Source organism: Pistacia vera, unplaced genomic scaffold (genome assembly GCF_008641045.1).
Source record: "Pistacia vera cultivar Batoury unplaced genomic scaffold, PisVer_v2 Contig625, whole genome shotgun sequence".
Lineage (NCBI taxonomy): Eukaryota > Viridiplantae > Streptophyta > Magnoliopsida > Sapindales > Anacardiaceae > Pistacia > Pistacia vera.
In genome coordinates this window covers 219,278-475,384 of record NW_022196474.1, presented here as the reverse complement: position 1 = coordinate 475,384, position 256,107 = coordinate 219,278, and the positions used below count along the sequence as shown (strand labels likewise).

General features: G+C 33.7%; 10 protein-coding genes, 1 long non-coding RNA gene, 1 other non-coding gene and 4 pseudogenes across 21 annotated transcripts; 12 read left to right on the top strand and 4 right to left on the bottom strand.

Moving 5' to 3' along the window:
• The first annotated feature begins 13,171 nt into the window (after positions 1-13,171).
• On the top strand, positions 13,172-14,275 carry LOC116111058. 2 transcript variants are annotated; one of them, XR_004124995.1, is made up of 3 exons: positions 13,172-13,290; positions 13,421-13,692; positions 13,810-14,275. It is a non-coding gene; the product is annotated as an uncharacterized LOC116111058 (long non-coding RNA). The 2 variants fall into 2 exon arrangements; XR_004124994.1 differs by having other exon boundaries at positions 13,386-13,692.
• A 17,528-nt stretch (positions 14,276-31,803) lies between these two features.
• Positions 31,804-33,097, top strand: LOC116111095 (annotated as a pseudogene).
• Positions 33,098-35,798: 2,701 nt separating this feature from the next.
• Positions 35,799-37,732, top strand: LOC116111094 (UPF0496 protein At2g18630). The gene has a single exon (XM_031397301.1). It carries the CDS (start codon positions 36,458-36,460, stop codon positions 37,601-37,603), a length of 1,146 nt encoding a protein of 381 aa, XP_031253161.1. The 5' UTR covers positions 35,799-36,457; the 3' UTR covers positions 37,604-37,732.
• Positions 37,733-38,734: 1,002 nt separating this feature from the next.
• On the top strand, positions 38,735-39,801 carry LOC116111066 (annotated as a pseudogene).
• Positions 39,802-45,075: 5,274 nt separating this feature from the next.
• Positions 45,076-46,863, top strand: LOC116111078 (geranylgeranyl pyrophosphate synthase, chloroplastic-like). Its single transcript, XM_031397279.1, has one exon. The coding sequence runs from the start codon at positions 45,610-45,612 to the stop codon at positions 46,717-46,719; it is 1,110 nt and encodes a 369-aa protein (XP_031253139.1). The 5' UTR covers positions 45,076-45,609; the 3' UTR covers positions 46,720-46,863.
• Positions 46,864-50,990: 4,127 nt separating this feature from the next.
• On the top strand, positions 50,991-52,975 carry LOC116111096 (UPF0496 protein At2g18630-like). 3 transcript variants are annotated; one of them, XM_031397304.1, is made up of 3 exons: positions 50,991-51,124; positions 52,367-52,564; positions 52,706-52,975. In XM_031397304.1, exons 1-3 carry the CDS (start codon positions 51,113-51,115, stop codon positions 52,853-52,855), a joined length of 360 nt encoding a protein of 119 aa, XP_031253164.1. In that variant the 5' UTR covers positions 50,991-51,112; the 3' UTR covers positions 52,856-52,975. The 3 variants fall into 3 exon arrangements, 2 of the variants coding, with proteins under 2 accessions (XP_031253164.1, XP_031253163.1); XM_031397303.1 differs by lacking the exon at positions 50,991-51,124 and adding an exon at positions 51,668-52,098; XR_004124999.1 differs by lacking the exon at positions 52,367-52,564.
• Positions 52,976-63,538: 10,563 nt separating this feature from the next.
• LOC116111091 lies at positions 63,539-65,977 on the top strand (annotated as a pseudogene).
• Positions 65,978-67,161: 1,184 nt separating this feature from the next.
• LOC116111093 lies at positions 67,162-69,962 on the bottom strand. Its single transcript, XM_031397300.1, has 2 exons — positions 69,644-69,962; positions 67,162-68,660 (listed from the first exon to the last, which is right to left on the bottom strand). The coding sequence occupies exons 1-2, from the start codon at positions 69,953-69,955 to the stop codon at positions 67,350-67,352; spliced, it is 1,623 nt and encodes a 540-aa protein (XP_031253160.1). The 5' UTR covers positions 69,956-69,962; the 3' UTR covers positions 67,162-67,349.
• Positions 69,963-78,514: 8,552 nt separating this feature from the next.
• On the top strand, positions 78,515-85,542 carry LOC116111092 (tRNA(His) guanylyltransferase 1-like). 3 transcript variants are annotated; one of them, XM_031397297.1, is made up of 13 exons: positions 78,515-79,003; positions 79,161-79,292; positions 79,410-79,454; positions 80,718-80,887; positions 81,014-81,099; positions 81,266-81,373; positions 81,688-81,944; positions 82,369-82,500; positions 82,591-82,635; positions 83,224-83,393; positions 83,591-83,676; positions 84,251-84,358; positions 84,966-85,535. In XM_031397297.1, exons 1-13 carry the CDS (start codon positions 78,900-78,902, stop codon positions 85,098-85,100), a joined length of 1,578 nt encoding a protein of 525 aa, XP_031253157.1. In that variant the 5' UTR covers positions 78,515-78,899; the 3' UTR covers positions 85,101-85,535. The 3 variants fall into 3 exon arrangements, with proteins under 3 accessions (XP_031253157.1, XP_031253159.1, XP_031253158.1); XM_031397299.1 differs by having other exon boundaries at positions 78,900-79,003; positions 82,369-82,483; positions 83,297-83,393; positions 84,966-85,542; XM_031397298.1 differs by having other exon boundaries at positions 78,900-79,003; positions 82,369-82,483; positions 83,210-83,393; positions 84,966-85,542.
• Positions 85,543-86,147: 605 nt separating this feature from the next.
• TRNAG-GCC lies at positions 86,148-86,218 on the top strand. The gene has a single exon. It is a non-coding gene; the product is annotated as a tRNA-Gly (tRNA).
• Positions 86,219-98,014: 11,796 nt separating this feature from the next.
• On the top strand, positions 98,015-127,189 carry LOC116111065 (glucan endo-1,3-beta-glucosidase 8-like). The gene is made up of 4 exons (XM_031397269.1): positions 98,015-98,282; positions 98,939-99,160; positions 125,532-125,889; positions 126,088-127,189. The coding sequence occupies exons 1-4, from the start codon at positions 98,015-98,017 to the stop codon at positions 127,187-127,189; spliced, it is 1,950 nt and encodes a 649-aa protein (XP_031253129.1).
• Positions 127,190-128,766: 1,577 nt separating this feature from the next.
• Positions 128,767-133,743, top strand: LOC116111083 (S-adenosylmethionine carrier 1, chloroplastic/mitochondrial). 5 transcript variants are annotated; one of them, XM_031397286.1, is made up of 13 exons: positions 128,767-128,882; positions 129,024-129,085; positions 129,922-130,029; positions 130,444-130,526; positions 130,980-131,056; positions 131,487-131,577; positions 131,992-132,045; positions 132,145-132,240; positions 132,394-132,483; positions 132,684-132,735; positions 132,937-132,998; positions 133,069-133,149; positions 133,324-133,743. In XM_031397286.1, the coding sequence occupies exons 2-13, from the start codon at positions 129,031-129,033 to the stop codon at positions 133,447-133,449; spliced, it is 975 nt and encodes a 324-aa protein (XP_031253146.1). In that variant the 5' UTR covers positions 128,767-128,882; positions 129,024-129,030; the 3' UTR covers positions 133,450-133,743. The 5 variants fall into 5 exon arrangements, with proteins under 5 accessions (XP_031253146.1, XP_031253144.1, XP_031253145.1 ...); XM_031397284.1 differs by having other exon boundaries at positions 128,772-128,882; positions 129,014-129,085; XM_031397285.1 differs by having other exon boundaries at positions 128,772-128,882; positions 128,981-129,085.
• Positions 133,744-134,560: 817 nt separating this feature from the next.
• LOC116111064 lies at positions 134,561-164,038 on the bottom strand. The gene is made up of 36 exons (XM_031397268.1): positions 163,858-164,038; positions 162,878-163,059; positions 160,430-162,679; positions 158,880-158,955; positions 157,108-157,242; positions 153,885-154,140; positions 153,296-153,790; positions 153,039-153,224; positions 152,634-152,930; positions 151,254-151,886; positions 150,614-151,013; positions 150,399-150,526; positions 149,740-149,907; positions 149,059-149,078; positions 148,588-148,782; positions 148,076-148,331; positions 147,487-147,981; positions 147,230-147,415; positions 146,825-147,121; positions 145,445-146,077; positions 144,805-145,204; positions 144,590-144,717; positions 143,931-144,098; positions 142,429-142,629; positions 141,685-142,245; positions 141,542-141,601; positions 141,101-141,426; positions 140,470-140,896; positions 139,186-139,653; positions 138,512-138,628; positions 138,294-138,415; positions 137,486-138,209; positions 137,030-137,284; positions 136,606-136,788; positions 135,786-136,127; positions 134,561-135,707 (listed from the first exon to the last, which is right to left on the bottom strand). The coding sequence occupies exons 2-36, from the start codon at positions 163,050-163,052 to the stop codon at positions 134,958-134,960; spliced, it is 12,513 nt and encodes a 4,170-aa protein (XP_031253128.1). The 5' UTR covers positions 163,053-163,059; positions 163,858-164,038; the 3' UTR covers positions 134,561-134,957.
• A 6,184-nt stretch (positions 164,039-170,222) lies between these two features.
• On the bottom strand, positions 170,223-171,318 carry LOC116111090 (zinc finger A20 and AN1 domain-containing stress-associated protein 6-like). The gene has a single exon (XM_031397295.1). It carries the CDS (start codon positions 170,935-170,937, stop codon positions 170,407-170,409), a length of 531 nt encoding a protein of 176 aa, XP_031253155.1. The 5' UTR covers positions 170,938-171,318; the 3' UTR covers positions 170,223-170,406.
• A 16,634-nt stretch (positions 171,319-187,952) lies between these two features.
• LOC116111100 (probable WRKY transcription factor 13) lies at positions 187,953-191,528 on the top strand. The gene is made up of 3 exons (XM_031397309.1): positions 187,953-188,670; positions 188,803-189,021; positions 191,095-191,528. Exons 1-3 carry the CDS (start codon positions 188,360-188,362, stop codon positions 191,264-191,266), a joined length of 702 nt encoding a protein of 233 aa, XP_031253169.1. The 5' UTR covers positions 187,953-188,359; the 3' UTR covers positions 191,267-191,528.
• Positions 191,529-248,765: 57,237 nt separating this feature from the next.
• On the bottom strand, positions 248,766-251,607 carry LOC116111063 (annotated as a pseudogene).
• Positions 251,608-256,107: the final 4,500 nt, after the last annotated feature.

Here is a 256,107-nt window from a genome sequence, read left to right as displayed (position 1 = left end):
GGTGATCGGCGGGTTTACACGCCCGGTTGTCGGCGGGTATGGTAGCAGTTTTGGGGCTAAATGTTAAAGAGGATTTGAAGCCCAAATATGATATTGAAAGGTTCACGCACGCCAATCTAGTACGAGCAGGAAAATAAATAAATACATATAATATTTTAAAAAATATGTTTTTTAATTAAATAATTATGACAACCTCCTCACTTTAATTAGTGATGCAATGGGCGCTGGGATGGGTACCCCTTGGCCAGGCCTAACCTGCCGACCTCATGAAAAGCAACCAATCCGGTTGTCCACGATTATGACAAGTAAAGCCCAAGGGCCGACGACTTCTTGTAACCAGGTTTCGCCATTTTTATAATGTGAATTTTTAAATATTAATAATTTAATTTATTTTATATTTTTAAATATTATTTATTTTTGAATATTCACCAAATACTTCCTCCGTTTTCTTTTAATTGACGTTTTAGTTGTGGGCACAATTTTTAATAAAAACAAAATTCCTCTCTCCACCATTTTTTCTCCTAATTTTGCAGGTGGGAGAGACTTTGAAAGTGGGAAACTTTCCGCTTATTTAAATAACATTTTAACAATTTTGTCTTATTCATTTGTTTCTCCCACCAACTTCATCTGTTTCTTTTCTTTTACGCTGCTTCAGTTCTTTAATTTTTTTCGTCCCTCACTCGTTGTTGTTCTCTTTAATTCTGTTCGGTCAATCATCATGGCCAACAATGTAATAATAGAGGTGTACTTGGGGAAATTGATTAAATGTTCTTCCAACATAGAAGCTAAGAATGAAGTTGATGACATAACCGAAAAAGTTAATACACATGTGAGTCGAAAAAACCTTACAAATGAACAAGACAAGCAATTTTTGAATCTCTATTGAAGCAAAGTGTTAATGGACAATTGAAGAAAACACTACATCTGGTGTGGCTCAATTATTTTCAGTTAGTATGCGTACAGTCCAACACATTTGGCAACGGGAAAGAAAATGAAGTTTTGGATTCTAACACTAATGTATCTAGCAAAGACACTCAATTGTGGCGTAAGCGTCTGGAAATTGACGTCAGTCAATTTTGAAATATTCTTTGCGAAGAAGGACGTCACTGAGGTCTTTATCTGCTGTCACAAATTTGTCAGTGACACATTGTTTAGGCGATTAAAAGGGCTCCATACGTTGTCATTCAAATGCATAAAACTCTTTATTGAATGTGGAAAACATGAAAGCTAGAATACGCTTTTGTTTATCGATGTTGAACATTGCAACAACCCCAGTTGTTTGGGGTTTGTAACCATGAAAATATTATTCATGTTGATGAGGAGTGGTTCTACATGACAAAGCCGTCAAAGAATAGATTAACTCCTGCCTGACAGAGACGAGCCTTTACGCACATGTAAGTAAGACTTTTATTACTAAGTCATGTTTCTGACTGCAGTGACACGCCCAAGGTTTGATGAATCAGGGAATGAATTATTTTCTGGAAAAATCGGGATATTTCCTTTCGTAATAAAGAACTTGCAAGGAGGAGTAGTAAAAATTGTTCTGCCGGAACCATGGAGACTAAACAATCAATTCTATCAATAAGGAAATTTATCGATCTTACATAATTGAGAAACTCTTGCGCTTCGTATCCGAGTAAGTGCCAGAATTGATGCAGGAAGTCAATATTTATCCAACAAGACAATGCGAAACCTCATATTGGTTTGGATGATGAGTATTTTCAAAGTAATGCTACTAAGGATGGCTTCGCCATACTTTGATCCGTCAACCACCGAATTCTCCAGATATAATGTTCTAGACCTTGGTTTTTTTAATGCGACATACAGGGACTACAATACCAACAGGCACCCAACTCTATAGATGTGCTCATAGAGGCTGTTCAGAAGTCATTTGATGAATACTTGCCACAAAATTGAATCATACGTTTTTACTTTACATCCATGTATGATTTCAATTTTGAAAGCCAGAGGTTCGAACAAATATAAGGTTCCACACATAAAAACATAGTTTGGAGAGACAAAATGCCTTCCTAGCAGTTAGATGTTACCCCGCGTTAATGGAGAAGCAATTGCTCAATGTCAATAAGTGTTACAATTGACCTATCTAGTATTGAAGACTATTTTTGGTTTTGTTCATGATGTTCATATGGGTTCTGATAAATATTGTCTTTTAGGAGTAGTTTGTGTTTCATTTTGATTTTTTTTTTTTTTTTTGGCTATAACAAAATTCTACTCTAACATACAGAAAGAACTTGTTCTATTTTGTGAGTATAGCTTTTATTATGATAATATATAACAAGGTGCCAAAGCTGTACACTACACTTTCTTGTGTCACTCTGCCTACCAAAGATGCACATATAGAAACTAGCTTTACCTTAAACTGAGATCGATGATGTTTAGATATGAAGTAAACAACCATATACAAACTAATCTTTCTACAGGTCCTATGAAGAACAACCGCTCCAAGAAGAAACCTAAGAATAAAATCAAGGAGCAAGGACTAGAAGGTGAGAATGATGGTGATTTAATGCCCAATCAGAAAAACGGGAGAGGATGATGGTTTTGGATGAATTTTAAAAATTTATATCTTGAAATTGAAATCTGGCATACTTTATATTTTCAAATGTTTCAGGTCTTTTGAATAGATTGTCTGAATCTAATGTGGAATATTCCCCTTGAATGATCGATTTTATTTTTGGCATGACCTATTGCATCATCATATGGCATACAGTCTGAGTTCTTAATAAAAGTTGTTCAAGTTTATAACATTGGAAAATAGTTTCTTTCTACTAGGCGTCAGGTATAAAAAAAAAAACAACATTTTATTTATCTATTGCATTAATCTCAATCTAGATTACTTTTTCACAATCATATATTGTATGGTAGTTGGCATTTCTGTAAACTGTCAAATGTTCAGTTTCAGTCTAATGCACAATCCCTGTACAATGGGATGTGAGTGGCTGCTTTAGTGTACTTAGACATTGATCGTTGATTTGTTTTTAAATTTTGGAGTCTTAAATGCAGAGGTATTTAGGAATTATCTGAAGCAGATAAGAGAGGAAACAAGTGGGACTGTAGAGTGTTACATAAGACCCAATAGCACTCCAAATAAATGGTGGTTGGCATTTGCTAAGAGGAAATTCCTGAAGATCATTGTTCCTTGAATATATTGTTGTATATCCAATCAACTGGTATCTGCCTGGCGAATTCTTCTTATGGTTAGCTGTAAAATTATGTTGCAGATCATTTGTAATGATAAGCTGTGAAAAATCTTTTTGTTTGTTTTGTGGTTGCATTGAAACTTCTACATCAAATATGCATTTCCATATTTTCAAATACATTGAATGAATTTGCTAAACCTTCATAACGGATAAGTAAGGGATAAAAGCTAATGAATTTTCATTATAGTCTGTACATGGACAAAAAAAGGGGCAATAAAAAAAGCAAGTCATCTAGGCACAAATTAAACTACACAGTCTGTACATAAAGGTTTTGCAGCAAAAAGTGTCAAAACTCCAGCCACCTTAAGGAAATCCAACAAAAGCTTCAATCCCCAACTAGCAGAAAAACCAAGACTCACCACAGCAAAACTACTGCAAAGCACACACCCTTGGGTCAGCCACATGCCCTTCTCACATCAAGGCCCCGCAGCATAGGCTAAAACAAAACATAGGCAAAAGTCACAAAAATTGAGCCACAAATGCAATTTGACATCACAAATTGATGTCAAATTTTGACAAAATGCAACATCACAAATTGATTTTGACAATGATTTTGATAAGAAAAAAACATCACAAATTTCTAAACTCAAATCTACTACGCACTGCCACAACCGCCCATTTTCTCCTTTTTCCTCCCATGGACAGCACTCAACCAGACTATCCCTCTCCCTGCACTTCTCCTCAACGCCATCGCTAAACGCCTCGCCACACACATAGACATCCTCTCTTTCTGTGTCGTCTGTAACTCATTCAAGGACTTTCCTTTCCCATCATCTGTATCGTCACTCTCCTCTCAACCTCTCAAGAAACTTCAGCTTTTGTTAACACCTGTGTGGACTGGAAGGAAACCCCAAAGCTCACGAGTTCAAGGCTGATCTTCTAGGGCTCAGAAGAGAAGTGAAGGTGGAGATTGAAGACGATAGGGTGCTTCAAATAAGTGGAGAGAGGAACATATAGAAGGAAGACAAGAAAAGAGAGAAAAGATGGAAGAAGACAGATTAGAGAAAGAAGAAGTGGCGATAGATAAGGAGAGATGAGAAGAGGGGAAAATAAGATAAAGATAAAATTAAAGGGACAGAGGCAAAAGGAGAAATTACAAATGGAATGGAAAGAGGAGTAGATGATAAAAGTGGAGAAGGCATGATAAAAGGTGCAGACAAGACAAGGCAGAACGACTTTAATTTTGAAAATTTTAAAAAGTCTTAAAACGACAATTAAAAGGAAACGAGGAGTATATAATAACTTTCACAAAGGACATCCTCCATCTATGTAGGTTTGGGAAAATGAATATATATCATATATATATAGTATATATATATATATATAATTATAATATATATAATATATATATATATTAATATAATATATATATTAATAATATCTTGTAATTAAATAATAGTATATAGGTAATTTAGTATAATTAATACTAAAATTGTCGAATCGGGCCTGAGACTTACCCAAGTCCAGCCCGTACCCGAGGTCTGGCCTTAAAATCAGCCCAGGCCCAAGCCTACAAACATCAGGTAAAGCTCAACCTTTTCAGGATGGCCAGGCCGGATACCCAGAAATATCAGACTCATTGTCATCTCTACTATTAATGTCTCAAAACATGGAAACTAAGGTACAAGGATATATGGTTCGCAGCCTTGATAAGGCACGCGTAAGCTAGTGCCAAATACTTAATATTAATTACATCAATGTATATTGTTTCTACTAATTTTAATAAACATTTTAACATTCAAAAATATCATAATCTTACTTAAAATCTCAAATTTTGTATATAATTAAAATGGCATGGCATTGTGATATTAACTTGTAAAAGATAAATAAATTTCATTTAAATTTCCAGCTAATTAATAGCTTGTTATTTATGTAAACATTCCTAACTAAGATGATGTTCTTATACATAAAAAATTTATAATTACCAAAAAAACAAAATTTGTTGTGGTTTTGAAATACCGTACTTGTTTTTAAAATATAAAACTTATTTATTAAAAGTTCTATTTGCCTTAAAAAAAAGTTTTGCAAGACAATTTTTTTTTTTCTCTTGAAGATTAATACTCAACAATTTTTCAAAACAATTACAAAATACAACTTAATAATTAAATTTTATGCTTTATATTTATAATATTTAAAAATACAGTCAATATCTAATATTTGAAAATTGATAAAGGCTATATAAAGACAAAGAAAATTATCTGTTTTATTTGTTTCATATGTATTTTAAACTGGTAAAAATTACTAAATATGTTTATTGTTTTAAAATTATAAAGTGAGTAAACGACTTTTTCCCACCCAAGGTTTGGCCTAATGATTTTTCCCACCCGTCAAGTTTCAAAATGACACTTTTTCCACCCATCAAGTTTCAAAATGACACTTTTCCCACCCACCGTTATGTTCTGTTAGGAAATCCATTATTTGACATTGTATAAACCATGTAATGATAAAAATACCCTTTCCTCTTATTCTTCTCTTCGTCGCCTCTGATTCCGATTGCAATTCCAACCGATTCGCTGGTTGGGGCTTTTCATCGAGCACCTAGGGTGTGCCCGAGAGGAGAAGAAGTGGCAATGGCGGGGGAAGGTGGAAAAACCACGAAAAACACCCAAATCAAGCCAACAAACGCAACTCAACACACCCATAGCACCAAAACAACCAGAACAACAATCAAAGTGCTTCAAAAAAGTTCCAAAACAATCAAATCGCAAAACCCAGCTGCGGTGGAAGGTGGTGGTTCACGGCCGACGAATGGCGAGTGACCAGGTCCCGGGGTTTAAGAGGTTTTGTAGAAAGGAGGTCGGAGGTTGTAGTGGTGGTGAAAGATTGGGTTTTGGCCGCCGGAATAAGGCGGAAATCGGCTTAGAAACAGTGAAACCTAACTTGCGCGGTGCCCGGCGAATGGTGGAGTGAAATATGCGGGGATAAAAGGGGTTTTGGTCAGAAAAGATCGGGGAAACTTCAGGTGGTGACGGGGAAAGCTAACGACAGTGAATTCCGGCCAAATTGACCGAAGATGGTGGTGTGGGGAAGCAAGTAAAACTTGGGCCAATTTTTTTTTTAAGTTCATATACAGAGGATAAATTAATGTTATCACCCCTTGATTTCTTTTTGAATTTACTATTATGTCCTTCTTTGGTTAAACTTGACGGATGAGTTTTAACATGGGTGGTAAAGTTGTATTTTGAACATTTTGGGTGGAAAAGATTAGGCCAAACCTTGGGTGGGAAAAAGTCGTTTACTCTTATAAAGTATGTGTTGGGTTTGTGGTTTTTAATCATATAGCCTCTGATATGTTGCTTAATAGCTAATAGTACCCAAATTTACTTAAACGTTGGAGTGGTAAAAATGGAGATCTCACTAAGTTTGAGGGTTAAGAGTGAAATTTTGTAATTTGACACGATAGGAAGTAATATGCAGACCAAACGCCATCCGACAGCTTCGAACAACACATTATACCCTATCCCTATGTTTGTTTAATAATAAAATATATTTTAATTTTATTACTTGCTATAAAAATGAGTATATATGTAGGATATCTTATAATTAAATATATAGTATAAGAGATTTAGTATAATTATACTAAAATTGTCGGGCCAGGCCTGAGACTACCCAAATCTGGCCCGTACCCGAGGTTAGGCCTTAAATCAGATCCAAGCCAAGCCCGCAAACATCGAGTAAAACCCGACCTTTTGGTACCGGCCAGACCGAGTACCCGAAAAAAAAAAAAAAAAAAAAACCTAATTCCGACTGACAAACGCAACAAAAATTAGGGCTTCTCTCCGCAACCACAAGATCTAGTATTTCATAAACCTAAAAGCACTACTGCGCATGAAAAAAACGACAACGACGACAACAGTTAGGGTTTCGAGCCTTTTACCTTTCGCTTCGATCAGATCTTCTCTCCAGTTTCTCTCTCTAGAAACTTTCTCTCTCTCTTACAGTATCCTTATCTTACAGGTGTACGGTGGCAGAGACATTCGTGAATCGCAATTGATTTGCGAGAAGCGTGTGGGTGCACTAAAAGAGCCGTGCTCCAGAAGCATCATAGCGCAGATATAAGGTGTTGGACTCACGTGTTTCTATGCCGCGTTGCTCACACGGTCCAATTAGACGAACACAGAGTGTATCTCGTGACGTGGACATAATTTTGGCTAAGGGGTTTAAACTGTGGCGGGGACTTTTCAGTGTGCGATTTTAAGGAATAACGTCAGTCCATAGACTTGCGCGTCACTGTCAGTTGCCAAATTTATGTTGAGGGTCAGTGTAGGGGAGTGATCGGCGGGGATTTACACGCGCCGGTTGTCGGCGGGTATGGTAGCAGTTTTGGGGGGCTAAATGTACTAAAGAGGATTTGAAGCCCAAATATGATATTTGAAAGGGTTCACATGCACGCCAATCTAGTACGAGCAGGAAAAAAATAAATAAATACGTATAATTATTTTAAAAAATATGTTTATTAATTAAAATAATTATGACAACCTGCTCACTATTAATTAGTGATGGCAATGGGTCAGGCTGGGATTGGGTACCCCTTGGCCAAGGCCTAACCCTATCCCAGCCCGACCTCATGATAAAGGCTTAAGCCAATCGGATCTGTCACGAGTATGATAAGTAAAGCCCAAGTTTGGCCTGACAGACTTCTTGTAACCTCAGGTTTGCCCATTTTTATAATGTAAATTTTTAAATATTAATAAATTTCAATTTATTTTTATATTTTTAAATATTAATTTATTTTTGAATATTCACCAAATACTTCCTCCGTTTTCTTTTAATTGACGTTTTAGGTGTGGGCACAATTTTTAATAAAAACAAAATTCTCTCTCCCACCATTTTTTCCCTAATTTTGCAGGTGGGAGAGACTTTGAAAGTGGGAAACTTTCCCGCTTATTTAAATAACATTTTTAACAATTTTGTCTTATTCATTTGTTTCTCCCACCAACTTCATCTGTTTCTTTTCTTTTACGCTGCTTCAGTTCTTTAATTTTTTTCGTCCCTCACTCGTTTTTGTTCTCTTTAATTCTGTTCGGTCAATCATCATGGCCAAACAATGTAATAATAGAGGTGTACTTGGGGAAATTGATTTAAATGTTCTTCCAACATTAGAAGCTAAGAATGAAGTTGATGACATAACCGAAAAAGTTAATACACATGTGAGTCGAAAAAACCTTACAAATGAACAAAGACAAGCAATTTTTGAATCTCTATTGAAGCAAAGTGTTAATGGACAATTGAAGAAAAACACTACATCTGAGGTGGCTCAATTATTTTCAGTTAGTATGCGTACAGTCCAACACATTTGGCAACGGGGAAAAGAAAATGAAGTTTTGGATTCTAACACTAATGTATCTAGCAGAAAGACACTCAATTGTGGGCGTAAGCGTCTTGAAATTGACGTCAGTCAATTTTGAAATATTCTATTGCGAAGAAGGACGTCACTGAGGTCTTTATCTGCTGTCACAAATTTGTCAGTGACAACATTGTTTAGGCGATTAAAAAAGGGCTCCATACGTTGTCATTCAAATGCTATAAAACCTTTATTGAATGTGGAAAACATGAAAGCTAGAATACGCTTTTGTTTATCGATGATTGAACATTGCAACAACCCCAGTTGTTTGGGGTTTGTAACCATGGAAAATATTATTCATGTTGATGAGGAGTGGTTCTACATGACAAAGCCGTCAAAGAAGTATTAACTCCTGCCTGACGAAGACGAGCCTTTACGCACATGTAAGAGTAAGACTTTTATTACTAAAGTCATGTTTCTGACTGCAGTGACACGCCCAAGGTTTGATGAATCAGGGAATGAATTATTTTCTGGAAAAATCGGGATATTTCCTTTCGTAAATAAAGAACTTGCAAGGAGGAGTAGTAAAAATTGTTCTGCCGGAACCATGGAGACTAAAACAATCAATTCTATCAATAAGGAAATTTATCGATCTTACATAATTGAGAAACTCTTGCCGGCTATCCGAGATAAGTGGCCAAGAATTGATGCAGGAAGTCCAATATTTATCCAACAAGACAATGCGAAACCTCATATTGGTTTGGATGATGAGTATTTTCAAAGTAATGCTACTAAGGATGGCTTCGACATACGTTTGATCCGTCAACCANAATCTTCACTTAATAAGGTAAACCTGCCATGGTTTAAACTTGAAACTACTAAAATAAACAAAAAAACTTAAATATTAGTTATTGTAGACCATTTAAGATCTTTGAACTTCATTATCATTTAATAGTTTTTGATACTTTAAAAACAATCTTAAATGTCTACATATCAGAGAATTAATGTTTTATTGACGATTTTAGTATACTGTTGATATGTATAAGTGACATACTAAAGATGAACTTGCAGTCATGAAATATTGTTCGTAACTGGCGGGAATAGCTTAACCCAATGGCAATGCACATGTAGCCCTACGGTCAAGGACCAACGTCAGGTCCAACCCTTTAACAATTGGGCTGAAACGCTTGTTTAAAGGCTAGGACGGGACGCCTGGAAACATAGCCGTTCGGTTTGTTTGTCATAGCACTTTTTAACCCCTCATCTTTCAAGACTTGAAAACAAAGACTCTCACTTTCATATTTTCGATACCCCATAATACCAAAACTATGGCCTAGGGCAAGAGGCTCCAAGCTCACCGGGTTTAAAGTTTTATTTTCTATTTTTAACGCTACTCTACAGACAAAGCTTTCACTACATAAAAATTCTATGAAAAGAATTACTTTTACTCCCTAGGTAATTTGGCAGTTCGGTTGAGACTTTTGGATGTATTACTCAAGAGATCCTGAGTTTAAATCTCACAACCACTAATAAGGGATAGCCATTGGAAGCTTATCTGATCGTTAATTTCAAGGCCCCGAAGGATTAACTGAGGTGCTCGTAAGCTGACTCGGACATCCCTGCTCAACTCTCTAGGTAGCTTGGTGGTTCGCTTAAGACTTTTAGATGTATTATTCAAGAGATCCTGAGTTCAAATCCTACAACTACTAATAAATGGTAACCATTAGAGGCTTATTTAGCCATTTACTTCAAGGTTCCGAAAGACTAGCTGAGATATGCGTAAGTTGACTCAGACACCTCTGGCTACTAAAAAAAAATCTATGAAAAGTTGTTTAAATAGTTTTAATGCTGCTTTTATTGCATTTGATGATGAAAACTAATTTTAAGTTAATTGTATTTCATATTTAAATAATTATTATACAAATTATATAATTGGGTTTCTACTTTCTAGTCTCTAGATTAAAAAAGTCATGTATCATAGTATGATGGTTTATAATAAACAAAGGACTAGAGTCTCATCTAATACGGTTTCTAATTCTGTTGTGTGGCATGAGGTAGTATGCTTGTTGTTCGTATCACCATCAAATATATTTTTTTTAAACTTTTGGATGGAATTTGGAATAAAATTTGTGATTGTTAAACAAGAAAGTGACATTTAACTTTTGGTTTTAATAGAAAAATATTGCCTTAAAACTAATAAAAATATATAGTATAATGGGCCTTACAAGATAACTAACGGGCTTAACAACAACACACCTTCCATTTATAGACTGAGGGACTGTTTGGATGAGGTTAATATTAGATAATTGAGGTAATATTTTTTAAATTGAGTAGATAAAAATATTTGGTTGGTTTGTAAAAATTGTTTCCCATATTGCCCCTAAACAGTTGAGCATTTGGTCTAAATTAGCCTTCTATTTATTAAGATTTACAAAACACCCAATTCACTCATGTAGACTCTTTTGTCCTTACCTTTTAAATTTTTCGGATGACATTATCCTTGTTATTGTCATTATTTACAGAAATGTCATTGTACATAGAACTAGCCACCACCGCCAACCACCGTGGATTGCCGCTAGAGGTTGCTAAAAGTCGCCATAATGGCGCACGATCGGCCGTATATGGCCAACTGTGCACTGGTGAGGCCTTTTCCGACCATGGATCGCAAATCCACGGCCAGATGTGGCCGTGAAATGGTCGGTGTTTTACGGCCAAAGACTTGGCCATTTCACAGCCAAATCTGTGGCCATTTCACGGCCACATCTTTGGCCGTGAAACGACCATGGCCAAATCTATGACATTGCTGGCGTCACGGTCATATTTGTCGCACTGTTGGCAACCGCCGACCGTGGTGGTTGGCTGCTGGTAGTGGCTTGGGGTGGGTAGGGTTGTTTTTGTTAAGTTTAAAACGTTTTTGTTTGTTAGAGTGTTTTTGTTAAGTTTAAAACGTTTTTGGTTATTAATAAAAATACTATTATATTAATATTTAAAAAGAAGAGTTATTTAATAATCTACCTATCATATCCATCTATTTATCTTCACAATCAAATAAATTACTCCCTCCGTTTTTTTTTATTGACGTTTTAGGTGTGGGCACAGGTTTTAATAAAAAAAAATTTCTCTCTCCCACCAACTTTTTTTCCTGATTTTGCAGGTGGGAGAGACTTTGAAAATGGGAAACTTTCCCGCTTATTTAAATAACATTTTTAACAATTTTGTCTTATTGCATTTGTTTCGCCCACCAACTTCATCTGTTTCTTTTCTTTTACGCTGCTCCAGTTCTTTAATTTTTTCACCCCTCACTCGTTTCTGTTCTCTTTGATTCTGTGCGGAACACAATAATGCAACAACATCACAAATTTGACAATAATGCAACAACATCACAAATTGATTTTGACAATGATTTTGATAAGAAAAAAAACATCACAAATTTCTAAACTCAAATCTACTACGCAACTGCCACAAACGCCCATTTTCTCCTTTTTCTCCCATGGACACCACTCAACTAGACTAGTCCACTCTCCCCGCACTTCTCCTCAACGCCATCGCTAAACGCCTCGCCACACGCATAGACATCCTCTCTTTCCGCGTCGTCTGTAACTCATTCAAGGACTTTCCTTTCCCATCATCTGTATCGTCACTCTCCTCTCAACTCCCTCAAGAAACTTCAGCTTTTGTTAACACCTGTGTGGACTGGAAGGAAACCCCAAAAGCTCACGAGTTCAAGGCTGATCTTCCAGGGCTCAAGAAAGAGGAAGTGAAGGTGGACATTGAAGACGACAGGGTGCTTTCAAATAAGTGGAGAGAGGAACATAGAGAAGGAAGACAAGAAAAGGAGAGAAAAGATGGAAGCAGAGACAGATTAGAGAAAGAAGAAGTGGCGATGGCAAATAAGGAAGAGAGGAGAAGAGAGGAAGAGATAAGATAAGATAAAAGATTAAAGAGAGACAGAGGCAAAAAGTAGAGAAATGACAAGATGAAATGGAAAGAGAGAGGGCATGATAAAAAATGAAGAAGGCATGATGAAAGGTGCATAAAAGACAAGGCAGAAGGACTTTAATTTTGAAAATTTTAAAAACTCTTAAAACAACAATTAAAAAAAAACGGAGGGAGTATTTACTAATTTACTCAATCAACCAAATATATTTTCTAAATATTCCCCCTATAATCTTTAATGTTATAAAAGTAATTTTTTATTTGGTTAATATAATATTCTTGTAATAAAACATTATACGGTGAAACTTCCAGATTGTCCTCCCTCCACTCCGGTGTTCATTTCACTATTCAACGGCTTAGCTCAAACAAACCAAATTCCGATTCCCTGCAATCCTCCAGCCAAGAGAGTGTCAAAACTCCCCATTTCAGCGCTTCAATCTCACTTTTACCGCTTCTTTGCTTTCTACCATTCTCACCAGAAAACCCAACAGATCCCAACCTCTCTCACCATTTTCTTTTAACTCCCTTAAATTTTAGGGCTTTGACCTTCAATTTAGACTCCCCGACAATCCCAAACTCTCTCTCCAACTCTACGGCCTCTCCATGTACCACGCATTGCTCCTCATCTCTCCCTTTCAATCAAAATTTAACATTTTCTTGCTCTGTTTGTTAATTGAATTGTTAGTTTTACATCGCAAATATTTTAGGGTACGGTGAATCATTAAATGTGAATGCCGTGCTTGATTTCCTTGGCTCTGGTCACTAATTGATCTTAGCCATTGATGCATCTGTATCTGCATCTGATTTGATCAAAAAATTGTCACAGATTGTGGAGTTGATTTTGATGAGGTCAGTGCTAATATCACAGCTCATCTCATTAAAAGAAAAAGATTAACTTGGTTTTGATATGTTATTTGCTTAATAATAGAATTCATTGGTTTTAGTTATTGATCACAAAAACTACTGGCGATTCAGACAGTGAGGATGATCGTAATCATACATTGATGGCTGATGATCGTATTCATGCATTGATTGCTAGTGATAATGTTCTTCAATTTGATATTATTCTTGGACCTACATAGATTCAGGTATGTTACATTTTAAACAGCTCGGTGTATAGTTTATAATAATTTGAGAAGAATGACATCGTAATATGAATGGGTGGAGCTGGGAGTGGTCTCATTGCCGCAATAACGGGCTCCTGTACTTTATCAAGGGATTGTACATTCAGTGAATGCAGCTAATTGTCTGGTATGTCAAACATAAATTATGTTTATATTGTGCCTATGCTGTTCTCAAAGCTTTTAATTTGGCATTTTGGTAATCGGATTTTGCTTCTGAGTTGTTTATGGTTAACATAATTTGTAGGTGTGAAAGTGCTTTCGACTTCTAGTTCCAAGTTGTTAAAGCCCCCATCGGACCATCACTTACTATGTCTGCCATCTCATTAGTTTCATTGTTGCAGGTAAGCTGGTTATCTCTGTCTCCCTCTTATGCATCACAAGCATTTGTGTGTCTCAGTTTGTTAAAATTGTCTCTCTGCTGATGTATGTTTTTGAGCTATATTAAGTGTTGATATTTTGTGTGAACAAATATGATGAAAATCTACTGGGAATTTATTATCAAGAAGGAATCTATGAGGCACACTTCTTCTATCACATTGGTTTTATGATATTCAAATAACACCTTGATTTTACTTGCAGTTTAATATTAATGTGAAGTTTATATTGTTGAAAGAAGCCTGAAAGTAATACATTGCTTACAATAAAAAAGTATTGCAGTTGAAATTCTTATGGTAACAGTTCTTTAATGATGCAGGCTAGAAACAGTGATTGGATTAGGATCACTGGCTCTTCAGATATGTTTGTAATAACTGCTTTCTACTAGTATACTTTCGAACATATATAATAAAAACATACATAATTAGTATATGAAAATAGTTGGACCCAAATTTTTCTTTATTTACAAAACATAATTCTTTACATACATCAAAATAACAAGTACAAAAACTTAGCGACAGTGGACAGTAATGCTAATGCTAATCCTCCTCGCTTGTTGATGTCCTTCCGACCGCTGCTCACCTATTTCCTGCAAAAATATGGAAAAACAACGGGGTGAGCATAAAAATGCTCAGTAAGTAAATCCCTTAACTCTTCTCCTTCTTAGGTTCTTTCCTTACTTACTTTCTTCTCTTTTCTTTCTCCGTTTCTTACTCTCACCGTTCTTTTCTTTCTTTCTATTTCTCTCTGTTCTTTCTTTCTTATTCTTTCTATTCTTCCTAACCATGATGAAATTCATGGCAATATGCATGAATAAAATGCATATGCAATAATGCATAAAATGCTTTTTCTTTCTTATTTCTATTTTCTTGTTCTATTTCTTTTCTTTTCTTTTCTTTCGTGTTTTTCTTTTCTTTTCTTTTCTTGGCTTGTTCAAGCCTTCTCATTCTTTCTTATTCTTTCTCATTCTTTCTTATTCTTTCTCATTCTTTCTTATTCTTTCTCTTTCTCATTCTTTCTTATTCTTATTCTTTCTTTTCTTATTTTTTGCCGATCGGACTCTGTTGATATATGGATTTGGAACCTTGGCTGTGTGAGTGAGTACAATCCTCATCTACATGCACTCTTGTGGACCGTACAACTTCTTCTTTCTTCTTAGGCCACTCAATTAAGGTGGCGTGCATGTAGGAATTCTTTTCGGTACAACCTTCATCCACATACACTCTTACAGGCCGTACAATTCTTCTTCTTCTTATGCCACTCAATTAAGGTGGCGTGTATGTGGGAATTTCTTCTTAACACTCACAGTTCCCCATCACAACTTATTCTTCCTTTCTCTTTATTCTTAGAGTGTTTTATTCTTTCTTTCTTTATTCTTCATTCTTTCTTAAGTTTCTACACATACACAATTATATGCATATGGATGGCTCATGCTTAAAATTTCTTACTTACATGCACTTATGAAATGCACATATGCATTGTTGCATAAAATTAAGGTTTCTACTCAACTCATACTTCTTTTAGGCATTTCATTAAACAATACTTGTGCATGAACAAACCATAATTTAATTATCATTCTATTGGTTTCTTAAACCACCCAAATTGAGAGAAAAAACTCTTTTATATCATCACCATACCTACACGGCACAAACACTCCCAAAAGATTTCTCCAATTCTTCCAATTTCAACCCATCATCAAACCATCACATACACTCCTCATATTCAAATATATCCAACAACAAGCATAAATAATCATCAATCTCATCTCAGTTTCTCAATAATCATAAGATATACGTATTTAAAGGAAATCTCTATTCACTTGATTTTTTTAAACTTTAACTTGAGTTGGATTTTGGGTGAAATTTACTTACTTATGCTTGAGTAGTCTCTCCTAAGCTTTCTACTCTTGTTGGATTCAAATCTTCTCTTAACCCTAAGCATAAACTTCATAAGAACTCAACTTTTACACAAATAAATCATAGATAAAGAGCATGAATTCTTACCTTTTGATGCCTAGAATCAAAACCCTATGAAAATCTACTCAAAAGCCCTCAAATTCCTTTGAGAAGTGAATGAAAATTTGAAAGAAAATGGAGGAGGAGAGTGGCGGTGGAATGAAGGAAATAAGGGTTACAAATCCTTATCATCTTATTTTATAAATATGCTTTCCCATTTTGCCCTTACACTTTTTTGAAAATTCCATCCTTGTCCCTTAGTCAATTACCATAATGCCCTTATTTTTATTGTATTTTCTATGAAATTCTGTCTCTTTTCACTCCCCACAATTTTAACTAATGTTGAGTGAAAAGACCATTTTACCCTTAATACAAGTTTAAGGCATTTTCTTCATATTCTCTTAAAATAATTCTAACAAAAAATTAGCTAAGGGCTATAAAACATAATTTAAATCATGTACCTCCATGTTGGGAGTTACAATTCTCTCCCTTAAAGGAATTTCGTCCCTGAAATTCAAACGAACAACTCTGGGTAACGGTTCTGCATATCTTGCTCTGTCTCCCATGTAGCCTCTTCAACTTTATGATTTCTCCAGAAGACCTTCACTAAAGGGATACTATTGCTCCGGAGCTCTTTACTTTTTCTGTCCAAAATCTGTACTCGTTGCTTCTCATACACAAGATTTTCTTCTAAGTCTACGTCCTCTATGCTCAGAATATGGGAGGGATCACTTATATACTTTCGAAGCATCGAGACATGAAATACATTGTGAACTCTGTCCATATTGGGTGGTAGTGCTAATCTGTAGGCCACCTTTCCTACTCGCTGTAACACCTCAAATGGACCAATGAATCTCAGTGTTAACTTTTCTTTATTACCAAAACGCATCACCCATTTGTAAGGGGAAACTTTCAAAAAAACTTTATCACCCACTTCAAACTTAACTTCTTTTCTTTTCAGATCAGCATAAATTTTCTGCCTATCCTAGGCTTGTTTCATTCTACTTCTGATCAGCTTTACATCTTCTATCATTTTCTGAGTCATTTCTGGCCCAAGAGCTATATTCAACTCTTCTCTCTCGCCCATCTCATCCCAATGCAGTGGAGATCTACACCGTCTACCATACAAAGTCTCATAAGGAGCCATCTTAATTGTAGACTGGTAGCTATTATTATAAGCAAACTCCACCAAAGGTAACATCTCATGCCAGGATACGTTATAATCCCTACAGCATACTCTCAACATGTCCTCAAGCACTTGATTTGTCCTCTCTGTCTGGTCATCTGTTTGAGGATGATAGGCAGTACTAAAAGCCAATCTGGTACCCAAATTCCTCTGTAAACTCATCCAGAAAGCTGAGACAAATTTAGAATCTCTGTCTGATATTATTATCTTGGGTACACCATGGAGTCTCACTATCTCTTTAATATGCATCTGGGTCAATTGATCCAAAGTGATACTCTCCTTTACTGGAAGAAAATGGGGTGATTTCATCAATTTGTCTACTATCACCCATATAACATTATATCCTTTCTTCACTCTAGGGAGACCTGTAATAAAATCCATCGAAATACTCTCCCATTTCCAATCAGGAATATTAAATGGCTGAAACCCTGATAGCCTTTGGTGTTCTGCTTTCAATTGCTGACAAGTCAGGCATTTAGCTACAAACTCTGCAATATCTTTCTTCATACTTGGCCACCAATAGTCTTTCTTTAAATCTTGATACATCTTGGTTTCTCTAGGATAAGCAGTGTATGGTGTGTCATGAGCCTCTATAAGGATTCTCTTTCTCAACTCATCATCCTGAGGAATACACAATCGACTCCTAAAACAGAGAACATCATTCAACAATCGAAACTCTGATACCTTGCCCTCATGCACTTGCTGAACTGTTTTCTGATACCACTCATCAATTTGCTGCTTTTCTTTAATTTCCTCCAGTAAGGTAGACTGAACCTCTAACCAGGCAATCCTTCCTGGTATGACCTCAATCTGCTCTTTACACAACTCTTCTATTAACTCTTTCTGTCTTGTGAGTCGGGACAAATAAGCTTTTCTGCTCAAAGCATCGGCTACCACATTAGCTTTTCCCAGCTGATATTTAATCTCACATTCATAATCTTTAACCAGCTCTAACCATCTTCTCTGTCTCATATTCAACTCCTTCTAAGTAAAGAAATACTTTAAACTCTTATGGTTGGTGTAGATATTGCTCTTGGCACCATAAAGGTAATGCCTCCAAATCTTCAAGGGAAAGACTACTACTGTCAACTCTAAATCATGTATAGGGTATCTTGTCTCGTACTCTTTCAATTGACGAGAAGCATAAGCTATAACCCTACCTAATTGCATCAATACGGTGCCAAGTCTCTGCAGTGAGGCATCTGTATAAATGTCATAATCTACACCCTCTTGTGGTAACACGGACACTGGAGCTGTCGTTAATCTTTTCTTTAACTCTTGAAAACTCTCCTCACAGGTAGCTGACCATATAAAAAGAACTTTCTGTTTGGTAAGAGCTGTCAATGGCTTAGCTAACTGGGCAAACTCTACCACAAACCGGCGGTAGTAACCTGCTAGTCCCAAGAAACTCCTCACTTCTTTTACTGTCTTCAGCCTTTGCCATTCTAGGATTACCTTTACTTTACTAGGATCCACTGAAATTCCCTCACTAGAAACAGCATGGCCAAGAAATATCACCCGATCAAGCCAAAACTCACATTTAGAAAACTTTGGCATACAACTTCTTTTCTATCAATCGTTGCAGCACAAATCTTAATGTTCCTTATGCTCTTCTCTCGACTTCGAATAAACCAGGATGTCATCAATAAATACCACGATAAACTGATCTAGACAATCATGGTACACCCTGTTCATTAAGTCCATAAAAACTGTTGGGGCATTAGTTAACCCAAAAGGCATTACCACAAATTCATAATGCCCATATCTTGTCCGAAAGGCAGTCTTAGCTACATCTGGTTCTGCCACCTTTACCTGATGATAACTTGACCTCGGAATTTCATAAAGAATACAATAAAAATAAGAGCATTATGGTAATTGACTAAGGGACAAGGATGGAATTTTCAAAAAAGTGTAAGGGTAAAATGGGAAAGCATATTTATAAAATAAGATGATAAGGGTTTGTAACCCTTATTTCCTTCATTCCACCGCCACTCTCCTCCTCCATTTTCTCTCAAATTTTCATTCACTTCTCCAAGGAATTTGAGGGCTTTTGAGTAGATTTTCATAGGGTTTTGATTCTAGGCATCAAAAGGTAAGAATTCATGCTCTTTATCTATGATTTATTTGTGTAAAAGTTGAGTTCTTATGAAGTTTATGCTTAGGGTTAAGAGAAGATTTGAATCCAGCAAAAGTAGAGAGCTTAGGAGAGACTACTCAAGCATAAGGTAAGTAAATTCCACTCAAAATCCAACTCAAGTTAAAGTTTAAGAAAATCAAGTGAGTAGAGATTTCCTTTAAATATGTATATGTTATGATTATTGAGAAATTGAGATGAGATTGATGATTATTTATGCTTGTTGTTGGATATATTTGAATATGAGGAGTGTATGTGATGGTTTGAAATTAGAAGGATTGGAGAAATCTTTTGGGAGTGTTTGTGCTGTGTAGGTATGGTGATGATATAAGAGTTTTCTCTCTCAATTTGGGTGGTTTAAGAAACCAATAGAATGATAATTAAATTAGACTTTGTTCATGCACAAGTATTGTTTGATGAAATGCCTAAAAGAAGTATGAGTTGAGTAGAAACCTTAATTTTATGCAACATTGCATATGTGCATTTCATAAGTGCATGTAAGTAAGAAATTTTAAGCATGAGCCATCCATATGCATATAATTGTGTATGTGTAGAAACTTAAGAAAGAATGAAGAATAAAGAATAAAGAATAAAGAAAGAAAGAATAAAACACTCTAAGAATAAAGAGAAAGGAAGAATAAACATTAAAGAATTAAAGAGTGTTAAAGAAGAAAAAAGAATATGTTGTTGTGATGGGGAACCGTGAGTGTTAAGAAGAAATTCTCACATACACGCCACCTTAATTGAGTGACATAAGAAGAAGAATTGTACTGCCTGTAAGAGTGTATGTGGATGAGGGTTGTACCGAGAAGAATTCCTACATGCATGCCACCTTAATTGAGTGGCCTAAGAAGAAAGAAGAAGTTGTACGGTGCGCAAGAGTGCATATAGATGAGGACTGTACTCACTCACACGGCCAAGGTTCCAAATTCATGCATCAACCGAGTCTGATCGGCAAAGAATAAGAAAAGAAAGAATGAGAAAGAGTAAGAAAAGAGAACGAGAAAGAATAAGAATAAGCAAGAATGGGAAGGCTTGAACAAGCCAAAAAAAAAAAAAAAAAAAAAAAAAAAAAAAAAAAAAAAAAAAAAGAATAGAAGGAAAAAAAAATAGAACAAGGAAATAGAAATAAGAAAGAAAAAACATTTTATGCATTATTGCATATGTATTTTATTCATGCATATTGCTATGAATTTCATCATGGTTAGAAAGAATAAGAAAGAAAGAACAGAGAGAAGTAGAAAGAAAGAAAATAACAGTGAGAGTAAGAAACAGAGAAAGAAAAGAGAAGGAATTAAGTAAGGAAAGAACCTAAGAAGGAGAAGAGTTAATCAATTAAAGCATAAAGAGGAATTGCATGAAATAATAACTGACCAGTAACAGCTGACGGAGTGGTCTCTGCTTCACCTTGTGCTACTATAAATACCCTGGCATTAGTACCTCTGAAACTCTGTGCTGCCGGTCGAAGAGGAGCTTTATAATCTCTCATCAGATGCCTTGGCTGTCGGCATCGATAACACACATTATGGCCCAACTCTCTCAGACACTCTCTTAGATGAGTCTTCCCACATTTAGGACATGGGGGAAACTCATCTGTTCTCGGCCGTTTATTCTGCCAATCTTTCTTGTTCTTCTTCGGCTGAAACTTCTTCGGCTGAAACTTCTTCTTATTCTTCATTTCCCTGTTTCTTGCACCTTCAAATCTTTCTCTCTGCGGGGCAGGAGATGGTTCACTTGATCCTCCTATCGAGGGACCTGCTGGGGTGATTTTGTTCTCAAATATTTCCACCATCAATGCTCGTCGTAAGGCCTCACTATAGGTTTGAGGGGGGTTGGCACTTGTAATTATATCCCGAGCTATCTCTGGCTTCAACCCATGGACAAATTTATCTCTTCTCAATGCTGGAGTACTGACTATTCCGGGTGCAAACTTGGCAAGGGAATTAAATCTCATTGAATACTCTTTCACTGTACTAGACCGCTGTTGTAAACTGATAAATTCTTGGACCTTCTCATGAACTCGGTCCTCCGTTCTATACTCAGCTTCAAATAATCCTCTGAACTTGCCCCAAGTCATCACAGAAACATCATGAGAGTCTTCCATCAATTCCCACCAAATTCGGGCATCACCCCGAAACAAGAAATTGGCATACTAGATCTTTTCCCTGTCCGTCATAGGAAATAGTGCCGTTGTACGCTTAACGGGCCTAAGCCATTCTTCTGCCACTAAAGGGTCCGTTGTTCCTTTAAATTCTGACAGTTGATGTTGACTTGGAAGCCCATAAATCAGCTCAATCTGATTCTGTACTGTCGGGGGTGCCGGCCTTTCTGTTTCTTCTCTAGTAGGCGGTACTTGAACGGGGTTTTCAATTCTTTCTGGTTTGACTCTTCCCTGTCTCTCTCCTAAGACTTGCTGTACAATCCCCCGAATTCTAGCTTCATCAAGGGGAGGGGGAGTAGGTTCTGGTGGGTTGGAAGGTTCACTTGTATCCATTGTTTTCTTACTACTTACTCGGGTTCTACGCCTTATCTACAAAACAACCACATTTAATTAGTTCATGCAACACTTTAAGTAAGGAAAGAATTTAACTTACAACAGTCGGTTACAAAACGTTGCGGCAGTGAGAATGGCACACTGTCAAATCCCAAAATCTTTGCTCTGATACCAAAAATGTAATAACTACTTTCTACTAGTATACTTTCGAACATATACAAAAAAAACATACATAATTAGTAAATGAAAATAGTTGGGCCCAAATTTTTCTTTATTTACAAAACATAATTCTTTACATATATCAAAATAACAAGTACAAAAACTTAGCGACAGTGGACAGTAATGCCAATCCTCCCCGCTTGTCGACATCCTTCCGACCGCTGCTCGCCTATTTCCTGCAAAAATATGGAAAAACAACAGGGTGAGCATAAAAATGCTCAGTAAGCAAATCTCTTAACTCTTCTCTTTCTTAGGTTTTTTCCTTACTTACTTCCTTCTCTTTTCTTTCTCTGTTTCTTAATCTCACTGTTCTTTTCTTTCTTTCTACTTTTCTCTGTTCTTTCTTTCTTATTCTTTCTATTCTTCCTAACCATGATGAAATTCATGGCAATATGCATGAATAAAATGCTTATGCAATAATGCATAAAATGTTTTTTCTTTCTTATTTCTATTTTCTTGTTCTATTTCTTTCTATTCTTTTCTTTTCTTTCGTGTTTTTCTTTTCTTTTCTTGGCTTGTTCAAGCCTTCTCATTCTTTCTTATTCTTATTCTTTCTCATTCTTTCTTTTTCTTATTCTTTCTTTTCTTATTCTTTGCCGATCGGACTCGATTGATGTATGGATTTGAAACCTTGGCCATGTGAGTGAGTACAGTCCTCATCTACATGCACTCTTGCGGACCGTACAACTTATTCTTTTTTCTTAGGCCACTCAATTAAGGTGGCGTGCATGTAGGAATTCTTTTCGGTACAACCCTCATCCACATACACTCTTACGGGCCGTACAATTCTTCTTCTTTTTATGCCACTCAATTAAGGTGGCGTGTATGTGAGAATTTCTTCTTACCAAAAATTAACTAAGGGCTATAAAACATAATTTAAATCATGTACCCCCATGTTGGGCGTTACAATGTTGAGCAATCGGTCATGTAAAATTGTGATGGTTTTACAGCACTATTATGGAATTTATTCATTTTTATTGATCAAAGTAACTTTTGCATGTAAATCAGACTATTTACATCAGGTGTTTTGATAGCTGGGAGCTCAAATAAGTAAGTGAAACATGTCAATTCTTTAGTCTGCTTTATATTTCGTAGAGGGATTCTTGATATTCTCCAATACTAGTTAATTAGCTTAATGGTCTGTACATGGAAAGAATATTAAATTTAAAAAGAGTTGAAAATCTGTTAGAACTTGCAAGTTCTTTTGTTTCTTTGGTGATTAGAAAGATCTTGATCTTTATGTATGGGGGTAGTTTGTTATAAATATTTTAAATCATGCTATTGAATTTCTCTTATATTCCACCTTCATTATGATTATTTTTTTCCCCAAATTTCCTTTTAATTATGGAATTTTCTAAAGGAATATTAATGTGAATCCTCATTCATGTTCATGTGTGTTTCATCTTCCTACCCATGTGTTCTGCTTGTGAGAAACAGGTTTGAATACTTACCTGTTTATAATCTTCAGGCCGGAAACTTGCATGTGTGAACCCATTTTCCTGGCAACCTTTTTAGCTAAATCTAGCTTCCACATTAATTCCCATCTCCATAGTCCTTGTCTATCTAACGAAGGAAAAATACAAAAAATAAAATGATTCTTATAGTCAGGAAAAGAAAAGATGACAAAAGTAACAAAATTCTAACATTACTATGAAAGTTAAAAGAATATAAAGTCAAAGGCCATGGAAATATAAAAACAAAGATACTACTTAAAACCTTTTAAGAGATTCTGCATTTAGAATCTATACATAATACAAAAAATTGCTAACTTGCAGGTCATTTTTCGTATTATATACAATAATAGAGACTAAATTCAGAATCTGTTAAACAAGCTTTTTTTTTAAGTTGTCTTTTGTCATTTTTGTGGTCTTTGCCTTTATATTCTTTCGAATTTTTGAGTCATTAATGTTAGAATCTTGTTATTTATCTTTGTCATTCTTTGTATTTTTCTTATTTTAGGATATTTCTTTTTACTTGTCTTGTCAAAAGGGATGAGATTTAATGTAGAAGTTGAGTTTTGTTAAGCCGTGCTTGATTTCATTGGCTTTGGTCACTAATTGTCTTAGCCGTTGATGCATCTGTATCTGCATCTGATTTGATCAAAAAATTGTCACAGATTGTGGAGTTGATTTGATGAGTCAGTGCTAATATCACGCTCATCTCATTAAAAGAAAAAGATTAACTTGGTTTTGATAGTTATTTGCTTAAAATAGAATTCATTGGTTTAGTTATTGATCACAAAACTACTGGCGATTCAGACAGTGAGATGATCGTAATCATACATTGATGGCTGATGATCGTATTCATGCATTGATTGCTAGTGATAATGTTCTTCAATTGATAATTTCTTGGACCTACATAGATTCAGTATGTTACATTTAACAGCTCGGTGTATAGTTTAATAATATTGAGAAGAATGACATCGTAATATGAATGGGTGGAGCTGGGAGTGGTCTCATTGCCGCAATAACGGGCTCCTGTACTTTATCAAGGGATTGTACATTCAGTGAATGCAGCTAATTGTCTGGTATGTCAACAAAATATATTTTTATATGTGTGCCTATGCTGTTCTCAAGCTTTTAATTTGGCATTTTGGTAATCGGATTTTGCTTCTGAGTTGTTTATGGTTAACATTTTGTAGGTGTGAAGTGCTTTCGGCTTCTAGTTCCAAGTTGTTAAAGCCCCCTCGGACCATCACTTACTGTGTCTGCCATCTCATTAGTTTCATTGTTGCAGGTAAGCTGGTTACTCTGTCTCCCTCTTATGCATCACAAGCATTTGTGTGTCTCAGTTTGTTAAAATTGTCTCTCTGCTGTGTAGTTTTTACCTATATTAAGTGTTGATATTTTGTGTGAAATATGATGAAAATCTACTGGGATTTATTATCAAGAAGGAATCTGTGAGGCACACTTCTTCTATCCATTGGTTTTAGATATTCAAATAACCCTTGATTTACTTGCAGTTTAATGTTATGTTGAAGTTTATATTGTTGAAAGACCTGAAAGTAAAACATTGCTTACAATAAAAAAGTATTGCAGTTGAAATTCTTATGGTAACAGTTCTTTAATGATGCAGGCTAGAAACAGTGATTGGATTAGGATCACTGGCTCTTCAGATAAAAAAAAAAAAAAAAAAATTCTATGAAAAGTTGTTCAAATAGTTTTAATGCTGCTTTTATTGCATTTGATGATGAAAACTAATTTTAAGTTAATTGTATTTCATATTTAAATAATTATTATACAAATTATATAAATGGTTTTCTACTTTCTAGTTTCTAGATTAAACAAGTCATGTATCACAGTATGATGGTTTATAATAAACAAAGGATTAGAGTCTCATCTAATACAGTTTCTAATTCTGTTGTGTGGCATGAGGTAGTATGCTTATTGCTCGTATCACCATCAAATATTTTTTTTTTTTAACTTTTGGATGGAATTTGGAATAAAATTTGTGATTGTTAAACAAGAAAGTGACATTTAACTTTTGGTTTTAATAGAAAAATATTGCCTTAAAACTAATAAAAAAAAAAAAAAGATAAAAGATAAAATATATTGTATAATGGACCTTACAAGATAACTAACGCTCTTGACAACAACACTCCTTACATTTACACAGGAGGGGCAGTTTGAATGTGGTTAATATTAGATAACTGAGACAAGATTTTTTAAATTGAGCAGATGACAATGTTTGGTTGGTTTGTAAAAAATTATTACTATAATATTTTATGACAAACAGTGACATTTGGGGGTGAATTGTCGAGAATCTTAATACCTTGGGGGGGTTGTTATTAAAACTTACCATAGGTAATCTAATTTTGTTTCCCATATTGCCCCTAAACAGTTGAGCATTTGGTCCAAATTAGTCTTATATTTGTTAAGATTTACAAAACACTCAATTCACTCATGTAGACCCTTTTGTCCTTACTTTTCAAATTTTCTGGACGACTGTGCCCTTGTTATTGTCATTATTTACAAAAATGTCATTGCACATAAAACTAGCCACCACCGCCAACCACCATGGAGTGTCGCTAGAGGTTGCTAAAAGTCGTCATAATGACACACGACCAACCGTATATGGCTGACTGTGCGCCGATGGGGCCTTTTTCGATCATGGATTGCAAATCCCCGGTCAGATCTGGCCGTTTCACGGCCAAAGATGTGGTCATGAAACGGTTAACGTATTAAGGCCAAAGACCTTGCCATTTCATGGCCACATCTTTGGCCGTGAAACGGCCATGGCCAGATCTATGACATTGCTGGCATCACGGCCGGATTTGTGGCACTGTTGATAGTCGCCAACCGTGGTGACTGGCTGTTGGCAATGGCTTGGGGTGGATAGGGTTATTTTTGTTAAGTTTAAAACGTTTTTAGTTGTTAGGGTGTTTTTGCTAAATCTGAAAAATAAGGAGTTAAAAGAAATTCTTCAAAAAATAAAATAAAAAATACTAGTATATTAATATTTAAAAAGGAGAGACATTTAATAATCTAAACATCATACCCACCTATTTATCCTCCAACCAAAAATATTATTAATCAATTTATTCGAATTAACCTGATATTTTTTCTAAATATTCCGGTCATTTTCAATAATCTTTACAACAAATCAATTTATTCGAATTAACCTGATATATTTTCTAAATATTCCGGTCGTTTTCAATAATCTTTAATGTTGTAAAGGTAGTTTTTTATTTCGTTAATATAATATTCCTGTAATACAACACTATACGGTGAAACTTCCAGATTGCGCTCCCTCCACTCCGGTCTTCAGTTCACTATTCAACCGCTTAGCTCAAACAAACCAAATTCCGATTCCCTACAATCGTCCAGCCAAGAGAGTGTCAAAACTCCCCATTTCAGCGCTTCAATCTCACTTTTACAGCTTCTCTGCTTGCCACCATTCTCACCAGAAAACCCAACAGATCCCAACCTCTCTCTCCATTTTCTTTTAACTCCCTTAAATTTCGGGGCTTTGACCTTCAATTTAGACTCCCCGACAATCCCAACCTCTCTCTCCAACTCTACGGCCTCTACATATACCACGCATTGCTCCTTATCTCTCCCTTTCAATCAAAATTTAACATTTTCTTGCTCTGTTTGTTAATTGAATTGTTGGTTTTACATCGTAAATATTTTAGGGTTCGGTGAATCATTAAATGTGAATGCCGTGCTTGATTTTCATTGGCTTTGGTCACTAATTGTCTTAGCCGTTGATGCATCTGTATCTGCATCTGATTTGATCAAAAAATTGTCACAGATGTGGAGTTGATTTGATGAGTCAGTGCTAATATCACAGCTCATCTCATTAAAAGAAAAAGATTAACTTGGTTTTGATAGTTATTTGCTTAAATAATAGAATTCATTGGCTTTAGTTATTGATCACAAAACTACTGGCGATTCGACAGTGAGATGATCGTAATCATACATTGATGGCTGATGATCGTATTCATGCATTGATTGCTAGTGATAATGTTCTTCAATTCGATAATTTCTTGGACCTACATAGATTCAGGTATGTTACATATTAACAGCTCGGTGTATAGTTTAATAATATTGAGAAGAATGACATCGTAATATGAATGGGTGGAGCTGGGAGTGGTCTCATTGCCGCAATAACGGGCTCCTGTACTTTATCAAGGGATTGTACATTCAGTGAATGCAGCTAATTGTCTGGTATGTCAACTAAAATATTATTTTTATATGTGTGCCTATGCTGTTCTCAAGCTTTTAATTTGGCATTTTGGTAATCGGATTTTGCTTCTGAGTTGTTTATGGTTAACATATTTGTAGGTGTGAAAGTGCTTTCGGCTTCTAGTTCCAAGTTGTTAAAGCCCCTCGACCATCACTTACTGTGTCTGCCATCTCATTAGTTTCATTGTTGCAGGTAAGCTGGTTATCTCTGTCTCCCTCTTATGCATCACAAGCATTTGTGTGTCTCAGTTTGTTAAAATTGTCTCTCTGCTGTTGTACGTTTTTACCTATATTAAGTGTTGATATTTTGTGTGAAATATGATGAAAATCTACTGGGATTTATTATCAAGAAGGAATCTGTGAGGCCACACTTCTTCTATCACATTGGTTTTATGATATTCAAATAACGCCTTGATTTACTGCAGTTTAATGTTATATGTGAAGTTTATATTGTTGAAAGAACCTGAAAGTAAAACATTGCTTACAATAAAAAAGTATTGCAGTTGAAATTCTTATGGTAACAGTTCTTTAATGATGCAGGCTAGAAACAGTGATTGGATTAGATCACTGGCTCTTCAGATATGTTGAGCAATCGGGCATGTAAAATTGTGATGGTTTTACAGCACTATTATGGAATTTATTCATTTTTGTTGATCAATAACTTTTGCATGTAAATCGACTATTTACATCAGGTTTTTGATAGCTGGGAGCTCAAATAAGTAAGTGAACATGTCAATTCTTTAGTCTGCTTTATATTTCGTAGAGGGATTCTTGATATTCTCCAATACTAGTTAATTAGCTTAATGGTCTGTACATGAAAGAATATTAAATTTAAAGAGTTGAAAATCTGTAGAACTTCCAAGTTCTTTTGTTTCTTTGGTGATTAGAAAGATCTTGATCTTTAGTTAGGGGTATTTGTTAGAAATATTTAATCATGCTATCGAATTTCTCTTATATTCCACCTTCATATGATTATTTTTTTTCCCCAAATTTCCTTTTAATTATGGAATTTTCTAAAGGAATATTAATGTGAATCCTCATTCATGTTCATGTGTGTTTCATCTTCCTACCCATGTGTTCTGCTTGTGAGAAACAGGTTTGAATACTTACCTGTTTATAATCTTCGGCGGAAACTTGCATGTGTGAACCCATTTTCCTGGCAAACTTTTTAGCTAAATCTAGCTTCCACATTACCCCATCCTCATAGTCTTGTCTATCTAGGCAGGAAAAATCAAAAAATAAATGATTCTTATGTCAAGAAAAGAAAAGATGACAAAGTAACAAAATTCTAACATTACTATGAAATTTAAAAGATATAAAGTCAAAGGCCATGGAAATAAAAAACAAAGATACTACTTAAAACCTTTTAAGAGATTCTGCATTTAGAATCTATCCATAATACAAAAAATTGCTAACTTGCAGGTCCTTTTTTGTTTATTACAAAAAATGGAGACAATTCAGAATCTGTTAAAAAAGCTTTTTTTTTAAGTGTCTTTTGTCATTTTTGTGGTCTTTGCCTTTATATTCTTTCGAATTTTTGAGTCATTAATGTTAGAATCTTGTTATTTATCTTTGTCATTCTTTGTATTTTTCTTATTTTAGGATATTTCTTTTACTTGCTTGTCAAAAGGGATGAGATTTAATGTAGAAGTTGAGTTTTGTTAAGTTTGGGTCAAGAAAGTGGGTTCAGACTCAAAGAGAATCTGTTGAGGTTAGCTAAGAAAAGCTTGAGTGGAGAAAGCTGATTCAGAAGAAGGAAAGCTGGCATGGCAAGGATGGATTAGCTAGCAAGAAAGGTACAAAATGTGAGAGTAGAATTACTAATTTGCAACTCATTTTCAAAATTTTCTCTCCAAGGCAAATGTGCCTATAAAAGAGGAGAACTCATATAAAATATAGATTATTCACCGTCTAGATTATTCAATAGATATCATATTTACTCTAACCTCATTTCTCTGTTGTTGAACACTTAATTTTATTACTTATAACTCTAGAAAATGATTTGAAGATTTCTTGTCATCATTTGATTATGTGATGATGTTGCATTTAGGGTTTTAATTTGTTTTTCCTCTCTTGATAACTTTCTTGAATAGGGTACACGGGATGGGAACATTCATTAGATTAATTAACGAACTCTTAAAGTAGGCAATTTGGTTATTGCATAGAAAAGTCAATATTTTCTCGAAAGGTAACAGAGGGTATTAGGGTCTATGATGGTTTGTGCTTAGTATATATAAGTGATAATTAAGCAAACTGTAGGGGCAGTTCCCAAAATTTTCCCAATTTGAACTTGACATTATTCTCCTACGTATAGATAAATGAGAAAATATTGCGATGTTGAACTCGAATGGTCCATCAAGGGATTAAATGGGCCATGTTTAGCTTGATGTATGACTTTATGGTGCTCAATTTTAGAGATACCAATTTGTTAGGAGGATCTTAAGTGTCATATTACATTTTCCAACAGACTGATGGAAATTTGTCTTCTAGTTGATTGCTGATGGACAGTCAATCCCAATTTGTTTTGTTCTAATTCAAAGGAGTAAACCATGAATTGCAGATCCCATTTTGTCTCTTCAAACACATTGAGTACCAGAGGTTTATAACAACTACATTCTCATATTACGGAGCTTCTTTTTCCTTGGTACGCTATCTCTCTCTTGATCTACATGTCCTCCCTACAGAATACCTAACCATAATGGGTGTGTTCCTCTAATACCCATATGCATTTAATATTCTTTCGCTATCATGATGTTGGTTTTAAAACCTATACATATAGACAGACAATAAGATGATATGTCCATCCCTTTATACTTTTCCAGACGACAGAATAATTTACTAATGATTGCAATGGCTGGGTTCTTCATCTTCAGCCTACTGTAGAATAAAGGATATAACATTGCTTAGAAGAAGAAAAAAGAAAAGATGGGTGTCCCAGCAGAGTTTTTGGCCTCAAAATATAATAGTAGAAGGTTGAGATGGTAGTATGAAATTTATAGCATCTCTTGATTCTATTCTTTATTCACTGGGCTTGAATCATATATATCTCATTTTAGTATCTACCCAACTTGGTTGTATAACTTCTGATCGATTCATTATGCGTGATTATATCTCGAGAAGAATAGAATACTGATATTTATTGAATATTGAAATTCTGTAGTCTTAAAGCGTGAATCATGAGTAAAGACCATGGAAAACACTGTGGTATTTGTAACTGCCTGCCTTATTAAACATGTGATGTGAAGGTGTCAGTTTTTGTTCCAAAAACGTTTTTTTTCGATTCTAGAAGTAGACTCTTTGAATCCTTTCACGAGCATTAACATTTTCAATATTATTTGAAGGAAATAAACTTCAACTTCTTTAAAACAAAACATATGATTTTTTTTTATTTTTTTTATTTTTTTTTATTATTTATATACATCCTTACGCTGAAACTTCTCTTTATTACAATATTTTCATCGCACTCTTGTTACGAGGAAAACAAACATATTTATTTTTAAATAAAAAGAAATTAATGAAATATATCGATTAACAAGATTTATATACTTTATGTAATTGCAATTTTATCATAGTTTCCTCATCAATATTATTATTTTAATATGTATAGATTGACTTTGGTGAATATGTAATCTGTTATGATTTCCTATTTCATACAATAATTAATAGCCAACTAGTATTGCTTTGTCTACTTAAATGGTTGTCAAAAGTGGAGTTCTTGATGGAGAGCATTAAGTTGGTGATTTCAAATCTAAAACATCCTTAAGATTTTGTGACACTTATAACCAAAGATTTGTGACAAGTATGTAAATTGTCTTTTATTTTGTCAAATTAATTATCAGAATAAATATATGGCTATTTTGTATTGGTTGTAGTTGTATCATGTATTAAGCCAAAATTCAATTTTTTCTCACCGTCCTTTCACACAAACACACTCTCCTATCCTATCTCTTCACACCCCCCCAGACCCGGGTCTCCCTTTCGTTTCTGCTTCAACAAAAAATATAATAAAAAATTCAAAATGTACTTGTGTCGAAAAGCAAATAAGTTACATTGCTTCCTACCGTATTTAGGCAGGTTGTATGAATTTAGGAAATCCAGTTTATGACTCTGGAATCAAGATAAAGGGCTCTCCACCTTACCATGCTCCTAATTCATTACTTTATATCCTTCAATTCATTTTTCATCAACATGTCTTCTGTGAATCTTGGCACTTGGTTCATGGCTACACCATCTTCAATCAAACAACCAGATCAAGATCTCATCCATTTAAAAATACCAGTTTCATCTCCAAATTGAGATGCCTACCCTATCCTTTGTCTCGCCAAGATTAAACAGATCCCTTTCAGTTTGCGCTGTTCTCACCAACAAGAAACTCTCCAGGAAGAAGAAGAAAAACCCAAACCCGCTTTCGATTTCAAGTCTTATTGCTTCAGAAAGGTAATTCTGTTAACCAGGCCCTTGACGCCGCTTTCAATCCGTGACCCCAAAAAATCCACGAAGCTATGAGGTATTCTCTACTTGCGGGTGGCAAGCGCGTGAACCGGTGCTCTGCATCGCTGCTTGTGAACTAGTTGGTGGTAATGAGTCCATAGCCATGCCGGCCGCTTGCGCTGTTGAAATGATTCACACCATGTCTTTAATTCATGATGATTTACCTTGCATGGATAACGACGACCTTCGTCGCGGCAAACCCACAAACCACAAAGTTTTCGGCGAAGACGTCGCGGTTTTGGCCGGTGAGGCACTTCTTGCCTTTGGTTTTGAACACATGGCTGTTTTCTACGGTTGGCATTCCGCCTTCGAGTGGTTAAAGCAGTTGGAGAATTAGCGAAATCAATTGGTACTGAGGGTCTTTGTTGCCGGTCAAGTTGTGGATATAAACTCTGAAGGTTTAAAAGACGTGGGTTTAGATCATCTTGATTTATTCATCACACAAGACAGCTGCATTACTGGAAGGATCAGTGGTTTCTCGGAGCAATATTGGGAGGTGGAAGTGATGATAAGTTGAAAAGCAAGAACTTTTGCTCGGTGTATTGGTTGTTTGTTTCAGGTGGTTGATGATATTCTTGATGTGACCAAGTCATCTCAGGAACTTGGAAAGACTGCGGTAAAGATTTGTTGGCTGATAAAGTCACTTATCCTAAGTTGCTGGGGTTGAAAAATCAAGGGAATTAGCCGACAATTGAATAGAGAAGCTCAACAACAATTGTCTGGATTTGATCAGGAGAAAGCCTCACCTTTGATTGCTTTGGCTAATTATATTGCTTTAGGCAAAATTGATGTGTGTTTAGATCACTCTGGTGTTCAAGTAAAAAAATTTAAGCTTACTGCATCTTTACAGATTTGCAGTGTGAGCTTTTAATGTCAAATCCCATTTCTTCTACAATAATAAGCTAATTAGTCACTTACAAATTTTTAATTTTATGCAATCTTTGGTTGAATGATACAAGTATAGTGGATCATCTTCTGTGAGATTTTTGATTAAATATCCTTTCGAATTCATAAAGATTAGCTCACAACACAGTCTCCACCCTCTCTCTCTACAAGCCTTACATGGCAGCTTCTAGTTTTTTTTATAAATTTTGAATTTGAGCTGCCACTTAGAGTTGTGAGGAATGTTGTGAAATTGCGTTTAAGTGTAGTAATGCCCTTTTGAATTTGGATTGATTTTTAATCACTTTAGACCTTTTTTGTGCATCTTTGGTTGAATATATGTTCCTCATGTCTCCCAACTGCTTCTCAAGAGTTATTTCTCTGGGTCTTCTATCTAGTAGTATCTATCTATCTATCATATTTTGTTGGCTTTGTCTTTGCTGCCAACAATGCTTGATGATTTCATCATATGGTTTTCTTCCGCAGTAGTGCACTTACAAATTTTAGTTTCTTGGGCTCTGTTTTTGTGTAAATCGTTGGAATACTACCTCTGCATATCTAAATAATAGCCTACAATTATGCATGCTCAATCAAAGAGTCAACAGGATTACAGATATACAGACCGTGCCTTGTTCAAATGATCTGGATTATAAATTGTTTTGTGGATATATGTTGTAACGGAAGGAGGAGTTTGTGCCAGAGATCATGAAGCTTGCCTGTGGAGAAAGCATTGCTGAGGACCCGCCCTAGACATTTGCTTATTGTTTGTTCTCTTTGATTATTTGGTTGGGGGAAAATAAAATTGGCTTATGAAATTTAAAAAAAAAAAAAAAGGTAAATCATGTCATGTGGTGGTACAGATTTTCTGATAGATTCTTCTATTGTTAAAGTTTAATCAAGTTTTTATGAAACTTAGCTTTGTTATCCATAATCATGGATGGCTTTGTAAACTAGGGCTTGTTTTGCCTTGACCAAATCACTGGTGGACTGGAGAAGAATACTGGAAGGATTTAGTTGCTGTGAGATCACAGGCCAAGGAATTACTGGAATTGAGAAATGGGTAGATCCACGGGAATGGAACAACAGATTTTGGATGAGTTGCTTGTGGTTTGATCTGGGATTACGGGAAGGCTGCTATATTATTCCTCTGGCCAATTAGAGTTCAGAGCTAATCTATTCTGTTGTTTTCTGTTGTTCTCTTATGTTTGTAGATAATAATTTCTATGTACTTCCATATGCATTATTGAAGAGGACAAATATGTGGATTGGTGAGCTTTTGTCAATGATGAACATTCTTTGAACAGAAATCGGATAATTTGTAGACATTGGAATCTGTCACACACCTTGGTAATTCGCAGCGCTACAGTAATTAATCCTTTGGTTGCCCTCCTCTGATACAGCAATGGATATCTGCTGTGCTCCAATAAAAATTGTAAAATCTCCTCTATTATTGCTGTGGCTTCTCATTCTCCTCTTTAAGGCCACAAAACATGTATGGTTTTAACGCTCTGGAGTAGCTTCCATCATATAAACTTCACAGCCTCAACAGAGATCCGCTGATCCGCATGATTGCAACTTGTTAACAAAATCAAGCTAAAAAAAGGGCCCATGCATGTAGTTTTGTAAGATAGAAAAAACAAAATGGGTCCATATATGTGGCTTGTGGAAGAAAGAAAACCAAAGGCCCACGTATGTGGCTATAGAGGCAAATAAAAAAAAAAAAAAAAAAAAAAAAAGCCCTCTACATAATATGCCTTAAAGAAAGCTGAAAAAGAAAGGCCCATGTGTATGACAAATTTTTTTTTTTTAATTTTAATTAAGAAGGGTAATAATGTAATTTGACAGGGTCGGCCCAACTATTATGATTTAGCTGCTCGCCATTCGAAGTAAAATTATTATTTTAAAAAAAAAGAGAGAAGCTGCTTTAATTAATAGAATACATTAAGAGAAGTAATATTCTTACAAATACAAATATAACGAGAGTATATAAAGATAATTCCCATTTTGATCTTCATGGTTTCTCTTTTTTCATTTTTTTTAATTTTTTTTTTCATTTTATAGGCTTATTTTTATAAGTCTTTATAAAAATAGATTTATTCATACATTAATTAAGATGAGAAGTGCTAAATAGAGATTAACTTTTGGATGAGATTTTTGGTTTTGTAGTACAAGTTAAGGAATTCATTCATGAGTAAGCTTGACTTTTTTTTTGCTCAGCTAATAGTTTAATAATTCATTAAATTTTTAAATACCATTTTATTATCTAAATTTATATTTTATTTTTAGTCTTAACATTGTTGTGATCTCACATTATCATTCTCTTTCTCGATGATTATTCATCAAAACCCTTCAACCTATATTCTCATTAACCTCGTCAATCACCAATAATTAAGCGATTAAGGTTTACATAACTCTCTCTTTAAGTCAAATTTTAATCAATTTTCATTACCAAAATCTAACATTCTATTCTCAAAAGATTTATTAGTCTTTTTTCTTTTAAAGTTTCAACAACCTGAATTTGCTCTTTGTTTGTAATAGAATATAAATTTGAGAATTAAGTGATATTTTAAGAGTTGAAGAATTATTTGAGTGGGAAAAAGTCGTTTAAGTAACTCCATGTTGTTGATTGATTCACACCATTAGTCAACAAGAGAAACATCTTCGTATTTTCCAATTTCCAACACATCCTTCTTTTTTGTCAATGGTCTACGTTTACGCTTCTAACTGCATCCAACATTTCTTCTTTGTCTCAGTCTACACGCGTCATTGAAACTTCAAACTTGGAAAACTAAATCAAACAAACAGCACTCCTCTATATTTACGATTTTCCTTCTTTTAACTTCTCCTTCTTTACCCACTTTCTTTACTCACTTTCCTTTGCTTTATAGTTTTTACTATGCGTGCAAGGCATCTCATGAACCGCCTTATATACACTACTTGGTGACCCTCTTTTGCTCTTTATATTTCTGTCATTTCTTCTAATATCTATTGTCGCATTTCAATTATATCGAAAGAGAGCTTGGTTGTGGGGTTTAGCTCATATTTCAGCTTGTTTACTTTTCGCGGAGGATCCAAGTGAGAGTAACGTCGTCTTATCTTATTTAGTTCGATTGAAATTCAGGTATTTTTAAGTTCAACAAAATTTCTCTCAATTAAAGTTTACATATTGATTTTGGGTTTTTCATTTGGATCTAAGTTCGTCTCGATTTCCTAGAGTAGTGGTTGGTGCAATTTGGTTCAGCTTAGTTTTGACATTCTGTACTCTTTCTTTATCATAAATATCTTTGTTATCTTAGTCAAATTAAAGGATTGCCATTTCGGTTCTGAAGATTGTAGTTTTCTGGGGTTTCTTAAGCTAAAATATTCAGTAACCCAAGATTTCATACCGATTCTTTTTCATAGTAAAGCTGTAATATTAAGTTCCTGAAATACAATTCTGGGTTTTTCCTCCGTAATCAATTGGATCACCATGATGGGAGGACAATCTAGCAAGAAGAAAGGTAGCGATGCAACGCCACCAGCCCTCCAAATGAAAATTGATTCCCAATTCTCAGCTGATCTTAGCTCATATGAGGCTGCTTGTACACTTGATCCGGACTTGCAATCCTTTGATAATATCATTCATGAACGTACCAGCCGTGTTATCAACACACTTTCTACCGGTGTTGAGGTTCGTTCCTTGTCTTTTGACTCACTCAAAGAAGTCACCGGATCTCTTCTTGATATGAACCAAGAAGTGGCCAAAGTAATTCTAGAATGCAAGAAAGATATATGGAATAATCAAGAATTGTTTGATTTGGTTGAAGAGTACTTTGAGAGTAGCATCCAGATCTTAGATTTTTGCAATGTTTTTGAGAATTGCCTCAAGCGTGCTCGAAACAGCCAATTAATTATTAAGCTTGCCGTTAAGCAGTTTGAGGAAGAAATGGGACTACAGGATGGGGTTGATGAGAAAAGGTATGTCAAGACATTGGAGGAACTAAAGAAGTTTAAGGAAGCTGGGGATCCATTCACAGAGGAGTTCTTTACCTTGTTTCAGTTGGTGCATAAGCAGCAGCTGTCTATGTTACAGAAATTGCTGAGAAGAAAAAGAAAGCTTGATAAGAAACTGAAATCCATGAAAACATGGAGGATGGTGTCAAATGTCTTGTTTGTTTCTGTATTTGTGTCTGTATTAATTTTCTCAGTGGTGGCAGCTGCCATTGCTGCTCCACCTTTCGTTACAGCTTTGGCTGGTGCATTGGCTGTTCCAATTGGTTCAGTGGGGAAATGGTGTAACTCTCTCTGGAAGGGGTATGAGAGTGCGCTGAAAGGGCAGAAGGATTTAATTAGTTCAATGCAGATTGGCACTTTAATTAAAATCAATGACTTGGATCATATACGAATACTTGTGAACAAATTGGAAATTGAGATGGAGTCATTATTGAACAATGCTGATTTCGCTGTCAGAGAAGAAGATGTCGTGAAGCTTGCCATTGATGAGATAAAGAAGAAGTTGGAAGTTTTCATGGAAACTATTGAGGTTTTATGTGAACATGCTGATAAGTGTAGCCGTGATATAAGAAGGGCCAGGACAGTGATTTTACAGAAGATAATCAAATATCCCAATAATTGAAGAAGCCTTTTGGTAACAGTACTGATGACTTTCCCCATGATTGTTATATTATTATGTGATGTGCTAGATAAAGAACTACTAACTCTACACCACGGATCAATTGGTTTTGAATTGATCCTCTATAAAAGTTAGTGTTTATAAACAGGCATAGTGTTAATGTTTTCAGATTTGAACTTCTAGTTTATCATAATTTGTTCGTTGTTTGCCGTCAATGATTTGATATTGCTCATGTGCCAATTATTGTCAAGTGCTATTCTATTATAAGGTCATGATTGGACAATCACGAAGTTGATATTAGACTTGTAGTCTTCATTCTTCTACAATGACTAGCTTGAACTGCGGAGTTGTTATGTTGGTAGGGGTAATTAAACCCAACTGGACCATTAGACCGTTTAAGAGATGCAATGGTCCAACTAAGGGTGACGTTATCTCCTAGCACTGTCATAGTACCCTTTAGACTGATATGTGAATGTTGTTACTTCAAATTAAGAGTCAAATCCTAAATTTAAAAGCACTTCGGTTTGCTATATGTTTAAGGTGCATATGGGTGTGTTTTTCTGGGAAGTGTTTTCCACGTTCCTTAATTTTAAAACTTTTATTTGTTTATTTCCGTCCCAAAATTGCAATATAGATTAGGATAAAAAAAATTAAATGGGTTTCAAAAGTGGAGTTCTTGATGGAGGCATTAAGTTGGTGATTTCAAATCTAAAACATCCTTAAGATTTTGTGACACTTATAACCAAAGATTTGTGACAAGTATTAAATGTCTTTTATTTGTAATTAATTATCAGAATAATATTGGCTATTTTGTATTGGTTGTAGTTGTATCTATGTAAAGCCAAATATCAATTTTTTCTCACGTCCTTTCACACAACACACTCTCTATCCTATCTCTTCACACCCCGCCACCCGGTCCCTTCTTTCTTTCTGCTTCAAAAAAATAAAATATAATAAAAAATTCAAAATGTACTTGTGTCGAAAAGCAAATAAGTTACTTGCTTCCTACCGTATTTAGGCAGGTTGTTGAATTTAGGAAATCCTTTTATGACTCTGGAATCAAGATAAAGGGCTCTCCACCTTACCAATTCTCTAATTTCATTACTTTATATCCTTCAATTCATTTTTCTCAACATGTCTTCTGTGATCTTGGCACTTGGTTCATGGCTACACCTCTTCAATCAAACAACCAGATCAAGATCTCATCCATTTAAAAAGATACCAGTTCATCTCCAATTGAGATGCCTACCCTATCCTTTGTCTCGCCAAGATTAAACAGATCCCTTTCAGTTTGCGCTGTTCTCACCAACAAGAAACTCTCCAGGAAGAAGAAGAAAACCCAAACCCGCTTTCGATTTCAAGTCTTATATGCTTCAGAAAGGTAATTCTGTTAACCAGGCCCTTGACGCCGCGTTTCAATCCGTGACCCCAAAAAAATCCACGAAGCTATGAGGTATTCTCTACTTGCGGTGGCAAGCGCGTGAGAACCGGTGCTCTGCATCGCTGCTTGTGAACTAGTTGGTGGTAATGAGTCCATAGCCATGCCGGCCGCTTGCGCTGTTGAAATGATTCACACCATGTCTTTAATTCATGATGATTTACCTTGCATGATAACGACGACCTTCGTCGCGGCAAACCCACAAACCACAAAGTTTTCGGCGAAGACGTCGCGGTTTTGCCGGTGATGCACTTCTTGCCTTTGCGTTTGAACACATGCTTTTTCTACGGTTGGCATTCCCCTTCGAGGTGGTTAAAGCAGTTGGAGAATTAGCGAAATCAATTGGTACTGAGGGTCTTGTTGCCGGTCAAGTTGTGGATAAACTCTGAAGGTTTAAAGACGTGGGTTTAGATATCTTGAATTTATTCATCACACAAGACAGCTGCATTACTGGAAGGATCATGGGTTCTCGGAGCAATATTGGGAGGTGGAAGTGATGATGAAGTTGAAAAGCTAAGAACTTTTGCTCGGTGTATTGGGTTGTTGTTTCAGGTGGTTGATGATATTCTTGATGTGACAGTCATCTCAGAACTTGGAAAGACTGCTGGTAAAGATTTGGTGGCTGATAAAGTCACTTATCCTAAGTTGCTGGGGCTTGAAAAATCAAGGAATTACCGACAATTGATAAGAAGCTCAACACATTGTCTGGATTGATCAGGAGAAAGCCTCACCTTTGATTGCTTGTCTAATTATATTGCTTTAGGCAAAATTGATGGTGTGTTTAGATCACTCTGGTGTTCAAGTAAAAAAATTTAAGCTTACTGCATCTTTACAGATTTGCAGGTGAGCTTAATGTCAAATCCCATTTCTTCTACAATAATAAGCTAATTAGTCACTTACAAATTTTTAATTTTATGCAATCTTGGTTGAATAATCAAGTATAGTGGACATCTCTGTGAGATTTTTGATTAAATATCCTTTCGAATTCATAAAGATAGCTCACAACACATCTAACCTCTCTCTCTCACAAGCCTTACGGCAGCTTCTAGTTTTTTATTATGAATTTTGAATTTTGAGCTGCCACTTAGGAGTTGTGAGAGAATGTTGTGAAATTGGTTTAAGTGTAGTATCCCTTTGATTTGGATTGATTTTTAATCACTTTAGACCTTTTTTGTGCATCTTTGGTTGAATATATGTTCCTCAGTCTCCCACTGCTTCTCAAGAGTTATTCTCTTGGGTCTTCTATCTAGTAGTATCTACTATCTATCATATTTTGTTGGCTTGTCTGCTGCCAACAATGCTTGATGATTTCATCATATGTTTTTCTCCGCAGTAGTGCACTTACAATTTTAGTTTCTTGGGCTCTGTTTTTGTGTAAATCGTTGGAATACTACTCTGCATATCAAATAATAGCCTACAATTATGCATGCTCAATCAAAGAGTCAACAGGATTACAGTATACAGACCGTGCCTTGTTCAATGATCTGGATTATAAATTGTTTTGTGGATATATGTTTAACGGAGGAGGAGTTTTGCCAGAGATCATGAAGCTTGCCTGTGGAGAAAGCATTGCTGAGGACCCGCCTAGGACTTTGCTTATTGTTTGTTCTCTTTGATTATTGGTTGGGGGAAAATAAAATTGGCTTATGAAATTTAACAAAAAAAAAAAAGTAAATCATGTCATGTGGTGGTACAGATTTTCTGATAGATTCTTCTATGTTAAAGTTTAATCAAGTTTTTATGAAACTTAGCTTTGTTATCCATAATCATGGATGGCTTTGTAAAACTAGGGCTTGTTTTGCCTTGACCAAATCACGGGTGGACTGAGAGAATACTGGAAAGTTTATTTCTATGAGATCACAGGCCAAGGAATTACTGGAATTGAGAAATGGGTAGTAGCCACGGAATGGAACAACAGATTTGGTGAGTTGCTTGTGGTTTGATCTGGGATCGGGGAAGGCTGCATATTAATTCCTCTGGCCAATTGAGTTCAAAGGCTATCTATTTTGTTTTTTCTGTTGTTCTCTTATGTTTGTAGATAATATTTCTATGTACTCTCCATATGCATTATGGAAGAGGACAAATAGTGGATTGGTGAGCTTTTGTCAATGATGAACATTCTTTGAACAGAAATCGGATAATTTGTAGACTTGGATCTGTCACACCCTTGGTATTCGCAGCGCTACAGTAATTAATCCTTTGGTTGCCCTCCTCTGATACAGCAATGAGTATCTGCTGTGCTCCAATAAAATTGTAAAATCTCCTCTATTTATTGCTGTGGCTTCTCATTCTCTCTTTAAGGCCACAAACATGTATGGTTTTAACGCTCTGAGTAGCTTCCATCATATAAACTTCACAGCCATCAAACAGAGATCCGCTGATCCGCATGATTGCAACTTGTTAACAAAAACAAGCTAAAAAAAGGGCCCATCATGTAGTTTTGTAAGATAGAAAAAACAAAATGGTCCATATATGTGGCTTGTGGAAGAAAGAAAACCAAAAGCCCACGTATGTGGCTATAGAGCAAATAAAAAAAAAAAAAAAAAAAAAAAAGCCTCTACATAATATGCCTTAAGAAAGCTGAAAAAGAAAGGCCCTGTGTATGACAAATTTTTTTTTTTTAATTTAATTAAGAAGGGTAATAATGTAATTTGACAGGTCGGCCCAACTATTATGATTTAGCTGCTCGCCTTCGAAGTAAAATTATTATTTTAAAAAAAAGAAGAAGCTGCTTTAATTAATAGAATACATAAGAGAAGTAATATTCTTACAATACAAATATAACGAGAGTATATAAAGATAATTCCCATTTTGATCTTCATGGTTTCTCTTTTTTCATTTTTTTAATTTTTTTTTTCATTTTATAGGCTTATTTTTATAAGTCTTTATAAAAATAGATTTATTCATACATTAATTAAGATGAGAAGTGCTAAATAGGATTAACTTTTGATGAGATTTTTGGTTTTGTAGTACAAGTTAAGGAATTCATTCATAGTAAGCTTGACTTTTTTTTTCCTCAGCTAATAGTTTAATAATTCATTAAATTTTTTAATACCATTTTATCTCTAAATTTATATTTTATTTTTAGTCTTAACATTGTTGTGATCTCACATTATCATTCTCTTTCTCGATGATATTCTCAAACCCTTCAACCTATTTCTCATTACCTCGTCAATCACCAATAATTAAGCGATTAGGTTTACATAACTCTCTCTTTAAGTCAATTTAATCATTTTCATTACCAAATCTAACATTCTATTCTCAAAAGATTTATTAGTCTTTTTTCTTTTAAGTTTCAACAACCTGAATTTGCTCTTTGTTTGTATAGAATATAAATTTGAGAATTAAGTGATATTTAAAGTTGAAGATTATTTGAGTGGGAAAAAGTCGTTTAAGTACTCCATGTTTGTTGATTGATTCACACCAATTCAACAAGAGAACATCTTCGTATTTTCCAATTTCCAACACAATCCTTCTTTTTGTCAATGGTCTACGTTCGCTTCTAACTGCATCCACAATTCTCTTCTTTGTCTCAGTCTACACGCGTCATTGAAACTTCAAACCATTAAAAGAATATAAAGTCAAAGGCCATGGAAATATAAAAACAAAAGATACTACTTAAAACCTTTTAAGAGATTCTGCATTTAGAATCTATACATAATACAAAAAATTGCTAACTTGCAGGTCCTTTTTTGTATTATATACAAAAACAGAGACCAAATTCAGAATCTGTTAAAAAAGTTTTTTTTTTTGAAGTAGTCTTTTGTCATTTTTGTGGTCTTTGCCTTTATATTCTTTCGAATTTTTGAGTCATTAATGTTAGAATCTTGTTATTTATCTTTGTCATTCTTTGTATTTTTCTTATTTTAGGATATTTCTTTTTACTTGTCTTGTCAAAAGGGATGAGATTTAATGTAGAAGTTGAGTTTTGTTAAGAAGTTGGGTCAAGAAAGTGGGTTCAGACTCAAAGAGAATCTGTTGAGGTTAGCTAAGAAAAGCTTGAGTGGAGAAAGCTGATTCAGAAGAAGGAAAGCTGGCATGGCAAGGATGGATTAGCTAGCAAGAAAAGGTACAAAATGTGAGAGTAGAATTACTAATTTGCAACTCATTTTCAAAAATTTTCTCTCCAAGGCAAATGTGCCTATAAAAGGAGGAGAACTCATATAAAATATAAGATTATTCACCGTCTAGATTATTCAATAGATATCATATTTACTCTAAACTCATTTTCTCTGTTGTTGAACACTTAATTTTATTACTTATAACTCTAGAAAATGAATTTGAAGATTTCTTAGTCATCATTTGATTTAGTGTGATGATGTTGCATTTAGGGTTTTAATTTTGTTTTTCCTCTCTTGATAACTTTCTTGAATAGGGGTACACGGGATGGGAACATTCATTAGATTAATTAACTAAACTCTTAAAGTAGGCAATTTGGTTATTGCATAGAAAAGTCAATATTTTCTCGAAAGGTAACAGAGGGTATTAGGGTCTATGGATGGTTTGTGCTTAGTTATATATAAGTGATAATTAAGCAAACTGTAGGGGCAGTTCCCATAATTTTCCCAATTTGAACTTGACATTATTCTCCTACGTATAGAATAAATGAGAAAAATATTGCGATGTTGAACTCGAATGGTCCATCAAGGGATTAAATGGGCCATGTTTTAGCTTGATGTATGACATTGATGGTGCTCAATTTTAGAGATACCATAATTTGTTAGGAGGATCTTAAGTGTCATATTACATTTTCCAACAGACTGATGGAAATTATTGGCTTCTAGTTGATTGCTGATAGACAGTCAATCCCAATTTGTTTTGTTCTAATTCAAAGGAGTGGAAACCATGAATTGCAGATCCCAGTTTGTATCTTCAAACACATTTGAGTACCAGAGGTTTATAACAACTACATTCTCATATTACGGGAGCTTCTTTTTCCTTGGTACGCTATCTCTCTCTTGATCTACATGGTCCTCCCTACAGAATACCTAACCATAATAATGGGTGTGTTCCTCTAATAAACCCATATGCATTTACATATTCTTTCGCTATCATGATTGTTGGTTTTAAAACCTATACATATGAGACAGACAATAAGATGATATGTCCATCCCATTTATTACTTTTTCCATTACGGGACACTGAGAATAATTTACTAATGATTGCAAATGGCTGGGTTCTTCATCTTCAGCCTACTGTAGAATAAAGGACTATAACATTGCCTTAGAAGAAGAAAAAAGAAAAAGATGGGTGTCCCAGCAGAGTTTTTGGACCTCAAAATATAATAGGTAGAAGGTTGAGATGGTAGTGTGAAATTTATACAGCATCTCTTGATTCTATTCCTTATTCACTGGGCTTGAATCATTCAATATTCTCATTTTAGTATCTACCCAACTTGGTTGGTATAACTTCTGATCGATTCAGTTACTGCAGTGATTAATATCTCGAGAAGAAATAGAATACTGTATATATATTCGAATAATTGAAATTCTGTAGTCTTAAAGCGTGAATCATGAGTAAAGACCATGGAAAACACTGTGGTATTTGTCAACTGCCTGCCTTATTAAACATGTGTATGTGAAGGTGTCAGTTTTTGTTCCAAAAAACGTTTTTTTTCTGATTCTAGAAGTAGACCTCTTTGAATCCTTTCACCGAGCATTAACATTTTCAATACTTATTTGAAGGAAATAAACTTCAACTTCTTTTAACAAAAACATATGATTTTTTTTATTTTTTTTATTTTTTTTTTAATTATTTATATACATCCTTACGGCTGAAACTTCTCTTTTATTACAATATTTTCCATCGCACTCTTGTTAACGAGGAAAAACAAAAACATATTTATTTTTTAAAAAGTTAAAAATGAAATTAAGTGAAATATATCGATCTTAAACAAGATTATATATATGCTATTATTGGTAATTACAATTTTATCATAGTTTCCCTCATCAATATTATTATTTTAATATGTACAGTAGTATGAAAAGATTGACTTAGGTGAATTTTCCTATTTTTATACAATAAATTAATAAGCCAACTCAGTATTGCTTTGTCTACTTAAATGGGTTGTCAAAAGTGGAGTTCTTGATGGAGAGCATTAAGTTGGTGATTTCAAATCTAAAACATCCTTAAGATTTTGTGACACTTATAACCAACAGATTTGTGACAAGTATGTAAAATGTCTTTTATTTTGTTAAATTAATTATCAGAATAAATATATGGCTATTTTGTACTGGTTGTAGTTGTAACTTTTATGTAAAGCCAAAATTCAATTTTTGTCTCACCGTCCTTTCACACACACATACTTTCTATCCCTATCTCTTCACACCCACCCAGACCCGGGTCTCTCCTTTCGTTTCTGCTTCAACAAAAATAAAATATAAATAAAAAATTCAAAATGTACTTGTGTCGAAAATGCAAATAAGTTACATTGCTTCCTACCGTATTTAGGCAGGTTGTCTGAATTTAGGAAATCCAGTTTATGACTCTGGAATCAAGATAAAGGGCTCTCCACCTTACCAGATTCTCCTAATTTCATTACTGTATATCCTTCAATTCATTTTTCTTCAACATGTCTTCTGTGAATCTTGGCACTTGGTTTCATGGCTACACTCTCTTCAATCAAACAACCAGATCAAGATCTCATCCATTTAAAAAGATACCAGTTACATCTCCAAAATTGAGATGCCTACCCATATCCTTTGTCTCGCCAAGATTAAACAGATCCCTTTCAGTTTGCGCTGTTCTCACCAAACAAGAAACTCTCCAGGAAGAAGAAGAAAACCCAAAACCCGCTTTCGATTTCAAGTCTTATATGCTTCAGAAAGGTAATTCTGTTAACCAGGCCCTTGACGCCGCTGTTTCAATCCGTGACCCCAAAAAAATCCACGAAGCTATGAGGTATTCTCTACTTGCGGGTGGCAAGCGCGTGAGACCGGTGCTCTGCATCGCTGCTTGTGAACTAGTTGGTGGTAATGAGTCCATAGCCATGCCGGCCGCTTGCGCTGTTGAAATGATTCACACCATGTCTTTAATTCATGATGATTTACCTTGCATGGATAACGACGACCTTCGTCGCGGCAAACCCACAAACCACAAAGTTTTCGGCGAAGACGTCGCGGTTTTGGCCGGTGATGCACTTCTTGCCTTTGCGTTTGAACACATGGCTGTTTCTACGGTTGGCATTCCGCCTTCGAGGTTGGTTAAAGCAGTTGGAGAATTAGCGAAATCAATTGGTACTGAGGGTCTTGTTGCCGGTCAAGTTGTGGATATAAACTCTGAAGGTTTAAAAGACGTGGGTTTAGATCATCTTGAATTTATTCATCAACACAAGACAGCTGCATTACTGGAAGGATCAGTGGTTCTCGGAGCAATATTGGGAGGTGGAAGTGATGATGAAGTTGAAAAGCTAAGAACTTTTGCTCGGTGTATTGGGTTGTTGTTTCAGGTGGTTGATGATATTCTTGATGTGACCAAGTCATCTCAGGAACTTGGAAAGACTGCTGGTAAAGATTTGGTGGCTGATAAAGTCACTTATCCTAAGTTGCTGGGGCTTGAAAAATCAAGGGAATTAGCCGACAAGTTGAATAGAGAAGCTCAACAACAATTGTCTGGATTTGATCAGGAGAAAGCCTCACCTTTGATTGCTTTGGCTAATTATATTGCTTGTAGGCAAAATTGATGAGTGTGTTTAGATCACTCTGGTGTATCAAGTAAAAAAATTTAAGCTTACTGCATCTTTACAGATTTGCAGTTGAGCTTTTAATGTCAAATCCCATTTCTTCTACAATAATAAGCTAATTAGTCACTTACAAATTTTTAATTTTATGCAATCTTTGGTTGAATGATACAAGTATAGTGGATCATCTTCTGTGAGATTTTTGATTAAATATCCTTTCGAATTCAATAAAGATAAGCTCACAACACAATCTTAAGAAACCTCTCTCTCTCACAAGCCTTACATGGCAGCTTCTAGTTTTTTATTAATAAATTTTGAATTTTGAGCTGCCACTTAGGAGTTGTGAGAGAATGCTTGTGAAATTGAGTTATAAGTGTAGTAAAGCCCTTTCGAATTTAGGATTGATTTTTAATCACTTTAGACCTTTTTTTGTGCAATCTTTGGTTGAATATATGTTCCTCATGTCTCCCAACTGCTTCTCAAGAGTTATTTCTCTTGGGTCTTCTATCTAGTAGTATCTATCTATCTATCATATTTTGTTGGCTTTGTCTTTGCTGCCAACAATGCTTGATGATTTCATCATATGGTTTTCTACCGCAGTAGTGCACTTACAAATTTTAGTTTCTTGGGCTCTGTTTTTGTATAAATCGTTGGAATACTACCTCTGCATATCCAAATAATAGCCTACAATTATGCATGCTCAATCAAAGAGTCAACAGGATTACAGATATACAGACCGTGCCTTGTTCAAATTGATCTGGATTATACAATTGTTTTGTGGATATATGTTGTAACTGGAAGGAGGATGTTTATGCCAGAGATCATGAAGCTTGCCTGTGGAGAAAGCATTGCTGAGGACCCGCCCTAGGACATTTGCTTATTGTTTGTTCTCTTTGATTATTTGGTTGGGGGAAAATAAAATTGGCTTATAAATTTAAAAAAAAAAAAAAAAAAGGTAAATCATGTCATGTGGTGGTACAGATTTTCTGATAGATTCTTCTATTGTTAAAGTTTAATCAAGTTTTTATGAAACGTTAGCTTTGTTATCCATAATCATGGACTGGCTTTGTAAAACTAGGGCTTGTTTATAGCCTTGACCAAATCACTGGGTGGACTGGAGAAGAATACTGGAAAGGATTTAGTTGCTGATGAGATCACAGGCCAAGGAATTACTGGAATTGAGAAATGGGTAGATGCCACCGGAATGCGAACAACAGATGTTTGGGTGAGTTGCTTGTGGTTTGATCTGGGATACCGGGGAAGGCTGCTATATTAATTCCTCTGGCCAATTAGAGTTCAGAAGGCTAATCTATTCTGTTGTTTTCTGGTTGTTCTCTTATGTTTGTAGATAATAAATTTCTATGTACTTCCATATGCATTATTGAAGAGGACAAATAGTGGATTGGTGAGCTTTTGTCAATGATGAACATTCTTTGAACAGAAATCGGATAATTTGTAGACATTGGAATCTGTCAACACCCTTGGTAATTCGCAGCGCTACAGTAATTAATCCTTTGGTTGCCCTCCTCTGATACAGCAATGAGTATCTGCTGTGCTCCAATAAAAATTGTAAAATCTCCTCTATTTATTGCTGTGGCTTCTCATTCTCTCTTTAAGGCCACAAAACATGTATGGTTTTAACGCTCTGGAGTAGCTTCCATCATATAAACTTCACAGCCATCAAACAGAGATCCGCTGATCCGCATGATTGCAACTTGTTAACAAAAATCAAGCTAAAAAAGAAAAAGGCCCATGCATGTAGTTTTGTAAGATAGAAAAAACAAAATGGGTCCATATATGTGGCTTATGGAAGAAAGAAAACCAAAAGGCCCACGTATGTGGCTATAGAGGCAAACAAAATAAAAAACAAAAAGCCTCTATATAATATGGCTTAAAGAAAGCTGAAAAAGAAAGGCCCATGTGCATGACAATTTTTTTTTTTTTAAATTTTAATTAAGAAGGGTAATAATGCAATTTGACACGGTGGGCGCAACTCATTATGATTTAGCTGCTCGCCATTCGAAGTAAAATTATTATTTTTTCGCCGAATAACTGGGCATACCTAAGATTTGCTGAAACGATAAGTTGATACCTAAAAGGTTTTAAAACGACAAACAAATACTTTCTGTCATGTGCTGTTAATGATTTCTGTTTGTTAACAATGAAAAGACTAAAATGCCCTTGAAGTTTGATATTTTAGTTTTTTAAAAATTTCTAAAAAACCCCCTAGGTTTGCTAATTTAACTAAACACCCTTATATATAAAAAGTTTGTTAAATGACAAAAATACCTCCACCACCCGCGGCCAGATTCCGGCGACCACCGCCGGAATCTGGCCAGAAATTGTGTTACGACTNCAGTTTGCGTACATCTCGACTAATCCTCTAAGGTCTTGAAATTAATAATTTGATATATCCTCCAATAATCATCCCTATTAGCAATAGAGAACATGTTGGAAATTAAAATGCTTGGTGTTTGTATTCTTAGATGCTTTTGTAAATTTTGGATTGTCGGCTGGTAATATAGATCCTTGATAATCCCATGAACATTTAGTTTGCCTTAATGATTTATTCAATGAGTAAACAATTAAAAAATTCTATAATAGTGTTTGTTATTTGTTAATGAAAATAATGAATTGAAAGACGAGAGTTTCGGGAAATCCTGCTGAGTATTATTGTATTCTAATATTAGGTGCTTGAAGATGAAGGTTATTTTAAGGTTAACTTCTTCATTATACCCGCGGATATTCCATGTTTAAGGGGCAAGTAGAAGGAAATTGAAAAGCAACATTGATGCATAGGCTGATTTGAATTCTTCAATTACACTTCAGACTGATATTCGTATATATCCAGTAGGCGTATAGTCTATTTATTAATAAATTTTGCTGCCTCAGCCTTATCCTGCCGTGTGGACCAGAAATTCAATCAATCACCGCAAACACATGTTTCTCATTTTAACAAATTCTAATTATCAATTTTGTTGACGTTTTCATGGACATTGGACAGAACAACAAGTTCCTAAAATGCAGTCACCTAATTAATTAAATAAATGGAGTACCTAAAAGCCAGCTCAAATGAAAGACATGCTGACTCAGTTTTCACAGGTCCCTTTCATAAATTAACAACTATTGTAAGCTGGTCTCTGTCATCAATGGATCTTTGGCACTTTTCTTGAATAATTTGGAATTTTATGGCGTATATTTCTTGGGGTTAACAAAAGAACTGGCCAAAATTGGAACCGACGGATACTTGTGGTTTTGGTTCCAGTTCCTATTAGGAACTAACCCTCATAGGGTAGGTTCCGATTCTAGAAATCAAGAATCAATCGTTTCTGATTTTGATTTCACCCCTGCAAGAACCAGAACTGGAACTAAAATCGAGATCCGATAATCGAGACTGAATTATAATTTTTATAAATTATTGAGGGTGTACTTGTCATTTTTAGAGGTTTGTCATTTTTAGAGGGTTTATTTGTTATTTTTTAAAAAGTTGGCTGTAAAAAAATTAACCTAGGTATCCAGAACCCAAACTGGAACCTATGTACTAGGGTCCAATTTGGCTTCTAGGATGTAGGAACCAATCGATTCTGGTTTCGGTTGCAAATCTAAGGAACCGGCCTATTCCAATTCCGATTCCGATTCCGATTCCTTTGAATTTGGGCGGGTACCGAGGCCCATCTACCCCTAAATATTTCAGTATTTAAGCTCAAATTGTGGAAGTAAACCAGAGGTCAAGTGTTATATTGCTGTAATACGTAGAATTGAAGTTTAAAGTGTCTCAAAAATATTTTAAAGGAAGCTCATTTTATCGCCACAACAATTGTTCCACCATATCTTGCAAATAAAAACACGACAACTGCTGCTCTAAATATCAAACAGACCTAACAAATTAAGAAGAAGGAATAATAAGTCAATCTTATCAAGATTCAACTTAATTCATACAAATATTTATAAATAAATCAATGGCTGACCAAATTGCTTTAAAGGGTTTGTATTATGAAACATTATCTGTTAGAATGAATTCCAGCTCCTCAAATATGTCAAATAACCCATAAATTTGCCACGCTAGCTACGACAGAAGTGGATCAACATTTGATGTCATGGGTTCTGCATATTGAGAATTTGTGAGGGACAAGCAGAAGTCCACCCCACAACATGTTGAGGCAATAATTCTCAAGAATATATGCTATTCGACCAAACGGATGAAGAGACCTTGAAACAAAGAGATATATGAGTGATGAAAACTGGGTAGCTGATGCATGTACTGTTGNGGAGGGAGCCTGAGCCGGGAGATGGTGCAGTGAAGAGAGTGGAGCGGCTTCTTGAAGAGAAACGGAGGGCTGAGTTGTCTGCTCGGATTGCTTCTGGAGAATTTACAGTATATGTTTAGTTTTGAGCTATGAATTTTGAGGTACCTGATTGTGTTTGATTTTAAGTTTTTACTAAATGTGTTTGCTTTAATGGGAAGTTCCTTAGTATTATTTGTTAAATGTGAATTCTTTTGTACCAGGATGAGAATTTCGATACGAATTAAGGGTTGATTTTTAGTTTTGTGTAAAGTTGTTCGCTTTAATTGAAACTAATTGTTAAAGGGGAATGCTATGTTACCCGGATGTGAATTCCGGTGTTATTACAGTTACTAAAGGGTTTTGATAACACATTATTATACATTATCAAATATCTGTTGTCGCATTTTCAATTATATCGAAAGAGAGCTTGGTTGTGGGGTTTAGCTCATATTTCAGCTTGTTTACTTTTTGCGGAGGATCCAAGTGAGAGTAAAGTCGTCTTATCTTATTGAGTTCGATTAAAATTCAAGTACTTTTAAGTTCAACAAAATTTCTCTCAATTAAAGTTTACATATTGATTTTGGGTTTTTCATTTGGATCTAAGTTTGACTCGATTTCGTAGAGTAGTGGTTGGTGCAATTTGGTTCAGCTTTAATTTATTGGTTCAGCTTGGTTTTGACATTCTGTACTCTTTCTTTATTATAAACATCTTTGTCATCTTAGTCAAATTAAAGGATTGCCGTTTCGATTCTGAAGATCTTAGTTTTCTAGGGTTTTTTAAGCTAAAATATTCAGTACCCCAAGCTTGCATACCATTCTTTTTCATAGTAAAGCTGCAATAATAGGTTCCTAAAATACAATTCTGGGTTTTTCCTTTGTAATCAATTGGATCACCATGATGGGAGGACAATCTAGCAAGAAGAAAGGTAGTGATGCAACACCACCAGCCCTCCAAATGAACATTGATTCTCAATTCTCAGCCGATCTTAGCTCATATGAGGCCGCTTGTACACTTGATCCGGACTTGCAATCCTTTGATAATATTATTCATGAACGTATCAGCCGTGTTAGGAGCTCACTTTCTACCGGTGTTGAGGTTCGTTCCTTGTCTTTTGACTCACTCAAAGAAGTCATTGGATGTCTTCTTGATATGAACCAAGAAGTGGCCAAAGTAATTCTAGAATGCAAGAAAGATAAATGGAATAATCAAGAATTGTTTAATTTGGTTGAAGAGTACTTTGAGAGTAGCATCCAGATCTTAGATTTTTGCACTGTTTTTGAGAATTGCCTTAAGCGTGCTTGAAACAGCCAATTAATTTATTAAGCTTGCCATTAAGCAATTTGAGGAAGAAATGGGATTACAGGATTGGGTTGATGAGGAAAGGTATGTCAAGACGTTGGAGGAGCTAAAGAAGTTTAAGGAAGCTGGGAATCCATTCACAGAGGAGTTCTTTACATTGTTTCAGTTGGTGTATAAGCAGCAGTTGTCTATGTTGCAGAAATTGCAGAGAAGAAAAAGAAAGCTTGATAAGAAACTGAAATCCATGACAACATGGAGGATGGTATTGAATGTCTTTTTTGTTTCTGTATTTGTGTCTGTATTAATTTTCTCAGTTTTTATATTGATCTTCCCTTGTTTTGGGTTAAGTCCTTGTGAAGGTGAGGTGGTTTTGCTGATAATTGTCATATGTAAACATTTGTAGGTGGTGGTGGATTTGGAGGTTTTAGCAGCCAACAAGGATCAGCTTTTGGTGGGGTTGCTGGAGGAACTGGAAATAGATTTGGCTGTGTTTTTTGAGCAGCAGAAAGTGCATTTAGTTAGAAAGGGTTGGCAGTATCCATGGAATCTTTAGAGTAGGAACTGAAAGTGTATTTAGTTTGAGACAAAATTGGCTTGTTTTGGTAGGTTGTTATTTTGGGGATTGCTAGAACTGTTGGAACTATCATTTTCCAGATTTCTTGATTGTATTTACTTCCTGTTAATCAATGAAATTTCCTTAGTTTTTCTCTTAATTGATTGTTTGGAGTGATGATCTTGGTTGACAGATTTTTAGGCTACTGTTTTACCAGTTGCCAAGGCCAATTTGTTGATAATTGGATATCTTTTTGTTTGAAGTTTAAATAGATGATAGTAAGGATGATTTTGAGCACGGATAGCGGGTGGAACCAAAACAGGAACTAGAACCTACCCGGAACCGACACTATACAGGTGGAACCAGAACTGGAGCCGGAACCTACCCGGAACCGACACTGTGCGGGTAGATTCCGGTTCTATTTTTTTGGAACCGACACTGTGCGGTTCCGATTCCGGTTCCAGTTCTGGTTCCTACATGTGGAGGAACCGGAACCTAGAAAAAAGAACCTGCAGCGGTTACCCAGTTTGGAACCTACGGTGGGTACCCTGTTTTGGAACCTGGACTGAAATGAAATATCTGTGAAGAATGGGGGGTCTATTGTAATTTTACATTTAAAAAAATTTAAATGAAAAAAGTTAAAATTTTAGAATAACCTAATTAAATAAATATATAATTATACTTATTACATATAAATTACACCATATAAAAAACATTAATATATTATAATATATTGATATTAAAGTTTTGATTAATTAAGTGTATAATTGGAATTATGATCAATTAAAAGTGTTTTAAAGTTATTAAAAGAATTATTTTTGAATAAAATAATATATTTGATTGAATAATAATAAATATTTAGTTATTTACTTCAATTATCAAGTTCTAAGTATATCTGTAGTAAATTAGTAATTAATTAATTATATATGATAAATTGATAAACATTAATACATTACTAGTTTAATGATTACTTAATTAATTATAACATTACATTATAGTTAAATGATTATTTAATTAATTATAACATTTCATTATAAACATTAGTACAATATTTAATTAAATTATTAGAAATTTAATTAATTATAATATTACATTAAATATTTATAGCATGATTACTTAATTCATTATAACATTATATTATAGTATGATCACATAATTAATTATAACATTACATAATTAAATGATTATTTAATTAATTATGACATTATATTATAAACATTAGTAATTTACTACATTAGCACAATACCCTAATTAAATGATTAGAAACTTAATTAATTATAGCATTACATTATAAATTTATAATACGATTACTTAATTAATTATAACATTATGTTATAAACAAATGATTACTTAATTAATTATAATACTCTATTATAAACATTAGTATAATACTTAATTAAATGATTGGAAATTTAATTAATTAAAATATTACATTATAATTAATAATAACATTACATTATATTCTAATTGCTTAATTAATTATAACATTACATAGTTAAATGATTACTTAATTAATTATAAATTTATAACATTACATTATAAACATTAGAAATTTAATTAATTATAACATTACATTATAGAACATTAGTGCAATATTTAATTAAATGATTAGAAATTTAATTAATTATAATATTAAATTATAGATTTATAGTATAATTGTTTAATTAATTGGTTGTGTTTTGGTTTTGATTGAGGAATTTTATGTGAATTGTGATGAATTGATTGAATTCAAGTGTTGCCTAAATATTAGAGGATTTATGAGTCTCATTGGACACAAATAAATGAGTAATCAAAATTTTTCAGGGGTGTATTTGTAAACTTTTTAGGTATTTTTGTCATTTTTGAAAATAATAAGGGGGTAATTGACTTTTTCAAGGGTACACGAGAAAGGAACCAGAACCTGCATTTTAGGTTCGATTCCCTGAATTTAAGAACTTGCACTGTGCGGTTCCAGTTCCGGTTCCATTTTTTGTGAACCTGTACTATGCGGTTCCGGTTCCAGTTCCCCCGAAAAATGTAGGGTACCCGGAACCGCTCACTCAAGGCTAATCTGTGTAGGCTCGCTTAAGCGAGAGTTGACATCGCTTAAGAGATTACGATTATTTTGACACAAATTGGCATTGGTAGCTTAAGCGACGTCAATTATCGCTTAAGTGATTAAGGCATAAATACTAGATCGTTTAAGCAAGAGCTGCATTGCTTAAGTGATCGTGTACTTGAGGGTGAGTTTAGACACAAATTAGCCTTGATCGCTTAAGCGACGTCGGCTATTGCTTAAGCGATCAAGGTATAAATACTAGATCGCTTAAGCAAAAGTTGTATCGCTTAAACGATCATGTACTTAAGGATGAGTTTAGACACAAACTGGCCTTGGTCGCTTAAGCGACGTCGGATATCGCTTAAGCAAGAGTTGCATCGCTTGAGCAATTGTGAACTTGAGGATGAGTTTAGATACAAATTAGTCTTGGTCGCTTAAGCAATGTGGGCTACATCGCTTAAGCGAGAGCTACATCGCTTAAGCGATCGTATACTTGAAGATAAGTTTAGACACAAATTAGCCTTGGTCACTTAAGCGATATGGGCTATCGCTTAAGCGATCAAGACTTATATATACTAGATCGCTTAAGCCAGAGCTGCATTGCTTAAGCTATCTTTTTTTTATATGGATTATTTGACAACCCCTTATTAAGCAACGTTAATGTTAACTTGGGAAGTTCAAAACATTACAAGATTTGGGAGAAAAGCAGCAAATTAGCCTTGATCACTTAAACAACATTGGTTATTAACACATATTAAGGCCAATTAAGAAGGATTATTTGACAACATAATTCCATCAACACATATTAAGGCCATTTAAGAAGATTATTAGGTAGCGTTTGGTTTAGGGTGATATAAGATTAATCCTGTAATCTTTGTTTAATTTTCAAGATTCCCTCATTTGGTTGTCAAGTAATAAAAGATTACGTAATCTTTTATTGTAAATAGTGTTTATTGTTTGTAATATTGGGAGTAATCAGATTACCTTCCCAGTGGGTGTTATATAAGATTACCGAGGTAATCTTAATTTTGACCCTATTTTGCCCTTAATCTTTTATCATTTCGGAACATTTGCCCTCATATGTCTACCAAATAACAATTACCTAGACCCCCTACATTTGAGAATTTAGCTAAAACACTCCCGTCACAAAAAAGTTTAAAAGTTAACAAAATACCCCCAACCACCCAAGACCACTGCCGACCGCTAGCCACCACTGTTGGCCCTGGCAAAAGTCGTCATATCGGCACAAGACCGACAGGATCTTGTTGGTCATGTGCCGATAAAGACGTTTCTGGCCATGGATTTGTGATCCATGGCCGGAAACGACCAGATATGGCCGTGAAAAGGCCAGATCTTTGATCGTAAAATGGTTGCTGTTTCATGACCAAAGATTTGGCCTTTTCACGCCCAGATCTGTGGCAGTTTCACAGCCATATCTTTGGCCGTGAAACAGCTATATTCATAGCCAGATCTAGCCGTGAAACGACCATATTCACGGCCACCATATTCACGGCTAGATCTGGTCGGATTAGGCCTTATCGACACACGATTAGCCAGATCCAACCAGTCGTGCACCATTATGGTGGCTGTCGGTGGTGGTGGCTGGCTGGCTGTCGGCGGTGGCTTGGGGTGAGTGGAGGTGATTTTGCTACAAATTAAAGTTGTATATGGTTGGGGTGTTTTAGTAAAATTTCAAATATAGGGGGTTAAAGGAAATAATTTAAAAAATAATAATAAAAATAATATTATATTATTATTTAAAAAAGAGGGCAATTTAGTACTCTACATAACATACCCACTCATTTATCCTCCCAACTAAACAAATTATTATAACATACCTACCAATTTATTTCAACCGACCAAATGCATTTCTCTAAAGATTCCCTAGTAATCTATCTTTCCAGTAATACAACATTTCTCAGTAATATAACATTCCTTGAACCAAACGTACCCTTAATGTTAATTTAAACCTTGGATGTTGACAACATCAAAATATAACAACTATGATATGTGACTAACAACCCTACAATACATGGAGGAATGTCATAGCACACTAGTGTGACATGTTAGTAGAAATGATGATAATGCAAAATGTCATATTTACCCCCCTTAACGTTTAGTCTTTTATACGTATTTGTTGACTAAATGTACTCATTATTATTCTATTTTGATTTAGGATGCAAATGGAGGCGTTAATTGCAAAACGGAACTAATTAAGTGAATTCGGACAGTTTCAATATTGTTTCGTAATCTGTGCATAACTCTCTCGTCCGAGCTCCGATTGAGATGATTAAAAATGCTGTGGAACGTTAAGAAAGAGATCTACAACTTTCATGTTTTGAGTTTGAAGAGATACTCGCTGCATCAAGGTTGTAATCGAGCTTGAAGTTGACACACCTGCACTGCCGATGTTCTAGAACATTCCGCCTTGTCATGCAATTCAAATGGGCAGATTATTACAAGAAGTTTAAAGACCTATTGCAAGCAAATTACAGCTGGAAAACACTACTTTCCTATTTTATCTTAGGACTTTATTATTTTATTTCCAATTAATCAGATTAGGATAAATGTTACTTTAGGATATTAGAATATTTTGAGGAGATTGAGTAGAATTCGAATTCGAATTTAGATATTTTTAAAAGAGAGATCAGAGTAGGGATTACGAGACATTAAACACATGCCTCTCTCTAGTCTTCTCTGTAACTTTTCCTTTGGAATTTTCGTGATGGCCATGAGAGGCTAATTTTTATAACTTGGTCGAAGGAAAAGGAGGCCTCAGAATCAATAACTGTGAGATCTAATCCGTTTAATTTCAGTGTTCAATTTTATGCTTTGAGTATTGGATGTTCTTCTATGCTTATTTTAATGATTGTTTCATTTAATTTCTAGGAGGTCTACTAGGTTATTATTTGTTACAATCTACTACTAAGTTAGATATCAAATCCGTAATTGTTTGATCACTCTAACTTGTGAAGCAATTAGGGTTATTAATTTGCTGCGTTAGGAATTAGTAATCTTAAGAGAAACACTCGACTAAATTAAATACAACCGCTTGAGTTTTTGTTGTTTAGCTTCATCGATCTCTCTAATTCTTAAGACTGCTATTAGATTAAATCTTTAGCGCTTGTCTAGGGTTGTTTAATGGTAAGATTAATTAAGATCGTTTGTTTCATAATTAATGACAATTAAGGAGAGATAGGAAAATAGTTCCAATGGTGAATATTCAAAGTAAGAATTGATTTAATTTTGCATCAGTGATCAGTTGTAAGATTTCGATGGTGGATGTTGACGGAGACCAAGTTTCGTTATATTAATTGATTTCGAATTGAATTTTTTTTTGTTTTTTTTTTGTTTTTGGGTAAGATTGTTTTATGTTTTACTCAAAACCCCCAACCTTATTCACATCATCGAAAATTCGGCTAGACACTCTTCGTGGGATCGACCCTTGCTTACCCTATTTACAATTCAGTAGTTAGGTTAGGAAGGTTTTTAATCTTGGTTGCCTACGACAGCACACCAAGAAAAACGTATTTCATTTCCCACATTACGGAATATAATTTTTCACTCAAACATTCACAATATCCAAAGATTGAGGAGAAAAGAAGCAAATTGGCCTTGGTCGATTAAGCAATGTAGGCTTTTGCTTAAGCGATCACAGCTTAATTATATTGGATCGCTTAAGCGATTGTGTATTTGAGAATGATTATTTTAAGTACAAAAGCAAATTGCACTTGATCGCTTAAGCGATGTCAGCTGTCACTTAAGTTATCCTATATAGATAAGCCATGATTGCTTAAGCGATAGCCTACGTCACTTAAGCGACCAAAGCCAATTTTCTTTGTACTTGACTATTCCTTCTCAAATTCAAGATCGCTTAAGAGATGTCAGTTTTCGCTTAAGCAATCCTATACAGATAAGTCTTGATCACTTAAGCGATAGCCCACATCGCTTAAGCGACCAAAGTTAATTTGGGTCTAAATTATCCTCAAGTACATGATCACTTAAGCGATGCAGCTCCCGCTTAAGCGATCTAGCATATATAAGCCTTGACTGCTTAAGCAATAACCCACATCGTTTAAGCGACTAAGTCTAATTTGTGTCTAAATAATCCTTAAGTACACGATCGCTTAAGCGTTGTCAACTCTCGCTTAAGAGATCCAGTATAGATAAGCCTTGATCGCTTAAGCGATAACCCACATCGCTTAAGCGACTAAGGCTAATTTGATAATCTCATATAAAGTACTCATCAAAACCATTAAAATTGTTTTCTGATTCACTAATAAGTGTTCAACAAATTAAGAGAAAAACTAATAAAATAGCAGCCTAGAAATCTGTCAACTAAGATCCTCACTCACCAAACAATCAATTAAGAGAAAAACTCAGGAAATTATTTTGATTAATAGGAAGCAAATACAATAAAGAAATCTGGAAAATGATAGTTCCAGCAGTTCTAGCAGTTCCCAAAATAACTACCCACCAAAACATGCATTTTGTCTCAACTAAATACACTTTTAGTCCCGACTCTAAGGATTCCATGGATCCTGCCAACCCTTTCTAACTAAATACACTTTCTGCTGCCCAAAAAACACAGCTAAATCTATTCCATGCTTTTGTATCTCCACTAGCTTTAGATGCCTTCCTTTCTTCCTCCCTTTGCTGCTTCAAAATTGGTTGTGAATAATGATAAATGGTTTACACTCTAACTCATTAATCATTCAGGCAATCTGTCACCAATGCATCATGGAATGACTTAACATTACTAAACGCTGGTTTCATCTACTAAGTAAAACATAAATTGGTAAAACCTCTCTCGCAGGAGAAACTAGTGCCCCAAAACCTAAACTAGGTACATTTGCTTGTTTCTTCTGTTTCAACACCTACATAACAAAATAAAATGAATGTAATGAAATATGAAAACACATAACATTCATGATTTAACACATGCAAATAGTTGAGATACTACAGCAACATCAGTTCATGATGAACAAGGATGCCTTTGCAATGAATCAGAGAGAAAGAGGGGTGCCTTACGAGCTGAAAACAAAACACATGAAGATTCCCCATAAGGTGTTGTCTCCTCAATAACATATGGAACTTGGTGCTGCAACTCAGCTGACCTATTAGAGAAATGGAGAGGTGAAGATGTGGGCAAAGATGAACCTAAAGAGAAAGCGACAGGCTATGGAGTTGCAGGAGATGTTCGAAAAGGCAAATCAGCGACTAATTGGTGAAGTAAAGATAGGAGGGCCAGAAGGATTCTGTTTCTCAGATATTTCCAAACCTCTAAGCATGCTTTCAATTGCGGTGGCTTTTTGTTTGCTTGCATGCAGAACACTTTCCAGACTACGTTCAGAACCTTTATTTAGGGACATCGTCTGTGACAAAAGAAGTCCAGACGAGAGAGAGGTCCCAGAAAATAAACTCGAACTTATATCCATTACAACCATGGTAGAAGTTTCGTACCCACGAAGGTTGGAAGAAGCTGATACATGAGAGGTAAATGACATTTTTCCACCTCTATCACGAAGAGAAGGAGAAGCATGTTGCCTATGCATCCCACCATCCTCTTCGTTTATTATCTGTCAAAACCAAAATCCCTTTAAACTATGGCCTTACCAATATTGCTGGCAACATAGAGAAAAAGGAAAAAGAACATGATATGAAGTGTTTTAGTCAATTATATATGTAATGCCTAAAAAGGTAAAATTGACGTGGAGCCTCGTCAACAAAGGTTAGTCAGAGCTCAGAGGGTTCTGTACCATCCAGGTGCGGCCACGTTGCGCCTAGCGCAAGTGGCATGGCTCCTGTCAGTGCAGTAGGTGAGCGCCATGCCAACAAGGGGCTAGAGATCGCCCACGTGTCAAAGCCCTGCTTTGATCGAGGAAATCCCTCGGGCAGGTGACCAATGGGACACAAAGGAAGGATTTGCGCAGCGCCTACACACTTGCAACTTTTATAATCATTAACTTGAACTCTCCCACTATAAATAGAGGACTTCCCTCTCATTTTAAGGGATTAGCTGATTTTACGCTGAAATAGCTCTCTCTCTCTCTCTCTCTCTTTCTCTCTCTTGTATTCTCACTCAAACTGTAACTCAGCTCGCTGAACGCGACCTGATTTCACTTATTAATACAATATCAGTGGATATAGGATTTGCTTTTGAGCATCCAAACCACTTTAAATACTATTCTTCACCCCTTATTTAATTCAACCCCCCTCATATCACGTATGACTTCTAAGTTCTTTTAGCATTTCACACGTGTGAGTAGTTAGTGTTAAAATCAAGCATCAACAATATAGACAGTTTAAGAAAGCACGCAGAGACCAGATGCAGGTCTCCAAACATTTTGGAAAAAGAGAAAAGGAAAATGAAATTTCCAATCAAAATACCTCACTCATTTCATCGGCAACACAACACCTAATAAAATCTTCGTATAGATCAGCAGATCGTTGTATTTCTAGAGCATTAGGCCAATGTTCTAATATCAACAGGGCATATTCTCAACACCTACAATCCAAAAAAAAGATGATTTGAACAACAACATAAAATTGCATCATCAATTCAAGAAGAGTAGTCATACCTTACACGGAGCACTGCATTACGATCATTCTTTGCACAATCAGCTATGTGAGGAAGCACACAAGCAACTTTGCAATTATGAAACATCTGGAAGAGAGTGAGAGTTTCAAAACATTTCAAACAGGAAAAATCGAAAGACTTGTATAAAAGGGACAAACTATCTGAGTAGTTAAGAAAAAAATTTACCGTCTTTATGCAATTATCTGCAGACTCTGCAATGACAAGTACAGTAATCACAACCAACTTGAAAAGAAAACCCAATTAAACTGAAGAAGAAGATGTTAATGGCAGAGGAAGAAGAAGATGTAAAGGAGGAGGAGGAGGGGCTTCAGTTTTGCTAAGAACAAACAACAACAGGTGGGCTGTTCCAATGGTAATGGCGGGATGGAGGGGCGCAATTTCTTTGATTTGGGTTTGTGTTAAAATGCAACAATTTTAGGTTTTTGGGGACAAAATATAATTTTTGAAAGATTACTCAATACCTTCATTAATCTTAATTAACCTATGATTAGTGTTTAATTGTTATTAACTTGTCTTAATAAAAAAATAAGGCTTTTTAGTAAAGACTGAAAAAACTACATGACCTTTTAATTAAATCCAAGGTCAATATGGCCTTTTAATCATTTACCCCTGTAAACGCAGAGAAGTTGCTCTGAATTTTGAGTTTAAGTTTTAAACTGAATGACTATTTTACCCCTTTAGTTTGAAAAACTAACAAAATAACCCAATTTTTTAAAGTATGACCTTAGTTAACCAAGAATGGGGTGACGTCATTACCTATTGAAATTAGGGGCAAAAATAAAGTAGTTATGATTTTTTAGTGAACCGATCGATATATAAGGGTGTTTGGTTCCGGATACCTTGCATTTTTTGAAGGAACGGGAACCAGAATCAACGATTCCTTGAAATTTGAAATCGAAATTGGAATTGACGGTTCTGGTTCCTAGGTACCCAGAACCAGAACCTATGACAACGGTTCTAGTTCCGGGTACCCTGTAAAATTCATTACCCCCCAAAAGTTTTTAAAATGACAAAAAACTCTTAAAAACCTATCTCCATTACTTGGTAACGGTAGATTCTCAAAAGTCAAACCAACTTATTTTAAATATTATTAAATATAAATATAATTGTATTCACATTACTTTTTCTACAAAAGTTTTTACTAATCTCTCACTATTTAATTTTATGTCATATTAATCTCGGTTCCCAGTTCCGGTTCCAAAAATTTGGAACCAGAACCTACCCGTTGACGGCCAGTTCTGGGTAAGAACCGGAACTAAACCCTTGGTACCCGCTGATTCCGGTTCTAATCAGTTCTTTTGAACACCTCTACCTATATATCTAGTCTGAATCTTCACAACTACTAATAAAGGGTAATCATTAGAGACTTATCTTACCGTTAACTTATGACATCAAGAGAATAGTCGAAGTACACGCAAGTTAATCTAAACACCCTTGAATACCCAAAAAAAAAAAAAAAAAAAAAAAAATAGGCATGACTATGATCAATGTAACCCATTTAATAATCTTTTATATTTATGTCGCAATATGACTTAACCCATTTAATAACTTATTTAATGCATTTATAATATGTTTAGCTCATTTAAGTTGTTTATCAAAACGTTTAATTCAATTAACTTGTTTGTTACTCATGCTTTAACTGTATCTTAATTAATTTTTGTATCATAAACAATTAATTGCGTTATAAACAAGTTACATAACCTATTTAATTTATCTTACTATTATACGAGTCTAGAAGTTGAGACCCTTTAATCTAAACAGTTATATATTTGTCTACACAAGTTGAGACCCTTTAATCTAAACAGTTATATATTTGTCTACACAAATTCAACATGAATATAATTAGCTTAAAACCAATTGAAAACAAGGATAAGATAGTTCTCAAGCCTTATGATAGGGATAAAAATGTAATTTAATCAACCTTAGTAACTTTTACCACACAAGTTAAAATAAGTAAAAAAAAATTAGTATGATAAACTTCAATCAATTCTTAGGATGAATAATGCTACGATACGGATAATTTTCACTGAAGTTTTAGGATTGGTAATAAACGCTGCCGTTTATCTATTGCATCATCTTCTTAAAACCCAAAAATTTCTGAAGATAACACTAAACCCAAAACCCTCAAAAGAGTTCTTCAATGGAGAATTTGATCATTCTCTGATAATCACTCTCTTCTTTGGGAGAGAATTCAATTAACCTCAGAAATGGCTTCAATCAAACCCTTCTCTCCTCATTTACAGTCACAATTTTACCACTCCAAAACCCTAAACCTCTACAAATCACCATTCATAAGTCTTCCCCACAAACACAAACCTCGAAAACTCTCATTTACATCCCACGTTTCTCACAAACCCGGTTCAAAAATTCATTGTTCAAGCCCTTCTGTATCATCAAAAACAGAAATTTTGAAGTTTTTGCAAGAAAAAGTTGTGACTTTTGTTGTGGGGTCAGTGATTTTTTTGGGTTGTTTTGGGTTTAGCGTGAGACCAGGCTGGGCATTGCCTGGGAAAATGAGTATAATGAGTGAGAATTTGGGGGAGAAGAGTGAGACCCAGATGGGGGAAGATGAACAAGAGGAGATGTGTGAGAGGGTTTTGGAGAAAGAGCCCAGAAATGTGGAGGCTTTGAAGGTGGTTGTGTATGGGAAGATGAGAAGAGGGAGGACTCAGGAGGCTGTGAAGTATGTTGAGAGGCTAATCGAAATCGAGCCGAGGGAGGTGGAATGGAGGCTGTTGCAGGCGCTTTGTTATGAGATGATGGGGCAGTTGAGTAAGGCCAAGAGGTTGTTTAAGGAAATTTTGAAGAGGAGGCCTCTTTTGCTTAGAGCTTTGCATGTATGTATGGATTCTCTAATTTAAAATTTTATTTGGTTTTGTGCTGTTTGTTATCATGATTATGCAATGTATATGATTGGTTGTTGTTTGTGGATAGGACTTTGGAAGGTCTAGAACTATAATTTGACTGCTCAACTCTGTAATCTCTTGGAATGTTGAATTCAGGTTTGGGGTTTAAGGTTGTTTAAAGGAAATCTTGAAGGAGAGGCCTCTTTTGCTTAGAGCTTTGCATGTATATATGGATTCTGGAATTTAAATTTTTGGTTGGTTATGTGTTGTGTGTTAGGTTTCCAATGATTATGCAATGTATTTGATGTGGTTCTTGTTTGTGTATAGGACTTATCAAGGTCTAGAAAAACAAATTTCAACTTTCTTCTATTACTTAAATTTAGAATCTCCACTACGATGTTGAATTCAGTCCAAATTTGCCTAAGTAGTTCATTTCTAGATGTGAAATTTCATCACTCTTGTTGTTCATGTTTACTTAGATGTTTTAGTCGATTCTTTAGGAAAAGGTCAACGTTTTGTTATCTGATTTTATGTACAGAGCATTGGTCGGATTCACTATAGGATTTAATTCAGTTATTCAGGCTCTGATGAGGTTTGGTTTTATATCTCTCCCTAGACATGAAGATTACTCAGCAAGATAATTGATTGGTGTCTCTTTGGCAAACTAAGTCGAAAATGCTTACCTGTGGATAGTAGTAACGTTGATATTCCTTTGTACTCATCCATATGATTGACAAACCCCTTTCTTTCCTGGTGTTTAAGTCTAACTACCATCATTTTCCTGTGAAGTATCGGTTTGTGGAGTTTGCATTGGATAACCTGTCTAATTGCTGTTTGGCTAAAGTTTCTTTGTCATTTTCAAAACATATGCAGATTGCTAGTTGATACCGAATAAAACAGATGACTTTCCTTGATGCAACTTGTATTCTGTTACCAATTATGGTACAATTGTTCAACAGTCATTAATTTATTTTGTTTTATTCCAAGCATTTCCATGCATGTAATGAAATCGTTAACCTATTTAAATTCTTTTCTTTTTCTCTCAGCAGCTGCTTAAGCCTTCTGTTTTCTGCAGGGTCTGGCAATGGTGATGCACAAAAACAATGAGGCCCGGCTGTTTTTGAGATGTTAACAAAAGCTCTGGAATTGCACGCCGTGAAAGAAGGGTCACCGAGGAGCGGAACATAAGAATTCTAATCGCACAAATGCATGTTGTGAAGGTGACTTATTAAATGATTTTTCTCTATAAGTTCGATATTGCCATGCATTTCTCATTTCCCGTTGTGTGTGGGAGAGCTAGCTCAAGTTTCTGATGGATAGTTTCATCCTTCATGTTGGAGCTACTGATATGTAAAGTTGAATGCGCACAGCGAGAAAATAAAATATTCTGTTGGATCGGGGGGGTTCGATTGTTAATATGACCATTTGCAATATTATTTCCCTTGCGGGTATGTTGGAGGAGGGCTTGAAACAATTTCAAGATCTGGTGAATGAAAATCCTCGTGATTTCCGACCTTATCTTTGCCAGGTAAAATTTTTTTCACCTTACACAGCTAATGGGTTTCTAGACAGTTTGCTGCTTTGCAACCGTTCAAGTTCATATTTACAACAAAAATAAGGAATGGCTAGAATTATGCTAGGATAAAATAAGCCTTAAATGGCATGAATTGCTTTTCTTTTTTGAAATGTTACTCTGAATATCAAGTTGTTGGCATTCTGACAGGGCAAATCTATAGTTTGCTGGATAAAAGGAGGAAGCTGCAGAACAGTTTGAGATATACCAGAGCCTGTTTTCCTGACGAATTTCCAGAAAGAGGATTTATGGACGAAGTTGCCTTTGCAGCTAAGACCAAATCTAGAGAACGCTTCAAAAGGAGTTTGAAGCTGAATTCTCATACAAGAAATGAGCATCAGAACTTCCTCTTTCGTCAAATGACACCGTCATCAAATTACATATTTTAGACATTCATCTTATCTTGAAATCGTTGGAGCAAAGCCAATCTTCATCAGAGTCACACTTAAGAGTGGCAAAATCACTGTGAATCATTAGAACGTTTCCTTTTCAAGTCAATCTCTTCATGTTCGCAACACTCTTCCATATCAATATGGAGTGATTTGGTTCATCAGTGAAATTCTGTAGTCATTTCTTCGTTCATATTGTTTTTAATTTCACAGAGCTCTTCAAGTTGTTGGATTGGTTTTAGAGACATGTATATTGTCTTGAGTAGTGTGTAGTGTGACATTCTCTCTAAAACAATATAAAATTTTCAGCCATGAATTATCTTTATGCAAATATAATTCAATATCATGTCTTTCTTTTGTATAATTCTGGTTGCAAAGGCAATCTCCACCATTAACAGTCTATAGAAAAATCAATTTATGCATATTCTAATTTACTTGAGCCTACACAAAATCAGTAAAAGCTTCCTCCAGTTTGATCAATGAGAGTTGCAAGATTTGGAACTTGAAAGTGAAAATCTAAGTTAATATCAATAGAAGAAGTGTACTCTGTCTTTTCATTGTACTCACTCAAAAATTTTCAAGCAGAAAGTCTTAATGTAAAAGATAAAGAAATCATCGGTGCTAGAAATCATCTGTATTCATTCAAAACAAGAATTAATTTTCACACATATTAATCCATCATATTATAAATGAACTATACAGAAATATGCATTATATTTTATTCCCTCAGTTACTTTTTTTTTTTTTTTTTGGGGGGGGGGGGGGGGGGGGTTGGAAGGGTGGTTGGTTTTTGTTGGGGTTGGCTATCATCTAACTATATCCAGACAAATTTTTTTTTTCTTTTCACATTTGAGGATCGTTATCAAAGAGAATACCTGTTGAGTGTAAATAGCCATCAAAGAGCCTTTCAAATTTGACTGACCTTTTAATGGCAAATGAATGCATAATCTTCAATTCCTTCAAGTAGTCTGCCGATCTTCCTGTTAATTCCGGATCCAGGAGCCAATTAAGACACAGTGAAACTTATTGGCTCATCGCCATATAAAACTAAACGCAGGACCAGTTCTGGTCTTTGACGTCAGTTGTAGAATGCAAACTTGAACCCTCTGGAATTCCTAATGGAGGATCCTGGCATGAGCAATTGTCAACTGTAAATAGTTCCCATTCTTTAATTCCACACTTGTCCAAAGCAGTAACTAATCTAATTCTCTCTGTTTCATTTGGGTAAGCCCCATTCGGACTAACAAGCACTGCTCCGGTATAAGACTGCCCAGCAACTCTTGCAGCACCATGATAATGAAACAAACCCCAACTGAAATCATCAGATACATATACGATCGTCCAAAACTCTTTTGAAACAACCCCATTATCCAGGACAGTGAAGTAAAACGTCCCTGGAATCTTGTCTCTCTTAACCCGATACTTCCGCCTCCTCCAGACCAGCCGCCCCTCTAGAGTTCTAACCTGAAAAACAGGCTCATACCAAAACGACCCTTTTGCTTTTCCCCTGTAAAATAGCTGGTACTGGCAAGGGAATTGATCATAGGCTGGGTTTTGTCCAGCCACAACACGCCAACTCCAATCCAGACTCCCCAACCAGCCAACAAAAAGATCTTCAGCGGTTTCATGAGACAAGTCTTTTCCTTGAAACTTCGCCATTGGAGGCACATAAGGTTTTTCAGGAATCTTTGCATCCAATTCCAGGCAATTGTTCTTCTGTAATACACACAGCGAGAATGCTTCCAGGTTTGGACTTTCATATGAAGCAATACACCGATAATTACAAACCTGATCAACTGGACTGCACTGGTTCAAGCACTGAAGTGCTTTCCTACAATTAGGATCCAGAAGACAGTTAAGTATCTGAGGTCCACAATTCAGTACCATGCAATTCAGAGTTGAAAAACCCTTCGATCTCAAGTTCTGTAGTGTTGGTACTGGCCTTATATAAGCATTAATAATAACCAACAAACAGAACCTTATATCATCAGAATTGTGTCGATCCCACGCCTCAGATACAGTTTGGATAACTTCCACTGATTCATTTGCTTTCTTTGGCTGTGCAACACCAACTATTTTGTCAAATATGGTCCCTTTTGTTTCAGAATGGACATAAGTTCCTCCTAGTTTATTCAATAAATTCAGAGAGGAGTCGAAGCTGATTATATTCGGGACATTTCGACTGTTTTCCTGAATCCACTCCACAGATTCTTGATCTGTGACAGCAACAATCAGCAAAATATCTGCATGGTTCAATTCCTTTTGCAGATTGACTACAGTTTGATTAGACAACTGACTGAGATTGTCAGTGAACACAACCATTTCATATCCTTCATCAACCCATTTTAGTCTCTTCGCCTGCATAGAGGAAAATATAGCAATGGGTACTTAAATCTAGCATAAACAAGCACACTTATCTGATAGACAAACTAATCTACAGCATAATCTGCTGGAAATTCATACTCCTCATGCAAGAAAACTGAAATCTAATAGCTAAATTATTTACTCTACCCTCTTTAAGCTTCAATAACTAATGGCATTCCAATGATTACTTGATTACTCTGATTTTAACTTGGATTAGGTAGTCAAAATATCCAATAAATTGCAACAATAAACTAAACAATAACATAAATAAACACAGAGAATTTGATCAAAGCCCACTTCCAAGAGTGAAGATTGAGAAAGATTTCACTATCAATTTTTTTCTTTTTTTATAATCTAGAAATTCCCTGACTGCTTCACAGAGCCGAGTTTGAAACTGAAGCCCTACCGACGACCAAACCTTACAATCTCTAGAGCCCCGAAACAATAGCTTTTGGAATTATAGGTACTCACGTTCCAAACCTTGAGAGAGCAAATGACAAGCCTAACCACTTGGCTAACCCGGTTCAAGATTTCAATATCATTTTGAACCCTACATATCCAAGTCAGGTCTCAGGATGCAGGAATGGAGCCACTAAGGGCTGAGTGGGGGCTTTGAAAAATTTATGAAGTCCCCTTCCACATTTTGTATTCTTAAACCCTTTATTGTATTTTATTTCTCAAACGGCAAATTTATTTAAACTTGCTCTTTAAATTTTCATTTTTCCCTTCCTCTTTTAATAGTGTTTAAAGAACATGAACAAACAGCCATTACATCTTACAATTCGAAATTTTTTTTTTTCTCTTTTACTATATTATCTTCACCTATTTAAAATAATAGTATTAATCTGTGCCTTATGTTTTAAATTATAAAAAAAAAAAAAAAAATTGACAAATAAAACTGTCTATTATTTGAGCGAAAAAGAAGCTACTTTCGTAGCATCATCAATTCTTTAAGAACAAGTAGTGATGATACTTACAGTGTGGAGCATGACCTCTTGCCACGTGGCGCATTTCAGGGGGCTGACGGAGCCGTCACCGACGACGGCCACTATTCTCACCGGCGTGTCAGTTTGCTCCGTCACAGCACATTCATTCTTCTCCAAAACCGCGGGAACTTTACTTCCCGAACGGAAAACGGCCTTCTGCTTGGAAAACAAAGGTAGAGGAAAGCTTGCGGTTCTGCGCAAATGGATGAGCGACAGTGAACCGGCCGCCGAGATGGTGAACCGACGGTTTGATGGGAGAGAACCGGGTTTGAATTTGGTAAGAGCGGGTGCTTCCAGAGACATGTTGATAAGTAAAGGAACCTTTTAGCTAAGTTATGGGATTTTTGTTTTAATACGAGTTTTAAGATGAGTTTGGAAAGTGCTTTTTTGGGAAGCACTTTTTTAGAAGCAATTTTTGCAAGAGTCACATTACCTTTTAAGACCTTATCGGGTTAAATACAAGAATATGATAAAAGACTTAATAAGACGAGTTTGGGAAGTACTTTCATGTGGAAGCAATTTTTGCAAAAGTCAAATGATGTGGTCAAGTGAAGATTGAAGAAGCTTTGCTGAACTATGGGAACTCTGGCGGGGATAGGTTGGGGTTTTGGTGCCAAGGTTTTAAAAACCGATTGGGGTGACATGTTCAAGCGATTGGGTCACAGTTAAACCAATAGTTTGATAAGTTTAAAATCTAGCAAAGACCCCCCTGATAAATACCATCAGACCATATAGATTTAAAATCTAGCAAACACAACCTTTGGCTAAATGTAAATCGGCAATCGACTAGGAGAGCAGCGGTGACACACCAAGGAGGATAGATCGAGTGATGGGGAGGACGAATCGGTAGCTGGCAAGTTGAGACATCGCGGGAAAATGGCAGATCGGTGGTGGAAGTCAAACAATTGTAGTGGCTTTTTTTGCTGAGATGATTGTGGATCTTCATGAACAACAACAAGGGAGCTTGAGAGAAGGTAGATCGGTGTCTGAGGAGGCCTATTGATGCCGAAGAAGGTCGATTGACTCTGGGAAATGGATGAAAAACTGTTGGACGACAAAACATCGCACGACGATGAGAGGAGAAGCATCACGACCTCGAAGAAAGTCAGAAGGTGGTTTTCGACAGCAAGGGAAGGTGGAAGATTGCCAGAAAAAGGGAGGTCACCGCTGATTTGCATTTGGCCATAGGGTTGTTTGCTGGATTTGAAACCTTCAGGGACTGATGCATATTAATCAGGGATGTGTTTGCTAGATTTCAAACTTGAAATAGTTGAAAAGGTAACCTGACCCGTAGAAGGCCTCAAGTCCCGGTCCAATCGGTTAAACCGGCTAGGCCTAAGCATGGCAATGGGGCGGGAATTTCATTCACCATACCCATCCTCGCCCTCAAAATCACTCCCTACCCCCGCCCCATCCCCGTTACGGGGATGACAAGAATTCCCCTTCCCCGCCCCATGGGGAATGTTGGAGGCTCGTCCCCGTCCCGTTAATTTTACATAAACATAAATTTGAGCATTACCAAAGACAAATAATTCTCATCCACATGATAAACACTTAAATTAATCGCAACATAGTTAACTCTCGTCCACATAACAAATACTTAAATTAATCATTTAAACATAGTTAATTTTACGTAAACATAAATTTGAGCATTTTCTTGAATTCTCCTTATGAAAACATAGGACAACATCAACTAAAACATGATCAATTTTAGGTTTAGCAAGTAAACTGGAAACTTCAACTGCTTCATCTTTTAATGCAGGAGCAAAAGGTTCTTCTACCTTTACCTGGAAAAAAAAAAAAACAACACCAATTCTTTCATTAAAATAAAATCCAACATGGTAGCTAAAAAATAGTGTAATGAAACACCAATTATTTCATTTAGACTTGCAGATTTCTATTTAAAAAAGTATTTTCATAACTCAAACATTTCATATAACCAACACGACAGCCAGCATAAAACAAACATTAAGCCAATCAAACATGAATTGCTATTGCTTGGTTTTTTTTTATACAATCAAAGCAAATAATTCATAATAACAACAATAAAAAAAAATAAGGTAATTTACCCATGAAATCACATCAGCACTTGCGCAGCAACCACAACTTCACTATCATCATATTTCCTTCTCCTTTTCGTCTGCATCAGCATCATCATAAATTGTTGAGTATGATTGGTTATCTAACATAAGAATCAAAGATACACAATAAAGTAAACACGTCTTAATATGTTTCAAAAATTTGTAAGAAAAAAAAATTGATCTAATTACCTTTTATATCCCCCCATAACCAATTATGAGAACACATCAATGCCTCTAATGTATGAGAATGAAGTCTGCTGCGATGTGGGCTTACTACATTCCCACTAGTGCTAAATGCAGACTCGGAAGCAACTGTGGAGATAGGAATAGCAAGGATATCTCGAGCAACATTCTGGAGGATTGGATATTTTGACCCATTTGCCTTCCACCAACCCAATACGTCAAAGTCAGGAGTCCTAAGCAATAGTTTCTCCTCAAGATAACTTTTGAGTTCTGACTTCCCTTCAATAGCACTTGGGTCTTCATTTACAAACACTTCAAAGTCATTAAAGAATTCCTGGTCATCACTTTGAGTAGTCATTTGAGAAGAAGTTTCAATGTAAGAATGATGTTTTTGCCTACTGCATTGCTTAGAATGGTACTTAGAAAATAGATCTAATTTTTTTTTTTGAATTCTCATAATTTGATATTGACCATCTTCTCCATAGATCCTAGGAAAGAAAAAAAATCTAACAATTTCATTTTGTGTCTAGGATCCAAAATAATCGTTACTCCCATGACACCATGAGTCACATCCTGATACTTTGAAAATTTGTCATCCATTTTTTTTGCCATATTCCTTATCACAACATTATCACATTTAAGCCAACTAAACAACCCCAATTTAATTTGACAAATTTTTGGGAAATAAACATTGGACGTTGGAAATTATGTTCCAGAGAACAATAATGTGGCATCGTAAAATACTTTTAACTTTGAACTCACTTGTTCTGCCATCTGCCATTCTTCCTCTGTTGGCAAACAATTATATTGTGGCTCACGAAGCTGTAAGCGAATAAATGCTTCTTTGTAAATGAATGCAGTCTCAAGCATCAAATAAGTTGAATTCTGTTGAGTCTTACAGTCTAGAGCCAACTTCTTCGTACTTTCAATGCTCTCTTGATGTGCCGATTCATCAAACATTTTGCGCTCTTTTGGGCGATGCCAACCAATAAGCAACACTCTCACAGATTTTTGCAATCACTTCTCCAATCACCGATAAGCCATCTTGAACAATTAGATTCAAGATATGCGCAGAACAACGCATATGAAACAATGAACCCTATAGCATAAGTGAGACACATGGAAGGTCCTTTAACAGATCTCCAACAACTGCATCATTGGTGGAGCAATTATCAACTGTCAACTTTGACAACTTTCTATCAATGTTCCACTCATAAAAGCAATCTTTGAACACCATAGTAAGGACATCTCTAGTATGTGGGCAAGGCACATATACAAACCTGCACCATTAATTATACATTATTAATATATTAATATGCTAAAACAATGTATTCAGAAATTAGAAAATTAAAACATAAAAAGATAATACCTTATGAATCAATTATGTAACACCCAATTGTTGTCGATAAAGTGTGTTGTGATGGTCATATATCCTTTGTTTTGGTGGTTGGCAGTCCACAAATCCGTAGTGATAGCAATTCTACCATGTGTTTTGTTTAACAATTTCATTGTCTTATGCTTTTCAACATCATAAATCTTCAATATGTCCGCCTTAATAGTGTTTCTGGACACAACCTTGAGCAATGGTTAAATGGTGTTTCAAATTTTCTAAATCCATAATGATCAACCATGTTGAGAGGATACTCATATAGAATTATCATAATTGCTAGGTCCTTCCTCCCTCCTCTTGATCAAAATGATAAGTGTCTAATGTCACCTTTGACTTTGAATCCTCTTTTGGGGTAAATGCAAGCAACTTTTGTCCTACATCTTGATACTTTCGTCTTGGACAAATTTTATAATGATCATGCAAGTGCCTTGTCCTGTTTTTAGCACCGCCAGCTAGTTGTCTACGACAATAGTTACACTCAGCCTTACCCTTGCCATCAACTTTCACTTTCTTGAAATGTTGTCATACCACTGATCTAGATTTAGACCTTATACTATCCCAAGCATTGTCAAGGAGGCTCTGGAGAGGTGTTTTAGAACGATTATCTAAACGTGTTGGTTCATCAGTATCTAAATGCGTCAATTTTTTTGATGCCTCAAACTATTGATTGGAGGTCTCGTCTAAACTTTTTCGTTTAACAAGTAAAGGATTTTCAGTTAGACATGTTGAAACCTAAAAGAATGAACAAAAGTATTAATATCAATAATTAACAAAAATCCATGCTATATTAAAAATTAAAATAGCCCATTATTAAGTTCAAATGTTCAATCAATGCATGATAGTCATGACATGTGAAGCAAAAACACTATGTAAAATAATGTTGAATAATAAAAGACAGAATGTAAAATAATGTTTAACAAAAATAGGGAGGAGCCTACACAAAAATGTAAAATAATGCCACACGATAAGACAAAACAATCACAAATCCCCACCTAATCAAAGCCAAGCCCTAGCCATCAAGGACTGCGGACAAAACACCAGCCTATCCAACCATCAAACAACCAGGTAGGAGACCAAACCTGCAGGAAAAAACTGTCAAGCGCCAAAGTTTGGCAGCTGCCTTGGGTGGGAAAGGGAAAACAGTCCAGCCACGCCAACAAAGACTATAAATATAATATCAAAGAAGAAGCTCTGAGCCATGCGTTTGCTCACTTATATAAAGTATAAACAGTTGTTTAAACCCTTATTGGGATGATTATGATTGCACTCAGTAGTCAAACTACAGCCAGCCATATGGCGTTTTGATCCCCAAGAGACTTGTATATTCACGATTCTAAAACTGTTAGCCAATCGTATTGCTTTCACTCCTTGACTTTAAGAGATTTCATCATACTAGTTTTTAGCATGGCCCATGCAAAGACAATAAAGCTCTAAAACCATTAATGCAATAATGCTTAGAATCAGCATCATAATTGTAATGATAATAAAAGTGATTTGAAATCCCACTTTGTGTGTTTATGGAGATAATGATTAGAGCACTTCACTTCATGATCCTAATCATACTAACACAAAGCTTAATTGTCTTATTAGTTTTAAAACAACGTCTCGTATCTTTATCAATATTAACTAATTCACTTTTCAATACTGAAGATGAATGAAAATACCTTTGTAGAGAGAGTTGAAGTTTGGCCGGATCGGAGAGATCAAACTAGTGGAAGAAATCGGCATCGGCGAACGACAATGGCAACAATATGGGTTAGGGTGTGTTCTTGTTTAATTGTTTAGGTTGAGTTTATATAGGTAGAATAATTGTGTAATTAGGTAGAATATAGAGGGGTATTAGTAATTAGTGAAAAGTAAATAAATAAATAAATATATATGGGGCGGGGCGGGAGAAAGGCATCACCCACCCCTGCCCCATCCCTACGAACGGGGATTACAACACCTCCCACCCCCACCCTTATCCCCAGAAAAACATGGGCTTCCCCGCCCCATATTGTAATGCCCACTTTGAGGTACGTAATTTTGTATGCTTATTTTTGTCTTGGTGTTGTTTGCTGGCCCTAAGTTAAATTGATATGTTGCTATTGTTGATTGATTGCCCTTGGTTAAGTTTGTAGTTGCTTGGATGCCTTGAATTTCGTAAAGTCTTGGAGAATTATGGAAGTGCAGACTTCGCCGGGGCGAAGAAGAATTTTTGCCGCGGCGACGTACGCTCTGTATTTTTTTGCCGGGGTGAAGAGTCGGCTGATTTTTCTAGTGAAGTTTCTAGAGAATTTTCCTTAGGGGTGAAGTGACCATTCTACCCCTAATTAGCAGGAAAAGTGAGGAGTGAAATGCAAGGAAATTTCAAGTAGAATGCATTGGAGTGGGGTTGGATGTGTAAAGAATTAAAGGGTAAAGATGGAATTTCTAAGAAAGTGTAAAGGCAAAATGGGAAAGAGTGCTTATTTATATGAGATAAAAAGGGTTTAGCCTTAGAAACCCTCCCATTCTCTACACCCCATATATCACTTTCACTCTCCATTTCTCTCATCTCTTCATCCAGTTGCTAAAGGAAATTGAGGGCTTTTGGTTGGATTCTTATAAGGATCTGATCATAAGCATCAAGAGGTAAGGATTTTTATTCTAGACATAAGATTAAGTTGTGTTAATGTTGAATTCTTATTAAGTTTATGCTTAGGGTTTAAGAGGAAGAACAAGTTTAACAAAGATAAAGAGTTTCTTGTGAAACTACTCAAGCCAAAGGTAAGTAAATCCAACCCAAGCTAAGATTTAAGCAATTAACTAATTTGATATGCATGTATGTGCTTATGAGTTGAATTTGATTGGTAAGAATGTGATTATTGATGTGTAAATGACTCTTGATGAGTAGATTTGAGTCATGAGAAGTAGAGTTGAGATTGTGATAACCAAGTGAAGTTTGGTTACATGTAGAAAGAAATTAAGTAGAATATTTGAAGTGTTTTTCTTGGCCATGTTTAGATTTATTGTGGAGGAGTTTTGCTCCATGAATGAATGGTTAAAGAAAGAAGTAGAGATGTGTCAAAAATAGAATTAAAGTATGCATGCATGATGTTTGATGAAATGCCTAAGAGAAGCTTGTGCATAAGTAGAGAAACTTATTTTTGTGCTATATAGCATAATTGCATTGCATAATTGCACTTAAGAAAGAAACATAATCATGAGCCATCCATATGCATACATATGCATGAGAACTTAAAGAAAGAATAAAGAAAAAGAAAGAAAAGCACTAAAGAAATAAAGAAAGAAGAGTGCTAAAGAAGAGAAAAGAATAGGTTGTTGCGATGGGGAACCTGTGGGTGATAAGAAAATTTTTCCAAATACACGCCGCTTTAAGTGAGTGGCATAAGAAGAAGAAGAATTTGTACGACTCGTAAGAGTGTGTGTGAATGAGGGTTGTACCAAGAAGAATTCCTACATGCATGCCACTTTAATTGAGTGGCCTAAGAAGAAAGAAAGAATTTGTACAGTCCGCAAGAGTGCATGTAGATGAGGACTGTACTCACTCATACGGCTAGGGTTCCGAATTCCTGCATCAACTGAGTCCGATCGGCTAAGAATAAGAATAAGAAAGAATGAGGAAGCTTGAACAAGCAAAAAAAAGAAAAGAAAAACAAGAAAGAAAAGAGGAGCTTGAGCAAGCAAGAAAAGAAAGAAAAGAAAAGAATAGAAAGAAAATAAAAGAAATAGAATAAGAAATAGAAAAGAAGAAAGAAAATGCATTTCTATGCGTTTTTGCATTTGCATTTTATTCTTGCATATTACCATGATTTCTCTCATGGTTAGTGCGAATAGAAAGAAAGAACAGAGAGAAAGAAAGAACAGCGTGAATTAGAAAGAAAGAGCTATGAGAATTAGAAACTGAGAAAGAAAAGAGAAAGAACTAAGAAAGAATGAAGAAGAAAAGAATTAAGTAAAGAAAGAACCAAAGAGGAAGTTGCGGGGATAAAAGAGGTAAAGGATTTACTTACTGAGCATTTTTGTGCTTACCCTATTATTTTTCTATGTTTTGCAGGAAATAGGTGAGTAGCAGTCGGAAGGATGTTGACAAGCGGAGAGAAATGGCATACTATCCACCGTTGTAAAAGCTTGTATATATGTTATTTTGCTACTTACAGAATAATATATGTTTAGTAAAGAAAATTTTTGGGCCCATCTATTTTTCATGTTCTATATGTATACTTTTATCATAGTATATTTTTTAAGCATATGAGTAGAAAGAAGTTATTACACATACGGGGCAGGGCAGGATAGGTACCTGAAATTTTGAGGACTATTGCCATGCCTAGCTAGGCTGGTCTGAGTTTTAAAACCATGTTTGGTACAACACACTCAAAGTGGGGAGTTTATTATTAAAAAAAGGAGTAAAAGACATGTTCCCACCCAAGTTTAGCGAAATGCCAGTTTCTACCCTTGGTTTCATTTATTCTAGATTCCCACCCTTAATTAATCACCATCAGTGACTATTCAACTAAGGGTACGAATCTAGAAAACTGACTTGGGCCTTTTATCGAGCAAGTGATGGATGCGACTTTAGGCTTCAATTTCCTACAAACAGAAAGTTAGAAATGGCCAAAAACATACCCAAACAAACTACAACACAAGGAGAGTCTGTTGGTGTAGTTCGATGACGTTAGTTGCTTTCTGATCGAACAAAAAATGACCAAGAAGATACCCAAAATTGCAAGGTGGCAAGTGTGGCAGTGGTCAGAAAAGTGAGTGATGATAGCAAGTTTGGGTATGGGTTTTGTAGAAGAGGCCGTGGGAAGTCCAACAGTGGTCTCAAAAATTATTTTAAAGTTTGGGATTGGTCGAAAAAAGCCAAAATCCAACGGCTTGGGCAATGCTAACGTGAGCCGCTTCTTGCCTACTTTAAGCCCAAAGGAGCATCAATGCACATTAACGTGCTAACATGTGCCATGATACACTAAAAAGTTAAGATTAAGAAAACAATGTTAATTTAAGGGTGATAGTTAAAATAAATGAAACCAGGGGTGGGAACTTGCTCTTTCCCTAAACCATGGGTGGGAACAGTAGTTTACTCTGAAAAGAGTTTTTTGTGGCCTTGCATTGTCTTTTTAGTAACGGCAGTCACCTAACTGACAGGCACTGTAGTGTGATTATCAGAATATATTGGACTAAACAAACTTTCCAATGAATATAGATTTCAATTTGTAACAATTTCACCCCAGAATCTCGCCTTCCCTTCCCCAAAGACCCCAGCTCTCATATGCACTTATTCATCTCTGTTTCTCTTTCTTTCTCCTTCATGACGATAAATTATTCAAATTCAGAGCAATTTTCAAGCTAGAGCCGCAAACAAGCGCGAGCAAGAGCAGCAGCCGGTACGGTTTTATGGTTGCTGCGGCAGCGGCGGCGCGTGGGGCATTTTATGGTGGTGTGGTGCAAACTGAGAAGGGAATTGGCGGCTGGGAGTGGAGTGGTGACGTGTCAACTTAGGGTTTAATGCGCATAAAAGGATTTTTGTATGTGATTTTATTTTAAGATTTTATTTGTGCACACCAAGTTTGATGGAAGTTCTGTGAGAGGACAAAGAAGCAAAAGCAAAATGGCAAATAGCAGATATGAGTATGTGAAGTCTTTTGAAGTTGAAGATGAAGTTTTCATGCCCAACTTGATGGTTGTTAGAATCGACGGCCGGGATTTTCAGAGGTGGTATTCAATAAGATTTTATTTTATTTTATTTTATTTTATTTTTTTTTTTTGAAGAGAACAAACGAAACTTAAAAAATGAATGAACTTTCGATTGTATGTTAATTCTTATGAGGTTTCTTTACATGGGTTGTTTTCATTGTTAATGTTATAGCAGGTTTTCTCAAGTTCATGAGTTTGAGAAACCAAATGATGAGAGAGCTTTGAATTTGATGAACTCATGTGCAGTTGCAATGTTGGAGGAGTATCCAGATATAGTTTTTTCATATGGTTATAGTGACGAGTACAGGTAGGTGGCTCAACTTTTTGTTTATTTATTTATTTGTTTATTTATGTGGCGTTGTTCAGTTTTGGATGATTTGTACATTATTTGATTCTGTGTGTGTTACTCTGGTGCAATTTGCAGTTTTGTTTTCAAGAAGACGACAAAGTTTTACCAGAGGCGTGCCAGGTTTTAGTTCAACTTTGTTTAATTGTTTTAGTAATTGCATCTCATTTGACATGGTGTTATTGATGAAGTTGTAAGAAATTAAGTGGTAATGGGGGACAGCTGCAGAGGTGTAGCAAGAAAGTTATAATAGCTTGGGTTGTAAATATGAAGGAAAACTTAGAGATTTATAAAATCAAATCAAAACAATTGTATATGGCAAAAAAAATGAGAGAAAGAAAATTAAAGAAATAGAACTTCAAAGTCAATTCAAAGACACATAATACAAATGGATGAAATTTAGAGAAAGAAATCTATAAATTGAGATGCTTAAAATTTGATAGAAGTTTTACATGAGGATTCAAAGTTACTTTGATTTAAAGGAAGAAATCCAAGACATGAAAAATAAAGTTTTTCTGCAAGGTGGTTTGCTCTTTACATAATATAAGAGAGAAATTTATTAAAAAAAAACAAAAAAAAAAAAAAGAGTCACTATTTCATATTTGTCTAATAAAACATTTCTCCTTAAAAAATGCTGGAAACGTTTATTGAGAGGTTAGCCCTCATTAAGTTCAGCCACTGGATGTAGAGTATTGTAATGTTTAGGAAAAGGGAAACCATTTGAAGTATCTCAATATAATCTGCCAAAAAGATCAAAGCGCAATAAACCAGATCTGTTAAACACTGTGTACAGCCTTCGTATGTTCTATGGAGACTCTTTTGTTCCATTTCTTGTGTACAGCCTTCGTATCAGAGTTTGAGCCTCTCTTTTTTGTGTTCTCATATATTCTTGCTTATCATATGTTAATCTTTACCTTAGGTGATATTTGTACTACTTCGTTTGTTTTGTGCTTTTCTTGTGTATGTATGCCTTTGTAAGAGTGTTTTTGTCTCAATTTTGTGTTCTTTTACATATTTGCTAACTGAAAAATTAGATAAACTCAATTCTATCTTACATATGCATAAGTTAATATACTGTCATTCTGAACGTTTTCTAGAGAGGTGAAAGTGAAAGTAGGCATGCATGTGAAGTATTGGAAGCGTACCTACATTGATATTTTCCTTTTCTTTGTAATGGGAAGCTTAAGATTAGGAGTACCTAGGAACTCTTCCGTGCTGCTTGGAATGGATGATTTAATATGACTGCAGAATTTAGAAATACATTTATCAGTTTCCTATTCTAATGCATAAAAATGTTTACATGCAGGCTTTCATATGAGCCATTTAGATTTTCTCCCTTGATGGAATTGTTTATCATTTATATGCTTCTTGAAATTGAATATGCAGCAAAATTCTATCCCTCACAGCATCATTCTTCACTTCTATGTATGTCACAAAATGGAAAGAGTTCTTCCCTCAGGAGAAGTTGAGATATGCCCCTTCATTCCATTCTCGAGTCATAAGTTGTGCATCAATAGAGGTTCTTCAAACATACCTTGCATGGAGACAAAATGATTGTAAGTCCTTTTATACAGCAGGACTTAAACAAACCATTTTTTGATACCATTGCTTTTTTTTTTTTTTTTTTTTTTTTTTTAAATTACTTGAATCTGATGGTACTAAACTCATGCTTGGTTTGGCAGGTCATACGAATAACCAATATAGCACTTGTCTTTGGATGCTGATTAAAAGTGGAAAGACTGAAAAGGAAGCAGAAGAAATTCTGAAGGTGCTAATTTTAGATTCTGCTTGTGCTTGTGTGCTTGTCTTTGTATATTATTTATTTTGATAGAAATATAATTGTCACAGTCTTGTGCATACATATATGTGGGTGGTGTGTGTGTATCAAACCCCGGTGTTGATTTTTGCTTATCCTATGTCTTTCGACTCCGCAGGGAACTCAAAAACAAGATAAAAATGAGCTTCTTTTTCAGCAGTTTGGTATCAACTACAAAAATCTTCCTGAATTATTTCGTCGGGGATCTTGTGTTTTCAAGACAGAGGTAATCCATCCATCTATTTATGTAGAATTATGTTACTGATTATCATAAAGGCTCGGTGAATTTGTTTCTTGGAGATTCCACTGCATTGGAATTTTTGTGCTTACAATTTATCGGTCATAAATTTTGCTGTTTTTTAATTCAAACATGAGAGGGGTACAAATGAATCTGCAATTCACTGAGGATCAACTTGGGAAAATGAAGCAATTTTAGATTGACTTTCCAAAGTGAATTAGTTGGGTGGACAAGAGAAGTAATACTGGACAAGTATTACACTGCCTTGCATATGAATTCTAATTTCCTTTTTTCTTCAACAGGTGGAAGATATTATTAAATATCACGAGGATGGCACTCCTGTCAAAAGACTGCGGAGAAAGCCGAGGATAGTTCACTCGGAGAATATAGCTGGTAGACACTTTTGGAGTGAGCATCCATGTCTTCTTAAGGAGTTGGGGTGTTTTGAAGAGAATGTTGGCAAAATTAAACCAGATTATGTTAGGTCCTTTCTATTTGAAAACAAATTGATGCCATATGCATGGATCGTAATTAGAATTGATGGCTGCCATTTTCACAGGTAAAGCTTTGTTGACAAAGCAATATCTCCTTCTTGATATGTTGAGTTTCATTACAAAAAGTAAATATAAGATGATACTTTATGTTAATTTATTCATCGAGTATATTTTGAAAAATCAAGACAACTCATTCAAGTAGAAGTGCCTGTTGCTGTTATACTTAATAATTGACAATAGAATTGGATTATAAATTATGAAGTAAACTTATTTTGAGTGTAGATTTACTCTCAAAATTCGGAGAAGTCACTATGTAATAAATGTAAAATTTAAGTGCATAAAATCTACTAACTATTCCTGTCTCTGTGAATGGATTACTATTGCATGTACCATTTTGGTCTCAAACTTGTAATACATGGGATTTTGTTGTTTGTTTACCCACCTAACATGCTGCAAACAGTAGTCAAGACTTTTTATGGTTCTTGATAGATTCTCTGAAGTTCATGAATTTGAGAAGCCCAACGATGAGAAAGCTCTGAACCTTATGAATTCATGTGCAGTGGCTGTTCTAGAAGAGTTTCAAGATATTACCTTTGCTTATGGGGTTAGTGATGAGTACAGGTATCTGATATGTTTTTATTATATTTTATGTTGGCTCTGCTTAATGCTTCTACCAATATTTAATCCCTTCATTGTTGTTATCACTTCCAGCTTTATTTTGAAGAGGGAATCTCCGTTTTTTCAAAGGCGAGCAAGGTTTGCCCTGTCTTTCCCATACAATTTTCGGCAATTCCAACATTTTCACATCTGATTTATGGCTACTTCTTGAAAAAGTTGTTTTTGGAGAGATCTTCTTCATGGAAATCTTCTGTATGATGAAACTCAACTCTTATTGATGTTTGTCACATGTATTGGTAGTGGAAAAACTATGGTAATTTTAGTCCATGCTCCCAGTAATACAGTAATACTCAAATGGAGGAGTGATTTGTGGTTTATCTTTGCATAAAACATAGCTTTTTCATATGCCAAATATGTCTAGTTTTGTCTAGAAACATTTGTCCAAGTATTTAGGTTCCAATTATAGATTTTGATAAAGAAATATATATATTTCTTCTTTAAAAACAAAAAAGATGAATGTGTAGAGTAAATTTTCTTGTGAAAACCCATTTGATTTATGTCACCTACCATCTCTTTTTGGCTATAGAAAGCACACTTGTGCTGCATACTCTCTCTGATTCATTAAGGGAATTATGTCAAACATGATATCATCATTGCATGCATATGTATTACTTGATGAGCATATTATTTTTAACGTTAAACTCATTCTCAGTATAATCGTTGCAGTGAAATAGTGTCTGTCATTGTTTCCTTCTTCACTTCTATGTATGTATTGAAATGGAAGGAATTCTTCCCACAGAATGATTTGAAGTACCCTCCCTCTTTTGATGGACGAGCTGTCTGCTATCCATCATCTGATATTATTCGAGATTATCTGGCATGGAGACAAGTTGATTGTGAGTATTCTTTCTTTATTTATTTTTCGGGAGGATGCTTAAAATTTTGGAGGTTTTATTTTATCAATGAATTAATCTGTTTTTTATTTTTTTTTTTCTAAAAATAAATAATGTCTTCAAGTTTGAGTTTTATTTTTTGAATACTGTTATGAACTTTCTGGTAATTCACGTGATTCACAAAAATAATTGATTTACAGGCCACATCAATAATCAGTATAATACATGTTTCTGGATGCTTGTGAAGTCTGGTAAAAGCAAAAGTGAAGCTCAAGGTTGCTTAAAGGTGGTTGTTTCTTTTCATGCTATGATAGCAGGAATTGTTCTTCATTAAATATCACCTTACTGAATGTATCATATTTACCTATGTGGGGTTCTTATACATATTGATTTTGTTTTGGCTTCAAAATTCGAATTCTATATCCATTTAACATGTTATGTATGCTTTTGCACTGGTGTTTTACTTTTTCTCCTTTTTTTTAATTCCTATTGCTTGTATTATGAGGTTGAGAATAGAGAAGCACTTTCATTCATGCATGTATGTGGTTGGCTGTAATGTTAATATAGATGGATTGTTGCTATACTGAATTACTGTCAATACTTACAGAGATCATGGGTCTCTGTTTGAGTCCTTTATCAGTTTTTTCTCTCTCTCTCTCGCCCCCCACCCCCACCCCCCCTCCAAAATAAATAAATAAATAAATAAAAATATTTTCTGTCCTTAATTATTTCAATGCTACTTAGTATAACATTGATGTCATGCATGTAGGAGCCTTATTGAAATCAATGGCTAAGTGAGAGGCGTTTACATGAAGTGTCTCAATTAATTTGTTTTGATTTTTATTTTTCCTTCCTTGCAGGGTACTCAAGCACGGGAGAAGAATGAACTGCTTTTGCAGAAATTCAGTATTGACTACAACAAATTACCAGTGATATTCCGTCAGGGCTCATCTATATTTCGAATTGAGGTTTACTTATTCTCCTAACTGAAACACAGTTCAATATTTATGTAATATACAGAGTCTGAAACATGATAAGATTATTGTGAATGGTTGAGTGAAAAATAGAATATATATGGGTTAAATATTTTGCCTGTTTATTTCAATCCTAGCCTTCGATTCCAGCCCTGGCCTTAACTTATAAGCCACTTGCTCCATATTTAAGCTGGCTTTTTCCTTTCTTATTCCAAACTTCGGTCTTTCATCTTAACAGCGGTCATTATCTGATGGGTGCTACACGGAGCTACTAATGAAAACTATTGACGAGATATTGGCTATTTCAGTGCTTGCTGCAATGGTTATACCTAAATTGTTTGTTTGAAGGCTAGATCTACATTATATTCAAAAACAACAAAAGCTCTTTAATTTCTTTATGCACTTTCCAGCTTGTCCTTTGTTATAGACTTTTCTCCCATACCCATTTGATGTACATAGTTTGAAAGATCACGTTGAATTTGTTGTCCTCACTTGGGTAGAGACGATGCATATTATTTCTAATGAGTCAGGTAGTGATTCCTAGAGTAGTTTCCCTTGATATATTTAACTTCTCAGGCTGATAGATTCATATTGTCTGCAGACAGAGAAGACTACACCGTTTGAGAATGGAGAAAAGCTACAGAGTGAAGTGATTGTATCACACTGTAATATAATTGAGCAAAGCTTTTGGAGAACACACCCGAGCATCCTTGACGAAGAGCCCCCTATAATATGAAGTAACAACAGGTCACAGCTTTTCTTCTCATCTTGTTGCTTCTCTTCTTCTGTCTTATTTATGAAATTACTATTGATCTCTGTAAAACAATTTAGAGACTAGAAACTCTGGGATCTTTCTTGCTTTCGTTACATCGAAGGCTTTAGTTTCCGATGCTTAGGAAGTTTAGAAGTTGCCCTGTTCTTAGGTCGCATCTCTTATATTTATCTATTCTACACTCATTTTGCATGATTTTGGTTGGAATTCCCTAGTTATGAACTTAACATCAGATGTTATGCTACTCAAAACAATGAAATCACGCTCACAGTCGCAATCTCGAGATCTTTTTTTGTTATTCTCTTTCCCATGTTCAGTTTCATGCAAAAATGAGTGCAAAAGTTAAATGGCATCAGTGTTGAATTTTCTGATGCAAAGTTCAACTGTCTTGTGTTTCCTGATTGGGATGTTATCAATTGGAGTGATTTTTTTTTTTTTCCTTCTGAATTTCAAGATACCTAGGAAATGGGCAATTAACGATAAAATTTCATATTCTGTAATTAAAAGTGGAATCTGAAACATGTTCATGTCTTCAACTGTTGCGTTTTTCGTAATTTTTTTTTTTTTTTTTTTTGTTCGAGCTTACGTATTGAAGTACAAGATTCGATCTTAAGACCTTTTTACGATATTAAGAGATCCAATCAACTAAACTAATTACTGCCTAAGATCAGCGTAAACTCAATCATACAAGAGGATCGAAGTTGCTTAAATTTTTTACCATTTAGCAACAATCAGAATATAAATGATCACTTAACCATTTACAATTGCATGAATTGTTTTACTTAAAAATAATCCAACTCTTCTCCTCTCGTTTTGGTTTAAAATTGTCACGTTTATGAAACGCCTTTCTCGTACACCAGATGTTCTGGATGATAATGGGTATGCATAAAATTCGATAAAGATGAGTGATTACAAATTAGATCAATTTATCTTTAATGATGTTAAATATCTGTATTCAGAAATTTCAATTTAATATATTTATTAGTATTTATTTAAAAGACAACCATGGTAGCACTAGTGGTCTAGTGGTAGAATAGTACCCTGCCACGGTACAGACCCGGGTTCGATTCCCGGCTGGTGCATTTTTTGCTTTTATCTGATTTTGAGTTAATATGAAAGAAATCTCCAATATTCGTGAGTTCGTAATTCTTTGGGTTAATATGAAAGAAATCCAACTTTTGCAATAAGTTATTTATTTTTTGAATATTTGTTATTTTTTAATTTTTTCTAACTTTTATAAAATTTTTAGTTTATATTTTTCTCAAGGGAGAACAACATTTTCCCACCCAAGGTTTAGCGAAATGACACTTTCCGACTTGTCAAGTTTCAAAATGACACTTTCCAACCCTTCGTCAGATTCTATTCGTGTTTTCTGTTAATATTTGATTGAAAAGACAAACATGTTTTTAAATAGTTTATTTCTTAATTAGTTTATTATAAATTAAAATTTAGTTAAGTCAGAGTTTTTGCTCGATTATTTATAAGTTCAAGTGTAAAGATATTTTTTTTCCTTTATTTTTTCAATAACTTAAGAATATTGATTTTCTATGTTAAAGTAAAAATAAAAACATTATATTATGAAAAACATTATAAATTTAGTAGATTATTGAATAATGGTGGATGAAATATTGACAACATTATAAATAAATAAATATTAAGGTTATTTAACTTTAAACAATTCCATAGTATTTCTCCTAACTTTTTAGGTGGGGTTAACTATTTTTTCTTTTTTGATTTTTTAATATTTGACTTTTTGGCTAATTAAAAAATAATAAAAAATTTATAAAGTCAAATATTTAAATGTATTTTCGTTCTTTCAATAAAATATTAATGGAAAACATAACAGAATCTAATGAAGGGTGGGAAAGTGCCGTTTCATCAAACCTTGGGCAGGAAAATGTTGTTCTCCCCTTTCTCGATGATGATCTTCAAGTTCGAGACCCCAACTTTCTTGAGAGCCCAAAGTAAGGTGTCGTAGTTTGCGGTTGTGGTTAGCTTTGACTTCTCGATGATGATCTTCAATTATTTGGGTTCAGTTTGTAATACCTTTCATGTTGTTATTGACTCTGCTACATACCCTTTGTCTGAATCCCTTTATCATGCCTGCCATATCTCTAAGAACCTGTTGATAATTTCTTCTTGAACTTGTCAATGTTGACTTTTGTCCACACCTCATTTTAGGCTGAATCCATGGTGGCTGAATGGAAAGAGTTCCTTTGGGATGTCACTGAAGAGAGAATTGCTTTATGGCGCCACTGTCAGACACTGTTCATCAGATATGCATTCCCTCCTTTACAGGTACGTTTGTTTTGTGATAGCAACATTCGCCTATCAGAATCATCATTCTGGCAACTTGCGTAGTGCTTAGACAATCTACATTCAGGTGCTCGCATTGCTACCCATCCAAATGCAATGAGGGATATGCACTACATTAACAAATGGATCAAAAAAAATTAACTAGGCCCAAACTAATTGATGCAATTAATCTCAAATTAATGGGCCTTATTCATATGTAGACCCAAACCAATTGATGAAGGAACCCAAATTACTATTTATTTATTTATTTATTTTTTATTATATATATATATATATATATTTTTTTTTTGTGTAAGTAAACTTTTCATAGAAAGGGAGAATGAATAGGACTGTGCAAAAAAAACTGGTAGCCGAACCGAATCCAAATTTTCGGGTACTCAAAAATTCGGATTGGTTTCGGGTAATTTTTATAAGATACTCGAATTTTTGGTTCGGGTATCAGTTATTTAATTTTAGAAAACCTGATACCCGGTTTTATTAAATAAAATAAATAAATAAAAAACGTAGACTTTCAATTTTCAAAGGCAAAACACAAAACCGCAAAAGCCCCAAATCTGAAACAAATCTGAAATCCCTTATGCCCTAAAACTAAAACTCGTCACTGCGTCAACTTCAATACTCAACTCAAGTCCTGTAGGACCTACACACAGGCGCATAGCCGCATTCAAACTCATCTCTCTCACTTTCAAATTCAGATTCTCGCCTTCTCCAGTCTATTATTATCTCTCTTCCATTATGTGTGTTGTTTGAAATTGAAATAGAAATAGGGTTGGTTAATGTGACCCATGCAATATGTCAGGTGATTTCACATTTTCCATTGCAAAGAGAAGCACACGCAAGTCATGTGAAACTTCACATGCTTTTGGAGAAGGTGATAGTGGAGGTTTCCCATGCTTTTTCTTTAAATTTTTCTACCAACTGCAGCTTTTCTTTTCTATTCAAATGCCTTCAATCAATTCATTCAATAAAAGCGAAAGCATGAAAGAAAGAAAAAAATCAAATTCTTGAATGAATGAGTAGTATGAATAAACAAAACTGCCTTTTTTCAGAAATGAATTTCAAAGCTGCTGTGTAATTTTAAATTTTTAATCAAATTCGGGTCATAAATCGGATACCCAGTTTGTGACCCGAATTTTCGGGTACCCGTAAAACTGGGTCGGTTAGTGGGTACCTTTTTAGAGGTACCCAAATTTTCAGGTACCCGGTTTTCGGTTAAAACCGGAGCGGGTACCCGGTTTTGCACAGCCCTAAGAATGAATGTACAAGAAGCTTAAAAACCGACCAACCTACCTCAGGACAAGCCCTGGGTTAGGAGTAAAAGAATGACACTATCAAGACAACTCTTAATCTTTTTTTTTTTTTTTTTTTTCTCATTTCTCTTCTCAAAGAACTGGAACCAAACAGAGACTAAAGAATACAAAGAAATCCACCTACCACAAGACATGCCCTAGGTTAGGTTCATTAGTTTCCAAAAAACAAAAACCTCCCCAACTCTTCGCAATAGATTGCATACCAAAGGGCGGTAACCTTCGAGGCTATACAACCCATCCACCCCCAAAAGTCAAACCAACAAGAACATTCGGATCAAAGCATCCACCCTAGGAGGAATGCAACTAGCACCCCCCAACCACATGCCTCCCCAAAGAATGAAGTCAAACCTCCTCAAGAGCAAGGTACTGAGAGCGCTTTCGAAACCACGCATCACCTTTACTCAAATGCCTTAGAACCCACGAATATAGAATTAGGTAGCACCAAATTATGAGCAAGCCTTTCATTAAATGGGGACTTCTTCACTTTGGAAAGCTCCATTGTCCTCCCCCTCACAATCCGCTTAATCATATTCTCTAATGTTATGGCATCAAGGCAATCACGCCCACAGTGTCTATTATTTCTCTCTCGCCAAATATGGTAAACAATAGCTCCTAGACAAAGTCTACTAATGACATACTTGAGCTTTTTAGGTTTCCATCTATAAGATATATGGCTAATATAATCTTGCCAAGGTTGGACCACATAACCCAAGTGACACACATCAAGAAGCCGACACCAAATGTTTCTAATGAAGTTACAAGAGAAGAAGAGATTATCCAAGGATTCCATATTACAATTACAGAAACAACAAGATCCAGTTGAAGTAATTCCATAACTTACCAATTCGTCCCTTGTTTGCATTCGACCTTTAATGGCAAGCCATAAGATGAAAGAGTTCTGAGGGATAGCCCTTGGAAACCAAACAAGATGATGCCAATCCACCTGATCCTTATGAGTTCTAGTAACTTCCCAAGCTGTTTTGATTGTAAAAGAATCTGACGGGTTCAAATCCCACCTAACTCTATCATCCCTACCCAAAGGGATGAAGTCCACCGAATCTTTAATTTCCATAAGAGCCAAGGATAATAGGAAAGACCTTCTTGCCACCGGCCATTTCCATCTAGTTCCATCACAAATCTCACCAACCTTAGCATAATAGGAAAGACCCGAGTCATGAACAATCCTAGAGTCGTGCCCTTGCACTAAAGGCCCTTTTGGGTGCCAATTATCATGCCACAAGTGAATATTTTCCCCATTTCCGACAATGTAGTGGATTCTATTCCTAACTTCACTTCAAATTTCAAAACGCTCTTCCAAGCCCATGAGGCATTGCATGGGATTGAGATATCCCAAAAGCTTTTCTTACCAATCAAATAGTTTTTAACCCAATTAGCCCACCCCGAATCACCTTTAGCTTAGGCAAGGTTCTACACATTCTCATCATTGCTGCTTGATTCCATTTTTTGCTTTTTAAAATGTCGAGACCTCCCTCTTCCTTAGGAACACACACCTCCTCCCAATTCACCTTGGCTTTAGTACTCTTTATCTCCGACCCTAACCAAAGGAAGTCTCTCAACTTAGAGTCAATTTCACTATGAAAAGGATGGATTTAATAAGCATAACTCTACCCGCATAATAGAGAAAATTACTATTCCATTAATTAATCTTGCCAAGATTTTGTCCAATAGAGGTTTACAATTCGAGTACCTAATCATCTTAGTGATAAGAGGAACACCAAGATACTTCATTGGAAGTTTGCCTTCTTCGAACCAGAAATCAGAAGAGAGATCTCTTCTTTCATCAACATGAACCCTAGAGTAAAAAATGTTACTCTTGGATTGGTTAGCTTGGAGACCAGCCCATTTAGAAAACTCATCCAAAGCTTTCTTCAAGCGAGTAATGGATTCTTTGTTGGCATTACAAAACAACATCAAATCATCTGCAAAACAAAGATAGGTTAGTTTTAAATCCTTGCATCTCTAATGGAACTTGAAATCCTTGTTGGCTGACACTTTTTCCAATAATCTAGAAAGGACTTCCATGGCTATGACAAAGAGGTAAGGGGAGATAGGTTCCCCTTGCCTTAGGCCCCTAGAACCTCCAAAAAAAAAAAAAAAAAAAACCCACAAGCTCCCCATTTATTGCTATAGAGTACCTCGGGGTTATGATACATTGTTCCCCCCAATTGATGTATTGCATAGGAAACCCAAACAATTTAAGCACCTCCAAAACAAAACCCCATCTCACCCAATCATAAGCCATTATTAAATCGACTTTAATAGCACACCTCCCCTCCTTAGCCGAATCTCTATCATAGTGGTGCAGCAACTCTTGGCTGAGTAGAATATTATCCCCAATTTTCCTTCCACTAACAAAGGCCACTTATGCTTTATTAATAACCTTGGGAAGCACACCTTTAATTCTATTAACCATTATGTTGGAGATGCATTTGTAAATAGTGTTATAGTAAGAAATGGGTCTAAACTCATGGCAAGAGGATGGATTCCCACATTTGGGAATTAAGGCAATGATGGTGCAATTAAGTTCCTTAAGAAGCTTACCCGAGATAAAGAAGTGTTAAATAGCCTAGATAACCTCATTACCCACCACATTCCAAGCTTTTTGAAAGAATAGGGCACCATATCCATCTGGCCCCAGGGCTTTATTTTTATTCATCGCAAACATAGCCTTGGTGATTTCCTCCCTAGTGACCTCGACTACCATATCATTAGCTTCCTCCACTGAAATAATAGGCTCAATTAATCTCTCCAACCCATGGAAGTTCCAGCAATTCTCTTTATCTTTGAACAAGTCTTCATAGAAATCCACAAACTCATTCTTAATTCTCCCCGCATCATTGGTGTAACTATCATTCCCTACCTTCAAGGAAACAATTCTATTCTTGTTTCTCCATCCATTAACACATTTAAAGAAATAGGAAGTATTAGCATCTCCTTCTCTAAGTCACTTGATTCTTGACTTTTGCTTGGCTAAGGACTCTTCGGCCTTGGAAAGCTTAAACAACTTAGTAGTCTTGACCATTTCCTCTTGGATGATGTTCTCATTAAATGGATCCCCTCCAAATTCTTTTGGCATTCTATCAACTCTTCCCTAGCCACCTTAAACCGTTCGAATATATTCCAAAATTCTTTTTTTATTTAACCCTATAAACTCCAACGTTAAAGCTTTGAGTTTGAAAGAAAAAGCCTAAACATAGGGTTGCCTAACACTTCCATCTTCCACACTTTCTCAACTAAAGGAAGAAACTCTTCATGTTCCGTCCAGTAATTAAAGAATTTAAACGGAGTTCTCCTACCTATAGTTGGTAATCCACAATTAAGAATCATAGAGCTGTGATCCGAAACACTTGGGGGGAGAAACGTGGCAATAATGAAGGAAAACCCAAACCCCATTTTTTATTGGCCAAGACCCTATCCAACTTACACCAAATTCTTCTATTTGCATCTCCTCTATTATTCCAAGTAAAGTAATCCCCAACAAAACGGATAACATCAACTTCAACCCCTTTACACAACTCCTCTAAGTCACCACAACGAGGCTTCCAATTTGTGGAACCACCCATATTCTCCCCCATATTCCTAGTGGTGTTGAAGTCCCCTATTATAACCCAACTATCCTGGCCATAAACACTAGCTTGATGCTCCAAATCCTTCCATAGCTCAGGCCTTTCACCTAGACTATTAAGACCATAAACAAAGGAGCAAACAAAATTACAAGTAACTTTCGGCACCTCCACTCTACAATGAATTGCTTACACCATACAAGCCAAAAATTGAACCTTCACAACCTCATTACCCCATCTCACCCAAATCCTTCCTCTCTCACACTCCACGTAATTATCTACCAAAGACCACTTTTGAAACAAAGAATTCTTTACCCTATCCTTGTTACTCTCCCTAACCAGAGTCTCCAAAATTGCATATAAACAAATATTGTTACTCCTAATTAAATTACTAACCTCCTTTTGCTTTATAGGGGAATTAAGACCCTTAATGTTCCACGCGGCTGTCTTAATTATGGTTAAGATCTTTTGTGATATTTCCCTTCCTAGCCAACTTCTTCATTTGGCTTCTAGATAGCCCTTCCAATCCCCTATTCATTCCATCTTTCTCATCAACTCTCCTCAACTTCTAAAAAAAATAACTAAAAAAGATTCAAGGTCATTATCCTACACACTACTAGCCACGGGTCCCACCATCTCCACTCTCAATGAAGACTCCAAAGTCTTTTCCTTCCTAAGAACAATCTCCTTGACCCCACTCATTTCCCCTACATCAAACACAGATATACCCACATCAATCTCCTCACCACTCTTATCTTCATTTAATCTACCCTCTTCCACTATCACATTTTTTACCCCACTATTCACAATCATACCATTATCAGCCCCCACATTACCATTAAGCTCTTGGCTAAGCACTCCGAATTGGTTAGAGTTTAAGAAGGGGAACTCACCTCACAATTCTTAGGACAATCGGCCTCACCCAAATCCTCACCTTCCTTCTTTTCCTCTACCTTCTCTTTACTTACTTCTCGGGTAGTATCCAAATTCTTCTTACTATAAATTTGTCTCCACTCTAACCCATGAAATACATTTGGCTTTTTGGATAACAAAGGGTCAGTTGCCCTGAAAGCCAATTGGCAATTTCTTTGGACATGCCCAAATGTTTTACACCAAGCACACGAATATGGCTTCCACGCATATTCCACCTAAATTAATGCAATCTCACCATTTGGTAATTCTAACTCAAATTCCTCCTTAAACTTTGAAGAAGAATCCATTGCAAGGCACACTTTAGCAAATTCAAGTTTTTCACCCGATTTGGTTATATTGTACATATAAAGAGGAGTATCTATAACACTTGCTATGTGGCTTAAACTCTTAGGAGTCTATAGCTGAAGAGGGATCCCATAGAATTTTGCCCAAATGGGTACCCTTGTCACACCATTCATGCCTGAAATCAAATTAGGTGACCATAACTTCAAAAAGAAAGGTTGTCCTCCTATGAACCATGTTCCTCCTTTCAACACATCCAATTTAGTAGCCTCGTTCGGAAACTTGAGCAAGTAGCCCTCATGCCCATAAGACGTACCCCCACAGCACCAAAACGGCTCTAATTTTTGTCAACATAGCTCTTAACTTGAAAGAATATCAATTTTTTTCTCAAGGAAAAGCCCAAAAAGACAATTACTCCACTTGTCGACTCCTAATGCCGTGTAATATATATTCTCTAGCTAGTAATTCTTTGAGAGTTATAAAATAAAACTCACTAAATATTTCTTAGAAAATATATATGTATATAAGTATGTAATATAAAGCAATGTTCTGAAAACCGGATCGGGAGCCAACCCGGCCAAATGGCCGGTTCCCGGTTCGAACGGTTTGACCGGTCCGACCGACCGGTCCGACATGACGTCAGCATGCTGGTTGAAGCTGCATATCTACAATCAGCACCCCTGGTTTTGGAAACTATCAACATTCTACACTGCGTTAATGTTTGTTAATGCGTCCTGACATTTGAGTATTTGGCACTAGTTCAGACATTACAATGAGTAAACTGCCCATAGTTTTTGTATTATTAAAATAATAACTAAACAAAATCAATAAATATATTCTTTAAAAGACCATTAATTCCAAATCAACAACTACTAGCAAAATTAATGAAAATATTTAATTAATAAAAAATATTAATTAATAATTAATCACAAATCATTCAAAAATCAAAATAACGCCACCCATCTTCACTATCCTTCGTCTTGTCTCTTCCATGGAAAAGCTTCTACTGAAAAATCTTCATCTCTACCACTTTCCTTACAATAGTTGGATATTTTCCATAAAACCAAATAACAACCCACAATTAATAATCGTAATCACATCACAAACCCACAGCATAGAATAACAAAAAAATGATACAACCTTTCCTAACATCAGAGGTTGAAGCTGGCAGACGGTAGCTACGACGGGTGGCATATGGCAGCTCGTAGATGGCAGCAGACGGCAACAGATGTGAAGGCTGAAGCTGAAATCTGAGCTGAAATGACTTATCCGGCAGATCAGCAATGGAGATGGTGATGATTGAAGAATTCACGTTGAAGACTAGAAGACTGGAAGTTGAAGAATGAAGCGCTGAAGCAAAGTAGAGCAGACTGCAGACCGAAAACTTGAAGACTGAAGAGTGAAGACGTGAGGCGCTGAAGCTTAGCTGAAAGCTTGAAGGAGATCTGACTTCTGAGATCTCGAATGGAGGACACGAAGAGGAGGACTAGACTGGAGAGTGGAGGAGATCGTGAATGGCAGTAGCAAACAGCAAACCAGATGAAAAAGTGAGAAGTTGAAGAAGGGAGACAGCTCTGTATCAGTGTATCTGTAGCTCAAAAAGCAAATTAAAAATGTGTTTTTTAATAAAAATTTTGAGGGTTTGGTTTGAGTTTGACAGTTTGACTTTTTTGTGTGCGCATGTGATTGTTTTGAATTTTTAAATTTTTTTTTTAATTTCATGTGTTAAACCGGAAATGTGTGGACCGGAAATTTGTTAAATAACGGTTGGACTGTCGGTTTGCTACAGTACGACGGTCCAACCGCGGTTTGAAACGGCTTAATGGCAAATCCCGGTTATTTGCTCTCTTCAAACCGGAAATGTAAGCGGGTGACGGTCCGACTAGTTCGATCGCCCGGTCCAGTCCGGGTTTCAGAACCTTGATATAAAGCCCAAAACACTAACTTTAATTTATATACATATCTCTACATAAGTCAACTAAATTATATAAATAAGTACAAAATATTCTCGGATAGTAGTGCCAAACTCCTCCGCTAATTGACGTCCCACCCAATTGTATCTCATCTAGTAAAACGGTAAAATTAACGGAGTGAACACTAATTGCTCAGTAAGTAAATCAAACTAAACTACTGTTCTTCCTCCTTTACTCATGTTTTGGCTTTCCTTTCTCACTTTAAGCTTTTCTATTATTCTCCATTCTCTTCTAATATTCTAATTTGTTAGTTACTAACATGCAAGCACAATTAATAAAAACTGGAATATCACTGAACACAATAGGAAATTCTGGTTAGTAGAAGTAGTGTAATACATATGCACAAATAAATAAACTTTTTCTAAGAAATAAATTTTTCTTTTTTGTTTTCTATTCCTTATTCTGTTTCTCTTTTATTTTTCTTTATTCTATTTTGATTTGCCGATCGGACTAGGTTGAGGCATGGATTTGGAACCCTAGCCATGTGAGTGTGTTATGAAATTCTTTCTAGATATAGCCCTCATCCACATGCACTTCTAACGGACTTTACAAATTCTGCTTTTCTATTATGAGGCCACCCACTGATGGCAGCGTGCATGTAGGAATTTTCTACTTCTCTGTCACTCACGAGTTCCCCATCACAACAACCTTCTAATATAACATTTTATATTTCTTCTAAATAAAAATTCAGATTATGTAAATTCTTCAAATATAGTCTTTAATAAATGAATCTACAAGCAATTTATTTTCTTTCATTCTCTCACTTCTTACTAACATTTTTCTTTAATATTCTCACTTATATATATAACCAAGCTTATTCTTCGCTATTCTTTCTAAATTTAAGTACTTAAATTTAAGAATGCATTATAGCATATAAATATATCATTACATAGCTACCATTCTCTACCATCAACAAGGCCATAACAAAGCAACAAGCTAACATACTCATACATGCATTTCTCTTTGAATTTTTATCAAACAATTTACATGCACATGCAAATACTAAATTGACTACACTTCCACATCTATCTCAAGCCACCAAAATTGGAGCAAAAACTCCCTATAGTTAATCTCAAACCTGACCAAAAATCATCACTCCATTATTCAACAACAATTCTTCCATATTTCATCCAAACTTCCACCAATTCACCGTATACATATGAACTACTTCTCATGGTTGGATTTACACATCATTCAACATTAATTCAACCAATAATTCTCACCATACAAGCACATACAAACATACAAGAATACTCTACACAATTATTGGTCAAATCAAAGCTAAAGTTGGGTTTACTTACCTTAAATTTGAGCAATACTAGTAATATAACCTCCCTTTGTTAAAACTCTCTTCTTCTTGAACCTAAATCATATAAAACCACAAGAACTTAAAACTTTAAAGTTTAATCTCACATCTTGGTGCTAGAATCTTACCTATGAATGCTTTAGGATTGAAAATCTACAAAGATTAAGCCAAATCCTATGAAGTTGCTTTGGAATTTGTTGAAGAAATTTGAGAGCACTTAGGTGAAGGGTGGCGTACAGGGGTGAACCCAGGCCCCTTGAGGGTAGGCCTAGGCCTGCCCTAAACTTTAAAAAAAAAAATTGCAAAGTTTTTTTGAAAGGTTAAAAAAAGTAAAAAGTTAAAAAATGAAAAAGTTAGGTTTTGTCTTTTGTATATACAACTTTTTCTTCCCCAATTCCCAACTTCCCTTTTACATGATGGTTAAGGCTCAACCTTGAACTAGAAATTAAAAAAATCCCCCATTGAGCAGCTTCTTGATCAACTTGAGCCACCAGTGAGCAACATTGTAAGTGATATTTATCTTTTGTGGGCTACAAGTATTGGTAACAGCAAAAATATTCCTGTAGGCTGTAGCCATTCTTTGCATAACATCGGCAACATTTTTGAGCAAGCTGCAATACTTTAGCCAGATTGAAGATCAAGATTTGCTGGTGGATTTGTTGGGTATGTATTATATAGTCATCCTCTCTTATAGATGTTTTTATTTATTTATTTTAAATCTGCAATAATATTTCTATCGATAATTTACACAAAAGAATAAAATTTTCAGAATCTTGTATGAGAAAATTGACCAAAATTTTGTGTTTTAGTACAAAACAATCGTCGTAATGAATGTACGTATGTCTTGATTTATGATTATCAAAACTGAATATATAAAAATCCCCTTCTCAACTTCTCTCACTCATGTCTCCATCTCTCATTGGAGGCAATTAAATATTTAAATATATCATGTCTGGTGTGTTAAATTAAAATATGTCTTATGTATCATGTATCATGTGTTTAAATGTATCATGGTTTGTTCATGTATCTTATTCAAGAGAAAATTAAGTTGCTAAATTATTATTATTATTTTTTTATAGGAATCTCTTTGTCTCTTATTTTTGGGATCCCATTTTGGTACTAACTCATTATATGTTTATTGGATTTGGAATCCAAAGCATTAACAAATAAGATTATGATATCCAATTATTTTAAGAGACTGAAGAAAAGTCCAGCGAAAAATGTTGATGGAGACTCTACTGATATTGAGGTTAATCAAACCCCATTAGAAAAAGAAGCCCCACAACAGCGACAACACCACAAAGTAAAAGAAGCTCAACCTTCAATCGGGTTGTTCAATTTAGATGAGCTTGAAACTGACCCAGGATTAAGGATACCAATTAACGAGCTTTGTTGTACTGACAAACAAAAAGAGGAAGTTCGAAGAGCATACTTGTTGAAAGGTCTTTGCCAACTTAAAGATCAACTTTCATTTCACTCCTTTTGGAGATAAAAAGCATAGGTTTACATCAGAATGGTGCAAATAAGGTTCACGTTGGATGGAATATAGTGTGGCAAAAGATGCAATCTTCTATTTGAATTGTTATATTTTCAAACCCAATTATGGTGACCAAGCAGGTGGTGAAGTTTTTGTGAATAACGGATATAATAACTGGAAAGACAAAGCAAAAGTGAAAAAACATGTTGGTGATCATTCTAGTACTCATAACCAATGTCATGCCAAGTGTGTTGATTTGATGAACCAAAGGCAATAGATCGATGTAAATCTTGCTTGGGTGTCGAAAAATGGTAAATTGGACTATTGCATTCGCTTGAATGCATCAATTGATTGCATTAGATTCCTTTTACATTAGGGATTAGCATTTCGTAGTCATAACGAGTCGGTTGAATATGAAAATCAAGGTAACTTTATGGAACTATTGAAGTTTCTATCCAATCACAATGACAACATAAAGAAAGTTGTGCTGGGAAATGCTCCGAAAAACCATCAAATGATGGCCCCAAAATCTAGAGGCAACTAACTAGTGTTTATGCTCATTTGACGAGCAAGAAAATTGTTGCAAAATTGTGAGAGATAAACAACTGTTTTCTTTACTAGTTGATGAATCTCGTGATGTGGCAATGAAAGAACAAATGGCTATTGTTTTTCACTATGTGGACAAAATAGGTTGTGTTATTGAACATTTTATGGGGATTGTGCATGTTAAGAATACTTCTGCAAAGTCTTTGAAAATTGCAATAGATGCCTTTTTTGTAAAGTATGGATTGAGTTTGACAAGTTTACGGGGCCAAGGTTACGATGAAGCAAGCAATATGAGGGGTGAGTTCAATGGTTTGAAGACTTTGATATTGAGAGAAAATAAATTTGCTTTCTACGTCCATTGTTTCTCTCATCAACTCCAATTGGCGCTAGTCAAAGTTGTAAGTAAACATTCAGGATTGGGTGAATTTTTTTAAACTCTTTTTACGTTAGCAGACACTGTAGCAGCATCTTTCAAGCACAGAGATCTTCTATGTGATAAACAATGTGAATATGTGATATTTTTGATTTCTAATGGTGATACTCAGACAGGAAGCAGTTTAAATCAAGAATGCACTATTAAATGACTAGGAGATACACGTTGGGGTTCACACATAGGGACAATTCATAGTATCATAAATTTATTTTCTTCTGTTGTTGGTGTGCTCAGAGTGATTGAGAGTGAAGGAGATGATTGGCAAAACAAAAGTCAAGCAAGGAGGTTATTGCGAATCATGGAGAATTTTGAATTCATCTTTTTGTTATTCTTAATGAAGAAAGTATTGGGAATCATATATGAACCGTTACAAGCATTATAAAGAAAAGATCAAGATCTTCTTAATGTCATGCAGTTTGTACAAATTTCAAAGCGTCGATTGCATAAATTGAGAAATGAAGATGTTGGATTTCAATACAAAAATTGGCAGCAAAACAGCAGCAGCAAACCAGTGAAAGAACAGTAATGAAAGAACAGTAATGAAACAATAGAATAACAGCAGTGAAACAGTAGGGAGACAGCAACAATACAACAGTGAAATAGCAACAAACATAGTAGCAAAATAGTAGCAAGACAGCAGCATCAAGGCGTGCAAAAGCACTGTCCTTAAGATTAGAATTCCACCCCTACTGGAAGAATCTTCGTGGTGCAACAAAGCTCAACAGCGGATTGACCTCCAAGATACAATGACGAATCTTCTTATAGAGTGCACACTCTAATAGAGATTTAGAACAATATAAGAAAAGTAACAGTGGTGACGGAGAGCTGAAAAGTTAAAAAACACAGAGAAATAAAGATTTTTCAAGTGAAAAGTTGTGTCTTTCAAATGAGAAAACCACCCCCTTTTTATACTTGAAATTCTGCCCATTTCCCTTGCTGTAACCGATGTTAATCAATTGCTTTTAAAACCATAACTGCCCATTTGAATTGCAATAACTTGGAACAATTCAGTTGCCTTTAATACGTAATAGTCCAACAAAAAAGCAATATTCAATATCAATTGCACATAACAGTCCAAAAGCAATTAAAGTTTCAATTGCTTTTAACACATAATAGTCCAAAAGCGATTAAAATCACATAACAGTCCAAAGCAATTAAAATTTGGTATTTTGAAATACCATAATAGCAGTTTTTATCACAGAAGACACTTGCTTCGACATATTGTTGAAAGAAGCTTATGATCTGTGTAAAGATAATGACATACCAATCCCGAAGAACATGGAAGATAATTTTGGGAGGACAAAACGACAGATTAAGCCAATTACGAATAAACATCATTTTAAGATGGAATTAATGTACACAGTATTAGATTACATTCAAGAATAACTCAATAATCGTTTTGATGAAGTAAATATGAGGTTGCTTCAGTGTATGACATCTCTTGATCCAAGTAACTCTTTTGCTGCATTTAACAAAGACAGATTACTTGAGTTTGCAAAGTTCTATATTGCCGATTTTCCTTAACACGATATTTGGTTGCTCGATAGTCAACTTGAAAACTATTATGAGGATGTGAGCACCAACGCCAATTTCACTCATGTTGATGGGATTGCCAATCTTGCAAAAAAAAAAAAAAAAAAAAAAAAAAAATGGTTGAGTTTAAGAAGGATGTTGCTTACGACAAAGTTTTCTTGCTTATTAAATTAGCACTAGTTTTGCCCATGGCTATTGCAACAGTTGAAAGGGTGTTCTCTGCAATGAATCTTTTTAAGAATACTTTGCGTAATCGAATGGGAGACGAGTGGATGAACAATTGCTTAGTAGTTTACAGTGTTGCTACAATTCAAAATGAAGATATCATGAACATTTTCAGAACATAATGAAGTGGAAATCGTGTTAAATTGAAGATCTTCAGGTATACATTACTTCTACTCTTTCATCTTTAAATAATAATATCATATTATTTAGATCTTTAGGTATACCATTCTAACTTGATTTTTGGGTCAATAAGAAGAGGATGTGTGGATCTTTAATATAGCGATTGAGTTAGAATGTTAACGTCTGGATCTGGATTTGGAGTGACTGTAATCCATCTCTTTGTAAACCCTTGTGTATTTCACTTTGTTAGAGTTGTGATTGAGCTCTAAATTTGTTAGAATATTTTGCTGGATTTGTGGTTGTTGTACTCTTTTGATTATATTGGATTTAAGTGGATCGTTAGATTAGCGTGGTTTTTTTATCTCTTCACATTGAAGAGGGTTTTCTAGTAAATTTTTTTTTGTGTTTCCTTGTGAATTGATGTTATTTCTTATGTTTTCACTACTTGATTAGAAACAGTGGATATATATATATTCCCATTTTACCCTTGATTTTCCAAGAAATTTCATCATATCCTTTAGTCAATTACATAATTGCCCTCATTTCTGTTATCTTCTCCATATATTATACTTCCTTTCACTCCCCACTCTTTCATCAATATGAGTGAAATGACCATTTTACCCCTAATAAATTTTAAAGAATTTTCTTAATATTTGTCCAAGATAACTCCAACGAAATTCAACTAAAGGTTTACGGATAAATAAAGTTAAGTACCTTGAGGTGGGTGTTAAATGCCGAACTTCACTAGGAATTAAAATTCTAATCTTATACCCACCTTGCTTAGATTTGGTTTAACATATTCAAGGGAGACATTAGAACTGTTTCCAAGCTCCTTCCACCCTTTTCACCGGTTTTTCATCAGCTACCAATTGGCTTTTTGCTTGGAAGACCGGGGTGGTGTGGGGGGGGGGGGGGGGGGGGGGGGGGGGGTGGGGTGTGGTGTTGTTGGAATGGGGGGGATATCATTGGTAACCTCATTAACTTTTGCTTGCCCATCTTTAATAAAACTATCTTAACCATTAGAACCATTCCCTAGCTTCGGGTTGACATTCCCTTGACTCTCTCAGCCATTAACAACTTCATGGGAGCTCATTTACATCCCATTTTCACTAGCATAATACTAAAGGAAGGAATTTTTTTACTTCACTACCACACCCAAATGCTTCAACAATTTCGGAATCCTACAAACCGCAGCTTTTTCCACCCACACCATCCTCCTTCTTCAAACTCGGAATTCCCCTATCACCCCCAAATTCTTTTTGTTACTTTATTTCTTCAATGTAAATGCTTCCTATAAATAATTTAACAGAATCCCCTAGAGTTGAATATATATATACCAAAATGCTTATGAAAATCATAATTTCCCTTCAAAAGATGAGATATAGTTGAGTGAAAAGATTGGATAAAGCTTAACCGGATGTCATCATAGAGGTTCAATTTAAAAAGAATTGTAAGCAGGGTAGACTTAGAGATTTTGTTTAAGATTTCAGCTCAACTATAAATACACAAACTCTCTCTTGATAGCTTTCATGGAAAAAGATCAAATGGAAGATAAAAGTGGTTATGAAAAATATTATGTATTTTTTGTTTTTAGTCTCATGATATACTTATTATCTAATTTTTTATTTGATTTATTAAATATTTATTATGAATTTTATATTAAATGGGACTTAGAGAGAACTTTAGTTGGGCTCTCATAACACCACTCCCAACTTAAAGTGAAGCTATTTGCACCCCTTTTTTTAAAGACACCCATTTTCAAGTTTTAAAATTAATTTTTTTTTCTTATGACCTCCCATAAATTCTATAAATACCATTCATCTCTATTTTATTATTTAAAGAGTTAACATTCATTTTCTTATATATGCTATATACCCCCAGCATAATAAATTTAAAGTTCAAGAAAAAGTTAAAGCTAAAAAAAAATCTTTGTGCATAATCCAAAAACATAATAAATTTAAACAACGCAAAAAATATATAAATTAAAATAGTTATTAATATTTAAAGAAAAAAGTAATTATAAATTTATACTTACAATATTTCTTCTAACCTGATATATTTTATGCCTTCGTAAACTATAACAAGCTCCTCGGTTGATCACTTTCCAGTCTCTGTTCTAATGGCTTCTTTCACTCGGTTCAGAAACTGAGCCATGGGAGACATTTGAAAAATTGTGACAATGGAGATGAAACGATGAAGAAAAATGGTGGAAGCGGTTGCATATAGAGATGAGGAAAATCAGAATGCTCAATGTTCTTACCTGCATGATACATGGGACGACACCAGCAAAAAAATTCGTTTGTGTGCCGCACTATAACTAAGGATTTACTGCCAATTGTCTTCCTTGCACTAATGGCGTGGGTGGATGTTGTTTGCTGTGGTTTTCTCTTGTGAGCTGCTGAGAGAGTATCTCCAGAGAGCATTGTTAAAGGTAATGTAATGGCCATGCTGTGATGTGATGTGCTTCTTCTTATTCATTCTAACTATACTAATATTAACGGATACATATACATGAATTGTTAATTAAATAAAAACATATAATTATCCATTTATATATATTTCCTTAGTGACTAGCTAAGATCTCTCATCATTCTAATTCTAAATTCAGTTCCATGAACCATGAATGGCTGCTGTTGATTGTAAAATTGAAGTTATGTTGTATTCTATTTGGTGGCTGCTCTTATTGTATGATTGATTCAATGAATATTAATTGTCGCAGAAGCCTATGTCTTGCCAGCCGAGTGAATGGGCACTCTACTTTAGAATCAAATGCGCTTCGATCTACCATTTTTCATGTAGACATAATTCTATAATTTATATACAAAACCTATATATATATTAAGGTATCAAAAATATTTGTAAAATATAGAAAATAAAATTAATTTAATAATTTAATATTTAAATACATTTGTCCTAAAGCTGGGTTCCCTGATCCAATACTCTGACAGGAACTAGGCCAGGCTGGTGGGCTTGTGAATCATGGCCCAATTGTTTTTCAACCATTTATGTAAAATTATTAGAATCTTTGTTTTTAAAAGATCATTGCAGTGAGGTAGTTTGAGATTACGTTCATTATCAACTTTAAGCTCTTTTTCAACTTCAAATCAGTGTTTTAATAACCAACCCAAGGTGAAACTCGGCAAAGTTGTTCATCTTCTAAAAATTACAATTAAGTCCCCACAAGTTTAAAACGTAGCAAACACACCCCAAATACAAATCGGCGGTGACACTCCAAATGCAATCGCAATTATCCTTTCACCCCATAACCTAAAAAATCGACCCAGAATCTGGATGAAATCAGTTCAATTTCGGCCAAATCTCACCACTGCAACATTGAGAACCCAGGCCAAATCTCACCACCGTCGGCATAAAAAACCACTAAAATGCTCCCCTCCGTCTCTTGACAAAAACCCATCTCACTCCGCCCCCATTGGCCTCGCCAATCGTTGGCAAAAGCCGATTGTCGCCAATTGATGTACACAGTTTTAGATAACATTCAAGAAGAACTCAATAATCGTTTTGATGAAGTAAATATGAGGTTGCTTCAGTGTATGGCATCTCTTGATCCAAGTAACTCTTTTGATGCATTTAACAAAGACAGATTACTTGAGTTTGCAAAGTTCTATCTTACCGATTTTCCTCAACACAATATTTGGTTGCTCGATAGTCAACTTGAAAACTATTATGAGGATGTTAGCACCAACACCAATTTCATTCATGTTGATGGGATTGCCAATCTTGCAAAAAAAAAAAATAAATAAATAAATAATGGTTGAGTTTAAGAAGGATGTTGCTTATGACAAAGTTTTCTTACTTATTAATTAGCACTAGTTTTGCCCGTGGCTACTGCAACAGTTGAAAGGGTGTTCTCTGCAATGAATCTTTTTAAGAATACTTTGCGTAATCGAATGGGAGACGAGTGGATGAACAATTGCTTAGTAGTTTACATTGAAAATGAAGTTTTTGCTACAATTCAAAATGAAGATATCATTGAACATTTTCAGAACATAATGAAGTAGAAAATCGTGTTAAATTGAAGATCTTCAGGTGTACTATTCTAACTTGCTTTCATCTTTAAATAATAAATAATCAATATTATTTAGATCTTTAGGTATATCATTCTAACTTGATTTTTGGGTCAATAAGAAGAGGATGTGTGGATCTTTAATATAGACGGTTGAGTTAGAATGTTAATGTCTGCATCTGGATTTGGAGTGATTGTAATCCATCTCCTTGTAAACCTTTGTGTATTTTACTTTCGTTAGAATTGTGATTGAGCTCTAAATTTGTGTAGAATATTTTTGGAGGATTTGTGGTTGTTGTAAATTCTTTTGATTATATTGGATTTAAGTGAATCGTTAGATTACCGTGGTTTTTTTATCTCTTTACATTGAAGAGGTTTTTCCATATAAATTTTTTTTTTGTGTTTCCTTGTGAATTGAATGTTATTTTTTTATGTTTTCACTACTTGATTAGCAAACAGTGGCGGAGCGACGAGGCCCCCTGGTCAAAAATCCTAGGTCCGCCACTAGTGGAGTGTACAAGGGGTGGAAAAACTAGGGTTTCATCTATTGAATCCTTATATATATATATTCCCATTTTACCCTTGTATTTTCTAAGAAATTTCATCTATGTCCTTTAATCAATGACATAATTGCCCTCATTTCTGTTATCTTCTCCATATTATTATACTTCCTTTCACTCACCACTCTTTTATCTAATTATGAGTGAAATGGCCATTTTACCCCGAATAAAATTTTAAAGAATTTTCTTAATATTTGTCCAAGATAACTCCAACGAAATTCAACTGAAGGTATTACGGTATAAATAGAGTTACGTACCTTGAGGTGGGTTTTAAATGCTGCAACTTCACTGGCAATTAAAATTCTAATCTTAGGACCCACCTTGCTTAGATTTGGTTTAACATATTCAAGGGACACATTAGATTTCTTAGACATTAGAACGTTTTTTCCAAGCTCCTTTTTCCACCCTTTTCACCGGTTTCTCATCCACGCTACCAATTGGTTTTTTGCTTGGAAGGGGGTGGGAATCATTGGTAACCTCATTAACTTTTGCTTGCCCATCTTTAATAAAACTCTCTTTACCATTAGAACCATTCCCTAGCTTCGGGTTGACATTCCCTTGACTCTCTCAGCCATTAACAACTTCATGGGAGCTCATTTACATCCCATTTTCACTAGCATTAATACTAAAGGAAGGAAGTTTTTTTACTTCACTACCATCACCCAAATTTGCTTCAACAATTTCGGAATCCATAAAACCGCAGCTTTTTCCACCCACACAATCTCTCCTTCTTCAAACTCGGAATTCCCCCCATCACCCCACCCAAATTCAATTTTTGTTACCTTTATTTCTTCAATGTAAATGCTTCCTATAAATAATTTAACAGAATCCCCCTAGAGTTGAATATATATATATATACCAAAATGCTTATGAAAATCATAATTTCCCTCTCAAAAGATGAGATATAGTTGAGTGAAAAGATTGGATAAAGCTTAACCGGGTGTCATCATAGAGTTTCAATTTAAAAAGAATTGTAAGCAGGGTAGACTTAGAGATTTTGTTTAAGATTTCAGCTCAACTATAAATACACAAACTCTCTCTTGATTAGCTTTCATGGAAAAAGATCAAATGGAAGATAAAAGTGGTTATGAAAAATATTATGTATTTTTTTGTTTTCTAGTCTCATGCATATACTTATTATCTAATTTTTTATTTGATTTATTTAAATATTTATTAATGAATTTTAATTAAAATGGGACTTAGAGAGAACTTTAGTTGGGCTCTCATAACACCACTCCCAACTTAAAGTGAAGCTATTTGCACCCCGCCCTTTTTTTAAAGACACCCATTTTCAAAGTTTTAAAATTAATTTTTTTTTCTTATGACCTCCCATAAATTCTATAAATACCATTCATTCTATTTTTTATTATTTAAAAGAGTTAACATTTCATTTTCTTTATATATGCTATATACCCCCAGCATAATTAAATTTAAAGTTCAAGAAAAAGTTAAAGCTAAAAAAAAATCTTTGTGCATAATCCAAAAACATAATAAATTTAAACAACGCAAAAAATATATAAATTAAAATAGTTATTAATACTTTAAAGAAAAAAGTAATTATAAATTTATACTTACAATATTTCTTCTAACCTGATATATTTTATTGCCTTCATTAAACTACTTTTATTTTGTTCTAAAAATAATTTGAATATCATAAAAAAAAAAAAATAGAGTTTATGAGATAATGGTAAGGCTACAATTGTGGGTCAAAGAGAATGCAAATGGAAAGCCTTGAATTAAGGCTGAGGATCCTTAGCATGATAGGATATAGATAAATTTAATTTATTACTGAAACCATCTTATATTTAAATTTAAATTGTTATTTGATTTATAATCTTATCTTTGTTTTGAAAATAAAAAAAGAATCGTGAGTAGAGTAGAGTTAGTGTGATGATAGAGTTTTTGTTTAAGATTTCAGCTCAACTATAAATACTTGTCTTGGAATTGGAATATTGAATCCCTTCATTAGCTTTCATGGAAAAAGATCAAATGGAAGATAGAAGTGGTTATGAAAAACATTTATTTTATCATAAAAGAAGTCTTTATGAAAAATATCATTATGAATATGAAGAATATCGTTCAATTCAGAAACTAGATGTTTCATTACTTATCAAGGATACAACTAGCATGTATCAGACGGTAAGAGCTGCTCCTCAACTTAGTCATTATTATTTCATATTGGGTATGTAAAATACAAATAATCCGATCTTTTATTTTTCTCCAGATTGCCGCGGTGGCTTCTTACCCTCTGTGTTTAGCCAAGTTTGTGTGGGTGATGAATATTAATATTAATCCCATTGGCTACTCCATACTGGTGTGTCTTACGTTATTAATCATCGTAGCACTTCTCAAGACTCAATGGGATGACAGCTTCAAACGTTTCCAAGCGGTAATCTTTCATTTCTTTTTTATTTTTGATTCATATCGACTCTTTTTTCTTCATCTTCTAATATTCATAGATAATTTGTTCTATTTAATTTATAGGACAAGGATTCGAAGAAACGGCTCAAGACCCTAATGGAAAATAATCAGGCATGTGTGGTTTGACATGATATAATATGAATCAAATGCTCATATTTTGATGATAGATAATTCTAACTAAACCTTTTTTTTCTTTTTTCTGATGTGAAGTTTTTGTATGTAAGTAATGTGATATTATGGCGATCGGTTGTGGTTTTCTTGGTATCTTTTGTGCCGGTGATAAGATTTACTCATATAATAAATCATCTATGGAAGCCTGAGGAGGATTTTGACACGAGTTGGGCTCCACCGCTGGCACTGGCGTTTGGGTTCATTCATGCAGCGTTTGTATCACTTTTAGTACAAAGGCTTCCTCTTAGGTTGATTTCTTTAGATGGTAATGATGATGGCGATAATTCAAAGAGGAGCAAAGGAATGATGTGGCTTGAAACCTAAATCATTTCTTGTTACTATTTCATCTTACATAGCAATAAATTTCATTTTTATTATTATTATTTTTTTCCTGGTCTTATGCATATACCTTATTATTCAAAAATCTTTTTAAACCCTAAAATAAATAAAATTATTAACTCAATTATATCTCCCTTTCTTATTAAACTTAAGACCATCTCCAACTCCATTGTACCAAATTGGTGTGAAACACTATTGCATCTCCAACACATTGCACTAAAAAAAATATTCCTTAGAATATTCTCTTTCGTTTTCTTTTATTGTAATAATCAATAATTAATCTATTTTACTCATTATTTTTGTATATATTAATTAAGTATTGGAAATGATATTTTTATTAAATAATAATTACTTTGAAAATTATACTAATTTAATAAAATTAAGCATTTATTTAATCAAATAAACATGACATTTAATATAGAAAAATATTACATCTAATATAAAATAATACCAAGAAAAAAAAAGACAGCAACAATACAAAAGTAAAATTCCATATTGATAGTAATTTAATTTTCCAAATTAGTATATTCTTCCCACAAATGATCAATTAATGTATTTCGAAGAGCATGGTAAGCCTCTGTGTCCTTGATTTGTCTATATTGAGCAAGAAAATTTAAAAATCGGACATTTTAAATTAGTGTTAATTTTTATTTTGAGTTATTGTAGTGTAATATTTGCATTGAATAAAATTTTGTTTCTAATTTTTCATCATTTTTTGAATTTTATAATTATTATAAATATTAATAAAAATAATAATCAAATTAACTTATATACAAACAACAAAATTTAAATAAAAAAAATTTATATTGTTTGAGCATTGCCACGCTAAACTGGTGTGCATGAACAGTGGTATACCAAACTGTACATAGGCACCAAATTGGTGCAAAAAATGGTGCTAGATTGGAGCCTCTCTTTCACGCTATTTTGGTGTTTTTTACACCAAAATATTGTGGGTTGGAGATGCCTTAACCAGGTAACCTTCAAACCAATGTTCTGAAAATCGGATCGGACCTTGACCCGTTCAAGGGTTCGGTTCTTGATTTGACTGGTTGGATCGATTGGTTGGACTGTATACTATAAAATTATTTTTAGTCCCTAAATGTTTGAAATTCATCAAAAACACCCCTATCGCACGAAGAGACTGGTGAGTGGTGGCAACAACGATGATCAACGGCCAATTGAAGTTTGGAATCATAGGGCTTTTGATGTATAGGTTCTGACGAATCTTATAGTTATGTCAGGGAGTTCTATTGATGCCGGACTTTTTTCGAATCAAGAAGGAAGGTCGACAGTTGCATGAACAACAGGTGGACGGTGATCGACGGCCAATAGAAGTTTGGAATTATGGGGCTTTTGATGTAAAGGTGTCGACAAATCTTATGGTGGTGTCAAAGAGTTCTAATGGCATCGGAATTTGTCGGAATCAAGAAGAAGTCTAACAGTTGCTTGAACGATAGGTGGACGGCGAGCAATGAAAGGCTGGACAGCGGCTACTAAAAATGGATGGGTTTTATTGTGGAGATGTCGTCAAGTCTTATGGTGGTGTTATCTCCCTCGAACGATGCCAGAATCCAGCGGGATTGACATGCGATTGGACCTCGATTCGGCACTATTCCGATAGCCCAATTGCAGCTCAATCCTATTTGATTAAGAATACCAGTTTTTAGGAGAAACCAGACCGGAGATGACATTGGTTCCCAGTCAAACCGATTCGGTTCGATTTTCAAAACACTGTTTCCAACAAATCTATGAATCCAGGAAAAGAAAATGCGTACAATATAACCTTTTTTTTTTTTTTTTTTTTTTTGGTTATACTAAAATTTCCAATATCCCTTCACTTATATTATATACCCAATCATAGTTAAATTGGAAGTTCAAAACAATCTTTATAAATAATCCCAACAACATAATACATTTAAACAACACAAAAAATATATAAACTAAAATATCTACCAATACTTAAAAGAAGAAAATGATAGTAAATTTATATGTGAAATATTATTTATAACCTAATATTTTCTATTGCAAACCTTCTTCCTCCGTTAAATTATTTTTTTTATAAGATTTAATATATAAATAAATTTGTCATTATAAAATTATTTAAAAAATTAAATGTTCTTTTAGTACCAATAGATCCACTGCTTAACTTAATGACCTATAAACCAAGCAAACGCCGTAGAGCCCGGGCTCCCTGATCCAATACTCTGACAGACACTAGGCCCAACTGATGGGCTTTCGTGAATCATGGCCCAACTATTTTTTAAACCTATTTTAGAATTATTTATGTAAATGTTTTAATGTCTGTTAAAATTCATTAGAATCTTTCTCTCTGAAAGGTCATTGCAATATTAATATGAATAAACATTTAATTAATTAAAAAATTTATAATATGATTTAATAAAGATTAGGAAATCATTTAAATGATTTTGTATTTTCATTTAATTTGCAAAATCCCATTAAATTTGTATTCCACAATTTAGAAAATGGCAACTATCATTCCGTGGACACTTTGTTTAGAAACTCAACGAAAAATGATATAAAGTTTTTTCTTTTCAATGAAAAGATTAAAATTAACTTGGTTACAGTATTTTAAAACCTAGTCCGGCCTGGCAAAACATCTAACCCATATATAAAGTTGAATTAGATTTATACAGTCGTGTTAGTAGAGATCTACATATAATGCGTCATTTCTTTATGTGTCCCTAATCAGGATATAAATAATAAATTTTATTTTATATAAAATAAAATAAAAATGATGTAATTATAAGCTGTCTCTTTTCAATAGTGAAAGTGTTTGAAAAACTACCACACTTTTAGTGGTGAGTCGATTTCATATATATATATATATATATAGTTACATATTCGTATATGGTAATTTCAAGTATAGAAATAATCAATCAAATAAAACTAGAGGCTACAATTGTGGGTCAAAGAGAATGCAAATGGAAAGCCTTGAATTACCGCTGAGGATCCTTAGCATGATAGGATATAGATAAATTTAATTTATTACTGAAACCATCTTATATTTAAATTTAAATTGTTATTTGATTTATAATCTTAATTTACATCCCATTTTCACTAGCATTAATACTAAAGGAAGGAAGTTTTTTTACTTCACTACCATCACCCAAATTCGCTTCAACAATTTCGGAATCCATAAAACCGCAGCTTTTTCCACCCACACAATCTCTCCTTCTTCAAACTCGGAATTCCCCCCATCACCCCACCCAAATTCAATTTTTGTTACCTTTATTTCTTCAATGTAAATGCTTCCTATAAATAATTTAACAGAATCCCCCTAGAGTTGAATATATATATATATACCAAAATGCTTATGAAAATCATAATTTCCCTCTCAAAAGATGAGATATAGTTGAGTGAAAAGATTGGATAAAGCTTAACCGGGTGTCATCATAGAGTTTCAATTTAAAAAGAATTGTAAGCAGGGTAGACTTAGAGATTTTGTTTAAGATTTCAGCTCAACTATAAATACACAAACTCTCTCTTGATTAGCTTTCATGGAAAAAGATCAAATGGAAGATAAAAGTGGTTATGAAAAATATTATGTATTTTTTTGTTTTCTAGTCTCATGCATATACTTATTATCTAATTTTTTATTTGATTTATTTAAATATTTATTAATGAATTTTAATTAAAATGGGACTTAGAGAGAACTTTAGTTGGGCTCTCATAACACCACTCCCAACTTAAAGTGAAGCTATTTGCACCCCGCCCTTTTTTTAAAGACACCCATTTTCAAAGTTTTAAAATTAATTTTTTTTTCTTATGACCTCCCATAAATTCTATAAATACCATTCATTCTATTTTTTATTATTTAAAAGAGTTAACATTTCATTTTCTTTATATATGCTATATACCCCCAGCATAATTAAATTTAAAGTTCAAGAAAAAGTTAAAGCTAAAAAAAAATCTTTGTGCATAATCCAAACATATAATACATTTAAACAATGCAAAAAAAAATATAAATTAAAATAGTTATTAACACTTTAAAGAAAAAAGTAATTATAATATACGTAAAATATTCTTGTAACCTGATATATTTTATTGCCTTCATTAAACTACTTTTATTTGTTCTAAAAATAATTTGATATATATAAAAAAAAAATAGAGTTTATGAGATAATGGTAAGGTATCAAAAAATATTTGTAAAATATAGAAAATTAAAATTAATTTAAATTTAATATTTAAATACATTTTTCCTAAAGCCTCGGGCTCTCTGATCCAATACTCTGACAGAAACTAGGCCAAACTGGTGGGCTTTTGTGAATCATGGCCCAATTGTTTTTCAAACCTATTTATGTAAAAATTCATTAGAATCTTTGTCTCTAAAAGATCATTGCGGTGAGTTTAGTTTGAGATTACGTTCATTGTCCAACTTTAAGCTCTTTTTCAACTTCAAATCAGTGTTTTAATAACCAACCCAAGGTGAAACTCGGCAAAATTGTTCATCTTCTAAAAATTATAGTTAAGTCTCTACAAGTTTGAAACTTAGCAAACACACCCCAAATACAAATCGGCAGTGACACACCAAATGCAATCGCAATCATCCATTGAGCACATACCCTAAAAAATCTACCCAAAATATGGATGAAATTGGTTCAATTTCGGCCAGATCTCACCACCGCACCATCGACAACCCAGGCCAGATCTCACCATCGACAACCCAGGCCAGATCTCACCACCATCGGCGTAAACAACCACTAAAATGCTCCCCTCAATCTCTTGACCAAAACCTATCTCACCCCACCCCCATTCGCCTCGCCAATCATTGGCAAAAGCTGACTGTTGCCACCGCCCATTTTTTTCTATCGATTCACTAACTGGAAATCATCTCCATCGCTAGTATTGCACTCACCGGCCATTCCTCTTCAAAAGTTCCAACATTCTGGCCTTCAATTGTTCACTGATCATCATCCCCATTTCTGGGATTTTCGATGAACAAGGAAATTGGTGACCTGGCCTGGAGAAATCCCTAGGTCCTGGTTGAACCAGCCAAGCCAAGCTGGGTTTTAAATCAATTCTTAAAATATGATACTTCTATCAATATTAAGATGAATAAACATTTAATTAATTAAAATTTTATAATATGATTGAATAAAGATAAGGAAATCATTAATGCTCTTGTATTTTCATTTCATTTCCAAATCCCAGTAAATTTGTATTCTACAATATAGGGAAGGGCAACAATCTTTCCCCTGACACTTCGTTTAAAACCTCAATAAATATAATACAACTTTTTTTTCTCAATAAAAGGACAGTTAATAACATATTACAAATTAAAAAAGAAGCTAAAAATTTGAAAATTCTGGAATTGGTAACAAAATCTGAAACACTAAAAGAAAATATGAATATTTTTTAGAGCGCTTCTATAATTATCATGTACCATCCTTGTTTTAAGCATTAGCAGAGTGGGAAGGTAGATTTATACAGTCGTAACCTGTTGTATTATGTACTAAAGCTGCGTGCATGAATCAGATTTATACAGTCATGTCAGATAGAGATCTATATATAATGCGTCATTTGACCTATAACGACGTTTTTTTATGTGTCCCTGATCAGGATATAAATAATAAATTTTATTTTATATAAAATAAAATAAAAATGATATAATTATAAGCTGTCTCTTTTCAATAGTGAGAGTGTTTGAAAAACTACCACACTTTTAATGGTGAGTCGATTTCATATATATATATATATATATATATATATGCACAGTTACATATTCGTATATGGTAATTACAAGTATAGAAAGAATCAATCAAATAAAACTAGAGGCTACAATTGTGGCTCAAAGAGAATGCAAATGGAAAGCCTTAGAGATTTTGTTTAAGATTTCAGGTCAACTATAAATACACAAACTCTCTGTTGATTAGCTTTCATGGAAAAAGATCAAATGGAAGATAAAAGTGGTTATGAAAAATATTATGTATTTTTTTGTTTTCTAGTCTCATGCATATACTTATTATCTAATTTTTTATTTGATTTATTTAAATATTTATTAATGAATTTTAATTAAAATGGGACTTAGAGAGAACTTTAGTTGGGCTCTCATAACACCAATCTTCACTTAGAGTGAAGCTATTTGCACCCCGCCCTTTTTTCAAAGACACCCATTTTCAAAGTTTTAAAATTAATTTTTTTTCTTATGACCTCCCATAAATTCTATAATACCATGATCCTATTTTTAATTTAAAAGAGTTAACATTTCATTTTCTTTATATATGCTATATACCCCCAGCATAATTAAATTTAAAGTTCAAGAAAAAGTTAAAGCTAAAAAAAATCTTTGTGAATAATCGAAAAACATAAAAATTTAACAACGCAAAAATATATAAATTAAAATAGTTATTAAACTTTAAAGAAAAAGTAATTATAAATTTATACTTACAATATTTCTTCTAACTGATATATTTTATGCCTTCATTAAACTACTTTTATTTTGTTCTAAAAATAATTTGAATATCATAAAAAAAAAAAAATAGAGTTATGAGATAATGGTAAGGCTACAATTGTGGTCAAAGAGAATGCAAATGGAAAGCCTTGAATTAAGGCTGAGGATCCTTAGCATGATAGGATATATTTAAATTTAAATTGTTATTTGATTTATATCTTATCTTTGTTTTGAAATAAAAAAAGAATCGTGGTAGAGTAGAGTTAGTGCGATGATAGAGTTTTTGTTTAAGATTTCAGCTCAACTATAACTACTTGTCTTGGAATTGAAATATGAATTCCTTCATGGAAAAGATCAAATGGAAGATAGAAGTGGTTATGAAAAACATTTATTGAACGTAACAGAAATCTTTATGAAAAATATCATTTGAATATGAAGAATATCGTTAATTCAGAAACTCGATGTTTCATTATTATCAAGGATACAACTAGCATGTATCAGACGGTAAGAGCTGCTCCTCAACTTAGTCATTATTATTTCGTATTGGGTATGTAAATAAAAATAATCTGATCTTTTATTTTTCTCCAGATTGCGGCGGTGGCTTCTTACCCTCTGTGTTTAGCCATGTTGTGTGGGAGATGAGTGTTAATATTAATCCCATTGGCTACTCCATACTGGTGTGTCTTACGTTATTAATCATCGTAGCACTCTCAAGACTCAATGGGATGACAGCTTCAAACGTTTCCAAGCGGTAATCTTTCATTTCTTTTTTTTTGATTCATATCGACTCTTTTTTCTTCATCTTCTAATATCATAGATAATTGTTCTATTTAATTTATAGGACAAGGATTCGAAGAAACGGCTCAAGACCCTAATGGAAAATAATCAGGCATGTGTGGTTGACATGATATATATGATCAAATGCTCATATTTTGATGATGGGTAATTCTAACTAAACCTTTTTTTTCTTTTTTCTGATGTGAAGTTTATGTATGTAAGTAATGTGATATTATGGCGATCGGTTGTGGTTTTCTTGGTATCTTTTGTGCCGGTGATAAGATTTACTCATATAATAAGTCATCTATGGAAGCCTGAGGAGGATTTTGACACGAGTTGGGCTCCACGCTGGCACTGGCGTTTGGGTTCATCATGCAGCGTTGTATCACTTTTAGCACAAAGGCTTCCTCTAGGTTGATTTCTTTAGATGGTGAATGATGATGCGATAATTTAAAGAGGAGCAAAGGAATGGATTTGGCTTGAAACCTAAATCATTTCTTGTTACTATTCATCTTACCTAGCAATATATTTCATTTTATTATTATTATTTTTCCTGGTCTTATGCATATACCTTATTATTCAAAAATCTTTTAAACCCTAAAATAAATAAAATTATTAAATCAATTATATCTCTCTTTCTGGGAATTCTGTCTTTGTGTGGAACAATGAAAGGAAGTTGTATTTGCTGCAAAATGCGAACATTTGCTGGATTGGACCCTAAAAAACAGAAATAAATAAACCAAAAAAAGAAATTCCTGTGTAAAGCAATTGGAGAAGAGGAGCATGGATGGAGATACAATAATGTATAGTCTGGGGCCAATGAGAGGATTTTGATGATAGTTCTGGAGAGTAAAAATACACATGATCACACTGAAATCTCATACAGTTAAGTTAAAACTGATCTAAATTAAGTGCACAAATTAAGTGGTGGCCGGTGAATCTAATATCAATATCATTTTGGAATCATTCTAAGTGCAGCTTTTTGCAACAGTTAGTATTACCAACCACCCACGAGTAACTAAATGAAATTGTCTGCAACATATCGTCCAAAACAATAGCAGCAAGCACAAACAAATCTGACGATAACAGAGCAGGAAACTCAACGAATCAACAAAAAATGATATAAATTTTTTTTTTTTTCAATGAAAAGATTAAAATTAACTTGGTTACAGTAACAACTCCGGCCCGGCAAAACATCTAACCCTATATAAACTATAAAGTTGAATCCGGTAAACTTGTGCGTCTTCTTGAAAACAAAACTGAAAATTACACCAGAGATAAAACAGAATCAAACAAAGCAAAAATCATCCAAAACTGAACCACACCAGATAAATAAATAAACCCATACTCATCACTAACCATATGAAAAAACTATATCTAGATACTCCTTCAACATTACAGTTCATCAAATTCAAAGCTCTCTCATCATTTGGTTTCTCAAACTCATGAACTTGAGAAAACCCGCTATAACATTCACAATGAAAACAACCCATGAAAAGAAACCTCATAAGAATTAACATACAATCGAAAGTTCATTCATTTTTTAAGCTTGTTTGTTCACTTGGAAAAAAAAAAAATACTTATTGAATACCACCTCTGAAAATCCCGGCCGTCGATTTTAACAACGATCAAGTTGGGCAAGAAAACTTCATCTTCAACTTCAAAAGACTTCACATACTCATATCTGCTATTCGCCATTTTTGCTTTTGCTTCTTTGTCCTCTCACAGAACTTCCATAAAACTTGGTCTGCACGAATGAAATCTTAAAATAAACTCACATACAACCCTAAGTTGACACCATTAAATGCCCCACGCGCCGCCGCTGCCGCAGCAACCATAAAAGCGCACCGGCTGCTGCGGCTCTAGCTTGAAAATTGTTCTGAATTTGAATAATTTATCGTAATGAAGGGAAAAAAAAAAAAAAAAAGAAACAAACAAAGATGAAATCAGTGTATACGAGGGTTTGGGTTTTTGGGAAGGGGAAGTAGTTTTTTTGAGACCAAAAAAAATCGTTAGACCATATGATTTCAGCTTATTATAATTTAAAGATTTTTTTTATATATTTTTTGTCTAAAAACTGTAAAACTACTTTCCTGACCGTTTTCTTATTTTATATATATACAAAATTAAATCGTACGTAAAACTATTATTTCATTAAAAAAGATTGACAACAGTCAAAGAGAAACTACAATGTACCCATGAACAAGAACAGTGGATATAAAACTTCATTACATCTTTATCTTCAGAAACCCAGAAACAAATACAAAAACCCTTAACTTTCAAAAAAACTCTCTCACCCAATCTATGCATTGCAGGGGAACCTCTACCAGCAAAAAACGAGTCCAATTTTTCAGTGGTTCTGGCACCACTAAAACCCCTTTCACCCAATCTTTGCCTTGCAGGGGAATCTGTACCAGTAGATAACGACTCCAAATTTTCAGAGATTCTGGCACCTCTAACTCCATCCACCATTTATATAGTTGGGGGAGAAGGATTATAGATCCTATAATTGTAGGAAAAATAGTGACGACTATGAGATTTGTATGTTTGAATACAAGCCACCCGAATGAAGCCCCAGTGAAAGCTCTGTGGATTGCCTCAATGAGGAGAACGAAACCCTCTTGCTGCTTTATCATATGGTACCACTTGAGCTGGAACATCACCCCACACATCATCAAGCTGTAGATAAACAGGGATGAGGGATGCTGGTTGAGCCAGGGTATGTAAAATATGGCAAAGATGTTGCTGGAAAGCTTGGCAAGAAATCCGAGAAAAGCAGTGTGGATGACACATTTTGAAAAAAAATGAACCACATATACTAAACATAAGAACACGGGAAAGCATATCAATAAAACCGTTGAAGAGCGATGGCAGCTTTCTTGGGAAGGTGGAGGTGAAAGTTGAGATGGGTGTGGCTGTGGCTGTGGATGTGGAGGAGTATTAGTGAAAGAAGAAGAACGACTTTCAAAGCAAAATCTGGGTGGAGATGAAGATGGAAGTGGAGGTGGAGGAGTGGAGATGAGAAAAGGAGGATTGTTAGTGGGAAGATGATGGCAAGGGGGGCATATTTTGGTCTTATTTTGAGATTTACAGTTTACAAAGGTGGGAGAAGTCGGGTTGGAAAAGCCGAAAACGTAAACAAAAACCAGCCAGGTGATGAAGTAGAAACTATAACAAGCTCCTCGATTGATCACTTTCCAGTCTCTGTTCTTAATGTATTCTGTGATGTGCTTTCTTTCTTTATTCATTCTAACTATACTAATAATTAACGGATACATATACATGAATTGTTAATTAAATAAAAACATATAATTATCCATTTATATATATTTCCTTAGTTGACTAGCTAAGATCTCTCTATCATTCTAAATTCTAAATTCAGTTCCATGAACCATGAATGGCTGCTGTTGATTGATAAAATCTGAAGTTATGTTGTATTCTATTTGGTGGCTGCTCTTATTGTATGATTGATTCAATGAATATTAATTGTCGCAGAAGCCTATGGTCTTGACCAGCCGAGTGAATGGGCACTCGTACTTTAGAATCAAATGCGCTTCGATCTTACCATTTTTCATGTAGACATAATTCTATAATTTAAAATGGATGGCTTTGATTCACGCAATGGGTGCATCAGTTTTTCTACGAAGCCTTCCACTTAGGTTGATTTCTTTTGATGGTAATGGTGATCATGAGGAGCAAAGGGGTTGAAACCTAAATCATTTCTTGTTAGGGTTAGGGTTTTACATAACAATATTATGTAATTTTTTTTTCAGTCTCCAATCAATAATACTATGCTTACAATTTTTTTTGTAAAAAGCGGGGTGACAAAAAATAAATGAAAAAGTATAATGAAATAAAAAGTTAAACCCATTATATTCACCTCTTCTATTCATTTTTTGATATATTACTTTGTATGTAAATCTTTGTCAAATTGGTATTACTTATTTCCACTATATCTCGTATCTTTTCTTATCAATTAGGTTTAAATGAATTAATCTAAAAATATTAGTCTTTTTTTATTTCAGAAAAAAAAAGTTTATGAATATTGTTTCTTTTGTTTTGTAGTCTGTAGAATAAAGATATTGGAAACCAATAAATTAAATTGCGAGTTGCAATGCTTCTCCGTCCATTAACAAATTTTTGTTTTGATTTGAGACATTATATATTTTCTTTATAGTAACGACTAATAATATTCAGAATCTCATTAAATTTTGATGTGAATATTTTTTATGTAAGTAATGAAATATTATGGCGATAAATAATCTAATTTATAATCAATCATCTTTATCGAAATTTAACATTGTTAAAGATAATTTAATCTAATTTATAATCAAAGCTTCGGTGCCTGTAAACGGCGACCTTTATGAATCGAGCTTGAACTTGCCCTCCGATGGCGTTTTTCATAAGGATGTAAATGATATCATGCAGCAATTCATGAAGTGTCTCAATGACAAGCACGTCCCTTCAATCGTCAGCATATAGCCTTTCCTTAGTCTCTACGAAAACCCAGAGTTTCCCACTGAATTCGCTTTCTTCGACGCCGGAAAACCCGTCAACGACAAAGAACATTCCTACACAAACGTCCTCGATGCAAACTATGGCTCCTTGCTTTGGGCTCCCAAGAAAGTCGACGTTCCAAACTTGAAGATCATCATTGGGGAAAATGTAAACTAAATTTTTTATAAAAGTTAGGAAAAATAAAAATATCAAATATTGAAAAACAAACAACATTTTACAAATTTTGGATTTCTTTCATATTAACCCAAATAATAATGAACTCACCCGAATATTTGGGATTTCTTTCATATTAACTCAAGGCGTTTGTACCATGGTAGGGTACTATTCTGCCACAAGACCAGTACCGGTGCTTTACTGGGTAAACCAACGAAATTGAAATAACATTGTTAAAGATAAATTAATCTAATTTGTAATCAATCACCTTTATCGAATTTTATGGAATTATAAATGATTAAGTGATCATTTATATTCTGATTGTTGCTAAATGGTAAAAACATTAAAGCAACTTTGATTCTCTTGTATAACTGAGTTTACGCTAATCTTATGTGCCAACTAGTTTAGTTGATAGGATCTCTTAATATAGTAAAAAGGTCTTAAGATCGAATTTCATACTTCAATATGCAAGTTTGAAAAAAAAAAAAAAAAAAAAAATCATGAAAAACGAATTTGCATCAGAAATTTTGGGATTGACGCTATTGAACCTTTGCACTGATTTTTGCATGAAACTGAACAGGGAAAGAGAATAACAATCTGACCGTGAGCGTAATTTTATTGTTTCGAGCAGCGTATCATCTGGTATGTTAAGTTCATAACTAGAGAATTCTTAACATTTAGACGGTCTTTATTGTTTCAGAAAAGATAATGATATCCTCTCACCATGCTTACCTTTTTCACTTTAGAAAGTTTATAAAAAAGACTAAAAAAATCTGAAAATAAAATATAAAATTTTTATAAAAATTAGGAAAATTTAAAAAAATAAAATTATGAAATACTGAACAATCAAATAATATATTACAAATTACAAAAGAAGCTAAAAATCTGAAAAATAAAAAAATTCTTAAAATTCAAAAAAAAAAAAAAAAAATCTGGAAATCTTAAAAAAAAAAAATCTGAAACACTACAAATATTTTTAATACTTTTTATCAAAACTTTAGTTTTTTTTTGTTTCATTTTGTCGCTTTTTTTATTTTTTGAAAATTACATTTTTTTTATATAATTAGTATATTATTTTTGTGCTAAAATTATTAGGATATATTTATATAAAATAAAAATCATACTTTGAATGTGTTCATATATATATATTGAACGAACTTATAAATCCCACCTCAAAAATAGCCTTCTAAGGTAATTACTTCTAAAACGATTCAATATTGAGAACCTAAATTCAGAAAAAAAAAAATATAATTGCAACAAACAAAGTTTCAATTGATAACAGTACACGAACCAAAATCACATAAACTCTCTATAAAAAGCAAAATCCCCTGAACTCTCGCATTACCTTTCTTTCTACTTTCTTCTCGTCGGACTTCAAAGAAAGCATCTTTCCGACTAGGTGATGTCTTTGCTCCCATTAGCTAGTCTCCCACATACCTCATCAAGATTTTTATTCAAACCTAGCAAAAACTTATAAACAAGTTTTTTTTTTTTCTACAATCTTTTTGTACAATAATCCATCAGTAGTACATGACCAATTATGAATCTCATACATATCAAGTTGACGCCAGTTGCGAGTAAGAATATTAAAATATTGAGTTACCGTAAGATCTCTTGTCACAGATCATGAAGAATCTCTTCAATCTCTGCCACCTTTGAAGTGTTCTAGATGTCTAAGTAAGTCTCCTTAGCTGTATCCCAGATCTCTTTAGTAGTTGCGAACGCCGAAAAATTCTCTCCAATGTCTATATTCATTGAGTTGACAAGCCATGACATCACCATGTTGTTTTCTGCCAACCACTTCTTGTAGGTAGAAGTCGTTGGTTCTGGGGCTACAGAATCACTAGTGAGGTAGTCGTATCTTTCCCTCGAATAAACATTAAGAGGGATTGAGACAATGGAACATAATTCTGTCCATTTAATTTATGAGAGGTAATAAGAACATGGGTGGCTTCCATATTGTGAACAAAAGGAAATGAAGGAACAATGATGCCCAAAGAAGTTGAGGAAGAATTACTTTTAGTAACCATACTGGAGATTAGTCCGTATTTGGGTATCAAGATTTGGAAGACCCAAAGATAACAAGTGGGACAAGCTCGATGATGATGAAGATTAAAGCGACATGATTAAACTTGCTCTAATATCATGTAGAAAATAAAGACTTGAAGGAGGAAACATAGACTCTATTTCTGCTTGTAATATTCTTATTGAATAACGAAGACATAAATAAATAGGTTACAAGGATGAGACAATTCCGAAAAGGAATCTCTCTTAAAGGAACAAATAAAAATAAATTAAAAAGATTTGACAATTAGGAATTCAATCTTCTTATAAAAAGAAAAGAATAATTAAGAAATAAAAAACTCATAAAAAACAAGATACATTAGCTAATACATAACAAGAAAACAAAATAACCAAATAAACACAATCAACAGGTTGACTTTCAACATATATATATATTCACAAAGGCTTATAAAAATTATGATTGAGTGAAAAGATCGGATAAAGCTTAACCTGGTAGAGAATTAGTCTCATAATAGAGTTTGAATAAAAAATAAATCCTAACTGGGGTAGACTTATAGATTGTGTGTGTGTGTGTGCGTGTGTGTGAAGACAAAGGCCCAAAGGCTTATAAAAGTTATAATTGAGTGAAAAGATCGGATAAAGCTTAATCGGGTAGAATTAGTCTCATAATACAAATTCAATTAAAAAAAAAAAAATCCTAACTAGGGTAAAGTAACTTACAGATTTTTTGTTTAAGATTTCAGCTCAACTATAGATATGTGTCATGGAATTGAAATATTGAATACATTCATTCACAAACTCTCTTTTGGTTAGCTTTCATGGAAAAATATCAAATAGAAGATGAAAGTGGTTATGAAAAATATCTATTTTAACATAATATAATAGAACTAATTATAGAAAATATCCTTATGAATATGAAAAATATCATTCAATTTAGGAACTAGATGTTTCACTACTTACCAGGGATAAAACTGCCATCTAACCGGCTGTAAGAATTGCTTAATCTTCACCATTTTTTCCCTCGTTTAGCTTGATGGTTAGCCTTATGGTTTGATTATTTTGTATTTGATAGTATGTAAAATAAAAATAGTCTAAATCTTCTTTTTCTCCAGTTTGTGATGTTGGCTCTTAACCCTCTGTCTTTTGCCATGTTTGTGTGGATGATGAATATTAATCCCATTGGGTATTCCATACTGGTGTCTCTTACATTATTAATCAACCTAGTACTTGTCAAGACGCAATGGGATGACAACTTCAAATGTTTTCAAGCGGTAATCTTTCGTTTCGCTTTGTGTATTTTATTTATATTTCTTTAGGTTTGTATATGTAGTGCACATCCCTTTTTGATTTATTTCAACTCTTTTTTGCTTTTTCCATTGCCATTGTTCATCTTCAACATTCATAGATGATCTTGTTTAATTTATAAGATAAGGATCCGAAGAAACGGCTCAAGATCGAGGATATGAAGAGTAATCAGACATGTTTTTAAAATTTGATTTGATATGATATTTTTTATGATGGGTAATTCTAACTTAAGCTTTTTTTCTTTTTTCTTTTTTTTTCCTTTTTTATGTGTGATGTGAAGATTTTGTATGTAAGTAAGGAGATAACATGGCGATGGATGGTTGCTGTCTTGCTATCTTTTGTGCCAGCGGTGGGATTTACTCATATAATAACTCATCTATGGAAGCCTGGGGAGGATAGTTTTTTTTTTTTCAGAGGTTGAGGAGGATAGTTTTTTTAAACTTAAGAAGGGTTGCATTCTACTAGTAATGTGGATTGCTTTAATTCACGGAATTGGTGCATCAGTTTTGGTACGAAGCCTTCCTCTTAGGTTGATTTCTTTTGATGTTAAAAGGTGATGAGGAGCAAAGGAGGTTGAAACCTAAATCATTTTTTGTTAGGGTTAGGGTTAGGGTTTTACATAACATTATTATGTGTTTCTTTTCAAGAACAATCAAATTATCTCATATCTTTTCTTTTCAATTAGGTTTAAATGAATTAATCTAAAACTAGTAGTCTTTTTTTTTATGTTCCTTTTTTTTTTTTTTTTTCTTTTTTTGTAAGAAAAAAAGTTTATGAATATTGTTTCTTTTCTTTTGTAGTCTTTAGAATGAATATATTGGAAGCCATTAAATTATAGTTCAATTAAATTGCGAGTTGCACTGTTCTCCGTCCATTAACAAATTTTTGTTTTGATTTGAGACATTATTTTCTTTATAGTAACGACTAATAATATTCAGAATCTCATTAAATTGTGTTGTGAAGATTTTTTATGTGAGTAATGAGATATTTTTAATATTTCTTATCAAAACTTCAGTTCACATTTTTTTTTTTTTTTTTTTTGCTTTTTTAGTTTTCAAAAATTAGTATTTATTTATATAAAATAAAAATCATATTTTAATGCGTTCACTAACAAAATATAGGTTTTTGAGAATCAACTTTTTTTTTTTTTTTTTTTTTTTTTACAATTAAGTGTGGCAACAACATACCCATTAATATACATATAAATATACATATACACAACAAGATTTGTTGAACAAAGTAAGAATAATGTAGTATAGTTTCAATTTTCTAAATTTTTTTTTTTTCTAATTATAGAAAACTATTATGTAATTATCTCTCTTTTTCATCGAAATTTATATTATCATATGTATAATTGTTACATATATATTTGACAACAATATCAAAAATAGTCTTCTAAGGTAATTACTACTAAAACGATTCAATATTGAGAACCTAAATTTAGAAAAGTTTAATTAGTTTAGAGTTTGCAACAAACAAAGTTTCAATTGACGACAATACACGAACCAAAATCACATAAACCCTCTATAAAAAGCAAAATCCCCTGTACTCTCGCATTACCTTGCATGCATTACCTCTACGTCCAGAAGCCAAAGCTAACCACAAAAAAAGAATCTCAATTTTTCTTAACCATTGGTTCTCACCCTTGCAAGACTGGCTCAATCGATCAACAATGGTTAGAGCCGTGTTCTTCCTCTTGACCTTCTCTGTGATTCTGGTCTCTATAGACAGCGCAACCGTGGACATCGGGATGAATTGGGGCAACATCGCCTCCCACCCGTTATCGCCGTCCATCGTGGTGCAGATGTTGAAGGATAACGGTCTCAAAAGGGTGAAGCTCTTCGATGCCGACGGCTACACAGTGAAAGCCCTAGCGAATACTGGGATTGAAGTCATGCTTGCAATTCCTAATTTAGACCTTCAAGCAATGGCCGATGATTATCAAAATGCAAAGGATTGGGTGAAAGACAACGTCACTCAACATCTCAAAACAAATTCTGTCAATATCAAGTTAGTAAAATTAAATTTATTTATCTACTTAATTAATTTGTTTAAATTTGATTAATTTTGGTGTATATTTGATGGATTTTCGTTCTTATTTATTCATTTTTTTGAATACCCATTAATCTTAAAAGCTTAATTCAATGAAAAATAGTATATAAATTATGTTTATGTTAATCTAAGTTACTTCTTTGAATTTTCACGTAGATATATAGCTGTTGGAAATGAACCCTTCTTGAAATCATACAACGGTACCTTCGTGAAACCCACACTGCCCGCCCTAAAAAATGTTCAGAAAGCTTTAAACGAGGCTGGCTATGGCAAAACCATCAAAGCATCAGTGCCTCTAAACGGCGACGTTTACGAATCGACCTCGAACTTGCCCTCCGATGGCGCTTTTCGTAAGGATGTAAAGGATATCATGCAGCAACTTGTGAATTTTCTCAGTGATAACGACGCCCCTTTCATTGTCAACATCTACCCTTTCCTTAGTCTCTACGAAAACCCCGATTTCCCCACCGAGTTCGCTTTCTTCGGCAACGGTAAAACCGTCAACGACAAACAAAATTCCTACACAAACGTCCTCGACGCAAACTACGACACCTTGCTTTGGGCTCTCAAGAAAGTCGGGGTACCGAACTTGAAGATCATCATAGGGGAAATCGGCTGGCCGACGGACGGAAACTCATTTGCAACCAACAAAAACGCGCAGAAATTTTATGACGGTTTGTTCAAGAAGCTGGGGAGCGGCAAAGGCACCCCAATGCGACCAGACACCAAATTCGACATTTATCTTTTCGGCCTGCTCGACGAGGACGCGAAGAGCATCGCGCCAGGGGACTTCGAAAGGCACTGGGGGATTTTCCGTTTCGACGGGCAGCCAAAGTTTCCGATAGACTTCACGGGGAAGGGGCAAAACAAGATGCCAGTGGGGGCAAAGAATGTGAAGTATTTGGACCAACAGTGGTGCGTTTTCGATAGAGGGGTGAGGGACATGTCGCTGGTGCCTAAGCAAATGGAGGAGGCGTGTAAGGAAGGCGACTGCACGAGCATCGGCAAGGGCGGATCGTGCAGCGGCAACGATAATCTAACGAAGGTGTCGCAGGCGTTCAACATGTACTATCAAATCAAAAATCAAAAAGAGGAGGCTTGTGATTTCAATGGATTAGCGGTTGTCGTGAAGAAGAATCCGAGCAACGGGACATGTTTTTTCCCCATTCAGATCGAGAGCGGCGGCTTCAAGGTGGTCTTCGGATCGTTTGCCACCGTTTTCGCCGGAGTTTTGTATGCATTCTTAACATTATTCTAAACAGTTATGACAACTAACAAATAACACACGTCAAGATCACTAAAGCATAGGCATAGCATCATGGTACGATATGTTAAAATATTTGTTTATTATTCTTTTTACTGTTTTGTAAATAAAATATATGGTAATAATCGTAAGTTTTGATGTTCAGTGATCTTAAGTGAAGGGATTACGTAGAATGTTTTAAGTTTGATTATTTATTTGTATATTTTTGCGAGTTAATATTTGTTTGTGTATTTCAATGACCCAAATAAATTTGTATTCAATTCTAAGAGCGATTGCAAGCCTATATTATGTATAATGGAAGATATATATATATACATATATTTCGAACTTAATGATTCCGATTATTTCCAATCTATGTACCCTTGGTTATTTATAGTTATTGTTACATACATTCTTTAAAATTCAAAAACTACCATAAAAACAAACATATTTCTACTAATCAATAATATTATATTTACTCACGATCTTACTAACCATCTTACTAACGTGTGTAAATATAAAGCATAGTACGGATATCATATATAATTTTAACAAAGGTGAGTAGGACAGTTAGTAAGTTCGTAAGTAAGAATAGCATTACTCTTCTACTAATTTATCTCGCTAGATTGGCAGGTTGGTAATTATTGGTCATTGCAATTACAAATTTGCCCGTAGACTTATTTTTAACTTCTATAGGTTTACCAATTTAGTAGATGTCACTCGCTATTATCGGCAATAGGAGGTTAACTCTCACTTCATTATATTTTCCGGTTAACTTTAACAAGAAAGAAGGTTTTTACGTCATTTTGATAATTTTATGAAGGGCAATAATGACTTTTCAACTTCATGTCGGGACGATCCTGCTAAGCGGCAAGCCGATCTGGCTAGAGACTAAGCAACCACCAATTATTTTAATAATTTTTTCTTATTAATTTTCTTTTTCACTTTTGAGCTAAACAGATCTATAAAATTTAAGTTATGTGTTAAACAGAATTATTAACCCTCCTAATCTTTAATTTTATTTTATATTAGTCGCGATTCCTGGTTCCAGTTCCGTTTCCTAACTATAGGAACCGAAACCGGAATCGCACAGTAACGATTCTAAAAATTTGGAACTGAAACCTACCCGTTGACGGTCGGTTCTAGGTAGGAACCGGAACCAAACCCCGAGTACCCACCGGTTCTGATTCCAACCGGTTCTTTTGAACACCCCTAAACACAATGGGGGTTATCCTCCTATTTTTCATAATTGCGGGTGGCTCAGGCAAAAATATGGGGGTTAGTAAATATCTCTTTCTAAAAAAATGTATATTTAATTCATTTTGAAAATGTTTTGAACTTCTTAACACGTTTATTTTTGCAAATTTTGTTGAAAAAAACAAAAAGAACAATATTTTAGTATTTTGATTTTTTTTTTTTCTATTTTTTTCTTTTTTATGTTGTAAGATTTTTATGAAATACCCATTTTTGCCCTTGCTTCCATCAAACTTTAACAAAGACAAAACTAACGGAAGAGGGTGTTCACAGTAGTTTCTCAACTTTATAGGAACAGATTTTATTTTTAAAAGTTTAGAGGGGTAAGTGATAATAACCTCAAACAAAACCCAACAGTCTCTTCTATCTTCTTTCTTCCCTCGACATTTCCAACTTCACTTCTCCTAACGGCACTCTCTCAGTCTGTCTCTCCGGTTCGGTCCTCCTCTCTCTGGTTAGCTTCTTTTTCTCCATTTCGCCTCAATTTTATTTTACTCTCTTCTTCTTCTTCTTCTTTTTGTTATTCTTAATTTTTTTTTTTTTTTAATTCAGGCGATTTTTGAGTAATATTAATTCTCAATTTAGTTTGTTATAGGGCCTGGATGGGTCCTTTAACGCTATCCGTTGATTCGAAAAGCACTTCTACAGCTTCTTCAGGTAATTAAAAAGCGCTTCTGCAGCTCATTTCATTTTCGCTTTAAATTAGTTCTTCATTATTTTTCCATTAATTTAGGTTTTGGAGTTGGACGATGTGGTTAAAATGCTTTGTGTTATTTTGGTTAATAATTATATATATATATTTTTTTAAACGGAATAATAAGTTTTAGGAAAACACGGTTTTGGCTTGGTTGAAGTGTTTTCAGAAAAGAGTTTGTGATAAAAGCAAAAATAAAATAAAAGAATTTGTTTTCTATGTTTTTTATTCTGAATATAGTTTTTGAATATTATATCAAGAGCATTTTTGTAAAATAAAACTCTGTTTGGTTTAGTTGAAGTGTTTTCAAAAGATTGTTTGGGATAATAAAAAATATGTTTTTTTTTTTTAAGTTTTTGATTCTGGAAATAATTTTTGAATATTATATCTAAATTCTAAAGTCTTTTTGGATATTAAAAATGTTGAAATACAAGTTGAAATGTAATTTTTGAATTATAAATTAAGCGGGGCTGTTAAATTTTTTTTTTTTTTTTTTTTTTTTTTGGTTAATCTTGGATTAGTTCTAAATATAAGTACTTTTTTGATGTACAATCTAGAAAAATAAAAAATGTGGAAACTCTGAAAAATATGTGGTGTTGGAAGTTTTTTATATTAATTATTTTAAAAAAGGAAGTTAATCTGCAGTTCCTTTAAGAGGTTGGTAATTAGTTAAGTTCTACAAAATTATTATTATTATAACAATGAACAAATATGTGCAATAATCGTTTTATTTTGTGGGGGAAACTTTTTTCTTTGTACAATGTTGTTTATACTTTGAACAGGTGACACATTTTTGCAGATCTATCGAACAAGAAAACACAGAAGTTGCAGCTGGAAACAAGGAAGTCGTTTGCATCAGTTAGCATGGAAGAGCAGAAACCCTTTGATTTCTTTCGTACTTTATTTGGTATGTGCAGTTTACTTTAAATTTCTTGGGGTGAAAGATGGAAAAATCATGTAAAGATTCAGGGGTGCAAGTGACAATAACCCCAAACAAAATCCAGTTTGTGTTTGATTATTCATCGCATTTAAAAATCTTCAGACAATGTATTCATGTGATTTAGCTCTTAATTGTGTGGAATTCTCATTTTTGGAGGCTTGCTTATTTTCATGATTGATTTTTGTTCATGAAATGTTTAGGGCAAGTTCTTATAGGGTCTGTAACTGCTTTTTTCTTTGAAATGATTGAAAGCACAGATATAGTGGTTCAGTTTTTGTTCATGACATATAGTACTAAACTGGTTAATGTCAATGCTGCTCATATAGCAAATTTTATCGTTTAGTTTTTATGCATGCTTATTGGTCAGGCGGAATTTTGCAGAGGGAGTTATAGCAGGAGGTACAGCTGGTGTTGTTGTTGAAACTGCTTTATATCCTATCGATACCATAAAGACAAGGCTGCAGGTAGGTTAACCATACGGTTATATGTTTAATTGTTTCTTGCCTGGAGTTAGGAATTAAGAGTTGTCACATATCATTAGAGAGAAAGGTTCTCTGCCATTGGTTTTACTGCTTCATTACTCATTATCAGGCTCTTGTCTGCTTCTTTAGGAGTGCCTTTTGTCTGTTGCTATTTAGATGACTCCTACTTCTTTTTTTTTTCTTTTTAATGTTAAGGAATTGCAATCATTCAAAATCTGTTTCTATATATACAAAGGTCACTAAACAAAATGGTGCCTCTTCTCTGTTTGCTGCTACTTCGTCTTTTCTTGGGATTTAGGTAGAGGTGCATTTAAGTTGTATATGTAAAGTGGGTGAACTTGAATCTAATAGTTCCCCATCTTGTGTAGATTATCTAATCCCATAACTTAATAATTATCCTGGGCTGAAAACTTTTTTATATATATATTTTTATAGGCTGCTCGAGGTGGAGGAAAAATAAAGTTGAAGGGCCTTTATTCTGGTTTGGCTGGAAACCTTGCTGGGGTCTTACCGTAAGTACTTAAGAACTGCATATCTTCCATGTTTTTACAGGAAAATGCATCTAGTTGTTTCTAGACCTGTTAAGAATCATATCTCCTTTATTTTGCTAAACGCGTGGAAGTTGGCTCTGAAGCATTGCTATCAAAATTTAGGTAGCAAATCATTTGGTTTAGCCCTCTTTGTAGGATTTTTTTTTCTTTAATCTATCTATTATCTGAAGTTCTATTGACTAGTAGATTCTTGATCCTCTATTTAATGAGATTAGTATATTTCATCCAATAATTAAATATGTCTTCCGTATCCAAAGTGAGTTGGATATAGGTTTGGAAAGTAACTTGTTAATCAATTATTCCTGAATATGTATTGATGTAGTGAGATAAGCTCTTATGTACTGATTTTATGTAGTGATATGAGTATAATTCTTTTATACTTTATTTACAGCGCTTCTGCTTTATTTGTTGGCGTATATGAACCAACAAAACAGAAATTGTTGAGGATGTTTCCTGAAAATCTTAGTGCTGTTGCTCATCTGGTAAGTGATTATACAATGTCTTCTGTCTTTGCTTTCGCATATTAATGATGGTTGCTCGGAAATAAGTTTCTTAATTTGTAAGAATGCTTGTCAATAGTTTTCCTTTGAACATGTTTTAATTTGTTTTTCTGGTTGAAGTCCCATGGAAATCATAGAGACACAAGCTTTTGAGTGTCTCCACACTTTCCCATTGGATGAAAGTATTATATTATACTCGACTTTTAGGCCTCGATGTATCTTCATCTTTTCTTATATTAGCCACCCGGAAACTCCTGTAAACATCCCACCCACCATTCTGAATGATTTGGTCCAGTTTATCATCTTGAATTTGTTTGGTTGCTTAAATTTTGCTCAACGGTTCAGTCCCTTTTAGATTATTCTTTTCTTGCAATAAGTTTTTTGAATATTATGCAGACAGCAGGTGCCATAGGAGGGGTTGCTGCTTCTCTCATCCGTGTGCCAACAGAAGTAGATTTTTCTACCTATGCATTTTCGGTTTAGGAACTGCTATACTAGGCATAATTCTTTTGTGTTTAGATTAATTTTTTACTATTTAACAATCAACAGGTTATTAAGCAAAGGATGCAGACTGGGCAGTTTGTTTCAGCTCCGGATGCTGTCCGTCTTATTGTTTCTAAGGAAGGATTTAAGGGTCTATATGCGGTATGAGATTGAAATAGTTCTGTTTACCTGAGGTTCATTCTTTTATTTTGTTCTTTGTACTGTGGTTTTGATTCTTGACCTGCAGGCATATAGTTACTGCATTTTGTTAATTGTTTGGGATATCTAATTTGAACGGCATCTTTGAAATCTCAGGGATATGGATCCTTTCTATTGCGGGATTTGCCCTTTGATGCAATTCAATTCTGCTTATATGAGCAGCTTCGGTTGGGTTATAAAGCAGCAGTAAGCTCCTTGCTATGCATAGTTTCATGTAATATTACACTTCATGGGTATATTTTGAGATGCAACCAGACAACTTAAATTAATCTTAGAAGTACTTATAACTTTAAATAAGTTCTTTTGATCTGTAGATAAGCACAACCAAACAGACTCTTTTTAAGTTTTGATCAATTGAGAACTTTGACATTTTGTTATTTTTGTAGGCGCACAGAGAGTTGAATGATCCTGAGAACGCTGTCATTGGTGCCTTTGCTGGTAATGACTCGTTCATACACATCAATCTGGGAGCATATAATGTCTTTTCCCAAGATACAACTTCAAATTTTTAACGATCGAATCCGATCGTTTTTGTATCTACATTGATGGAATGCAAAAACAAAGAAGTATTGAAGAGTACCGGTTTAACATGGACAATGATGTTTTTTTCTTAATATTTTTTAAAATTCTCTTTTATAGGTGCATTGACTGGAGCTATTACTACTCCCCTGGATGTGATTAAAACAAGATTAATGGTTCAGGTACTATCATTTTTTTTTCCTTATAAATTGTACTCTGCTGGTTCATTATACCATCTATTTTCCATTGTAGGGATCCGCAAACCAGTACAAAGGTATCTTCGATTGTGTTCAAACTATTGTTAGAGAAGAAGGACCTCCTGCTCTTCTGAAGGTACGATTTCCACCCGGAAAAAAGTATTTCCAGTTGACATGATTGAAAATACCCTAAAAAGGGCAGAATTATAAAATAAAAAGCAGTCACACACATCTTCAAATTCGTAAGATTTATTATACAGATATGATACAATGGTAATTCTGAGAGAATTACATTTCCTCTTCACTGTAGGGCATTGGACCGAGGGTACTGTGGATAGGCATCGGTGGTTCAATTTTCTTCGGTGTCCTGGAAAGCACTAAGCGGGCGCTTGCTCAGAGGCGTCCATCACCTTCTGAACAATCAAAGCAAGATTGAATTTATGTTCCTGAACGATGTCAGGAAGCATTCTTTTTTTTTCACGTCACCAACAGAGCATAAGAAATTATACATCGTTCTTGCTCAGTTGGCGCTGGTAGCTTCGCACGTGCAATGGAAAAATCTGCTTTTGATGAAATAAGTCTCAATTACATGAGGGAAAAAAAAAAAGGTTAGAAATTAATCAGGGCCCTTCTGAATGGGGCATTACCAAGATGTTTGAGGTTTATGTATACCTTGATTCTTTGTAGTGACAGTTTAAATCAAAATTTATTTTGAAAAGCTAAAGGCTGATAATTATCGTTTTTATTTTCTTATTTTATCTCATAAAACGTATAATATTAATCTATTTTTATAATTTTTATTTGAGTTAATTGACTCTTAAGATTTGATTAAATAACAAAAATCAATAATTATCATGTTAAAAAATTTTAGGTGCTAAAATAGACGGAAGGTGTAATAATAAATATAATGGAAATACTAAAACGGTAATGAAATTATTGTTACTTCATAATCCTTCGAGGAATTTGTCATTTTATCAAACTGGCGTTGCGTCATCGTTTTTAGGTCGCGTCTGAGAGGTAGAGTTCGATTAGATTGGATTAGATTTTGGGATTAGGATTAGAATAGTACTGTCTCGTGTTTAGTAAAGTATGGGGTTGGATAAGAATATTTATATTAAAAATCAATTAAAAACATTAAATATAATTAAGTCATAATTTTTAAATTATTAAACTATCACATTTTATATCGATTATTAAGTAAGTATATAAATTTGTATATTAATAATTAGTTCTCATTATATAAAATAATACAATATAAATAAATTTAATAAGAATAATTTTTTAATGTAAAAAAAAGTTAATCCAATTTGGGATAAGTAATCCTAATTCCTATGGGCTATGGCTACCAATCATTTGGAATTAAAAAAAAAAAAAAAAGAGTTCAATCCCATCCTCTAATCTAACTCCCCAAACATACCCTAAGTCTTTACTTTTATAAAACAGAAAATAACAAAAATAGAGAATAACAGTATAACATATAGATCATATTCAAATTAAGAGTGTAACCAAGTTCTTAATAAATTTGTAAATTTTCCTGAGAAACAAACTAAACACAAAAATGAACTTTATATTCAAAACTAAAAAATATGTACACATGTACATTTCTTACAAAATTGACATTACCCATCACCAAAAATTCTGTCATCCAAAAAGGAAATTTCTCAAAAATTTTAACAGAACAAAACCGAACCACTTTACAAGATTTTCCAGGCTTCAACCCCTTTTTGTCTTCCTAATCTGAACATATTCTTCAACAATTATTTTCAAACTCTTCAACTAATTTACGCTGTCCAAAAATATAATCTTGTTGCTAATTCATCAAAATAGAGATTTACGAGATTTAATATCACCGGCACCATCGGATCAGCCCCTCGTAATCACGTTTGATATCATCCAAGTCAAAATTTTCATCATCATCATCATCGCCATGGAATCATGTATTACTCACATCAACGGGAGGTAAGCCCCACCATGCCCTCTCCGGAGAACGAGTGGTGCACCGATATCGGGAACCCGATCCAACTCCTTTGTGCATGTATCGATCACGTCGGTGAACCCAGTTGCCACAGTGGCCAGTTGCATCCGTAACCTCAGATCCCTAGTTCTCTTCAACAAGCATCTGAATGATCTTCCCAGATATTTAGCCCATTCAGCTGGCAAGCCTCCACCAGTCAGCCAGACTGAGAATTGGGACTGGTCGCCCCTGGCCGCCACCTCAGCCCGATAGAATTTCGCCAGTTCGACAAGCATAGAAGGCTGGAGGGGAAGTACAGCCACAAATTCAGCCACAAAATCTTCCGTTAGTTCTGGATTGAGCATCTGATTCCAAAGTACCAGCGCCCATTCACTCGGCTGGTTAAGACCATAGGCTTCTGCGACGATTAAAGCCTCCTGGAAACGAGATTGCTCAACCAATGCTCGCCGGGCATTGGTGTCAGAAAGGTTCAGCCATTTATAATCCGGCATTCGAATTTGAAGAGAGACAAGGGAAGCCTGCGCACAAGCTCTTCGTGTTTTATTGCCAGCATCAATAGAAGAGTGAACTTCCGCAGCTTCGATAAAGTAGCGCATGGAATCTAGGAGGTCTTCATTTTGGTCCCTGTCAGCACGATGAAACCACTGCTGGCAGGACTGCTCCGCTCGCGACTCTAAAAGAGAAGCTGTTTCATGCTTCATGTCAAAGTGATTATAGACCTGTAAAAAGAAGATTGAGATGAATATTTAAAAACTCGAAGTTGCAGAAAAAAATAAGTCGTGTAAGCACATCCGAACCATAGCAAATGCATCAAGGTCATTGGGGTTAAAATGCTTCAACGATGTGAGAACAGCCATTCGGAATCCTCTGATAGCCTCAGCAGTGCCCGTATTTGTGTCTGCAGCAGCAGAGTACTTTTGAAGAAGGAGATCCAGCTGACCATTTTCTATAAGAATGCCAAGAATAAAATTAAGGGCATGGAAGTTTCCGACGCCCGTTATCAGTCGAGCCAAACATGGAAAATCACCCTCGGCCACATAAGCTTCAACCCTGGTTGCAGCGAGAGCCACAAGAACATCAACTCCATCAAGGCAAGCTGATGATTTGTAGAAATGGTGGGAGAGAATGAGAAGCTCAACCTGTGAACAACGCTTAAAAAAATTAGAAGCAGATGTACATCAAAAACAATATACAGATATCTTTTCTTTATAATTGTAGGGCTGTTGATCGTTGTCACCACGATCATTATCACTTCCACAAATTCCTTTAACTTCTTCATAGAGAAACCTAATGTAGAAATTAATTATTTTTTATTGATCTTCCCTAGGATTCGGCTAAAATATAGATAGAACCCATTAGCATCAACATTTGTTACAACCCCCAAATGAATTACGAAAATCATCATAAACCTTCTACATGATTATCAAAGATCTCCTAATTGCATAAGATTAATCAGGAACCTCTCGTACAAGGAGGCTTTTACATAATTTCCGGACGAAGTAAATCAGTTTGTAATTAGGTGAAACTTCGGGAAAGGTGAATGAAAATTTAACTAAATCTTTATGGTATCAGAAGCAATGGATAGTATTAAAATCAGCTTATAATTGACAACAATACCTCACAAGCATGAGGTATTTCCTGTCCAGTAATCACCAAACGCATTAGTGCATGGCCAATTTCTGGTTCAGAAGGACAAAGTTCTGCCCACTTCAAGAAGTCTGAAAATCTCCACAATAGAGGAGCTGGTCCTTCCTCCTTCTGAGAATCCATGTACCCTCCACGGTGTGCAGCCAATAAACCCTAGAGACACGGAGGATGTTAATCAACAACTTACTCTAGATTAGAGTAGCATTTGTTTTATATGGTCAACTTATAATAGGGTTTAAATCATAAGCTCGGTCGACTTTGACCCTGGTTGTCCAATGCCACAATAATGCCCACATCCACCACAAATTATGAGCTGTTACAGCTAATGCCAAAAGCCTAGAATTTTAATTTCAGCATTAAATATCAAATAAAAATGAAAATTAACATGGCACACCTTTAGGAAGGATTCTGCAAGAATTTTAGCAGTACTTGTGGCCGGCATTGAATGAGTTTGCACAAGGAGATATGCTTCTTCAAATGACTCTTGTGCTTTAAGAGAAAGAAGCTGTAGCAATTCAACTGGTTGCTTCTCAAATGCCTCCAAGAATGGAAGACCCAACACATTGGCAGCTTTTACGACTGATATTATCTTCTTACATAGACCACGCCCATGGCCTTCAATGAAAATAGTAGCTAAACTCTCTAAGACCTAAAGTTGCATATTCAAGTATTAGAATCCATCAAAGAACATAAACAAGAGAAAATTACCATTTGAAAAGACAGAAGGGAACAAACTACAAATATTCCATTAAATGAGTGACCTCATTCATTTTAGCATTGTAAACCCAATTAACTTTGTACATAAAAAAGTATGTGAGACAAAGGAACTAAGGGATATTAGGACAAAAACCTGCAGTGGATAGATGAAGTTTCGGTTGATCACTATATTGTATGATTGAATGACTGAAAGCACTTCCTCATCGAGCATTGAAATTGAGACTTGTCTATTGGGTGTCGAGATAGCTGCAAGCTTTAAAGCAACATCAACAAGTACAAATTCTGATGGAACATGAGCTGGAGACAGCTTATGTTGAAGTTGCTTGGCAGCTGTTATTTGTCCAAACTCCAGAAGAGAAAGAACAGCCCTTTCCAGCTCTGCAGGTCCAACCCGTTCCTCCCATTTTGGAAAAGACATTTCCATTGTCAGGCTTTCATCTTGCAATTGAGAATCATGCCTAAAGTTGAGAAGGACAGAACTATCTTCAGGTTCAGTGCTTTTATCTACAGAGTCCACTAATTGCCGTCTTGATGGCATGTAGCCTTTCGCCCTCCGTTTTGCCTTCGTACTTCCCCCAGATGTAGTTGAAGAACTAGCATCCAACACTTGGTTCTTGTAATTTGCTTGGTTATTTTCCCTAGCATCATGTTTCTCTGCAAGTCTGTTCCTCATTGCATTAATATGATTATCCATTTTTGTTATTATATTTGCAGTCCGGTCAATGATATTGGAAGTATTTTCCCGGGTGGAACTGGTTAAACTGAAGTCTCCTTCACTTTTCACCTGAGCTTCTGATTCTACTGCCAACAGCCATACTCTAGTCTCAATTTCTCGCAGAAGATGCAACGGATAAACTCTAATAAAATGAGCACAAAGGTCAGTTTAGTAGTGATATACTACGCTGAATGGCAGCAACTGGATCAGCTTTAAAGTAACTTACGCATTGCACTGGGTTATCATTCCACTTAACCACTGAAGCGAAAGTAGCAACATTTCATAAAGCTCTCTAGCCGGAAGATCTTTCTCAATTGCTTCTGCATGTTTAAGGAAGAATAATCCAGCCTGCACACAATATGAAAGTAGATTATCTAAGCACTATGCAAGTTGCCAGAATCATGATTCTGATAGGCGAATGTTGCTATCACAAAACAAACGTACCTGTAAAGGAGGGAAGGCATATCTGATGAACAATATCTGGCAATGGCCCCATAAAGCAATTCTCTCTTCAGGGACATCCCAAAGGAACTCTTTCCATTCAGCCACCATGGATTCAGCCTAAAAATGAGGAGAGGGCAAAAGTCAGCATTGACAAGTTCAAGAAGAAATCATCAAGAGGTGCTTACAGATATGGCAGGCATGATAAAGGATTCACGCCATAAATGCCTAGACAAAGGGTATGTAGCAGAGTCCATAACAACATAAAAGGCATTACAAACTGAACCATTTCCCAAACGAAAAACAAACTATAAGTGCCATGTTATGATAATTTCACCAGTAATAACCTATAATGAAGAGGTTCTGTATATAAAGGTGCTCAAGGTGTTTACTTGGAATATGGTTTCAGTAATTATCACACAAGCAACTCACAAAAACTTTAACAAAGTAAAATTTTGAAAACAAAATGTCCATATAAATCATATTAAGTTATAAATTTCATGGATATAAACATTAGAATGTGCTATATTAAAACTTGTGTAGGCTTCATAGTTTGAACATTAAATTAGTGAATTGTTTCACATCCTAGATGACAATCCTCCTCCGAGTGAGGAAAGTTCAACAATCCATTAAATCACTTGAGATGGAAGCAGGAACCTATATTGCATTTATATTACCTGAGTTTCTGTGACATGGTGAACAGTAAATTTCCAAGGTCCACCACTGGCATCCAACTGCTTGGCCCAGTTCCGTGCTTGTTCCCAATGTCCATTCTTTTCTAATGCAGTTAAAAGTGAAGCATCATCTAAAGTCTCATCCCCTAGTTGCAGGCCATCATCTTTTCGCAGTGAAGGCTCCGCCAAATTAATCTTCCAGTAGAGTCGTCGATAGTAAGTAGCTGTAGATCCCCCATCACCAAAGTCAGTAGCAGCAAGCAATTGCAGTAAGCATCTCTTCTCATAAGGAGATGGACAAGTTGAAAGCATAGCATCGGCAGCTTTTACAGCAGTTGAGCTAACCCATGAAGTTCCAATCTGGCCTTCTCTTCCCATATTTGCCTGTGAATGAGTTGGCTCTTCCTTTAATCTGGCAGAGAAGGAACCCAGATGTGCTGACGCTTCAGATAGGCGCATCTGTGAAAATGCCTGTAGAAACAACAAGGATAAAGCTTGTATTAGAAAATAATCCCATCAACCTCATTCCAAAAAGTAGTTTTAACACAAAACAATAATTATAACTCAATGAAGTCAACATCAAATCCACACACAAAATAACTCAACTATAACGTATTTTAATTGAAGTTTTAGGTGGGGTGTAGGGGAATAATTTATGCACTGTACTGTAATTTAATATTCCCCTTAACCATGCACATCTATGTCTACATCTACGAGCTCATTGAACATTGAGTGAACTATCTAGACTTAATACCAGGAGCAGAAATTGGACCAGCAGGCTTTATCCAAGGAGATCAGGATGCATGTTCTATATGGTCAAAAAGGAGTGCCTCAAAGAGATAAGGGTCCATAAGTCAAGCTTTGTAATACATAAAAGGGAGCTCTACACAAAGAATCACAAAGATAAATGTAAAGCTGAGATTTAACTTTGCTAACAAACCTGAAGAGCTCGAATGAAAGGTAACAAAGAACATGAAGGAAGGAACATTTCAAATGCTCTTAACAAAGGAAGAAACAAGTGTTGTTCACAAAGCACCGCAACCATCTTGGACAGAGAAGCAGGGCCTTCAATTAAATCAGTTCGAATGTTAATATTNATACCAGGAGCAGAAATTGGACCAGCAGGCTTTATCCAAGGAGATCAGGATGCATGTTCTATATGGTCAAAAAGGAGTGCCTCAAAGAGATAAGGGTCCATAAGTCAAGTTTTGTAATACATAAAAGGGAGCTCTACACAAAGAATCACAGAGATAAATGTAAAGCTGAGATTTAACATTGCTAACAAACCTGAAGTGCTCGAATGAAAGGTAACAAAGAACATGAAGGAAGGAACATTTCAAATGCTCTTAACAAAGGAAGAAACAAGTGTTGTTCACAAAGCACCGCAACCATCTTGGACAGAGAAGCAGGGCCTTCAATTAAATCAGTTCGAATGTTAATATTGTGACCATCTTCAATTTTTCCTTCCTCCCCACTGCTTTCCTGGGCAGTTAATATTCTTGCATCAGGATAAGTATTTGAAACATCAGATGAGGCAACCAAGGGATCCGTGGATATTGGCTCCATAAGCCGTCTACGTTTTGGGTTCAGCCGGTTGTAACGAAATGCAAGGGGTCTACCACCAGCTGACATGGAATTGGTAGATTCCACAGCTGCAGCAACATTATCTGCTATCTGTGAAGCTATGTCATTCACCTTTATCGATGAAGTTTCCCTGTTAATAATTAGCAACAATTAGATCTAAGCCCTACTACAATGCAAATGTGAAGTATTTATTAAAGGAGCTAGGATGCTCTAGATACTAAAGGAATAAAGCATATTTATATGAAATTTCATATATGCATTGACTCCCTCCAGCACAAAAGCACAAATATCCAAAACTTTAAAAAACACTAAAATATAAGATATGTGTTGTAACCTGGCTGCAGTAATTTCCAGCCAAACAGTTAGGCAGGATAATGGTGTAGCATCTGGAAAACACGAAGCAATCATTGCCAAAACAGACCAGGACAATTCCTTAGCTTTAATCAAGAGGGCCTCTCCAGGATTTTTCTCCTTCTCGCAATCAGCTAAAATTCTAAAGAGCTCAACCGGGATATATAAATTTTCATCTAAAAAGGAACTTTCATTTTTATCTGTAGCATCCATGTAAGATGAAGAACTAGCTTTTTTCCTTGATTGCATGCCTTTCAAAACTGTTAACACGTGAATTTTGAGACGTGGATCACTAAATTCCTTTGAGGCCTGAACCACAGACAAAAGGACATAAAATGGTCAAATTTTCATCACAAACAATGTTTGTATTAATTTTTAAAAAATGTATATAGAGAAAAACTATTGAAGAGGAAAGGAGACTTACCACCTGGACCACTGATTCAAAAGGATACCCACCAACTTGAGCTTCATATAAAAATCCAACCTTACAAAAGATAAGGGCAACATGAGATATAAAATTGGAAAAACATTCCTTAACCAAACAATAGTGAAAACATTAGAGCATACCCAATCATTATCTCGTGCTAATACACCAAGGTATGTTGTGCTTAAAGGAAGCTGATGCATCTGACAAAAGACTGTAACTAAATTCCAGTGCTGGCTTGCAGCTTTTTGTTGAGATCTTAATTCTGCTCCATCACCAACACCAGTTGACAGCCAAGATCCACAAGTCTTTCCATCTGTCATTACTGGAAGACTAGCCTTTTCCAAATGTTGTAGGACAAGCATTAGAGCTCTAGAAGGCTGTGTGTCACTAACTGAACTTGGAGTTCCCTTCTGCTTAGCCTTGGTTGCATTATCCTCATGCAAATATTCATCTGCCAGTGCTCGAGCTAGAGACTCTGTTATATCACCTCCATGGGATGCTGCATGAAATGCAGAACCCTTAGGTGAAAATTGCTTATGACTTTCATTAGTTTCACTAGATTTGTAGAAAGAGGATATCCGTCTCAAAGCCGCTATATCAACACGGAGCATGCTGGCAGATAACCCACAAAGCTCTAGGAGAAAAGCAGATGAGGCAACCAATACAGAATCTTCAAAATGTGAAATAGCAAGTGGCATAACCTAAAAATTTAAATCCCATTAGATACTTACAAAGCCCTAATTAGATAAAACTAATATTGACTTCAACAATATATTAATGTAAAAGTAAATTCTTTAATATCAATAGAAAATAATCAAACTGAGGTGAACTAGATATATTTGTTTGAGTAAATAAATCTAGACAATAAGGAAACTGATAATTACAGATGAAAGAAGAGACTCTTCGCCTTGCTGGATGGGTGAAAGAAGTGTTTGAACATCAGATTGAACATTTGCCTGTCCCTGTGCTGAAGAACTTGATCGGCCTTCTGATTTCAACTTCTCAACTCTAACACCAAGAAGATGGTTAAAAGCTGCCAGGGCACGACCACGATGCAAGTGGTGCTCAAGTCCAAGTCCAGTCTCCTAGAGTTAACGCAAGTTTAACAATAAATGAAATGGAGGCAAGTGAAAAGAAACCAAGTAGGTGCTCCCAGCAGAAAGGAAGCTATTAAGCAAGTAACAGCACACTATGACTATCCAGATATTATCATAGCTGCCAAAAGATTTTGTGAAATAGCATTGCACAATTAAAGAATTCCAAAGCCAATAGCAAGCAGATAACAACGTATGAGTAATGGTCAAAACAGCATTGCTCTCAAAAACCAAGGAACATAATTAGCTTATATTGTGCATAGGATAAACAATAAATTCCCCTAAGAAAATCAGGGTCAGCTCGTCTTCAGATAGTTTAACTTCTGGAAAACTGAATACTCCCGTGCATAACATAGAACCATGTCCTTTACAATAGAGAATGAGTCTCCCACTCTCTTCAGAATCACTTGATAAGATATCATGACACAATTAAGAAGTTTTATACACATAGGAGTTCCTTTCAAGGTAAATTTCAACCTTGAATCTTTGAATAAGGAAAGCTAAACACTAAGGACACCACTACAAGGGGAATACCGACATTGTGTTTATATCATCAAAGGTGCATTATGTGCAAAAAGAGAAGTCGAGAGCATTAATCATCTTTCTTGCACCTCTCCATTGCCTTACATCTCTGATTCAGTGCATTTTCAAACATTAAAATTTCATGGGTTGTGCCTGTCCAACTTTTCTGTCACAACGGGAAGGCATAACGGTTTTTGGGGAGGAAAGAAGCCTATGTTTTGTCAGACTGTCAAGTGATGGCCTTATTATGTGCAATACGGAATGAGAGAAATAGACAATCAGGAGAAGAGGTTTTGATGTTATGAAAACAAAAATTTAGGCTTCTCCTTGTACTTTTGTCTCTGTAGAATTTAGAGAACTTTCTTTCTTTTTATTCACTATAAATAGTTTAATTGTAAGGCAACAGTTGTTTGACATAGATTAGCCCAATAAATATTTCTTCATTTTTTCCGGGATATCTATTTTAGGGTCTTCTCATGGATTATGAATCTTTGGCCTATTTTGTAAGTTAGTCTCTCCACCTTAGTGTGGACTGCTTTCATTAATAGACTTTTAGAATCATAAAATTGTATGAAGTTTCTTATCAACAAGTAAGAAGATCAATTGTAACCAAACTAATAATATTGCTACTTAAATTGCGACAAATAGTAACCCAGGCAAAAGAGAATGCTATGAAAGAATCTCATAAAGCCAAAAATATTATTTCAGTCAACAGCTTATAATTATTACATTTCGAATGAAATGATTGCCTTGAAAAAAAAAGCACATACCTGGAGTGAGGAGTCATAAAGTTCCTCTTCAATATGCTTCTGGATAGTTGCTTCCCATGAGATAGCACTAACCTCAGCATGCCCATGGGCATTTATGAAAAATTCAATGTCTCTATCTAGTGAAGATTCTGTAGGCAGATCTGGAAGTGCTTGCCATCCAACAGGACCCTGCAATCACATGCAAACAAAATCATTAATGTCCAGGCAGATAATATATAAATATATTGGAAACCTTATTTTCCACACAAAATGTCACATTTAGTGGAAGATTAGATCAAAACAGTTTCAACAGTGATATAATATTGACACACATAATTGATACACCTTAGGAATGATGCATGTCAAATTTAATCTCAACCGTTGAAAGTTCTTTGAATGATGGTTTACAACTTCTGTCACAATTTATTAATAAAAAGTTTAAAATAAAAAATGACCCTTGATACATATATTACAATGGTAATAACGACGGCAAAGATCAGTAAAATGGAACAGATTAAACTACTTACAAGTATTAACATAAGCTTTGTAAGATCAAGACTTTGTCTCAAAGAAAAGCTTATATCATACCTCTATTTGACCATAAGTTAGACAAGAACCTTGAGAAGGAAAATCGCATAGCAAATCTCAATAGCGTCTTAAGAAGAGATTAAAATGCATACCTGAACAAAAAGCTGAATTAACCTCCTTATGGCCTTAGGAAACCAGCACGGCAGAATTTGGGAAAGAGAAGTATCACGTCCAGAAGAGAAGAAGATGGTATCACGCCAATTTAGGTAGTCTGATAAAGCTGAATTACCAAATAAAGTGAAAAAAAAACAATGTTATACAAATCGAATCCAAAGAACCAAAAGAAAATAAGAGGTCAAAAGCTTACCATTCTTCACTTTAGGGCCTACAAAAGCGCAAACTGTATCATGTCCGAAACATGCAGCTACAAGCATGCGCCACAATGTAGGGAACTGTTGTAAAGCGGGTCTCAAGTTCTCCAATGTGCACTGGGCTGAAGAACTACTACGCCTGTTTACACCACCACTACTTAAACAGCTTTGAATTGGAGCAGGGGCATACATTAGAGTTGCTAAAGCAGCCATTTCCCACCCTCCTTCCGCAATGTCATCAACAGTACAAATTATGTCATCGATCTCTAGGACACTTAAGTTGTTACCAGAAACTAAATTATGTGACATTATAGCACGAGCATTAAAAAATGATGCATCATATTCGCGCCCCTTAATCCTAGATAAGAGTAACCATCTTGCCCAGTGACAATCTCCCTGAACAGATGTATCCAATAAAACAAAGACAAAGGTAAGAGCGCAAAATATATTAGATTTATACAAAAAATGTTACAGTATACTAGATATTAAAAGTATACAAATAATGTATAGTATAGATTGTACCATACAAAACATTAGCAAAACATGTTGCAATATCAGAGAGAACAAAGTGTGATGAACATGGATGATAGAAATGAAAACTACAGCAGAACACAGATGACAGAAATGAAAACTTACAGCAGCTTCTTGTAATGAATGAAGTGAATTGCTATCTAGAACCAACTTGTGATAATCAAGGTAAAGATCCAAAAGATTTGGCAAGTTCTGTTGCGCACAGTGATACATAAGTAATTTATGTAAAGCTTGAATGGTACCAACAGAAGATCTTCCAACAATATCTGATAAATTCTCAATAGAATCATCCTCAGATGAAATTTTATTTCTGCTAGTAATGAAGCCTGAACAGGCCAGAAGAGCTACAATTTCTGCAGTGCCTTCCCAGTATTCCTTCAAAAAAATAAATTTCCTAGCTAGCTCCTGCTCCATGAGCCTCCTTAACCACATGGAGCACATAATATTAGCAGATAACCTAAATATTTTGATATCTGGCACTTCCACACAACCAGCATCCAGTTCTTCTATAGAGCATATGTAATTGCCATAGTCAGGAAATTCACTATTACTACCGATAGTTGAAGCAGGCTGTGAACCATCCAAAGCAATCTGTAGGCTTCCATCTGATAGCACAGATTTAGGAATAATGTCCAGAAGTTTGGAAACTTCTTCCCAGTCATTATGGTATAAGTGGTACTCCAGTTGTGATTCCCATAATACGTGAACACCCATAAGAAAAGGTTGATCCAGCACTATCTGCATAGAGAAACATTTATTGAGAAATTTACAGGCCCATATCTCAATTGAAAAGCCTCAGAGACATGGAAATAAATTGTAATGAATGAAACATAACCAACAAATATGCATTAGTAGTATATAGCTCTAACGTGATATATCTGAGAATGAGCAAGAAGAGGAATAACACAACCCATGGTATTAAAATAAAGATATAAACTATCTCAATTTTATATCTAACTATCTAGCTGGGTTGACAGCCATGAGTTCACTGAGACACAGTTAACTTTCAAACCTAAAAAAGGTAGGAGAGAGAATTCTAGACAAAAGTGAACAGCAAGAAAGATGACAAAGTGTTTATATAAAGGATGATCACAGATATGCTTCAGATAGCAGGTATCTGATATTCATAATGAAGAACATCTACCACTTTAAAAGCGTCAAGAGAATAACAGTATTTTGCTTTAGACAGGACCACACAAGGGAAGAGCAAAAATGGAAACCTCCTAACTAATCCTAAGTCCTAACATACTTCAATTAAACATACAAAAAATAAAGATTGATACACGCGACACACTACATTTTGCAATTTTTCAGTTCTCATTAAGAGGAAAATAATGCAGTGTCTATAAAAGATAGTGGATTGGAACCTCAAAGTGGACACCACATCCTATCCTAAGACAACAATACATTTTCCTTCAACTCCAGTTTCAGCACAATATGACGCATCTTTTGAAATGTTCAGACACAAAGAAAGTAGTCACTTACACGATCAACGGTTCTCTGATCCCATGCATTAGACCACACTGCAGCAGCAGCCCAATATCCAGCATGAGCATTATCTTCATCAATCACAGGCTTAGACGAACTTTCATTGACATTTGTCCATGAACCCAAGACAACTCCGTCAATCTCGCCACACTCAATGACAAGATTGCCAAATAAATGTGAATTCAAAAGTTGCAAATATACTCCTCCTGGAGAATTTAGAGTTGATGTGGCTTCTGTGAATTCCTTTTGCCGGCCACGAAAAGTTCTCCAGAAACTACTACTAGGATAGAGTCTCTTTTCCAGTACAACGAGAGAGGAGAGAGGGAGAAAATTTGTCAGATAATGGAACTTAAAATCACAGAATGTTATCTTGAAACAAAAAAAATTAAAAATCCTTCATACCTCAATGAGTGATATCCTCTCCAACATCTTCCAGTCATGTGGTCCCAAGTAACCGTATCTTCTCATCTCCTCAGCAACTTGCATTCGTAGAGATCTCCTCACTGTGCCGAATACCAACTGTTTAAGGCAGACTTCAATGTCCTCCCCAAGCCTTTGCAATGTTGCTACAGCAAGCGCAGTTTCACCCTATTGTCCATGTAAAATCAGTGCAGAAATACAAATAACCTTAGTTTTGTTTAAGAACCAACAATAGCTACCTTCAAAAATAAATCATAAGCAATAGCTCTTCCAATGTCACGAACTTCAGTGAAGGTATCATGATGCTCTTCCTCAGTAGCAAGTTCTGTTGAACGATGAAGATGCAACTGAAGAACTGCTAAAGGGAGACGACCAGAGAGTAGAGCATCACTGACTACAGTTTTCAGGTCCAAGTTATCCAATTTCCAACGTGCAATCATATCCTTGGGATTTTCCAAGGGAAGTGTTGTCCTTCTCAAAAGTGCCCCTGGAGACACATGAACAGATGCTTCACCAGAATCTTCTAAATCAAACTCAGCTTTAGAATTCATGAAATCTTTGGGCACCAAAGCAAGCTTCTCAGTATCCTTAGAACCCTGGGTAGACAAAGAAAATGACAGTTCATTTTCATTTGAGGTTTCCAAGGATACTGCTTTTGCTGAAACTATCGACAGCCGAGATTCATTCTCTGATAAGTTTGGCTCCGCCAAGCTTAATGCCCCCCCACAATCCACCTGCACCAAAGTGCAAAGACATTGCTTCAATTTTAACAATAACATGCAAGACGAACCGTGGCATGAGCTGTAGCAAAATCAAATAACAACGTACCAGTCCTTGGCCCGGCTTTTTAAATTTTGCACTCAGTCGACACTGCAAATTTCGAATAACCTCCAAAAAGTGAGCCATCTCAGAAATCCTCCTAGAAGTTTTTGCATCATTTTGTTCTTCATCCACTAAAGTTGATGGAAGAGAAAGTAACTTCATTCCGTTTAAGCCCTTCAGAAAGTATGCATCATCTTTATGCAGTTGTAATCCATACTTGCGAATCATTTTGGTTGCAAAGCAGGAAGCTAACGTAAGAAGCCTGTAGCACAGAAGATCGCGAACAGTTATACATAAAGTAAAAAAAAAAAAAAAAAAAACCAACTTGTGATAATCAAGGTAAAGATCCAAAAGATTTGGCAAGTTCTGTTGCGCACAGTGATACATAAGTAATATGTAAAGCTGAATGGTACCAACAGAAGATCTTCCAACAATATCTGATAAATTCTCAATAGAATCATCCTCAGATGAGATTTTATTTCTGCTAGTAATGAACCTGAACAGGCCAGAAGAGTTACAATTTCTGCAGTGCCTTCCAGTATTCCTTCAAAAAAATAAATTTCCTAGCTAGCTCCTGCTCATGAGCCTCCTTAACCACATGGAGCACATAAGCATTAGCAGATAACCTAAATATTTTGATATCTGGCACTTCCACACAACCAGCATCCAGTTCTTCTATAGAGCATATGTAATTGCCATAGTCAGGAAATTCACTATTACGACACATAACATAGAACCATGTCCTTTACAATAGAGAATGAGTCTCCCACTCTCTTCAGAATCACTTGATAAGATATCATGACACAATTAAGAAGTTTTATACACATAGGAGTTCCTTTCAAGGTAAATTTCAACCTTGAATCTTTGAATAAGGAAAGCTAAACACTAAGGACACCACTACAAGGGGAATACCGACATTGTGTTTATATCATCAAAGGTGCATTATGTGCAAAAAGAGAAGTCGAGAGCATTAATCATCTTTCTTGCACCTCTCCATTGCCTTACATCTCTGATTCAGTGCATTTTCAAACATTAAAATTTCATGGGTTGTGCCTGTCCAACTTTTCTGTCACAACGGGAAGGCATAACGGTTTTTGGGGAGGAAAGAAGCCTATGTTTTGTCAGACTGTCAAGTGATGGCCTTATTATGTGCAATACGGAATGAGAGAAATAGACAATCAGGAGAAGAGGTTTTGATGTTATGAAAACAAAAATTTAGGCTTCTCCTTGTACTTTTGTCTCTGTAGAATTTAGAGAACTTTCTTTCTTTTTATTCACTATAAATAGTTTAATTGTAAGGCAACAGTTGTTTGACATAGATTAGCCCAATAAATATTTCTTCATTTTTTCCGGGATATCTATTTTAGGGTCTTCTCATGGATTATGAATCTTTGGCCTATTTTGTAAGTTAGTCTCTCCACCTTAGTGTGGACTGCTTTCATTAATAGACTTTTAGAATCATAAAATTGTATGAAGTTTCTTATCAACAAGTAAGAAGATCAATTGTAACCAAACTAATAATATTGCTACTTAAATTGCGACAAATAGTAACCCAGGCAAAAGAGAATGCTATGAAAGAATCTCATAAAGCCAAAAATATTATTTCAGTCAACAGCTTATAATTATTACATTTCGAATGAAATGATTGCCTTGAAAAAAAAAGCACATACCTGGAGTGAGGAGTCATAAAGTTCCTCTTCAATATGCTTCTGGATAGTTGCTTCCCATGAGATAGCACTAACCTCAGCATGCCCATGGGCATTTATGAAAAATTCAATGTCTCTATCTAGTGAAGATTCTGTAGGCAGATCTGGAAGTGCTTGCCATCCAACAGGACCCTGCAATCACATGCAAACAAAATCATTAATGTCCAGGCAGATAATATATAAATATATTGGAAACCTTATTTTCCACACAAAATGTCACATTTAGTGGAAGATTAGATCAAAACAGTTTCAACAGTGATATAATATTGACACACATAATTGATACACCTTAGGAATGATGCATGTCAAATTTAATCTCAACCGTTGAAAGTTCTTTGAATGATGGTTTACAACTTCTGTCACAATTTATTAATAAAAAGTTTAAAATAAAAAATGACCCTTGATACATATATTACAATGGTAATAACGACGGCAAAGATCAGTAAAATGGAACAGATTAAACTACTTACAAGTATTAACATAAGCTTTGTAAGATCAAGACTTTGTCTCAAAGAAAAGCTTATATCATACCTCTATTTGACCATAAGTTAGACAAGAACCTTGAGAAGGAAAATCGCATAGCAAATCTCAATAGCGTCTTAAGAAGAGATTAAAATGCATACCTGAACAAAAAGCTGAATTAACCTCCTTATGGCCTTAGGAAACCAGCACGGCAGAATTTGGGAAAGAGAAGTATCACGTCCAGAAGAGAAGAAGATGGTATCACGCCAATTTAGGTAGTCTGATAAAGCTGAATTACCAAATAAAGTGAAAAAAAAACAATGTTATACAAATCGAATCCAAAGAACCAAAAGAAAATAAGAGGTCAAAAGCTTACCATTCTTCACTTTAGGGCCTACAAAAGCGCAAACTGTATCATGTCCGAAACATGCAGCTACAAGCATGCGCCACAATGTAGGGAACTGTTGTAAAGCGGGTCTCAAGTTCTCCAATGTGCACTGGGCTGAAGAACTACTACGCCTGTTTACACCACCACTACTTAAACAGCTTTGAATTGGAGCAGGGGCATACATTAGAGTTGCTAAAGCAGCCATTTCCCACCCTCCTTCCGCAATGTCATCAACAGTACAAATTATGTCATCGATCTCTAGGACACTTAAGTTGTTACCAGAAACTAAATTATGTGACATTATAGCACGAGCATTAAAAAATGATGCATCATATTCGCGCCCCTTAATCCTAGATAAGAGTAACCATCTTGCCCAGTGACAATCTCCCTGAACAGATGTATCCAATAAAACAAAGACAAAGGTAAGAGCGCAAAATATATTAGATTTATACAAAAAATGTTACAGTATACTAGATATTAAAAGTATACAAATAATGTATAGTATAGATTGTACCATACAAAACATTAGCAAAACATGTTGCAATATCAGAGAGAACAAAGTGTGATGAACATGGATGATAGAAATGAAAACTACAGCAGAACACAGATGACAGAAATGAAAACTTACAGCAGCTTCTTGTAATGAATGAAGTGAATTGCTATCTAGAACCAACTTGTGATAATCAAGGTAAAGATCCAAAAGATTTGGCAAGTTCTGTTGCGCACAGTGATACATAAGTAATTTATGTAAAGCTTGAATGGTACCAACAGAAGATCTTCCAACAATATCTGATAAATTCTCAATAGAATCATCCTCAGATGAAATTTTATTTCTGCTAGTAATGAAGCCTGAACAGGCCAGAAGAGCTACAATTTCTGCAGTGCCTTCCCAGTATTCCTTCAAAAAAATAAATTTCCTAGCTAGCTCCTGCTCCATGAGCCTCCTTAACCACATGGAGCACATAATATTAGCAGATAACCTAAATATTTTGATATCTGGCACTTCCACACAACCAGCATCCAGTTCTTCTATAGAGCATATGTAATTGCCATAGTCAGGAAATTCACTATTACTACCGATAGTTGAAGCAGGCTGTGAACCATCCAAAGCAATCTGTAGGCTTCCATCTGATAGCACAGATTTAGGAATAATGTCCAGAAGTTTGGAAACTTCTTCCCAGTCATTATGGTATAAGTGGTACTCCAGTTGTGATTCCCATAATACGTGAACACCCATAAGAAAAGGTTGATCCAGCACTATCTGCATAGAGAAACATTTATTGAGAAATTTACAGGCCCATATCTCAATTGAAAAGCCTCAGAGACATGGAAATAAATTGTAATGAATGAAACATAACCAACAAATATGCATTAGTAGTATATAGCTCTAACGTGATATATCTGAGAATGAGCAAGAAGAGGAATAACACAACCCATGGTATTAAAATAAAGATATAAACTATCTCAATTTTATATCTAACTATCTAGCTGGGTTGACAGCCATGAGTTCACTGAGACACAGTTAACTTTCAAACCTAAAAAAGGTAGGAGAGAGAATTCTAGACAAAAGTGAACAGCAAGAAAGATGACAAAGTGTTTATATAAAGGATGATCACAGATATGCTTCAGATAGCAGGTATCTGATATTCATAATGAAGAACATCTACCACTTTAAAAGCGTCAAGAGAATAACAGTATTTTGCTTTAGACAGGACCACACAAGGGAAGAGCAAAAATGGAAACCTCCTAACTAATCCTAAGTCCTAACATACTTCAATTAAACATACAAAAAATAAAGATTGATACACGCGACACACTACATTTTGCAATTTTTCAGTTCTCATTAAGAGGAAAATAATGCAGTGTCTATAAAAGATAGTGGATTGGAACCTCAAAGTGGACACCACATCCTATCCTAAGACAACAATACATTTTCCTTCAACTCCAGTTTCAGCACAATATGACGCATCTTTTGAAATGTTCAGACACAAAGAAAGTAGTCACTTACACGATCAACGGTTCTCTGATCCCATGCATTAGACCACACTGCAGCAGCAGCCCAATATCCAGCATGAGCATTATCTTCATCAATCACAGGCTTAGACGAACTTTCATTGACATTTGTCCATGAACCCAAGACAACTCCGTCAATCTCGCCACACTCAATGACAAGATTGCCAAATAAATGTGAATTCAAAAGTTGCAAATATACTCCTCCTGGAGAATTTAGAGTTGATGTGGCTTCTGTGAATTCCTTTTGCCGGCCACGAAAAGTTCTCCAGAAACTACTACTAGGATAGAGTCTCTTTTCCAGTACAACGAGAGAGGAGAGAGGGAGAAAATTTGTCAGATAATGGAACTTAAAATCACAGAATGTTATCTTGAAACAAAAAAAATTAAAAATCCTTCATACCTCAATGAGTGATATCCTCTCCAACATCTTCCAGTCATGTGGTCCCAAGTAACCGTATCTTCTCATCTCCTCAGCAACTTGCATTCGTAGAGATCTCCTCACTGTGCCGAATACCAACTGTTTAAGGCAGACTTCAATGTCCTCCCCAAGCCTTTGCAATGTTGCTACAGCAAGCGCAGTTTCACCCTATTGTCCATGTAAAATCAGTGCAGAAATACAAATAACCTTAGTTTTGTTTAAGAACCAACAATAGCTACCTTCAAAAATAAATCATAAGCAATAGCTCTTCCAATGTCACGAACTTCAGTGAAGGTATCATGATGCTCTTCCTCAGTAGCAAGTTCTGTTGAACGATGAAGATGCAACTGAAGAACTGCTAAAGGGAGACGACCAGAGAGTAGAGCATCACTGACTACAGTTTTCAGGTCCAAGTTATCCAATTTCCAACGTGCAATCATATCCTTGGGATTTTCCAAGGGAAGTGTTGTCCTTCTCAAAAGTGCCCCTGGAGACACATGAACAGATGCTTCACCAGAATCTTCTAAATCAAACTCAGCTTTAGAATTCATGAAATCTTTGGGCACCAAAGCAAGCTTCTCAGTATCCTTAGAACCCTGGGTAGACAAAGAAAATGACAGTTCATTTTCATTTGAGGTTTCCAAGGATACTGCTTTTGCTGAAACTATCGACAGCCGAGATTCATTCTCTGATAAGTTTGGCTCCGCCAAGCTTAATGCCCCCCCACAATCCACCTGCACCAAAGTGCAAAGACATTGCTTCAATTTTAACAATAACATGCAAGACGAACCGTGGCATGAGCTGTAGCAAAATCAAATAACAACGTACCAGTCCTTGGCCCGGCTTTTTAAATTTTGCACTCAGTCGACACTGCAAATTTCGAATAACCTCCAAAAAGTGAGCCATCTCAGAAATCCTCCTAGAAGTTTTTGCATCATTTTGTTCTTCATCCACTAAAGTTGATGGAAGAGAAAGTAACTTCATTCCGTTTAAGCCCTTCAGAAAGTATGCATCATCTTTATGCAGTTGTAATCCATACTTGCGAATCATTTTGGTTGCAAAGCAGGAAGCTAACATAAGAAGCCTGTAGCACAGAAGATCGCGAACAGTTATACATAAAGTAAAAAAAAAAAAAAAAAAGAACATTGAGATAGATACATTCCAACCAAAATCATTACAGCAATTATTTCACTTACAACACTGATTTAAAATATAACAATCATAGTTGATTGACATTCAAAATCATATACCTTACTATTCTGTACCATGGACAAACTGCTAAGATTAATAGATACTATCCAATAATAATATTCAGCCAAATCATGGAATATCAGCATTCTCTAATTGATTATTTCCAAATCAAACAGATTCCAGATTCATCATAGTAAATGTGGACCACAATGTTATAATCAAGGAGCTACATAAATCTTACTAGCTCATAGATGCTGATGAAGTAGATGCATCTACTTATTTACCAAGAGAATATTGGCCTGAAAAAGAGTAAAGAAGCTGAAAAAAGAAAACCTTACTGAATACAGGTTTCCATAAATTAAAAATAAAGAGAGAGCCAAAAACATTGTAGACAAATCAATAACGTGTGGATTCAAAATCCAAAGATTGGCAATTTCCAATTCAATGACAAATTTCAAGTATATGCAAAAAGAAAAATCATAAGAAAGTGAAAGACATGAAAAAGGTTCCACAGAGAAACCTAGTTTAAAATGATTCATATTTTTATTAAGAATAATCAAACATCAGATAACACACCAAGTATTCTTGTCAAACACCTCTTCGAGTAAAACATTCATGTTCCAGTTTCCTTTGCTAGGAGCTGACAATCATTTAAAATTCCACCAATGTCCCAGTGACACATAAAAACTTTTCGTCAAACATTCTATCAAACTGACTGGAGGCAGGGATTAAAGAGAAGTGTGCCACACTGCTTTGGTTCTAAGAGAAGTCCCATATTCGTCCAGTTTCTGATGCAGAGCAAGGATCTATATAAGTTTCATAAGTCAAGCTATCTACCAAGCTGGCCCTAGATACAAATAAACCCATTAACCCAACTTGATGTTCAAAGAATAAGTGACCCAACAAGGTTTCTGTGAATCAGATAACTTGACTCAAGATTTGAAAGAAGACCCTAATGAGCATCAAACATATAAGCTGAAACTTTATATTCTTCAATGGCTTTTATGTAATTAGATCTATATGATGACAAATTGACATGAGGTCCAACATTGAGACTTAGACCACACCAAGTTTCTTTATGTGTATGTGAGTGTCTCTATCTTCGAGTCCCTATTTAAGCTTGGCTCTTTTTTCTTTTTCAATTTTTACTCATATGAAAATAAAAAGAAAAAAGAGCCAAGTTAAAATAGGGACTCGAAGAATATTCTTCTGAGATTCTGATGTGCACCAAAAATTAAAATTACATCGTGAATGTAAGTGTTAAATAAAGATCCAAACACAGTGACAATTTTCGTAAAACTAATATAAAATACAACATGCATGCAATTAATGACAAACTAATCAAAAAAGGAGACAAAATTGAATTTATTACATGCAGACCTCCAACCAGCAATTCTTTTTAACATGTATTTCGAAATTCTAAGTAAACTTTTTAATTTCTGGTTATCAAAGATAATCCAAATTTCCACATGGCAAAAGATGGATTCCAATGGGTTAAAATGTCATAACATCTAATCAAGCCCTTCATAATCAGCAAAAAAGATATCAAACCAAGCCCTTGTCTGTCAAGTTGAACAGCCTACTTGAAAGGAACCAAAAAAACTAAGAGATAAGATATTTTTACATAAATGAAGTAGCATTTATGTTAACTAAGCTACATTAATCTTATTCCTCAAGAGCTCCCATTTGTGAAATGCTAAGAGATAAGATATTTACCTTGATGCAGAAGATACCTCATTGTCATTGCCATTGCCATTGCCATTTTTATGAGACATCAGATAAACAGCAGCAAAGAGTAATCTCAGAATGCCTTCTTCCACCAGATCAACCTCCACAAGCATTTCTAAAGATCTATGCATTGACCAAAACAAAGAAAATAAGAGCCGGTTTGACACAGAATTTAAGCCCCAGTTTTTTGAAGACAGGGGATACAATAAATTTTATAAAAACTGTGTTTGGTTGAAATGCATTTAAATGTTTAATAAAAGTTATCCAGTACAATCCTGAAAACTACTGTAAAATCAGAAAACAAAAAAGAAGTTCTAGATTTTTTCAACTTTGGAAACAGTTTTTGAAAATTATATCAAACATGCTTTTAGACATTAAACATATTGAGATATAGCGTACATTTTCTAATTGTATCTTAGTTTTTAAAATTATTTTTGGATCACAAAACAGGCAAGAAATAATATTAATCCAGTCCATGTATTGTCAACAGACCTATACCTCAATTTGATCCATCAAACACAAGCTGTTCCACAATCAGATACTAGTATAGTACATCAATTTGATCCATCAAACACAAGCTCTTCCAAAATCAGATACTAGTATCATACATAATAGAGATTCTATGGAATAAGGATATTTGAGGAAGGATGAAAACCTAGAGATTGTATGGGAAAAAGAGTCAATACTCGAGCTTCATTGGGGGCATTGGTTACAAAGCAGTATGAGGAATTTCTATATATACACACACACATATACGTTCAAAGGGATTGAGCAACTGTTGTATCTTTAATTTTTTTTTTNACCAGCAATTCTTTTTAACATGTATTTCGAAATTCTAAGTAAACTTTTTAATTTCTGGTTATCAAAGATAATCCAAATTTCCACATGGCAAAAGATGGATTCCAATGGGTTAAAATGTCATAACATCTAATCAAGCCCTTCATAATCAGCAAAAAAGATATCAAACCAAGCCCTTGTCTGTCAAGTTGAACAGCCTAATTGAAAGGAACCAAAAAAACTAAGAGATAAGATATTTTTACATAAATGAAGTAGCATTTATGTTAACTAAGCTACATTAATCTTATTCCTCAAGAGCTCCCATTTGTGAAATGCTAAGAGATAAGATATTTACCTTGATGCAGAAGATACCTCATTGTCATTGCCATTGCCATTGCCATTTTTATGAGACATCAGATAAACAGCAGCAAAGAGTAATCTCAGAATGCCTTCTTCCACCAGATCAACCTCCACAAGCATTTCTAAAGATCTATGCATTGACCAAAACAAAGAAAATAAGAGCCGGTTTGACACAGAATTTAAGCCCCAGTTTTTTGAAGACAGGGGATACAATAAATTTTATAAAAACTGTGTTTGGTTGAAATGCATTTAAATGTTTAATAAAAGTTATCCAGTACAATCCTGAAAACTACTGTAAAATCAGAAAACAAAAAAGAAGTTCTAGATTTTTTCAACTTTGGAAACAGTTTTTGAAAATTATATCAAACATGCTTTTAGACATTAAACATATTGAGATATAGCGTACATTTTCTAATTGTATCTTAGTTTTTAAAATTATTTTTGGATCACAAAACAGGCAAGAAATAATATTAATCCAGTCCATGTATTGTCAACAGACCTATACCTCAATTTGATCCATCAAACACAAGCTGTTCCACAATCAGATACTAGTATAGTACATCAATTTGATCCATCAAACACAAGCTCTTCCAAAATCAGATACTAGTATCATACATAATAGAGATTCTATGGAATAAGGATATTTGAGGAAGGATGAAAACCTAGAGATTGTATGGGAAAAAGAGTCAATACTCGAGCTTCATTGGGGGCATTGGTTACAAAGCAGTATGAGGAATTTCTATATATACACACACACATATACGTTCAAAGGGATTGAGCAACTGTTGTATCTTTAATTTTTTTAAGTAGTGCAGTTGTTGAATTCATTTTTTTTTTTTTTTCTAAAGGGCTTCTGATTCACCCATTTGAGTACTGAAAATTTATTTTATTTAACCTTTTATCATAGAAATAATAGAGGGATGCTTAAAATTTTAGAAGACAGGACCAGTATTCTTCTCTCATCTTCTGAACCAGAAGACATCTCTACAATCACTTCCAAGTTGTTGGTCATTCGAAAGGGGTAGGAAGGAGAAGTTTGCATCATCACAGAACGACAAGATGAGATGTTCAAGTCTCACTTGCCCTCTTCCACCTCACTCCCCCTCCCATCTTCTATCAAATAATACTTTATTAATTAAGAAATTTTGTTGAAGCAAGTTATTCAGAAATCCTGATCTAACTGCATGAGGCAATTCAAAGCCTATAATAATTCAATAATTCAATTTACTAGGTCAAATTATAGAGTGAACATGTACATCCTGTCACATGAAATTTTGGTCAACCTTTTAAGGATAAAAAACATTTCAATTATTAGTCAAAAACTCTTCCTAAAGAAGCAAATATATAGAGTAGAAATAGTAATATCAACTAGAACAAATATCAAGACAATAACTCAGAAAACAACTAAAAATCTTATTCCTAACAAGAAACTAGGTATCGAAAAAAGTTGTTTGCAGTCATCTATAAAAGTTATTCCAGAATAAACATGATTTAAGAAGCCAATAATTAATAAATTTCCAATTTAATCACAAATGGATGCATCTCTAATTCAATTGCAATTATATCTAGACCACTCAACAGAAGGAAATGTTTTGGTATATGTCTACCATGATGTCATATCCTTACATAATAACAAAATTTACACAATTATCCCCCCTTTCCCAAGCATAAAAGCAATTACAGAAAAGGTACATATATATACACATACGCAAATATACATCCATGTGTAAGTGTGAGTGTTGTGTATGCACACATATATGATCTTACTGCTGAATTTCGTCAAACTTCAAGTATTCTAATGACATTTGCAGTTGACGCGTCCGAGAAATTTTCAGCTCCCACCCTGACATTGCAGTAATTCACATGTCAAAATTACATTGAGAAAATGTGCTTCAAATTGCAGCATATCTGTGAAAAAGCCACAGTATGTATCAAACTATAATGTCAGAAAGGAAAAACTGGCAGCAATGCAGTATGGGAGGCATTCCTTAGAGCAATTTGGACTTATTGGATGTGAATTCTCACAAACAATATAGATTTAATAAAGGGCTAATCAAGACTAGAAAGTAAAGTCGGAATGGTATTCTTCATTGCACTTGATAACCCTCACAATAACCCATTTAAAATTAAGACGGACAGAAATTGAAACACTATCGCAAGAATGCAATACTTCAAGTTTCAGCAGTTCCACCTTCTGTAGAGCTGGCATACAACATGAATAGTTGAAAAAACCCTAAAGGTTCAGTTAAGTGGTTATAACCCTTGGTTTCAAGTATCCTGGTCCACCTACTTTGATAATAATTATATCCCACAAGTTTCCTGACTACCAAGTTTATAGGGTCTGGAAGTTGCTCCAAGTTCAGGACTCAGTGAACACAAGAAAGGTCAAAGGATTTCATAGTGTCAAAAATCAACAAATGAATAGTTGAAATGTCATAGTCAAAGATAAACTTTTAGATCACCAGCTAATTAAAGTGTAAATTATTCAACAAGGACTTCATATGGTAAAGGATAAGAAACAAAAATTTATGTTGAAACGCAAAAAAAAATAGGTACACTATTTGCCACAACCCTTACCACTAAAACATATAATAAATCAAAAAAAAGTGAATACAATGGTAGCTCCCTCATGCCAAGAAATGCAACTAAACAATTATCCAATGGCCAACTACAAACCTACTTCATATAATTGTTTTTTTGTTAGCAATCGTGCAATCTAGATATGTTCAATATCCCTACAAGATACTTCTATAAGTTCACAATACACATGCTTCTCCCATAAAATTTCCTTTCCCAGAAAAGGTCTAAGCTATTATGCATAGGTTTGAAAACTTTAATGGGCAAGGCAAAAACCATTATTCCAAAATCCAAATTACAGAAATTTTAACGTGCAGATTGACTATTCCATACCCAAACTTTCTCTTATTCGAACTCCTAGTCCTACTTCAGGCTTCCCAAACACCATGCAAGTAATTCCAACCTCGTTTGCATAACATGAATATTTTTACATGACTGTCTATGGCTCCATTCACAAATATTTAACATTCTTGAGAGCAATTTATGTGGATTTTTTTCTTTCATTAAAAAAGGATTGGACTTTCTGAACTCCACAGTCTTGTCTGTTCTGTCATTTATTTAGTAAACTATTGATCCACCTATTTGTAAATCATTTTTTCTTAAATGAATTTTTTTGTGTTTTATCAAAAAATAAAAGAATTACCAGATCACAGCTGAGAAATCAAAGAATTAATCCTATACATATTTCTAGACATCAAATCATAGATATTTAATACAAAAGGCTTAATAATTATTCTCACCATTTTCCACACATAAGCGATCTGCCTCTTCAGGGCCTTCATACAGAATAACTCTATCCAAAATTTCGACCTTCCAAGGTGACCAAGGCTGTTTTGATTCTTTCATTTCCAAATTGCTTCTTTCTTGGCATACCACATCTGTCTTCATACGTGATTGCCGATAGCCAATCGTTTCAACAGGGAGGAAGTTTGATGGAACTGAAACAGCAGGGAGAACTACTGAAAGCCCATCCTCAGTTACCAAATAAAAACAACCCTGAAAAGTGCAACCAACTGCTTTTCCAACAGAAGATTCTTTCCTCCCCTGTAGATAAAACATTTCAGACCCAGGATTCAAGTAACTGTCATCACGAACTGCTGAATCTGTATGCAGATCAAGGTGAACAATTTTGGCACTCTCTTGCCCCTCAATATTATGCCTTTTGGTCAGTCGAGTGATTCCTAAAGGTGAAAAAAAGATACAATCATCCACACTAAACCTATCTGTGGGAAGAAAGATGTTTCTCACAAGGTGATACCGTACATCAGAATCATGAAAACACTGGCAACTCATCTTTGATGTAGCAGAAAATCCACTCAAACACAAGTCACACTGCCCACCGTTTCTACGCACATTTTGGTGTTGGCATTCATGAAGCAAAGTATTTCTGATATTGTCAGATAAAGAAACATTCCTGTTCCTTTCAGATGAAATATCTAATCTATGACAACGAGAACTTGATGTATTAGAATACACCCATTGGTGGCCAATATCAGAACCACCAGCCTCCCAACCAACCAACGTCCCAAGCCCCAAATGCTGGAAATGTGGAAGCAATTTCACAGATATGTTATACTTTTCAAGTATATGATCACCAACATGTATAACGTATATGACACCATATTCATCAACCACAGCTAAGAGGGAGGTATGTGAAGCAACAATCACCCGTTTAAACATTCTTCCACCCAAGAGACCACCTTGTCGATAAGTTGACAATTCATGAACTTCATCAGCTTGCTTCATTTGCACATCAGCACCAACATGCAATTTTTCTTGCTCATGCAAATTTGAGCGTGGGTCAAGCACACAAGTACGTAAAATATCAACATGTGCCACACGGTCACCGGATATAGCATCATATAAAAAGATTACACCACTAGAGTTGAGGCAAACAAGAAGATTATCAGAAAAGCAGAAGTCCGTCCAGTCAGATACCAAACCTATATTTAAACTTTCCTCTAACTTCACAGCAGAAACCCACTGGATTCCCCAACTATTTAACCTCGCAACAAGAAGTATATTTTTCCCCCTACTTCTCTCACTTTCACTACCAATATTGACAGAAAATGGATTCACCAGTGTCAAAAAGAATCCAATTAAGTAATGAGAATTGCTGGAAAAAACTCTAATACATTTGTATGAACTGTTAATGTCAATACCTAGATAATTGGGCAATACATCAGACTGAAAATTTAGACTAGTTGAAGCCAAATGAGAATTTGTAGGCAAATCCAAACCAGTATCTTGTATGTTCTCTTTAACTGCCACAGAGTTTCCTTGAGTAGGGACTTGCAAAAGTGGTAAATTACTATCTAGAATGGTAAATGAAATAACCTTCGCAGAGCAAGGAAATGATGACCTCTCTGGAAACCTAGTCCAAATCTTACCATCAGATTGGATCATTTCAGCTTTGGTGAAAAAAGAACGCAGCCACCTCCTTGAACCAACACTTCTTGATGACCCATCATCCCCTGCCTCTTTGTATATACTCTGTGAACTCTCACTACTTCCATTGGTCACAAATTCATCCCCAACATTTCCAGTGCCTTCACAAGACAAACTAGAAGCCTCCTCTGCCAATGTATTATGTACTGATGCAGAAGAAGGCCCCCAATCCACCCACCTACCTTGCTCAAAGTCCCCCTGCCTGGTCGTTGAACTAGTATCATTCGGACAACAGAAAGCATGGACTGTCACACGCTGGTCACTCGAAACAAAAAGAAGCTCTCTAAATGAGGCATCCTTGTGCTGATTATACGTATCCCCACATACACCCCAAGCCAGTGAGTTTACATCACAAACAAAAGGGTAATTATTAGATCTTGAAAAATTACGATCAAGAGAAAAACCATTATCAAAATCCATTACTGATCCAGAAGGGCATGGGGTATTATCCTTTGAATCTGACCTACTTAGAGCAGATGAACATGGATCTCGAAGACTTTCATCAAAACAATTTTCTGTAATGTTCCTATCTATAGAGTACCCTGCAAACAAGAATATGAAACACAAATATATCAAATATTGCATCCCAAATAAATGAAATGATAATGGTAGCTCAGCCAAATGAGGTAAAAACATGCATGAACAAGTAATCATTCACCAAAAATACAAACTTAAATGCTGGCAATCCACAATATTCATAGCACCATTAAAGAAAATAATAATGAGACGAGAATATTCACCTGTAACCAGTGGTAGCAGTAATGCTTCACACTGATATGAGAGCAATAATAACAGCTCCCTTGTTGGAGAAATAAAGGCTTCACGAAATTCTGACAGGTTGAACTGGAACTGGGAGGGGTCCCACTTGCGCAACTGCAGTACAGCAGGCCCCTCACCACCCAAAGAATAGTCCATTCTGATCCTATGAGTGAACAAATGAACCAGAACACGAAAACATGAGAACACTAAGATAGTGTAACCAGCACTAAATTCAATAACACATTTAATAGCAGAAGGAAAGAAACAATTAAATAAACGGAGACAAATTAACAACCAGACGCTTTCTTATCAACATCTAATCAAATTCAATTTAATTACAATTGATTTACACGAATTCTACAGCCAAAATAACTCTTCACACTTCTAATTTCACTTCATTTCGAAATTTACATCAGCAATCAGGATCATTTCCATTTCAATTCCGAATAAAATTCAATTGACACAGGAATCAAGTCCACTCGATTCCATATTCCATTTCTGTTTTAAACAAGTCTATTAACGCATAAATCAATTAAATTCCATCACGTTCGGCTCCAAAAATACGCATTAACAATTCAAAATCAGTTCAAAGTCTCAGTCTCTAAGCTTTTGCACCATAACAAGACTTGATCATTAATTAATTAATTAATTAATTAATAATAATAATAAGCAGTTCAAAATTTCATTTTCTTAGCTAAACATTAATTCATTGTCACTTTCTTTCACTATTATCCGCAACCAAACAGAGCTAGTTAAAGCTAATAGAACAGTTTAAAATCCAAAATTAATTAAAATAAATAAATAAATATTACGCAGAAGAAACAAACTCACAAGCATCGCAGACTAGAAACGAAATTTAAATTTCAAATTTCAAAAAAAAAAAAAGATCAAAAACCCTAACAAATAGCGAAATTTTCAAAATTCAAAATCGGAAAATGCGAGAGAAGGTTCGAGAAAGAACCTGGAGGCATAAAACGGAGTGTCGTTTTAATGAACGAACGCCATCTCTCTACAAAGCAAATCACAAGAGCTCTATTCTCTTCTCTGTGTCCGTGTTTTCTGTTTTCTGTTTTCTTGTTTTTTTATTTTGTTTTTTTGTTTTTTAAATAATTTTAGTGAAGTGAGAGAGAGAGGGAGAGAGTGAAATTGTGGATGGACGAAAGAGGACAGATCGGTTTTGAAGATTCGAAGGTGAGTACGGAGTTGCTCAAGGAAACGAAGAAGTAGACGGGCGAAGCGGGGGTGTTTTGGTCAATTTGGTTTGATCCTCACTGGGCCGGAGGGATTCTCATGGAGCGGATTCTATGCGGCGGGGATTCCTGCTTTGTCAGGAGTCGGTGAATCTTAGCCGTTGATTACATATATGTTAGGGTGATGTTAAACAGTAAATTATTACACCATTTCAAAGTCGATAATTAAAACTAATTTCTTCATCATAACTAACTTATTTTGAAAGTTTCTAAATATTTAATTATTTATAATTCCAAGGGTTGTCAAATTTCTTTATATGAAAATATTCTATAAAATTAATATAAATTATTAAAATAAATTAAACTTTGGGAATATTAGAACTGTACATTCATAAGATAGTATACAAAAAATTTTATAATGGAAATTAATATTAATTTTATTTATGGCATTCGAAAAAATATTGTAATAAGAAAAAACGATGACTCAATAATGTAGTATTTTTTTTCATGTTTAAATCATTTATAATAATATTTATTATATTATTAAAAAAATTATTATACCCTTATTTGTTACTATAATATATTAATTTCTAAAAATTATTACATATTATTTAAGTTGTCAACTATATAATTATAATTTATAAGTTCATGTACTATTGAAAGGGTCATATACAAGTAATGGTACCCATGTTTTAATAATGTATAATAATCTTTTATTAAGCAGTTAATAACAATAATTTCCATTAGCTATAACTATATAAATTCTAATTGTAGTTTAACGGCTTACTAACAATAAAGAGATTTATGTTATTACCAAAAAGGGAATTGTTATTTGATTAAGCCTGGGTCGAGAAAACTCTTTTATTAAGGGAAAATTTTTAAACCTCACAATTATCTATAATAAAAAATGAGTCCTTGAGGTTTCTAAAATACCTTGGCACCCCTACTGTTTATCAAACATATTGAAACCTTCCCCATGACCCTAATTGATTGAGCAAATCTGCTTTTTATGGTTGTTAATTGTTATTGCTATTGAAATAATAAACAAACACCACACTATATTTATAAATAAAACCATTTTTATCATTTACCAACTATATAACATAATAATAAAGTTAGTCGATGGGTAATGAACATAATGAGTAAGGCCTCGATGTCTGATTGGTTGGTCAAGATGGGTTGATGTTGGTGGCTTAGGTAGGCAGATGTAGGCAAAAGTCGAGCCTAAAGGTATGTGCCGAACATGAAAACCGCTCATTCAAACATTGAGACCTCGCTCACCATCGTTTAATAAGTCGTTGAGATCACTTGTGGTAGCAATACAAGTTGTCTATAAATGTGGATTTCTTATTGGTATAGTTGGTGGCTAGGTGAGGCAACATCCTACCATGATGAAAGGTCAAAGGGCGAGTAATATAGAGTTGTGGCCAAAAGGTTGGTTGTTTAAAGAAATAAGGTTGCGGTCTGGTAATAGTTATAGTTTTTGATTGGGTAAGCGTTGATCATGATTGTGAATTTGATGATTTTTTGTTTTATTACTATTTTTTATCAATTTTTTAATGCAAAAAACAAAAAGAAAAACATTGTCAATTCATTTTCTAATTTGTTTTATCTTTATTAATTTCAAATACTCTTTTATCCATCAAACATTAGTTTTAACATACTAATATTAAAATCATTTACTTCGTTAAGAAAATATTAAAAATACCCTTTTAATTAAACAAAAAAAACCTAAAAGCTTATAATAATAAAAGACATCCTTAAAATATCAAATACCCTTATACAAGATTACGGAGAAAAAAAACTCTAATAGGGGCGATTTTAGTACTTTTTAAATGTAATAAGTGAATTAATAATATGCGATCTTTAAGGGAGGAAAACGAAATAAACCTATATATAATACACATAAAATCCTTGTTTGTTACCGAAATACAGTTAAATGTAGCATAAAATCCTCTTTATTTTATTTAATAAGTCAATTGAACAAGCCGTTACGCAAGCTCTCAAATTTCCTAAAAGAAAAGTTTGTCTCTATCTTTGATTTTATTATGGGACAAGCAAAAGGCAAGTGGATTACGGGACACTAGAGATTTTAAAGATTTTCTATAGGGAGAACTACGTTTGGTGAAACATCTTTTCCACCCATTAAGTTTCAAAATGACACTTTCCCACCCATAGTTAAGAAACGTTAGTAAAATCTGTTGATAATCAATATAAAGATGAAAATACCCTTTAATCCAAATCCACATCTCCAAACTGAAAAAAAAAAAAAAAAAAAAAAGAGAGAGTAACTTAAAAATCTTCAATTTCTTCACCTCCCAAAAAGAAAAAATCCCAATCCCCCGTTTCTCTTTCTTCCTTGCTTATCTTCCACTAAAACATCATCAATAGAGAGGGCATGAATAAAAGATTTAGCACGTTTAATCTTTGCACAATTAGAGAAGTATTTGGAACATCTACCTCCATCTTTAACCAAGAAACCCAAGATTTCTCCCTCCAAAAAGTATGTTGATATTGAAGAGCTTCCACCAGGTTTTGTTTAGCTTTAATTTCTTCCTCAAAAGTCAAAACCCTCAGTAGTATAACGCATCTGTGAATTGGAAAGCTACCTGAGCAAGAAGCGACCTGACCTTCTCCTCTTTTGAATGAACATCACCAAAAACATTTTTATTCCAATGCTTGAGACATTCTTTTAGGGCGCACAATTCTGAGCACACCGCCCCAAAATTCTCCACCCCCCTTTCTTTTTGTGCCCTAACCTTTGTCATCGCTGCCCCAAAATCCTCTACTATAATGACACAGCCTCCACAATCAACCACCATTGCTACCACATCAAACGCAATATCTACAACCTCCACAACAACAACAGCATCCACCACAACTTCTAGCATGAGCAAAGGTGGTGTGATCTTTAATTTTTCCAGCTGTAAAACTTTGAGATCTGGTTTAATTGGATTCAGCCATCCACTATCGCCAATGGGTTTTGGGGTTAAAGGATTTTGGGGTAAAGGGTTTCTAGTTTTTCTTTTAAGTTTATATGTAGGGGATAAAATGACATAATAACCCTTTAACTGTTTTTTGAATTCACTGTTTTATCTTTCTTCGGTTAAAGACTTAAAGTTAACAGACGCTGGGTGGGAAACTGTCTTTTTGAAACTTGGAGGGTGGGAAAGGGCTATTTCGCCAAACCTTGAGTGGGAAAAGGTCGTTCTCCCTTTTCTATACTGGCAAGGAACTATCGAGATGCCAAATGCCTCCACGACTCATCATCTTTTTTTTAATAACTATTAATGGCAATGCAGTATAAACTAAAAAGTGGCATTATTAAAAATCATATTTTCAGGGAATATTTTGTATCACATCAAATTATGAAAAAAAAAAAAAAACATAATTTAATATGTCGTTATTAAACAATTCTTTCATTATTTATCTTAATTAGCATCCAAAATCCTCCTTATGGTATCAAAAATTGCCTTAAAAGAGTATCAAAAACAACCTTACAAATATGAAAAAAATCCTTATAAAATTATTAAAAAACAAGTAAATAATCTCACAAGGTAAAAATGAAATGAACCTCCTTTTATAATATTCTCGATTCCAAATTTCTTATTTAAGTAAATTAATTTCATTTTCAAAAATCAATTCGTAAATTAAAACAAGAAATTTGGTTTTGTTTGATTTATGATTCGAAAATTATTTTAAAAAATTAAAATACGGGACAAAATTTGGAATATCATAACCAAAATTTGGAATATTATAACGCGTTATCTAAAAAATATGTTTAATATAATATTCAAAACCTATTTTCACTTAGAAGCTATGAACAACTGAAAATCAATAAAAATAATTAAACAAACGGACCCATATATAGTATTAATAAGGATGTGTTTGTTTTATTATTTTGAGTAATATTTTTGAAATATTATTAGTAGGTAGAATTGAGTGATTATTACGAGGTAGAATTTAAAAATTAATAAAAAAACCCTCTAGGTTTGCTAATTTAACTTAATACACCAATATATAAAATTTTTATAAAATGACAAAAAAACCACCACCACACACAATTGCCAGATTCTGGCCACCACCACTGGAATCTGGCGTTACGGCACCGAGATGGCATTTTCTAGCCAGATCTGGCCGTGTTTGGTCGTCAACGACAGCCAAAGATATGACCATCGTTGATGGTCAACAACGGTCATGTCTTGGCTGTCGTTGAAGACCAGCTACAGCCAAAGATCTGACCGGTAAATGATAGATCAGCGCACTACCCGCCAGATCCAGCTGGTAGTGCGCTATTATACGAAATTTCGGCCACCTTCCGACGATAGTAGTCGGAATCTAGCAAATGTTGATGGATGGGGGTGTTTTTGTTAATTTTTAAACTTTTTTTTTAAGGGGTGTTTAGTTAAATTAATAAACTTAGAGAGTTTAAAATAGTTGAATAAAATATAATAATATTTTTAAAATAGGAAAACAAATGTGTATTTTGGAAATAGTATTTTTTCTTTTGAAATAGTACATTAGTTTTCAAGACTATATTCAAAATTTTGTTTGAAAGCATTTAACTCATTTTATGAAACACGTTATTCATAAGACCTTTTCTATATATATATATTGGAAAATGATACACCCACTCTTCTCACAACCCTAACATAACAACTCATAATTAGTTAGCTAATAATGAATCTCATCTGATAAATTATAACAGATCAATTGTGAACTACCATATCGAGATTGTGAAAAAAAAATTTGTAAGAAGAGATTTTGTGAAAAGAGATTGTGAAAAAAATTTGTAAGAAGAGATTTTATAAAAAGAGATTGTGGATGTAACATTAATATTCCATATCAAACAAGCCACTACTATGAAATCCTTTGTGGTTCATGTTTTCCTTTGTAAAAGACAGAAATAGAAAGTGAAAACGAAAACGAAAACGAAAATGACAGTGAACGTTGTATGAATATGTTTCAGATTAGGTTATTTCCTGTTGTCATTATCGGTAGAATGCACTCAGAAAATCTCATATTGCCTGTATGGCATTGTTTTTTTCACCCATATTTAGTCTCTTGTAATAATAATGCAAGCTGAAACACATATTTTCCAAGCTCAAATACAGAAAGTGAGAACGAAGACGATAGCGAACGAAAACGAAAATGATGGTAAACGTCGCTACCTAACATGTTTGCTTAGGCTCCTGTTAAGAAAAATGCATTTCAAAACATTACAAACATTCATATTGCCTACACAACATTATTCTCACCTAGATTTGATCTCTTGTTAGTATAAATCCAAGCTTAAATACACTGCTATAATCCAAAAGTGCTTCTTCATTGGCCTTTACCGTTATCAGACAAGTTTCAACAATTAGACTGGAGACGAAACGAAAACACAACACAAAATCGACCAATCTATCAGGTTGAAACTGGCTCAGTAATGTTACTAGGACAAGAAGGGAGCAACCCCGGCATATAAATCACGATTATACAGCGAGATTTCAAATGGGATAGCCAAAACACAAATGCTGAAGCCATGCAACAGAGAATGCTAAAATGTTACAAAATTGTGACACTGATTCAGATTGATTCGACGACAAAAGCTTAAAGATAAGGATTATGTCCTCAAAATACAACCAAATAACCCTGGTTGTATGCAGAAGATTCATACTGATCCATCACCACTCAGGTGAACACTCAAAATATTTGGATGCTTTAAAATGAACCTAGCCCAGCAATGCAACTGTGTTCCTAAACAAATGAACGCTTTAGGATGAACCTAGCACTGCAATGCAACCATGTTCCTGAACAAATAAAGAAGCAGGCACCAAGAGGATTATTCATTTATCAGAAATGAAATTCCGATGATAAGATGCTACCGTTGAGAGCATCACAAACCAAGTTCCTCAAACACAAATTTGCATGTATGCACTTTTATATACATGACGCCTTTTTCAATGCAAGAAATGAAATCAAATTCTCTCGGACATATACATTGCCTAAACCCTCAATTTCTGAATACAAGTTGCATCCTCACAATATAATAAAAGATATTTTCCGCGCAGTCAATGAACCAACACAAGAATTAATGAAACAAGAGAAAAAAGATAGCAATAGAACCATACACAATCAAAGCGAGAACTCAAAGCTATGAAATTACTACTAATTGATATATAACCAAATGTATTTGACATCAAATTCCATATGCAATAAACAGAAACAACCAAACTGTACACAAACAACAATAAAAGTACCAAAGCGACAGTAGCAACTTATTATCTCTAACACAATTCTTCATACACCAAACCACCACCATCCCGTGCCCCCCATCATATCTTCTCAATCTTATCAGCCTTCACCACCGGATTCGCCTTCGCAATAGCATCCTGCCCTGCGCCCTTGTAATCAAACACACAGTTATGCTTATCCGAGTATCGATGCATCGAGCAAAATGTCTGCCCACACCGACACTTAAACCCCGTCAATCCGACCCGTTTCTTGCAAAAATTGCACCTATTCGCGGGTCGTTTCTCCGCATTTCCATCCCCATTCTCACTCTCTACATTCCCCGACGACGCCCCCTCGCTCGCAACACTCTCTTTCACCCCAGCACCGCCCTCTTTCTCAACTGGGTTCGTCTCAATTTCCTCTACAATCGAGTTTTTCACGCTCTTTTTTGATTCTTCATCGAAGATTTTGGGTTGTTTCAACAGATAATCTTTGTAGCACTTTGAACAAAGATTATTGGTGCTTGAACTCCCAAAGAATCCACAATTATTTGCACATAAATTTGGAGTATTTTGAGGCTCAATTTCATGACTAGTCTCATCTAGCTTTCTCTTTTGAGATTCTTGTTCCATTTTTTGCTTCAATTTATCAACAAGCAATTTAATTTAAATTTAAATTTTTAAAAACTATATATCAAAATCGAACTTTTTTCTTTCTTTTTTTTTTTTAAGGAAAAAAAAAAAGAAAACTAAAACCCTGACATATAAATCAAATTAAATCATAATTCAAAAGCTAGAAAGAATAAATAAAACTGAAACTCAATGAAAACGGAAACATAAGCGATCAAGGGCAACATACACGGATTTGAGGTGGGGGATTTATAGATCGGAGATTGTACGGACGGGAACAACGGTTGAGATTTGCTTTGATGAGGGATTGTGGAGTGACGATGATGAAGAAAAAGTAGCAGCGGATTGAGAGAGAAAGAGAGAGAATCTATGGAAGGTGGAACCGTGGACGGGAAGAGGATAAATATATATATATATTTATATTTATATATATTTTAGGAAACTTATTTTTTTTAGTTATTATCGTAGTCCCTAAAGATTACTTTAATTTTAAAATACCCACTGGTTCTGGAATTTGTTAAAAATCTCTCAATTGATTGGCGTGATTACAAAAATCCCCTAAAAATTGGGTTTGTTTGGTTTAATATTTTTTCCAATCCTACTAATACTATTTCCAAAATATACGTTTGTTTCATATTTTAAAAATATTATTATATTTTATTTAACTATTTTTAAACCCTCTAAGTTTATTAATTTAACTAAACAACCCCGAAAAAGTTTAAAAATTGATAAAAACACTTTCACCCATTCATATTTGCTAGATTTCGACCACCACCGCTAGCAGGTGACCGGAATCTGGTATAATAGTCCACTGTTGGCTGGATCTAGCCGATAGTGCACCGATCTAGCATTTACCGGCTAGATCCACGGTGGATTTAGTCAAAAAATGTCCAATCTTTGATCGTAACTGGTCTTCAACGACGGCCAAGATATGAAATTTGTTAAAAATCTCTCAATTGATTTACGTAATTACAAAAATCCCCTAAAATTACAATAAAAAACCTTCCCAAAAATATGAAAAATAAAGATGTCAAAAAGGTTCGGCTAGTTTGAGACCTAGCTTCCTAACTTGGGTTAATACTCAGGATAGACCTAAATCTTATAATAAATTATTATTATAAGATTTAGGCAAAAACACCTTTATTTCACATGTGGTTAATTAAAATACTAAAATTATTATTTGTTGCACTTACCAATCACGTGTAAAAATGGGTAACCTTGTCTTTTTACCCTATTCACTAACAAAACATAGAATGGAATTAGTGTTGCCGTGTAACTCTAGTTTTTGACCAGTTTTTTGAAATTGTGAGAATAATAATCCATCATTAGTATAGGGGGTATTTAATGATTTCTGAAAGTTTTCGGTGTATTTTAAAGTAAACAATCTCACAAAGGGTATATAAAACAATTTTTTCATTTTATAAATGTTATTTAGTAAATAGTAAACCGTTGATTAAATCAAATGATGTTATTTGAAATAACTTTTTTTCCCGTAGTTGCTTATAAGTGGAGGATTTGGGGTTGTGTGTACACGTGCGCACCGTGGATCAGTTGCTGTCACTCACCGAACCTGTTTACCTTGGGAGTTGTGGAGCTGTTCTCTTTCAATTCGAGATGACGTCACGTGCCAACATTCCTAACAAAGGGATTTGATTCAAAATCGTCAAACTATTTGGACTGATAATAAATTCTCGAATTTTATGGTCACCCAACAATTTTAGAAACTAATAAAACCAACCCTCTCAAGGCGTCTTTTATATTCTTAAACAAAAAAAAGTTTTGTGTGTAAGAGGGGATTCAATAGAACAATTATTTATTTAATATTGAAATTATATAATTTACATTAATAAAATGAAATAAAGACAACTTAACTGTCACTCTAGTTTGGATTTTGACTGAATGCAGGCCCATTCCAAACTCTTAAACAATAATTTGGCCCAAAATAATTCATTTTATGTAAGAAATTAATTGATCTTTCAACCAAACACAATTTCTTAAATTTTCTTGTGATTTTTTTTTTATCCAAATACTATGGGAAGTAATTTTTAGCCTCCACCTAATTGATCTTCACCCCTCACTTTTAAATTTCTTTTTTGTTTTGACAAATTTAACCTTGATTTAAATGACTAGAAATAACATAATAATTTCTAAATACACTAATATTTTATTTTATATTTTTTCTTTAATTTTTAACATTGAATCTTACATAAATCCTAACCCTAAATTTTAATAACCAAATCCTAAATTTTCATAATCATTGAAACCTTTTGTTTTATTTTAAATATTTGTTTGTTTGATGAAAATATAACGGAATGACTATGAATATGAAGAAGAGAAAATAAGTTAGAATTAGGAAATTAGGGGGAAAAAGAGGTGTAAAGAAAAAAAAAAAAACTAATTAAGCTTAGAGGGTTATTTTTGGTATTAAATTGGGTTTAAAATAAAAAAAAAATCTTTAATGCACTTGGCTATGAGGGATGGAGACTAATTAGATGGGACCTAAAAATCATTTCCAAAATTATAAATTAAACTAATAAGTAGAAGAACCCAATAGGAATATGGATGTAACTAATCTCAAATTAATGGGCCTTATTCTTATACAGGCCCAAACTAATTGATGAACAAACCCAAATTCAAATTTTATACCTTCATCTCTTCAATGTAAATGCTTCCTACAAATAATAATTTAACAGAATTCCAAGCATGAGATGGAGTTGCCATTTTCATAATTCATAAACGCCTAGCTTTAATATGACATTAAATGTAAATAAAATGTGTAAAACCTTGAATCACAAAAAGAAAAAAAACAAAGTTCCATTTTTCTTGAAATCTTGAACATGCATTGTCAGAAACATCTTTAATTTGACATTATATGTGAATAAAATGTGTAACACCTTGTTCATCTTCAAATCTTGCCAACCAAACCATATGAAATTTATTTCTTTATTTTCTTTTCCAATTTTTGACTCGATCATTGAGATCGTTTGGATAGGAAAGCAAATCGAAAAAAAAAAAAAAAAAATTCTAGACGATTGAGAAAATTTGTTTAAGAGTACAAAACTTTGTTGAAAAATGAATTGTTGTTTCAAGCCCATGAAAAAAAAAAGTTACATAATGTGTTTACAGTTTTTCGACTTTGAAAATTCTATACAAGTGGAAGTCAAAAGGGTTTATTGATTAAAAATACCATAGTAACTCATGGGAAGTCTTCGAGTTTTAACCTTCCAATATAGATGGTATCTATTTTAATTCGTTGAATGGATCTCGAGATCAAATTTTGTTTGATTTAAATTGTAATTTTGACGACAACAACAACAATAATAGTTATGAGAAATTAGCCGAACAGTCAGACCCATGATTTGTTCTCTCATAGTTAGGTTATTGTTTTCTACTTTCTAGCGATTATAAAGATTATAAGGGCTCGAAGGTTTCTGAGAATTTTAGGGTTTTGTTGGAACACCTGTTTCAAACTTGGGTCTGCTGAAAAGGTCGGAAAATTTATAAATTACATAAATAAGAAAATCATGATGAATAGAAGTTATACCTAATTGAAAGAAGTTGAGACCCATTATTAATGGATTTCAATTCACAAGTACAATCAAAATGTAACAATGCACGTGAGGCCATGTTATTAAGAGAAAATTAATTATTGTGTTTTAATTAATATATCAATCAAGTAAATTAATTATTATCACACCAAATTAATTAAGGCCCATATGGAGTGGGACATTTTAGAAGATGATTACAAATTAACTTATAATTAAATATGATTATTGTGCTTTGAAATTTTCATTATAACTTCTTAGAGTAAGCATTTTTTATAATTATTTCACTTTTTATAATAACGTTTAACTAATTTATAATAATGTTGGGGAATGATCCTTTTTTTTTTTTTTTTTTTTGACTCGGGTGTTCGGGTCAGCTTATATACAGTTCAATTTAGGTAAGTCACAAATATGGTAGAGTATCATTTGGTAGGACCTAAATACAAGACCTTTGTGTAACCTAAAGTATTGTCATCCAACCACAAGTTAATTGATTAAAGAGTCTAGTCTAAAAGGGTCAAGATGGGCAGTGGTGGGAACATTAGTTTGAAATGATCTATTCTTAACTACATAAATGACCTAGCATAGAAATAAAAAATTGATAATAATTAAAATTAAAACAAAAAATATTTTTATTTTTGCTTTATCAATAGTGAAAATATTATATATTATAGTCCAAGATCATAAATATAGTATAAAGAAACATATTTAGCCATATAATCTTCCTTTAAAAAAAGACAAAAAAATAATAATTATTTTTTAAATTATTCAAGATATAGAAAATGTTATACCCAAAACCTCATCTCACAAACTTCTCCTCACAACCCCAATGTGGTAATTTGTAATTGGTCAGTTTACAATGTGTCTCACTTGATAAATTGCGACTAATCATTGCGAACTGTCACGTCGAGGTTATGGGTGTAACATCATTCTTCAAGATATGCATGTAAAAATAAACAATCTAAGTGATTTGAATTCAATCCTCGTGTTTCATATGTTTCTCATGGAAATTGAAGACAATTCAACGAGTGTAAACCATTCATGCAACATATGAAAACACATTATAAATCTCAAGAAATACTGCATGTACAACAAATCTTGTTTCAATGACGTGTGTCAAATTTTTCTTTTATGAAAATCAATCAATTTCATGCACGCATTTGGGGAACTTGTTAAAGCACATGATAAATTTTATAAACCATTTATGGTGGAGCCATTTTGGGTCCTTTAAAAATTTGCAAAAATAGTTATAGAAAGTAGAAACCTTTTTTACTCACAAAATTTCAAGAAATGTTTATAATGATTTTCAAAATTTTCGTGTTAAAGGAGATCAATCGATATTACTTCCTCGTATATTTTTCTAAATCGGGGTACTATTTATTCGATAGAATTTTTCGCTTTACCCTCGGTTTTTATCACAAAATATATATAATTAAGTGTAAATATTATTTTCAATTTAGACTCATTAAATTTAATTTATGTGTATAATTTTGTGAAATAAAATTAATTTGTTGACTAGGTAGGAGTCAACTCATGGAGGCCTAACTGGTAAGTAAGTCAAAGGCTTGGACTATTGAAGCAAACAGAAAAACAAAAGGGTCCCCTTTTTGTTTAACTTTTCAAACTTTATTCTACCCTACTATCTTATCCATTCCAGTGAAATACATATTTGTTTTACTATTGACTATTCAATTCAAAATCCAATTCTATTCTATTCAACTCAAAACATTTAACAATTATTTTTCTCAATAAAGTTTATAAATTAACAAAAACACCCCCACTCACCCAACTATTGCCAGCAACCGGCTACCACCGCTAGACGGTGGCTGGCCGGTCGTGCGTCGATCTGGCCATATCTGACGGCCAGATTTCAGATCGTCATCAATGGCCAGATCTGGCTGTCTTAGATCTGGCTGTTTCTGACTAGATCGGGGCATGATCAGCCAAATCCAGTTGATCATGCACCATTCCGGTGACTTTCGGTCATCGTCCAATGGTGCTGGCTAGCTGTGGGCAATAGTTGGATGGGTGGGGGTATTTTTGTTAATCTATAAACTTTTATTATGGGGGATGTTTAGTTAAATTAACAAATGTAAAAGGTTAAAAATAATTTAAATATTTTTAGAAAATATTTTTCAAAGATGTACCAAACACGTTCTCAAAATCCTATCATATTTGATTAAATCATATTAAGAATAGAATACTATTCTAAAAACTTAAACAAATGGATAATTTTATGAAAAACCCATTAAATTAAAATTCTTGAAAAGGGTATCCAAAGTATATACTAAAAGAGAGAATTATTTTATGACTCTTTGTCACGAAATTATATGTTATAGTTTATTGGACGTATGCACAAATTTCAAACCTTATTATATCACATATAATTACTTTGTTAGAAAATGAGAACTTGGTAACTTGTAATGGCAAACATTAGTGATAATGGCAAAAGACTTTTATGACATGATTCATCTCCCTCATTTTAAGGTAGGGACAAATCTATGAGCTCTTTTGTTAATAGAAAAATATTAAGTATAACGATGGTATCACATCTTCCATAATCAGACTCAATAAATTTATGTATGTATTGTGTTACTCATATGTTAAGTTATACATTAATCAATGTATTTATGTTGCCGGGAGAAAAATCTTAGATTGCGTTTGTTTAAGTTTTTATAATAGTATTCTATATTGAATACTATTTAATCAAATATGATAGGATTATAAGAATGTGTTTTATAAAATATTTAAATTATTTTTTGGCCCCTTATATTTGTTAATTTAACTAAACAACCCTCATAATAAAAGTTTATAAATTAACAACAACACCCCCACCGACCCAACTATTTCTGGCAACTGTCCACCACCGCTAGATGGTGGTCGAAAGCCGTCGAAATGGTGCACACCAATTGGATGTGGCTAGTCGTGCACTGATGTGACATTTTCTATGGTAAAAAATAGGCCGTTGACAGCCAAATCTGGCCAGATATGAACGTCAAGATTTCTGGCAGTTGTTGACGGCCAAGATATGGCCATCAACGAAATGGCCAGATCTTTGGCCGTGGATCTGGCCGTTTCCGGCCAGATCCATGATAGATCTTGCAAAAAACGGCCATATCGACGTAGGACCGATCAAATCCAGCCGGTTGTGCATTATTTTGGCGACTTTCGGCCATCGTTTGATGGTGGTGACCAACTGCCAACAATAGTTGGGTGGGTGGGGCTGTTTTTGTTAATTTATAAACTTTTATTGAGAAAAGTAATTGTTTATATGTTTTGAGTTGAATGAAATAGGATTGGATTTTGAGTTGAATAGAAAAGTAATTATTTCATTGGATTGGATAGTATAGTGTTTAAAAATTTAAACAACGCAACCTTAAGTAGAACAAGTTTGTCATATTATATATAATCTAGTTTGATGAAACCTTACGCATATATTTCAACAGTAATCATACAAACATAGATTCATACAATATAAACATCTTGTGTGTTGATGCAGAGATTTACACCAACCAGAGGTACATGATTGACATCGTTAGAATCATGTAGGATGTGTGTGTGATCCCAATGGATATGGGATGAATTAGTATGGAATAATGAATATGCAAGGATTAATATAGAAAACAAAGAACAAAAAGAGATTTTTTAAAGTGGCTAGGTTGTTAGTAATGCAAGGCCTACATTCACTGTTATGTTATTGAGTGTATAATATCAACGATTTGATTTACAAAGAGTTATATGATTGGTTCTCTCTTTTTTAAGTTATCCCTCTTGAATGCCTTCAAAACAAATTATAATTGGGTTTATATAGTACCTTTTACAAGCTAGAGTTGGAGATAAACTCAATTTCGATAAAACAGGGAATAACATGATCTCTGACTTTGATTTTGGAGTTTATTTCACAAGATATCTTCATGACAAAAGATGAATTATACGTTCTGAATTTCCCGCACAACATGGTGAAACATTTACCGGCAACTCAATAGGTAACGTACATTATATGATCCGTTTTAGGGATTAACAACTTCCGGATTCAATGGCTTTAAGTATTATCTATAAAATCAAATCGTAATGACTTGAAATAAAAGTGATATGGTACATCAATTGTATGTTAGACTCTTACTCTATTAAATTATATCAAAAGAAGTAAAGCCAAAAGGAGATGATTGATTCATTGTGGTTTCCAATCATTTGTTAGTACCCAGTTAGGTCCCAAAGTTAGTTGATATCAAGTGTTAGTTTGCCTTAATTTTTGACATATGAACATATTAGAAAATGAAAGGTCTCAAGTTATTACAAAATTTCAAAAGAAAGAAAAGAAAAGAAAAAGAAGGAAAGAAGTGTTATAATTTAGGTAACTTTTAGAGGCAAAAGTGAACCCCTGATGGTGGATATGTAAAGGAGCCAATACCCATGTAGATTATTGGAAATTTTGTATTCAAATTTCAAAAACAAAATCACAAGCATAACCATATAAGGTAACTTTAATGATGACTTCATGTTAATTAATTAGGTTATTAGGATAATTATATATAAATTGCATCATTATTAAATCAGCATTTCTCTTGCAACTTACATCAGCCTTTTAACTTAAGAAAATTATAAAAAAAAAAATTAAGGCATCTATAATATAAAAGTTAAAATAGGTTATAGTCCTTTAATTTATTATAATGGACTCCATTTAATGAGTTCAAAATATATGTATACCCTTAATTTGTGTTAGTTTAATTATTATTATTATTTTTTTTTTTGATAATCGAGCTATCCAGTCAATTTACACGTACTTCAACTAATTAACTAATCTCCGAAGTCCATTGAATACCCTACAAGAATCTCTAAGATCCATTGAACACTGCACAAGCCAATAAGTCAGGTAAGTCACAAATGTGGTAGGTGATCACTTTGTAGGACTCGAACAAAATAAATCTGGGTAAACCACCTAGATGGCTAGAATCTGGCCATTGATCCACAAGGCTAGTGATTAATTTTAATTTTTTTTTTTTTTTTAAGAACTAAGAGTTGTAGTCAAACCAATACCTAACTCACTACTTTATAAAAGCAGAATTCTTCAAATGAGGCGAAATTTACAAAAAAAAAAAGATATAGTAAGGATCTTCTCTCTTTAAAACAATTTGTCTTTTGAAAGGGTTTTCTCCTTTCTCCTCTATCCAAGCACTATCCCTCTTTAAAGATTTAATAACATGGATACATTAACAAACATTTGTGGTTAAGATTTATCTTGTATCAGAACAAAATCTCAATCTTTTGAGAAATATGTGAATCAACTCAAATTGATTAGATTGATAAACATTTCATCAACATTTCCAAAATTCGACTTAAATAACTCACAAAATTCAATGTTATGAAACCCGACCCAGGGTGTCTCCCGGCCACGGTGATCCAGCAAGTTTGAAATCTAGCAAACACACCCTTGATAAATACGTATCGATCCTTGCAGGTTTGAAATCCCGCAAACACACTCTATGATCTGGCCAAATGCAAATCGGCGGTCGACTAGTTGGACAGCAGCGACACACCAAGGAGAGCGGGGTTGGGACGTTGGGATCGAGCAGGAAAGGCATGCAACAGCAATCGCGCAACTGCAATTGCACGACTAGTGTTGCGCGACTATGATCGCGCAATGAGGGGTCAGGTGAGGGTGAGGGGTGAGCGGGAGGGAGTAGGGGCATCAAAAAGTGGACAAAAGTGACTGACGGTCAGGTAAGAGATTTTTAAATAGTGGACAGGGGTAACCCGGTCCGAAAAAGGCCCTAGGTCTTGGTCAGGGTTTTAAAACAATGACAAAATCGCATCTTTGTAGACAATAAATATTATAGTTGCATTATTGAATTAGTTATTTATCTTCCCCTCCTACTATTAAGAACCACCATATGGACACTCAAATCAACATATAATTACCTTTGATGATTCTCAAGAATCGATAACATTATTTATCATGAGATCACTAAATCACTCCAAAAAATCGATAATATTGTTCATTATGTGATCATTAAACGACTTCGAGTATGGCAAAGATCAAGTGTCACTTAATTTGCAAATTCACTTTGTTGGAATATAAGAAACAAAACAAAATTGGAGAAAGTGATTAACTCAAAAGGCCAACTTAAGTGAAATTAAAAACAAAACAAAATAAGGCCCTTTTACCTTGTTTAATTAGTAAATCTACTTTTAAATCTTGGTCGGTTGTCTTGATTGAAACAAAACATTTAACTTATATTATGTCACTTGCAAAGATTTAGCACTTTATATTATCACATTCACTCTAAAGTACAAACAAAAAGATACCCATTTAGCAACTAATCTTTTAACTTAGTAATAATGATTACAAGATCATATTTTGATCCTACTCACATGCACCTCAAATTGAAAGAAATTAGGGTTTGCAATTGGCAAAGTTTTAGTTTGGGTCCCAAACCCAAAGTAAAATTTGAATTGGGTTACCATTCTTTTTGTTGTTTTCTTAATATACATACAATAAAACAATATTGTTAATTATGTTAGCATTTTTGTTTAAATTGTCGAGAATTTTTGGACCAACGGCTAGAAGTTTTGATCAATTGGTTAACTGTTTTGATACTGTTACAATTCTAAAATGTAAAAACGGATAGTTGTTTGACTAAAACCGCTAAATATATATTAGTTTCCCATAATAAAAAATGGGGTAAACTTTTACACCGTATTTCATCAGAATAACAATGTAATTCGTTCATTTGATAAAGGGTAAATAAGTGCCACCAATGAGAGCACAATAAGGTGTGTTCTGGTGGGTGGTGGTGCTCCCATGTCATCTCCCTCAACAACCACCTCACTGACTCACAAACCCACCATTTTTGAATCATCATCAAAGGCCCAAAAACACATGATTGGAGACTCAATACTCATTCCCTTGAAGAAAAACATAAAAACATATATGTGCAATTCGTATTCATACGCATCTCCTTCACATTTGATAAGTCATTTTCATACACACAAAACTCCCATAATTCTTATGATGTGACACTTTGTTTATATATTAGAATGAATATGATGAAGAAACTTAGAGCAATGGTAAGATATTTAGGAAAAATGTTGTCGTGGACCATTAGATTTTCACGACTAAACTCTTTTAGAAGACACGTATAATTCAATAATAAAAAATTCTTTGAGGGAATGAGTACAGATAAACATATATGTATCGTTTAATTATAGGGCATCTTGTCAACTCGTGTAATATACACGTACATTGTGATTGGACAAGTGCACATGAACGAAATTCCTCTTCAATGGTTAATTTAGGTGGTACCATTATTGTCAATGGAAAATGACAACAATGTTATGGTTAGAGGTAACATTACCCCTTTGAGTCATTGAATTGTCTTTAAAAACCGAAAAAATTGTGATGGTCCACAAAAGTTAGAGGAGAAATATTATTATGGACTATTAGATTGTCACGATTGAACTCTTTTGGAAGATACAATTGAATTGTAGAAAATTTTTCAATAACTATTAGTCTTGTGGTCGAATGACAAGACTTTAGCCATTTAGGTAGATTACCCAAATTGCTAAAGTTAGAGGAGAAATATTATTAGGGACTAGTAGATTGTCACACTCGAACTCTTTTGGAAGATACATAAAATTGAATAATAGAAAATTCTTTGATAACAACGAGTCTTGTGGTCAAACGGTAAGACTTTAGCATCTGGGTGCGTTATCCAAAGGTTTTGTATTCAAGTGTTACAAAATAATTACCTACTATATTTGTGATTGATCTGACCTATTAGGTTTGTAGGGTGTTCAATAAACCTCAATGATTAGTTAAGGTGCGCATAAACAGACCTGAACACCCTAATTATTAAAAAAAAAAAAAATCGATGGAATGAGTATATATGCACTCTCTCGGTTATAATATATCATGTCAATATGTGTTATGTACATAATATATGTTTATTACGAGTGAATGAATGCACATAAACTCCCATTTTAATAGTCAATTTAGATGGTATCTTCGTCCCCGTATCCTTAAAAAAATTTCAATTTTAGAAAAAAAAAAGAAAAAGTGATAACAATAAATTTAAAAAAACTATTTAATTTATAATATCAAAGTTAAATTCTATGAAAACATTATTACACATTATGGAAAAAATATTGCAACAATTTCCATAAATAAAAAATTTAGCAAAAGTGGCTTTTTTCAGGTGGCTTCCATACAGCTAGGTTATGGACCCAGTAAGATGACTTATAAGTTATAACTGTAAAATAACAAAATTTTTTTAAATAAAAATATAAAATAACTCATGGATATACACGCAGCAGAAGCGTGTAGAGATCAGAATTAATTCAATTATATTATATAGTCCAAATATAGTTCTGAATATTTATTATTTATTAATATTATGTGTGAATAAATACAAACAAACAGACAAAAATAATAATGATAATAAGAATAAAAAATAAAAATATAAAATAGCTAGAGAGGTCTTGTCAATGACAGCTTAGAACTGGGAATGGCATGCCAATTTTCTGCAAGATACAGAATCTTTCCACATTATTATATCTCAATATTTCAATATTTCATATTAATTTAATCCAATTTCTCAATATTCTTTTATTTATTTTATATATATATATATTTTTTGGCCTGGAGATCTAGAACACAATTGGCCCAGGTGGGTATACTGATTTGTAATGATTTCATGGAATTTTAACTGAAATTTGAAGAGAATTTTTTAGTTTATTTTATTTTTTTTCATAAATTATTGAAACAAATTTCAATGCATGTTACCTAAATATATAAATAAACTAATTATATTATGTAAAAATAAAATTACAATAATGTTTTTGAAAAAGAATAGCAAATGTATATAAGAATTGCTTTAACTTAAAGACTTTTGGTTAAACCAGGGGAACCTCTGGTTTCATCAATTACCAAGATAAAATATATATATATATATATATTAAAAAAATTAATTCTAAATGAATAAAAGATCTTATCTACTTATTTAAGAAGATTTACACCATAAATAAAAAGTTTTTTTAAGTAATTATTCCTTATTATATATTCCTCTTGAAATCCATAATATTTTTTTTTTCTTTTTATAATCTAATTGTCTTTGAACTTGTTTTACGAATCTAAATTAATAAGTACTATATTTGAGATTATAAAAAATAAGAAAAAAGAACATTGTAAAAATTTGAAAACCGTCCTGATAGGGAATGCTTAATCATTTTGAAAATTATTGAAATATTAACTTATCAGTCTTTCAGAAATAGATGAAACTAACCTGATAAAAAAAACTATTACTGTATAAGAATTTTTGTTTTTCCCCTTATATTAGCATAATCAAAATAGTTTTTAAAAACTTTAATTACATAAAGTATACATGTTAATAAATCCTTAAAAATTTCAAAAAAAAAAAAAAAAAAAGCCCAAACAAACTCATATTTTACCCTAAGGGTGTGTTTGGTTGGGGTAATTCCCTCAGTAAGGGTGTGTTTGATTGGTGTAATTCCCTATTACTGAGGTAATGTCATCTTATATTACTTGATTACTATGTTTAGTTGTAAAATAATATAAGATTCTGAGAATCTTTCAAAACCAATAATAATTACTGTTGGTAATATAATTTTCTTAAGTATTTTAAGATTACTTGGTAATCTTAATTTTGTTACAATTTTACCCTTCAAAATTAAAATTTTTGGACAATAATACCCCTATTTTGAAATTAATTTACATGAACCTTGCCATTACAATTTTGCCCTTAAATAATTAAAGTTATGGACAGTAATGCCCTTGTTTTTAAAACAATTTACAAGCCACTTAAGAGGACTGCTGGCATCCAGCCACCATCACCACCACCAGCGACCACAGTCGACCAATATCGTCGGAATGGAGCACAATTGGCCAGATTTGGCCGGTCGTGCGCTAACATGACTGTGGATCTGAGATTTTTTTAGGTTGGGAAGCCGCTAGTATTAAACCCGATCTAGGCTGATTTCGACATCATCGTCAGCCCCAACCACCACCATCTCACTCCTCTCGTTTTCCTCTTCAAATCCCACCAAACCCCATCATCGGAACTACACCCAATTTTCGATGAAGCCCACTATTTTTGTGCGTGATTTCCCTTTTTCTTGGCGCTTCGATTGCGTTTTCTATTGGAAATCACCCCCACTTGCATTGATCGACTCCCCTTCACCTCCTCTTCAAAACCTTCAAAGAGCATCTTCATTGCACTTCCCGATCGACGACCGACGATGGTTTAGGCGGTTGGCAGTGACTTGAGTGGGTGGGGGTGTTTTTGTTAAAAAATAAAATTTTATGCTGCTAGGGTATTTTAGCAAAATCTCCAATATAGAAGGTTAAAAGAAATGATTCAAAATAAAATAATTAAAATAATATTTTATTAATATTTTAAAAGGAGGGTAATTTAGTAATCTATATAACATACTTACTGATTTGTTCCTCCCAACAAAACATATCAATATAATATACTTACTCATTTATTTCAATAATACATTTTCTTAAATATTCCAAGTAATCTATCTTTCCATTAATATACCATTCATAAACTAACCACCCTAAAAAAGTGCTCCAATTAACCCAAAAAAATTTCTTTTCTTAACCAGACTAGAATAAAAAATTAATCCCAATAAAAAAGAAAAAAGAAAAAAGAAAAGGAAATCTAAGTGGCATGATGGCCACCTATAAACAGAGACAAAAAGAAATGATGAAGTTTGCCACCCCAACTTAGGGCCCAGAAATTTTTAATAAAAAACAAAATATAATAATTATTATTTTAAATATTTTAATTAACAAAGTATTATTTAAGTAAAATTAATAAATTCAAAATTAAAATAATAATTAAAACAAAAAAGGCTCCCAAGTCTCTGTACATGATGCAAGCTATTCTCTCTTAGTACGACTATTGTGATATCATCTCTACGTCATCTCTCCGTCATCAACATGATTTATTTTACAATTATTTTAATTTCTAATTTTATATTCCATAATTTTTGTTTTATATTTCAAAATATTTAAGATTTAGTTTAAAATTCCAGACTTATATTATTTTATACCTCTATTTGTGTAGAATAATATAATTTTGTTTATTAATTTTTGGTAAAAATATATGTAATTTAAAGTTTAAACCAAGTAATTCTTCTTTCCCTTTTCGTTAAGAAGATGAGTTGGGGATGATTTTTAGTTATAAGATTTATACATCTAGGAGTTTTATTATTATAAAAAATAGTTATAAATATTAATTTGACAATATATTTTTCAATTATTCTCTGAAATTTTGGATTAGAAATTTTTTATTTATTTTAATATTAATAAAATACTCATCTACCTCCATTTCACCTACTAAAGGGCTAAAGGGTGTTGTTATAAAGAGAGAGTCAATTAGATAATTATATCTTTCATTGATACCATCTTGAATTTAATTAAACTTTATTAAGTATATAATTTTATCATTAACCCTCTTTTTACTATCCAATGCCTATAAATATTCATATAAATTCACCAAATTATTATAATAAAAAATAAATTAATTTTATTAAGATTACTTTACTATATCCACTTGGTTCTTAATTATTAATTACTACAAAAAGAGTGTAGATTGTTTGTAATTCACAAATATAATTAACAACTTTTTTAATTAAGTTGAAGAAATGATAGTAAATAATCATAGTGGCTAAAAGAAATACACTATGAAGGAAATTGTTACAAATTCAAAAATAATGATAATAATAATAATTATTTATGTTGCATGCAAAATAATTAATTAATTATTATAAGTTACTATTGCTAATTGTTTTGAATGAATCACTACTACTCTCTAGCTACTTATTATTATTCTAACCTTTACAAATTAATTCAAGTATGATTAATAGAATTTTAACCATATAATAATTCATAATTATTTCTACAAAATGAATGAAGTTAATGATTAATTATTATAATTAATTACCATGCATTTGATTCGACCAAGTACGACATTATAAACATTATTATTATTACATTATGAAGAAAAGGTAGCTTATCTTATGGCTTAAATTATGTAATTAGTATGATGATTAATCTCACAAAGTAATAATTATTATTATTTTTAATTAACAATTACTAAAGTTACAAAGCTAGGATTATTACTTTTAATTGAAGAGACTAATCATAACATTATTATTTTTATTATTATTTTAATATTATAATATCTTGTTTGGAATTTGAGAAAATGGTGGGTAGACGTGGGTTGTCCTTGTGGGGTAATTTCGGAAAGTAATAAAAATATATAAAAGAAAGGTTTTAATTAATTATTATGAAAAGGAGATGAGAAAGGTGAGAAGCTTTTTCGCTGCAAAAAGTCAAATAGAGCCTCCATTTATAAAAATAAATAAATAAAATTAAAAATTAAAAAAAATAATTAAATCAATCAATCATGATGATGATATATCTTCACCGCCGATTCAGAATTTTAGATTTGCACCCAAGATCTCTCATCATTGCTATTACTCCTTCATTTTATTTATTCACAATTTCTTTTAATTTTCCTTTTTTCTTTTTTAATTTCATTCCTCCAGTAAGATAATTTTCCAATGTCCAAACAATTTTAAAAAATCATCAAATATCTTTCAAAAATTACAAAAAATTATGCTAAAAATAACATAAAATCTTCTCTAAAGTACGAAGAAACCCCTTAAAATTTTTTTTTTAATCAAATGTGCTTTAATATTTTTTTAAAATCGTTGTAATATTTAAAACTTAACTATCTCTTAAATAAAATCAAAGGTAAACCCTTTAGCTATTAAGCTTATTTGTAGCTAAGAATTTTGTGTTTAAATAATTAAAGAGATGTTTATCATATTTATATAATAATTTTTTGTGTATTAAATTTCTAGAATGTTTTGTAACTCTCAAAATTAAATAGAATCGACTGATAATTATGTCTGAATATCTCATTTATTAAAATAATAATAATATCGTTTGGTTTTATAAAAGAAACCCTGGATAAATAATCATTCACACAACAAAAAAGAAAAGAAAAGTAAAAGAAACCCTAAGAAAGTGATAGGAGCTAGGGATTTTCATGACCCTTTCTAGTTTTTCTCATTATTATGATATGTTATTTTTTTTTAAATTTGTATATTTTCTCTTCTATAATTGTGTACTCATTTATATATACACTTTATTTTTGGTGACAGAAAGTTGTATAAATCTTTAATCAGGAAGAAGCTAGAGAGAGAGAGAGAGAGAGAGAGAGAGAATGTCACTGTTCCCTCTCTTTGTCGTCTATTGTTGACCTTCTCTCAAAAACAGGAAAATTCCACTAAAAAGAGAAAAATGAGCCTTCAAATTTTCTTACTTTTCAGGTCAATTTATATTATGTTTTTCATTCATTCCTCCTTTTATATAAATATAAATTTCAGTTGAATGTTAAATTAACTACCACTTCTTCTACAACTCTCTCTACATTTAGATACATAAACCTTTTTTTGGTATTATTTCTATAATATTTATTTATTTATATATTTCAAGGGGAAAGTGAAAGGAGGAGCCAAATGGGAAAGTGGTTACACATATAATATAAGTCTTATAAATTTATAGGTATTTTGTTATTTTCATGATCTCTTCCAAATTCTTCTCTCTTTATCTATCTCCATCTTTATCTCTCTATATATATCTATCTATCAATCTAGAAGTTTGAGTGAAAGAAAGAGAAAGAGGGTCTCTTTGAATCGTTCTTTCAATCTAGGCTTGTAAGGTCTCCTCTTGAAAGAGAGCTAGTGATTTCAATCCATTTTTGATTTGTTTTTTTTTTTTTTTTGTTTTTTGTTTTTGATCTTCTTCGTCAAAAGAGAGAAAAAGAAAGAAAGAAAGAAGAAATATGTTTGAGGATCATCAAGGGATGGCAGCTGCTGCTGCTGGAGCCACAACACAAATGGGATTTCTTCCATTTTCAATAGCAGCAACTGCAGCTCCAAACTTGAACTTTACTAACAACAGTAATAATTCTTCTTCTTCGTTGGATTGCCATCAATCTCTCAAAAATTTCTCTATTCCTCCTTCACTTTCATCTCATCATCATAATAATAATAATCTCTCTGGAACCCTACTTTCTCCTTCTTCACCTCATGCTACTGACCATTTCGGAGGCCCCCAACTCCTTTCATTGCAAAGGTCATCTGCAAATCTCTGGTAAAAACCATGCACAACTCTGAACTTCTTCTTCTTCCTTTTATTTGGTTTCATGCATATGTGTTTTATAGTCATTCCTGACTTTTTCTTGATATAACACTGAGTTTCGTGACCATTTTGGTGCAAAATTAGGGCGTATGGAGATGTAAACGAGTGCTATAACAACAAGAGAATGGTTCAAGATCATCATTTGGGTGTCACCGCCATGAAGATGAAGAAAATAAAAACCAGAAGGAAGGTTAGAGAGCCTAGATTTTGCTTCAAAACCATGAGCGAAGTTGATGTTCTTGATGATGGATATAAGTGGAGAAAATATGGCCAGAAAGTGGTAAAAAATACTCAACACCCCAGGTAATTAAATTATTTTTATAAAATTGAAAAATTTGTAAAATTTTTTTTTTCACAATTTAAATTTTTTGGGTGTTCCTCGTTTTGCTTTTATAACTTAGTAATCTTGTGAAAAGTTCATCTGACATTGGATTTTAGCCTTAGTTGTCCCCCATAACACATGCTATGTTTTTTTTTTTTTTTTTTTTTTTTTTTTTTTGAACTTCTTTTCATTTCTCTCATATTATTAATGTTGTTATGATTGCTGTTAGAGCTTTTACAGTTTGAGGCAGAAGATTTTAAGGGTAAAAGAAGAAAATGTAAATGTAATAGATATTAAAAAATAAAATGATGAAGAACACCAAGTATATGAATATAGATATATATATAAGCCAAGGCAAAAAGCCAAAAAGAAGAAATAATTAGGTTTAAAAGATGAAAATCACAATACAATGATAAAAAATATATACAACAATTGATTAATTATAATGTACTATGACAAGGAAACCAGAGGGAACTTTCAATCTTTAAATATTAAGGTAATAATAAAAAGTTAATAGGCATCTCATTTTCCTATAATTAATTATCTTGGGTAGATATTTTTGTATATCTATTTATCAAAATAAATTATTGTATTGCTTGTTAATTTGTTGATTTGCATTTTGCATGAAGATTATTATATTGCTTGTTAATTTGTCGCGGTAAAGACATAAATTTACAAGAAAATTATAGAATATTAATATTTATTTATGTGAAAATAAAGGTTATATTATAAAGTTTTAGGCATCTTATTTTCCTAGAATTAATTCTCCTGGGTAAGTAAATATATATTATTTATCTATTTGTAATCCATGAAAAGTCTATAAAATTGCTTGTTTGCTTCCCTATGTGTTGATTTGCATTTTGCATGAAAATTATTATAGTCAATAAGCTCTAACTTTGCAAGAAAATAAGAGAAAAATAATATTTATTTATGTGAAAATAATGATATTTTTCTGATTAATTTAATTTGCAGGAAGATTTTTATATTCTAGTGTGTTATAATTTCATTTTAGCATGATTAATTGATTAGATACCACGTCATTATTATTCATCATACACCTCCTTTGTTTTAGCAATTATTTATGTTCTTTGAAAATCTGGGTTTTCCATAGAAATATCTGCAAAATTAAGCTTTCAAAGTCAAAAAAAGGTTCCCATTTTTTACAAATATAATTATTAATCTTTGTTATATTGGCTTATATTGGCTTTAACTACAGTGTTAATCTATTATTGTGGGCTGCTTCATTTTGACCTTTAAAATTAATTGATTTTGTAAATTATATTTTGTTTAAGATAATCCCAGATGATTCAGGCTTAGCACTGTTTAAAAATTACAAATTACAAGAACAGTTTTTTGTTTTTTTGTGATCATAACACTTTATAATATTGCTATTTCTCCAGGAAACATTTGCTGTTAAAAATGCCATGCTTATGCATACGTGTCCCAGCCATTTCAGAGTCTTATTTGAGCTCAATTTTGTTTTTTTTTTATCATTATTTTGTATGATTTTTCATTTTCTTTTGCTCAAGAGAATTGCTACTTTTGTTCATTGTTATTTTGATTTAAATATAATCACTATTTTGCTTAACCTAATTGCATGCATTATGGTTAATATTTCACCATTTTATCATCCCCCATCGGTGCAATTTCTAGCTTAATCAAAATTCTGTGTTCAAAGTATATGGTTTTTCAGGTTATTGTAAAGCTTTGGTGGCAATCACTTCTAATATATTCTCGATCGTTGCACAACATTAGGTCTCATTTGATCGTAACATATTAACAAAAATTCTTAAATGCGTGTGGGTGTCTGTTCATTAGGGTTGGAAAATGTTAAAAGACAAAATTTTACTGTGTTTGTTTATATGAAGGGGTCTGGATACGTTCATTACTGTAGTATTTATGTGCTCAAAAACTCGCTTTCATCATGCATTAGTCTTCAGTTTTCTCTCATGCTACAGTCACAGACTCAGATGCATATAAGACCGACGTGCTAACCTTTGCATGGATGAAGCTGATGAATATAGATATCTGGTTGTTTTGGGATGAAAATGCAGGAGCTATTATCGGTGTACGCAGGATAACTGCCGAGTAAAGAAGCGGGTGGAGAGATTAGCAGAGGATCCAAGAATGGTGATAACAACATACGAAGGAAGACACGTACATTCGCCGTCGCATGATCAAGAAGATTCACAATCGCCATCGCAGCTGAATAACTTCTTCTGGTAGAAGAACAACAATAATGTATAATGTTTAAGAAGAAGCAATGTGATTGTGTACGTACAATCTCTTCTCTGACCTCTTTTCTCTGTTGGCTTTTCTTAGTTTTCTTCTGTAACTGATGATGACATAAAATAGCGTTGGAAGAGCCGGAAAAATAACAGAGCTTTATATGCTTGTTTGTACATTGCTGTGTTAATTTTTTCCGGCCCTTCCATAACGTCGCTCTCTGCATGAATTATATAAAAGAACACTGGCACTTCCAAGTTCATTCTAAATAGTGTAAGCATCATAATAAATTTTATGTTGATATTTTACTTTATAAACTTTATTTTATGATTTTATAAATTTTACTTTTACGTTGATGCGTAAATATAGTGTTGTGCAATAACAAAAGTACAAAACCCTCCAGTCTTACTGAATATTCTAAATAAAAGAACTAATTAAGAGTAAATCTCTACTATCTTACTAGGAAAACAAAATAAAAAAGATTGAAGAAATGTTTTTTTTTTTTACATTAGTATATACTATATACTATATAGTATATACGTAATTAATTTCTGAGAATTGATATACCGGAAAGTTTATGATATGACAACTTATGTTTATTCGTTATTATTTATTTTCCAAATTAGATAAAGAGACATATAATTTGATTCATTTATACAATTAAAATTTTATATTGTTACTATCTTAGTAGGTTAGTCATTTGCCAAGACCTCTACGTTGGAGGATTTTTAATTAGCAGATAAGCGTAAGAAATAAATTAATATGGAATTTTGAGAACTCGATGGAATTATATATTTAAAGTTAAAAAACTTTTCTCAACCTAAATTTGCTCAGTTTTTTTTTTTTTTAATTACGTGATAAACTCGATGGAATTATTAAAAACTAAATATTAATAATCCGTCCCAAATGCATGGGTTATATATTATTAAAATGCAGATCTTGTTTATCAACGGTAATTAATGGTTAACGATTAAATAAATTTAAATTCAATTTTTTTTAATAAAAAAAAATTAATTGCAGCCCAAAACCAATCTCAAGAGACGGCCGGTCGTGATGGGCCTCATTAGAAAGTGCCACCAATACTGTTAAAGGAACGCCACTCGATTTCTAAGGACACTCACACCAAATTTATTTCTATCTGCACCGAAATTAATTCTAAAATATTTTTTCTTTTAATAATATTTTATTGTTTCTGTGAATTTAGCAACATTAACGTGTTAAATAAGATGGGTTCTAAATCCATTTAGAAGACATAATTTATTAAATTTTATTAGTTAATTTTTTTATCCCATTTTGAAAAGAAATCCAAGTAAATTCAATCCACTTTACATTATAAATAAATTAATTAATTAAATGCAACTTTAACATGGTACCTAAATTATTTGGAGTCAATCTTTTTAACGATTATTTACTGTTAACTTTAACGGAAAATGATAAAATGACATAGATGTCCTTGATTTTTTTTCTTTTGTTTTTTTGAAGTGAATTTAGTTCTTAAAGTCTAAATCTAAATTTAAAAAATAAAAATAAAGAAACTAAAAAAAATCAAAACCCATTTTTTTTTTCAAAGGAAATCCAAAATAATAATAATAAGAAATCTAAAAGTAAAATAATTTTTAATAAAAGAACAAAACTAAAAAAAAAAAAATTATTATTTATTTTGTAAAAAGGGATAATTTAAATGTTTTCATTATTTATTTTGTAAAAACAAAATTGTTCAATTACGTTTTTATCCTTATATAAAGTTAAATTTAACCCTAAATAATTGTTCATTATCCCTTAATTGAACAATTTATAACTTTCGGCCTCCCACTAAGAAAATAAAAAAAGTTTGTACCCTAATTGATAATATCCTTTTTTTTTTTTTTTTTAAATACATGAATATAATTGTTAAAATAATCAATTAATCTGATATGATCAATTTTTTGCACGTCTCTACCTCTTCCATACCTAAATTTGACCATATACACTAATAATGAAAAATTTGAGAATTCATATAAAATGAATTGTCAGAATTAGAAATCTGTCACACCATTGTAGATATCAACCCAATCAATTTGTTAGGCCATGGATTTTAGTTCCTTCTAAACATTGAAATGGTTTTAAGGCCAAACTTTTGTTATCTTTCTAATTTCTAAAATGTTTATTAGTTCAAACGTCGTGTAGAAAAACACTAATCTCAATCTATATTTAAGTACTTCGATCCTTTAATTGAATTGTCGATATTATTGAACTTGCAAAATGAATTTGTTTATCGAAAAACAATTCGTTATTATAATGTTGTTGGGCTAAAATAAAATAGAAAGGAAGAGTTTGACATTTGGGCTTTAATAATAGATAAGCCCGAGCCCAATATGTTTAGGTTGGAGATTAATTTATAGATTATAAAATAATTTTCTAATCAGAATATATTTATATTAATTTATCAAGACGAAACATATATAATTATATACTATTATAAGATAAATCCAACCGTGTATGTACATGGTCTTGATGAATCAGAACGACTTGGTTACCAAATTACTCATAATTTTTTTTTTCAATATTTAAAAGCATATTTAATATTGTATTCATGAACTATTTTTAAAATTTGCATTATTTGTTTAGGGTTTTTCTCATTGGAGAGGACATCACAATTGTGTACAAGCAATCATATCAAAATATCAGTAAGACTGAATTTACATGCCNTATGTTTAGGTTAGAGATTAGAGATTATAGATTATAAAATAATTTTCTGATCAGAATATATTTATATTAATTTATCAAGACGAAACATATATACTATTATATGTTTAGGTTAGAGATTAGAGATTATAGATTATAACCATGTTATTGCATTATTTCATGTCATGTTCTTGATGTTGTGTTATTTCTTTTACTTGTTGTTTAGCAAACAATGACGGAGCTGTGGAGGCCCTCGGACATAAATCATAGGTCCGTCGATGGATGCACATCAAATTTTTTCTATTAAATGATGTCAAAAATTTAAATTAAAAGACTGAGTTAGAGATTAATGATCTTTTACTAAATTTTAACGGTATCTAGTTAATCAAACATTTCACTTAAAAATGACCTATTTGACCTCAAAATTTACGCCATTAAAAATCAATCCAATAGTTATTATCCACCTAATAAAAGTTGAATTTGACATCAGATTTTTGATAAAAAGATTCCACGATTTTATTTATATACATAGATGATATAATATATTAAAATACAAACAATGCATCTCAAATCCTCAAAATTCTAAATTAAATGCACACGTTGGCCTTGGAGCCTATGAAGATATGCTTACCAGTGAATTAATTAATTAAAAGGCACTTAAAAAAGCTCAATTTAACCTTCATGTGTAGCCAATTTTAAAAACATTTTGCAGCAAATTTTGAAAACCAAGAAGGTGCTTCGTACTAAAAACCAAAAAAGTTGTGCTCATTGTAGGATTGAGTACAATTTCATAAAATAAAAAATTGATTAATGAGTAAACGACATATTCCCACCCAAGGTTTGACAAAATCCTAAGTTGGTACCCCATGTTACATTTATTCCAGATTTCCACCCTTAAAGTGACAAAAAAAAATGTTTGATATAACGGTAAAGGGGTAAACTGGTCATTTTACACGGGCGACGCACATTAGCAGACCACTGCCTCTAATAGTCCTCCGACGCACGTTAGCAAACGGTATCCCCGACGTTTTTCACCATTTTCCCGACGATTCTTCCATCCAAAATCACATTTGTCACCACCATTTGAACCCCCATCCTTCCGCCTACAAAACCATGCCGTTTACAACCCCTCATCACTCGCCAATCGTCGACCACCGTAGCCGCGACATGCAACTGCTTTTTGCCCGTTTTCAGCCGTTTTGAACGGCGACAACCCCAACCACCACCATTTGACTCCTCGCATCCTCCCCTACAAAACCCCTAACCTTCCGAGCCATGATAGCTCATCGTTTGCTATCCACCACTTCACCAAAAAAGGCTGATGAACACGAACTCTCGGCCGGCGATGCAACGGTTGCTAGGGACACAAGGGTTTTATAGATTTGGAGACAATGGTTGCAGTAGTGGTGTCCAATTGGATTTTCATCGCAGGAATCGACCGAAATCCAGCGAAGAACACCAAAACCCTAAGTCTAATGATGCCAGCGATTGGAGGGGCCAATGAGTCGGGAACCAGAGGGGTTTTGGATGACGAACTACAAGGAAGGTGATAGAGGTGACCAGGGGGTATGACACTGTCGAAAACAACCTAGATCGGGTTGTTTCCGATGATAGTGTGTAGTGACCGAGGCTGTTTTTGACATAATTTGAAACTAAAATGGTAAGTTTTATAATTCTACTAATTTAAGGGTTAAAACATAATTTATTAATTTAGGATTAAGGGCATTATGGTAATTGCACTCTCTAACCCTAAAAATTGCTAACACTATTATTTTAAGGGTGAGAATCTGAAATAAATGTAAGCTGGGGGTACCCACTTACGATTTCGTCAAACCTTGTATGGGAATAGTCGTTTACTCTTAATTAATTGATTAATTAGTTAATTAGTCTTGTAGGGTGACATGAGTTTGTGTTTCCAAACATCCCAATGCATTATGAAGATTTTAAAACTATATAATAGTAAAAAGATAAATGGACAATGATGATTGGTGTATGTATTTTTTTTTTATATATAAATTTTTGTATTATGAAAAGGAGGGATTTATTGTATTATTATGTATAGATTCCAAAGTTCAATACCTCCTTATCCTCCTTAAAAGCCTACAAACATAAAATATAATTTTTAAATCTATGTAGGTTTTAGATTTTGGGTGTTATGTGTAAAAATAAAAGAAGCACAAAAAGCAATAGGATATATTGAGATTATTATAAAAGCATGAAAAACATAATTAAATATTCAAGGGTACGTTTGATACAAAATTATATTCTAAAAACCAGTGTAAAATAATTTTTTATAGTTTTTAATCGGAAAATAATTTTTAAATATTTTATTAAACATGTTTTTGAATATTAGGACTTAAAAAAAAAAAAATTGTTTTTAGGATTTTTTTATAACTAATTTAATTTATTAAAATAGTTTTTTTTTTTAAATTTTTTCTAATTGCTGAAGCCTTCACACCAATTAGAATTGCAACAAATAAAAATAAAAATAAACCAAAAATGAATTATTAGTAACATATTTCTCAAAATCTCTAAGAAAACCAATATAAATTGCAATTAAAAGAGGGTTAAAAAAAATCTAATTAATTATATTACTAATTAAAATCATCCATAAGAGGAAATTAATTTAATTTAATTCCAAAAAACAAAACAAAACCTTACACGTGAGGCCTACTAATCTTGTCTTTAATTAGTAAACACACATTTGCTAATTACTATTAAATTACTCACAAACTTCCAAGAATATTAAGCCCCAAACATGGATTAATAAATTAATAATTAATTAGTCTTAATAAATTAGTTAGTACAATAGTTTTAAAATGTCGGGTTAGGTCCACCTCGTAAAAGCAAAATGGACCAGACAGAAAGCTTCCTCGAATGCAAAACCCGGGGCCACCGGAGCCCTCCACGTGGTGCCTCGTGACCCGCACGTTCAAACCCTGATTTGAAGGACTTATATTTATACCTCTTATCTATTGAACTTGTTTATTTAATGATAATAATAAATAATGTTTATTTTTGAAAACTCATTTATTTGGTGATAATAATTAATGTTTGGTCGAACGACTTACGCATATCTAAGGTTTATCGAAATGATAAGTTGGTATCTAAAAAATTTTAAAATGACAAATAGGTACCTTCCATTATGTTCTGTTAGTGATTTTCGTTTGATAATAGTGAAAAGACTAAAATACCATTGAAAGTTTAATATTTTAGTTTTTTATAAATTTAAAAATTTCTAAAAAACCCCTTAGGTTTGCTAATTTGACTAAATACCTTAATATATAAAAATTTTATAAAATAACAAAAACACCCCGCCACCTATAGTGGCCGGAATCTGGCCAGAAAAATTGCGTTACGACACAGACCCATCGGATTTGTGTCGTAACACGTAAATCGGGTATTTTCTGGCAAGATCGTGGCTGATCTGACCAGAAAAGGTCAGATCTACGGCCAGATCTGGCCGTCGAGGTTGGAATCTCGCTGGAAAATCGTGTTACGACACAGACCCTTCAGATTTGTGTCGTAACACGTCAATCTGACATTTTTCGGCCAGATTTGGCCACCGAGGCCGAAAAAGGCCAGACATAGATCTGGCCTTTTCCGGCCAGATCAATGCGTTACGACACAGATCCGACGGGTCTATGTCGTAACATAATTTTTCGGCCAGTCGGAATCTGGCACTGCGGTGGCGGGGGTGATTTTGTTATTTTATAAAATTTTTATGTATTGGGGTTTTTAGTCAAATTAGCAAACCTAGGGGGTTTTTTAGAAATTTTTAATTTTATAAAAAACTAAAATATTAAACTTTCAAGGGTATTTTAGTCTTTTCACTATTATCAAACGAAAATCACTAACAGAATATGACGAAAGGTACCTATTTATCGTTTCAAAACTTTTAAGATACCAACTTGTTATTTCGATAAACCTTGGGTATGTGTAAGTCGTTCTCCCTTAATGTTTTATTCAAAACCCATTTATTCTTCTTTGATATTTTATGACTTTTATGCAATTTTAATTAAAAAACTTATGTAACACGGTTTTACTATTTTAAATAACTTCTAGGGTGAATAACTCTTACCCTTGAAGTTTCGCAAATTGGGAAACTAACAACACCTGAAAAACCTTTGACTGTTTTTTTGTCATTTGGATTCGAGGGCAAAGACATACGAAAAATCATCGTTACTCGAATAAGGAAGACACTGTCATTTTAAACACTTAAACCTCTAAGGGTGGGAATTATATTACTTATGAATTCAATGTGTATTTAACCGCTTTCAGTGATATTTAAACACTTAAACCTTAATAATCTCTTGAAGGTTGATGAAATTAATCCTAAGATTTGAATATAATGTTATTAAAATATAAAAAATTCTAAATTCATAAAACTCAACTTTGTGAATTTATTTTGTAAAAAGGGATAATTTAAAGTTTTATTTAGTTTTCATTATTTATTTTGTAAAAATAAAATTGTTTAATTACGTTTTTATCCTTATATAAAGTTAAATTTAACCCTAAATAACTGTTCATTATCCCTTAATTGAACAATTTATAACTTTCGGCCTCCCACTAAGAAAATGAAAAAAGTTTGTACCCTAATTGATAATATCTTTTATTTTTTTTGTTTTTTACATGAATATAATTGTTAAAATAATCAATTAATCTGATCTGATCAATTTTTTGCACGTCTCTACCTCTTCCATACCTAAATTTGACCATATACACTAATAATGAAAAATTTGAGAATTCATATTAAATGAATTGTCAAAATTAGAAATCTGTCACACCATTGTATATATCAACCCAATCAATTTGTTAGGCCATGGATTTTAGTTCCTTCTCAACATTGAAATGGTTTTAAGTTTTTAAGGCCAAACTTTTGTTCTCTTTCTAATTTCTAAAATGTTTATTAGTTCAAAGGTCGCGTAGAAAAACACCAGTCTCAGTCTATATCTCATTACTTTGATCCTTTAAATGAATTGTCGATATTATCAAACTTGCAAAATGAATTTGTTTATCAAAAAACGATTCGTTATTATAATGTTGTTGGGCTAAAATAAAATAGAAAGGAAGAGTTGACATTTGGGCTTTAATGATAGATAAGCCCGAGCCCAATATGTTTAGGTTAGAGATTATAGATTATCAAATAATTTTCTAATCAAAATATATTTATATTAATTTATCGAGACCAAACATATATAATATGATAAGATAAATCCAGCCGTGTATGTACATGATCTTGATGAAATTAATATCAAAACGTCTTGGTTACAAAATTACTCTTAATTTTTGTTGATACAAAAATCTGTACCAACCAGAGAATTTCGATTGACCCTGTAGGAACCGGAATGAATGTGCGCATGATTTAATGAAAATCAACAATGAATAAAAAAGAAAGAATCATAAATAAGAACACAAGACAATATTTAAAGTGGTTCAGCAAGTTAGAATTTGGGCCTACGTCTACTGTTATCTTATTGCTTTTGAGAGCTTATAAAGAACAGTATAATTCCTAGGAAAATTTGTTTAGAACAATTGCCCAGCCCCTCTGAAAACAAGTTATGATGGGTTTATATAGCACTCATTTACATAATAGAGTTGAGATAAAATTCAAATACGTAGAATTAGGAAGTTCCTGATCTTCGGCTTGAATATCTTCCTTCCAAATTGAGCCAATATAAATATCTTCTCTCATAATAGGGAATTATTCTTTCCGGATTGACCACACAACAATAGCCCCCCAGTTTTTGGAGTGCGTAATTGCGCTTCAAAAACTCATGTCTTTGATCTGAATGGCTGTTGCACTATAGGTTGCAGTCTCAAATTGAAGAACTTGAGTTATGCCTAGCATGATCTAAGAGATTTGAGAGATCTTGAACACATGATCTCAAGCGAATGAGCGAGCTTATGAGCTTAATCAGGGAGCATAAAGAGCTCTATCTGAGAACATAAAGAGCTTGATCAAAGAGCATAAAGAGCTCGATCTAAGACTGCGAGGAGTTCAATTAGAAAGCATAGAGAGCCTGATTTGACAACATAGCTAGATCAGAAAGCAGAAAGAGCTTGATCTAAGAGCATAGCTCAATCAGAAAGCACGGAGAGCTTGATCTAAGAGCATAGCTCGATTAGAAAGTATGAAGAGATTGATATGAGAGCATAGCTCGATTAGAAAGAATGGAGAGCTTGATCTAAGAGCATTGCTCAATCAGAAAGCATGGAAAGCTTGATCGAAGAGCATAGTTCGATCAAAAAGCGTGGAGAGCTTAATCTGAGAGCATTGCTCGATCAGAAACCGTGGGGAGCTTGATTTGAGAGCATAACTCGATCAGAAAGCGTGGAGAGCTTAATCTAAGAGCATAGCTCGATCAGAAAGCGTAGAGAGCTTGATCTGAGAGCATAGCTCGATCAAAAAGCGTAGAGAGCTTGATCTGAGAGCATAGCTTGATCAGAAAGTGTGGAAAGCTAGATCTGAGAGCATAGCTCGATCAAAAAGCGTGGAGAGCTTGATCTGAGAGCATAGCTCGATCAAAAAGCGTGGAGAATTTGATCTGTGGCATAGCTTGATCAGAAAGCATGAAGAGCTTGATCTAAGAGCATGGCTCGATCAGAAAAAATGGAGAGCTTGATCTAAGAGCATAGCTCGATTAAAAAGAATGGAGAGCTTGATATGAGAGCATTGCTCAATCAGAAAGCATGGAGAGCTTGACCTAAGAACATTGCTCAATCAGAAAGCATGGAAAGCTTGATCAGAGAGCATAGTTTTATCAGAAAGCGTGGAGAGCTTGATCTGAGAGCATTGCTCGATCAGAAAGCGTTGGGAGCTTGATTTGAGAGCATAACTCAATCAGAAAGCGTGGAGAGCTTAATCTGAGAGCATAGCTCGATCAAAAAGCGTAGAGAGCTTGATCTGAGAGCATAGCTCGATCAAAAAGCGTAAAGAGCTTGATCTGAGAGCATAGCTTGATCAGAAAGAGTGGAGAGCTGGATCTGAAAGCATAGCTCAATCAGAAAGCGTGAGAGCTTGATCTGAGAGCATAGCTCGATCAGAAAGCGTGGAGAATTTGATCTGTGGCATAGCTCGATCAGAAAGCGTGGAGAACTGATCTGAGAGCATAGCTCGATCAGATAGCACATAAAGCTTGATATGAGAGCATAGCTTGATCAGATAGCACAGAAAGCTTGATCTGAGAGCATAGCTCGATCAGAAAGCGCGAAAAGCTTGATTTGAGAGCATTGCTCAATCAGAAAGCGTAGAAAGCTTGGTCTAAGAGCATTGGTCAATTAGAAAGCGTGAAGAGCTTGATCTGAGAGCATTGGTCGATCAGAAAGCGTAGAGAGCTTGATCTGAGAGCATAGCTCGATCAAAAAGTTTGGAGAGCTTGATCTGAGAACATAGCTCGATTAGAAAGTGTGGAGAGCTTGATCTGAGAGCATTGCTCGATCAGAAAGCATGGATAGCTTGAGAGCTCGATAGTTAGAGAGCTAGCTTGAGAGCCTGATAGCTTAGGAGCTAGAGAGTCTTTCTAATCTGAGAGATCTGAGCGCGTGATCTGAGCAATCTGGCCACGTGAGCTGGAGCTGAAGATCAGATTGATCTAAGCACGCGATTTGAGTGATCTAGCCACGCGATTTGAGAGCTCTAATTTGGAACATGCTTTAGTATTTTGATGATAACTTGAGTTTTAGACCTTGGATTTGGATGATTCTTGGACCATCGAAAAGCTAACTTGAAGGGCTACAATTCTTGTTTTTACTGCTTAGCCAGATTCAGACTTTATCCTGTTTAGATTTTCACATTTGATAATATGATTCTAGACTAAGAAGCTGAAATTTGCTGAAGAAGTTGAGACTCTGTAGAAAAACATGGAGAGCTGATGTGAATCAAGTCCTCCTTCTAGTGCTAAAATGTTGATAAAGAAATCTGCACCAACTAGAGAATTTCGATTGACCCTGTCGGAACCAGAATGGATGTGCGCATGATTTAATGAAAATCAGCAGTGAATAAAAAAGAAAGAGTCATAAATAAGAACACAAGACAATTTTTAAAGTGGTTCGGCAAGTTAGAACTTGAGCCTACGTCCACTGTTATCTTATTGCTTTTGAGAGCTTACAAAGAATAGTATAATTCATAGGAAAATTTGCTTAGAACAATTGCCCACCCCCTTGAAAACAAGTTATGATGGGTTTATATAACACCCATTTACATGATAGAGTTGAGATAAGATTCAAATACGTAGAATTAGGAAGTTACATGATCTTCGGCTACCTTAGTTGGAGTCTAAGTCAATTTGAATATCTTCCTTCGAAATTGAGCTAATCTAAATATCTTCTCTCCTAATAAGGAATTATTCTCTTCATATAGACTGCACAACAATTTTTTTCTTTCAATATTTAAAAGCATATTTAATATTGTATTCATGAACTATTTTTAATTTTTGCATTATTTGTTCAGGGTTTTTCTCATTGGAGAGGACATCACAATTGTGTACAAGCAATGATATCAAAATATCAGTACAACAACAAAACAACAACAACAACAACAACAACAACAATAATAATAATAATAATAATACATACATACATACATACATACGAAAGCTTTTGAAGTGTAACTGTGGTTACAGATCAACGCAGAAAATGCCCTTAATCCCTAATTTGCTTTTAAGGACGATGAATATGTTAAATGATAACGTTTTAAACAAACTGAATATATTCAAGTGCGAATATAATTATTGTTTAAACAAAAAAAAAAAAAATTAAGATTTCACGATATAAAAATATGTCGAACTATTATTTTGCTAATGATTTATTTTGTAAAATTTAATTTACTAATTAATGTATTCCTCTTAATAAATTGCAAGTGAGATGAATCTAACCCTTTATATATATATAAGAGAGAGAGAGAGATATTTATCTGAACATTAGACTGCCATTATCTTATGTATGGCGTATTTGATCTAGCTTAAGGTTTAGATTTTCTTTTTTTTGCTTTATATCGTACTATTTTCGTTTCTTATATAATTTTTGCATAATAATATTTATATGCTTCTTACTGATGTATTTCTCTTATGTCTTTATTTTATTGTTCGTTAATGTAGATATATATAGTTGGATGAAACGATTGCTCCTTATAGTTAGAGTGTAGTTCCTATTAAAGGTGATGAATATCTTCTTTCTGTGAACTATTTCTGTACAATGTTAAATTGTATATTGATTGTGATATACTTGACGATTTTAATTTTTGAAAATATTTATATAAATTCTTGGAAAAGTAATAAAGTACAGATTGAAAACTTCGTTGTTCATCATAATTTTTCATTAGAATTGTAATTGATTAAGATTTCCATAAGATCAAAATTTAATTGATAAAGCATTTATTTATATATAATGGGCCTGTAGAATTGTGACGAGTTAATTAGAATACCATAATATAAGTATAACTGTAATAGATGCAAGTATATTTTTGGTTATAATGTCAGAGTCGAAGTTATTCTCAGTTGTTGAATTAACAAATGCATGATATACTTTTGGTAGATCATTGCTGAACCAACAATTTATTCATACTTATAATAATAAATGTCTCCTTTGTTTGGAAATATTTTTGTTGCCGAACCATTTTAATACGTGGCTGTAACAGATGAAGCTTTGTTTCAGTTCAAATCTTGCTAGAAAATTATAACATTTTATGCTATAAAGTTATAAAGTTTTAATAACACATTTGTCGATCCATAAATTTACATAAAAATTTGTAGTAAATAGTTTGTTATCAATTTTTGCATATGACTATAATAACTTGGACTAAACATAGTTGAAAAAAAGAATGCAATTAACAATAATTTACAGATCAGGATGCAGCAGCTATGCCGTCATATATCCAAGAATTATATTCGCAAGTGATTGAAAACTACAGATTGGATTATGACTCTGGAAAAATAAATATAGTTGATTTGAGAACAAAAGTATGGAAGGAGAATAGAAAATTGAGAATGTTTATATGGAACAAAAAAAGACCTAAATTTTCAAGGCGAATCAAAAAGTCAATCTCCAAAAAGAAAAAAAGTACTTAATATTAGAATTCCATATAATTATTATCTAGAGAGTAAACAAGTTCAGTCTATATCTTTGTTGTTTTATTTTGACGTATGAATTTCACAGTAAAATGATCCATAATAAACTTTCCGAACAAAAATAACTAGCTTATTTGTTTTGATATAGTCATACAATTATTTTATATGTTACATGGTTGTGAATACTTTTTTGATAGATATGAAATAATTGTTGAGTGAATTAATTTCTGTTTTGTTTAATGATATAATTTGTTGTGTAATATAGTCTTAATCATATTATTATTAATTTGAATTCCAGGTAACACATTTGAAAAGCAAAAACAATGTGTATCTGAGACAAAGAAAGATTGAATAATTTCTTTAAATACTTCTACAAATATAAATGAGATATTTAATTACTGTTTTTGCCTTTTGGGTAAGCTTTTCTAGTATATAATTTGTTGCATGGTATAATATTAATTCTATTATTATTATTTTGAAATCCAAACGAGAGACCTAAAAAACAAAAACAATGTCTATCAAACACAGAGAAGGGTTCAACAAGTTCTTCAAATGTTTCTGTAAATGTAAATGAGATACGCGAGGAAAATAGAATGGAGAGGATGTCTAAATTAAAAAGAAAGAAAGGTAAAAAATATCGTGTTAGTGGTTACCTATGTTTTTCAGATTATGACAAGTTAAATTGGTTGACTAAATCTATGTTTTTTAGGTGCTTCTCTGTCTACAGATCTCGATTCTAATATTCCAATTACTAATGCAAAACAACACAATCGTGAGTTTTGATTCTGACAACATACATTCAAACATTCAGTTTGTTATATTTTAAAAACATAATGTATGCGTTTGGTTTAATATTTTTATCCCTATTCTGGATCCTATTTTTCAAATCGCGTTTGGTACAATATTCTCAAAATATTACCCTATTTTTTTTAATTACATTTTAACCCCATAAGGTTATTAATTTCACTAAATACCCCCTGAAAAAAAAGTTTAAAATTAACAAAAACACCCCCATCAACCCAACTTGTCAGATTCCGGCAACCACCGTCGGTGATAGCCGGAATCTGTACAACGGCCAAACTTCCGACCAGAAATGGCCGGAAGTTCACCGCTGTGGCCTTTTCCGACCAGATCCACAACGGATCTGGCCGGAAAAGGCCAGATCTGGCCGTCAGCGACGGCCAAAGAAATGGCCGTCGTTGACGGTCAACGACAGCCAAATCTTGGCCGTCGTCGATCGAAAACGACGGCCACATCTTTGGCCGTCGCTGACGGCCAAAGATGGCCGTCGTTTGGCCTTTTCCGGCCGTCGACGGCCAAAACAAACCATAGATCTGGCCTTTTCCGGCCAGATCTACCATGGATCTAGCCGGAAAAGGCCATAACGATGTGTTACGGCACAGATCCGACAAGTCTGTGCCGTAACGAAATTTTCCGGTCAGATTCCGGCGGTGGTGGCCGGAATCTGACACTGCAGTGGTGGGGGTGTTTTTGTCATTTTACATGTTAGGGTCTTTAGTTAAATTAGTAAACCTAAGGGCTTTTTTATAAATTTTTAAAATTTACCTCGTAATACTCCCATATCCAATAACCCAATACTACCCTTAAAATCCTATCCAAAATACTAAACCAAACGCACCCAATGTTATTTCATTACATTGTCAAAATAAAGGTGTCGACCTTTGCCGAAGCATTTTTAACATTGCAAGTGTTTCTGAATATTGTGATGACCTTTTTTTATTATTTTCATTCCCAGGTCAGACATTTAAAAAACAAAAGAAATCTTTATCAGAGACAAATAGAGGTTCAAAATTTCTCTCAACAGAAAGAGGTGACAAATGTCATAATATATTTTTTAAATACTTATATAAATATAAATGAGATATTTAATTATTGTTTTTGCCTTTTGGTTAAGCTCTTCTATTATATAATTTGTTGCATGGTATAGTATTAATTCTAATATTATTATTTTAAAACCCAGATGAGAGATCTAAACAACAAAAATAATGTGTATCAAACACAAAGAAGGGTTCAATAAGTTCTTCAAATGCTTTTGTAAATGTAAAGGAGTTATGCGAGGAAAATAGAACGGAGAGGATGTCTAAATTAAAAAGGAAAAGAGGTAAAAAAATATAATATTAATGGTTACCTATGTTTTTTAGGTTATAATAAGTTACATTGGCTGATTAAATCTATGTTTTTCAGGTGCTTCTCCATATGCAGATCCGGATTCTAATATTCGAATTACTAATGCAAAACAAAACAATCGTGAGTTTTGAATCTGACAACATACATTTAAACATTCAGTTTGTTATATTTTAAAAACATAATATTATTTCATTACATTGTAAAAATAAAGGTGTGGAACTTTGCCGAACCATTTGTAGCATTGCAAGTGTGGTTGAATATTGTGATGATCTTTTTTTTATTATTTTTATTTCCAGGTCAAAGATTAAAAAAACAAAAGAAATCTTTATCAGAGACAAATAAAGGATCAAAATCTCACTCAACAAAAAGAGGTGACAAATGTCATTTTTTAGTTAGACATACTTAATTGGTGACTCAAATATTATAGTTACTTGGAAAAAAAATATCATTGTGAGTTCCGAAATTAACAGAATACATGTAAGTAGGGGTGTTCGGTTCCGAGTACCCTACACTTTTGGAAGGAACCGGAACCGACGGTTCCTTGACTTTTGGAACCGGAAATCTTTGAATTTTGGAACCGGAACCGGAACCGTCCGGTTCTGGGTACCCTGTAAAATTAATTATCCCCCCCAAAGTTTTTTAAATGATAAAAAAACTCTTAAAAACTTACAAATACCCCCCACTTGGCACTTATTAACAAAATTAAAATTGTAAACTTCATATTTCAAACTCCAAAATTAAAATAATCTATTGAAAATCACAAATTCAAAATTAAAATATTACAATAATCCATTGAAAATCACAAATTCAAAATTATAAACTCCAAAACTAAAACGATGAAATTACATAACATATAAAATTAGTAACATAACAATTAACAACATCCAAATATGAAAAACTAAAATAATCATGCTCCATGCTCTGAATTGCTCGCCTCATGTGCATTAATTTCTGCAAAACAAGTACAAGAAAATTAATTAGTAAGTTCAAAATATTGAACAAAATAATTTGGGAAAAATTAACTAAATATGAATATAAAATATTGATAATTTGTTACCTGAGTTAACTTTCTGCATCCATCAAGTAATCCTCAAAAGTAGTGGGGATATGCATATCTCAACCAATCTTGTGCACAAACTAATGCTTCCAAATGGGTGTACTAAAGAACTCGAAAGGATCAAGTCAAGACCCGATGTACTGAAAGCTGACTCAGAAGCAACTGTAGATACCGGAATAGCAAACACATCTCTGCCATATACGAGAGAACCTTATACGTTGCAGCATTTGCTTTCCACCAATCTAGTATGTTCAAGTTGGACTTCACGGGTAGACATTTCTCCTGGGGGTAAAGTCTAACTCTGATTTGGATATCATGAATCTCTACCTCCATCTCCTCTCATACTCATCTAAGGACGGTCGTACGCAATTCACACAACTCACCCCAGTAACTGAAGGCTGGCCAATTCCGGTAATTGGGAAGAACAAGAAGTTTGGCTTTCTTGGAAACCTAATACAACCCCCACATAGAAATCATACAACCGCTGTAACAAATCTCTAACTTTCTAGACATCAACCCAACCTTTTGCAAATCATTGTCATAAATCTTTTTGTACCACACTCCACATATTTTATTTAAACCGAGGATCTAAAACCGCCAATCATACCATCAGTTCGATCTATCACACTTCCATAATACTTACAAACTTCTCTTTCATTTTATTTGACATGTGTTAAGTATTGGATTTGTGTCTTTCTCCCAGTCATCAAACAAAGCACAATACCAATTGTCTCTTGAAAGTAAGTGTAGAAGTCACATAGTTCGACCCTGACATTTTTTTTTGAGCTTCATAAATTTTTGAGGAATTTAGCAAATACATTTGCTTTTTCCCAATCTTCGTTAGAAGGTGTATCATGTGACAAATCCGCAATGTAGTTGGGATCCTCATCTTCCAACCTCTGAAAAGCTTTCTTGAATTTTACTGCAACATCTAACATCAAATAGGTGGAATCCATCTAGTAGCAACATCAAGACACACACCACCTTTATAAGCAATCCTTTCTTCTTTCACACATCTCTGAAACGTTTCGGCTCTAGCAGGGAATCCTCACATACTTAACCGAATTACGAATTCGGCTAATACAATCCTTTGTCTCACTAAGACCATCCTTCACGATCAAATTCATAATATGAGCAGTAATCTCATAGGAAGATAACACCTCCAGAAGTAGTGCTAATTTGCCCCTCAAGTAAGCGATTGCCACATCATTAGCACTGCATTATCCACGATTATAGTAGAAACTTTATCTTCAATACCCCAATCAAAAATGCACTTCTCAACCACTTTGCCTATCTCCTTTCCCTTGTGACTACTAATAGGCACAAAACTGAGAATCTTTTATGTAAAACCCAATTCTCATCAATGTAGTGACCAGTGAGACATAAGTAGCTAATATTCTGAATCGAAGTCCATATATCGGTAGTCAAAGCAATCCTAGACTTAGAGAGTACAAACCTTTTCAATAAAACCTTCTCATAATCAAAACGTTTCACAACATCCTTAGCCAATGTGATGCGAGAAATATTTGACACAAAGGTTGCAATGAATTAGAAATCTCCTAAACGGTGGCTGCTCCACCATTCGAAAAGGTTCTTCCATATAATAATCATTTCAGCAAGCAACTGTCTAGACACCTCTTGATTGAATGTCCATGTGTAATCGTACTACTCTCCTCTCCTTCTTCGTGTATGGTCTTGAAAGATGATAAAAGTGTTTGGTTCTCTCTACATTGCTTGGACATTTCTTACAATTGGATAAATGCTTACGCATAGAAGAAGTTCCATTCACCGAATTATACACCAATATCTTTCCACAATATGAACATTCGTTCTGTCTGCTATGCGGTTCTCTCATTGCAATTTTCTCAAAGTGTTGCACATGTCAGATTGCTTATGTTGAGCACGCACATTTGAGATAGACTCTCTAACATATTAGGCATATCCTCCTAATGTCAATATTGTCTCTATTTATTGACTTGTTCCTACAAAAAATTTGCCAAGTTCAACTTCAAAAGAATTTAAAATACATATAATGTTTAATAAACATAGTGTTTATTGATATTATGCCATCAATAATAAAAATCTGATTTAATGTTTAGCATCTCATTTTCTTCGACTTCATTGAATCTTTAAACCTATAGTCACCATCATTATAAACTCAAGAATTGTAGACATGAATGCACCCCACCAATACCTTAAAATTTGAACCAACCCACCTTAGAAAACAAACACCTTAAAATTCTGACATCTAATGATCATTTCGATAAAATGATGATAAGCTTCAATGTACATTCTCGATATCTTATCATACATCGACAAAAGAAAAATATCACAAAAATTCCCCAATTTAGACATTACAAACTTCAAGGCTAGTTCAAAACAACAAACCAAAAGCACAATTAAGGAGGTAAACAAGTCGAGCAAATGAAGAAGGAACATATTAAAAAAAAAACACATAAAACAAACATGAAATTCAACAACCTGGGCTCTCACAAAAAAAGCACAACGCACATAAGAACGAACAAAACCCAGAAAACCAATCACTCAACATAACAAAAACAAAATCAAACACAACCCATTTCTCCATCGGACAGATAATCATTAACAAGCCATTAAATTCTCCAAATAAAGACATTCTAATAGACTTACATGAAGCCATTGAAACCCTCTTGAATATCAATGAAAGATGGCAGAAAAAGTGTTGTAATCATTAACAAACCAAACTTCACGGAAAAGAAAGATTGAAGTCAGACTTTAAACCCCATGTAAAAAGGTTGCAGAGGAAACTAGTTATAAGATTTCTCTTAATTATATATCAAACAGAAAGATAAAATTAAAAAAAAAAAAACATTATTCCATTCATTTTACCCGAGAAAAAAAGTTTATTGGGGAGCTAGTTTAACTGATGTCTGTTACTCAACAGCAAAAATGAAGATTCAAAATAAAATAAAAAGAAAGAAGGAAATTACCTAAGAAATTGGAGTGCTTTAGTGTCTTCTTCTAGATTCCAAGGATCACGATTTCACAAAGCCAAGCAAATTAAAGGAAAAAAATGCTGAAGATTTTGCCTTAATCTGAACTGAGTGGACAGAGAGCAAGAGTAGACGAAGATTGTGAGAAGGGAAGAAAGAAAATGAACTATTTTGCAAGGAAAAAAAAGCTGAAATTTTACCTTAATTTGAAGTGAATGGACAGAGAGTAGCAGGAGGCAGGAGCAGATGAAGAGCGTGAGAAGGGAAGAAAGAAGATGAGTTTTTTTTGCCCTAATCTAAAGTATTTATATGTGGCAGGTAAATTACAATAACCCCCCATTTTTTAATAACATTTCATTTCAGTCCCGATTCTCGGTTCCGGTTTTGGTTCCTGATTCTAGGAACCAGAACCGGAACCGTACAGTACGGTTCCAGATTTTTGAAACCGGAACCTACCCGTTGACGATCGGTTCTGGGTAGGAACCGAAACCAAACACCGGGTACCCAACGGTTCCGGTTCCGGTTCTGAACGGTTCTTTTGAACACCCCTACATGTAAGTATTAACTTTATTGCTTTCTAAAAATATCACGTTATTTCTTTGCATAGTGGAAAAAGAGTCCTAGAACTTTGGTGAACCATCCTACAAGTGCATTCATTGTGGATCAGTCATGTGGTAAGAAGAGGGAACTGTTAAAAAACAAAAGCCAGCCATCCCTTTGTTTTCATTATGTTGTATGGATGGCAAAGTTCAGTTACCATTATTGAAACAATTGCCAGAACCATTAAAAAGTTTATTGGATGTGGGCAATGGTAACAAGGAGATTAGTTTCAGAAGCAAAATAAGGATATACAATTCATTGTTCTCATTTACATCGATGGGAGCGCATGTTGACCATAGGATTAACCAAGGTAGTGGTCCATATGTTTTCAAACTTTGCAGGCAGAATTACCACCGAATAGGATCATTACTTCCACCTGAAGGAAGGAAACCTCACTTTGCATAGCTTTATATTTATGACAAAGAGTATGAAACCAATCATAGATTAAATTCTATATGAGATAATACAGTCGATGATACTGTTGACAGGGAATTAGTGTAGGAATTGCAATTGATGTTTGATGCAAACAATGAATTGGTTAAAAGTTTTCGTTCTATCAGGGGCCATATGCATTGGAATGATACTAGAAATATGCATTTGCGGTTGAAAATGAAAAGGGAAAAATATGGAAGATAATACAATTTGCCAACTACATCTAAAATTGCGGGTGTGATTGTTGGTGATATTGGAATTTCAGAAGCCACAAAAGATATCATTGTTCATCATTCAAAAAAGGGTCTTCAAATAATTTATGACTTGCATCCAAGCTTTATGACATTAAGTTATCCAATATTATTCCCACATGGAGAAGATGGATGCAGAATTGACATTAACCATTAAGAGTCACTTGAAAAAAAGTCTTCAAAGAGAAACAGGCTGAGCATGAGAGAATATTATTCATTTCAGTTGCAGTATAGATTATATGAAGGGCATACTCTGATGAGATTAGGTAGATTATTACAGCAATATATTGTGGATGCATATATGGCTGTTGAAGAGGAAAGATTTCGTTGGATTAGAAACAATTAGAAAAAAATTGAAGAGTGATCTGTACAGCGGGTTAATGGATGCCATTTCAAAAGATGATGTTAATGCACAGCATCTAGGGAAATCTACATTGCTCCCTTCATCTCACACTGGTAATCCCCGATACCATGTTCAAAATTATCAAGATGCAATGGCGATTTGCAAATATTTTGGATATCCAGATATTTTTTTTGACTTTCACCTATAATCCCATCCTAAGTGCGCAGAGATACAATATCTACAGAATTATCTTTGAGAATGTGATCAAGAAAGTAGAGTAACTGCAGTTGTAGAGTTTTTGAGATCAAATTGCTTGAGCTAATGCGAGAGATAAAAAAAGGTGAATATTTTGGTGAAACAGTAGCAAGTAAGTAATCCAATGAATAATATTTCTATCTTCTTTAAAAAATCTAATTCATTGATCATTTATGATATGAAATTATATTATACCAACTATTTTTGAACACGTTATAATTGTTTTTGTCAGTTATCTACACTATCAAGTTCCAAAAGAGAGGCCTCCCACATGCTCATATACTGATTTTTCTACATTCCAAATATAAGAATCCTTTGGCATAGAAAATAGATGAAATAGTTTCTGCTGAAATACCAAATAAGGAAACCGATCCTGTTGCCTTTGCAGCTGTCAAGAATCACATGATCCATGGCCCGTGTGGTGATTTTAACGACAATTTACCATGTATGAAGAGAGGAAAATGTAAAAAACATTTTCCAAAAAAATTTGTCAATCAAACATGTGTGGATGACAATGGATATCCAATGTACAAAAGATAGAATAATGGAGCATTTGTTGAGGAAAAGGGAATCAAACTGGATAACCGTTTTGTTGTTTCTTATAACAGGAATCTTTTGGTTAACCTTGATGCTCACATAAATATTGAAATATTTAATCAACATAGATCAATCAAATATCTATTCAAGTATGTCAACAAAGGACCAGACATAATGAGAGTTTCTATGGAAGTTGAAAACAATGGTCAATAGAACAATCAATGCGAGATTTTACAGAACAAAGATGAAATAAAGGCATATCTGGACTGTAGGTATGTACAAAATACATCAAATATAATCTTTTTATATTGTTTGTTCATGTTTGTTATAAATATAACATTAATTGATTCAATTGAAAACATTACAAATATATCTCTTCTATGGAAGCTTGCTGGAGGATATTTCAGTTTGACATGTATTACAAAAAACTAGCTATCGAAAGATTGCCATTCCAGTTAGAGAATGAACAAACAATTATTTTCGATCCAAATAAGTGTTTGGTTAAACTTTTGGAAAGCAAGGTTGTTACACAAATGAAATTGACTGAATGGATGAAGTGTAATCAACAATACCAATCTGCAAGATCATTCACTTATCCTGATTTTTCAAGCAAATGGGTTTGGAAGGATACAGAAAGAAAATGATCCCCACAAAAAAAAATCAAGGTGTATTGGCAGGGTGTATTTTGCATTTCTACGTAGCAGTGAGAAATATTATTTGCGAATGCTTCTGAACTTAGTAAGAGGAGCAACATCATTTGAAGATATTCGAATTGTCAATAAAGAAATATTCAGTCATTCAAAGATGCATGTTATGCATTAGGATTGTTGGATGATGATAAAGAGTGGAATGATTGCTTAGATGAAGCATCAACATGAGCTTCTAGAAGACAGTTAAGACAACTTTTTGTAACTATTCTTGTATTTAATGAAGTGGTGAGTCCAAAAGACTTGTGGAGAGCAAATGCAGAACACCTATCTGAAGCATTCCCTACATTCTTAAACAAAAAATGCGGATGATAGAATTGAGATGCACTGAGGAACAAATTCAGAATCATGCATTGTTTGAAATTGAAGAGCTGATGAAAAAGGCAGGAAAATCCTTGGCTAATTTCCCTGGAATGTCAATTCCAAACTATTCCATTTTTGAGAATTCACAAAATAGATTAATTGCAGAGGAATTAGATTGTGATATCGACAACATGAAAACACTGCATAGTGATTTATACAAGGGTCTCAACAATGGCTAGAGACACATATACGGTTCAATCTTTGATTCCATCAACAATCAAAGTGGAACACCATTTTTTGTTTATGGACATGGTAGAACAGGTAAAACCTTCCTATGATCAACAATCATGGCCAAATTAAGATCCAAGAGTAAAATTGTACTGGTTGTAGCTACATCAGGAATTTTTGTATTACTGCTATCCAGTGGAAGAATAGCACATTCATGTTTTTTAATCCCTTTAGATATCACTGAGGAAAGTACATGTGATATCAAAAAGGGGACACAATTGGCAAAACTACTCAAGCAAATAGCTTTGATCATTCAGGATGAAGCACCCATGGCAAATAGGTATTGCTTTGAAGCTCTTGGCAGAACTCTAAAAGATATTTTGTTTGAAAAAGATCAATCAAATGCAAATAGAATATTTGAAGCCCTCACTGTTGCCTGGGTGGTGATTTCAGACAGATTCTACCAGTTATACCAAAAAGGAAAAAACATGACATAATGCAGGCCTGTTTATCATCATCTACCCTTTAGAAACATGTAACAGTGTTAAAACTTACAGAGAACATCATATTGAAGACAAACTTGGTAAACCCGAAATAATTGGATAACTTGAAGACTTTTGACAAATGGTTACTTGATATTAGAGAAGGAAGGGACGTTGTAGAAGATAAGAGTTACATTCAAATACCTAAAGACTTGAAAATCAATCAACATACTAGTGATGAAGAAACAATTATGAATGCTGTTTTTCCAAATTTATATGCTCAAATAAATAATATTGACTATATGAGAAAGAGAGAGCAATATTGACACCAAAAAATGAGACAATACATAGATTGAATAACTATATCACCTAGAGTCTGCCAACAGATGGAAAGATGTATTTCAGCTCAGATAGTACTTGTAAAGCAATAATTATCTCAAACGATGATGATATTCTCTATCCGACCGAATTTCTTAATACTTTGATGTGCTCCAGCATGCCCAAACATGAATTGCATCTGAAGATTGACATTCCAATTATGTTGCTGCGTAATTTGAATCAATCTGATGGTCTTTGCTATGGAACTAGACTGATTATAACCCATTTAGGAAAGTGGTCCATACAAACGGTGATTATTATCGAGTTAAATATTGGGGATATTGTTACAATTCTGAAACTAATAATGTCGAATGCAGATATGAAGTGGCCTTTCAGGTTGAAAAGAAGATAGTTACCTGTGATAGTTAGCTTCTGTATGACAATAAACAAAAGTCAGGGTCAATCACTCAAAAAAAAAAGGATTGTATATGAAACATCAGGTCTTTACACATGGTCAATTATATGTCACACTATCAAGAGTAACCTTAAGACAAGGTATCAAGATTTTGCTACCCCTGCAACAAGATGAACTGGCAGAAACATTGACGAACATCGTTTTCAAAGAAGTGTTTGATTAAAGGGATTGAAATGTTATATATAATAAAAAGCATTCTGTGTAACAAAAAGGATTGATACATTGTATATAATATAAGACATTGTTTATGAGAGATTAATGTGAAAAATTGAAGATATTTATATGAATATGAAAAGGTCACATTAAATGTTCAAATATATACAAAAACATAAATTCCTTGATACAAAGATATTTAAAGGTTCTATATTATTATTGTCAAGTACAATGAATGCTACATTATATGTATTATGTATTATAAATGCATATTTTTTACATACGCAACTCAACCACAAACTCTTGCACGACAAACATCGTGAAGATATGTAACATCAATAGTACTATTAAACACTTTAAATATTTACAAAAGCAACATTACATGGGCTAGAGACTTTCTTTCGTATACACAAAAATTAGCATCAACTGAATGCTTCCACATCCGTAATAATAACTCGACTATAAACACTTGCATGGCAAATATTGTCAAAATATTGGCAAATAATGTCAAAATATTTAATAGACGGTTTAAAAATTTACAGAAGCAGCATTAAGTGGACCAAAGAAAGTTACAACAGCATTGCAGTCAATATAATCTCAATTAGCCGGCATCTTCTCATTTTTCAACACAATTGTCTCTAAAAAACTAGAATTTTCATTTGGAAATCTATTCTTGAATTCTTTGACACAAGCTTTGGTGGCCAAAAACATTTCTGACACAGAATCATGAGCCTCTTCTTTATCTTTCTCAACTTGTGCAATTAAAGATTTGATGTTATCATTTTCTTCAGACAATTCATTACTTTTATTTTTAAAGACTTCCTTTTGCTGCCGCTCATTTGCAACAGACTGTTTTGCATTTCTAAATGATTCTTGACAGTGTTTCAATTCGGTTTTGACCTTTTCAAATGCCTCCTTTGATATTTTCAACTGTTCTTCCAATTTGCGAACCTCTGAAATCACATGTTCATTTTCTTTTTTAAAATCTAAGATCACATCTTTTGAAACAAGCCAACGTTCTCTGATTTCTAAGAAACCTTCATAAGCCCATTTCAAAAGCAATGAAACCACGTTAACATCGTCATGCCAAATAAAGTATATATTCACATGATAAACTGAAAAAACGTTACCTCTTTGCCTAGGCCGAATGTTTTGTTTCTATCTCTTCTTTAGAAGGATTTTTCCATTTTCGTTCATAATTCGTATTTGGACCCTCTTGCTTACAGCTTTTTCTGTCGTTTCACCAATCTACGTAGTGGAATTTCTTCTGACTGATTGTCTTCTTCTTCAATCAATTTAACATGGCAAGAACCAGAACAGGTTTCATAGAATTGGAGACTGAAGCAGGTAAAACAGAAGGCTGTAAAGGCATTAACAATTCTGACTTGGAATCACTACTTGATCCTCCTTTATACAGAACTTTGGAATCAAGTCTTCGAATAAATTTCATCAAGTTTTTGGGAGCCATTACTACAATGAAAAAATAATATCATCAAATAAATAAAAATAGAGAAAACAGACAATCATTCAACTTAATAGAAATTGTAAATCTTTGTTATTACTTGGAAGACATTTATTCTTCCTGATATGTGATAGAGACACAAATTAAAACAACAATATCTCAGACGTGCTACAGAGAATAGCAAAACCTTTACAACTGTTCCAAAAAATACATAGATAATTACACGATAACAATGATGGTAACTTCTGAAGCATTTGTACCATTGGCATTTCATAACATCAATTCATAAATCAAAAACAGTATTACTATATACACTAAATGCAAGGTAATAAACAAAATCGTAATGAGAAAAACACCAATTCCAACAGTAGATTTATCGAGAAAAGAGTGTGCAACGCAACTACCAAGACAAAAAATAAACAATCTGACCTGAACAAACAAAATCATAGTAAGAAAGACACCAGTTTCAGCAGTAAACTTATCAAGAAAGTAATCTGCAACACAACTACCAGAGAAACCAATAAACAACCTAAGCATAACAAATTATCAGCACAACCATCTAACAACAACTTCTTATAACAATAATAACAAATCTCGTAACTCTGTAACAATAACATGCACTTTAATCAAAGTTAAAATCGATGAAAAATTAATTAGACCAATGTAAAATAAAAAAAGACATTGTCATTGTGACTGAAGAAAATTTACTTTACTTATCTAAACTTCAGTCAACGAGAAAAGATGGACGACGAAAATGTGACAAACAGACTGGGACAAAGGCCTTTAAAGTTGAAACTGATAGAGAAAACCCCAAATCCCCAAATTTACATAAAGTAAAATACTGAATATTAAATCCACATGTTTTCTTTAAGTATCAACAACATTTTAAACGACAACGTTTTTCATCATTTACGAATTTTACAAAGCCAAAACGACAGTGCACAGTAAAACTTTAATATTACCACTTCATCTGAACAATGTCACTATAACTTATCATCAAAGTATAAAAGAAGTGAAACTCAAAGATTCCTTCAAAATCTCACTGTCAAATACTAAACCTGACAATAGGAATGAATTTCACAATAACAATTACAAAATAAATAACATGAATTGAAATATATAAAATACTCAATTGCGTATTAGTTTGAAACCACTTCATTTTGAAATAACATTAATGAACAACAAAAGATCAATTTGAAACAACAGAAAGTGAAATTTTAACATATGTACATAATCATGCAAACAGATAATACTTCTCCCATGAGAGAAGATCATCAAGCAAGTATTAAAATGTTGACGACCTAAAACGAAAGCATTAGGAGGATGACAACCTAAAACACAACGGACCAATTTTATATATGCTTATTCAACAACATATTATCTATATATTACATACAAGCAAAACAAAATGTTAAAATTATAGTCTCTACAGTGTCCTAATCAAAGAGCAAGAGACCTTGCCTCATCCATTTCCCATAGACCTTCCTCATACTTGTACCACCTCATAAAGCCTTCATCACTTTGAGTACGTTGGCACATGATGCACGAGTGCTCGGTTCATGTTAAAAACTCACGTAATCGAGTAGCCTTCTCCAAGATCATTTTATCTAGCTTCTTAATAATTTTTTTGGGCATCAGTGGAGGAAGAAGTGGACCTTTTATAAGAAGACTATGTGATATGCTGAGGACTTCTAGATTTGTAGGTCATCTAATATAAGCAATAACGCATCCTTAACTATCATTGAGCATCTCAAGCTCAAAACCTTCAAATTTGGAAGAAATTTGAATATGTAGAAGCAAAGAGAACATCAAAAGGACCCATGACCTTGAGTTCACTGAAGTTCTTGCAATTTAGGGCTATTTCCTCTATAAGATAAGGCGGATTTACTATACTAGGCATTATCAAGGATTCAAGAGATCTTTATGTATGAATGGCCTTGCAAACTACATCCTTCTTTATTTTGTTCCAAGTTAGCATAACGAGACGCCTCAGATGGGGGCACCTGCAAACAACAATGTATGGTGCGTTACTTCCCAATTCACTGTACCAAAAAGAAAATTAAAGGTGATGATCACTGTTACCAAAGGCAATGCCAAAGACTCAGTCAATAAACAGCAAGAATAAAAAAAAAAAATTATCTTTTAGCAAAGTTTTAAACAGAAACATAAAAAAATTACATTTCAGCAATATAAGTAAATTGTTTGTCCCCTGCACACAAATCGAAGTGAAAAATCAAGGTTCTTATCTGTCCCCGACTGAGACTCAACAAAATTTTCAACAAACGAGTCAAAGCCTTATCAAAACACTCATCCACATAGACATATGGCTCTAATGGGATTTTGATAAAATTTGATCTCAACTTTGACAAATCAAGAGTTTTCCAAAGCCAAGGATCATAGGAAGCTGAGTGCCATGAATTATAAACGTGAACAATGCTTGAAGTCAATTGGAAAACATCAAAACACAGGAAGATTTTCACCAATAAGTTAGTGTCCAGATCCTCCCATCTTCTTACAGCAGAGGCACCCTCTTTCATTTGACCAATTGCCCAATTAACTCATAGAACTTTCAGAGCATCAGACACCTGCATAAGATATGCACATAATTCATGTACAATGCACAAAATATCATCCAATACATTAATTTATATGAATTTAAAAAGATTCATATTAATCGAATGTATCAAATACTTAATATACCTACGTAGAGATATAGATGAATGCAAACCGTTTACACTTAAGATAAATTAATACTTAACATTAAATGATTATAAACAAGAAAGTTTATATTCGTTGACTAGAATAATCAATTTTTCTCGGTAGAATAAACAATGAAGCAACGATATCTGATATATATAACAAAATCAAATAATTAATGTTCAACAAAATAAAAATACCATCATTAATTTACAAAAATACTAAAAACGAGATTCAAAAATAACAATGCTAATTCTCATTAATAATTAACACTATAATATCTACCAAATCCAAACACACAGAAAACTGTTCGCTATCCAATATCTACGCAAAAATTATATAAACCACTAAGACCATAACAACTTTATAATTTCAATATACTTACACCAAAAAAAATGCCACTAGAATAGCATGATTCCTTACAAAAGAACAAAAACACTGTTAGTGTATGCCCTAGGAACCAATCGTGTCATCGATTCCGAGGCATTATGTTTTGTATATACATGTGAATGTATATAGTTTGTATATACATTTTATCTTATCAATAGAAGAAAGTGTTCTTATTTCACATGTGATTTATTACTTCATTTATATATATGTGTATTACATGTGAAATGTCCGGATGATACAAATATTTAGAAGATCAAAATCATCAAAGTATTCCCTACATAGGTAATATTAATTGGGCAATAATATTACATAGTAGGCATGTTGAATGCCTCCGTAGAATATCATGTGATGGTATTAGTGTGGGTGATTATAAAAGTTATATCACTAGGGCATTAGCATGGATACGCGGTTAGTGAACTGTTTATTGAATATGGCCATTTATGATGAATCACATGGACATTTAAAATGTAGTCAATGATTTATCATAAGATCGTACTAGGGTATTTTTAATCCTTAGACCTGAGATATCACGGTTGGATTCTGCATAAACGCATATGGTTCATATGGTGTATAAACATGAGGCTAATCATGTCATGTGTTAATAAGCCGATTTGGCCATGTGTTGTTTATGTGTGAGGACAAGTGATAGTCAAGATGGGATCCGTTGACTTGGTATAGATTGATATCAAGTTCCTAGACAAATGTCAAGATACATTGGAAAAGGGAAATCTCCGGCCGGGGTATATAAAATGTTACATGAAAGGTTGTTTCATGGTGACACATTCCATATGTATTAAATTAAAATTAAGATAAGGATTTCGACGTACCATGAATCCATTCTTAATTGGGATTAGACAACGGAAGGATTTGATTATACAACGTGTATGATTGTAAAAGGTTTGTTGGAGTATATCTTCATTGTGACTTAGGGGTTATAGAGCATTGCTAGATGCCTATCATAATCAGTGGGAGTTTTGTTCATAAAGAGTTATGACAAAACATATCGAAATAGACTGTGATATTGGGCCCACGGCTAGGCCACAGTGAACCTAAGAGGTCACACATAAAAACTAAGGAGAATGGAGAAATAGCCAAAGAGAGTTGATTATCCAAGGTTGGCTAGCACCTACCAAAGGTAATAAAGTTATTTATATTAATCATTTTCTTTATATTAAATTGGATTTTATAGGGGTTGTAATTGTAAACAATTAAGGGTTAAATTGTTATGTAAACAATTTAAGAGTTAAATTGTTAATTGTGATTAAATGTTAATCCAATGTTATAATTTAAAGAAGTTTAACAACTTCATAAAAATTATGGAATTGTTTAAGGAAGTCCAAAACAATTATTGAATTGTTTACAAGGATTCCTATATAAAGAAAATGATATATCAATTTTTGAGTAGAGATCAAAATCTTTAAGAACCCTAAATCTTTCTCTTAGTCAAATTTCTTCTTCCCTTGGTGTGGATACTCTTTTGCTTAATTTCTCTTTATATTAAGAGGCTCCAAGGTTGCTAAGGGCTTAAGGTAACATGTTCTAGCTTACTTATTTCAATTTGATTGAAATTTATTTTTTAAACCATGACTATACTTGTTATAGTATGATTACAATTACCATCACAAATATTGCAACGAATCATTGCAAAAGCAATTCAGAATAACAACACCACTCTTCAAGCAATACGGTTAATGTAAGTTTTACTAATATTATCATGTTTTGTTAATCTGTTGATTTCATTATTTTGTTAGTCATATAGAAAACTATATGTCGACTCTCAACAATTGAAATGGATTATGCCAAATCACTTGTGTCTTTAATTCTTAACATCTTTCTAATACATAAAAGCCAAAATACATGTTAGAATGGATATCTAACTTAACCATATTTTTCACACTATTTTATTGTTAACTTCTTGATCATACAAATAATGATATTATGATTATCAACTGTTTGAAACTATTATTTAGACTTTTTTTTTTTTTTTAATTGTGGATCTTATGTTTGAAAACCATGATTTAACTTACAATTTATGAGTACAAATCTCTAAACCAACAGTCAAACGTAAAGCAAGTTTTACATAGAAAAAACATCTTCAAACAATGATATAAACTACCAGCAATAATAGCTATAGGGCTATCAATTCTGAAGATCCTTATAGAAGCAGAAAATAAGCATGCTTCACTACTACTTGGAACGCATTTGTTCTTCGTGGAACATGATAGAAACAGAGGATTACCACTACTTATTGCATCTTCCAAACAAAATAACCAGCAAACAATGTATCAGACTGTTATTGCTCTAATCACTATGCACGACAGTAGAGGTGTAAAAATTCTAATGAACTTAGTGAAACTAACCAATCAATTCCACAAACTAAAAAATTGCAGGGAAGTGTTTAAGTCCATGACTCCAACCGTGACAATTCTCATTAAAAGGAGAATATTTTGGATTTGCAACAAAGATAATCTAAATTGATACATTGGAACAGATCAACATCACCAGAAAATATCACATGTCCAAGATGTAACGTAGATTACCAAATAGTATGTATGAAATATAATTTTTAGTGAGTTCTTTATATGATTTATTACACATGTAAAAGTATCTCAATAAAAGTGTTATTCTCTATATTCAATTTTATCATTGGATTGTCTACACATGCTTGACAAACATTGATCTAAATATATTATAATGTAAATTAACAAAATCTATAAATAAACATTCCTATCGCACATCGAAAAAAACTTTGATTCTATTACCAATCAAATTAAATCTCATGCCGAACGATAACATCCATTTGAAGCACGACTATCGAACCATTATTGACTATCCAACTGATATATTATAATATTATCATGACATTTCTGACTTGAATAGTTAACAAAATAATTATTATGTTTGCTACCGTTTCTTATCCTCTTATGCAAGAACTTATTAACGTTTCTTCGATCAACATGTTTACTTATTCCTAGACATTTATTTGTTTTCCCAAAGAACCTTTGGTATTCTCAAAACCAGATTCAGATAACAATGCTGACTCCTATTAATAGTAAACAGAACATTATCTAAGCAATTGAAATACCAAAGAAAAAAATTGTTCGCTACCCACACGCGAACTATGTAAACCGCAGATATCATATCAACAACATAATTTCCATATACTTGCACCTAAAAAACAACACCAAGACATCATGATTCCTTTCAAAATAACAAAAAAAAAAAAAAAAAAATACCCATAGGTCTGTTACAATTACCATCAGAAATTCTACAACGAATCATTGTAAAAGCAACCGACAAAGATGACATCGCTTTATAAACAATATGGTTAACGTAAGTTTTACTAAAACCATTGTACTTCGTTAATCTATTGATTTCATTATTTTCTTAGTCATATAGAAAATGATATTATATAAAATGGTTAAATATACAACTAATAACAATAAGATAGTACTTTGTTCCGCAATAGTCTTATAATAATAATGGTTAACCATACAAATGACTTTGTTGAACCATGTGCATCTTTAGTTGTTAATAGTTTTCTAATACACAAAAAACAAAATGCATTTTAGGATCCATATTTACGTGAGTCATATTTGGTACACTTATTTATTCTTAATTGCTTAATCATTAAGTAATGGTATTATGATTCCCAACTATGGATTTTTTTTTTTTTTTTAACTATTACAAATGTTGTGCTTCAAAACCATTACTTACCGTACAATTTACAAGTGTAAATCTCTGAACAAACAAGCAAACATAAAGCAAATATTACAAAGAATGGACATTTCAAAACAACGACACAAACTACCAACAATAACAACAGCGGGACTTTCAATTCTGAAGACACTTGCAGAAGCAGAAAATAAACAAGCTTTGCTACTGCTGGGAACACATTTGTTCTTCATCGAACATGATACATATATGGGATTAAAACTACTGATTGCAGTTTGCCAAAAATATAACATGCAAGCAATATATCACACTGTCGTTGCTCTGATTACTGTATATGACAACAGAGGTATACAAATTCTAATGAAATTAGTAAAACTACCTAATCATTTCTACAAACTAAAATATTGCAGGAAAGAATTCAAGTCCCTGACTCCAATTACAACAATTCTCATTAAAAGACGAATATTTGCGACTTGCAACAAGGAGAATGAAAATCGTATACACTAAGACAAATCAACGTCACTAGAAAATATCATATGTCATAGATGTAACATGGATTACCAAATAGTCTGTATGAAATTTAATTTTTAGTAACTTTCTTATGTAATTTCTTGCACATGTACAAATTTAAATGCTTTTTAGTTTAATCTAAAAATAGAAGTTAAAACTCACTCAATTATCAATGGTTGATCCAAATACTTAATAACTTATAAAGAAAAATTCATCACAAAATTACAATGACAGTAAAAAATAAACAATATTTAATGAAACTATTAAACACCAATGATTATGACAATTTCAAATAATTAAACACGTTCGACAAACAGCAATTTAAATAATGTTCATATAACATATAAAAATAAATTTCTATTCCATTATTCATTAGATTGAATTCTACGCCAAACCACAACATATTTTGGAAGCCTGCTTGCCGAACCATTTTTAACTATTTATGACGCTCTCCTTTAATGTGCCACAAACAGTTTTGCTACAAGTTGTCAAGACTTTTTCATTCAACATGTCTATCTGTTTTTAAATGTCTGTTAATTTTTCCAGAGCAACTTTTATACTGTGTGATACAGTAGCCCAGAAATTGTTCAAACATTATGTTAAAAAATTGAACATATACAACAAACATCAATCTAAATATATTATAATCTTAATAAAAAAAAACTAGAAAGAACCATTTCTATTACACATTTAAAAAAACATTTGTACCATTATTGATCAAACAAGATCAAAGTCGAACTATATGCATGTTTCATAACCATATTACTGAACCACAATTAAAAAATTAATAAATATATTGTGACATCATCATATCATCTCTGACTTTGATACTTGACAAAATATTTATTGTCCATCTTTGAAAAATGTATGAATAAGAATTTATTAGTAATAAATCACATTGTTTATTTATCATAATAACTCAACATCTTGCTGAACCATTATTAACTACCTAACTAATATGATGCACACTTAACAAAATATTTATTACAGTTTTCTTTAATATTGTACAGATAGTCTACTAACGTTTCGCATTACCTTATCCAAATAATTATTAACACTTTTTTGATCGACACGTTTATTTATTACCAGTTGTTTGTTCATATTCCACCTTTTTGTATCTATTCTTTTATAAATATTGCTCTGACATCAATCACCCATTTAACTTTCTTCAGATACTATACACTTTAATTGTTCATTTCTTCTCCAAAACCTAATTCAAAAATGGCTGACAAAATATCATAACCGAAAGACTCTGCAACGAATACCAGCAACGACCTCAACAGCAGTAATTCTCCACCGAGGCAACCAGAAGGTATAAATGTTCCACATCTTTTGTATGCTAAATTACAAAATCTCAAACAAAACGATGATACATATTTGCGGGAATATAAAAACCATTAAAAAAAATTTAGATATGTCGAGAGTTGATCTCATAATTATATTGATACATTCATGTTACCGTTTCCATATATTTATAAAATTTGATTGTATATTGTTTCTGCAATTGGTTTAAACATTTTTCAGGGAATGCCAGAATTGAGGGAGATTTTCAAAAAAGTTGAGAGCAATCTGGATGATCTACATACTGCATGAGACAAATTTAAAGAAGTCATTGACCAAATGTTACAAATCATGAAATCTGTCATGGATATTATTTATAACCTAAACGAAAGAGAGTATGCATATGCACTAGAGGAATTGAACAACTATAAGAAAAATAGAAAATAAAGTCTATATCGTCCAAACCCAGTTCATAGTATGAAAAAACGATGTACTTATTTCTTTTATAATAAAAGTATTATTCTCTATATTCAATTTTATCTTGATTTTAGTGTTAGTCATTAATTGATTGAAAATTGTTCTCCATCATAACACATTAGTTTTGATTTAATTCTTCCATCTTCACACATTGGATGAGTACTAATAATAATTATATAAGCACATTACATAGATGAATCATTTTCAAGAAAAACGTATAAAGATGGAAGTTAGTCTGTTTTCAAACCTTAGCTGGAAAGAATCCTATACTATGAGAAAAAAAAATTACCATTCAATGTCAAACCTGAAAATGAACTCAATTTAAATTTTAAGTTCAAATAATTAATCTTCATAATATTAATTGATATTAATAATTATTAATGTATAATTATTAATTTTATGTTAACATAACTCTATACATATATAGAAGTTTTATTTACTCTGAAACTTGTATAATCTAACAATCATCATCTCTTAATCTAATTACTTTATTATGTTATAATAAATTTGTTTACAACTTATTTCAAAAATATTAAATAAACATACATGCGCAACGCACGGACCCCATATCTAGTTAATATTATTCAAACCTACCCTCAGATTTTTTTTTAAAAAAAAAAGAGAAATGAGAAATGGAATTATATATATATTATATATAATTATATTATAATATATATATAATATATATATAGATATATATATATAACCACAAAAACTGTTTATATAATATATTCTAGTCCCACATATATTACAGTTTAAAACTCTCTCCACTCTTCTCCACGACTTCACCTGCTTTTTATGATTTTATCCCAAAATTCTTTACTCTCTAATTCTCTCTTTTTCTTTCTTATGTTATTCGCTTTTAAAATTTTTGAATACTAAAATTGTTGAAGCTTTCACTACTTAAGGTGCCACAATTAGCTTCATTTTTTGTTTTATCAGCTGTAGATATGTCTATTACTTGTTTCAGTTAGTTTATTTTAGGGTTGAATCATACTTGTTTTTTGGAGGTTTTTAATTCTAATTTGATGAAAAAATATATGGATCTTATGAGTTTGTTTTGTATCTAAAAATGTTCCTGCCTTCTCAAATTAAACCTTAATTATATTTTATTAGACGTTATTCTTCACCCTTCACCCACCTCTTTCCTACATTTCAAACGTCAAATTTTAGCTGCTCAAAATTATTAAAAAAAATTTGAGTTATTATCTATGTTTATACTAAGGAAATTTCTCCTTTTTTTATTAACTCATATTAAAAATCAATGCAGCATTAACTTCATTTAAGTTTTGATTAATTTTAGCTTAAGTTATGTCTTATCAAAGTCATGAAAATTTATATTATAATCTTTAGAAGCCAAAAATTAAAAGAAAAAAAAAAGTGAAATAAGAAATGTGTAAGGAATATTTTTGGTGGATTGAAGTAGCTGTAAACTTTTTTGATTAAATTGGATTTAAGTGGATCGATAGATTCCCGTGATTTTTTGCTCTCTTCACATTGAAAATATTTTTTCACATAAAAATTTTCTTGTGTTTCCTTGTGAATTGGATGTTATTTTCAATACATTTGCTCAATGTTTTGCTTCTCATAGATTTATTCAAGTATAAAAACATCATGTTATTGCATTACTTCCTTTCAGGTTCTTGATATTATGATATTTCTTTTATCTAAAGTTTGATAATTTTATAAAAGTTTTTACTAATTGTTTGACAAACAATGACGGAAATGCAGAGGTCCCCGGGTAAAAATGTTGGGTCGCCAATAGATGCACATCAAACTTTTTCTATTAAATGATGTCAAAAATTTAAATTAAAAGACTGAGTTAGAGATTAATGATCTGTTACTAAATTTTAACGGTTTCTCGTCAATCAAACATTTCACTTGAAAATGACCCATTTGACCTCAAAATTTACGCCATTAAAAATCAATCCAATAGTTATTATCCACCTAATAAAAAGTTGAAGTTGACATCAGATTTTTGATAAAAATAGATTCGACGATTTTATTTATATACATAGATGATATAATATATTAAAATACAAACAATGCATCTCAAACCCTCAAAATTCTAGATTAAATGCACACGTTTGGCCTTGGAGCCAAAGAAGATATGCTTACCAGTGAATTAATTAATTAAAAGGCACTTAAAAAAGCTCAATTTAACCTTCACGTGTAGCCAATTGTAAGAACATTTTGCAGCAAATTTTGAAAACCAATAAGATGCTTTGTACTAATTCATAAACCAAAAAATTGTCTCATTGTAGGATTGAGTACAATTTTATAAATAAAAAATTAATTATTATTGATTATAGTTATAATATTAATTAATCTTGTAGATTGACATGAGTTTGTGTTTCCAAACACCCATGCTTATGAAGATTTTAAACCATATAATAGTAATAAGATAAATGGACAATGATGATTGGTGTATGTATTTTTTTTTTATATATAATTTTTTGTATTATGAAAAGGAGGGTTATTGTATTTATATGTATAGATTCCAAAGTTCAATACTCCTTAAAAGCCTAAAAAAAAAAAAAAAATCTAAAAAAATTAAATCTATCTCATAGGTTTTAGATTTTGGGTGTCTATGTAAAATAAAAGAAGCACAAAAAACATAGGATATATTGAGATTATTATAAAAGCATGAACAAAATTAAATATTCAAGGATTCGTTTGATATAAAATTATATTCTAAAACTAGTGTAAAATTATAAAATAATTTTTTATAGTTTGTAATCAGAAAATATTTTTAATATTTTATTAAACATGTTTTTGAATATTAGGACTAAAAAAAAAAAAATCAATTGTTTTTAGGATTTTTTTATAACTAATTTAATTTATAAGATTGATGGGATACAATTAGGCCACTTTCACTGTTTCCTTTATACATTTCCTTATCTTTATACTCACTATTTCAGCATCTAAACCCACATGATTATTCTTCTAGACATATAGGTATCTATGAAAGGAATGGAAGATTTAGTGTTAGTCCAAAGCATCTAAGTAAAATTTACAATAAACAATGGAAGCATCAAGCCAAACAATGGTAACTGTTATGCCGGGAAAACAAGGGCTGATGTGGAAAGTCACGTGATGAAGTGTGACCTGCTCTCGTCAGAATGGTAACGCACGTCAGGCCTGCCAAGCGCCATGGAGCTCCCACGTGTCCATTTCCCTGCTCCAAATCGCGTGAAATCAGCTTGGAAGTGGGCAATGGGACGTAAAGCCAGATTATGTCCTGACATTCACACCAACCCAAGGATTTAATGATGATTACACGCATTCAACTCGATATAAAAAGAGAAGACCCCTTCATGGGGATTCGGCCATTTTACACTTGAACTCTCTCTCTCTCTAAAACTTTGTATTTACTTTTCCCAATCATTTGTAGTCACGCTTTTGCGACCTGACCCATAATATTAATACAAATCAGTGGACGATAGACTTACTACCTTAGCATCCGAACCACTTTAAAAAGCTCTCATTGCATTATTTCGCTTCCTATCATAATCACGTTTTTTTCTTAACCAATCACGTTACGCACGTATCGTTAGTTTGGTGTTAGAATTCGCATCAACAGTAACAGTAGTGAACCCTTATCTGCATTTCTTAGCAAACCTTAATCGAATTTCATTTAACACTTTTCCTTCCATGTATCCAATAAACTATATTGTTTAGTGTCTCCTAGATTTTGACTCAGTTTATATAATGAATAAACATCAAACCTCACCAAAATTGTCAAGAAATAGGATCCAATGGAAACCTAGAGAGAATCATAACCCTATATTGTTTCTGTCAGTTCTATTAGCAGTCAGCCAAATCAACAAATGCTTCACACAAGCAGTTAAAAATTCAGTTCTTCAATTGGCATCAGCATATAAATATATATAGGAAATAAGAATTGTTAGCAAGTCTCTAAAGTCTAAATGGCAGGCACCAATCATTCTCTCGAAGGTTGATGAAATTATCCTAACGTTATTAAATATAAAAAATTCTAAATCATAAAACTCAACTTTATATAATAATAATTATTTTTTAGCATATAAAAATTACAGCGCGTGTCGTTCGGGACTCGTAAGGGGCGGAGCTTGACCAGATTGGAAATGTGAGTTAATTTTTTTTTTTTTCTAAAAATAAATAATTAAACCCGGCGCGTAGATCGAGCGCTTGAATTAAAAAATAAAATCCAAGTATTTTTAAAACCACTAAATGATGGAACAGGACCGTCGCTTTGTTTCTTTGTCGCTTCGTCGTCTTTATCTGAAGGAGTGGGGTCCACGTGACGTGGAACCGCACGTGGGGCAGATGGTCCAGAGCCTTTTGCTAGTTAGCTTAAATTTGAGGGAGGTTTTATTTTTTTTATTTTTTTATTTTTTAATAAAATATTAAAAATATTTGTTTTTGTTTTTTATTTTTAATTGTTCAATTATTCTTATGACCCACTTGCCCCATACTTGCCGGGACGCTGTCGCTGCCCGGCTACCCGGTTATCCGGTCAGTTCGCACGTGTGAGACTGACTTGTGATCGCACGTGTTACATTGGAAACTAAGAGCATATCAAGGAGTACCACTATTTTGGGATATTTAGTCGAGGTCCATAAAAGTTCAAATCACATCTGATCAATGTACGAGTCGACACAAGCTTCGGTTATAAGGTCGAATATGAGATGATTGATGACGAAGCTGACACTAAAACAGGTGAGTCAAACCAAACCTTACGATTTAAAATCGGACTTTTAGCTCGAATGTCGTGTTCCCCCCCCCCCCCCCCCCCCCCCCCCCCCCCAAAAAAAAAAAAAATTTTGAGAAGGGGGATCATCGATAGAAATGCATTTGTAATATATTTCTTACCGGCATTAGTAAGAGTATCTTAATTATGGTTTCGTTTGATTCATTATTCTAATAGTTTTTAAAATAATCTTTTGAAAAAATTTAAATTAGGTGGTTGATTACGATGTAAGATTTAAAAATTAACAAAATATCCTCTATATTTGTTTATTTACTAAACACCCCTATAATATATTAAAAGTTAACAAAAATCCCCAACCACCCATTAAATAAGGATAACCGAGGGTGGCCGGAGTATTTTTGCAATTTCTAAAAAAAATATTTGGGAGTGTTTAGTTAATTAACAAATTTAGAAAGTTTAAAAGAATTGAAAAATATAGAATAATATTTTGAGAATATGACTTTACTGTTTAACTTTTTTAGACTACTAATAATTGTATTCTCAAAAGCGAACCAACGAAGCCTATATACTTCGTATCGGATTTGTACACCCTCAAACAATGTTTGTCTTGAGTGCCTAAATTTGCAAAAACAAAAAGATTTTAAGGTAATGTTATAGACTTTGTGATTTGGAAATTTTTCCGTATTTTGCAAAGTCATAGGCTGCGTTTGGTTGAAATTTGGGGGTTTTGGGAAATTTTTTTGAAAAAAGTTAAAAAAAAGTTGAATTGGGCGGTATTACGGGTAAAATTTATAATTAATAAAATCTCCTTTATTTTTGTTTTTTTACGAATACCCCCTATAATAAAACTAAGTTAACAAAAATACCCCTAACCCACCCTCAAACACCCCAGCCGGCGACCACCACCGGAGGTGGCCGAGTCGCCGTATGCGCATGACCGTTTGGATCTTGCCGGTCAGGCGTCGCTATGGCCTTTTCCGGCCAGATCCACGGTGGATCTGGCCGGAAAAGGCCAGATCTACGCGTCAATCTGGCCGTCAACGGCCAGTCTGGCCGTATTTACTCTCAACGACGGCCACAAACGGTCGTCGTTGATGGTCAACGACGACCGTTTGTTGCCGTCGTGCCCGAGTGTTACGGCCAAAGATCTGGCCGTCAACGGCCAGATCTTTGGCCTTAGATCTGGCCTTTTCCGGCCAGATCCACCGTGGATCTGGCCGGAAAAGGCTAGATCGCGCACTGCCGGCCAGTTCCTGGTAGTGCGCCATTCTACCAGATTCCGGCCATTTTCCGGTGGTGGTGGCCGAATCTGGTAAATTTGGATTATTGGGGTGTTTTTGTAATTTAAAAAATATTTAGGGTATTTAATTAAATTATCAAATTTAAAGGGTTTAAAAAAAGTTGAATAATTTTGGGAGTAGTATTCCCAAAAATCTGAAATTTTGGGTAATTTACTGTTTAACTTTTTTGGGAACTACAGTAGTATTCCCAAAAGTTCACCAAACGCAGCCATAGCTTTAGTGAAAATGTTTTTAAGGTGAAACATGTTTTTCCTCGTAGCTTAAGCCTTAAGTAGAAAACCACTTTTATGGCTTATTCCATGCATTGTTTTCCACAATTGTGGTATTTTTATTAGACAATTCTTGGTATGCATGTGTCATGAAAATTGATGAGTTATTTTCAATATTTCAATTATTTGAATTAAAAATGAATAGGTTAATTGTATTTTATGCAGCGGTTAGGTTACTGGTTTACTCTGATAAGATCAAAGACTTTAAGTTCTCTTATGAGCACCTAAAAATTGTAGGGTTCGACAAGGGTTCTAGTTTGGAGTTTCAAACCCAACTTTGCAAATGGAGATTGAAAATAAAATAAATGCATTAATATTGTGAGATCATTAGATATTGACAAGGGGAGTTTAAAACTCCGCTTCACAAAGGGAGGTCGAAAAGAAAATAAATACATTAATAATGTGATATAAATATTAAATAAACATATGAATGATTAACCAAATGCGACAATATTCAGGGCTTTCATATTATTACAAATATTTTAGCATTCACTTTAAAATTAAGAAGTTAATAATAAAAAATAAACTTTGTCCATTATATAGCCTACTTTAATTAGTTTTGATCAATCAAATTAGCTTTGCCCCTCCTTTACCAAAAAAATAATAATAATAATAAATAAATAAATACCATAATATCATTTCAATAATATTCATAAACCTAATTCGTTTTAAAAAAATATAACAATTAAAACTATTTTGAAATTAAATGCTATAAAAGAATTAAAATATTTTTTTTAGTTTTCTAATTATACACTTTACGATTATTTTCAAAAATTATTTTGGAAATATTCAACTCATTTCAATTAAACCCGTTTTCTTACATCCCTTATTTTCAACAATAAAAAATATTTTAAAATTATATATTATCAAGTTTAATAATTTTTACATGTTAATTTGTTTCTAAAAAATTATCGGGTTTGGTGAAGCTTAAGTTTCAAACTCGAGTTTGTAACGTAAATTTATAAAGAATAAAAAAAATTATTTACTGTACAGTTATTTTTATGATTTTCAGATAATTAATTTAAAATATAAAAAAAATAACATAAAAAGTCACATGCCTCGGAAACATTATGCTGAAAGTCTCGATCATGTAAAAACCAGAGCCCCACAGATCAATAATGATAATTTAACGTGATGAGTCCGTGGGACATCAGACGGCGGAGAACAAAGGGTAAAGGTCAAATCAAGTGGGAGCGGAAAGCCACAGTATCGTTAGACGGAAGGCGACGTTGTTGGGGAACCCATCAGACAAAACCAGGTTGCCGATTGGCCCACGTGTCAACTACCATGCGCGTGTTTGTGTGAAAGCTCTAGGTCAATACGTGTCAACCACATGAATGGTAGCCCCTTTGGCCCTTGAAAGCCACAAACCCGTCTCATACTCTTTACTCTTGTCTCCCTATTAGGTCGTCTTTTGCTCTCGGTCCACCCGGTAATCTTGCTAGATCGATATGGTGTGACATATTTTGATATGGAATCGACAATGTTATTCGGTCAATATTAAGACGTATTGACTAAAATTGTTACTAAATATGTAATATTTTTTGTTTATCTCTTGTTAGGTTATGTTTTAGTCTCGAATTGATAACGTTGTCAGATCAATACATAAGACATATTTTGGTATTAAATAAGAGATGTTATTGAATTAATAATAAGATGAATTAAATAATGTTATTGAATATGTAATATTTTTTTTATTTGTCTTCTTTCTAGGTTATATTTTGGTATTGAATCGGTAACGTTATCGAATCAATATGTAATATATTTTAGATATTAAATAAGTAATGTTATTGGGTCATATATTAAAACGCATCGACTAATGTTATTGAACACATAAACTAGAGGAATATCCCTATATCTCCACCCCATCTACTCTTCAATGTCTTTACAAAGAGTTCACATTTATATAGTGACTTGTTGAACAACTTATAATTTTCTTTATTTTCTATCCGAATTGAAGGTTAAGTTGTGTAACGTTATTCCCGATCTAGATTATGATTGAAGGGTTAAAATGCATATGATTATTATCATATATTATAGACTAATCTGTCGACTTTATAATCATTAGAGTTTGCTGAATTTTCAATTCAAAAAAAAAAAAAAAAAAAAAAAAAAAAAAACCTCATAGACCTTGGTCGAAGGTCCTAGATAGGGGTAACATTACCCCAATTTGCAAACTAATACCTTGACCCTACACCCCTTTTGAGATAGCTTAAGCGAATTTTCCTCGTTACGAAAATCAAAATAAAAAAATAAAACCCTCATTTCAACCATAATTGTAGCGTCTAGATGAGAGTATATCTTAACTTTATACCCCAATTGAGATAGGTTACGAGAATTTTTCTCATTACAAAAGCACCGTCACCTAAACTATGATCAAACAGTCTAAACGTAAATTAACATTTCTCAACTACAAACTAATCCCTCAACCTTATACTTCGGTTAAAATATGTCATGACAGTTTTTCTCATAACCAAAAAAATAAAAATTCCATCAAAACCATGATTGGAGGTTCCATATGGGGTGTAACGATACCCTATATCTGCATAATTTTGGTTCCGAAAATTTTCTAATTACTAAAAAAAAAAATTAAAATTATTTTAAGTACAATTTTAATAATGTTACAAAAATACCTTACAGTAGTGGAAACATCCGTACTAATTCACAAATTATAAGAAGACAATAATTAATTTAAATTAAATTAAATTATATAATTAGGTATTGTACTTTCGACAGCCTCTGCAAAAATTTTATTAGTTTATAATTTAATTTGATTACAACTTGAAAAAAGCTGTAATCCATGCTATGAAACAAAAGAAAACAAGTTTAATTAAAATATTAATTCTATTGCTAATTACAATTAATTGATTAATTAATTTAATTAGGAGACAGCTAAGGCCTAAGTGTGACATTGTACAAATCTGATAAGGGTTTAAATTAATTAATTAATTAAATCAAATTTAATTTAATTTAATTAAAACCCTAATTCCTTTTCTTGGGATCTGAGATTCATGCATGGATGGAACTAGTGAAGTAGTGAGTGGAATTGACTATCATATTATAATATGTTGGTGGATTTGAAATTAATTAATTTTTAATAAAAAAAAATTAATGTTAAAAATGAATTCAGTTTAATATTATTTTATGTTGGAATCTAATCTATTATCTTGATTTGAATTGATAATCTATTAAGCTTATAAGTGGGGTTGATTTTTAATACATAAATCAATTTATTTCATTGAAATCACCAAAATTTGACCAAAATTAATGTGTTAAGAGTTTGATTTGATTTTAAAATAATTCTAATAACAAGTTCTATTTTTAACAATTTCTTTAAAGAAATGATTTCATTCGCTCTTTAGAGATCAATAAGTTGCAAACGATTCAGCAATTTAATTAACCCTTTCTCTCAATGAAAATAAAGCAGAAGATATTTCTAAAAGCATCCAAATATTAAAACTTTATTTTTTCCCCTAATTTTAGTGAAAAAGTAGCAAGCTTTATTATAAAGTCAGTGCTTTGCTTTAGTCACATATTTCAACAATTCTAACTTTAATTTATTTATTTGTAAGTAAATGAGCCCTAAAAATTGTTCCAACTTTTCTAATTTAACACTATAAAACATCATAGATAAATCGAACTAAACTGAACCATTCACCTAACACCGAAAGATCAAGGAAGTCGGTGACTGAAGCCCCTATAAATCTAGGCATTTTCTCATAGAATGACTTGATGAAATAGACACGTCTATAAAGATACGGACTCGATACACCTGAAGTTATGCAATTAAAGGGTCATAAAGCTCACAAGTAAAAGTTTGTGCTTAGAAAAACAAGTCCGAGAAACAAAACCATGAACCCAAAGAAGTTTTGAACAATAATATTGTTGAGAGTTGGAATGTTAGATGAAAGATATAAAAGGAGAGAGGGGCACACAACACAATTTCCAAGATAAAATTGAGATTATTATTAATCTCATTTGGGTCAACTAAAGAGCATGTATTGTGCACTTTGTCTATAATAAAGAGACAAGTTTGGGAAAGATTTTTCTATATCTTTTCACCCATTATCCTACCAATTTTGTATTTGTATAGTTAAAACCACCATTATGAGATTAAGACTTTTAATTATTGATAGTTTAGTCATGGTCCAACCTTTTATGTGGTTTTTCACATTTTCATTCACGCTTGTTTATTGTCGGTAAGATATATATTCAGTTTGTGAATTTGAGACAATACTACACTTATAACTCAATCTCACAAATTTTCTCTCACAATTCCGACGTGACAGTTCACAATTAGTCAACTCATAAATAAATCTCGTCTGCTTACTATGGATCCCATCTATTCAATTGCAAATTGATCAATTACGAACTGTCACGTCGAGATTATGAGAGAGTGTGTGAGATTAGGTCTGAACCAATCTTTATTGATGAATTTGATATAATATTCAAAAATTGTTTTCATTTTCTGATTTTACATCAATTTCTAGAACACCTTTAAGGACCATTTTGAAAGAAATCAAAGCTTCCGTCCTCAACATGAATTTGATTTTACGCTATATACAGAGAGTGGAACCAAAGCAGAAATATCGGAAGCAGCAGAGAATGGATGAGAAAACAAATTATACGGAGGAACTCTTTTATTTACCCCACTAAGAGGGCCATAGAGAACACCACTCTTACGATTTAAAATCGGGACTTTTAGCTCAGAAGTCGTGTTCCCGCCCCCCCCCCCCCCCCCCCCCCCCCAAAAAAAAAAAAATTTGAGAGGGGGATCATCGATAGAAATGCAATTTGTAATATATTTCTTACCGCATTAGTAAAAAAGAGTATCTTAATTAGGTTTCGTTTGATTCATTATTCTAATAGTTTTTAAAATAATCTTTGAAAAAAGTTAAATTAGGTGGGTATTACGATGTAAGATTAAAAATTAACAAAATATCTCTATATTTGTTTATTTACTAAACACCCCATAATAAAATATTAAAAGTTAACAAAAATATCCCCAATCCACCCATTAAATAAGGATAACCGGGGGTGGCGGAGTATTTTTGCAATTTCTAAAAAAAATATTTTGGGAGTGTTTAGTTAAATAACAAAATTTAGAAAGTTTAAAAGAAATTGAAAAATATAGAAATTTGAGAATAATGACATTTTACTGTTTAACTTTTTTTAGACTACTATAATTGTATTCTCAAAAGCGAACCAACGAAGCCTATAATACTTCGTATCGGATTTGTACACCCTCAAACAATGTTGTCTTGAGTGCCTAAATTTGCAAAAACAAAAAGATTTTAGGTAATGTTATAGACATTGTGATTGGAAATTTTCCGTATTTTGCAAAGTCATAGGCTGCGTTTGGTTGAAAATTGGGGGTTTTGGGAAAAGTTTTTTGAAAAAAGTTAAAAAAAAAGTTGAATTGGGCGGGTATCGAGGTAAAATTTATAAATTAATAAAATCTCCTTTATGTTTGTTTTTTACGAAATACCCCCTATAATAAAACATTAAAAGTTAACAAAAATACCCCTAACCCACCCTCAAACACCCCCAGCCGGCGACCACCACGGAGGTGGCCGGAGTCGCCGTATGGGCGCATGACCGGTTGGATCTTGCCGGTCATGCGTCGCTATGGCCTTTTCCGGCCAGATCCACGGTGGATCGGGCCGGAAAGGCCAGATCTACGGTCAGATCTGGCCGTCCACGGCCAGATCTGGCCGTATTTACTCTCAACGACGGCCAACAAACGGTCGCGTTGATGGTCAACGACGACCGTTGTTGGCCGTCGTGACCGAGTGTTACGGCCAAAGATCTGGCCGTCAACGGCCAGATCTTTGGCTTAGATCTGGCCTTTTCCGGCCAGATCCACCGTGGATCTGGCGGAAAAGGCTAGATCGGCGCACTGCCGGCCAGATTCAGCTGGTAGTGCGCCATTCTACCAGATTCCGGCCCTTTCCGGTGGTGGGGGCCGGAATCTGGTAAATTGGATTATTGGGTGTTTTTGTAATTTAAAAAAAATATTTAGGGGTATTTAATTAAATTATCAAATTTAAAGGGTTTAAAAAAAGTTGAATAATTTTGGGAGGTATTCCCAAAAATCTGAAATTTGGGTAATTTATGTTTAATTTTTTGGGAATACTAAAAGTAGTATTCCCAAAAGTTCACCAAACGCAGCCATAGCTTTAGTGAAAATGTTTTAAGGTGAAAACATGTTTTCCTCAGCTTAAGCCTTAAGTAGAAAACCACTTTTATGGCTTATTCCATGCATTGTTTTCCACAATTGTGGTATTTTTATTGACAATTCTTGGTATGCATGTGTCATGAAAATTGATGAGTTATTTTCAATATTTCAATTATTGAATTAAAATGAATAGGTTAATTGTATTTATTGCACGGTTAGGTTAGGTTTACTCTATAAATCAAGGACTTTAAGTTCTCTTATGAGCACCTAAAATGTAGGGTTCGACAAGGGTTCTAGTTTGGGTTTCAAACCCAACTTTGCAAATTGAGATTGAAAATAAAAAAAAGACATTAATATTGTGATATCATTAGATATCGACAAGGGGAGTTTAAAACTCCGCTTCACAAGGGAGGTCGAAAGAAAATAAATACAAATAATGTAATCATTAGATAAACATATGAATGATTGTAAAATGTTGATACATTACTATTTTTATTTCTCTTTGTCTCCTAATTATTATTTTTCTAAATGGTTGCTAAAAATAGTTTTCAAAACTGATTTTTATTTTAAAAAAATATAAACAATTTAAACAATTTTAAATAAATGCTATAAAAGAATTAAAATATTTTTTTAGTTTTCTAATTATACTTTACGATTATTTTCAAAAATTATTTTGGAAATATTCAACTCATTTCAATTAAACCCGTTTTCTTACATCCCTTATTTCAACAATAAAAAATATTTTAAAATATATATATTCAAGTTTAATAATTTTTACATGTTAATTTGTTTTAAAAAATTGGTTTGGTGAAGCTAGTTTCAAACTCGAGTTTGTAACGTAAATTTATAAGAATAAAAAAAAAACTATTTACTGTACAGTATTTTTATGATTTTCAGTAATTAATTTAAAATATAAAAAAAATAACATAAAAAGTCACATGCCTCGGAAACATTATGCTGAAAGTTCGATCATGTAAAAACCAGAGCCCCACAGATCAATAATGATAATTTAACGTGATGAGTCCGTGGGACATCAGACGGCGGAGAACAAAGGGTAAAGGTCAAATCAAGTGGAGCGGAAAGCCACAGTATCGTTAGACGGAAGGCGACGTTGTTGGGGAACCCATCAGACAAAACCAGGTTGCCGATTGGCCCACGTGTCAACCATGCGCGTGTTTGTGTGAAAGCTCTAGGTCAATACGTGTCAACACATGAATGGTAGCCCTTTGGCCCTTGAAAGCCACAAACCCGTCTCATACTCTTTACTCTTGTCTCCCTATTAGGTCGTCTTTTGCATCGGTCACCGGTAATCTGCTAGATCGATATGGTGTGACATATTTTGATAGAATCGACAATGTTATTCGGTCAATATTAAGGGTATTGACTAAAATTGTTACTAAATATGTAATATTTTTTTGTTTATCTCTTTTAGGTATGTTTAGTCTCGAATTGATAACGTTGTCAGATCAATACGTAAGACATATTTTGTATTAATAAGAGATGTTATTGAGTTAATAAAAGAGAATTAAATAATGTTATAATATGTATATTTTTTTATTTGTCTTCTTTCTAGGTTATATTTTGGTATTGAATCTAACGTTATCAATCAATATTATATATTTTAGATATAAAAGTAATGGTATTGGGTCATATATAAAACGCATCGACTAATGTTATTGAACACATAAACTAGAGGAATATCCTAATCTCCACCCCATCTACTCTTCAATGTCTTTACAAAGAGTTACATTTATATAGTGACTGTTGAACAACTTATAATTTTCTTTTTTTCTATCCAATTGAAGGTAAGTTGTGAACGGTTATTCCCGATCTAGATTATGATGAAGGGTTAAAATGCATATGATTATATCATATATTATAGACTAATCGGACTTTATAATTAGAGTTTGTGAATTTTCAATCAAAAAAAAAAAAAAAAAAAAAAAAAAAAAAACCTCATAGACCTGGTCGAAGGTCCTAGATAGGGGTAACATTACCCCAATTTGCAAAGATTATTATAAAAGCATGAAAAACAAAATTAAATATTCAAGGATTCGTTTGATATAAAATTATATTCTAAAAACTAGTGTAAAATTATAAAATAATTTTTTATAGTTTGTAATCAGAAAATAATTTTTAAATATTTTATTAAACATGTTTTTGAATATTAGGACTAAAAAAAAAAAAAATCAATTGTTTTTAGGATTTTTTTTATAACTAATTTAATTTATAAGATTGATGGGATACAATTAGGCCACTTTCACATGTTTCCTTTATACATTTCCTTATCTTTATACTCATCTATTTCAGCATCTAAACTCACATGATTATTCTTCTAGACATTATAGGTATTCTATGAAAAGGAATGGAAGATTTAGTGTTAGTCCAAAGCATCTAAGTAAAAATTTACAATAAACAATGGAAGCATCAAGCCAAACAATGGTAACTGTTATGCCGGGGAAAACAAGGGCTGATGTGGAAAGTCACGTGATGAAGTGTGACCTGCTCTCGTCAGAATGGTAAGCGCACGTCAGGCCTGCCAAGCGCCATGGAGCTCCCACGTGTCCATTTCCCTGCTCCAAATCGCGTGAAATCAGCTTGGGAAGTGGGCAATGGGACGTAAAGCCAGATTATGTCCTGACATTCACACCAACCCAAGGATTTAATGATGATTACACGCATTCAACTCGATATAAAAAGAGGAAGACCCCTTCATTAAGGGGATTCGGCCATTTTACACTTGAACTCTCTCTCTCTCTAAAAACTTTGTATTTACTTTTCCCAATCATTTGTAAGTCAGTCCGCTTTTGCGACCTGACCCATAATATTAATACAAATCAGTGGACGTAGGACTTACTACCTTAGCATCCGAACCACTTTAAAAAGCTCTCATTGCATTTATTTCGCATTCTCTATCCATAATCACGTGTGTTTCTTAACCAATCAACGTTACGCACGTATCGATTAGTTGGTGTTAGAATTCTGCATCAACAGTAACAGTAGTGAACCCTTATCTGCATTTCTTAGCAAAACCTTAATCGAAATTTCATTTTAACACTTTTCCTTCCATGTATCCAATAAACTATATTGTTTAGTGTCTCCTAGATTTTGACTCAAGTTTTATATTAATGAAGTAAACATCAAACCTTCACCAAAATTGTCAAGAAAATAGGATCCAATGGAAACCTCAGAGAGAATCATAACCCTATATTGTTTCTGTCAGTTCTATTAGCAGTCAGCCAAATCAACAAATGCTTCACACAAGCAGTTAAAAATTCTAGTTCTTCAATTGGCATCAGCATATAAATTATATATAGGAAATAAGAATTGTTAGCAAGTCTCTAAAGTCTAAATGGCAGGCACCAATCATTCTCTCGAAGGTTGATGAAATTAATCCTAACGTTATTAAAATATAAAAAATTCTAAATTCATAAAACTCAACTTTATATAATAATAATAATTATTTTTTAGCATATAAAAATTACAGCGCGTGTCGATTCGGGACTCGTAAGGGGCGGAGCTTGACCAGGATTGGAACATGTGAGTTAATTTTTTTTTTTTTTCTAAAAATAAATAATTAAACCCGGCGCGTAGATCGAGCGCTTGAATTAAAAAAATAAAATCCAAGTATTTTATTAAACCACTAAATGATGGAATCAGGACCGTCGCTTTTGTTTCTTTGTCGCTTCGTCGTCTTTATCTGAAGAGAGTGGGGTCCACGTGACTGTGGAACCGCACGTGGGGCAGATGGTGCCAGAGCCTTTTGCTTAGTTAGCTTAAATTTGAGAGGAGGTTTTATTTTTTTTATTTTTTTTATTTTTTAATAAAATATTAAAAATATTTGTTTTTGTTTTTTTATTTTTAATTGTTCAATTATTTCTTATGACCCACTTGCCTCCATACCTTGCCGGGACGCTGTCTGCTGCCCGGCTACCCGAGTCTTATCCGGTCAGATCGCACGTGTGGAGACTGACTTGTGATCGCACGTGTTACATTGGAAACTAAGAAGCCATATCAAGGAGGTACCACTATTTTGGGATAATTTTGTCGAGGTCCATAAATAAAGTTCAAATCACATCTGATCAATGTACGAGTCGTACGACAAGCTTCGGTTAATAAGGGTCGGAAATATGCAGATGATTGATGAACGAAGCTGAACAAACTAAAACAGGTGAGTCAAACCCCCTTACGATTTAAATCGGGACTTTAGCTCAGAAGGTCGTGTTCCCGCCCCCCCCCCCCCCCCCCCCCCCCCCAAAAAAAAAAAAAAAATTGAGAGGGGGATCATCGATAGAAATGCAATTTGTAATATATTTCTACCGATTAGTAAAAAGAGTATCTTATTATGGTTTCGTTTATTCATTATTCTAATAGTTTTTAAAATAATCTTTTGAAAAAAGTTAAATTAGGTGGGTATTACGATGTAAGATTAAAAATTAACAAAATATCCTCTATATTTGTTTATTTACTAAACACCCTATAAAAATATAAAAGTTAACAAAAATATCCCCAATCACCCATAAATAGGATAACCGGAGGGTGGCCGAGTATTTTTCAATTTCTAAAAAAAATATTTTGGAGTGTTTAGTTAAATTAACAATTTAGAAAGTTTAAAAGAAATTGAAAAATAGAATAATATTTTGAGAATAATGACATTTTACTGTTTAACTTTTTTTAGACTACTAATAATTGTATTCTCAAAAGCAACCAAACGAAGCCTAATACTTCGTATCGGATTTTACACCCTCAAACAATGTTTTCTTGAGTGCCTAAATTTGCAAAACAAAAAGATTTTAAGGTAATGTTATAGACATTTGGATTGGAAATTTTTCCGTATTTTGCAAGTCATAGGCTGCGTTTGGTTGAAAATTTGGGGTTTTGGGAAAAGTTTTTTAAAAGTTAAAAAAAAAGTTGAATTGGCGGGTATTACGAGGTAAAATTATAAATTAATAAAATCTCCTTTATGTTTGTTTTTTTACGAAATACCCCCTATAAAACATTAAAAGTTACAAAAATACCCCTAACCCACCCTCAAACACCCCCACGCCCGACCACCACCGAGGTGGCCGGAGTCGCCGTATGGCGCATGACCGGTTGGATCTTGCCGGCATGCGTCGCTATGGCCTTTTCCGGCCAGATCCACGGTGGATCGGCCGGAAAGGCCAGATCTACGGTCAGATCTGGCCGTCAACGGCCAGATCTGGCCGTATTACTCTCAACGACGGCCAACAAACGGTCGTCGTTGATGGTCAACGACGACCGTTTGTTGGCCGTCGTGGCCGAGTGTTACGGCCAAAGATCTGGCCGTCAACGGCCAGATCTTTGGCCTTAGATCTGGCCTTTTCCGGCCAGATCCACCGTGGATCTGGCCGGAAAAGGCTGATCGGCGCACTGCCGGCAGATTCAGCTGGTAGTGCGCCATTCTACCAGATTCCGGCCATTTCCGGTGGTGGTGGCCGGAATCTGGTAAATTTGATTATTGGGTGTTTTTGTAATTTAAAAAAAATATTTAGGGGTATTTAATTAATTATCAATTTAAAGGTTTAAAAAAAGTTTAATTTTGGGAGTATATTCCCAAAAATCTGAAATTTGGGTAATTTACTGTTAACTTTTTGGGAATACTAAAAGTAGTATTCCCAAAAGTTCACCAAACGCAGCCATAGCTTTAGTGAAAATGTTTTTAAGGTGAAACATGTTTTCCTCGTAGCTTAGCCTTAGTAGAAAACCACTTTATGGCTTATTCCATGCATTGTTTTCCCAATTTGGTATTTTATTAGACAATTCTTGGTATGCATGTGTCATGAAAATTGATGAGTTTATTTCAATATTTCAATTATTTAATTAAAATGAATAGGTTAATTGTATTTATGCAGCGGTTAGGTTACTGGTTTACTCTGATAAGATCAAGACTTTAAGTTCTCTATGAGCACCTAAAAATTGTAGGGTTCCGACAAGGGTTCTAGTTTGGAGTTTCAACCCAACTTTGCAATTGAGATATGAAAATAATAATACATTAATATTGGATATCTTTAGATATCGACAAGGGAGTTTAAAACTCCGCTTACAAAGGAGGTCAAAAGAAAATAAATACAGTAATAATGTATATCATTAGATAAACATATGAATGATTGTAAATGTTGATATTACATATTTTATTTTCTTCTTTTGTCTCCTAATATTATTTTATCTAAAGGTTGCTAAAGTATTTTCATAAACCTGATTTTTTATTTAAAAAATATAACAATTAAAACAATTTTTAAATTAAATGCTATAAAAGAATTAATATTTTTTTTAGTTTTTCAATTATACACTTTACGATTATTTTCAAAATTATTTTGGAATATATCAACCATTCAATTAAACCCTTTTTCTTACATCCCTTATTTTCAACAATAAAAATATTTAAAATTATATATTATCAAGTTTAATAATTTTTACATGTTAATTTGTTTCTAAAAAATTATCGGGTTTGGTGAAGCTTAGTTTCAAACTCGAGTTTTAACGTAAATTTATAAGAATAAAAAAAAATTATTTACTGACAGTTATTTTTATGATTTTCAGATAATAATTTAAAATATAAAAAAAATAACATAAAAAGTCACATGCCTCGGAAACATTATGCTGAAAGTCTCGATCATGTAAAAACCAGGAGCCCCACATATCATAATGATAATTTAACGTGATAGTCCGTGGGACTCACGGAGCGGAACAACGTAAAAGTTAAGTCAATCAAGTAGCGAAAGCCACAGTATCGTTAGACGGAAGGCGACGTTGTTGGAACCTCAGACAAAACCAGGTTGCCGATTGGCCCACGTGTCAACTACCATGCGCGTGTTTGTTGAAAGCTCCTAGGTCAATACGTTCAACCACATGAATGGTAGCCCCTTTGCCCTTGAAAGCACAACACCCGTCTCATACTCTTTACTCTTGTCTCCCTATTAGTCGTCTTTTGCTCTCGTCCCACCCGTAATCTTGCAGATCGATATGGTGTGACATTTTGATATGGAATCGACAAGTTATTCGGTCAATATTAAGACGTATGACTAAAATTGTACTAATATGTAATATTTTTTGTTTATCTCTTGTTGGGTTGTTTTAGTCTCGAATTGATAACGTTGTCAGATCAATACATAAGACATATTTTGGTATTAAGAAGATGTTATTGAATTAATAATAAGAGAATTAAATAATGTTATTGAATATGTAATATTTTTTTATTTGTCTTCTTTCTAGGTTATATTTGGTATTGAATCGGTACGTTATCGAATCAATATGTAATATTTTTAATATTAAATAATAATGTTATTGGGTCTATATTAAACCGCATCGACTAAGTTATTGACACATAAACTAGAGGAATATCCCTATATCTCCACCCCCTCATCTTCAATGTCTTTACAAAGAGTTCACATTTATATAGTGACTTGTTGAAACACTTATATTCTTTATTTTCTATCCGAATTGAAGGTTAAGTTGTGTCGTTATTCCCGATCTAGATTATGATTGAGGTTTAAATGCATATGATTATTATCATATTTATACCTAATCTGTCGACTTTATAATCATTAGTTTGCTGATTTTCAATTCAAAAAAAAAAAAAAAAAAAAAAAAAAAAACCTCATAGCCCCTTGGTCGAAGGCCTAGATAGGGTAACATTACCCCAATTTCAAACTAATACCTTGACCCTACACCCCTTTTGAGATAGCTTAAGCGAATTCCTCGTTAACGAAAATCAAATAAAAAAATAAAACCCTCATTTCAACCATAATTGTAGCGTCAGATGAGAGTATATCTTACTTTATACCCCATTGAGATAGGTTACGAGAATTTTCCATTACAAAAGCACCGTCACCTAAACTATGATCAAACAGTCTAAACGTAAATTCATTTCTCACTACAAACTAATCCCTCAACCTTATACTTCGGTTAAAATATGTCATGACAGTTTTTCTCATAACCAAAAAAATAAAATTCCATCAAAACCATGATTGGAGGTTCCTATGGGGGTAACGATACCCTATATCGCATATTTGGTTCCGAAATTTTCTAATTACTAAAAAAAAAATTAAAATTATTTTAATCACAATTTTAATAATGTTACAAAAATACCTTACAGTAGTGGAAACATCCGTACTAATTCACAAATTATAAGAAGACAAAATTAATTTAAATAATAATTATATAATTAGGTATTGTACTTTCGACAGCCTCTGCAAAATTTTATTAGTTTATATTTATTTGATTACAACTTGAAAAAAGCTGTATCCATGCTTAGAAACAAAGAAAACAAGTTTAATTAAAATATTAATTCTATTGCTAATTACAATTAATTGATTAATTAATTTATTAGAGACAGCTAAGGCCTAAGTGTACATTGTACAAATCTGATAAGGGTTAAATTAATTAATTAATTATCAAATTTAATTTATTTAATTAAACCCTAATTCCTTTCTTGGGATCTGAGATTCATGCATGGATGGAACTAGTGAAGTAGTGAGTGAATTGACTATCATATTATAATATGTTGGTGGATTTGAAATTAATTAATTTTATAAAAAAAAATTAATGTAAAATATTCAGTTTAATATTTTTTATGTGGAACTATCTATTATCTTATTTGAATTGATAATCTATTAAGCTTATAATGGGGTTGATTTTTAATACATAATCAATTTATTTCATTGAAATCACCAAAATTTGCCAAAATAATGTTTAAGAGTTTGATTTGATTTTAAAATAATTCTAATAACAAGTTCTATTTTTAACAATTTCTTTAAAGAAATGATTTCAGTCGCTCTTTAAGATCATAAGTTGCAAACGATTCCAATTTAATTAACCCTTTCTCTCAAGAAAATAAAGCGAAGATATTTTAAAAGCATCCAATATTAAAAAACTTTATTTTTTCCCCTAATTTTAGTGAAGTAGCAAGCTTATTATAAATCAGTGCTTTGCTTTAGTCACATATTTCAACAATTCAACTTAATTTATTTATTTGTAAGTAAATGAGCCCTAAAAATGTTCTCAACTTTTCTAATTTAACACTAAAACAACATAGATAAATCGAACTAAACTGAACCATTCACCCGCATCGAAGATCAAGAAGTTGGTACTTATGGTAGGGAAGTCGGTGATTGAAGCCCCTATGAATCAGGGCATTTTCTCATAGTGCACTGATGAAATAGACATGTCTATAAAATACGACTCGATACACCTGAAGTTATGCAATTAAAGAGTCATAAGCTCATAAGTAAAGTTTGCTTAAAAAACAAGTCGAGAAACAAACATGAACCCAAAGAAGTTTTGAACAATAATATTGTTGAGAGTTGGAATGTTAGATGAAAATCAAAAGGAAGAGGGCACACAACACAATTTCCAAGATAAAATTGAGATTATTATTAATCTCATTGGTGTCAACTAAAGAGCATGTATGGTGCACTTTGTCTATAATCAAGAGACAATTTGGGAAAGATTTTCTTATCTTTTCACCCATTATCCTACCATTTTGTATGTAAGTTAAACCACCATTATGAGATTAGACTTTTTTATGATAGTTAGTCATGTCCAACCTTTTATGTGTTTTTCACATTTTCATTCACGCTTGTTTATTGTCGGTAGATATATATTCAGTTTGTGAATTTGAACAATCTACACTTATAACACCAATCTCACAATTTTCTCTCACATTCCGACGTGACAGTTCCCAATTAGTCAACTCATAAATAAATCTCGTCTGCTTACTATGGATCCCATCTATTCATTGAAATTGATCAATTACGAACTGTCACGTCGAGATTATGAGAGAGTGTGTGAGATTAGTTCTGAACCAATCTTATTGAATTTGATATATATTCAAAATTGTTTTCATTTTCTGATTTACATCAATTTCTAGAACACACTTTAAGGACCATTTTGAAAGAATCAAAGCTTCCGTCCTCAACATGAATTTGATTTTACGCTATATACAGAGAGTGGAACCAAAGCAGAAATAGGAAGCGCGAGAATGGATGAGAAAACAAATTATACGGAGGAACTCTTTTATTTACCCCACTAGAGGGCCATAGAGAACACCTTTAAGGACATTTTGAAAAGAAATGGATCATGTCCTTAATAATATGCTGTGTATGCAAGAGTTGCCAAATGCATAGAGTTTTTTTGGCATATCCACTGAAATGGAACAAAGAGAGAAGAATGAGAACAATTATCAGAAGAAAGGGCCAAAACAACTCCAGATATGGTCACAATCAATCACTTAAAAAGTCACAAACAAAATCTAATCAAAACCAAACTTAGGAAACAAATTGGCATTGTATATTTACACATTTATAACGAAGTTAACACACTTTTATGTTATAAATAACAAGAATTTAAAAGGGAACAAAGATACATACATAAACTGTAGAGATACAAAGGCAATTTTCATGCCACATTTTTGAGTTTTTTTTTTCAAGTGGGAAAGAAGAGGAAAATTTTTTGGCAGCTGAATGGAACCATTACCATACCACCCTCTTTCTTGGTTTCAAAGAATTCTAGTTGAAAACTGCTCAATCGCATTCGTTCGAATGTGTTTTTGTGTTCTATGCCTTGTTGCTTAGTTCGGGGGCTTCGCTTATGGTCATATCAACCATTTCGACTGTACTGAAACCTCCATCATCAGTGGCAAGGTGGTTGTGAGTCAAGCCCAGAACCGGCTTGAATCTCCTTGAACATTGCATAACCTGAATCATTGTTGGTCGTCTCCATGTTCGGTCGTCTAAGCATGCACACCTACACGCAAGTGTTGCGAAGCTCAATCTCTAGGCTTGAATCTTCTTTCATGTTTCTGATCAAAAACATCGCTTATTTTGAGTTTCGCGTGCTGCTTCACCCACCCGACAAGGTTATTGTCACCAAAATCTGCTGAATCTGTTGGCCTTTTTCCTGTTACCAACTCGAGCAAAACTACGCCATAACTGTAAACATCTCCTTTGGTTGAACATCTAAAGCTTTGGTAGTACTCGGGAGGGACATAACCGGGTGTGCCGCTAGCGTGCTGACGCTCAGATGTGTATCCATTGCACTCATAAGTCTAGCCATTCCAAATCGGACATTCTTGCTTCAAGTGGTTCATCGAGTAAGACATTACTTGATTTCATGTCCCTGTGTATATGTGTGGGAGGCAATTTGTGGTGAAAGCTAACCCTCTTGCAGCTCCAATTGCAATTTTCCTCCTTGCAGCCCAGTTTAGCTTGATCCCAGCTCTCTTCTTATCATGTAAAACACTTCTAAACTTCCATACCTCATGTATCATAAACCAAGCCGCTCTTCCCCTACCTTGCAATAGCCCAAGAGAGGTACAAGGTTCCGGTGCTGATTTTCCCAATGGTTTTCCATCTCAGCTGATTCCGATCACCTTGTCCACTATATATTAGTTTCTTGATAGCTACAATGCTTCCATCTTTCAGTTGAGCCTTGTAGACATCACCAAAACCACCAGAGCCGATAAGACTGTCATTGTGGAAGCCATTGGTGGCTTCAAGAAGATCTGCAAAGGTGAGCTTTCTTAGGGGCTTCTCAAATGTAGCAAGTTTAATGCTTATGCTTCGCGAGCTCCAGTTGCTTCCAACTGGTTGTTTGCAGTGCCAGAATGTGAACGACTGTCGTATAAACATCAGAGTTGAATCTTTCTTTTTCCTCCTTTTCTTCATTTCGACACCAACTATGATCAAACCGAAGATGCAGAAGAGGGAGAACAACAACCCATTGCTGCTCCGCACAAAGCAGCCTTCTCCTATCAGACTTCTTATGCTGAGAATTCGCACTTGACGCTGCATCTTTCCCACATGGGGAAGAGGCAATCCACAAAGGCCTGAATTGTTGACAAACTTCGTAGTGGAAAAGTTCAACTGTCCACCTTCAGGAATCATTCCAGTGAGATGGTTTTCGCAGATCACCCTCTGCAAGAAAGCTAAGAGAACTCATTGATGTCGGAATTGTCCCTCAAGATTATTGCTCGACGGGTAAAGAATGTTAAGAAGCGTTAACCCTCCAAGCTCTGATGGAATAGTACCCGAAAAAGTTGTGCCCCAAATTCAAGATATAGAGATTGACATGCTCCCAATCTCCACCGGATGGTTCCTGACAACATATTGTATGAAATATCAAAAAACATCATCGTCCATTGTTGTTAAATGTGGCTGGGTGAGACCTTTATACCCCTAGTGAATTACAGGGATTCCTGATTGAAATTCTGTTCAACTGCTCCTGTCTACTCCTGCAAACTCAGCAAATTTCCTGCTCCATGGCACCTTTACTACCATCATTCTTAATGTACACATATTCTTCCCCGCGATGAAATTCACCGCTATTTTACCAGATTGTTTGAACAGTGCAGGAGGGATGGATCCTAAGTTATTGGTATAAATCCAACCAAATCAAGCTCCTACAATCACCGAGCTCCTGGGCGGATTTACCAAAAAGGAGTTGTTACTGAGCTTGAGAATCGCGAGGTTCGAAAGCTTGCCAATCCACCGAGGAATCTCACCACTCAGCTGGTTATTCGACAATGAGATCCAAGTCAATTGGTGCAGTTTGCTTAACCAGAAGGCACTGGTCCCGACAACTGGTTGAAGTCAAGAATCAATGTCCGCAATGTTTGAATTGTTCCAAGTTCCGTGGATCTCCCCATGGAGTATTTTCAACCACAGCTTCAAATCCTGAAGCTTGGACAGAGCCCCCAAGCTAGAAAGTAGTTCCAGAGAAATTGAAGCTCAAATGGAGTGAAACAGCTGTAACAGTACTAAGAGTTGGAGGAATGGAACAGCAACGTAATTGTTAGCAAGATACGACTCTTTCAAGAGTTTCCAGATCCTGACACAAATTACCGGATTAAACCTGAGAATTATTTGAACTCAGATCTAAAGTCTCCATTGGTGAATTTTGACAAGAATCGGAAAACAGAAACCAGTGAATTCATTAAAGGATAAAACAAGCTCCTTCAAGCTACTCATTTGCAAGAAGTGCAACAGGCAATTCACCTGAGAATTTGTTATTAATATCAAGAGAGCCAATGGAAGCAAGAACTGAAGCTACTGGGAACCGTACCCGACAATTATTCGAAAAGATCGATCTTGACAAGACTTGAACAATAATCAGCTAGTTTGCAGAGGAATCTCTCCTTGAAAAGATGTTTCCCAGGAGGAGATACTGCAAATTTGCACCGAAAAACACAAAATTGACCTCCAAATTGTTGCTTGAAATGTTCGAAAGTGAGCTTTCACAAGGTGAGATTGCATGAACAATATCAAAACTGAACTTTTAGCTGAGATATCAAGATGCTCCAACGCTAAACAATCACCAAAAGCAGGCACAGACATTGAATGTTGTTTGGGAACATCCAAGAACTTAGATTCTTGCACTTTGACACATTTATCTCTCCCTGTAAATTTTTACCCTCAAAGATAGCAAACTTTAATCTTACCCCATTGTAGACAACCATGAAAACATTGGGGCCTGAAATCTGATTATTGTACGAAAGATCAAGAGACTCCAAACTGAGCTTCAACCCACCAATCTTTCCCTGAAAAAGCAGAAGATTACTTGAAGATTGAGACTTTCAAGCTTGACAAGAACCCAAGTTGGACAAAACGAAGAGAGGCCCATAAGCTGTTGTGAGACAGATCTATGGAGGTCAAATATGAGCTGCACTTGTCCAGGAGGGGAGAAATGTTGCCTAAGATTGGTGTTTTGCAAAAGAAGAGTTTGGAGATTTTCAAGAGTCAAAAGTTGAAAAGCAACAAGATGAAATTAGTGTTTAATGGAGAGAAGTGAGGTCTATTGAAGAACTCGACTCTTGTTTCATTGCATTTTACACCATTGAAACTACATGGGTTCTGGTTTTGCTCCCGTTTTTCAGCACAGAGGTCTGTATAAGCAAGTTTGAAGTTGATCAACTGTTAGCGTCCGTGTTTATTGCTGAAGAAGAAAAGAAGAAGAAAGAGAAGTAAAAGAAGATAAAAGAAAGAAGAGGAGAAGAAAGAAGAAAGGTGGTGAGCATAGCCATAGAAAGCGATTGAAAAGCTTAAAGCTTAAAGCTTTAAGGAAGAACTCTAGGGATTAGTTTCAGCCATTAAGGCGCTCAAGAATTGGAAGAGGAAGGCTGTGTGGTTTCTCACTTCTCGTTTGTTTGTTGTTGTTTTGTGTTTGAGAGCTGTATGTGTTGGATGAACGCTGTGGAGAGAAAGAAGAGAAAGAGAAAGAGATAAAAATAATTAACAAAAGGGACGAAAGTGTAGAAATCAAAGTTGGGAAATGGTTGAAAGTGAAAGAAACTAAACGTTTTTGAAGGAGGTAAGAAGGGTATATACAGTTGAAATGGACACACACTGTTGTTCACATCCAGTGACACTCTTTGTTTCATTTAGTTTAATTTATTAATTAATGTTTTTAAATTTGTAATATTTTAATTAATTAATTAGTTTATTTTATGTTTTATTTTTCAGAAAAACTCTTGACTAAACTAGGGTTTTGGGTCTTTAATCTTTATAAAATTATGTATTATTTGTCTTTCAGTAGTTACAAAGAACGTGAGTGAGTGAGATTATAATGGAATCAAATTCTTTATATTATAATTAAAAGTGACCTCATATTGGTACTTGTTAATTGGGGTCCAAATTATATAAGTTTTTTAATTATTTCCATTATAAAAAAAAAAAAATTAAAATAATCAATCATCACTACCAACAATAGGTTTGTAAATTTAATAAGTTCTAATTATAATTCGCGTTTGTAAATAAGCTTGAGAGGTTTTTCGATTGTAAAAAAAATATATTATTATATTAACTTTCATTTGTTCAGTTCATAAAGGAACAATTGTTCGAATTGAATATTATACATAATAAAAGTGTATTTCACCTTTGACAATTTATATTAACATTTAAAAATTAAATTTTTATTGATAATACTCTAGGTGATAAAAAAACATATTATTCAGAAAATTAAGGGAAAAAAAAAAAGACTGTTACCGTGATTTATTATATGACTTATGTTTAATTTATCTATCTAATATAATATTTTCAATACAAACGCCATATTTTTTAAAACATGCAATAAAAAATTTAAACCATGATAATTAATCTTAATTTTTATATCAAAATTAACAATTGATAATTTCAACATATTTATATTTAAAAGTCAACTATTTACATCCACCTGATAATTTCGTGGATAGGATATCTCTATCTCTTATTGTAAACTTGAGCTTCCACCTTAAACAGAATATGGATTGGTTTCATGAGGTGATGATATGTAATATGAATAAAGTTTTTATATTTTAATAATTTATTTACTTCTCTCTCTCTTTATGATGTTCTTCTTTTATTTATTTATTTTTATATTTTATTTATGTTTTATCTCTCTAGAACTGTCTCTTTGTCTCTCTAGCTTTTCTAGCTACGTGTGATCAACGATTGACCATCACTGTCCATTAATTGAGATTCCTATTCTTATTTATTATTAATTAATTTAATTTATTTAATGCCTTTTTTCATGAGGATTAATCTACTCTTTTGTCTATTACTTTTTTTCTCTTTTTCTTTTTAATTTTTAATTTTTTTTTTACTTGAAGCATTGCAACAAGAGAGTTCATTTCATATTAGGTTTTATTTATATTATTTATTGTAATAAATAGATATAAAAATAAACATTCACAAGTATGTCAAAAATTTAATTAAATTATTTAAAATAAAAAATTTTTAAAACTACATGGGTTTTTTCTAGATGAGAAAATGAATAAAGTGAATTTGTCTTTTAATACTTTTTTAACTCCATTTATAGAAAATAAAAGGGTAGAAGACAAGGCTTATTTGGCTTTCATTAACACAATTAATGATATATATTTCTGTTTTTCATTTAACTGCTTTTGATTGCAATATTTTAATCATGTTTCACATCAAATTTTATATATTTCATTTACATTATTGTATCTCTTCTCTAGTACACTATTTTTGGATATACACTTTTAGAGATAAAATTTTAGACTTATGATCTCTCAAAGTATACAAAATTAACCTATAATTAAAGAACCAAATTAGGGTTGGTAACTGTTGCCCCACATATAAATTACATAGGCAAATTAACGTACATATCTAGTATATCATCCATAATTCATTTTTTATTGTACCATATGATTGATGAGAAAGATCAAAATATATATATATAAACCATTGTAATTATGAATATACAACATCAAATTAATTGTATAAAATATAGAATGAGCAACAATAGATTCCTACCTAAGGTTAAGCAAAATACTAAGTTCTCACTCCTAGTTTCATAAATTTCATATTCTCACCTTTAAATTAACAGAAAAATATTTAATGAAACGGTGGAAGGGTTAAATGTTATATATATATAAACCATTGTAATTATGAATATATCAACATCAAATTAATTGTATAAAATAATATAATGAGCAAACAATATGTTCCTACCCAAGGTTAAGCAAAATACAAAGTTCTCACTTCTAGTTTCATAAATTTCATATTCTCACCTTTAAATTAACAGAAAAATGTTTAATGAAACGGTGGAAAGGTAAAATAGTCATTTAACCCACACAATTCCAAACCACACCACAATCTTCCCACCCCTCTCCCTCCCTCCTTTCTCTCCCAAATCCGATTAACCACCTAACATCATCCTACCATTGTCGCCTCTTCTTTTTCTTCTTCTCATATTTTCTTCCTCTCCTTCTTCTTCTCTTCCTTCTACTTTCTTTCTTCTTCCCTCTTCTTCACTCTTCTCACTTCTCGGAATAGGCTCTGCGACGGTTGGATTTGGCCGCCTTAAGGCCAAAATCCAATAGCCTCCATCTATTACTAGGATACCCTGCCGCTAACCTTTGCCCTTCTAGCCATTTTGCTTCGTCGCAGCCAACCATTTCCACAAATGTCGTTGCCGCAGCTATGTTCTGGAAAATTGTTGGTTGTTGGATTTTTGTGGGAGATTGAGGACAAATTTTGATTTCTGGTTGATTTGTTGGGGTGTTTTATTGTTTTTGCTGCATATTATTGGTTTTTTTAGGTTGATTGATGGATTGAAGTGGGTATTTTTTAAGTTTTCTGTGACTACACCCCAATTGTTCGAGAAAAGTCCAAGGGATTTGCTTTTGCTTTTTGAGGTGGCTGGTGAGGGAGAAGGGCTACTGCACAATTGGGCTTTACAGATGTAGCTGGCTGGTGCGATTGGATAAGACTGGTGGTGAGACGCTGGGTGGTCATGGTGATTGTGGTTGAGTTTTGGGTGGCTTTGTGGATGAGTTTGTGGTGTTGGGTGGTGGTGGCTGGATATTGATGGTGGTGAAATGTGGTGGTGGCTGGGTGGCTGTAAAATCAAAAGTCAATGACAGTGTAATAAAAGCGTACTCTCAGTTGTTTCAAAAGTCAAAACTCATTAACAGTATTAATTTAAAGGTGAGAATCTGGAATTTATGAAATCAGGTGAGAACCTTACATTTCACTTAACCTTGGGTGGGAACATGTCGTTTACTCTAATATAATTTATCGTACAATAATGTTGGTGGTGTTACCATATCACCACTTGTATAAATCAGGATCACAAATTTGCAAATTTTTACATCTAATGACATTTTCACAAACTTATCTCATTTTAGGCTTTGTTTATTATTCTACACTCTCCAAGCGCATCTTTACGGTCATGTATTGATACAGTCAAACAGTAACAAAACCCATATTTTTTATCAATTACGATCATAAAAAATAATTCTTTTAAAAAAAATACTACATGATTAAAATTTTATCGAATGGGATTTTTACAAAGTTATAAAATTTTATTAATCAAATTTACATAATTTTATCGATCGACGTACAAATAAACGACTAAACGAGTAAGGCCGTTAACCCGCCTACAAAGTTGTAATGGCAA

Bases quoted from the DNA above. Each gene is read 5' to 3' on its own strand.
- LOC116111094 (XM_031397301.1), top strand. From the start codon at position 36,458: ATGATGGGAGGACAATCTAGCAAGAAGAAAGGTAGCGATGCAACGCCA.
- LOC116111078 (XM_031397279.1), top strand. From the start codon at position 45,610: ATGTCTTCTGTGAATCTTGGCACTTGGTTTCATGGCTACACTCTCTTC.
- LOC116111096 (XM_031397303.1), top strand. From the start codon at position 51,898: ATGATGGGAGGACAATCTAGCAAGAAGAAAGGTAGTGATGCAACACCA. The intron at 52,099-52,366 runs GTTCGTTCCTTG...ATGGGATTACAG, and splicing joins CACTTTCTACCGGTGTTGAG to GATTGGGTTGATGAGGAAAG. The intron at 52,565-52,705 runs GTATTGAATGTC...AAACATTTGTAG, and splicing joins CCATGACAACATGGAGGATG to GTGGTGGTGGATTTGGAGGT.
- LOC116111093 (XM_031397300.1), bottom strand. From the start codon at position 69,955: ATGTCTCTGGAAGCACCCGCTCTTACCAAATTCAAACCCGGTTCTCTC. The intron at 68,661-69,643 runs GTAAGTATCATC...TCCTCTATGCAG, and splicing joins AAGAGGTCATGCTCCACACT to GCGAAGAGACTAAAATGGGT.
- LOC116111092 (XM_031397297.1), top strand. From the start codon at position 78,900: ATGGCAAATAGCAGATATGAGTATGTGAAGTCTTTTGAAGTTGAAGAT. The intron at 82,501-82,590 runs GTATCTGATATG...TATCACTTCCAG, and splicing joins GGGGTTAGTGATGAGTACAG to CTTTATTTTGAAGAGGGAAT. The intron at 83,677-84,250 runs GTGGTTGTTTCT...CCTTCCTTGCAG, and splicing joins AAGCTCAAGGTTGCTTAAAG to GGTACTCAAGCACGGGAGAA.
- LOC116111065 (XM_031397269.1), top strand. From the start codon at position 98,015: ATGATATCCAATTATTTTAAGAGACTGAAGAAAAGTCCAGCGAAAAAT. The intron at 99,161-125,531 runs GTGAGTTCAATG...CACCCTTGCAAG, and splicing joins TGAAGCAAGCAATATGAGGG to ACTGGCTCAATCGATCAACA. The intron at 125,890-126,087 runs GTTAGTAAAATT...ATTTTCACGTAG, and splicing joins ACAAATTCTGTCAATATCAA to ATATATAGCTGTTGGAAATG.
- LOC116111083 (XM_031397286.1), top strand. From the start codon at position 129,031: ATGGGTCCTTTAACGCTATCCGTTGATTCGAAAAGCACTTCTACAGCT. The intron at 129,086-129,921 runs GTAATTAAAAAG...ACATTTTTGCAG, and splicing joins CACTTCTACAGCTTCTTCAG to ATCTATCGAACAAGAAAACA. The intron at 132,484-132,683 runs GTAAGCTCCTTG...TTATTTTTGTAG, and splicing joins GGTTGGGTTATAAAGCAGCA to GCGCACAGAGAGTTGAATGA.
- LOC116111064 (XM_031397268.1), bottom strand. From the start codon at position 163,052: ATGGACTATTCTTTGGGTGGTGAGGGGCCTGCTGTACTGCAGTTGCGC. The intron at 153,225-153,295 runs GTAGCTATTGTT...CATGGACAATAG, and splicing joins CTTATGATTTATTTTTGAAG to GGTGAAACTGCGCTTGCTGT. The intron at 152,931-153,038 runs GTATGAAGGATT...GTACTGGAAAAG, and splicing joins AGAGGATATCACTCATTGAG to AGACTCTATCCTAGTAGTAG.
- LOC116111090 (XM_031397295.1), bottom strand. From the start codon at position 170,937: ATGGAACAAGAATCTCAAAAGAGAAAGCTAGATGAGACTAGTCATGAA.
- LOC116111100 (XM_031397309.1), top strand. From the start codon at position 188,360: ATGTTTGAGGATCATCAAGGGATGGCAGCTGCTGCTGCTGGAGCCACA. The intron at 188,671-188,802 runs GTAAAAACCATG...GTGCAAAATTAG, and splicing joins AGGTCATCTGCAAATCTCTG to GGCGTATGGAGATGTAAACG. The intron at 189,022-191,094 runs GTAATTAAATTA...ATGAAAATGCAG, and splicing joins AAAAATACTCAACACCCCAG to GAGCTATTATCGGTGTACGC.